Genomic DNA, 222,006 nt, shown 5'->3' on the forward strand with positions numbered 1-222,006 from the left:
AATCTGTAACTTACATCTCCAAAAGTTCCCAAGCAGTTTTATAGATTCTTTTCCATAAACACATGAGACTTAGTGTTAACCAGAACTTTTCCCTTGTTTTTAAATGATCCTAGTACCTGCTATTTCCTTATTCTGTCTGAGGTCAGTCAGGAGCTGGTAGGCCTGTAATTACAAGTGTCAGATTACTTATGGTTTTCACTATTTAATCTCAGCCTATAGGGAATCTGCCAGATTTTCCAAGTGGAAGATGGTTAAATCTAGACAAGGGCTGGAGAGAAACTTCTCTTCTTCCCCTGCCACTTAAAACATTAAAACAGATGCATGCTCTAAAGGTGAGTATGGGTTTTGTAGAGATTTGGAGAGTAGCTCACCTCTCAAGTTAATCTAAACAGGCCCAGGGGATGGGAACCAGCAGAGACTCCTGAATCTGTCCCAAATATAATAGACTTTCTGATTAAGGAGGAAATGGAAAGCTGAGACTGGAAAGAGTTTATTTGTATGATGGGTGCTCATATATAATTTATATGCAATAAATGTTTCTAGCCATTTCATTAGCTGCAAATAAAGTGATATAAATGTGCACCACTTGGACCTGATGCATGGTGTGTGCCTGGGGCTGCTTCCAGCTGAATGGTAGTGGTTCATGTGGGAATGATTTAACACCCCAGCAGCCCCACTACCCAAATTATGCTGCAGGTGAATCCCTGAAGTAGATGCACTTCACTTTTTAAACCACTCATTGCTTGGCTTAAAACAAAGATTTCCATTTAAATTATCATATTGGCCTCAGACTGTGGTGGGTAAAGAGCCAGCATCTCTGTCTCTCCCACCTTCTGCACAGCTGGAGAGCTCTGGAAAAATTGAGTTTAGCTGAGTTGGTTACAGCATTATGCCAATAAACAAGGAACACAACAGATCTGAAACAAGGGGGAGAAACCAATCTAAGCCATCACAGCATTTGTTTTGCACTTAATATGTAAGCAACTTTTTAATCAGAAATTCACATAAATGAAATTCAACAAGAAATTAGGGAAAACCAAAGAAAAAGTACACCATAGAAGGTACCTGGATGAGTCTGTTGCTGTTGAGCAGAGCCCAGAGATCATGGAATGATATCCTACCCCAACTCTTCCTACCTGGGCAGCTCATTTAAACTCTTGAGACTTCCTGGGACCATCTCCAAGGCAAGCAGGATTTGTAGCTGGAGTTCAAACTAAAGCCTGTGAGCCAGCATGTTGGAGCTGCTTGCATGATAACGTGCTTGCCTGTGATCACTTTTCTTTTCCTGTCCACTACAGATTGCAGCATATACTCCCAACATGGGGCTTTATATAGAGGTGTGTCCTCTATATATCCTCTGAAAGAAATCAGTTAAGCTAGCAATAGCATGCATTTTTTTATTTGTATAACGACACAAGAGAAATTGGGGTATAGGACTATGACTAATAAATCAACATAAATAGATCAATATGTCAGTACTTCAGTGCTCAAATCCAACCAGCTATGGGGAATTTGTCCCCTGGTAGCAATCAATCTGCTGTACTTAAAGTTTCCTCACCAGATCTGCAGCTAGCACAAACTGATCAATGCTGTTCCAAGTCAGTGGAGCATAACAGCTTTGCATGCCCCAGTGTTCACCCTTGCAGGTACCCTGCTCCTTTGCAAGGACACAGAGGTTAAATTACCCTTTGCTAAGCACATGGAATATCTCACACTAACTCACAGTTCTTTACTCAAAACCAGCCTTTCTTACCACCAATCCACTTAGCCCAGCCAACACCTTTCCAGGTGGAATCCAGTTTGGTCCTCCACAAGCAGCAATTCCACTGCAGTGGCCTGTGGCACTTACTAGAAGTAGATGCAGCAAAATGAATTCTGTGAGCCATCCAAGTTCTGCTGTGCATCCTGCATAGGGCCCTCCCCCTGGGGGGGTTTCCAGGCTGTGCTGGGGGAGATGCACAGTCTTGCAAGATGTCAGGCTGCTTTTATAGAGGGGTGAGTAGCATCACTAGAGAAGGTATGAGTGACCTGGAGGACAGCTCAACAATATGGCTTTGGCTGATAGGGTGACAGTCCTGCCACTGAGGAGAGGGCACAGAGCACATCCCAGTGAACTCTTCTCCACTAGGAACTCCATCTGAAATCACCTGCTCCTGATAATTTCTGTGAGGAATGCTTCCTTTCCCATCAGGTGGTGGCTGATGGAGCCTCCTACCAGAAGTGATTTAGGATGAAGGTCACAGGAGTCCAGTGTCACTAGAGAATGCATTATTCCCTCCTGAGTCCCAGAATAATCTCTGTGACCCAAAGCAATGAGAGCCCAGATCCTACTGGCTGCTGGAATGGGGGAGAGAGCCCAGTGTGGTGGTCCAAGACCTGTGGGTGGTGATGGATATACCGTCAGGGGACGCATTTACAGCGGGATCCCAGGATTCTGCCAAACAAGGCTTGTGCCCAAAACCTGGTATTAGGTAGAGGTCAGGTAGAGCTCCAGCATGTAGCTCTCAGGGGATGTTCCTTGTGGGTACAAGTTCTTGGAGGTGAAGTTCCCCATGCCCCAAGCACAGGTGGTAGCCCAGGCCTGGGGACAATCTGTGCTATGCTTGCATGGCTGGCTGGACAATGCCACCACCTTCAGTGGGCTCATTTCACTGCTCCCCAGAAGTGAGTCTGGCTCATGAGTGGCAATGGATTTTCCTGGCCATGACCCATTGTCCCACCAACCACTGGAGTGTGTGCCAACAGTCCACATAACTTCTCATGGCACAGATCCTCTTCCTCATCAGTCATGCCATAGACTGCAGAACCACAAGCCTAGCAGCAGGCATTGCCTAACAATTACACTGCCGTCTGGTGGCTTCTTTAGGAGGAGTTCCAGGAATTCACAGGAGGGCCCTGCCCTCCATTAGCTGCAGCCGCTATTGGATCATTGTTCATTATTATTGAGTGCATTTTACAAATCTGTTCTGCAGCTGTCTCTTGCTTTTCACCTTTTGTAATCAGCCACCCACCTCTGAAAGTTGTAGGAGAGAAGCTGTAGAAGTTACTGTGGCCTCTCTCCTTCTGCAAGGCTCCCCAGCCCTTGTTGTCTGCTTTCCTTGCTCCTTCAGTATGGAGGCTTAAGGAAAAGCAAGGCACTGGACACTTTGCAAACCTGTAAAAATTCATGTTCTGATTTCCTTTCTAATGGCTCACATGGAGAGCAGGCTGTGAGCTACACAGTGCTCTTGTTTCTTCTCAGTGATGGATCCCCAAGGTTATGTTTCAACTGCTGTGGTGCAGAGCCCATTTTGCCAGGATGAGTTAGAGCTAGGCACGAGAAATAGGGCTCTAAGCTTCTACACTGGTTTCTTTCAAGCTTTTTAGGCTATTCTGAAAATATATTGTGTAATTTAGGAGACTGATGTGCTGAACTGAGTATAGGGCTTCCAGTTACCAATATAAAAATTATTCCCTAAGAACATACATTAATTCTGCTTCCCTCAACTGTTCCAGCAAGGGGTCCCACTGCTCACAGTGCAATTTGACTTTGCTTCCTTTGACTGCAGAGTCCTTGACTGAAGAGGAATGGTTGTGGTCTGCATTAGGCTTAGCAGATTGCCTGCTGGATGGAATGAGAGGCACCAGAAAGTAGTCACACTTGGGTATTGGCTTCCTTGAAACTTGCTCTGTGCAGACATCACCTTTTTGGGCAATTAATGAGGAAAACCATATAGAAACCTCTCCATCTGAGAGGGGTCTGGTTTTTTCTGTTTTTGCAGAAGAGGAGTGGAGTGGCTGAGGCAGTGCTGTCTGCTGTGCATCTGTGGCAGCTTGGCCCTGTAGTAGAGTCAGTTCACTGCGATAGGTCACAGTATGGGAGGGTGACTCTTGTCCCTGAAGCACCACGATTCCAGCAAGCGTTAGGAGTTCAGAAGAGTCTCTCTATCAGACAGTGACAGAAGTTCAGTGTCAATGTCAAGCGCTGGGCCCGTTTGATGTCAATATGAAGCTCCTGGGTCACAGTTAAAACATCTCACACTGTGTCACCACAGTACAGGCAGTTTCCATCGTCAGTAATGTGTCCTGGAGTAGTCAAGGATGCAGCCATCCTTCCTTGATTTCGACTCCTCGGAGATTCCCATCACGCCCAGGAGGTTGTCCGCAGCTCCAGACGCCACAGCCATCGTTAAGTTCCCGTTCCCCTTACCGAGCCCGACGCAGTCGGAGGCGGGGGCCGGGGCGCCCCAGGGAGGCGGGCAGCGGGGCGGTGCAGGCGGCCTGCCCTGCCCGGCCCGGCCCTGCCGCCGCCTCTGCTCAGCCGGCCCGGCCGCACGGAGCGGTAGGAGGGGGCCGGGATGTCGCGGGAGGGCGGCGAGGGGAGAGGGGGCCGGGTCGGCCGTGGCATTCCGGGGGCTGCTCTCGGCGCCGGCCGGAGGTCGGTCCCCGGGCAGCCCTTCCCCGGGGCCGGGAGCAGGACCGGGAGCCGGCGCTCCAGGGCGCCCCGAGGCGAAGGCCCGGGTGTAGCGGCGCCTCCTGCCCGCCCAGGGAGGCCTCAGCCCGGGGCCGGGGGGATCCCAGGGCCGGAGCCCCGCTGGGCCCAGGCAGGACTGCCTGGGACGGCCATCAGGCTCTGCCAGGAGCCCGGGCCCTCAGGACAGGGCAGGTCCATGGTCACACTATGGGAAGTCAGCCCACGGTTGTTTGTCAGGATCTGGGCCGGCTAGGGCAGCTGGGATCAGACACAGCCCCGAGGTCAGCAGGCTGGGCCACGGTTCCTGCGGCGAGGGCGTTGCTGATGGACACCGGCACTGCTGCGGCTGGTCCTGGGCCGAGCTTAAACACACTCATGGGGAACCCCAGGCTTGGCTCATTGGGACCATCAGGGCCCTGACAGCAGCCGACCCCCTCTGTCCTCACTCCTTAGAGAGGCATGGGCTCCGGAGGGAATTGCTGTAGAGTGATTTAATTGCTGTGCAGTCTCAGAGGGGTAATTAAGGGAGCAGATACGCAAGACAAGTCACTTGGAAGGGGATATGACATGAAAGACTTGGAGGTAGTCAGGTTGCCTGTGGCTTGTGGGTGAAAGGGAAATGTTTAAACCACCATTGGAAGGTCACCAGAGGCTGGGTTCACTCAGGAGCTGGTGCTTGAGCAAGGGTCAGTAATTGCCAGGTAAATGAGATGGTTTGAGATTGAGCAAGTGCCTGGCAGATTGTGGACCCATATCCCGTGCAAAAGTCCCTGGCCCTGAGGGGTGCACAGGCAGGTGGCAGCAGTGACCTGCTGTGCAGCATGGAGCCAGCTGCTCTAGCAAATGTGCCAAGCTGTGGTACTAAAGAGAAGCACCAAGGTAAAAGAGGGCAAGGTGGTAACAATCTAATGCTGGAGGCAGCATCCTTATTCCCCAAACTGTCTTCTTGGCCCAGGACAGGTGCCTGGCTGAGTGCAGCTAGCTGGGGGAATTCTGCATGGTTCCCTCTTGCCGGATCTCCTGTGCCTTCTGGTCAGGTTGCAGCTGCTGCAGAGACACAGAGAAGGCTTTCTCTTCCTGCATAGGGAAAGCTTATTTCTTCCTAGGAGCATAGCTAGTACGTGCTGGGAGGAGGATTCCCCAAACAGGCAGTCAGGAACGGCAGCTTGGGATGTTGAATGGGGAGCTGTAAATCATCAAGCTGCTAATTAAGACCACAGGAGACTGGTGAGTTACTAAAGACCTGTATTACTCTTTTCAGAGCTCTAGACCATTAACAAGACCCCTGGGACCTTCTCAGAGTACTGACTCTCCAAGGACATCACCCTGTTTTGGGCATGTTCTCAGAGTTGAAGTTCCCTGTGCCCTGGGGACATGTGGCAGCCAAGGCCTGGGGACCCTCAGAGGGACACCCTGTGCTGTGTTTGCATGGCTGGTTGGACAATGCCAACACCTTTGACAAGCTCATTCCACTGCTCCCCAGAGGTAGGTGTGGCTCATCAGGATGGATTGTGTTGTGTGGCTGGGCTGCATATCTGATCCTCTTTCCCTTTCAGGTTGTTATTATGTGGCAATGGATTTTTCTGGCCATGGTTTGTCCTCCCACCGACCTGCAGGCTGCCCCTACCATTTCCTAGATTATGTGACCGATGTGCGCCGGGTGGCAGCAGGTGGGTACTGGAAGGAACCCTCGAGGGGGTGCTTGTGGAGGGGGTGCTGTACTGGTCCTGCTCTTTCCAATAAGCAAGCAGCACTTTCAGTTCCCCCTCCTTCTTCCCCTGCTGCTAGTGTTTCTGTGCTAAAAAAGCTGTAGTGGTGAAGTGGTGGATGCAACTAAATGGTTTTTCCAGACTGGCTTTTTTTAAGCAGTCAGTGACCCCTAACCAGTGTTAGGTGTAAATTGGAAACTTCTGGTTCTCCCTGATGGCAGTTTACTACTTGCTTTAGTATCATGCAAGGAAATCTGAAAGTCAAAGTGTCTTGTACTCCTAATAACTCCTGATGTAACTGTCCATCTGTACATTTGGCATGTGTGATTTTAGATTTCCCATTCAGTACACAAAAGAGCCTCTAGAAGCTCTCAGAGGATAAATCCCATCTTTCAGTGAGGTATATTTCAGATGGGCAGCACTGATAAAGCTGTATTTTCCTATAAGCCTCCCAGAGTGCCCTAAAAATGGTCTGAAGAGCCTGATGTGCTAAATGGTGCAGAAAGCTTTCACTTGGAATCATACTTCCCTCAATGCAGCAGACCTGGCTCTGTGTCCTCCCATGTCTTGCAGAATGCCCTGCAGCAGGATGCTCTGTAAAGGTTTCTCTCTTCCACCAGATGCTACCCAGTCAGGCTCCTCTGCTTCTTGCCAGTCTCATATCTGGCAGTGAATGGGACCTTGCTGGAGTTTGTTTGACATATAGAGAGAACTTGAGAGCTGTATGACTTAACTACCATGAAAATGAGGTGGTAAATGCTCTTTTTCTTCAAAATCGGCCCACTTAGCTGCTTGGTTTCTGGATTAAGAAGCAAATGTGGTAGTGCAAAAGCCCTCCTGGGAGAAAGGCCCATGTCAGTAGAGAAGCAGCAAGATGTTGCTGCTCTGGTTTCTAATGCAGCACTGTCTGTTTTTCTCTTTTGCCATTTAGCCTTGCAGTGGAGACGGTTCACCCTGATGGGTCACAGTATGGGTAAGTGGCTCTAGTCCTTGTAAACTGTGAGATTAATAGAAAGCAGTAGATAATTAACTTCCAAGACATGTTGCTAGGAGCTGGGTTGGAATATTTATTATATTATGCCAAGTACAAGGTTCCTGCTTGAGTGATTCAAAAATCTCTGCCTGTGTTTGAAATGCCTGTTTTTAAGACCCTGCAGTACAGACAGTGGTAACTCTTGCTGTGAGCATTTCCCCCACCCACAGGACAGAACAGTGATTGGCAAAGAGGGGTGGTCTGTGCAGGAGAATTCACAGCAGGCCTTCCTGCCTGGTCCCCACAAAGCCTGGGAACAGACAGCCCATTTGGTGGGCTGTAAAGCTGCCTGAGGGGAACTGGGCTCCAGGATCCATTCCTTTGAGCTTGGAATATGATTTATTTTGCCACAATTTGGAGTTTGCTTCCCAGGGCTGCTCTGGTCACAGCTAACAGGACCTGCACACCCAGACATTTTAAACAGTAACTCCTCCTTGGACTTTGCTGTCTGAGGGAGGTGGAAATGGCACAAGATGGGGAACACAGCAGGTCAACAGCCCTGGTCTCTGCCTGCATGTTGTGGGCTGGGAGAGCTCCCCTCTGTACTGGGGTTTTGTCCCATGGTACAATGCACATTTTTATTTCTGAGGTGGCTCCTGTTGTGAGGAAGGTGAATTTCTGTTACCAGGGGCTGTTCTGTGCATTACTGAGCACCCTTTTCTTCTTTGCAGGTGGGGCTGTGGCAGGAATGGTGAGTAAAGCATCATTTCTTCACGGGGTTGATTTCTGCAGCTGCAACAACAAACAGGACAGAAATGAAGGGGCAGAGCTGGATCTCGGGAGGAGAGGCCCTTCCCTGACCCCTCTCCCATGCAGCAGGATAGACATCACTCAGTGCTCAGCTTCTCATTTTCTTATTGTTTCATCTCTCCTCAGTTCTGTTTCCTTTATCCTGAGATGGTGGACAAGCTGATCCTGCTGGAAAGTCTTGGCTTTCTTCTAGCTCCAGAGGTTAGAGCTCATGTGTCCTTCCCTTCACTTTTTTAAAATACAAAAATATATTTTTTTTTCTTTTCCTCACTTGTTCAGAGAAAGCACTGATGTGACCACCTCCTGGCAGGTCACACAAGTCCTAGGGCTCTCCCTTTTGGCAGGCACTGATCTGCTCCTTGTTGCACAGACTGAAGTCTGTCCTTAGGGTGGCCCTTGGGGAACACTTGGTAGAGGTCCACATCCTGCAGTCCCTTAGCACAGAAATTTTCTTGTCTGTGCCAAGCCCTTGAACAAAGGAAACTGGAACCTCTGTCCAGGCAACTGCCAGCTGAGGTTATCTTTTTGCCAACAGCATGTTGGGTGACCTGGGTACAAGACTGGTAGATTTTTTTCTGTTCCTGGCAGTTCATAAAGCTACATTCCCAACTTGCCATCATTGCTACCAGATGCTGGAGCTTTCGCTGGCAGTAGTGTTCAGAGAGACAAAACTAGTTCAGAGACAAAAAATACCAAACTTTGGAGAGTTGTCCTCAACTCAGAAGTGGGATAGGAAGGGTTAGAAAAGATGGCAAGGATAAAAGGTTAATAAGTTAATTACAGCAGTATTGCTGTATTTATTTAAAACGGCCTTTCTCCCAGAAATTATGGGAGTTTTTTTTTATAAGATACCCATAACTGATGCCAGTTCTGAGGGATGTTGAAGAGTGAAATTCTCTCTTCCCCTCTCCAATAAAGGGTAAAATCACTCAGAAGAAAGGGGTTACTCCTCTTCCCTACCTCTCTGTGTTTCAGGACACTGAGGCATGGCTGAAATCAAAGAGGAGGGTGATTGACAGACTGCTGAGTCTGGAGGCAAAGCAGCAAACTCCCAAAGCACGGAGCCCTGAAGCAGCATTGCAGAGGTGGGTTCCCATCCATCCTCTTCATTTACTGCCTGCCCTCACCTTGACAGAGTTACAGCTGCACATATAAGAAAGGAAAACCTTCCCTGCATTTCACCTTTCAAGTCCTTTTCTGGAATCCCAGCATGACCTTTTGCTTCTGCTGCCAGAAGCTGCTGCTTCTTCCTGCTCCTTTCTGAAGCAGCCTGAGAGCTCACTGTCACCTTGTCATGGCATTTTTGCTTCACTTCCTCCCTTTTTCCAGCATCACAATCTCTCTGCCATGTCTCCCTCAGGCTTTTAGAAGCAAACAGCCATCTGACAGCAGAGGGTGGGGCAATCCTGCTGCAGCGAGGAGCAACTGAGACACCCGCTGGTAAGGGGCTGTGTGGTGCTGGGCCACTGCTGGGTGTGGGAAGGGACTGGTGCCAACAGCCATTGTCTTCTGCAGGGTACAGGGTGCCCTAGCTACAGATTTACACAGCCTGGATGGGATCAATTAAGTCTGGAGGCAGAGTTCTCCATTCCCAGCAGCTGGGTTTGGTGCTCAAATCCTAAAACAGCTAAAGAAAATAAATTTTAAAAAAAGGAGAAATTTGAATTAATCATGTTCTTCCTATCTCAAAAAGTCTTGGGCAGATCCCAAAAGTGAGTTAAAACCGAACAACTCCTGCTCCTAAGAAAACCTTCTGTTTTTTTCTTTCCAGGGCTGGTGTATAACAGAGACATGAGAGCCCGTACGGTGAGCACTGCTCTTCTGCCATGCCCCCTGCTACTTGGGAGCCCTGAGCTCACAGAACACTCAGAGGATGCCTGCTAACTGAGCTAGGCCCTGCCTCCACCCAGCTGCTCATTTGCTGCTCCCCAAATTCCCACATGTCCTTTAAATGCTGCTTTTAAAAGAGCCTGCACTTGATCATTGATTCAGCTTACAGAGTCACTGGAAAATGTTACTGTTTGTTTTTTTAGAAGTTCCTCTGCCCCAAGGCCTCCTGGCCACATTTTCCTACTGTTATAACTCTTCAGGCAGCAGATGGATGGATGCTTTCTGTCAGCATGTCAGGTGACCTGAATAAGAAGGGGAGTGGAACAAAGTCCTTAGGTTTGCTATTTTGATAGTTTTGTGCCACTTTTAAGCAATTAGGGCCTCCTCTATCTGTGCTACTGCCAGGATATGGAAGCCAGGGTAATGTACTCTCTCTCCTTTTTAGTAAAATGATTTTTAAAGCATTTCTCTATGAGAACATTCCCATATGTGCTGCAGCCCAGCATGCCATGTTGTTGGCAGCCCTGAAACACAGCTGGACAGAAGGAGCCTTTGCAGAGCCATCTACTCCTGTGTGCAGCCTGGATACTTGTCATGTCCCAGCATGGAAGCTTCAGGGCCACAGTTACTTCTACCTTCAGAGCTACTTGTGCAGGAGAGCTTGGGGACACCCTCTGTCCCCAGCTGCTGTCCCTGAGCTTTGACACTTTCCCTCTCTTTGCACCTGCAGCAGAGTCGAGAGTTCTTCACGGTGGAGCAGTGTGTGAAGCTCCTGCAGAAGATCCAGGACCGTGTTCTCATCATTATGTGAGTGAGCACAAACCATACCAACCCTTGCTGTCTCCCTCAGTGGAAGGAATGAAGGCTAGGAAGGAGTCCTCCACTACCCCTTCCTCTGCACTAGTCACCCAGGCTTTTGGCCAGCTGGTGTAACAGTACAGCTTCACATGTGAGAAGTATTTCCCAGTTCCCCACCACTGCCCTGGGTTGGCTAGGCTCCTGGAGAAGGCAGACAGCAACTGGAACATCCTCCCAGCCTGGCACTCTGCTTTCAGGCTGGGACTCCCTGGTGCAAGGCTGAGGAAATGTTAGTCCTGCCCCATCTTCCCCATGCTCTTGGCTTCACAATCCCACCTCACAACCTTCCATTCCTTGGCACTGCAGCAAGGGGCCAGCCTGGCAAATAGGTGACCCTCCACAGCACCATACCTACTTGCTGTCCTCCTGACCTGACTCTACCCCAGTCAGGAACCCAGCCTGCCCCCTTCTCCAGGCCCAAAAACCTCTTGCCTGAGCAAACAGGTGGAACTCTAGAGCAGTCTCCATCTCTTCCAGCTACTCCTGAAGCCCCTGGTCTGACTGAGCTCCTGCAAGCTCTCTCCTGTGGCACCTGGGGCAAGCAGCTCTGGGGACAGGGCCAGTGGCTTGGCAAGTTGTTAAGCTGTCTGGGTGCACAGCTTGTTCTGCAAGTCGTCCTCTGCCTTTTCCCATCTCCTTCAAGGGCAAGGTGTGCAGGGCTCTGGCTACCTTGGCTGGTGGGGTGCTGTTAGAAGATTGTCTAGAAAACAAGAAGTGCTAGCAGTTGAGAAAAGAGGTGCAGTTTTGACTTCCCTGATCTGTTTTAATATCCTAACTGCTTCAGGTTATTCCTGCTTGCCCAGAAATGTAATATTGTGCTGAGGCCAAGTCCTCTGTGCCACAGAAATGCCACTGAGCCTGAGATGTCTGCTTGTCCCATGACCAGCAGAGTAGGAGACAGCATGATCTTAGCTCTGCAGGAGATGTAATGCTGACTTCTCCAGGGCAACTGCCATGGTACCTCCCTCTCTGAGCAGGGCATAACTTGGTTAAATAAGCAGCAAAGAGAGGCAGCATGGACTGAGGGGAGATGTGAAAACTCTAAGGAAGGAAGAAGTTAAGAGCAGAAGGCAGAGCCTGGGATTGATGTTTGTTTTCAGACCAGTTACAGAGCCAGCCCTGGGAGGACAATATTTAGCCAGTCCCCACTCTGATACCACTAGGAGTCACCCAATGTTTTACACCTTCTAGTTTGATATAAAATGGCTGCTTAGCCAAGCTGTGTGGTGCACTCTGACTACCATGTATGGGCCTGTCACCTGCTGCTTCCGAGCAGCCTGGGAAGAACAGCTGAGTTTGTCACCCTACTGTCTTGGGAACACTGATTCTGCCCAGGACAGCCACAAAGACAAATGGAGGCACACTGGGTGCTGAACTGAGCCTCACTGTTGTTTTCAGATCACAAGATGGACTCTTGGTACCACACAACCTACCGAGCAGAAATCACTTTGTGAAAGCCCTGCAGGAGGCATTCGAGTCTAACCTCAAAGAGGTGAGAGCAAATGTCACCTCCTTGCACCTCGACTGGCCACCAACCTGGGAGCAGCAGCTGGGAAGCAGCTGACCTTGGTGGGCACCCTCCAGGAGGTGATTTGTCCTGAACAGCACAGATCTCACATGGGGAAGGGGGTGGGGGACTGTGTGCAGTCAGGGGAGGAAGTCACTTTGTTACTGCTGCCAAAGTCCCAGGTTAGTACTGCCCTCTGGACCCAGCTCTTCCCTGGTCCTCCCATCTCTGTCCTGCCTCACTTGCCCTGTCCCTTCCTACGACTGTCACACAGCAGTGTGGCCTTCAGGGAACACTTTCCTGGTCCACATCTTAACATCTTCTCGTGTTCTTTCCCTCCAGCACATCCAGCTAGCAGAAGTGCCTGGGAGTCATTTTGTGCACCTGAATGAGCCCGAGGTGGTATCTGGGATCATCAGCAACTTCCTGACAGCACAGAACACCAGGGCCAGACTCTAGGAAGCCCTCACAGCTGCAGCTGTCCAGGAGAACTGGGAGCTAACAAGCAAGCCCCAGAATTGTTACCATTCCTACCTCAATCCAGCATTAGATTGTGATAATCTTTCCTATGCTTAGCTCACTGCAGGGTGGAAGCAGGTCTGCCAGGGGTACTCTGAAGGGAGAGCTGAGCAAAGTATCTCATTTGCCAAAGGGAGAAGGAATCCTTGCTCTACTTTCAGCTCTGTGAGTACAGGGATAGAGGCCCAGAGTGGCCTTCCCCATGGCTTACTCCAAACTTGCACCCTGAAACAGAGCAGAACACAAGGCAGAGGCATCACCTGTGACAGCAGCAGCTCCCCAGCTTAGGCACTGCAATAGAAGTGGCTCATCTTCTTCTACCTGAGGATGGTGCAGACAGGCTGCTCCCAGGATTTAAACTGCTGAAAAACAAGGAAAGTGTTCTGCTTCTCTGCTTACTTCCATAGATGCCTGAGCTTAGAGGACCTCAGTGTCTCTGTTCCATTGTGAGAACTACTGTTTAAGAATCAGCCTAAATGAGAGCTCACCTGTGCAGAGAAGGCCATTTTAATGAATGCTAGAGAATCCTTAATCCTCTAGCTGAAGCAGCTGGGAGAACTACAAATTATGGAAAAGTTGGCAGAGACAATTTCTGTCCTAAATAAAGATTAATATTCCGATCTTAAGTCCATCTTCTTGACTCTAGAGGAGAACAAACCTCCTTTTCTCTTTCAGGCTGCTCACCCAGGCAGCTGAAATGCATCTTGGGAGGCAGCATTTTTACACACTGTCTGCCTCAGGTAGGCCTTATTAAGGATCTGCCTCCCAGTTAAACTGATGCAAAATCCCACTGAAGCAGGTAGGCCTGTCATCTCTGCAAGCAAGGCAAACTTTGCATTGGTATTTGCAGTCGGTTTTTTAGGAGAGGGTAAACACATTTTATCTCAGCTCTCTGGAATTTACCACCATTTCCACCTTACATTCGTGGTCACATCTCTAGTGAGGCTGCAGATAGTAAAATAAATGTGTAAAAGCCTGGGACTGGGTGGGTTACTTTCATCACAGACCTCTCACTATTCCAGAGCTGCACAAATGCTATAGGAGCAGCACAAAACCACTGCCCCACACCTAAACATGCCTGGTGCTGTCCTTACCTGCCTTCTGTGGGCTGGGGACAGGTTAAGTGGAAACAGGCCATGGAGAATCTCGTTTTTCCTTCCAAACCTGCTGATCAAAGTGGCATTTGTTCTTGCAACAGTGCTGGGTATTAGGAAATTCCCGTGGCCTAGACATGGCTGCAGAGCTCCATGCACAGCTGGATGACTGGGCACTGCCACACTTGGCCAGGGAGGCAATCACCGAGAGAAGGGGTAGGGCTCTCTACCAAACCACTGATCTTTCCTTGTGACAAGTCAGTTAGGCTTTTCCTAAAGTCACTTCCCTCCTCATTCCTTCAATAAAAAGTGCAAAGGAGCACCAGGTTACAAGCCAGGATTTTTACCACCACCCCAGCACACAGGAAGCTGTTTCCCACAGGAGACCAGAGGGGAGAGAGAAGCATTCCCATGTTCTGAAAACAGTAGCAACAGTTTATTTACAGTTCTTCAGCCATTCCCTGCCCCTGCAGAGGCTGTGCTAGATCAATCCCAGTTTTCACCAAGTTTTAGGAGGTGTAGTTTTGGGTGGCAGGGAGATGCAGGTTGTCACAGGATGTGCCTCAGCCCCTTGACCTGAGCACCCTGAGAAGTGGTGCCATGGGGCTGAATGACAGAAGAGCAGGTGGATACTGGTGCAAGTTAAGGGAACTCTCCTCCAGCAGCAGTTGCTGGGACCTCCCGTTTCAGATCCAAAGGTAGAGGCAACCCAAAGCTGCCTTAATTCCTCAAAATCCTTTGACAATGGAGTCAGTAGGCATCTCTCCTACTCTCTCCAGCACAGGCACCTGAAGAACAGCTCAGCACAACCTAGTACGGCCGAAACTTGCGCTGGGCTCGCATCAGTGCAATCCTCTGCTTGTCCTCCTCAAATTTCTTCCTCAACTGGGCAATGTCTAAAACATAGAAAGAGAAAGAACAGGTCACACGAGAGCAGCAGATCTCCCTTTCCTGGGAGCTTCACTTCCACACGCTGGAGGGGCGGCTCAGTCCCAGCCACTTCCCAGAGCAGATCCTTTTACACCTCAGCTGAGTGCCAAGCTGGGGCTCAGCTGTTCATCTCCAGTGGTGCTGCAGCTCCCTCTTGGGGAGGAATTGGCTAGTTTCCCCCTTCAATTGCTGCCTTTGTGCAGACTGAATAAGCACCTCTTGGAAAACCACACCCTCCCACAAAATATTCCAGCAGCCCTTGCTAGGACAGGTGGTGGCAAGGGGCCATTCAGATCCAGCCAGCCAGTTGCTTAGTGGCAGCTGGACGTCACCTGCCCTGAAGGCAGAAGGATGCTCTTCAGGCCAGGGTGTGAGACAAGGCCCAGGCAGGGGCAGGAGGAGACTTGCACACTCACGCTCTCTCTTGGTCTCGCGATGCTGCCAGGCGTAGAAGTTGAGCAGTTCTTTGCGGGCCCTCTTCTGCTTCTCCCTCTCCAGCACGCGCAGGTTGGCAGCCTCTGTCCGGGGCAGGCCGGGCTTCCGGCCCTTCCGCGTCACCTTCACCCAGCCCTCCTCATCCGGGACACCCTCCTCCAGGGCTGCTTTGGCTTCTTCCTGCAACGACAGGAGGGTGAGGCAGACCAGTGCAGGTGCACAGCCTAATGCACAACTCCCCACAGCCCTCCCTTAAACACAGGCAAAGGTACAGCTCCTGCTTCCACACAAGATTTAAAGGAAGGCATGGGATCAGGGCTGCAGGCATTCAGCTCTCAGCTCATCAGCCACAAACCAATTTATTTGTGGGTATCTGTTGTAAACCCTAGGGGAAGGGTCAGGTGTTGCAGACCAAGTCTGGGTCTGACTGCCCACCAGCAGTTAAAAAACCTCTGCCAAACAGAGAGATCCTCAGCCCTTCCCACTATGGCTGGAGCACTAAGAAATCTCTCTTCTTTCCCTCTGCCCCAAGAAATCTGCTTAGCTGGGTTCCCTCCCTAGCCTGGCCTCACCTCTGCCACCTTTTTATCATAGTCTTGCATGTAGGCATCCACCTCAGCCTTCAGCTCCTTCGGATCCACGATGGCGGCCTCGTAGCTGGCGATCCACTCTGAGACGGAGAGGGCACAAGACAGCAGCAGTTGCTGTTAGAAGCAGGTAGTGTGGTGCTTTTGGGCAGCTCTAGAGGGAACTCTAGCATGGGGGAAGGACATACTGTTCCCATTTGTGTTCAGCTTCCCCCTGCCACAGCTCAAACAGACTTGGCTGTGAGCACAATCAATACGCCACGGGAAGAGTTTGCAACTTGCCCAGGCAGAAGTGGGCCAGCCTTAACCCTAAGGGGCACAAAATTCAGGGCTGTGCTGCTATCAAGCCATTACACGTGAAGTGCTGCCAACTTGACAGACATCTGGGGCCTGCTGTAGGAGGCTGGTCGCCATTTTGAGGACAAGATGCAGACAGTATCTCTGAATCTATGCAATAGGGACATGAAAAAATGTCAGGGAAAAAGGACCCTTCCAAGTGTCCCCACTCTCCCACAGGGTCACTGGACCAGACTTCAGAAAGATTACTACCCAGTGAATAATGAAAGAACACAAAACACTGAACATCCCCCAGCTTAGAACAAAATGGGACATGCAGGATAGAATTCAGCAAGCAATGAGTATAGTTCTTGCCCAGCATTAGCCCACAGAAAGATAGCCAGAGCTGACATACTGCTAATGCCGGTTTTCACAGGGTGGCTCTCTGTTGATATTAGCAAGGGACCTTCCTGTGATAGAGCCTTGGCTGCCTGGACAGCTGCTGGTTTCCTGAACACCACATATGCTACTTGAAATCCCTAAAAGAAAAAAAACCACCCAGGTGAGTCAGATTATGTAAGAGAAATTGGGAATGGAGCAAGGAACTGCAGTACAAATAACTTAAAATAAAAATCAAACCACAAGGGGCAGTAGGATAGCAAAAAAATGACAGTGTAAACTTAAGTAAGTAATCATGCACCCAATGCCCCCCCATATGATTTCCTGTGCCTCGTGTTCTGAAGAGAACCATTCAGTACTTGCCATCTTTTCCCACTGAACCATCAGTATTCCTCTACCCCGCCCAAGCTTTACCTTTAGAGTTTTGTGGTCAAAGAATTTCGATGCCAGTTTATCTTTTTTCTCTCCTGGCCCTGGCTTGTCACAGATGTCCACAGACTGCACATGCCCGCAGCGGGAGAACAGCCTAGACAAAGAGTCCTTAAAAGGGAGAGTAAGAGAAAACACGCGGTCCAGTAAAGCAGGAGCGTGCAGGAGGCTCCTCGAACAGCGGGCACAGCTCTCCGGGCAGCTCTCCGGCCCCAGCCCGGCCCTCCGCCCGCAGCAGCCCCGAGGCACAGGCCGGCTCCCGGGCCCCCAAGCCCTGCCCTCGGCCCCCAGCCGCCCCCACTCACCGGGCCGCAGTACGGGGGCACGTTGAGAACGAAGAGGGTGCGGCGAGGCGGGTGCGCGGTGTCGGCCCCTTCCCGCACCTGGTGCTCCTTCACCAACAGGCAGTGGTGCGAGCGCTGCCGCTCCGCGAACTTCACCGCCAGAGCTGCGAGGGACGCACCACTCTGAAACGCCCCGGCCCCGTTCCCGCGCTGCCCCTCACCCGCGTATCCCCCCGGCCCCGCTCCCGGTGCCCCGCGCTGCCCCTCACTCGAGTACCCCGCCGGCCCGCTCCCGGTGCCCCGCTCTGCCCCTCATCCGCGTATCCCGCCGGCCCGCTCCCGGTGCCCCGCGCTGCCCCTCACCCGTGTATCCCGCCGGCCCCGCTCCCGGTGCCCCGCGCTGCCCCTCACCCGTGTATCCCGCCGGCACCGCTCCCGCCGCACGCCCCGTGGCGGCCGCCATCTTGTCTGCGCGCGGCGGCGCGGGGGCCGCCGGGAGCTGTAGTTCCCGGGCGCGGCGCGGCCCTGCTAATGGCGGCGGCTGGAGTCGCCGCAGCAGCGGGGTTACGTTTTTGTAAAAAGAGTGTAAAACTCACGCACTGTCTGTAATCTGAGAGAGGCAAGTAAATCTTAAAGAGATGTAGAAACTTTCAAAGGGAATTGTTTTTAAAGACTCTTGTTAATTAAAAAAACTCAAAAAACCTTTGCAGACGAACTTGTAATGGAAGACAGAACCATTTTAAAAATACTGAAGCAAGGCTAATGTAGGAGGTGACAAAATATGACACGACATGGAGAACTGATCCAACCAAATATCAAGTTAATGATCATTATTGGAAGGTACATGCAAAAGCTATGAAAATATAGCAAACTTGCACATTGTGGCATCACTTCAGAAGTCCTCACATTTTTTAAATAAAAGAAACTCAAAATAAACAAAAGAAACACCATTACAAATTACCTACCACCTGTCCTGGCCAACCATTTAATTTAATGTCTAAATTAACGCACATTAATTCAGAGTGCAGGCAATTATTATTTCAAATACAAGTTCATAATTTCTACCAGCCCAGAAGGGAAAAAACCCCCAAAACAACACAAAAATATAACCATGTTGCATGATGATAAATGTAGACAGAAGGTGGTAGGTTCAAAATCATGATTAGCAAGACAATTGCAGGATGTCCAGGAGAAACTGGAGAGCCAAGGTGAATTACCTGAAAAGGACTGGGAATAACCAGATAAGAACTGGGAATAAACAGTTACTCTTGTTTCAGTGCCCAGCAGAAGCAGCCATGCAATGGTGCACTAAAGAGCTGACCAAGACCAGAACACCAATGTACACCAAGACATTGTGTTTGGACACCCACTTAATTCACTGATTTGTAAAAAATAAGAATATGGTGCCATAGATCACAGAAGTTTGGAACAGAGCAGACAGTACTTCTTTCAAGGAAGCATGTAAAGGCCATCATAAACCCTCAGATAACCTAAACACAAGGCAGAGTTTAACAGTAAGTTAAAATGCATCTTGCTACTTGGCTTTTCAGACACGCCCATCTATTAATCTAAAAAATCCTTGAGTCTCCCCATTCTTTCAGAAGAGGCAAGAGATGCACTCCCAATACATGTTTCCCATTTACACAGCTGTCTAGCTGGTAATGAAAGCATCCCACTTCACCTAGAACGGGTACCTTGATCTCAGAGCTGTTTTTGCTATAAAATTACTTTTTAAATTACTAGGCTGTCAGTAACAAAGGCTACTTTTTTTTCTGTAAAAAGAGAATTGGAATTACATGGACACAAGTGGCTTCAATTTACTAGCAGGAGTCAGCTGCTAATTTGTATGATCCAGACTAAAAGGTGGACGAGTAACAGCTCTCTTACCCATAAGCTCCTCTTGCTGTTCATCACGTTATCAGTTTTGAAATTTCCACATTCACTTAGTAAGAGCAATTGACTCAATACTGGAACACCACCACTTAGCTTTAGTTGCTTCACAGCATCTAAAAAGGCTTAGAATCCACTCTCTGTATAACAAACGTTTATTCAGAAACAGGTAATACATTATCTTCTCCAATCCCTAATGTTTCCTTCCCCTCCCTCCCCCTTTTTTTTTATTTTTTTATTAAAACACATGTATTTGGTGGGCAATCTAAAAAAGGAGAACAATAGCTGTCTTAGGTCCCCTCCCCTACAAACATCTGCTGTTCACATGAAGCACCCCACCAATCATGGTGTTGCTGGCCTTCAAACCAAGGAGAGTACTCCAAAAAAACAAGTCCTGCCAAGTCCTTATTATTTCCATGGCTAAAAGGGACACAGTGAGATTAAGGAATGGTCTGCACAAGCTAGATAGAAGAAATAGTTCATACAGAACAAGAAAGCAAAAGAAACATGGGGTTGTCCAAGAAACAGAATCTGGACTCACAGGAGCTAATCAGCAGAGCCGAACAGAATGGATTAGGTTAGTCTCTCAGCTAGTAGGATCAAGTTCAAACCCCAACCCAGTTCTGGAAGTTGCTCTCAGCTTTCCTCTCTTCCAATACAGTCGGAACAAACACAAACGAGTGGAGCTACTGGGACGTTCAACACCCAAGGCGCCAATGCAGTACAAACAATGGGAAGAACTGGAAGTGCCACCTAGTGGCCTGTCACACACACTCGCGGGCCCACGCCACGTCCTCGCTGCCCTGCACGGGACTTGCCACTGCTCTCCGGTGTTCCTGACACAGCGCTGACTGCCCGCTGCTCCTAAACCTCTCCCTGAGGCCACACACTGCAGCCATCGTCCTCCAAATCCAGGCATGCCGGCAGCATAACCGCACGGCAGCCAAACAAGGCCCAAATAGCATCTCTCAAAGTTCTCAGACACACGACTTTGTGTGTGTTAGGGTCTGAAAAGGGTCTCAGGTCCTTCCTTTCTATAGGAGACTGCCTGAGTTAGAAGGCAAGGAAGAAACTCATGTCTGTGCATCAGCAGGAGGAGGCAATATAATCTGATGGGAGTCAAACAACTGGGTTTCTTCTAGCTCTGAACACAACTGGTTCTTAATTTTTCAGTCCAGAAAGAGGAGAGCAACTGAGCCTGACCCTCCAGAGCAAATATATTCCTTGTACAAATGCCAGAACAACCCTCCAGCACTACCAGCGTTGAAACAGCCCTGCCCATAGCACAGTGGCCGGTGCACCCGCGCACACGTCCCTCCTGCCTGATGTCTCTGCTGGCACACTGAGGGCAGCTCAGCTTCTCCTGCTCCTTCTCAACGTCCCAGCTGCTGAGCAGGAAAGCGCCCAACAGTCAGGAGGAATGGCTATGCCACCAAATGCACACAAGTCCTTTCTGGAGGGAGCCCAACCTGCCTTTGTACCCAGCGCAGCAACTTCAGAAACAACGTGGTGCTCTTGCCTGTGGACAATCAAGGGGATGCACCCTTTAGTTAAAGGTCAGTCAGAAGAAAACAGAAGGAGATCACCACTCCTTCCCTCAAAGTCTATGTGCACTTTTAATGGCCACTGGGGGCTTTGGAGTAAAGGATGGAGTTACATGGTATATGCTTGGTAATACATTACTGGCAGAAGGGGAAGGTTATTCTCTTGGGAAAAAAATCATGGAAGAAAACTCCAACTATGAAAACAGAAAGTACACACACAAGAGGAAACACTATTGTACAGTAAGGTAGCGATCATAGAAAACAAAAAATTTCAGGACAGGCAAATGCAAACAACATCTGCACTCCTGCACTTTCCTCATCCCCCAGCTTATATGAGTTTTCCAGTCCACTGCTTGCTCCCCCCCTCTCAGAGTTTAATTTTGAATTCTGTGGGCTGCACAGAGGCAGAGACCCCTGAGGATTTGAAGAGTGCCTTCAAGATAGTTTCAGGGTCCACTTCAGCTGGGGGATTTGAGGAGGCGCTTGCACTTGACCGGCGTGGTTCCCCTTCCTTCTTCACTGAAGGGGTATCACTCAGTCGGCTGGAGGATTAAAAAAAAAGAATTTAAAAGGCAGTATTTAACCACTCTTTATGAGAAATAAATTAACACTGTGTCTGCATTTACTGTTATCAGTGTTTCCCCCTTACCAATATCAGAGATAAAGGTTTTAAATATGCTTTTCTCACAAGAAAATATCCTCATCTCAGATTATTTTTGAGCCTCAAGGCTGAGAACACTATGTAGTCAAGCTACATTGCACTCCACTCAACATATTGTGCCACAGAAGGAGAGAGAAAGAAAATCCAAGGGACAGCAATTCTCAAAATAGAACCTGCAAAAGCATTTGGACCTTTTCCCCACTGAAGGACACTTACAGCAATATAGGCTGGTCTGAGGTGATGACATTCCCATTCATATGAAGATTGCATTTCATTGGTTGACCTATATAAAAACAAAACACAAAATTCATTCTGTCAGAAGTGGGGTAAGGCAAGATCCTTGAAACATCACACAACAGTGCAAGCAACAGAGTTCAACATGCTGGGGAAACATGAGAAACAAACAGCTGATAATCTTTTGTTGCAGAATTAGAGCAACAGAAGAGAGAGCCACTGTAACACTCATTACCATATGAAGGATCATACTAATTAACGAGTTACACAGTAGTATGAAGCCCTTAGCAGGGACACAAGTGGATCTCCCATTCTTAGCTGTCTGCTCCTCATCTGACATCTGTAACATGTCATTCATCTAAAGAAAGAAAAAGCACCTATTTCCAGCTAAAAATTAACAGTTCAACAATAATTTCAGTTTAACATGGTTAAAATATAAAACTGCATTATTCACAGTTTATGGAGAATCTGATACTATTTTGCAAGTCCAATTCAACATGTTTCTGAGTATACCCTGAAACTATTGCAAATACCAGTTTTACTTGTACTTGGCAAGCAGCTCTGTAAGCAGGTAAAGCCTTCCTAAGGACTTTCTGTCTAAGAGGTTTTACAGTGACTTCTGTGAGCCAGAGAGATGTTTGATAAGAGGATCCATGTTTACCCCTGAAAGAATTTTCTACCAGGGTCGTTGACATAGAAACCAAGAAAGAAAGATGGATAAATAAGAGAAACCTGCAACTGCCTATTCCAATAAGCACTTTGTCTCTTGTGCCCAATGAGTAAAGTGTAAACTTATGAGTTTTGTAAGAATGTGTAAAAAGCACAGATGCTATAATAAAAAACAGGTTGAAGCCTTCTGAAAATGGAGTGTTGCTTTGAATTTGAATTGTCTCTGTCTCAACTGCAACAACCTTCCAGCTCTTAGTACCAAATTAGAAACACAGGAATTACATCTGAAAGTTAGAGCAGGAGACTCATCAGGACCCTGCCTCCAGCTCTCAACCTTCTTTTTCTAGGAAAATGTGGGTGGGGTTTTTAATTTCATTTAAATAAACTGTGCATATATTCAGCTAGTTACACAGCAGTAATTGTCTTATCTAGCTCTTGAACTGATTTTCTGGCATTTCTCTCTTGCTAGCATATTCACATCTAAGATACTTTTAAACCTTCCACTCCGGTGGAAAAGCCATTCTTGATTTATTTATCCTACATGCAACTCTGGCATCAAACTTACCATCTAAACACCTGTTGTTGTATTTCTTATATGCTGTGATAGCATCTTCTTTCTTCACAAATACTACCTCAGCCACACCAGGGTGCACCAGCCGGGCTCGCTTCAGGGCGCCACACACACAGAATAACTCCTGAGGGCAGAGAGTCAGTCACAACCATGGTCACGTCAAAGGCACTGCATGAGAAGGGTTTACTTGCTTCATCATACCACCCATCCTGCTTATTAAATACCTGACAGGATCTGGACACTTGTCTTACTGTATTTGTTATGGTATAAGTACTTGGCACTAGGAATAGAGAGCACACAAGCAGGGAAGTTCAAGGCCAGTACCTGGTAATGTTTTTCATGCACAAAGACCAGATTCATTCTCAGCCCGGTGAGAATGGAAGCCTCCAGATAATTTGGATAGGGACATAAGTTTGAGTAGAAGAATCATTTGGTGTGAACTCTTCTTCTAAGTGATGTCAGGTACCTCAAAATACTCTGTGGGATTTTGTCCCATGTTCTTAAGCACACACTTTTTAAAAAAAGTGTAAACAAACTTTTTGTAAACAAAAAGTGTCCCCAAACAATCAATAACCCTCAAAGTTTTTGCACGGACAGCAAACCCACATCACACCCCTCTTCACTGCATTCACCATAGATCAAGTGATTTATCAAGAGAGGCAGGACACAGAAAGGAAGTGTCACTCATGCACAGTCTGGCAGCAAGCAACACTCACAACAATATCTTCTTCTGTGACTCGAGGATGCAGATTATTTACGGTCATCTTTGTGCCTTCCAAAGGACTGAACGCCAGCTGCCAACACAAACAAATGCATCACAGAAATATGGCACAAAATACAGCACAGCAGAGAAAGCAATAAAAAGTCTCTAAGGATATGTCTGGGAATGCCTGTACACACACACAAAGGAGAAAGCTAAAGCTAGTAATGGGAAATATCAATGTTTACTAAAGCCCAGCTCATCTGACAGCAAAAAGGAACTTCTTTTCCATGCTAGTTTTTCTCTGAAGTAATTTTTCACTCTTATTCTCAAGAATAACATTAACTTAATCCACAGTATACACAGTACTCTGGTCATGCCCACTTTTAATAGCCTGTCTCTGTTGTACTCTACACCAGCCAGCAAACCCCAATATATAGCTCCAGCCTCTCATGAGCATGCTGAACTCAGCACACCTAGGAACACCTGGTGGGTTACTTGTACCCAACATCAGGCAGTTTGGCAAAGCAATTCCAGGCAGGCTGTCTACAAACTGCCTGGGAGGTCTCATGTCTAGATGAAAACGTGTACATTTGCAATAACTCTTTTTTCTCCTTGCTAGCTGGAGTGGACATGTAACATACAATGTATCAAACAGTGTTAAAACACTACTCCTAAGGACATGAAAGCCACCAAGGAGTGCCCAAACAACAACTGCCACCGCCCTATAATATGGATTCTTCCAGGATCATGTGCAGGGAAAGGATGTTTACACAGGTTTCAAATTCTTGGGACACGAACTGCAGTTATCAGAACAACCTCGATGACATCCCAGAACTAATGATGAAAGGCAGGCACAAATGAGCTGCTCACATGTCCAATGAACAAGATTCAGATGTTTCAGAGACTTCCATAAAGAGCATTTTGCCCTTCCCTGAGCTCACCTCAACAGGTGCTGGCTCTTTTGGAGGCACTTCCTTTGTCACTAAGGTCCGGGACATGTTTGCCAAGGCCTTTGTCCGCATAGGAGGGGCAGTTGCAGGTGGAGCTGTGTATGTGTCGTTCTGGACCACTTTAGTCAGGGGAACAGTCTTGGACAGAGAGAATTTATTGCTGCTCAGACCAGTCTACAGGAAGAAAAAATAAAGTATCTCAGAGCTACAGCCTACAAAAGCCATCACTTTTCTTCAAGCACCACCACCAGAGTATTACTAGCATGCACTGCATGTCCTTCCCAGTGTCAAAACCACTACACAGTGCTGGAGACCTTCAAAAGGCTCAGAGAAAAAAAAAATCAGTGCAGGTTTCTGGGCATAAACATTAAAAGGTATGCTTATCCAGAAAGAGCACTTCCCTCATAAGCACTTTTTGGTTTCATACTTTTCATAAACAAACTTTAACAATATGATCTGAATTTGAAAAGCTCCTTTCATCTGCAGACTTTCAAGTACTTTTACAAAGAGTTCACAAAGATTGCTCATTAACAGTAAGACTGAGAATCCACAGAACAAAAGGCAGTAATTCCTCAGAATCACCAAGGTAGGGCACACAAACACATGGAGCTTAGGCTGAAAGTTTAAAGCCAGACTAAAACTTGTGCTTGGAAGCTGCTGTGAACACTGGAAAGAACAAATTAATTTACTCCTGCAAAAAAAAAAAAAAAAAAAAAAACTCAAAAAACCTTAATAAGATTATTTGAGAATCACAAATGGCCAGAGGTTCTATTCTGAATACCCACACAAGGAAATAAATTCCTGGGGTAATCACTGTACTACAGTGCCTGCATGATGGTAAAACCACATGAATTTGCTTTTCCAAGACCAGAGAATAACTTAGCCCAAACCTGTGCCCATGTCTGAAGCAGGGTTAACTTCAAGCACACATTAAGGCTGGCAAGGGCCTTATCCAGCTAAGCACTGAATATTCAAGAATGATGACTGCACAACCTCTCTTGGTCCCTGTGCCAGATGCTGATCAACACTGTGAGAATTTCACCAACCAGAATTTCTTTTGCTGCAGCACATTTATTGGTTTGTCTTCTCCGTGGTCACTCCTGAAAAGAACCTGGGTTTTGACTTTTCCAGGCAGTGAGAGTGGACTCACTCTCACTGTAGATCTCACTACAGCCTTCTCAGCCTTGAGACACTGCTCTCTCACACTCTCCTCATGCATAATATGGTGCAGCTCTCTGACCACCCTGTTAACTGGTTCCAGCCAAGTCTTTCTTGTACTGCAGAGCCCCAAGATAAGCACAGAATTCTGGAAGCAGTCTTAAAATGTCAAACAGGAATAATTATCTTCCTTGATTAATTATCTAAAGTTGGCCTTTGTTTCTGGAAGGATGCACTACTCACTCACCCTTAGCAGATCACACAGTAGGACCCCTAGGCTCCGTCCTACAGAGCTGCTGCTGCTTTCTAGCCAGTCAGTTCTCAGTTTAAGCAGCAGAGGGCCATTCCATGCCAAAAGCAGAACCTTGATTTGTCTGTACTGAAATTCCATCTTCTCCAGAGAAACAGTCCCCCCCACAAGATGCCTACTATGGTTTTTGCACGGCAAGAGATTTCCTGCTTTGATGCCCAGTCTCCAGCAGCAGAAACTTCCCTTGCTGGTTTACTCAAACAGTAACAAAACAAGTTAGATGCACTTCCTCAGCAAGAAAGAGCCAGGATACAACAACCTGCCAGCAGGGCAGAAAGCATACATTCTAGTTGCTGAGAACCCATAAAACCAGTTACCCTAAGAGAACTCTGTTCCAAAAATAACAGTAGAAGCATTGGCACAAAGGAAGGGTAGGCTGAAGAGCAAATATTTGAGGAGAAAACTTCATTTACAGACTTTATAAGAACTGTCTGATAGGTAAGTCCTGTAAAGACACAGCCTCTGTGTCCATGCAATGTGAGCATGGCATGGTGGAGGCTGCTCAGATGACCCCTTACCGAGTTGTGCAGGAAACTGTTTGTGGTGGTGATTTTCATCTGTTTGCTAGGAAGGGGAGAGACACTTTCCTCATCATCTTCTGTGTCATACAGACCCTGAAGTGAAGAAGGCAATAGTTTACATGCAGGCAGACTTCACTGAGACATTTCAAATATAGGGAGTTCTCTCCTGCCTTCAACCATCTTCAGCTAATGAACATTTACACTGCACTTTAGTTTCAGGTATACAAGTCCATGTCAAAACATCAGCATAAAAACTATAGGACTTTCTTTCCAAAAACATCACAGTAAAACTGTTTCCCTAGATATACTGAAATCACATCCAGATCCCTCTTCTCCTGGACCTCATTAGGACTGTTGAAGCTACATTATTGGAACAGAGCCTCAGTGTCTTACATTTTAGCATCCTCCTACCTTTACAGTTGACACCTGTGCATGTGATTTTTAAATTAGTTCGGGGGTGTGAGGTGGGGTTTCTTTTTGTTTGTTTCGGGTTCTTCATTGTTGTTTTTTTTTTAACTAAACAAGTGCCTGCCGAATACATCTAAACAGAACATTCCTTTTGAATAGCCTGCTTTCCTTAGCACAGGACACATCCATCTGGCCCTAGAAAACACTGCACTAAGAGCTTTACTGAATGAATAATTCATTTTCCAGTTCAGTTTAACACTCATAGCCTTGCCTTAAAATACTGAGGTGAGCTCCTACACAAGCATTTTTTTTCGTTGACTCTAAATAACTTTAAGAAAAGGTCTAGACACAAATAGCAGTGCCCAAAACATAAGAAATCACAACTGCAAACAGCTTCCCATTAATTCACTAAAAAGCTAAAGAAAACTGGAGGGATTAGCAATGAGAGCTTGCAAAATCAGTGGGTTGTCCATAGTCAGCAAGATTTTGGTTTACAAACAAGGAAGTTGTTCTAGTGACAGAAATGCTATGAAGGAAAAAAAACTGAAAATGGCCAGAGAACAGAGGAGAATTGTGCAGAAAATAAAAGAGCTGGGAAAAACACTAGGGAGCAGGACAATGGACTTGAGCTTGAGACAAAATGAAATGGATTCCACGTTTCCAGTGATAAGGTCACAATAATGAAGACACTTCCTCAAACAACAGCATCTGGGATAGGTGATGGTAGCAGGCCAGCATAAAGGTAGCATACACAAACAGCTAAAATTATGATAATCATGGCAAAAAAGTCACCTGACAGGATATTGTGAATGTCAGTTTTCCAGTATTTCATGCAATACTTTGTGTATACACACACAATAATATAAGTAATAAAAATATCCAATTCCTCTCTATAAGCACCCAAGGTAGTAAGGTGGCTGAATGGCTGGGGGCTGTGACAAAATCCATTAAAACTGATCCCAGAAAGACAATACTCTAAGGACTTTCTCACAATCTCACAATTGATAAGGGCTATGGGAACTCTGGAAGTACATCAGAATACTAGGTAACATCACTCCCTATCAGGACTGCAGCTTTCACAGGAAGGTTATACCCTCTCCCACCTCACTGCAGCACATCTGACCATGTGCAGTCACATCCTCTCTCTGAAGAAGCTGGCAGCACGGTGAATCAAAACAGCCAACAACTTGATCTGATGTGATGTCATAAGAAATTTATACAAAAATATCAGAGCTAGAGGTCAGCCTCTAGGGAAAAAGTACACCATTGGCATAGAGGTAAAACTGGGAATATCTACTCATTCCTGTATCTCATTCAAATACACTAGGAATCAAGATAAATTATACTAAATGAAAACCTCAATTACCATGAAACTATTTTAACCACACAAGACACGAAAGCTAAGCTGATGGAGAACTTTCCAATGTTCCTCTCTCCTACTTAAGAGTTTTCTTTGCACCTGCCAATGTTTATGGACACATTTTCTTCCCTGTTAAAGTTAACAAAGAGTACAGAGCAGGTACACACCTGTTTATGAGTATGGTTGTTCACCACATTGATCCTCATTCCTGCTGGATGAGAGTGTCCAGGAACTGGAGCCTTCTGCTACAGTTAGAGATAAAGAACCAAAGCATTAAGCACTACAGTCCACCAGGTTCAGAAGATCAAAGCTTTAGTTGAGTAACCTGAGATCACTTATATAAAACTTACCTTCCCTGCTCTGAAATATATTACCACAATATGCTCCTGGGTAACACCTGTATTTCCTGTGATATGTTCAATATGAGATAGCTTCACTTAAAATCTAAGACCACATTAAGAAATGGATTCAAATTAGTTAGGGTTTAGTCCAAGATTACTGGGAAGGGAAGTTAACTTCAGTCCTGTCAGGACTACTAGATCTACATTTCTGCCAATACAAAACCATGAATGGGCTAAGTCAAAAAGTAGCTGTGTCTTCTTTCATGTTACAGGTAACTAAACATGCATGTCTCCATCAAGCAAAAGGACAAGTATTCACTGTCCCTTAGCACTAAAGCTGGAAAAAGCTGTAGTGGAATAAAATGCTGCAGAGGGTAGTGTGCAGCCCATTAGACCATGAAACAGGGAAATCACAACAGAAGGAGGTAGGGAATGTAGCTGTACTAATCAATAACTGAAATCATGCCACAAAACCCATACAAATACTCTTCTGTTTTTCTGAAAAAGCTGGAATCTGTCCATTAAAGAATATATATTCTCACCAAAATAGTCCACACAGGTAATAAAATCTTCAGATTTGCACTTTCTCTAGACTGCAATTTATACCATAGCACCTCATGTTTCAATCTGCTAATCAAAGAAACAAGGATACCCATCCTACAGAAACACCAGCAGACCTACTGTAATTTTTCGGCTTCAAAGATTTTTCCTTGCTTCATGATAAACAAGACCTCAGGACAGGACATTTAGAGCTGTATGCTGTACCTGGAATCAAGACAGACTAGTTTGATTCCACTCCCACGTTTGGGAAGATAGGAGGGCCAGGGGCAACTTTTAGAGAATTGCTTATGTGCAAGGTTCTGTCTACAGTCTGAATCACCATGATACCCTATGTATAAATATATATGTTCCCTTGCACTCTGTTGTCTAGCAAACAGAAAATACTATTGGTCAAAACAAGTCAAACAAAAACACCAGGTCAGTACTGCACCAAGTCTCTGGAAACTACTTTAACTCCTAGAAACTTTGTAGAAGATGTTCAATTCCTCATGGCTGATGCTGGTGATTTGGCTCAGAAGGACAGCAAGAGTACTGACCACCCTCCTAATTAACAACTGCTGAACAGACTGCTCCACTGCTCTGCCATCAGCCCTTTTTACTGCTTCAAGAGCCCTTTCTCCCCCTTACATCAGCCTGGCAGGAAACCTGCAGACTAGTGGGAAAATTCCTAGGCCCATCTGCAGAAGAAACATGTTTGACATTTCTCTTCAGCAAAACCCAGAGCTGAACAGAAAGCAGACTCATCTAGGCTTTCAAAGTGGTGACAACAGATTCCTGGGTATGAGTGAGCACACTGCTGATTTTTGGGAGATTGAAAATGAAAGAGGTAGACTAGGAACTTCAGTTCCATGCTTGTAGAGGTAAGGAGCAAAACCACTCAAACAACAATCCCAACAGTCTGGAAATTTCTCTTCTGACTCTACACATTGTATCTAACAGACACAGCTCAAGAGCAGGAGTTTCTCAGAGAAGCTGGCTAAGAATCAAGTTGCTACGCACACAGCAAAGTCAAATCAGAAAACTGGCCCAGGAAATCAGCAGGTCAGGGTGATCAACTGATTATAATACAATTGAAATAAATCTTGAGCCTCAGCAGGAATGCTTCATGTGATCAGGCAAACCCCTGGAAACCAGACAAGTATAAAAAGAGAAAATTGTAGAATGGCTCATTGAATTTTAAATTTCCTTAGATACAAACACAGCTGCATATTCTAAACTGCTATTCCACCCCTAGGATAAACCAGTTATCTATACAGGACAATCCACCACATCAGACTTGCAAAGAGGGGCAGTATAAGAATGACAAAAAATCTGCATCATTTTGTTTGCATTCAGGCAGGAAAGAGACTACTTAACCATTCAAGACATCTCTTTTAATGCTGACAGGAGCTCTGCCTTAGTCTTTTTGGGCCCAAAATGAAAATGAAAATTTAAATGAGAGGTGCGATTCTACAAAAAGTCCCAAGCAGCTGCAAGGACACACAAAAGGATCAGAATCCCACCCCACGGGCTGGAATGAACTGTACTTGCTTCTATTGTAACCATATGAACGTACTGAAGTATTATCAGGTCTACTGCACTGCTGTAGAGTAACTGAGGGGCTCAGAGGTGACTCATTCACCTACTTGAATAGTTTTGGTGATTTTCACAGCTGGATTTACTGTCCCCATAGCTGGGCTGATAGCAGCTGGAGTGCTCCTTTTTAAGCTGATCTTCTCTCTGGCATCCACCACTTTGGTCACCTTTTCAGCAGCCACACTTTGCTGCTTGCGGGAATTCAACATCTCGCGAGCATCCTGCACCTTCCCTTTGATTTTGAAGCGAGCGTCCTTTTGAAGCAGTTTTTCTCGGGCATCCTTCACCCCCAGTTTGTGCCTGGCATCAGTGAGTCCTATCTTCTGTCGGGCATCAAAAGTCTGCTGGAAGCTCACAGCTGGTGATGATCTATTCAGAAGATTTTGCTGGATCCCAATGCGAGATCTTACACCTCCAAACACTGGCCTTGTGTTAAGTCTGAGGGGGGAAAAAAGAGGAAAAAAAAAAAAAAAAGTAAGTTTCAGGCATTATGTGTCAATACAGTGTCAATAAAAGTATTTATGTTGCTGCAAACAAAAGTTCATTATTACTGCACAAAAATCCACTCCAGTTGGACATCCAAATACAACAGTAGAACTCCTAAGCTCTTTTATGCTGGATTTTTTTTTCTACATAATCAGCTAAGGAATTTCTTTCCAAAATCCACCCTTCAGCTCACATTTACAAACTAAAGGGTCTGACTTCAGCTGTGCTAAGTACATACTACATTTACACAAAATTCAACAACTCAGGTACTTTGGGGCAACCTTTGAAGACAAAGAGGAACAGGATCAGACTTTTCAGCTTTAGGAGTGAAGAGGTCTGCTAAAGCATCTTCTCTAATTCACTAATACATCCTGATATGAAGGAAACATGCAACCACACATGAATTCAAGAATTCTGGGCAGCAAGTTGAGATCTGTGGGAGGACAGCAACTCAAATTTTAGTATGTACAAGCACCAGTAACAATCTTAGTTCAAAGCCACCAGTTTCAAGGTTGATTAGCTTCCAGCAAGAATAGTCGTTAGTCAATTACTTTTTAACATGACTGCCTCTTCTTTAATCTAACAAAAGAACTACTGCACTTGATGGCCTGTACTTTTTAAGCATATCATTATTACAATACTGAGCACAGAAAGACAACAGCCCACAAAAACGACAGCATTTGTACCTGTATTTGTACAAGTATTCCTAAAAAGCAGCACAATACAGGGTGAAAGCTAGAACTACCTTCTTGTTACAGGTCTGATACACTTTTTCAAAACCTGCCCAAAGAACAAAAAAAATTTATCTAATTTCTTAATGGAGTTCCTCTGATGACTATTTTTAATGTTTTTTCTTTTTCACTGGGTTTCTTCATATTAAAAAAAAAGAGAGAGAAAAAATATTCTTGCTGTTGACTTTTTAAAAGTCAAAATATAGGGCTACAAAGTTCGCTTTCAGAAATGTGTTGTCCAGTATTACAAAGTCTAAAAGCAGATACCTGGAATTTGTTGTAATAATCAAAAGGTTAGTATCACAAAACCAAATTATGATGCTATTTCAATTCTTCATGCACCCTTATATCAGTATTTCCCGATCTAACTCCACAATCTTCACATTATTTACAGCCATGTACTTTCAATGGAGAGATCTTTACAAAAAACCCCAACCAGCTGACAGATTAAAGACTTAACCTCTGCTTCTGCCTCTTTCATTCTTGTATCTAAATGTCTGGAAAGCTGGGACTGGAGTCCCATTTTACTACCTAAGAGTCCTATGGCTGCTCTCTTCTACAGGCAAAGCAAACTAGCTAGAAGAAACAGGAGGATTATTAAGACCATCTATGAAAATAAACTCAGAACACAGGAGCCTAACAATACCATAAAGCAACAGAGCCAGAGCAAGACCTTCCTTGCAATTGTAAGAAACGTTTATTTAGCCATGTTGGAAGCACTCAGCTGGAGCGCTGCAAAGGGCTGGATGAATGGTTCATGAGAGAGGCCAAAGTAAAACCAGAAATGTATGTGACAACATTTAAACTAGAATTAGTTAAGACTGTTGATAACAAAACTCAACAAAATAGGTTAAGAAACTGAAGATTACACCATTTCTGGTGTCTTTACCCTAATAAGCAACTCTCTCTCACAGATAATTGCTTACTCTACAAGAGCATTAACTGCTTAGCTATTTGTGCCACAGCACCTGAAATAAAAGCAGATCTCAAACATCGAACTCACTTTCCAGAAGTCCAAGCTCTGGCTTGAATATGTTATGGACCAGCATATTTTATTAGTGAATTTTTTTCTTTTATTTCATCTAGACTACTGAATAGCATGGATATAATGACTTAACTTTATTCAGTTTATCCAGACTTCACAAAGCCAAGTTTGCTACTTGAGGAATTTATAAAGTGAGCTAAACACAACATACAAGAAGAGTGTGGGGCACAATTCTTACAGTGCTGCAGAGGGATTATTGCTCAGCAAAAAAAAAAAAAAAAAAGTAGGAAGAATTCCTGGAAGAAATGAGAGTTAAGGAGGGATTTGAAAAGGGATAAAGGAGGTACTTGGGGCATAGTAAGCAGACTAAGACTCTTCCAAATATGCAGGATAACATGAATGAAAGTGCAAAGCCAAGGCTTTGTCTAGACTAGGATTTAAATATGTTTGAATGTTTTGGTAGTATATGTTAGCAGATAACTTTAAAATATTACTCTAGACACATAAGTGTATACACATTCAGAGTCAAAAACGAAGACTAATGAATTAAAAAAAAAAAAAAAAACGAAGGGAAAAAATCCAACAAAACAAGAGCACACTGAGCTAACAGAGATGAGGGACAAGTTCTTCAGAAGCATTAAGAGACTATGGCAAAAGGGAAAATGAAAAGCTACCGAAGGAGAACCCAGGTAAGAACTGCCAACTGTGGAAGCAAATGGCCCAGCCTAGACTGGAGACATCTGCCATGCAAAGAAATACTCTGACCTTGCAGCTCCGATCTGCAACATGCTCCACGTCCTCTCAGCCACTGCAGGCGATCGCTCGGAGCCCCACTGACTACGCTGGAGGGACGGCACCTTCCGAGAGCCGGGCAGCGCTGCGCCCCATGCCCGGCAGCCTCCCCCGCGCGGGCGCCCGGCGGCCCCGGTCGGTTACGGCTCCCCGAGCACCAGCAGCGCTGCCACGGCTCGCCCACAATGCCCCGAGCCGCGCCCGGGAGCGCGGGGGCACCGGGCACCGCCTGGGTAACACCTGCGGCCCGCTACCGGCGGGGTTCGGGGCGCCCACCCCGCTACAGGGAGCAGCGCTGGGTTAATCGGCGGGGACAAGCAGGAGGCAAGTCGGAAGGTTCAGCGAAACAAGGGACGGCGCCAGGAGACCCAAAAGGACCGAGAGGGGATGGGCCGCTGAGCGCTCCTGCCCCACCGGGGCAGCGCCAGGCACAGGGGCCGAGATGGGGGCCCGACCCCCGCCCCGGCCCTGAGTGACGGCCGCCGCCGCCAACCGCATGGCAGCGCGGTCCCGCAGGCCCGCGGGCAGCCAATGGGAACGCGAGGGCGGGAGCAGGGCCGGGCCGCGCCGAGACAGCTGCGGCCCGCAGCCCCCGGAGCGGAGCCACCCGAAAGGACCCTCGAAGAGCGGCCGGGGACCGCCGGCCCGAGGCGCTGCGTCGCAGTCCCAACCGCTCACCTCCCCTTCACCGTCACACCGCGTTTCCGTATGAGCTCGTCCAGAGACAGGTCCGCCATCTTGTCGCGGCCCCAACGATGAGACGCAGCGAGCGAGTCCCGGAGGTGACACCTCACGACTTCCGCCCCTCGCCCCGCCCCCAGAAGTACGGCGGGCCCCGCCCAGGCTCCGCCCACTGCGCCGGGGCGCCCCACAACTCCCCGCGGCCGCCGAGTCTCTCATTTGCATACGGCGCGGCACGTCGCGGCTCGGTTCGGCTCGTAGCAGCGGTTCCGCGGCGCGAAAGGGGACAAGGACCGAACGCAGTGTTGAGGCCACTGTATGCCAGCCAGATGCCGCTTCGGGAGGCGCTCGCCCTGACCTGTGGAGTTAGTGCGGAGCCGTGTCCCAGCGGCGCGGCGAGGTTGAGGTCATGCCTTAAACTTATGAGTAAGGAAAATAACGACCCGGGGTGACGCCCGGGTCCTCACTACCAATGTGAGAGGAATTTTTGTGCGGGTACAGGTCGCCCCTGGGTGCCCCGCTTACTTCGCGGGATGCCCGGGTGCCGTGATCTGCCCGACCTCCGTGGCGCTTGTGCCAAGGACAGAACTGCCGTTCCCGGGGCGCTCCCGGGTGGCTCCGCGCTGCTCTGGGAGGCGGCACAGCGCCAGCGCCTCACGAGGGCGCGCCGCGAACGGAAATGCCAACCGGCCTAAAGGGCAGAAGTGCCTGAACCTGTGCTTTTCTCTTGTCGCTCTGTTCACTGAGGTGCCTTAAGGGTCTCCACGAGGCTTAATACAATAAACCACCAACCCAGCGTAATAAATACTTCATGTCTCTGCAGGAAGCAATTCCTTTTCTGATCTTCTGAAGGAGCAATTACACCGTTTAAAATCAAGCTAGCAGTGGAAGTGAAATGGTGCCTCGGGCAGCGGTGAGCTCCCGGGGTCCTGCCCTGTCATGACCTGCACGACGGCGGCTCGGGGTCTCGCTGCGGGCCCTGGTGCTGCCGCGCCTCCCTCAAGGCGCCCCTTTGCAGCGCGTCACAGCCGCAGCTGCTCCAAAACGCGGCTTTGCTCCCGCCCGCAGCTCTGGCACGAGGTTCGTTTGCGACCCCTTCTCCTGCCCGCTGTTCCCGTTCTGCCCTTTCCCCAGCACGGAATCCTGAGCTGCAGTAGCCCTGGGGCTTTGCCGTGCGTGCTGCAGCACCCGTCGTGTTGCTGTGAAACTGGCGGCCCGAACACATTCCATGAGATCCAGGGGGAAGCTCCTGGACTTCAACAGTGCGGGAGCTGCCAGGGAAGGCTGGGGACCATCACAGAGGAGACATAGCAGCTGATTCAGCTGCTCACAGCCACACAGGCTCAGGCTGCCACAGCCCTGATTTCCTCTCAGGAGGCCTTTGTGACTCTGAAGCCATACCAGCGGTGATGCCAGGTCCCTGCTTGGTTGTGCACTGGTGCTTGATCCAGCTCCAGGGTGGCACACGACTGCAGTGCTACAAATACAGCCCTTTTTGTGCTGCCTTTCTGCAGCTGTTGAGGTACTTGATCAAACTGAGGCGATGGGGTGGGAAATGTGTGATATTTGCTTTGCTGTTGCAAAACCAACAGGGAATGTTGTTTAAGCAAATTCATTTGACTTTAAGAGCAGCCCCAGTGGTTCCAGACTGGAGGGCCACCTAGCCAGTGTCCTGTTTCCAGCCTGCAAGGACCCCTGTGGAGGTGGCTTCCAGACACCCCACCAACCTTAGTGCTCTTCGTGCAGCCACGATCCCTTCAGGCAGTACCTCCACCCTCTGCTTCTTCTGCATCCTCCTGTTTGTTTTGCTTCCATCAGCCTAGTTCTTGCAACTGAAGCTGAAGAGTGTATGTGTAGCTGCCACCCACCCTCTCTTCCACCGGTGATCCCTGAAGTCCTCTTTTGTCCAGGTGAAGAATTACAGGCCTGCTCAGACATTACTGCAGGTGAAGGTGAAGCTCCCTCCCCTCTGCAGGCTTCCACCTTCCCATGTTCAGTCTCTGTGGGAGGCTGATTGGGGGGCATGAGTTAGGGTGTTGCGAGAAAGGAAGGGTTTGAACATCAAGATTGTCCTCTCTCTTCCTTTTTCTCACTGTTTTGCTCTTCCTGTAAGACAGAAGCTGTAGCTCAGTTTTCTTCATGGTTTCTCCTCTGAGCTGTGTAAGAGAAGTCGAATATTTGTTCCAGGAAGGGCCTGGGCCCCTGCTTCCCTCCTTGTGGCTGGGAGAGGGGTAAATGTGGGGTAAGCAGCAGCAAAGAGATCTCCCTGAGTGTAGGGGTCTCTACAAAGGACTCCTTGTCCCAGTGTGCTGGAAAACTTTCAGGCCTGCCCTTGTTTTCCAGAGGCAGATTCCCTATGTGTGTCTCCTGAATCTGCTGGGATCCCCACAGCATGGAAGTCAGACCAGAGGAGACCATCTTGCACCAATTTCCTGTAAAATATTACTGGAAAAGCAGGGCACCCGCAACGAAGGAAGGATGACGAGGAGGACTCCATGGATATCAGAAAGCTAAATAATTACTTTGTTATACTGTATTATTCTATACTATATTACATTCCATCTAAACTGAATCTGCCAAGCACTCAACTGCACAGCATCTCATGACTGACACACACACACGCTTGGCCCTGATAGGCCAAGGAAACAAAACCCCATCACTCTGGGTGAACAATCCCCATATTGCATTCTACTGTGGCACAAACACAGGCACAGCAAGTGAGATAAGAATTGTCTTCCCTTTCTCTGAGGTTCAGGGAATGTGAATCCCAGAATATCCCTGGGAAGAATTGTGCCTTGCTTTTCTCTGTGAAGAGAAATGTGTCAACAGTGGCAGAAGCACCTGGTTTGTAGTGAGAGGTTAAAAATCCTCTGATTTTAGCAGTTTGTTCTCTTTTTCAGGACTATTGAACCCTAGGCCTTTTAGCCTTCTGAAGACTTTTAAATCAGTCTTTGAAATATAAGGCCTTGCAAGATGAGTATTTTAGCCTACCAAAAATGATATTAAGGAGAGAAAAATCAAAGGAGAGGACACACCAGAGGAGATGCAGAAGTGATGAGCTTCAGAGATAAAACTGAGGCACAGCATAGGATCCAGACAGATTCAGGGAGCTACCGAAAAAATAGGCTAAAAATTTTCTAAGCAGGTAACAAAGAGAGCATGGCAGCTTGCCATATGTGTAGTGTTATACCTGTATAATCACATGGCATTTGGCTCAGGGTCATGCTGAAACTTCTACTTGGCTGTACAACTTACCTCTCATTCACCTTCTATGGCCTGGAAAAATGAAATATTATTGCACTGCTCATCTGAGTCTGCAACATTTTAAAAAGCATGAAAAACCAACAATGGTAGTTCTTTCTTTTTGTGAAAATTGTGGGAAATATGGTACATATGTAATTTTACTTCACCTGTTCTATTCCATAACAGATATTTCCAATAAAGGAAATATTGGAAATACACCTGTAAAAATTGGAAACACACCTGTATCCCAGCTCATGTTGTCAGTGACCTGCAATATGCTTGGGAAATACTAAATTCCTGAGAGAAGCAGAGCAATTTGCTTGGAGAGAGCTGCACAAAAATTTGCCTTTCTTTCTGGTGGCCCATTGAGAAAACCCCAGGGAGTTTGTGCAGCCAAGGAAACTGATGGATTAGAAAGAAAAACTGGAGAAAAGGACTTGGCAGGTGTTCAGTCTTGAGTGGGTATTGGGTCTTCAAAGAAATAGGAGTTTGTTGTTGTAAAGTTGTTTATTGTATGAATACATCAGTTCTGAAGGTGAAGAGTTTACAGTATTAAAGTTTGTGCTAAAAGCTTTCTGGTATGGAGTCTTGATGTTTTGAGTAGAAGCAGTAGAAGAAGTAGTAGTTAGCAGAAGCAATTAGCACCTTTTTTTATCCCAATATAGGGGAAATTTATTCATGAATAATCTAATCAGCTAAAAACACGATTCTAAAACATTCTTTCTACACCTATCCAAGCTTAATTCTAATGTGTGAAAGTAGTTTTAGTTTTCACACAGAATCTACACATACAGTTCTATCTGTTCACACAAACAGTTTTATCTGTTCTATTTAATAATGTAAGCAATGTTCTGCTATGGTTTTGTTATGTCTGGTGCTAAGTTAGTTTTGTGAAAGGTAACACTACTGAACTTTAAACTAGGCTTTATGGTTTTTTACTAGCTAATACAGTTTCTTAAGGCACTTAAGATATATTTCTCCTTACTTAAAATTAAAACTTACTTAAAATTAAAACTCCTACTTCATGTCTGTGTGGTTTAATATATTTTAGTTTCTCTAAAGGTTCCAATTCAATTCCTATATTCCTTTCTCTCTCTGAGGGACTCAGGCTTCTATTCCATGCATTCTAACAGCAGGCACACAGCAGAATCTAAAGTCTTTTTTATTTGGTAATTCTCAAGTTGCTCACAGAATACTGTGTCACACCAAATCACATAAACCTGCATTTGCCTCGTTGCATTTCCATTATGCCACGGAATACAACTTCTGGATTTCTCCCATCCAGAGCTGTGGCACATGTGTAGCTGAAGGACTTTGGGAGAGGTAAATTGTTTGAGAGGTAAATTGTAAAGATGTGAGGAAGCAGGGGAATGCTAACAGACAGGTGGCCTTTGTGAGGAGACAATTGGAATAGCTTCAATTTTTAATACAGATTTGTTAATGATGATTTATCCTAGGTGTCCCAAGTGGGGGATGTCTAACTTACTAGCTCTGAAAAGTAGGCAATTCATGGAGGAAAGAAAAGCAGCGTACTACATAGCAGCTGTTTCATCTTCTTATGGCTAAGTAAGTAATTAGCCCGACTCTGAAGTCATTTTCCTTTGGTCCCAGACTACACCTTTCACAATAATTTCTTCCCCACGTTTCATTATGGGCCACAGAAGTGATTCATTTTCCCAGTGCACTGCATCTTTCTTGTCCACATGCTCTAGATGTTTGCTCTTTATCCTCCACTCAGCTTTAACTGGTGGATCCTGAAGAAGCAGCAAACAATAAATTTGGCAGCACTGCAGCAGGAACTGTGTTTGATTTTCAGTTCTTATGTGAACGGCAGCTTCCTGAAAATCAAATAAGAACAATTTTCAAAGCTTTGTAATATTATGCTGATGTATTGTTACATTGCCTCCCCGCCCTCATTCTGTGCAGCTGCTCCACAGGAACTAAGCACTCAAGAGCTTCACTGGTCAAAGCTGCTGGTGCTGTTTGAGTGGGACATGCAGGAGACCCCGGGTCACTTTAAAAGTTCTTTTATTTACCAAGTCCTGACTTCTGGATTGTGCCAGTGTCCAGCCCCTGTCTCTATTTCCTCATAGAGAGATCTGCAAGGAGTTTGGTAAGACCAAGCTCTTGGAAAACCCCAGCAAGCTTCAAAAGGAGGAAGCTCCTCTTTGGAAGTTTCATATATCTGTGATATATATGTCACTTCTTCCACCAAAAAAAGCCCACTAGAGACTTGTCCATGTGGATAGCAGGTGTCAGGGCTCTGTGCACATCCACAACCTCTGCACACTTTCCTCGGCCTTCCCAGGGGTTTGGCTGCTTGTGTTCAAGGTCAGCTCAGATTTAGCACGACCATATGACCTTGTATTCAACTGCTGCAATAACAGCCAAGCTGGCAGAAAGGGTGGTGTGAGAAGGAGTTATGAGAAGCCTCATCTTCACCCACAGACTGGCCAGCAATTGACCCAGGAGCTGAGTGGTGGCTGAGTGCTTGACTGAGCTGTGGTTTGGGATGCCTCTGCCCAGTCTGGCTGGTCCTGACCCAGAGACCAACTTCACAGCTTGGTCTTGACCTGACTGAGCTTGCCCAGTGGTCACTGGTTTGTGGCTGACCCTGATCACCACCACTGGCCCTTTGCTCCTTGCTTGGGTCCAGTAGGGCTGTGCCTTTGTTGGTAGGGGCATGACCCTGCCTGTCCTGCTGTACTTCTCTTAGTTACATGTACTTGAGAATATTTTGGGAGTATATGTGCTGGAAGGACCTGGCCTCAAGTGGAAAACAACCTCATGCAGAAGGGACACCTCTCATGTTTTAAATAACAAGCTGCACAGACAATTGAACCATTGCCCAGCTCCTGGGCTGTATCTTTACTCACTTGAATAATCTGGTCATAAACCATCGAGTTTTGGTGATAGTTTTGCCTGAGCAGCTTCATTACGTCTTGCATCATCACCTACAGAACAATCATAGCACAAAGCAGGCTGTTACCATGTGGTAAGGCAAACACTGGAAATTTTTGTTTCTCATATTGGATCAATCAGTAATGGAGAAGTCACTCATTTCAGGCTTTGGAGGAAGGTCTCATTTCAGGCTTTGGAGGAAGGTCTCATAAAAGCAGCACAGGGCTGGAAAATGCTTTCTGCACCCATATATGTGTTTAATTCAGCTGGCCAATTCAGATATGCAGTGTATGGCTGTGTGTCATGGGACACAGAATAATTTAATTTTGGAAGGCTCCCACAAGGATCCTCAAGTCCAGCTCCCTGCTTCCCCATGGAATAGCTAAACTCTTAGAGAGAAAGACCTGTTTTTTATCCAGTGCTGCTCTCATACCTCTCATTGCTAGAGCTTGGCCCCAGACCTCTCAGCTCAGAAGTTATCCCCAGTGTCACTGCTGACATATTTTGAGCAGTGTCCTTAGCAGAAACAAAGTTCCAAATGAAATGGTGGGTGCCAATGGCCCTTTTACAGGCCATAAAAGGTGCTTTTATAGGCCTTTTACAGAAACATAAAATACCTTGGGCAAAAGTATTTTTACCTTATTCCAAGGTGGAATGTAAAGAACTTTACGTATGTCCTCTCTTCTCTGTTGTATATCTTTTTCACAGGCATCAAACACCTTCTGCAGTGCAGAAACAACAACTGATTGCAGCATCAATCACATTGAAACCACAGGTGTAGTGTGCAAAGCTGAGAAAACATCTGCATTAAATTGTAGGGCTGCTAATTGATTGAAATGTCTTCAATAACAACAACAAACTGTTTCATCGAGCTGCTTGCATGTTGGAGCCCATTCTTCAGCATCTGTGGGGCCTTATCATCACAGTCAATGCTAAAAATGGCCTCCTCTCAGTCTTGTCCTTTAAGGTAATACCACTTTGGTGTTTTCCTTTAGATCTCTCCAGCATCACAGCAGTGAGTCAGACATCAAAATGAGGTCTCCCAGCTATCAGTTCAAGCACTAACATAAGGAAAGTGGATTGTTTTCCCACTTGTGCTTAACGCCTGTGAGAGATGGGACTAGTATTTGAGTGTGCCCTTCTGAAAGGCAGGAGGAAGAAGGTCACTGTCACTTTGATCTCTACAGCATTCCATAGGCCCTGCTGGGCTGGAAAATCAGAGACCCAAACTTAGGCCCCAACCCTGTCTGGTACAGAAATACAAATACTCAAGGGCTGCTATATGGCTGCACCATAATTGATGTGATAAGGATCAGATGGAGAAAATGGACTTGAACAAACCCTGATGGCCTCACTGCCTTCTTCATAGGTCCAGCGGTGGGGCATGGAGCACCTGACTTTCTCCCATTCCTGCAGCCGGAGCATCTCGTATCTCTCCAGCACAGCAGACAAACGCAAGGGGTCATTGATGTCCTCAGAGTGCTGGTGCATTGCCATCACTTTAGCCAACAGCTTTTGGTTTCTAGGTCAAGGAGGATATTAAAAAACATATCTAAGTCACGATGAAATAATGAGCAAATGTAAATATTGTACTTATGAAAAAAATATTGTACTTATGAAACTGTTTAATGTTTTCTACAATGCGCGTCTCATTTATATTATATAGCGGGCAAGTAGCTTTTTTGTGGAATATAGTGCTTTCTCAGCTCAGTTTTTCATGATCATTGTAGGACCTGATCAGAATGCCATCTTGACTATGTCGTTGTAGACTGGTTTCTTTTACTCTTTATTTAACTGGTTACCCCAACTGTCTTCTTCCCTTTGCAGAATGTCTTTTTCCCTTTGCAGAATGTCTTCCCTTTGCAGAACAACCCAAGCCATCTCCCAGAGTCAGTTACAAAGAGATGCTGGCAGGTTGAAAGTCTGGAGAGAAGGTGTCTGGGATGTCTGGTCAGAAATAGAGTCCCCAAGGACTAGAGGAAGCAAGAAGCATGTGGCTTTTCAGTGTAGAGACACACACTATGTCTGAAATATGAATAAATGCCTTACCTTCCCTCTAGCTTTTCATTCTTCTTTTTCAGCATCTCATTTTCTTCATTCTTCTCATACAGCATTTGAATTTCCTTTTCAGTAAGTTTCAGTAAATCTCTGAAACAGATTTGGGAAATCTTTTTATATGTACTTGGACACTGGCACAACAGTGGACAGGCCCCTGTTGAATAATCTGAGTTCAAGGAAAAAAGCTCTGAGGTGGGAAAGTGCAAGAGCATCCAGGAAAACTCCAGGGGAGCTGAACACCTCCCCTAAAAGCTCCCACCCAGAATTTATGCTCAAATCAAGTGGGAAGCTGTTTACATCGGAAGAAATAGAGGTGTGGTTGTGAGGATCATACTGATTTTCCCCTCTTACACTGATTATTAATGTAAAGAATCACAATATTTATTGTGACTATTCAGAAGGTGATGTAGAGTACCAACAGTGCCAGACAAATTTCTGTTCTCATTGTCCATCCATCCATAAGGGAATGAAAGAAACAATAAACCACATTGCAATCAGTGGGAAAGTATGCAATAAAGTCTTAAAAAATGCACAACTAAACTTCTCCCCTCCACTTTCTGATCAGCCCATAGGGAAAAGAAATTTAGAGGCCAAAACTTGTCAAGGCTGTTCTTTGCCAGGTGCATGGTATGTGGCTCTGTGAGTCAATACCAACAGTTCAAATGAAATACCCAAAGTCTAAGATTTGCACATTACATGGTGCAAATCCAACAGCTTCTGTAAATTGGCTTTGGGTTCCCAGTATAGCCTGGACAAAATTTGTTTTGCAGAGCCCTCCCTGTGTCTGGCTCATTTTCTGTCCCACCCGCCCTAGTGTGCACCAGCTACAGTTCATTGTCAGAGGCCACACTCAACAGTGTCATTTTTGGTCACTGGACTCTCACATTATGTTATTCTTCAACTTTTTCATGATTTCAAATATTTACTTTATGTTCTTGTCCATCTCTTTGATCATTTCAAACATTTCCTTCATGTTAAAAGCCTGGTCTCCATAGGCTGATGGCTGCTGTGAGGTGTCAGGTATATGTCTGAGGAAAAAAAGAAAAGGAAATTCTTATAATGAAGTGGGGTAAGAACATATCCTCAAAAGAAATACTTTATAATTGCCAGTCCTGTGAGCAGAGGCTTCATGGCTACATCCATGCCAGCAAAAGGATCAGAGACAGGACAAAGGGCACACGGGTGCAGATGTGGCACAAGTGAGTCAGCACTCTCCCAGATAATGCCTGATACAGCTCAGAGGACTCCACAGGCTGTCTGTCTTAGCCAAGCCTGAACTACTGTAACTTTTTCTACTTTCAGAATTTGCAGCTGCAGCTAGCTCTAAGTTTTCTGTTCTTCCTCTTTCTAAGGCCTGCTTTTAAGGCTTTCTAGAAATCTTACTTTAACTGTTTCCCACACCAAGGTATGCCAAAACCAAGAGGGTTTGACTAATCATTAGGTCTGGATAAAGTGGGCAAGATACAAGGACAGCTCCTGAAAAACAAACTCAACCCAGACCTGCAGAGAGTGGAGGAACAGCAAATGCAGGTGATTGTTCTGCTAAAAACAACTTTGAAATGTATGTTGTTTTTTTTTAACAGAGGAGTACAAAGCTCTGTGTTCTCAAGGTATTTTTTTTAAATTTATACAACTGCTGTGTCCTGTTTCCTCAGGAGGATCCCAAATATCAACTATTATTAGAGAAACAGTCCCAGATTAAGGTGGTCCTGCAGCCTGGATCCAGGTAGAACAGAGAGCAAGCTCATCCCCACAACCAGATGCCAGAGCAAGCCTTAGCATGAGGCTTTACCTTTGGTTTATGCCAAAAAACCTGCTGCCCCTCTCAGCATTACTCCTTCCCACTGAAGCACATTTTGGTTTTGTTTACTTGGATTTATTCCTTTCCACTTAAATCACTTCGCTTTCAGTCTTTCACTGAAGACACAAGCTTTTTCTTTAAGCTAAACAATCCAATAAAAAAATTTACATTTTAGTCCACCTTTCCCTGCAAAATTGATGAGCTCAGAGTCAGAGCCATGAAATCCCAGATCTTGTCACACTCTTTATACTGATATTTCTAGTTTCTGTTCCTCTTGCACCAATTTAAGATCTGCCTCCCACTTTCGAGTTAAACTTGAGCAGAATTTGGGGACAGTAACGATCTCTGTGATGGCTAGAAAAGCTAGAAAGTAGAAAACAGAGCTCTTACTGAATATTTCACAGTCAGAAAATGTTTGCAATTCAGCAACCCTCATGCAACCCTCTGTTATGTTTGCCCAATTATCCCATCATAAAAAGGCCAAACAATATTGAAAGTAGTAACAATTTTAATTAAATAGTTTAGAAAATATATAAACAAGGGATAATTTGGTTCAAATAATAGCGCATAAGCAAAAACAACCACGAGGTACGGAGGGCAGGGTTCAATGACCCTTGCCACTTCACGTACAAGCTTGCCAAGTGAAAGTCATCCCTTATATGCCATGTGTCAATGTCATCTCCTCCTATTTTCGGTTCATCACTTTTCTGTCTCTGCCTTCATTACCACCTTTACCACGCATGCGCCACCACTCGGTTTGGTGGTCGCACAAATCTTTGGGGGTCGTCGCTGATGAAGGCCCTGTAGTCTTCTTCGTTGTCCTTTAATTCACCTTTGGGTCACACATGCGCACCAAGCCAGTACAATGTAAGCCAAGACTAACGTATCACTGCATCTACATATCAAAGCAATAAGTCCCTTATAATTAGCATTTTCTTGGACCCAACCAGGTTCTTGGTCATTTTTAGCAACTGTATCTTCAGTTTCTTTCCTGTGGTCCTTGAAAACATCTGCTGAGAAGGGGGGGTGGATGGAGCCCCTCTTTTCCCTCTCTTCTTTGGCATTACAACTTTTAACTATTAACTGTTTTATTATTCTCAAATATTAATTACTGTATCAATATTGATTACTGTTTCAATTTTTATCAGCATGAATCATACCTATTTATCACACCTCCAAGAAACTTTGTAGAAATACTCAGACCTAGGAAGATTAAATAAGATTATCCAGAGATATCTCCTCGTGTAACCTACCTGCTGCCTTCTGCAGTTGTCTTTCTGGGATCAGTATCCTCACACTGTCTTTCCAATACCTCTTTTCCTCTGTTGCCAGAAACTTTGTGTGAATGCCATGATTCTGTTCCTCTGGAGCCAGAAATGTTGGGTGTACACCACACTTCTCTGCTGGAGCCAGAATCACTGGGTGTACACCACACCTCTTCTTTGCTGGAGCCAGAAATATCAGGTGTATCCGCCACTTCTGCTGTTCTGTAACAAAACCAATTGCCTTTAGACATTTTTCTTTTGCTGGAGCCAGAAACCTTTCATCTGTTCATGCAGAAGCAAAAAGTGTTTGTTGAAATGTGTGGGCAGCACTGAGGACTGTTGATGCTGCTGGGAGTGCAGAAAGCTCCTGATAAGACAGTTCCCTAAAAAAGGCACTTTGCCGCTATAAAAAGCCCTGCCTTTTTTTTTTTTTTTTTCTTCCTGGTTTACAGGAAAACGTACAATTTACAGGATGTCTAGAGTCACATCTGTCCAGCCAATAAAATCAGGGGAGATTGCCCTTCTCTCTGCAATATCACACCTTTCAGTTTCATTTCAGTCCAGTCCCTGTTCATGCCTCTGTGCTCCCAGAGCTGCACAGCTCTGCGCTGCAGCAGCCATGGCCAGCCAGTCACTGTTTGTTGTTGCTATAGATTTTGGCACATCCTACAGCGGGTACTGCTTTTCTCTTGCTTCGGGTACAGACCAAATCCGCCAGGTTTACTGGGGAGCAGAGCATGGGTTAAAGACCCCAAAGACACCTACCAGCATCTTGTTCAACCAGAAGCAGGAGTTCAAATATTTTGGTTATGATGCTGTGATGAAGTACAAGAGCCTGCCCTCCAGCCAAGCTGACAGCTGGTACTTCTTCCAGAACTTCAAGATGCAGCTGTACAACACGGTAGGTGGAAGAGCTACTACTAATGGGGGTTGGGGCTATTCATTTGTTTGAGGAGTGGGGGTTAGAGAATCCATGAAGTAGACTGAGAAAGTCTGGTTGATGAGAATGAATGCAAGTCAGAGAGTATTTTGATGAACAAAAGAAGTTTGTTTGTTTTTTTTTTAATTGTCAGAAGCTTCCCAGGCCCTTCCTTTATGATGTTTTTTGTCTAAAGACAATAAAACGTGACTGCATACATGGGTGAAGGCAAATACCTGTTCCTAATAAAAAGCTGCCCTGTTTCCAAGCTTGACAGAGAAACTGGTCTCCCTCTGGGGACTCCCTACCTTAGTCCTCAACAAGAAACATGGATCAAGTGAAATTTCCGGTAATTCAAAGGAGATGGGCAGTTTTGGGATTGCCTAAAATCTCATCCCATGTTATACAGCTCCCCCTAGCTTGTCTCTCCCTCCCTTGAAATGTTATGCTGAAGCTAATGTAAGGATGTCCAGCTGTCCTTGAAGCCTGCAGTGGCTTTATCAAATTTCTCTCTGAAGGCTCTGTGTTGATTTAGAATAGTTCACAGCTTTATCTGTGTGTGCTTGTTCAGCCAAACACCAGACTACCCTAGGGCTCCTGGGTCCCAAAGGGCCTCTCAAGCACAGAATAAGCCAGAGCACAAGGCCAGTCCCAGCAAAAGCCTCAGGTCCTCTCTTTGGTGGATGGGAGGCCTCTTTGAAGATTTTCCTCCCCAGGACAGCTGGGAATGATGTGGTCTGTCACAAGGTTGGTTCTCATTCCCTTTCAGCAGGGGCTGGAGGGAGGTTTTAGTTCAGAACTATTTCTCTGCATCTGAGGAGCAAATGGTGAAGAAAAATTTCATTACAAAATTACTCCCTGCTGGCTGTTCAGGATATCCTATAGATATAGGATCCACAGCGTCTTTACAAAATTTGGCCTAGGAGAAACAGCTGAATTATCAACCACATTGACATTTTGCCTTCTGAATCACAGGAGTGGTGGGTAAGCAGTTTGGTAGCTGACCTGTGCCACTTGGACTCAGCCACAGTAGTGAAGCCAGTGCTGGGAGTTTGGTTTGGAGACAGAGGTGTCTGGGTGCCTTTGGTAGTGCAGTGTTGGTGTGAAGGGGACAGGTCCCATACCGACACTGCACCATATGACCCTGGGCCTTTTTTTTGGTAGAATATCACAGCTGGCATGAAGCTGAAAGCCACCAATGGAAAGTTCCTTCCTGCCTTGACAGTCTTTTCCGAAAGCCTGCGCTTCATGAAGGAACATGCTTTGAACACCATCAAGGAGGCCTCTTCCCAAACTGTCTACGACCAGGAGGAGTTCACCTGGGTCATTACTGTCCCGGCCATATGGAGCGCTGCTGCCAAGCAGTTCATGAGACTGGCAGCAAAAGAGGTAAAAGCAGGGGTTACCCCATTTCCTCAAATTACCTTTGGAGCTTCCTTTGCCCAATTGAACCATAGGAGCTCCTCAATATGTAAGCAACCTGTATTTCAAATTCCAGCCCATTGGGCCGAGAAATCTTTCACATTGAGGGTGGTGAGGGAGAGGATGTCCCCAAATGGCAGTACAACAGCTTTGCCCTCTCTCCCCACCACCGAGTAGAAGTGAGCCCCACAGAGATCAGCAGTGCAAGAGCCACCACCCTTGCATGAACTGCTAGGGTTCAACTGCTGAGAACAGACTCCCTTGCAGGTGGTGTTCATGCAGCAGTAATCTCACCCCCTTTCCTTGACCTGACTCCTCTCTTTTGTGATTTTAGGCAGGAATTATCTCTGATATGCTCTCTAGGAACCTGATCATTGCCTTGGAGCCGGAAGCTGCATCGCTGTGGTGCAAGCAGCTTCCACGTGAAGGGTTTATGGCAGACAGCAGTGACAAGAAGAAGTTTGAAGACTCCCCTGGGATCCAGTATATTGTTGTCGACTGTGGAGGTAAAATTTTCCCTGTTCAACAGGTACCATCTTTGCTGGGTGTGATGCATGGCTATTTCACAATAGGTGAAGGTCCCAGAGCTTGGACTCCACTGCTGTGCTTGTCATAAGTTTTAAATGTTATTTCTCACCTAATGAGACCGTGTGAGCAAGCAGAAGAATAGGAGGGAAGAACAGGGTTGTGTCTCACACTGAAGAGCACTGGCAGTGCTCTTCAGGCCAGACAGTCAAACACGAGGCCCTGCCCTCGCAGCAGATCAGCCAGCACGGTGTCCCAGCATCAGCCACCGGCTCTTGTGTAGCCTAAGCTCACAGCCTCCTCTCCAGAAGCAACTGTAGTTAGTGCCCAGTCAAGTGACCAAAGAGAAGAGCTAGCAGGCACTGGAGAGTAAATCATTAAGAATATTTGATGAAGCACTTTGCAGTAATTTCTCTAGATTCCTGAGGTTTTTTGGTGTGATGAGAATTTTCTGCCAAGAGCAGTCCGGTGCTTGTGAACAAATACCGAAAAGGCATCAAGAGGACCACAAGTTCCTGAGAGTCTTCTCACCACTGCTCAAGAGTCAACCACCTATGTGAGGAGGCCAGGCTCGCTTTCTGATCAGACAGGAGATTGGCTTGTTCAGTGAGCAAGCTGGAGCATTCAGCTCTTATCAGAAATAACTGTAGGAGCCTCGTGAGACCAGGCTTTTAAACAAAAGTGCAGAAATTTAAGAAATCTAGATAAGCACAGGCAATAGCAGAAGGGCGAGGATAGGAAAGAAAGCAGGAGAAAAGCACATCTGTGAATCGGGAATTCAGAAGATAAGACTGAATTCTGTGGAAACTCGTGCACTTTAAAGCAAACAGCACAATTAATTTGAGTCTCTGTCTCTGTGTGTGTGTTTGCACGTGTAGGTGGCACCATAGACATCACAGTACACGAGATCCAAGAAAACCATTCCCTAAAGGAGCTACATAAGGCAAGTGGAGGTGGATGGGGAGGCAACAGAGTGGATGAAAACTTCACCAATTTCCTCAAGGAAATATTCAATGATGGTGTATGGGATGAATTTGTGAAGAAGTACCCTACTGAATTACAAAATATGATGTACAACTTCAGCTTACAGAAATGCTCTGCTAGTAGGGAGGCAGTCTACATACGCTGCTACTACAACCTGACCAGAGTGGCAGAGTCCAAGAAGGACATTTCCCAATTCTTTAAAAATGCAGCAGGAGCTGTGTGGTGTGATGGGACAATCATGATTACATATGAGAAAATGAGGAGCTTGTTTGACTACAGTATCAACAATATAATTTTTGCTTTGAGGGAAATTCTTTGCAGACCTGAGATGGACAAAGTCCAGTACATTTTACTTGTGGGAGGCTTTGCGTGCAGCATTATCCTGCGAGATGCAGTGAGGCAGGCCTTTAGCAGCAAGTACCATATCCTTTGTCCCATGGAGGCCCAGGCAGCCATTGCAAAAGGGGCTGTTTTATTTGGAGTTAATCCACACATCATTACCTCAAGAATCAGCTGTAGGACATATGGCTTAAGAGTAGGTGAGAAATTTGATGAGGCTATCCATGATGCCCGTAAACGGAAGGTCTCGAAAGCTGGTGACTTTATTTATTGCACAGATCTCTTCTATAAACTGGTGGAAATTGGGGAGTCAGTGAACATAGATGAAGCTGCGCACTATGATTTCTTTCCAATTGAACCAGATCAAACACAGGTAACCTTTGCTTTCTATTGTACAAAAAAACAGAATGCTCAGTATGTGGATGAGGAAGGGATGGAACTGCTTGGCTCCTGTGTAGTGCCATCACCAGCCACATGGCTGGGGTTAAAGCGCAGGCTGAAAATTGAGATTCAGTTTGGGCTCACTGAATTTAAAGCCACATGTACTGATGTTACTTCCCAAAAAAGTCAGACAGTTATAATAGATTTTTTAGCTTATAATTACTCATCATATTGAACAGATCTTAGATGCCTTTTCCAACCATTATGATTCTGACAATTCTATGACTTTTACTATAGAGGAGACAATTGGACCAGTAAGTTCATCATTCAACTTTCTTTTTACGCAGTAAAACTACTAGTCTGATTCTCTGGTTCCTTCCATTCCATTCCTTCCATTCCTCACATTCCTCCTTCCATTCCTTACCCTTTCAGTCCAACACTTTATTTTCTCTTGTATCTGACAGCAGGTTTTCCTGCTGGTTTATCTCATGCCCTTTTAGCTTGTGTCTCTGAACACAATAGTCCATACCATCAATACAGTCATCTGTGACCTACCTGTGTTTGATGGAAAGCCTCTGGACTGGTGTCTAACTTCCACATAAAGCAGCCCATAGCTGTTTATTTTAGCCTGATGTCTTCTTGCAGCTACATTTTCTCTTTCTCTGACATCAGAGTCCAGGTTTAATTCTGCTGGGGGTGATATTTATTGGATTTCTGTTTTCTTCAGAATATGATTTATATAAACTCTATGTAATTAAAGCTCCAGTGTCCCAGACAAAGGAGTTGAGTGAACCAGTCTAGGGGCTTGTGTCCAAAACCTGTGGGAGTCCTGTTTCCATTAAATGATTGGGTGGTTCAATCTCATCAATTGAGCAGATATAAATGTCAGTTGTAACATTACAGATATGAATAGTGCACATGCTGCTGCCTGATGCTTCTGTGCAGCCCTGGTACTCTGAATCTCTGATTTGAGCATGATATTTTCTATATCTGTTCAAGCTGATCTCTTTCCTCCTGCCTGCAGCACCTGTGCACAAGTTGAGCACTGCGAAGGCTTCATGAGCCTAAATTTGTCCACAAAAAGGATGCAGTCCTGGAGCGTGCTGTGTCTGGCTGAGGTGCAGTGAACTTTCTTCATAGCAGCTCTGATGTTGGTGTGTGGTTTGGGTCCAGAATGATGCTGATAGCACACTGGTGGTTTGGGGTGGGCTGGTGTTGCAGTGTGATGCCATTTCCTGTTTTAGCTATCCCAGCCGTTTCCCAGGTGTGGCAATACCTTCTCCCTTCCCCTCCCACTTCCCCCCTTGCTAAGTGCTGTCAGTCAATCTTAACATTCCAGCAAGGGCGTGGTCTGGTTGGTGCAGTTCAAAAGATGCCCCTCAGCCCTGGGGTCATTGGCCTGTCTAGGTGTCATTGTCCCCTGAGTCTTCCCCCACTCCCACCTGGTTGGTGGCTCACCTACCCCTTCCCCTCCCCCTTTCCCCAGGCTTAAAAGGACACTGAGACCATGCGGTCGGGATTCTGCTGCAGCTGTTACAAGATTCAGATGTCTGTTACCCTGGAATAAAACTCTGGATTAAACCCTGCGGCAGAATCCGTCTCCTTTTCCTCTTCACCTCGCCTAAAGCCCTTCCACCAGTGGTAACATTGAGTCCTTGCAAGCCTGGACTTGTTCCAAGTGCCCAGCTGCAACATCCAGCCAGCCAAAGGTGTCTCTGAGGTGAAATACCACAGCTGCTGCCTCTGGTCCAGCAGCAAGGGTCAGACGAGCCCAGGGATGTTCCATCTGGTAATGTTGGGATCTTATTCCAGTAGGCTGGGGTTTGTGGAGTTGGCTTTCTTCCCCTTTACCGAGGATGTAAAGTTTCTCTGCTGAACACCAGCCTCCACCAATGCCAATTCTTGGTTTGCTGGATACAGTGCAAGAAAACTCAGCCCTGTCATTCTTATTAGTTGAATGATCACGTTAGAGTCACTGCTGGCCATGTACTGAGTGGTGTTAATCGTGAGAGCAGCACTCAGAGGACTAACCTACATATATGCTGCGCCGTATGATATTTAAAAGTGAAATGATTTTGAAATTTTAAATGTTAAATTTAAAGTGTTTATGTGTGCAATAAAAATATTCACAACAGACACCTGTGTGCATTTCTACCAGGTCAGGTGGTACCACTCAGAACACTTTATAAGGGCTGTTCTGGGGGCTAGGTCCCAAGAAGCTGAGGAATCCTGCTTTTTGTTACTCTTTGCATTTGGTATTTTCACCAGTGGAAAGCCCAACACGGCTCCACCCGAGATCACCAAGACCCTGGAATGGGAAGAGAAGTATGGTCTGGGACAGTGGCAGTGGGGAAAGCTTTACCCACCCATGTGCTAGGTGGGCTTTGGGATTCAGACATTGACACCAACAGTTATGACTGCAGCTTCTAGTTTTGTTTGTTTTGATGAGCTGATTATGTTGATAACCTCAGACACTGAGCATGAGCAGATGCAGGTGTTAGTCCTTTCTGTGAAAGCAGCACTGTGTCAGGGTCTTGGGCTAAGCATCCCTGAAACCTGGCAATGTGGGGGGCTCCACCCTCAGCCTGACACCACCATGGGAGTTGGGAAAAGAAGAGTTACAGCTGCTGAGCCCCTGGCAGCCATCCTCTGAAACAGGTGTGTCTGCTGAGCTGGGGATCAACCCCGCTGAACAACAAATAGGGTGTTTCTGCTAAAAATCACAGAATCACAGATGCCCAAGTTTCAAGGATAAGAAAAGACTCTGAGGTTTGCAGTGCCTGTAACCAGGACATCAATGAGCTCCAGAGGTGTGATGGCTGCTGGATCCTAAATAGCTGGGTGAGTAGACGGTGCCACCCATTTCCGTGGCTGGGTCTTGCCAGCTGCTTTCTGCCTAAAGCACGTGATTTCTTGGAAACTGAGAGAAAGCACCCCCCCCCCTGCAGTACTGACACTACTTACTGGCAGCGAAGTGGGAGGCACATCCTCTTTTCCCCCTGCTGGGGACAGAGAGAGGAACAGCTTTGTCACAGCCCAAACACCATGGCTGTGATTTCTGCTCCAGATTTCCCAGCGCCATCTGGCTCACCCTGCTTGCTTGATGTCAGAGGAAATGAAAGATTCACAAAAAGTTCTCAGTAACTATAAGTTAGCCTTGAAACCATGACAGTGGGGTGCTGGAGCAATGGAACCATGAAGAGACCCTAGGAACAGAATGCTATAAATTCTTATGTCCTTGACAAGTAATGGTTCAAATAGATTCAAGCAGAAACTGCAACAGAGGTTTAACAAAATAAAATTAAATGATAACTTAGCAACAGGTGATAGAATGTAAAGACAACTCAAGTTACCTATAATGCTAAAGAACACATTCCCAGGGGAATTTGTGTGTGGAAATGGTGGGATAATGAACTGGACTGAGATCAGCACATGCACTTCAACAATTTTGTTACACAAGCATGAGTGACCAATCTCCTGTTTCTATATGAATTGTTTTTAGTTACCTTTTTGTAAAAAGGACTGCTTGTTTCCAAAAAGGTTGGAAAAGGCCTGGGCTGGCACCCTGTTCTTCAGATTTGTAATAAAATCATGTCTCGACTCAATGTGTTGATTTGCTCTTGCACACAAGGATTCCTTTCTCTAGGGATAACATCCAGAGGAGCTTCTCCCCTATTAGAAAATATGTCTCTTCATGCAATAGAAATTATACTTGAGAGGATTCACTACCTTTGGCATAATAAACAAAACAAACCACGGGAGAGGAAAAAGAAATAAACCAAGCACTCATCCTTTTACTCACATGTGGGGAGGTATCAGCAATGACTTCATGATTAAACAGCACATTTTCCATAGCTTTTCCATTTCCAGGCCAAAATAAATGGGTTTCTGAAGCTTTTTTGTTTCAATTGCTAGAGATTGCTGAGATGTTGCATAAATGTATATAGCCCAGTTAGAGGTGTCAAAACTTTGTGAGGGATTATTGTGTTCATATTACAAGGACTTGGCAAATCATGCAAGGGGAAAATAGAAGATAATTTTACAAACCAGTGAAAGTAACACCAGAGGATGGAAGAATAGAAAAGCATGTCACAGAGACAGCATGGTGATGTGCTTGAGGGAAGATGTCATTGCTTTGTCTGGTCAGGGATTGCCCTGTGCTGCTGACATCTGGTTTGGTCACAGACAAAATTGTCACACTGGCCCCAGAACTGGGCCCACCAAGTAAAATAAGTGTGCCTTCATGGAAATGTGTTTAAGAAAGGGCAGGGAACACTGAAGAGGGAGAGACAAGTTCAGGGCAAGTACAGTATCCAACAGGATGATGACCAGTGGAAGAGCCCATGCTGGAGCAGGTGAGTAGGACACAAGGAGCAGCAAGAGCAAGGGACTCCCACACACCAAGCCCAGCTCTTGCACCACCCATGGCCTCACCAAAAGGTCTGGTTGTAACCTGCAGCATGGGGTGGGGAAACAGGACAGGGGGAAGTGAGGCATCTAAGTGTTGGTTGGCTGTTTTTATTACTTGGCAATAAAGCAATTGGATTGAAATTTCTCAACTCAAAATAGGTATTTTTGGTACAGGATGTCTGATATCAAGGGATGGAGCATGTTCATACTGCAGTGTCCCAGAGGAGAATGGGGGAAAGCAGAGGAGAAGTCTACTAGGGCAGAATATTTTGGATTGGAAGGGACTTTAAAGATCATCCAGTTCCAACCCCCCTGCCATGGGCAGGGACACCTTCCACTAGACCAAGTAGCTCAAAGTCCCCTCTAGCCTAGTCTGGAACTCTTCCAGGTATGGGGCACCCACAGATGCTTTGCAGCTTTCTACCAGACTGCTCTTTGTTTGCTGTGTGGTAAAAAGGGAGAGACAGGCAAGAGGGGACAGATTTCAGTGAGGTCATTTGAGGCTTCCCGCAGCAGCCGTGGGACACAACCTCACCAAGACCAGTCCGTCTCTATGAGTTTGCATCCAGCACTTTCCTTCTGCCCTGGGGTATCAGGCTGGTTTTTCTTGACATGCTGCATATTTTCCCCTCACACCTGTTCCTTCCCTCCTCTAAACCATCCCAAACAATATGAGGTTTTGTCTCCCCTCAGCATCCAGCAGCAGTTTCTCAAGCCCCTTAGCCCTTATTTTGTGTGCGTGCCCTGGAGTTAACCAGAACATTCCTGCCAGAGGTTAAGCCCAGGCATTGCATGGATAATCCGTGAAAACTTTTTGCCTCCAGTTCCAAGTGACTGTGACTGTAACAAATCCAGAGATGCTGTCTGCAGCTCCACTCTGGCCCTTCTTCCACCCCTTCTCTCTCTCCCAGGCAGTCAGAGCTCAGAGACAGGACAGAGATCCCAGCTGCCAGCCAAGAGGGTTAGGAAAGTGAAATGCCTCTGCTCCTGGCCTGGCTGTGCTGCACCCTTTACCTGCAGTGCTAAAGGGAAGTGGCTTTGCAGGGCACTATGGCCAATGGATGCTGTGCCACGCTGCCATCACCATCCCTGCAATGCTGACATTTTGGGCTGGTGAAGCCTCCCACCCTCATGGGACCAAGGCTGGAAGCAGCTGTGGGGTGAGCCCCTGTAAAACCAGAGAGCTGTGGGGAAAGCAGAGACCGTGGCATGAAGGCAGGACTGGAGAGAGTTGCTGGACTAGAAACAGGATCTTTGACTGAAAGACCAAAGAGTGCCAGGGAGAGGGGATGGCAGGGCACCACAGTGCCCTCAGCACAGCAGAACTCCTGGGAGAAAACCAGGAAAATTAGTGCTCAGGCAAGGATCACCTTCAGGAAAAGGAGCCAAGCACTGGCTTTGGCAGGGGAGAGAGGGGAAGAGAATTTATCTTTTTTTCCTCCACTGAAAACTGCCTTTTTTCCCTTCCCTCCTCAGACAGTGAGACCTTTGCTTTGGCACCTGACCTATGACTACAGGGCTAGTCCTCTTCCTCATGTGGTTGGTTTCTTTCCTGATTAAAAGTGATTAGGTAGCTCTAAAACCTGCAGAAATGTTACTGAGGGTAACAGAGACAAAGAGACCCTTCAAGATCTCTTAAATCCCCAGGGCAGTATTTAGAGAGCCCTGAGGGGAGAACTGGAGCAGAAGGACCCAGCAGGACCTCCCTGTCCTTCTCCCTCCTGCTGCACCCTCTGTTGCCAGCATCTCCTCCACCATGTCACTTTCTGAAGCAGAGGTGCAAAGTGCTCGTGGTGCCTGGGAGAAGATATATGTGGATGCTGAGGACAACGGGACAGCTGTGCTGGTCAGGTAAGGAAAGAGCCCATCCAACTGCTGCCCTGGAGGGGTGAAGGAGGAACAGGAAGGATGGAGTTACTGCCTAGGAGCATGTCATGATGTTTTTCATGCAGCCCTTGCTGGGAAGAGGAGCAATCCACAGGAAAAATAAAAAGAAAGGGGTAAGGGGATGGGAAAAGAAGAAGAGACAAAGGGGTAAGGGGATGGGAAAAGAAGAAGAGACAAGAGCAATATCTTCACCCATGAAAATGTGGTATGAAAGAGAATGGGAACAAAACATGGGCGTTATTCCCCTCTTCCTCTTTACCTCTAAACTCTTTCAATGCTTTTTAAAAACTCTATATTTCACTTCTGATTCTCCTTCAGCCTCAGTCCATCTGCTGCACTGTATGGAAAGTCCTTTCTGTGGACTTTCCTCTCTTAATTTCCGTCCTGTTTCCCTCCCTTCTGTTGACCTTTCACATAGTCCACTCTCATCTGGGACCTACATCACTTCCATAAGCATGGATCAGTTCAAATATTATTTCTAGTTATCAGACATTTACCCCTCCCTCCAGCTTCCTTGTATATCACACCTTGTGCCTGGATTCCCCTCACAAAGCCTTACATGCTGCTCTTTCCTTCCGCAGGTGGCACAATCTGGGCAAGTTAGGGTCAGAAATACAGCATAAAATGTTAGTAGCATCCAGTAGCTTGCCTCCCTGGGCTAATTTACCCTAGAAGGTTTTGCTTTAGTGTCCTACAGCCCCAGGCCTGCCTATAGAGAAGGTCAGGGCTTCCCAGGACAAGAGAGACGTGGCCATAATGGAAAGAGTCCAACAAAGGGCAAGGAAGATGATAAGGGGACTGTAGTATCTCTCCAATAAAGAAAGGCAGAGAAAGCTATGACTGCTCAGCCTGGAGAAGAGAGAACTCAGCGGAATCTTGTCAATGTGTACATAAAACCCTGAAGGGAGAGTGCAATGAAGGCAGAGCCAGGCTCGTCTCAGTGGAGCCATGAGAAAGGACCAGAGTCAATGGGCCCAAATTGAAACACAGGATGTTCCCTTCAACTTCAGGAAACTTTTTTTTTTTACTTCTGAGTGCAACTGAGCACTGGCACAAATTGCCCAAAGAAGTTGTTGTGTCTCCATACATGGAGATACTCAAAGCCATCTGACCATGGTCCTGGGCAACTGGTTTGACCAGTGGTATTGACCCAGATGACCTCCAGAGGTTCCTTCAAGCCCAACCATTTTGTGACTCTTTTTTGTCAAGTGCAATGTGGAATTTGCTATGGATATTTCAGGTGGATAACCAGTTCACCCAAAGGAGTAAACTGCTTTTTAAAAAGAGTTTGACCAAGATGTCTGTAATTGATCAAAGGTAATTTCAAACACACTGAATTGTGTTACTTTTGAATAAATGGAATGAGCAGTACCCCATACTCAAACAACAATCTATCACAGGCAGTAAGAATGTTTTGCAGTGGACTCTAGGAAGGGATTAAGTAACAAAACCAATAGTAGGGTTTCTCTATGAAAACATCCACCAGTATCACAGTAGTCATATCTGTTGTCCAGAACATCTTTGGGAATATTAAACTGTCACAGTCACTCCATGTGAACGTGCTGCCACTTCTTTGTGAAAGTAACACAGAGAAGATATTATCTTTAGAAGGAGTGGAATAAGTTCATTATAGGTTTTAAGGTGGAACGAGCAAAGGAAATGCCCTGGAGAGGCAAGGGAGAGAGGACTGGCTGCTGTATGCCTGGGGGTTATGCACAGGTGCAAAAGGCAAAGGAGAAACAAGGAATGCAGAAGTCTGTTCTAATAAAGAGAAGGGGAAAAGAGACATAAATGTGGAAGGCAAGGCCTGGAATGTGTGGCTATATCTGCATTAATACCTTGGTTCACAAGTCAGGATATCTCTCATTCCTCAACAGGATGTTTACTGAGCATCCAGACACCAAGTCCTACTTTACACATTTCAAAGGCATGGACTCTGCTGAAGAGATGCAACAGTCAGATCAAGTCAGGGGCCATGGCAAGAAGGTTTTCAGTGCCATCAACGACATGGTGCAACACCTGGACAACTCTGAGGCTTTTCTTGGGATAGTGACCCCACTTGGCAAGAAACATGCCACCCAGCTGAAGATTGACCCCAAAAACTTTAGGGTGAGTGAGCAGCCCTCTTCCCAAAGGGTGTAATTGTGAGAAGGGCATGTTTTCCCCTTTGAGGGGTAGAACTGAGGAACACAGGCTTTGTATGTAGGAATACATATATATGCCTCAGAGAATGGAGGTGGTGGAAGGTGAGGAGGTTGGTGGTGGAAGATGGCAGGAGTGAGAGATCTGGCATTGGTGGGGGAGATGGCTGGACAGCAGATGTGGTGCAGGCAGGTGATGTGGTGGGAGCTGCACAGCTGCCCATGAGTTGTAGATGGTTTTCTCAGAGCAATATGATTCCCACACCTGCCATTTAATAACAAGATACAGAAAAGCACTTCTAACACTGTGCTTCAGTCCCCGATGTATTTTTTATCTTGTAACAGGAGCTGAGCTTTTCCAGGATAACTAAACCAACTGTTATTGAGCAACAATGACAACAGCATTGTCATAATTAAACAAACTCAAATAATAATTACAGAATCAAATTACTTGCCCAGATCCACCTAAGGTCACTAGCAGAGTGCATTTATAACTATTTTGTCTGCCTTACACAGCAAAAAGAGGCACCTTCTGGCAAAGATTATTTCCAAATGAAGGTGATTTCAAAAGCAGTGGGCCCAATTTTCAATGAGTGGGAAAATAACTGATGATTTCTGGCTGAAAATACTTTTTCAGGGTAAAAATGCACACAAAACAATAAATGTTGTAGAGGAAAGGAGTTGGCATTTCAAAGTACACCACCTACCTCACTGCAAGAACTCTGCTACAGTGGACTGGATAGCTAATGAGCAGGAAAGGTCAGGGAAAAACTTAGCCCCCAAGCCATGTATATATTCCATAGGTGTCCAACAAAGGGCTCATCATGGCCTCTAAATATTTGGTACAGTCCCCTGCCTGGAGAAGGATTGCAGTGGATGGATGAAGCACAGCTCAGTCCTATACAGCCATCCTTAAGTGATAGGTGCAGTCAACATTAACTAGGGTAGTTAAAAACACCAGCAGCAGTTTTTTTGTGAATTCTATAATGCAGCTTATTTTCCATGCCCTATTACAAGCTCTGCAGGTCATGTGCTCTGAATTGTTCTTGTACCCCTTTCTGCCCTCCAAGAATCCCAGCTAAAGATATGTAAGTTCTTAGGGAGAAAAGTTCACCCTGGTTGTTTCTTCCCTTCTCCTTGTTTAGATTATCTGTGACATTATCTTACAACTGATGGAGGAGAAATTTGGCGGAGACTGCAAAGCTTCCTTTGAGAAGGTGACCAATGAAATCTGTACCCACCTGAACAATATCTACAAAGAGGAGGGTTGGTAGGGCTGTGCACCCTCCAGGCTCTTCAAACAACTTGCCAGCACTGATTTGCTGCTTTTGGGCCCCCAGCCACAGCTGGAAAAATTAAAATTTAAAAATTAAAAAAGCAAGAAAAAAGGCTTATACAATATAGAATATCAATGCCAATAATTTCCTTAGGAAACTGAGTTTCTACAGCTAAACAAAACCTGCAGATACATCAAAGTCAACCAACAAATCCTGATTTGCCTTGCAGTTTGTTTCAGGTGGGTTCCTCTGGCCACTGTCCTTGAAGACTGCATTTTAAGATGGTGACTTTAAGCTTTCTATTCCTAAAAGAAAGACTTGCTCCTGCCAGCAGCACCAGCAGCTCTTTGGCTCACCTACCGCCTCTCTATCCTCATGAGTGACAGGACATTTTACAGCATCTCCAGAATCTTTGTAGAGGTCATTATTTAAGAGTTTTGTTTTGTGTTTGAACTTGAACAAGGGGGAAGTGGTGTATGGGAATGACCAGCATCTGGGAGAGACATGAAGAAAGGCCCATCTTGCATGAGCCAGGAGATTCACCCAACCTTGGTTTCTCAGAGCAGCTTTCAGCACAAGGGATGACAACACTGAGTGTGGTCACCACTGGAACCCTCTGGGCAGGGATGAACATCTCCGGGGTGTGGATTTCACTGTGTTACTCCCGGGAAATTGGGTTGAGTTCCCCCATGAAGCAAGAGTAGAGCTCACTGGCTCTTTTGCACTCAAAATGCACCCAGCTGAGGGAGACTGCTGCCTTGCTGTGTGGGCAGTTCAGCCTGGCACGGGACTCATTCTGTCTGCTCACACAGCCTGAGCCTTCCTTCAGTGTTAATTGGGTCCTGAACCGTTTAATTGCTTTTCCTGGTATTCCTTAGACTTGGAAATAATCAGCTAATAACTGCAAATCACCACATGCTGGTTTGCTTCAGTGTAATGCAATAAACACAGAGAAAGCAGATGTGCCCTCTCATTTGCTTCACAGAAAAGTTGTGCAGCAGTGGCAGCTGGTTTCAGTGCACATTTACTGGTGGTACTGGGGGATTTCCAAAACCACCTCAAGCTCCCACCCAGGCACTCATCACACTTGTGGCAGTCAGGCTTCTCACGAGTTCCACTTAACCATGATGCAACAGTTTTGTAACCAAGCAAAAATGCAGAGGTTTCCTTCATTTAACATGTAGCTTTCATCACCCACTGCATTTGGCAAAGGATGCTACATCCCAAAGTCCAGAAGAGGAACTCTAGCCAGAGGGGAAGATGGGACAGGCTGCTTTATTTGCTTCAGCTTTCTGTTCAGCTCGGGGAGAAAGGGAAGCATATCTCACAGAACTGGCAAAAACTGTAAAACAAGAACAATATGTGTAAAAAAATATTTATAGTCTCAAATCCCTCTGAAGGAGTACAAGTAGTTAAAGCTCAGAAAAGAGGTGGTGGCAGTTCTTTACTCCCATTGCTCTGCTGCAAACCAGTTTGAGCTTTGGAAGATTTGAAGGCAGCTGTTAGAAAAGTTACAGTGGTTCCAATGCAAAGTCCCCACCCACTTACCACCTTCCAGAGATGGAGACAAGAGGCTCCAGCCGGGCTGAAGGTGCCTGAGGGCCAGTGCTGTAAAAGTGTCTTCTTTGCAGCCCCTCTGAGCCAGCACCTGGAACGATTTTCTAACCCTTGTGCACTTAAATGAGCATCAATACTTTACCACAATACTTTACCATCAATACTTTACCACAGTCAGCACTTGTCAGATGGTTTCAACCTGGGAAAGGGCTGTACAGCCACGGCAGCTCCTGCTGCTCTCAGGCCCTTTGTGACCTTGCTGGTGTCCAGCCCTACTTTGCTGCTAGTTAATCCTGCTTTTCTGATGAAGCATCTCATATAACTCTGATTGCCTGCAGCGCTCTGGCAGCACCACTGAGCCTAGGGAAAGGGATTTGGGACTGCAGTTTGCCCAGCAGTAGGAACTGAAAAGCCAGAGCCAGGAGAGTTAAGGTCGTGAGAGAACTTTCTGATTGCCTGCCGACTCCATTACATGCCCACAGAGGGGAAAGCAGGGAAAGCCAGGGCTAGAAGCAACCATTTCTTCCTCTCTCCTTGTATTTCCAGCTGCTGATACAACATTTGTTTGCCAGGGAAAAGGGACTGGCGTTAGTGTTCAGGGGCTTGTGGTCCGGCCTGGCTGGTTGCTGAAATTCGGCATTGTGCAGGCTGTCTCCCAGACCCAAGCTGGCACCAGCGCCAGCTGGGGCTGGTTTGACAGTGCCAAGTGGCTCCTGCAATCTGCCATCAGGAACCTGGCATGGTGAGTTTTGTTTGCCAACAAAAAAGGGCCAGCATAAGTGTTCAGGGGCCTGTGGCCCGGCGTGGCCGGCTGGGTCCCAAAATTTGGCATTGTGCAGGATGCCTCCTCGAGCCAAGCTGGCACTGGTGCCAACTGGGGCTGGTTTGACAGTGCCAAGTGGCTCCTGCAACCTGCCATCAGGAACCTGGCTGGCCTGGTGAGTTTTGTTTGCCAATAAAAAAGGGCCAGCGTTGGTGTTCGGGGGCCTGTGGCCTGGAGTGGCCGGTCGGATCCCAAAATTCCATGTTGCACAGGATGCTGCTTCGCAGTTTGGCAAACTGCAGGGAAAGACAGATTTCAGGTCTTACTGAAAAGAATTAATAATCACATGAGCAGTAACAGGGCATGAATTTATTAATCAAGTGGAAAAAAGTGATCATAGCATAAAACTAAAGAGAAAGCCCTTTCACGCAGGACTGGATGGAGAGTGCATTAACGTTTTTTATAAGCCCCTACATCAGAAGAAACTAATCTCTACTGCCTTGGAATAAAGGAAAATGATACTGAGGAAGATGGCATGTGAAATGTGGGACAGAGAACAGTAAACAGGAGGGTTATCAGGTGGTGCACGCCCCTACAGAACACTCTGTATGCTGCCAATGCCTCTGAACCGTGGCTCATTCTGCAGTTATACTTGGTTTAATGCTGACTATAACATCCAACTTCTGTGTCCGTACAGCTTAACCTATCTGCTTGGATGTAGCCACCTATGCCCTTGGCTGCCTTGCACTGGCCCCAGGGGTCAAGTCTTGATTCCATTCTCTCTTCAGCTACATAGATAATCCCTGCTTGAAGGCTATTTAACATTTGCTCAGTCATCACTTTGCACTGGCTTAGAGAGCCTGTTTCCCTATTTTCTCCCATTCCCCCTGGGGATGGGTGGTGCAAGACACGCTAGACAGGGAGAGGGGCTCCAGGGCAGGGCCAGCATTGAAGTAATGGGATGGTAACTCCCAGATTCAAGAGCTGATGGAAGGCATGGGGACAGAGGAACAGCCTCCTGTGGCAGCTCCATGGGCAAGTCTTATGTTGGGTAATGGGATACAGTGGCATTAGGCCAAGCTTTTGCTTGGAAATGTCACCATTTTACTGCATGGTTCCTCCTGCTGCAGTGGGAAAAGCAACACACAGGCTGTGGTGGCACTGAGCCAGACTGCCCAGGGAGGTGGCTGAGCTGCCATCCATGGGGGTACTCAGAAGGCAGGAAGATGTGGCACTTGGGGACATGGTTTAGTGGTGGGCTGGGCAGTGCTGGGTTAATGGGTGGATCTGATGTTCTTGATGGGCTTTTTCAAAGTAACCAATTCTACCATTCCATGCTCAGGCTTATTTCTGGCAATGTGCCATTCTCCAGTTCCTTGGCATCTTAACCTTTGTTTTGTACTCCCCTGACTAATCCAGACTGATTATGAGATATGGGAATGATGCTTGCAGGTTCATTGCAGTTCAAACACTTTAAATCAGCTATTTACTTTTTCTGCTCATTTTGTACATCTTCAGTTTGAGAAAAATTGCTATAGAGCTACAACTGCATTAGCAAAATTTCCAAGATCTCAAAAGCTGATGCTCATCTACAGCACCCCTAGGTTCCCTCAAGAGCTCCATTTCACAATCTATTTAACCATGAAGACTAAGGTCAGTCCATACCACACTTCAGCTGTCCAGCAGGAAATTTACAGGTGATGAATACCTCAGTTTTTCAGTCCTGGAAATTAAGGTAATTGGGTTCTGATGAGTGGAAGATCTGTATTTAAGCACAACTCTCCTCTTCTGATAGATGCTCCAAATCTGTTGCATCCTAAGTGTGTTTCATCAGTCATCTTAATTTTTTCTTCACAATTGCATTTCAGTCCTGTATTTTCACAAGTAATTCAGATTATTTTATGAGGGAATCAGAGATACTTTCTTGCTTAACATTAAGTATGGTACTTCCTCTACATAAGGGAAGGCCCAAACCCAATCTCCCTTCTGCAATTTAAATTTAAAAGCCATTTATAAAATGGATGGCATATTATCCAGAATTTGCTAGCATGGACTCTAGGCACTGTTTTGTCACAGTACGCAAGTTTCACCCACTCTCCCTTCCTCCCCCTTTTTACAATACAAAATTTCTAGTTGCTGGCTGCAGGCAGAGACAGGTCCCAAGTATTTCTGGAATATAATCCAGAAAGGAATTCCAAAAGCATCACTGGCATTTGTGCTATGTAAGATATATTTGAAATGACTGGTCACCTTTTGTCACACCACTAGAATTCCATCAACAACTGTGTGATGATAGATGTTTTCAAGCACTTAGACTTTGGCTGTAGCAGATAGACAAACCAGTAACTTCCCTTCATCAACCACCTGGGCCATCCAGGAAATCAAGAAACAGTCCCAGGAAGGAAACTCATGCTCAGAATTCAAATGGATAAATAAATGGTTAAGTAGTTAGTCATCATCACTTTGGCAGCTTAAAATGATGTGAATTCAAAGTGGAATGTGCAGTGCTGGATCCAAGTCCTTGCAGAGGTGTAAACGTCCTGTTCTAGCTTTCACTGCCAGTCAATACACTGCTAAATTATCTTCAGTGTTAGAATTATCACCCATGTGCTCTGACCATACCAAAGATGCTACGGAAATGACCCTGAGGAGGGATGCACAGAGTGAATGTTGTTACACAAGGATATTAGCAGGTCATAGGCACTTGCACTAGGGAGAGACAGGCTGCAGAACCTGCTGGAAATGCCAACAGATCATTACAAACACTGCTCTTAAGCATCACTATTAGGTAACTCAGTGGTGTGATCACAAGGAGGAAAACTTACCAACATCTAAATTCTACTGTGTGGGAGTAGGGCATATCTTAGTAGCTTAAATACCCCAAAGCACTTTAAATCCAACAGAACAGACAGCAACCCCTTTGGATCAAGGGCACCCTCAGCAAGCTGGTGCAGTCAACCCACTGGAGGAAAGGGATACCATCCACAGGGATCTCAATAGGCTTGAGGCGTGGGTGCCTGCAAAGCTCAAGAAGTTCAACAAGGCCAAGTGCAAGGTGATGCACCTGGGCCAGGGCAATCCCAAGCACAAATCCAAACTGAAGGATGAACAGATGGAGAGCAGCCTTGCTGAGGACTTGGGGTGAATGTGGGGCTGGGCACAACCCAGCAACGTGCACTCACAGCCCAGAAAGCCAAACATGTCCTGGACTGCACCCAAAGCAGTGTGAGCAACAGGGTGAGAGCAGGGATTCTGCCCCTCTGCTTTGCCCTGGTGGGACCCCCACCAATCCCACCTGCAATGCTGCATCCAGCTCTGGGATCCTCAGCACGAGAAGGACATGGACCATGGAGTGGGCCCACAGCAGGCCACAAAGATGATCAGAGGGATTAAGCACCACTCCTGACAGTTCAGGTTGTTCAGCCTGAAGAAAAGGCTCTGGAGAGATCTTACAGAATGTTCTAGTACCTAAAGGGAGCCTACAAATGGAGAGGGGCTTTTTACAAGGGCATGTAGTGTCTGGACAAGGGGGAATGGCTTTAAATTGAAAGAGGGTAGATTTACACTGGATATTAGGAATCAATTCTTTGCAGTGAGGGGTTGCCCACAGAACTTGTGTATGCCTTATCCTTGGAACTGTTCAAAGCCAGGCTGGATGGGGCTCTGAGCAACCTGGACTAGAGAAAGGTGTACCTGACCACAGCTAGGGGGGTTGGAACTGGATGATTTTTAAGGTCTCTTCCAACCCCAAATGCTCTATGATTCTGTCTTCACGTGTTTCTGCTTTTGAAGATTTTAGAATAATCAGGATTGTAAGAGGAATGACTGCTTCTCCTAGAGCACATCTGTACGTTAAAAACTCTAATAATCAGATATTTTAAAATCACTGAACTGCCAGTTAACCACCTTAACAGACCAGTATATTCTTGTTAAGTTATTGGACAATATGGTTTCTTTTCAATTTTTTTTATTTCTTTTGTTCTTAATTTTTGTTTGTTGTTGCTGGTTCTTTTGTTTGTTTTAATACAATTAAAGATGTACTCCACAAGAAAAAGCAGAAAGAGTCCTTCTGGAAAAAAAACAAATATATTGAACACATACCAATCAAATGGTACAGATATGGGACTGGCTTTGATTTCAAAATTTAAGTAGAAATAAAAAAGATGTAATGCAACAGCTGTTCAATTTCCAAGTCTAAGTAGGCACTGTAAAAAGACATTTCCGCTTTCTCCAGCACACATTCCTGTCTAAATGCTCCCACTGTAATCAACTCCTAGGATCCCAAACAAAAATAAAACCCAACACTGGGAACATAATCTTAGAGTAAAAGTTAATATCCATCCACCCACCCTCTTACAAAAAAGCAAACAAAAAAAAATCCCCCCAAATACAACCTTTCAATGCTGCTGTTCTGACTGGAGCAGAATTGGAGAATTTATAAAGGTTCAAAAGCACCCAAGGCAAGTAGTACAATACAATTTGTTCACTAACTTGTATTGGAAAGGAGATTAAAAACATTGAGATCTGCATCTTGGTACATAAAACTGTTGTCCTGAATAGAGAGAAATCTTTCAGAAAAGTTTTACAACTTGGTGGAAGTCCAGGACCCAGCTTTAGGCACCATTAATTCACGGGGTTTAATTCTGACTTTGTTATAACCACTTTTATATACTGTACATCTACCCTAGTTGTATCAGTGTTGGAACTGCTCACTGGTGTCCCTTTGAACAACTGTAAACTAAACCAAAGTATGCAACTCCATAGGAAGCTAGAGATCAGGTGAATATACAGCCAGTTATATCTCCCCTGCTTCACGCTCCTCTGAGCTCCTCGGCTCTTCCGAGCGGCCGTTAGCGCTTTCGTACGAACGTTTCTTGTCTTTGAAATCCCGCGGCGACCTCTCCCTCGAGCTTCTGTCTTTGTCACGGGATGTTCGATCGCGATCTCTCGAACGCTCTTTGTCTCTGGAAGATCTTTCTTTAGAGGATCTGAAACATGCAGTGCATTTGAGAATTCAAGTTAGACATGAACTGGTAGCTATCAATCAGCACTTAGGTTTTACATCTTTCTTCTTTTTCCAGACCAGCTTTAGATTTATATGAACAGAAGTGTATGAGAAGACACCAAATCATTCTACCCTTCTCCCTTTCCTACTTTAAATCCTACCTCAAAGTACTTGTCTTTTATCTACATTTATTACAGAGCCTAGATTAAGTTCAATGTGCTTCACTGCATCTCTTACTTTCAGTGTCCACCTCCAAGTTTACATTAACTGGAGTGGAGTGGAAATTTTTCATTTGCAGTCTTCTAGTTTAAGAACAGTGTCTAGCCTTTCTCAGACTATAAATCACAAACTTAAAAAAACATATTTAAAAACAGGAGTTTGATTAAAAGTAGCAGGAAATTAACTTGCATAATTCTGGAAGGGAGGCTCTATATGACAAACACAAAACAAATCTGGAATCTGTTCTATGACCATATTTTGTTATAAGAAATAACCCTTGTGCGACTTTGAAAGGTTGGGGTAGTGTTCTTTTTAGATATAGATAAACAGGCACTTTCAAAACCTTTATGATGGAGACAGAAAAGACCTGTTTTGTTAAATAAGCTAGGTAGTTTTAAACTAAATTAGTTACCTGTATGGGAGAAAAATGGATTAGACATCCCCCTTACAGATGCACTTAGGTCTGTTTTTGAAAAACATTCCATCTGTATTTTACCATATACTGCAATCACAAAATGTTCTAATACAGATTTTTACAGAAAAATCTTAACAGCTAGCCAATCAATTCCTAGTCAAAAAATTTGGTACTCTGGACCATGAGACTGTACTCTCTGCACTTACAGAAAGTAACTGTCACTTAACCTCCAAGCTTCAAAACTAATGTCTTCAAAATCTTTTACTAATTTCCTTTTGTAAGCTTATAAAGAAGTGAACTTTCACGTTAATTGCTCATCTGAAAAGATTACTTTCCCTACAATGTAGTGTTTTGCAAGACTTAGTACTTGCAAAAAACACTGAGATCCACAGGCATTACCCTATTTCACAAACTACATGTTACAGAAGAAGAGAAACTACATGCCAAATAAGAACTTCATCCCGGATCTAGTTCAACTGTTCATCAAGTACCTTGTGCCCAAGTCCCCTGCAGAAGTAACTATGATTTAACTCCTGAAATAATTTGAACTATAAGCCCTGCATGTGTGGCCACTTCAAAACCTGACCTTTTATGTTCTTGTACGTGAACAGTCTCAGGGTTTTAAGACTGAGCGAAGTATGCCACATTGTGCAATCCCAAGTCTTTTAAGTTATGCTCTCCTCATTAGTGTAAACAAGTCAGCCAATCCTCAGGAGCAGACAACAACTGAATCATTCAAAAGCAACAGCCCTAGCCTGCCCCCTGCAGTAATCTTTCCACGAGAGATCCTTGCAAAGCACAATCTTCAAATGCAGTGTAAAAAGTTGCCTTTCAGACATACCTAAACCTACTTTCATCTGGTGCAGTTCACAACAGATGGGTGTTGGGGACAAGAGCCCAAGGGAAAACCTGAATGCACTGCTGATACGCCTGGGTTCAAATGAAAATCAGCTGTTTCACTTCCTATGCTGCATGAAACTGGTATCAACTTGACACCAATACTCTGTAGCACTCATCCAAAACAGAAATAATATATTAACTCTGTTACTGATATATTAAAAAATAAAAGAGAATAAAGCACTCTGGGGTGTCAAATCATAGATATGCTGAAATTGTAACTGAAATCTGAGACAGACTCAAAATGTGTGGAAATTACTAAGTGGTAAGCATAAACTGAATTTAGTGTGAAAATTCTCACTGTGTGTTGGGAAAAGCCATTTATTTCTAGGGCAACATTCACCTCTTTTTGGAGCTGCGCTCTCGGCTCCTCTCCCTGGAGCTGTGCCTGCTTCTATGGTGGCTGCGGCTCCGGCTGCGGCTGGCGGAGCGGGACCTGTGGCGGTGCCGTTTCTCACGGGATTTGGATCGAGTCCGTCGCTTGCGTTCCCGCGAGGCCGAGCGAGAGCGGTGTCTGCGGCGGTCCCGGGACCTCGACCTAGGAACAGAGAGGGCTTTCAGCACACACTGCTCTCACCCAGCCACTCTCACCAGAGTGCTGTGAACGTTACACACGCTATGTGTGAGCACATCTGTACAGAGAATGAATGGCCTGCAGTGTTCACAGCCATTGCAGTGTCTGATTCACAGGCAAACAGACAGGGGAAAGCAACATCAGAAAGCCTACAAACTCCTTTTTGACTAATGCAGACAATTTTATAGTTAATTCATGACTGTATGGCTACAGGATAGCAAATTCAGGCTCCTGAAAGCAAATAAAAATATGTAAAAAATCTACTTTTTACATTTTAAACTAGTATCTGTATCAGGGAAAGAAGAACTTAATGATGCAGTGACAGGGATCATCTGCCAGAATCTGTGTGTTATGATGTTCATTAAAAACCGGACCATATTGTTCCCCATAGCTACAACAACAAAACTAATCTGGAAGGTTCTAAACACTACACAAATCTGGCATTTTCTTATTTTTTCGCCCCTCCAAGTCACTTTGCAATCATACCTCACTGGTGACCTTCAACTGTGTAGATTTGAAACTACACTCATACTATTCATGGGTGATCTGATGAGTTAACCTGGTGCTTAGGGATTTTGAAAACACGGGCTTTCACCAAAAGGTATTAGCCAGAAGCTTTTGTAAAGAAAAAACAATTCTCTGTGTATTAAGTGTTACTTGGGACATGAAGCTGCATTGTAATAGCCACAAAATAGATGTAGATGTATAAACTGAGTAGCATGGTGATAAATAGTGTACAAACACACAGAGAGATGACTATGTAACAGAAAGCTTTGTTTGTAAAGATGGACATCTTAAACTAACAGCGCTAGACAGTCTTAAAATGTTCCAGCTTGTGAAAGGCTAACTTCACCGCTGGTATTCCTTGTCTGCAGATTTATATACCTTTTGGCATGCTTGCTGTGGGATCTGGACCTGAAATAAATGGAAAATAGTAATTTTTCTTAAGAGAATCTCACTATCAAATAAAGTGCAATTTAGTAATAATAAACCAGACTAGCTGACCTGTTATTGTACTTCTTGCTTTAGCAGCAAGTATTTAAAGGCCTTTTATTTGATGTCAACATCTTTGTAACATGTTTATCAGGAAACACATCCCTGTTTTATGTCGGTTGGGTCTTTTAAAATTTATTTTTGAGACAACTCTACTAGAAGCCCAGAAGATTATCTGACCAGCTCTTTAACTTACATCCCTCCCACAGAAAAAGGTTCCAGGGGAAGTCAGTATTCCCAGATTTCCTGATAGGCAAATAATACCAAACTGCAACAGATTTCTGAAATTCACTGTTAACCTCTGAAACTTTAACATGTCATGAGAACTGCAACTCAGGTTCCATTCCACTCCAGCCCCACCAGGCCTGGAAGCTACTATTCCGTAGAAGAACAGGGAACTGCCTTCCTTAATCATACACTGAACTGCTTCCATTAAGAAAAATTTCTAACATCTCTGAAGGTAATTGTTAAGAGATGTAAGGCACTCATATGCATGCAAGCTCACGTCTGTCAGGTCTCAAAACAAGGTACACACCTGAAAATTATCTCAAAGGCCCTTTGTTCAAATTTCTAGAGACAATACTATCAGCAGTTTTTAAAAATGCTTTTTATGAGAACAATTCCATGTTTTAAGATTTAGAATGAAATTCCGTCTCAATCCTTCTAAGTTTCCAAGAAATGCAAACTATTGTAATTCTGCATATTTAGAAATGTGTATGAACTGTATCAGTTTTCTTATTAAACATACAGGTCATAATGTACATGCAATTAAAACAGATCCCTACCTCCTTAGTTTCTCCCTTTCTTCTCTTTCCCTCTCCTCTCTACGTTTCAGACGTTCCTGATTTCGTTTCTCCTGTTTATCAGCCACAATCCTCTGAAAGTAAAAGAATATATTAAGTTATATTAAAAAGTTTTCACATGAAGGTGCTATAAAAATAATCTAGACAGTTAACATTCAGTTCTTTCCCTCAGGCATATCCCCTTTCCCTTGTGTATATTATTCCCACTCTCTTCCTCAGGATATATACATATATTTTATTTTTTTTCTTGAAGAAACAGAAGTTATTGCAGAAGAGCTGCACATGGGTGTTACACGAAGACCTGAAATATGCAGTTATATATTAAGTTTTTAATAAAGGGGAATTCAGAACAGTAAGTCATGCCTTTAATGTGAGAGTTTTCATGCCAATCCTATCATATTTTGGACACTGGGGAAAGGCAGAAAGCAATCAGAACTGGGAGAGTTAATTGTTTCTTACAGGACTTGGTTGGGCCAACACCTAAGTTTTGAGGCTACTTGTTTCTGTATTATGACTGTGGGATAAAGTTAGAGCAGATGCTTCAGCTGATAGCCCCCAGGGTGAACTCACTACTACTGGGGACAAGGCACGCTCAGTAGAGGGCCCTCAGGTGTGCAACTCACAACTGGAGATCTGGCCAAACCCAAGTCTTGCCACCTTCTGGACATGATGCAAGAAATTCAACTCTTTGTAAAGACCTTCTTCTGAGAGGTGGAATTGCCCCAGCAGCATCTTGATTAGATCTCTGAGGAGAGCTCTGAGGAAGGAGGGGATAGTTATTGTTTTCTTTCTTTATCAGCAAAGCACTTTGAAAGATTAATTTATTGATGCTTTGGGAATGTGAAATAGTTATCCATGCATATTTTGTTCCAAATGATGTAAATAATTAGTTATTTCAAGCCTTTTTGTCAAATTATATCTATATTTCGTTCTACAACATCAGCAATTTAGCTACAAGCAAGGTTTCTTGTTCAAGTGACTCTTTGCATAATTTCATGGAGGGGTGAGAGGAAGTACACATGACCTGTTCTCGCATCTAAGATTTAAGTTACACCAGCTATAGTTAGGAGCCTGAATTGGCAACATCAACAGAAGAGCTGGCTCTCCAAAGGGCAAGTCCCAGTATCCATGCAAGACAGCTGGAATATTACAGAACATAAACCAGTTCATTTATTCAAATCCAGTAGCAGCAATTCCTGCTCTGAGGAATTAAACCAATTTAGCTACTGTCTTTGGTGATTTCTACAGTTACATTGCTTAACTGAACTGTGAACTCCATAATTTGTCATAAATTAAGGTCATAAATGGCATCAGTGTTCAAATCCATCCTCTTGAAAACCAGAGGTCCAGAATATCATTCCAGTAAGTCTTTCTCCCAGCATATGATTTCTGGTCAAGATAGGTTATAATATTCCAACTGGATTTCAAATGTTCAAGCTACAGAGAACATTCAACCTCCCCATAGCAATTATTTCTGACTTCAAGATATACATAATTTGGTATTCCCATTTTGGATAGCTACAGCCTTGAGTTGTTGGATTCTATTCAAAATAATTTCCTAATCTTTGTCCAGGTAAAATAAACAATTTGAGTTTTAGTCATTCATTATACAGCAGGTTGAGTTCCAAGCATTTCTTTACATTTTTTGAAAACTTTTCCAAGTGTTATTATCCTCCTTACTACATGCTCTTGTCAAGAGTCTCCTTATTACTTTTAGTCAATCATCTGGCTCAAACCAAAGTTCATTTGGCTATCTCCTATAACTGCTAAATATGTTTCAACATTGCTGTTGTTCACTCAAAATACAGTTCTCTATTTTAAAAAGAGATTTAAGTTCTTAGCTCCCAAGATGCATTACTTTGAATGTGTGTTTTAATCTACCTCAGTGCAAAAGAGGTCACTATCCAAGTAATTGATGCTAAATTAGAATGTTTAGTGGTTTTAGGCTAATGAACTCCCAAAGTTTAAAGGGATATGAAAAAAAAAATCACACACAGAGAAAGAAATACTCCATTAAGGCTGCCTGGCAAATAATTAAGTAGGAGCACACACAAAAAATGTAAGAATGATTTACCCTGAGTTCCTCAAGCTTCTCTCTTATTTCAATAAATCCCAAATGTAGTTTTCCTCCAAAGTGATCAGCAAGTCGTCGGTCATTATCATGAAGACCAAGGTAAGCCGAGCACACTTCACAAACCCGTAGCTTCTGCTGCTGAAAGCTGGAGGCAGGCATAGAATTCCTGTATACTTCCTAGAAAAGAATAACATTTGCTGTTACTTCAAAACGCACATAAACACAAGGATGACACTTGACTGAAGATACACTACAAATAACCAAATTCAATGTACACCAGAACACCCTTTAGTTAATTCACACTATTCATACTTAAGTGTATCACTAAGATACAGGACATGTTTCCTTATTTTGAAAGCTGAACACAGTTAAAAGGACATAAAATGTTTTTGCAAATTAAAAAAAAAAAAAAGTCAGGTAATTACTACCTTAAGATTATATTACATAGAAGGATGATGTACTTTTTCACGTACAACAATGAACAAAAAGTTTACTATGTTGATGTATTATGAAAATATGACACCAGTTTTAATTCTGAATCCCATGTAAAACAGCACTAGTCTCCTGAGAATTTTACCTGCTTTTTAGACACTAATTGAACACATTATCTAAGCAGAATTTACCTAAAGACATTCAGATGATAGATCAGCAAGACTGCCAGCAATCCTTCTGGTACTATTGAAACAGCTGCAGATACTGGTTTCTAGAAATTTCAGTATCTTTGTGTAATACGATATGGAAAAGCTCTTGGTGAATTCTGTCACGTGAACATTACCAGGATCATTTTGACTTTCCTGATACACAAGACATGAACTCTCTTTTAGTGAAGACAATGGACCACTCCACTGAAGCTTTCCAGCATGAGGTTACAACAGGATTGCCATAGCAAGAGCCATGGGACCAAACCAGATGCAACCATCACAGCTACAAAGGTAGTGTTCACAAATACAACTGACCAACACAGCCCAACTAAGATAAACGCATCATTTGTGGAAGGAAGTACAATTTTAATGGTATAGGAGTATATTGAAGGGTAGAAACTTTAACTGGATGCCACAAAGCAATTTCTTTAGTTTTATATGTAGCAATTAGCTAAGGAATTGACAGAGATAAGATGTCTTGCACTACACAGAGGCCAAGCAATTTAATTTTTGACCCTGCCCTCTCCATTCCCCAATCCTTACACAATCAACTTACTTCTGCTTCTCTCTTCTTTACCCGAGCCTTCTCCACTTCATCCATTACTTTTTGAGATTCTTCCACATTCCCATCAGCTCCAAGCTGTTCTACTTTGGCCAACAGTTTCCCAATTTCTTCATTCAATTCATGAACTCTTTCAGCCTTGAAAGACAAGAAAAGGCTTAACACAGGAAATACTTTTAATTATGGAAAACCATCTGAACTACTACTGAGTTATGGTATGCAAAATTAGAAGGACAGAATTAAAAGAAACACACAGAGAGAACTTCTCCAGTTAGAACTAAAACAGAAAATGCCTCTCTGCAAAGAACACAGACAAAGGCTAAGTTACCAAGTCTATGTAAAATTCCAGAAAAAGGATTTTGTTCAGCAAACTGCAAATAATTCACACTTATCCAAGACAGTCTTGAAAAATTAATATTTGTACAACCATGTCTCCTAGCATTTGCATATATGTGCAGAAACATCATAGGTTTTTCATTCAAAAAAGGTATACAGAAAAGGATATTGATTTTGTTTACTTTATAGATGAAGGTTGGATCAAAAAGTGTAAGAATTACTAACATGAATTCAAAACCAAGTTTCCTGAGGTCAAAAATATTAGAGAGGTCTCTTCCTTCTGTTCTCTTCTGTGCCTTAAAAGGCAATTTTAGGAAGGACAGGAAAAATGTATTACTTTTCCCCCTTCTTCGGTAGGAATTCTCAGATTTGATGTATTTTCAAAACTTGAAACTGTCTCCTTAGAAAAACTGGCCTCCAAAAAAAAGCAATAACTTGTCTGCCATGCTTACTTTAGCTGCAACTTCAGCACTGATCTCTTCCTGGGTTTCTGCTAGTCTTTTCTTGGCCACTTCTGTCCGCCGGTCGCAGTCTGCAATAAATGACTGCAGGTGGTCCATTGCCTAAAACATCAGAATGAACAAGGATCAATGCCGTCAAGAATATAAATAAATTAGCTGTAAGGCTTCTTCAGTTTATTAAGGCTTCACTTTCAGAAGTTTTTATTAGTGATTAGTGAAACAATCTACCGGTTTATGCTGACTAATCACACATATCTATAGAGATGGTTAAAAAATTATAATCTACACACTGCCATAGTTTCTAAGTATTTGAAGATTTTTGGAAGTGAATCTCTCTTAAGGCAGAAGAAGAAGAAGCAGTAGTGAGTATTTCTAGTGGCATTAAAATTCCTGGAAGGCTATTCTTGGAAGGATCACTTCATCCAGCCGTGGCATACAATACTGAAACTTTTTTCACTAGGGTTTAAGCAGGTATATTAACCATCCCTCCAAATAAGAATTAAAAAACCCAAACCCTTTTGTCCTAGCAAAGACTAACTTCCTAGCTGGGAGTTCAAAACAAACTACAGTGTATGGAGACACAGTATATGATTTGTTATCTGCAATATCAAATTACTTTCTTTGTTAAGTGTAGAATTGAAAACTCTCTTGAAAGCATGCATACACAGTTTTAACATATGCTTGCTATTTGGCAACACTAAGACAGCACTCAGGTTTATCATACTCTGAGAGGCTGTTAACAGTTCTCCTAGAGATGACTACCAAATTAGCATATTATCATGAAGAGGCAAGGATCCTTCATGTAACTGTGACAAGAGTTTCTCTGCCTCTTTATAAAATTGCTTTTCAAAAGTCTTCCTTCAGTCTGTAACACAAAATCTGTTGCTCAATTTATCCACCCAAGTACACAAACTAATGCTTTCTCTCCACCATTAAGACAAAATACATACATCAAGCTCAAAGAAGAAATCTTGATCTTTGGATGCTATTTCATAGTCTGCCCTTAATGCCAGATCATGCACTTTCAGGCATTCTCCAAGGTCCATTCTCTGAAAAGACAAAGGCAATGTGATTTAACTTTTCAGATGTGTTACAAGGAATAAGGGTAGCATGATTTTCTTTAACTGTCAAATATTCTGGAGCAAGTCATCTGTCCTATGGTAATGAGAGTTTAACAAAGCTATAAGATTATACCAGATCTTTGACAGACATGCATGAATCAAGAAATAATAACAGCAGAGCAAATGAACAGTTTATCTTATCATGATGTCTGTTTGCATTACAAAGTATCATTGATGTCTTGCAAAAATGCTGTTTTACTAGAAGCTCAAAAAACTAACTGAAGTGAAACATCATGTATTGAACTTAAACAGTTTAGTAGAGCCAAGTTCCATGAAAATAACTGGCAATTAAATGGTCAAATTCTTGACCTGAACCTGTCTGCACACTCCATGATAATGTGTTTCCATTATATTCATCACCTCAAAGAGCTACAACCACAGCACCATTGTAAATGCTGCTTAAAAAACATTCTTGAAGCATTTCAAGTAGCACAACCAAAAACCAAATCCCTGCAAAACATTTTGCAAGTGAGGAAAGATGAGCAAAATGTCAGACTATGTTCAAGAACCCGGGAAGAAAAAACTTCACTTGTAATCTAAAACCATTCTAGAAGGGGCAGGAAGGAAGCAGGGATGTAAAAAGTAAGCAGGCTGCATCACTTATCATGCATACAATGCCACTGAGGAGAGTGCCCAGAATCTTACTGGGTAACGACTACTGTTTTCAAATTGCATTTTGCATAGGAGACAGCATAAGAAATTCTAATTCAGTCTGGTCACGACAGGTCTGGTGACACAGCAACGCACACTTGACAAAAACCAAACGGAAAAACTCCACCCACAAACAACCACGAAAAAACCCCAAACCACCACCCCCAAACAATCTGTAATGGAAATAAAACTGAATGAACCCAAAGCAGCCTCTCTGCAACAGCACAGGCTGATATAGAATCATTGGAAGTGATTGCTGAAGTCTGCTCTTAAGGCAGCGCTCACTTAATAGTTAGAAGAATTAATCCTTTCTTAACATTGAAAGCACATGATGAAAATTGAACTCTGTTGGAAAAAGCTGTTACTGTTGCAGTTATAGCAATTTAAAATCTAAACCTAAAATAATTAAAAACTTGCATTGTGAGTTTTGTAAATAGAAGATAAATGTTAACTCAGAACATGCTGCAAGTCAAATGAGTGAGGGTTTTGTTGAGTTTTTGTTTGCTTGTTTTTAATAAAATACTTGGATTTAAGTAAAGTAAAATAAACAAACCCCAATTATTTTAGTCTTTCAAATTTTTACTTGGATTTCCAATGAAACCATTAAAGTAATTGTTATGGAAGCTGTTGGTTTATTTCATACAGAAGTTTCAGATGGAGAAAAAAGCCTACATTAGTAAAATAAAGAATTCTGAAGTTGAGAAGGTTTTTTATAAACTGTAGTTATTTAAATCCCCTTCAGCTACCATAAATCTGTTTTCCAGAAAACATTTGATTGCAATAGGGAACATCTGACTGCAATGATAAAGGAAAAGATTAGCTTTTCCTTTTGCAACTATACAGGCCCTCAGCAATTTTGTTAACTGATGCAAATCCACAAAGACCTTGAAGCTGAGCAATGTATTATAGAGGTCTCTTTCCAAGCCATGCTGACATTATTTAAACCGAAGCATTTTTTCAGGAAAGTACTTCAATACTAGGAGAGCAATGTAAAAGAACCTTAAAAATTATCTGAAAATTAGACACTTGAAAATTATCCTAAAATTGTGAGAAGAGTGACTTTATGCCAATTCATCTCTTGTACTGAATAAGGTCTTAAAGGCTAAAACTGTAAAATTCAAGGACAATTCTGAAGCTATAAATGCACAGATAAGGTTAGTGACACACTTCAATAGGTCTGAATATAGTGACAAAAAGCCTGAAACACATCCACCACACACAACCCTCCCCGCTACTCTAACATCCAACCTGCATACACTTTGAATAAATGCATAAAATAAAATTCCATCACACACTAAAAACCCTCATAATTCACATAACACTACCATGACTTGCTGTTCACTTTACATGTGTTTTATGCCTCTTTCTCTTTATTTAGGTTGCATTCCACCTCCACAAAACAGTACATTTTCTGATTTCTTTGCCTCTTACTAGGAATTATAAATTCAAAGCCTGAAAGGATGCTAATTAATCTGAGCCAGCACTAGTACAGAGAAACATTCTGTCCTCCCCTTCTCTCTGCGCTGTGCCACTTCCATGCTGGCACATCTGCCTGTGCTGTTGAACACAATCTGGGTAGTGACAGGGTAAAAAACATCTTAGCAAACCAAACAGAAAGGCAAATTTTTCATCAGCATACCTTTGTCCAACTTGTTGGGCAGCCATACAAACAATGTGCTGAGGGTGTGTAGGGGACAACACAGTACTGAATGAACTTAAGAAGCTGGGGTCTCTTATAGTATTAAGATGGCAAATTCAAAAACTGTTGAAAACCCTCAGTAATGTTAATGGAAATTTTGGGAGACAGAGAATATGTTATGATTCCTTTTTGTTAGATGCCTCAATCACAACAGAAGAAATTTTGGCTCCCCTTCCTCCTTTTGACTCAACAGGGTGGCCTAACAGGAAGCAAGAAGAAGCAGGTACAAGAGAAAAGGATTCTTTATCACTAGTTTTGCTGCTGAAGAAATTACATCATTGTTGGAACTGCTCCTCAACACAGCCTATACTAGCCCTGGGTAATCCTTTGTAAGTCTTCACAGAAATATTACTGCAAAATGTCTTTCATACAAGTTCCTTTAGCAAATCCCAACTCTTTAATAAGCTTGCACATTAAATGCAAAAACAAGCTAAAAAGCACTTCTGCTGGTGCAAGTTATGCAACATCAGGCAAAGACAACTTATCCTGGGGATGATTCATTACTGTCAGAAGTCTATGCTGGGTCATGACTGCCAAGAACCTTAACAAGCACAGAGCAGCCTGCAGTATAATCTGGCTCATATGGGTAGCTGCAAAGTAGATGGACAGCAGATGAAAATGGACAGAAGATACAGTAAGACACATTATTTTCCTTTTCCACAAGTCCACCTTGCAATTTGGTGCCAAGACATGCTCTTCCCACAGAGGCAAAGAATAAGCATTGGTAGTCTGCCATTTAAAGATCAATCACATTTGAAACAGAAGATGGCTAAGAGAGAGACTCATGCTCAGAGACTGAGTTAATGGAAGGCTTAAAAATAACACACTCTGTTTTTCACTGTCAATACACTGACTTTCAGACAGAATTACACTTCCTAAAAGTGATTTACAGAGCAGTTCAGATGAACAACACAAATAAAGAAAGGTGAAATCATCCAAGTCCCCAGGCTAGACATAAGTGAAACTCACTGAGTGAGCTAAGCCATGCTTCGGGTCTTTCTGCACTGAGATTAAAATCTGAAGAAAAGCCTACATATTTGGAGACTATTTCACATCAAAGTTATTGATAAAGATTAGTCTAGGTAACCACATATAAAGCAGGGTATCAGGAATCCTTTTGTTATTGCTGAGTTCTACTTAAGAAACTAGTGCATTCTAGTACTTGCTGACCACTTTCTACAATATCTTTTTTTATTTCTTAGTGTTAGATAGGCAATTAAAGATGATTGACTTCCCAGAGCTGAGGTTTAAAAAACTGGTCTTTCATAAAAACCAACTTTGTATTGAAATGATTTAGTAATAATTTTTGTCATCCCATCCACAAAATAGAATCTCTTTGGTATAATAAAGAAATATGGATTACATTTTGTTTGCATAGTGCTGCTTCAATCAAATCAGGTGAAAAACAATTACCACATGAATTAATTACAAGTTAACAAGGAAGAGCTGGCCAAGAATCTGGCAGTAGAGTTAATTTGCAAAATAAATGTGCACTTTGAGTAGCTGACAAATAACTAAATAGGAAACTAAACTCTCATGTGATGCTGTTTCTGGAATATGAAATTAAGGTGGGATTTTTCTGCCCCTTTTTAGCTCTTGAGCTACCTATCTATAGCAAAATTCTCATTTTAGCACTTCTACAACTACTACAAGTTCCTTTGACAGCAGAAATTTGATTACTGAATATACTCTATACAGACTGCAGAAAGAGCACAGAAAAGCTGAAGGTACTTAAAACACAAAGGGCTGATGTTGAGTCAAGTGACACAGGAGCACAAACTATCAAATACTTTTAAAACCAGCAGGTATCTTTGACAGGTTTTTGAAAGAAAATACTCTGGGCAGTGTTTGTGTAGATATTTCTTTTTAGATATAAAGATACCAAAGCAGTTCACATTCAGCAAGAGAAGAATTTTTTGTTTGTTTGCTTAGAAAGATCTGACATTGCTGAAAAATTGATACTGGAGGAACCAGATCTCTTCCTTTATCAAACTGTCAAGGCACTACCAGGGTCTGTATGAGAACACTTACTACTGATAAAAAGAAGCTGAAGGCAGACTGTTCGCTGAAATCTTCCTTATTATGGAACACATTCTTCAGCTGCACTACCAATTTTATTTTGAACCGATTTCTAGACTTGTGATAAAACCCATCCTTTCTTGTAGGTAACACATATTTAGAAGGGGATTTAAGTTCTCTGACTCCACTAACAGTTTTAACTTTTGTAGGACTTCACTAGTAGGAAAGAAATGCTGAGTAAAAAAGATGCAGAAATTATTAAGTTGAAGTCCATCCTTAGCAATCACTGAATTTCAGGTATCTTCTGAAGTACAATACTTTTTAAAAGACATTGCTCCATGTAACAATATTCTCATTTCTAAAGACTTGAAATTAGACTGCTGCTAGTTTTGGTAGTGATGATTTATTCTTTCTTCTTATCAAATGAGATACTTCACTGTTTACATAGTATTTGCTCTTCTAGCCTGACTATAAAATATATTAACACATTAATGATAACCATCCAGAAACTAACAACCCCCCTCCTTCTCAATAAATTAAACCCATTAAAATGGAATGTGGCACAATCAGTTCACCTTCCTGGTGCTGACCAAAGAAACTAAGAATACATTTCAGGAGACTGACATGATCACTTGAGAGGACAGCAGTGCACTTCACAATTCATCACCACTGGGCTGAAGGCTTCAAACTGAGGTAGCTTATGCAAGCCTAATTTAATTTGATTTGCTAAGCTGAAACAGTTCACATGATCAAATCAGTCCTGAACTAAAAAACTGATACCTCCAGACACAATGCCTTTTAACAGCTTCTAATGTTTTTTCTAGATGTACAGCATAAAATCACAGTCACACCCCAAATCACAAGTTTTAAGCGTACAAATAGCTGCAGAGCCAGTGGGACTACTGGCAAATAAATCAACTGCAGATTAAAACTCCTTACTAACATCTATCTGCACATGTGTGAACTATCCAAACTTCTCTTATACAGTAAAAGGAGATGCAGACAGTACATTCAGTGAGCCTAAATGGATTCAGCCCACCATGAGAGGGATACCCATGGGCAGGTGAACTCCATATTTCTCTAGGCTCCACTGCCTTGTTGAAGTGCAAGCTTCAACACTCAGCTCCTCAGATGAAATCCAAATTTAGATGTCTTAATCTGGAGCTGAATTCCACTCCTAATAAGATTAATGTTAGCAAGGTATTCAGGTATATTGCTAAACCAGGGTCTTGATTAATGTGGTGTTTAGTCAGTAAGAGCCCCAAAAGCTCCACACAATAAATTTAGGAGCATCTAAAGATATGCTTAACTGTGGGATGAGCCAACAGAGCCTCTTTTCAGGTCTGTAATAAATAAAATGCAAGAAATACATTTTTTTCTCAATAAATACACATAAATACAAAGTTAATTCATTGAGCAGATAAGAGTTGCTGTACCATCGTTTGCAAGACCACGTATAGTATTTGTGAAACTTTTTTCATCAGGGAAGCACCATCAAGTTGGTAAGAAAGCCAGATTAATGCAGAAGTGTTGGGATTTTTCAAAGACTGCTGCTGGGTAACAACTATTCAGGACATTGGTACTTACTAATAGCCTTATTAAAGGTGTTAGTTTTAAATCTTCCTACCTTGTAATTTTCATTACTACTCTGCTATTCATTCAGGAACATACAAAGATAGAGAAACACAGACATCTTATTCTTTACATCCAGAGAACACTGCTTAACAGGTTTGTACCATTATGGGGGAGTCAGCTGACTCCTACACATGCAGCTTAAGTCCTCAATATCAGAATATGGATTAATAAACTTTTTGGTAAAGAAAAAACCCAAACACCAAAAACCCACCCCAAACCAAAACAAAAAAAAGGCTGCAATCATTAAGGGTAAAAGCAACAATGTTAATCCTGTAAGGCAAAAAACAAACAAACAAATAAAAATCCTAACAACAAAAACCAACCAACCAACCATAAAACCAAACAAAAAAATCCACAAAAAAAAAAAAATTGCTAGCTACAAGTAGGAAAATTATTCACTGTCTCATCAGCCAGGGTGTTTACAAAGTCTTACTAATTTCTTATTGTAAAATTTTCAGCTCAAAATGAATGAGCAAGCTCTTAAACCACTGACTTTTATATAGAACTGGTGTCCAAGTGATCATTAACGCAAAAACACCTTCACCAAGCAGAGATACTTCTGACTGCTTGACTTGAAATTTCCCAGTCTAAAACCTAGCAACTTAGTAGCACAAAAACATATCTATAAAATAATCCCTAAAAAAATGTATAAACACACTACACCTTTACCAAAACATACTGCAACCTGAGGAACACGGGTTTTTACTGTCAAGGGAAATCAAAGCCTTTGCAGAGTTTTGGGAATTTGGCCATTAAGGGAAAGAACACACCAAAATAACAGGGCCTACTCATATGAGTCACTTTGTTTGTCTTGTGTTATCTGTGAATGTCCTCCTTGAGTGGTTTGAAAGAGTGGGTGGCCTAGAGATGTATAGAAGTCTGCATTTTGCTGCGATGAACAGGAATAAACAGTATCTAGGAATTGTAGATCATCTTGTGACACACAAAAAAAAGGCAATTCATATCCAGTATTTTACTGATAATCTACTCAATATAGAGACTTAACCTCATAAAATGTCCCCAGAGAACTTACTCTTTCAGGAGCATTCAGAGACTTGAATCAAAAAAAAAGAAGTCACTCAAGTTTTGCTACTATAGGTCTTGAATGCAAAGATGCATCAAGATCTTCCTTAACAAAACTCTGGAGAAAACTTCACAGTCATTTTCTACATCAGTGACAAACTGTTCAGTAAGACTCCACGCTTCCTGCCCTTTTAAAAACTGCTGTTAAGAGAGAAGGTCCATTCCTGTAGATCTATGATCAGGTAAACAACAGAACATCACACAGCCCAGGTAAAGCCTGTCTCTTTTGAGTCCCCTTTCTACTACACCCACTAAAAGGATTAAACTAGTCACTGCTTTTCTGCATCCAGATTTACATTGTGGAACACATTTTCTGGTGTGATGACTAATTGCAAAAGGAAGGAAAAGACTTGATATTCTCTAAAGAAGCAGTTTCACTTAGTATTCCAAGAGCTGCTGCAGCAAAATCTGGTATGAGGCTGAAAAAAATCTTCCATTGAGGACTGAAACTGTGTCAGCTGCCCCAGCTGACATGACTAACCTGCAGTTAGTTAACCTGCAGTTAAGAGGTGCTACTGCATGATACCTATGACTTCTATAGTTCTGAAAATGAACACTTCTTCACTTACAGCTGTTACAGAGATGTTTGTTTATAGAAACTGGATCACAATGAAAAGCTGTCAAACAAATCTCTGACAAGTTTCTTCCTGTGGATTATGACCAATGCCTTTGTATGCTTTGATAGCATACCAGTATGTCCCAAGCAGGAGTTATTTTGCTCACCACAAAACCAAAGCACCATCCAACCTAACAGATGGGCTGATGGTGAAAAGAAACACATTGTTCTCCCCTTCCCCTCCATTTTGTTTGGACAGTGATGCCCAAAACAGTTCAAAATAAAACTATATATACATTGATACACAATACTACTTCAAATAATCCCTCAGACAGATTTTTCAGTACTTATTTTCCCTGATGCCAAAGGATAACAAAATGTACCAACACGAGTGAAAAAAGCTACCCTAACAGCATTAAGAACAGTAGGCATGTGGGACTCCATATCATCATACGAATTATTCTAATCATCAAATATTAGATCAAATAATCAATGAAATATTACTCACTGCCTTTCACAAAATAATAAGCTACCTTAAATATGGATCACAAGGTGAAGCACAAGCACACCGACAAAGCAAAGCTACTGGCCTGTGTCAGAGCCCCTTGTTCCCTATCCTCACGCAGTGGAACTTCTACTACAGAGTGCACAAATGTCCAAGTCAAACAAGTTATTAATATGCCCTAAATTGAGATTTAAAAATTGCTTTAGAATTTATGACAACGGCACAGTAACTGTATATTGTACAGTAAGTGTCATTATCATATCAAACATATCTAAACTTTTAGAAATTTAATGATTTGAACTTTCAATTATTTTCATTAAAATATTTCTGAAGAGAGAAAAATCTCTTTACTTCTCTATACAAATACATCTGTGGAACACTCTCCCCCTATAACATACATTTTTAAGAAAGTAACTTCACAATTTATACATACAATATATTTTATTTCTTTCTATTACTTGCAACTGTACCACTGTGAGGCCACTCTGCTACAGCACAACTCACGCCGTAATCTTATGTGGCTTTTCATGTAAACGATGACATTTGGGTAATAATTAGCATATAGAACAGAAGAATTCTAAAAATTAACTTCAAAACCCATACATTAATTGTTTCTGAAAGTTCCTCTGAACTACCAGAGAGTGCTAGATCGTCACTGAAACCCATGAAATGTAAGGAAATACTACAAAGAACAAATATAATTGAATTTCTGCACTTATTTAGATAAAACACAAAATTCAGCTACATACAGTTCCAGAGAGCACATCATGAGGGCAGCAGTTGAGAAGGTGGCTCTTGCACACTCGGTCATCACTGAATTTGATCCGCTGACGGGTGGTGTCGCCTGCAATAGAGAAAGCAGCACGTTCCAGGTCAGAAAGCTGCGGCAGGCACACGTGTCCTGCAGGTTACATGCAAAGCGTTAACAGTGCCCTGTCACATACTGAAGGTCTATGGAAACTAGAACTCAAAACACTCTATGCTTCTTTGGCAAACAACACCAAAACCACAAATGTGTGTTTTAATGCTTTATAATGCTATTTAAAAATCCTCTCACACTTCCCCTTCAAAAATGCAGCAGGAAAAGTGCTTGAAACCAGAAAGTCAGTATTAGCTTAAAAACACTATGATACAATAGCATTTGTTAAATGAGCTATATAATTCTCTGTTCAGACTTTGCATGAAATAGTGATGTATTTCTATGCAAGAATTAGCATATCAAAGCAGCCTCATAAACACAAAATGAAACACATAGAGTCTTCACCAAATCCCACCTGATACTCGTTTTATGATTTTGCTCTTGGATGCAATGCACCCTTTAAAATCTGATGGGAGTAGCATAAAGAGTTGGCAGAAGAATGATTTTAAATGCTTACAAACCTGAAAAAAAAAAAATCAAACATACGGGCATAGCCTATATGCAAAATATTTTAGAGGTGTTTGCATATCTCCATATGATAAACCTTTTTTCTTTTTTCTTCTATGTGCTGTTTGTTGGGCTGGAACATCTTAATTACATCTTCATTGTGGCAGGTTGCAGCTCCTGCATCAGCAGAAGCATCAACGTGCCCAGACACTGAAGTTCAATTGCAAGGTTAAATAATCCCTTCCCGGAGCAAGACCTGAAGTCTTCAGAACAAAGTAACCAGCTGGTATTCTGGGGATGAGGGCTGAACATGTCTCCCTTTGAGTAAAATAATTGTCACTGTTTGAAATTCAGAAGAGAGATCACTGCAATGGCTCTCTTCTTGTTAACACACAGGCATGATAAAACACCTCAATCTCTCTAAGGATGCAGCCTTTTATTTTAAACATAATTTGAGATGATCTCTCTTAATTGAAAACCTACTGGTGAATTACTGAAGCAGAAAGAGCTGCTGTGAGAAAAAGTGACATACAGTGAGCTCAGATAGCAGCCTCTTCCATTTCATCAAATATTTTAGAGAGTATATTAGAGAGTATACTTAGAGAGTATATTTTAGATATATTTTGCAGTTATTCAAGTTTTCTTTAACGGCTTCATGATTTGAAAGTCTAAACTTCTAGATTTAAATCTCTTAAACAGTTCAAGAAGCCATATTCACTACTGAGGTTAACTACAAGAGAGAGGAATAAAAAACCTGTATTATTTTAGTCAAACCTTTCTTATTATTATGTAATCAGATTTTAAAATATTCATTCTATGTGTAGGATGCTAATATATAGCATTTTCAGATGGGCCATGTTTCAGATTATTAAGTAAACAAAAGCTTTCATAAACAACACAAGCTTAATTTGCCTGCAGGATACAACAGGTAAAACCTGTAACCCACACACCAAAGAGCTTCAAAGCAGTTCAACAATAGGTTTTCTAGAGGGCAACCTTACTGCTTGGTTCTACTTACAGTACTAAAAATTCAGAGTAATCCCTTTATAATCATGCCTACTACTGCAGTAAAGAGTTTTTTGCTCTTCTTATTTTTTTTTCTTTTTAGGAGGTGGATCTTTATTTTTTTTAAACACATAACTGCGTTTGTTCCACATTCATTAACACATCTGAAAAGTTATTGATAACTCACGGCTCGGCGAATGCGGGGCCTTTCTGACACTCCCTTGCAGATTGATGTAGGCAGGCAAAGATACATTGAACCTTTATAAATAAAACAAGGGGCCAGATTGTTCAGTTTGTATAGAAAAATAGACTCTGCCAGCAATTTTAACACAGCATCTAGAAATACATGTTGACTGTAAAGATTCTTCTATATAAAGACACATCAACAAAATAAAGTATTTAAAAAAAACCCCAAAGCTGATGGCCTAATAGCCATAGGAGTCAAGGAGTTACCAAGACCAGAAAACTGCTGAAAGACTCATGTTCCTTAAGTAATGTTGGCAAATAGTATTTTCACAGACATTACCTCCAATTACCTTTTTTCACACCTCTACCACAACTAGGCACTGATACTGCAGCTGAAATACAGTCCTTTTTCATCAAAGTGACTAGAATGATAATCACAATTACCAACCAGAGGAAGAGAGCATAGGGGGAAAAAAAAAAAAGTGGCAGAAACTGATCAACAACAACCTAAAGAACACTTTACACATTTGTATTTTAAACTTTTATTCTTTCTGCACTGTGCCTTTATTTAAGCACTGAAAAACTTTTAGAAAGGTTCCCTTACAATTATGATTGGGGTATTTACATTTTCTTTTCTACAAAAAGCAATTTTATACATTTGCATTTCTTTTTAATATATGCTGCTTCAGAAGGAAAAGTTTATTGAAAAAAAAGGTGTTGTGTATCACATTCTAACAGTGACTGACTGTTGCGTCCCTCTGGCAGCTCATTTGCAAGTCTGATAGCCTCAGAAGAAAATGCTTTTATTCCTTCATTAATTTTCTGAGCTTCAATATTCCTAAATAGTGCACAAGTCTTGGCAAAGACAGAAGATTTATTCTGCTGCTGACCTACACATGAATCACCCTGAGCGTGTGATGGCCTGGGATCTACATAGGCTGCTGAGGGGGGGAGGGAAGAATAAAATCTGTGGATCCACTATGCACCTGATATTCTGCCTACAACAGCAAATGAGATGCATGCAGATGCCTTCCAAGAACTAAAACAACACAAATAGATGTGTTATTAGGACAAGGACTTCTGCAGTACAGCAGGTAACCAAGATGCTACTTCTGCTTGTCAAACTGCAGGGAAGTTGATGCCTTCTCTGTACGGTCGAACAAACAAGTAAATACTAAATCTAAATAATGAGTATAAAAAATATTTTTTAAAAAATATTTTATTTATTCTGTAATAAGAAAGTAATACACCCAGGCACCAAGTGGCTGCAGTCACCTAAGTTTCAGAAGTACTCTTGAACATCTATAAAGAGGACACCATCACTGATATTTCAGACCTTATTACAAATTCTATTTCAATAGGTAAATAATTAAATTAGCTCAGAATAGCAGTTTATTTAACCCTGCCTCTGAAGAATAGCACAATATTCAACTACTTGATCTTTAAGATTATGCTCATTACAGAAATGAAAGTAATTTACCAGGGCATTACAGGAGTCAACATCTATTACTGTAAGCCATCCCTGTGTTTCCAATTAGATTTTTTCCACTAAAAGAAAAATTGTATGGTTGATAAAATTTATGTGGAGAAAAGATAAATTAAATTTTCCCCAAGAAGCATCAGCTTTAATTTTACTGAAAGTACCTGTCCCAAACCACATTTCTCTAAGAGACTACTTTCCCAGTACACAGAGAACTTTGAAACAGAACTGAAAAGAAAAAAAGCAAAACACCAAGGAAACTTCTATACTTGCACATTCCATATCCTTTACAAGCATAAGGAAATTGCACACAAGATACACAAGTATTCAAGAGATTATGGCAGTAATGTAAACTTTCTAAAGGAAGTTTTCTATTTGATATAAAACATACTGACTACAAAATTGACATCAATATTTAAGACCAGTGCACACTGCTGATTAAAGAACATCCAGAGGTTAAGCTTACAATGTGCACTTGTACTACACAATTCACTTTGAACTCCCAAGTCTAATCTATTAGCAGGCCACCACAATGTCATGCCTGTTCAGTATATTCTAATCACAAAGCAGCACAACGAGCACTAATGCATCAACAATGCTTAGCATAGTGACACACTCATGACAATGACTTCTTTCATCCAGCATCTCTTACTGTTCTGATGTACCCTAATACACCACTGTCAACAATCCCAAAGCACTGGTGAGATTAACCCTTTAGAATCCAACTCTAACCTCTAATTGTAAACCAGTGGTGCAATCCATGCAAAGGAAACAAAGTGAATTTTCATTTCCATGTGGTTGACTTCCTGAACTAAGATATAGCAACAAAAAATGGTTAACTTTCCACTCAAATTTTTCAAGCATGAGTCCCAACATGTTGGCAAAGGACTCTGAAAGCTTTATTCAAGAGCTACTAACAGGGTGGAGTATGTGTTTAAAAACTGTGTATCAAATTCCACCCGCAAAGCAAGCCCTGTCTAACCAGTATCCAACACCAGGATGTAACTGAGGCTTATGCAGGCACAGGAGATCCTGCTCCTGCTGCACAGTGAATGGGCAGGCAGCTACTTCTGATCCTCTCCTCACTAAACACTGCTCATGTCCTGATCCTAACACTTTTATTCTTCACTGTTCCCATAATTTTTAAGGTTTGAACTATCAGAACTTTATAACATAAGCCAGAAAATACAGACAATTCACTAAACACAGTCATTGCTCTTCAAACCTGATCACTCCTGATTGACAAATTGTCCTGGACACAAATAAAGCACCTCTTCATGAAGTTTATGTGTTCTGACTACTTTCAGATTCCTGAGCTGATTTCAGTTCAACATTTTGGAGAGGTTTTGCAGAAATTCCTGTATATGAGATATTTTTCTCTACTTTTGCTGCTGCTCTGTATTTGAAAGCAGAGCTCTTGGAAGAGACTCTTGGCTCCCTAGTCTGGCTCTCAGCCTGGAGCTACCCAAAATGGCTACAAAATCCTCAACAATGATCTATCTAAGTTTAAACACACATACCACCTTCTACCTCCAAGCATGAAGCAAAATGGAAACCAAAATTTACCTAACCCTGCAAATACCAACATAAACTCTCCACCCATCGTTAAGTACACAAAATTTCTTCAATAATCCCATACTAAAACAAAGAAATTTAAAAATAGGTTACAAGTTCTAGATTACACCTCTGTTACCATATAAAGTGTGCCACCAAACACAGGATGAATAAAACAAGCACAGGAGTGTCACTTCAGTTCCTTCCAAACAATGAGGACAGAAAAGTCACACATTACTAACCACTACTAAGGATAACTGAAGCATAACCCAGAAAAACCAGTTAGGATGTGAACAGATGCAAAAAGGGTATTACAAGCTTCAAAGGAAGAAGAAGATGATCTACAGCAAGAAAAGTGTGTTTGCTAGTAACAGCTGAAGAACTGAGTTGAAGACTTCAAACACGGCTCAGCTCAAAAAGCTGGCAGGTGAAGCCAAAGGAGGTGCTGGCTGGCACTTTATACATACAGCTTCTGTCTAAAGGCTGGGAGATTTCTCTGCTAGTCACATGGCACAGTATTTGTTAAGATGCTTAGGAGAACCTTTTCATGACCACAGGCTCAGAAGCATGCACAAATTCACTGTTTTTAAAGAGAACTGTCCCAGATTGCAAGGCAAGATGTATTCTATTTGCCATCTGTATGGCAGCTGTCCTCTGTTCAGTGGGCAGTTTTCCTCATCTCTTCCACAACCACTCCTCCCTCGGGGGACATCTGCTGATAACAGGCCACTGAATGTCACTGCATGACTGATAAGAACTACAGCATCCCATTGTGAGATGTGAGCCCAGAGGGAGGAGCCAAGCATTGCTACCCAGATATAATCTGGAGATTCTGGAACACCAGCACGGCTTCTCCACTGCATTTCCCAGAGGAACAGCAGCTGCATCTTCTTCCACTGGATCTTCAGAGGGAGACTGCACCTTTCTACAGGATCCCTGCTCCAACAGAACCACACCTGACACTTCAGGAGGGCTGCAGCCACAATTCCAATGGGACTGCTACTAACACCCTGACCACAGGCTATCAGGTTGTGTTCTGACTGTCAGCGTTGTTTTAGTTTGCAGCACAGTTTATTTTATCCTTTTATTTTCTTCCCTAGTTAAGAAATGTTATTTCCTGTGCCCTTTTTTTTTTTTTTTTTTTTTTTTGCCTGAGAGCCCCTTAATTTAAAATGTATAGCAATTCAGAGCATATGGGGGCTGTTTTACATTTCCCATTTCAGGGGAGGCTCCTGCCTTCCTTAGCAAGCACCTGTCTTTCCAAACCAAGACAGGAATCTAATTAACTTTGCTAGATTTTCATATTTCTAGACTGTGGTCTAATTCTGAAGAGGTGGCAGTTATTTTAAAAATGCAAACCACCATCACATTTCTTTGCAACAGTCAAGTCTTGGCAGCTCCAAGGCCATTGGGATCTGCTGTGTCTGTCACTACTGTCACAAGTAACAATCCTGCTCCACCCTCTGCTTCCAGCCAGTTCCTCAGGCTGACTCCAGCACTCACTCCTGCAGCAAGGCAGAGCACATGACTGACCTGGTGAAAATGAAACACTTGGGCAAGATAAACTGATCCAAGACCAAACGGGATCCTCCCCATAAGGCCTTTTACAGCAAAGTTTTTTCAATCTTTGCCCATTTAAACTATATTATGGAAGAAGACCCAATCCTGGGGATACTAATATCAATTGTTAACATTTCACTCAATTTGCAAATGACTCAATTTACAGTTACGATCCTATCTGTAAGGCTCACTCCTGTTTTCTGGAGAACTGGGACGGCAAAAGCAGGGTTTACCTAAGCGTACTATTAAAAAAAGCTTACTCAACTTTTAGTTCAAAACCAGTATTTTAAAAATTAAAAGTAATACCTTTCTATGTGCTATGTACTCCTAAATGACAAGTTTCTGCAGCTGCAGTCAACAACAAAAAAAATCAGCTTGAACTAACTTTTTAACTATTGATATACAGAATAAAAACTCTTTTAGTTCAAGTGGTAACAGTAAAAAAAAAACCAAACAAAAATATTAATATATAAGCACGTAAAATTAGCACCTGGTTTTCAGCACTACTTATCTCTTAATATTTGGAAAACCCAGATTATATATTCAGTAATTTATATTTAAAGCCTCTCTAAGTATGGCAGGTTATCAGTACTTGGAATGCCATTTCAGAGATTTTTTTTCAGTCTGCAGCCATGACTATATTAAAAAAAGCCCAGCTTTTTACTAGCATCGAAATCAAACATACTTCTAATTTTTTTTTTTTAATTTTGGCACAGTCCACATCCAATTCAGCTTTCCACTTGTCAGAGAAGTGTACAAGAGAAGATTAACCTAGGTAATATGCAATGTATTTTAAAAAACTCACGTGTTTTTAAATAATAATTAATATGTGTTTTTCTCAGGTGTGTAAAAGAACCACTCCTGCCATTCAGACATTTCTTTGCATTGACATCACCAATCCAACTGCTTTTCAGTTAACCCAGCTGCATTCTAAGAACAGCAACTCACAGGCAAGTCCTGAGAAGCAGCAGCCAAGTCCCCTCAGTCCCACTCTCTGTCAGGTTCTGTCACACGAGCGAAGGCAGGCACGGAGCAGGGAGCAGCTGCCAAGGGGCTGCCGAGCCCACATCCTGGCAGGTACCTCCAGCCGTGCCCTGTGGCTGCAAGCGCGTCCAGCCTGCTGCCCAAACAGCCAAGGGAGGCAGCGGGCTGCCAGGGAAGGGGGGAAGCTCTCAGCTGTCCCTGCCCACAGGGCTCTCTGGGAAAGGGCACGGCCAGGGGCAGGGGCAGCACAGCCCTGGGAAAGGGCACGGGCAGGAGCAGGAGCAGCACACCCCTGGGAAAGGGCACGGCCAGGGGCAGGGGCAGCACACCCCTGGGAAAGGGCAGGAGCAGGGGCAGGAGCAGCACACCCCTGGGAAAGGGCACGGGCAGGAGCAGGAGCAGCACACCCCTGGGAAAGGGCACAGGCAGGAGCAGCACACCCCTGGGAAAGGGCACGGGCAGGGGCAGCACACCCCTGGGAAAGGGCAGGGGCAGGGGCAGCAAACCCCTGGGAAAGGGCAGGGGCAGGGGCAGCACACCCCTGGGAAAGGGCACAGGCAGGGGCAGGGGCAGCACAGCCCTGGGAAAGGGCACAGGCAGGGGCAGCACACCCCTGGGAAAGGGCACAGGCAGGGGCAGCACACCCGCTTCTGGGCAGCCCGGTCTGACAGAGAAGTCTCCTGTCTAGCACAGATGATTTTTCATTAACATTCTTACAGCCTTGTGGCTGTTTCGGAATCGCTGCGATCAATAGGAGCTGTGCTTTCTAGGTGTTCTCAGAGCTTCACAGCAAATCTATAACAACACTTAATCACTGCACCTTTCAGGCTTTTCCTTTGTGGCCCTAGGGACACCAGGCATAATGAGTGTGCACACTGTCCCACAGATCACAGCCTACAGCTCACCTCCTAAAACCATGCTTGAGCATCTGATTGTGGAATTTTCAAAAGCATTTTCAGAGCATGTTCATATTTTCTACAAATGATACTAAAACCTAAAAGGGAAAAAACCCCTACACATATTCAGGCATGGCTGCTGGTTTTAAATTTACCTCTGAGTTTTTTCTGTTCCCACTGACGAGATCAAATGTTTGATCTACCTTTTCTAAAACAGGTAAGATTTTTAAGCCTTCATATTCTGGGCTTCTCAAAAAAACCTCGAACAAGACAAAAAGACCTGCCAGACTTTGTAAAGTATAAAACTAAAAAATGTGTTTGTAATATTGAATAATATAAAACAAAAACATTGCCCAAGAAAGATTATTTTTTCAGAAACTCTATTGCATTTTAAACTCTAACGGGTTGCCAGGGAGACCAAAATCAAAGGCAATGGGGACAAATTATGAAATTAAAGTTCTGACCTACCAAGAAATTAAAAAATTGACACATTCTAATGAAAAGCTGCAATTTGCATGTTAACAGAAATAGACTATTTGTCAAAGGTAACAGGAATATAAAAAAACCTAACGACCCCAAACCCCACTATTCTCAAGGTTAGCAATATTTCAATGACCTTGAGCCTGGCCTTGGATTTCTTACATACCAGCTCTGCAAAAAACAGGTTCATTTTCAATCCCTGTGTGCAATTCAGTATAAATGATGCTGATGCTCCAGCTCCACTGGACTATTTTTTTTTGTAAACTGGAATGGTGTTACACAGAGATCCTCAATCCAATCATGGAAACCAGCTTCACAAATCATCTTGTCTCCCTATCCTTCCCCATCCTGCCCATTTTGTTTAAATGCTTCTTTTCTAGCCAGTTAGTTCGTGAACAGTTCAGCACATGTGGTTTAGGAATTACAGGGTGAGCAGGAGGGGGGGGAATACAATTATCAATACAATAACTGCCTTCTTACAAAGCCAGAGAAAATACAGCCTGAAATGGCTATTCTTAGTTTAGATTTTAGTCACTTAACATTTCTGGGCAGCTGTCTCAGTAAATGACACTCCTCTCCCACCATCCAACAGAAAACACTTTCAGAAACTGAAACGGCTCCTCCACCCCCCTTAAAGCTTCTGTGTAATGTTAGGGTAGCACTGAGACAGCGATCTAGGTGCCAACACTGGGAAGACTTGAGTTCCATAAGCACGATATTGCTTTGCCAAGCACTCAGACGTATGCAGCCACAACAGGAAGTATTGGAAAATCTTCTGAAGCAAGACAAAACCACCCCAAATTAGATCCTGTATGATGACAACTCACTAAACAGCCTTACTCTGGAAGACAATTTTCGCAGGACAGTAATTTAGAACTCTGCAGAAAGCATTCATGATACAAGGAGTATGCATAAACCAGTTACATTTTTCGAAATTCTAGATTATACTAAAGGAAGCTGTCATTTCACATGAGCCCAGTACCCAGAGATGATCAGGACATACAAGGTACGTCCCACTTCCACATCCTACTCAGATCACGGGGGAACAGGGAACCATTAATTTAACAAGTTAATTCCACAAACATAACACGTCTGCGAGAGTGAGTACAGACTGAGTATAAGTACCACATGCAGAACATCTAAATTACCTCTAATTGCTGCCTACCCTCCGGGGCAGAATTCTCTTGTTTGCAAGTTAAGAACTGCACAGCCTAAGCGGAACTGCTCTTCTCTAGCAGCCCCCACAACTACCTGGATTTATGGGCGACTGCCGGTTCAGACTTTCAAGCTGATCGCCGTGCACTCCGACAAAAACTGCAGAAAGCTTTACGCAGCAATACTCTCCACTGTGTGATCGCAGAGCGATCTGAAACCTGACCGTACATCTCCCATCTCTCTCTGAGAATGACTGCCTCCAGACGTTAAGCTTTTACTTGGCTATTTAGGGCGCTTTTTTTTTTTAGAGTTTGTCCACTTAGGTCAATCTCACATTGCCTTTCAGAAAGCAACAGCCATACCCGCCTGCAGGCTAACGTGATGGTTCGAGCCAGAATTTAGACAACTCTGTAAGGACACAAAACCCCACCCTGCTCCGCTGAAGGGGCTGTTGGGCTGGGGGGATTTTTTTGGTCCTCCCCTCGGTGATCAGCGTCTCAAGCGTGTGTGCCCCTGTACGGTGGCCGGGCGGAAAGGCTGCGCGCCGCGGACACCGCCAGGAGCGGATCTGCAACAGCAGCAGCACCGCCAGCGCGGCCCTCGGACAGCGGCCGGCGCCGGCAGCTCCGCGGGGGGAGGCGGCGCCTGGCTCCCCCCACCCCGCCGCCGACGGCCCCGGCAGCCCCGCCCCGCGGGGGTGCGGGCAACGGGCCTGGGGCCTGCCAATCGCGGCGCACACCGCCCGGCCCGGCCGGTACCACCGTGACCTCCGGGGCGGCGGCGGCAGCTCCGCCCCCTCCTCCCCGCCCCACCGCGGCCGGGGAAGCACTTACCGTCCCGGGACGTGCCCATGAGCTGGTCCAGCATGGCGCGCATCTGGGCCTGCGCCGACATCTTGAGCGCGGGGGGGGCCGGCGCGGCCCGGCCGAATCACGCCGACAGCGGCCTACAAGGCCCGAGGCGCGGCGGGCGCTCGGCCCTGCCCCTCGCGTCACAGGCGGGGCCGCTCCCCCGCCGCCGCGGGGGGAGGGAGCGGGCGCTGCTCCCGCCCGGCTTTCCCGGTGGGAAGCGGAGCGGGAAACTCGCTTCGTGCCGGTGCCGGTGCCGCCGCCTCGCGCCCCCACACGCTCCCTCACTCCCGCTCCCTCCCGCGCCCGCCACGCGCGCGCGCCGGCGGGAACGGAAACCCACGCGCACGCGCCTTGCGCTCCTTCGTCCGCTCCGCGACGTCAGCACGGACGGGCCTCGGCGCCCGCCCATTGGCCACGGCCTGCGCCGCTCGGCCAGTGACGCACAGAGCGGCGAAGCTCCTGATTGGGCCGCCGGTCTGGGCCCTTGGGGCGCGCTGATTGGTCAGAAAGGCCCGCGTGGCCGGTGTGACGTCACGGTCTCCGGGTCAGCGGCGGCGCCGGGCGGGGCTGGGGTCCCGGGCGGCTCCGGAGGCAGCGGGGCTACGGTGCCCGCTTGGGGACAATTCCCGTCTGGGGACAATTCCCTCTCGGACTGGCGTGCAGCACCACTGCCACGGCCCCTGCTTCCCCCAAGGGCGAGTACAGTCGTGGTGAGACAAGTTACTCTAATACCCCGCTAACTGGAGAACCTCCCTTAAAACTGAGGCTGTCGGCACATTTGGCTGATAATTCCACTTACAGGGCACCAAGGTCCATTAAAAAAACCGCCATTTTTACCCATTTTAACGCATTTTGTGACTCTTCCTTTGTCAACCATCGTGTTGCCATCTAGTGCCCAAACTCGTCACGAAGATCAGCTGTAATCGTCCCCAAGCGTTGTCGTGTTCAAGGTTAGCTCCATACGAGTGAAAAATGGCCACATGCAACCTCCCCTAACAATAACCCCCCTCACCCCAATTACCTGTATTCCAGAAGGACTCGTAGAGAAGATGCTCTTCTGTAACACATTCAGGGAAAGATTCTCTACCCAGTACTCTTCAGCTAATTAGGATATGTCCTGGCTTTGCTTTTTCTTTAAAATCTAAATTTACTTTTGTTAGTCATCACGTTGGATTGAAGGGGAAGTAAATGGAAGAGACACCAATGCTTGTTAGAAGTGTCTGTTTAGGTACCTTGGTATGCTTAGGGGAAATTTAGAATTTTTACTGATTATTTACACCAACACCATACACACTTTAGCTCCTTCTACTCTTTAAAGAGCATCTGTGTCTGGCCAAATGATCGCTTTTTTCTTTATTTTATTTTTTAATTTCCCTTCTCAAGCAATATACTACAGAACGCAGCGGTTTTCATTAAATAATGCTGAACAAGCAGTGTGTAACACCCATTCTCAGTGTGTGGTGACATCCCACAACTTCTGAGCTGAAAACAGGTTGATACTTTTCCACCCATCATATCAAGGCTTTTGGGAAAAAAAAAAAAAACACCATTTAACTTGTGAGACTTGCAAACTGGAATTCTGGTCAACAGAACCCTAAAACTTGTAGTTCACATCTCCTTGCCTTACCTAAAAAGCCCAAATTTTCCCTGTTTTAGGATCTGTTGTGCCTATCCACTATACTGTGGGGATTAAACCATTCCCAAGTTTTAAATACAGGGGAAGGAAGAAGCAGACTCAGATGAACTGATTCTCTTTGCAATACTTTTCTGACAAAACACTTTGTTTTCCCTGGCAATAAAAAAACCCCAACAAACACACTCTAATTTTCTTAGAGTTGCTTCAAGCTTCCCCCCAGATAAACCTCACATTTTTAGCCATTTAAAGTCCTTCTTGTTATAGGTTTCTTACATATCTTGCACACAATACAACACTCTCTTGTGAACAGCAACAACTCAGGGCCTTTTATAAAAAGAAACTCACTGTTCCAGATTTGTGAGGTGAGTCCCGTTTGTGCACCTCCTGTGACTGCCTCCAGTCAGTTCCCTTCAGGTTTTCTGAGATTCAGAGGGAGAGGGAAGCACAGGAACCTGGCAGTCACTTCTCAGGGACAGGGAGAAACATGTAACTCATAAGAATTCATCTCTCTGAATCGCTACTGCTCACTCACCGCCATGGCAAAAACCAAAAAAATCTTTAAGGTGGAAGAGGTTTGTGCTACTGCAGTGCTCACCAGAACCCACAGACGCTCCACAGAAGAGACCTTTGTTCCTGGGAGAGTAGGGAATTCCACATACACAGAATATGGCTGGGAAATGCCTCAGTAAACACTGGACAAATTCTCTCACCTCCCGCATTTGAATCACGCGGGGGAATCACGAACGCCTGCAACCCCTCAGACAAGCAGTTCATCAGTGAAGGCTGACAGGTTTTCCCACTACAAACAACCTCTCTTGGGTCAGGACACACATTCACAAGATCGGGGTGGGCGTCTGGGAGGCCTGATAGAGGCAGAAGGGGTTGGTTGTCTCCAGTTACACCTTTCACACCATAACCTACACCTGACAAAAGGCACCTGCGACAGACCCCAGCCCACTCCGGCAGCTCCAGGATATATATTTATTCATTGAGGAATAAACACTGAGCACAGCAGTCCCGCCTCAGCCCTTCCCTCCCGGCTGCTGCGGCAGTCTGAAGCCCACGAGCCCGGCGACCTCCTGCGGCGAGCGCTCTCCCCTGCCGTGGTACTCGCGGTGCAGGGCCTCGTGCTCCCGGACGCTGCGCAGCAGGCACAGGTAGGTGGCGGCCTGGAAGTGCAGCTCCTGCTGGGCCCGGCACAGCTTCTCGCTGGTCACCTGCGGGGAGCGGCGGTCAGGGCGGCCCCGAGGCCTGGCCGAGCCCCGGGAGCTGCCGGGGGGGGGCAGGGGCGGGGAGGGGAAGGCGGCGCGTACCCGGTGCGCGCGGAAGCCCGCGAGCACGTGCCGATAGGCGGGGCTGTCGCGATAGGAGCGGCCGGCGGCGTGGCGCAGCTCGCGCAGGAGCGCGCGCAGGGTGCGCAGCGGGGCTCCCAGCGCCGCCATCTTCCGAGCCGCGCGCGGCGCGCCGGCCAATCGAGCGCCGCCGCCGGGCCTCGCCCTCGCGCCCCGGCAGTGCGGGCAGTCGAGCGCCGAGCGAGCGATGGCCTCCTCCTACTCTCTGCCGCCCTCTCGCGCCGTCGCAATCGGCGCTGGTGAAGTGCTGGGGCTCGAGCGCCGAGGCCGGGGCGTGCCCGCTCCACGCCTCGTAACCGGCCTGTGGTAACGGAGCGGGAGCACCGGGAGTCTTTCAAGAGGCGCAGCATACGGCGGGAAACCGGATTTGGCCGCGGGCGCGTCCCCGCCAGTTTCTGGGGTCTCCGTTTAAAAGACGCTTCGGGTCCCGCTGGAGCCAGAAGGAAGAAGCTGAGGAGCCGCAGACTCGAGACAGCGAGCGGCTCACGGACGTGAGGAGAGGCTGCGCGGCTCGAGTGCGAAAAAAATTACCCACCCCAGATGGGACTCGAACCCACAATCCCTGGCTTAGGAGGCCAATGCCTTATCCATTAGGCCACTGGGGCTGCCGCGGGAGGGTGGTGTCTGTGCACTTAGTTATCCACTATCCCCGCCTCTTCTCCTTTTATGGCACGTATCGGAGGCCGGTGATTGGGCAGCGCCGCCCGCCGCGGCTGCGCGCGTGCCCCTGGGAGCCAGGGCCAGGCGGGGCCGAGGCGGGGGCGCGGGGCCGCGGCGGGGGCACGGTCGCTCACTGGCGTTTGGCTGCGGCTCGGCAAAACACGGTGCTGCCGCAGGGAAGGGCTTCTTGGCCCAAGGACCCTTTTGCGGTTTCTAAGCGCTGGTCCTGGCACACAGTGTTACCCTTGCTCGGGTGGTTGCCCTGACCGAAGGAGGCCCTCACTCCCAAACAGAAAAACCCGCCAAAAAGCCCCAAGAGGGCCGACCCTTCAAGTGAAACCTTTCCCCATTTTAATTTTTGTGAGAAATCACAGACACAGGGCTAATATGTACATTCCTCTTTATTTCATACAGCACAGACACGTGACACATAGAAAAACAGAAAAGTACACTCATGAAAAAGCCTGTCGCAGTCAGGGACAGGGAACAGCTACGCCAAATTGAGTAAGGCTCCTACTGCAGAACAGGGGTCTGCCGGCAAGGGTGGATCCCAGAGCAAAGTCTGCTGCCTAAAAAAGCTTGTGCTCCTTTCAGGAAAGCAGAAAAGGGCAAGTCCCTTCCGGAACAGGTGAAGGCAGCGTTCCCTGCAAGGTTTGCAGGATACGAACCCCATGACTGTGTTTGGATCAGAGCACTGATAAAATGAAATGCTCTCCCAGTTATTCTCACAGAGGGCCAATAGTCCTGACCTCTGAAAGCATTGGACTGCTCAGGGATAGGAAACCTGAGTACCTGGAAGGAGTGAAAACGTCAAGTAGTCACACAGAAGAGAGTTAAAATTAGCCTCCCTGACAGGGCTCTGCTAGCCACAACTGGGAATGTGGAACTAACCAGCTTCCCAACTAACAAAAGACTAACAGCCATTAAACTGACCAGAACAATATAACGCATTGGAACTGACGCGGGCTTTTGAGGCAGCAGCTTCTTCCTTTTCCTGCTTCAGTTCAGGATGGAGATAAAGCAGGCACCAGTTCCTCTGGCAAAGAGCCTTACACACTTTTAAAAAATTAAAATACAAAAAAGGGAGACAGGTGTATTTACAAAATCCATGGCTGGTACAGTACATCATTTTTAAGACACACTAAATGCTACAATCTTTCAGGTCCTGAGATTATTACAAAAAAAACCAAACCCAAAACAAAAACAAACCCCAACAACTCAAAACTTGTGTTCAGGTCCAGTTTTATAAGGAGAGAGGAAAGAAACCACACATTTAAAACACAGTATCCCTTGAAGTTATTGGAACACACCTCCCTAAAAAATCCAAATGAAAGTGGTGCTTGCCACTCCAAATGTAGCTGCATTTGGAGTTCAGGCTTGTTGTCACAAGAGGGGAGCATTTAATGGGGCAGTTTCCCTGGAGAGCTCATCAGGTAAGCACAAGGCTGTTGGGATCCTCTCTCCATTGCTAAGCCCTATGATCTGGAACTTGAGTGTTAAAAGGAGGAAGGTGGCCTTGTAAAAATTCATGTTGGACTGAGGAAAGCATCACAGGAATCACCAACTCAAACAGGTTTGCCATCTCCCAGTAACTATGCACTCCTTTGTTAGAAACCGAGGAATGCAAAGAATTCTAGCTGTGATTTAACACTTGTTAATATTAAAAAAAAAATAAAATTCCTCCAGCTTTTTATTCTGAGCTCCCCATGAAAGGCAGCAAAATAGTTTCTCAGCCCTTCATTGTCTAGGGGATCACAGCAAGTCAGGTAAAATTAAACTATATCCAGACTTCTAAAATATATATATATATATATATTTTAGAAGTTACACCAAACAAAGGATATGGAGGCCAAACTGCTGTTGAGGGGATGTTCCCCACTGCCATTAGCTGTGCAGGGCACTCTTCTTCACTGACCCTCTTAACAGGCAGGCTACAGGGACTTGTACCCTCACCTGGTTTTTTTCCCCCAATGAACATAGAGATTTTGTATCATCAGAAGTTATCATAGATGCCCTTTTATTATAAGCAACTGATCTTAAGCTAGAGAATGGCAACTTTTTAAGGATTACTCATTAAATGCTTCTAACGCTCAGTAAAAGACTACAAGAGACAAGTCACATTAACAAGGATACTAGTTTAACTGCTAAAATATAGTACTCCTCAGTAGACTTTTGGGGGGTAAAAAGGAGTAGTTAACTTTGCTGTTTTTTTTTTTTTTTTTTTACAGTAGTCCAAAAATAAAATTTCTCCATCTATTTCCAGTACAGATCTTGATAACTATGCAAGAACATGGTACTAATTGCTACATGATGGAATCACCGGCAATAAAACACATACTACAATTCTCACCTCTGAGCTAAATTGTTATTTGTAGTTACATACAACAAGACTAAAAGACCAGTGAGAACCTGGGGACTGGGATTTAGTTTTTATTTAGCTGGTAACTCCCCTTGTTTAGAAGCAACTTCATTTCAATGAGAATTTACTTTAATTCACTTCTGATGCTGGAAAGAAACCTGGGATGTCTCATGAGTTTCCTCCCAAATCCAATCTGTACATTAAAAAACATTTCTGCAGCTTCTTAATCCATTGTGAGAGCTGACTATTCTACAAAACTCTCAGACGAAAACCTGTCACAAGAAGTGATTTCAGCTTCCCTCTCAAGCAACTTCATGACACTTGACACTACGTGCTGCACCAGTGAAAGGGTTTCTTTTTTAAAATACAATTTTTTTTTTTCATGTTAGCAAAAAGTTCTGCATTACAGACATTCAAAAATACTCCATTTTCTTTGGGTAAAATTTCAATATGTGTTAAGAGGGGTAGCTGGGGAAAGGAATGCATGTAACACTGAAACACGTAAATACTTATCTGCATAGTTGATATTAGTGACTACTAATCAAACTAAGGCCTTAGCTGGAAAAAGCTGAGAACACAAAAAAGTTTCTTCCCCCACTCTGGTGAAATCTGCTAAGTCTCAATGAAGCTCTGTCTACCTCAGCAACTGCTCAGTTTGGCCTATGATAGTGGCATCTTCTGACTGGTTTTGGTTTATTCTCTCCCACTCTTTTTCTCTTGGTAGTAGACAATAGCAAATACGACTATTTATTGATAAAACACATCTGCACACATTGCTAGGAAGAAACAAAAAACCCTTTTAGTGTTGTGCATGATAGGAGCCAAACATAGTGTACACTGCTTGGTTGGGATTACTTCACCATAAAGAAAATCTTAGTAGCTAATGGTTATTGTTTAAGCAGGAGATGACAGCAATGGAAGAGACTGACACACACTTCTAGATACAAAACATGGTGGTGGTTGGGGTAGAACTACAGCTGTCAAAAATGGCTACAAAAGACAGGACTATATGCTTGATTACTGACAAGATTAGCAGTTTTACTTATGAGTGTGCAAAAACAGTAGCAGGGAATTTTTGTACTTCCCCAGTTTTGGGCCAGTTCCAGGCCATGTTGATCTCTCAGCATAACTCACAGCAGCACCAGGGCTTTCTAGAGCCCCAAAAGGCTATTACAGCAGCAAGGGATCACTGCATCAAAGAAAAAGGATGATGAAGCCTCACCAGAAGTTTCCACAAAGCATTCCCCTGCGCAACAGTTATTTTTCCAGTGGCCCAGTAAGCATACTTCTGGCTGCTTATTTTGGCAGTGATTTCTTAAGCAGTAGACAGATACAGATTTTTACAACAGCGCCACTTGTTAAAGACTGCAGCAGTCAGCCATCATCACCAGCTGTAGATTCCTCATCCCACAGGTTAGCCCAGGATGAAGAGCATGTGTGTTCAAAAGGAATTAAACAACGTAATTAGTGAATGTGGTAAACCTCACTGAAGTAACTTCACTGATGCACCTAAAACAGATTAAGAAGCACCTTCAACTACCACTCCAACTGGCTGAGCTACCAGCAATGGTCCTATTTTTGAACGGCACCATTAGATTGGTAGGAGAAATCCACTTATGGCATAGTTTGCCTAACGGGTTAACTTGAACATGTGAAGACAAGCCAAGAAGTGAATTAAGCTTTTCTCTGCCACAGGAACATATTTGGTACCATATTTTCTGCTTTCCACACTGGTTCTCCACCCATGGAGGACTCATCATTCCATTCCAACTCTGTAAAATAAATGCTTCCTTTTCATATTGCAACTCGAACTTATAACTTCCCTAGGGGAAACACATCACAGAACTAGAATAGTCTAGTGATGCACATGCATGTTACCTTAAGTTTAGCACTTGGTCCACAAATGAAGTGCTAATTTCAGGTATTCATGTTTATAATAATCATAAGTTAGATAGATCCTCAGCACAAAGCTGTTAAAATCACTAGATCATCTATTGGAGATAGCTAACTTTGTCTGATAAAGAAACAAGCACAGATACTATTATGAGGATTTATCTGCAGCTAAGAACACATGAACTTACTGTTCATTATAGTAAGAGAAGAAACCACTAATGAAATCTCAACAAACTGAAAAGTACAACTTGAAAAGTACAAGAAGACAAGTGACTTAGGCAGCATGTGAAGCATAGCTAGCTTTAAACTCAATTAGCAGCTGCACTCTTGCAGGTTTTACCAAATTCTTTCTTACATAGGATGCATGGTGGAAAGTGACAACTTTGGTAAATATAAGAATCCTTGCAGTAACTGGTATCAAGCAGATATGATCAGCTGCACACAAGATTCTTGCAGTTAATCTCAATTCAAATATGTTGCAAGCTGCTATTTTAACTCGATTTACCCCCCAGCTCCTTGGGGCTGTCAGCCACACATCTCTGCCTCAGACTCAGTGATTGTGTGAAGCAATCCAGTCATTAATAAGGGCCTATAACACTTTACTCATGACCTAATTAAGAAACAAATTCAAAACCTTCAGAGAAAGATGCAACAAGTTTCATTCCCGTTAGCCACTTCCTTTCTCTCCTGCACATTTACACACACTCATGCACACACTCTTTTATTGTACTGTCATCTTTGCACAAATGTTCATTCTTGAAGTAGCATTTAACAGAGCCAGGAGAATGGAGAAAGATGAACAGGTTTCAGGAATATTGCTTGTGTGTGTGTGTGTGTGTGCATGTGTGAGAGAGAATGCACAAGCACATAGAACCAATGCCACAGTACAGCAGCTGTGCAGTTACACACATTACACACTTGGTTTTGTTTTTTGTTTTTTTTCTTTACAAAAGGGAAAAAAACCCCAGTTTAACAGCATAAAGCCATCTTGGCAAGCTTAAGATTTTCCTCTAAAATGCTTTCCAGCACTTCAGGATCGCTGAGAAAAGTTTAAAGAAGATAGGGAAATAAAATTAAAACAAAAAACCAAAAAAGGCACTTAAACAAAGGACAAAGGCCTGAATCAAGTAAGTTATGAAGGGTAACAGCCATTTCACCAGAGCTTGGACCAATCAAAGTCTACCAACCTTTTTTAAAACTTCTATAAAATTAAAATTGCATAAAGTGTTAATGAATCAGTTGTTTGCCTAATGCTTTAACCTTCTGGTTCACTTTATGAAAAAAAACCAAAACAAACAAAACCAAAACAACTAACAAGTCCAAACAAAAAACCAAGCGTCCCTTTAATGATTTTTCCCCCCAGTTCAGCAAAAGATGGAAGTTAGCTGTGGGAAAAAGCCTTCCACAGTTTGGCTTGGCTGTAGGTTTTCCCTGCAATGCCATTTTCAAAAACAATCCAGAACAAAAGTAGAAGAGGGACCACTGTGCTTTCACCAATTCACTCAAAAACAAACAACAACAACAAAAAAATCGAAACAAAAAACCCATCAACCCAAACACCCGAATGCTTCTAATCCAACTGTGGGCAAAAACTAATCAAAAGAAAACAAAAAACCCCTGTAAACTAGATTAAAATTTGCTAATAAATACAGCCAAAAGTTCATTTTATGAATGTAGCAGCAAATGTGACAAAGTTAGTTGGGAGTCCAAGGTGACTCCCGGAGGGTTACTGGTTCGCACAACTGATGGCAGCTTGGGAGAGTTGCAGATTTCTCTGTTTTCATGTCCTCAAGGGTCTTGCACCAAGTGGAGAAGGAGTGTGGAGGAAGGGTCAGGTGATGGGACTGCAGGAAGGAACAGGCTTTAGGCACCTGTTCCACCCCTAAATCTGTGCATCAGACAACTTTGATCAGATTCAAACACAAAGCAGAACCCAGGTAATTAAAAGTTTCTTCTGATTAGCAGAAAACAGATGTGAAACCCACAGCATCCGCACTTGTGACTCAGTTATCTGTATTTAGACATGTTTCTCAAATCAACAGAGAAGGCTGGACAAAGTGACTTAGGCTCTTTGTGTCTTGGAATGGGAGAACACTGCAGTTATAGTCCAAGGTATCAGGAAACTGCAGCCTGTTTTTCATCTAGCCTGCCTTCTTTCTTTGCAGGAGTCTCTAATGATTTCACATAGCTACCATGGTTTTTGGGACTTTGGATCATGTAGCAGGGAATACTACCCACACAGTTTCAACATCAAAAACCTATGTTTGAAGTTATTGCTTGCATTTGTTTGGGGCTTTCAGAGAGCTTGACACGTTAGCTCATACACAATCCCCAAACCAAGTTCAGCCCTACTGCCTGAAAAGACAGCTCTACTTGGCTTTCTTATTGCTTGTGAATACTGAGGGTTTATTTAGTATGTACACAACTACAGTTTATTTATTAACAAAGGCCCTTAAAAAGTAGTAAAAACCTGGGGGGGGGGGGGGGGGGGAATGTCTTCAGAAGAGCTGCTGCACAGAAGATAGTAAAACATTAACCTAATTTTGCATTCAAACGTTGCAGTAATCTTTCCCATTCTGTCTATGCCACCTGCAAAGGTCTCTGGGAACCACCCTATTATTTCCTTTGATTTGGCCTTGCTAGGTTTAACCAAGCAGAATAGAAAACAGCAAGTAAAGGGTCCCCATCTCCAGTGTTGTTCATTCAAAAGACACTCAGGAGCATAATGAATAACAGGAGTGTAATGACTGAAGAGTTACCTGCTGGAGGTTGTTTGAACTGATGTCAGAAACAATGTATGGTCATCTTTATTTTCATCACCCTAGTATTTATTTCCACAATAAGTTTTAGTTTACTTGTTTCCCAAGACTGAGAAGCTCAATAGGACCCAGAGGTAGGACTACTCCTGCCCTCAAGATTTAGAGAGGATACTCTTCAACTGAAGATGAAGCGCATTTTCAGGAAGAAAGGAATGTTGAAAGGGAATTTGTGCTGTAGTTATAAAGGGCTCCAAGTCTCCCAGCCTAAATTTCAGTAAGTATGAAGACAAAAGATGACAATTTGAATGGGATGCCTTGATGAGGAAAACACAGAAGAGGTAGAACTCTCTTAGGACAGGGTCCTTTAAATATATTGCTGCCCAATGGCTCACTGCCACAACTCCCTTAGCTACATGCATTGTTAAAGTTCTCACGTTTGACACAGTTCAGAGAATTAACATCCTGTCAGAACTGTTGGGCCTCAAAAAACAAAGTTGGCTTCCTTCAACCCTTCCTGGAGAAAAGAAAAAAAAGTATCAGATGAAGCTTGCACTCTAAATAGTTTATGGTATTTTGACTAAATTTGTACAGTATTAATGCCAGGGTCTACAAAGTGTTTGTGTTTCAACTCTAAACCTTGATGGAGATGCAAGCTTATCTGATCAACACACCACATACAAAACATTAGTGCCAGCTCAAAAGCATTTAATTGGCAGATGCTGTGGAGTGAAACTAATGAACTAATGCATCTTAATTCAATCTGTCTTTCACAGAAGTGTTGTGCAAAAACATTTATTGCTGAGCTCAACCCAACATTTTTATACTAAATACACAATATATATTATTTTAAATTTATGTATATATATTTATATAAAATTAAAATGAGCTCTAAATAGAAGAGAAATTGTTGTCTGATCTAAGAAAAATAAATCACATGTAAAAGAAACCTGCAAGCTCTAAGTAATCTAGCAAAATATATTGAAGAGTCATTATTCAGGGGTCAAAGTCTCTCTAAAGGTGTGAGATAACCAGCAGTGTCTGGTTCAGTCTCTGAGTCAAACTACCAGAAGATCTATCTACTAAGAATTTCAGCATCTCTGGTCAAAGGAATGTTTCAGGGTTGAAGGAGAAGGGCATCATACTGATTTATTTGCTCCTTTTCCCTATGACTTATTTTAATTTCTGCCATTCTCACCTTTTATCTGACAGCTCAAGAGACTCAACAGCAAAGTTCTGTCCTAGTGTCGAAAGTGCAACATGTGTTGGATGCTTCCTAATCTTACATGTGAACTGGTTGATGTATTGCTATCAAAGAAAAAAAAAACAAAACAAAACCAAACAACAAAGCCAGCTCTGCAGTCTTGTGCAGCCATGTAAGAAAGAGTTCAGGTAAAACTCCCCAGGCCAGCAGGGGCTGGAAATGCTGGAGACAACCCATTCAGCCCCCAGAAGAGAAGGCACCTCTGGTCGCTTTTGAACGACTCCTCTTTGGCTAATGCCTGAAGCAGTATTTATCTGACTCTGGAACAGGTCACAATCAGCTTTCTTTAACGAGCAAATCAATATAATGCATGGCTTCTGGGAGGAGTTACATAAAGGATGAAGCCTGAGAATGAGAAAAGAACTTGTTCTGGTTCATGAAAGACATGAATAGAGTATCTTTCCAGTAGCAAATAAGCACAAGGTAAAAGAAAGTTTAACAAATGAAAATACTGAAATATTAGTGCGGTTTAAAAAAAAATGTGGGAAAGAAATGCTAGTCTGACCAATAAAATGTGGGTTTCTTTTTATGTAAATGAATTTCCATCCCCTTCCTCCCTTAAATAAGAACTTTTGTACTAAAAAAAACCCTGAAAATAAATCAAATAGTCTGTGTCTCACATACTGATGTACCAGATCTGTTTTTGAAGACAATTCTCTACTGAGACTGCATACATCTGTAGGCTCCCTAAAGTCAAACAGCCTTCTAAAGCTGGATCAATGCCCATTATCAGAAACTGCTTTTGTCTAAAGGTTTAATTATAATGCAAAGTATCCCAGCACCATCTCTATTCTACATAACCTTTGGTCCACAACCATATAGTACACTCAGGACCTACATGTCATCTTATACTGGGCACTTTGGGCACTAAGGAAGTGGATGATTCCACCTTGAATGGAGAAACCTATTCTAGCACCTTTCACCATTTCCACTTCTCATTGGACTTCACCCAGAAACAAAATGTTGGTGCTGCTGTGGGTTTGACGATCAATTTCTTTTAAGAGCCAATCAGAGCAGATAACAAAAGGTTGTTTCTTTAGGCAATATCAAACTACTACCAGTTTGCATGACCAGGAGGACCAGTCCTCCTTTTCCTTCTCTCTTTGATCAAGTATTGTTTTATTTTTCTTCTTCCTCTCACCACAGTGCTTAGGATCAGAATATGTAAACATTGACAGAAACAGCAGCCCTGTGACAATAAGCACTTTCCCAACTGGGCAGATTCTGTCAGCCAACCAGAACTGCTTCAGCTCCCTTGCTTGTCCAGAAGTCACTGGTTTTTCCGCTGTAACTTAGTGTCCCCTTTACTTTGGCCTCCATCTGTAGTTGAGAGACAGAAACAAAAAGGAAGAATATAAGCATGAGTGAACTTTTGTTTTTGTAACTTGCAGTAGGAGAGACAGGAATTTGGCAGGTGCAGCTTTAGCATCACCAAAAAGTACATGGTCTTTACTAGTAGAGTGGAAGACTTTGCATCTTTTTCTGTAGGTCATTTATTAGAAATAGCATTGTTGAAACCTGATATATCAAGCTTCATACCAAAACACTGCCCAATTTTTTTTTGGTACTGAGAACCTCTCAAATAAAGAATGAAGAATGCCCACCAAGCTGCCCCCCTTCCCATTCCTTCTCCTGGCCCCCAGAAAACACATACAGGTGACAAAGAAAGGTGTACACTCTAAACTGCACCTTCTAAAGCTTTCTGAAAATTTTCCTGCTCTAAGCTTTACAAACAGAAAAATAAAATGTTCTGCTTCAAATTTCTCTTCTCAATAAAACTATCTCCTATTAAGCATAAAATTCCTAAGGGAAGCAGAGATTCCATTAAGAAACCATCCCACCATTCACATGTGAATATAGTCTTATAAAAAACATGAAAAAAGGTTTTAGCTGGAAGGTCAGTTTCTCCTTCAAAGGAGAAATGAAAATTTTTAGTGGAAAAAAACTTTATGCAGCATATAAACAATCATGTTACTGTCCAGTAAGTACTATTCCTTTTTTCCCACTAGCTGAATTTGTACACTTCAGTTTCTAGAATTGTTGCAGTAAAGTACTGGAATTTTTGATTTTTCTTTTGTTCCTGATATTGAAGAGAAGTAGGGAAAAAAATTCAGGTTCCAAAAAATACTGCTACAATAGAGTACGTTCTGCCAGCTGCTCCCAATGTTTGTCCCTGTGTTGTGCCTTCTCTAAACTAAGCACTGATGTAGATTATATTTCAGTCTAAAGCAGAAATCTGACTTTTAAGTTAAAAATAAGAAATATATCATGTCTTTACCTGTGTAAGCTTGCTGCAAGTGAGCAGGCAGAGGTGAGTGAGACAGCGTTGCTGCATGCTGAGCACCTGGCTGTAAACCCTTCAGTAAGTCTGGAGGGAAAAAAGGGAGAACAAAGATAAAAAATAAATCTTGAGGAGAGAGGCAGTCTCTGTGAAATAAAGTTTTTGTTTTTATAGTCTAGCAGTAGCAGCTTATCTCCACAACAAAGAATAAATACCTGATAGCATTCTGATGGTTGGAATAAGTCAACAAAGACAAACCTATTCAAATACTGTTAGTCAAATGTCAGAGCAAGGACCATGCCTTGCTATTGTTGGGATGCAACTCTTCATATACTTTGGTTTGGCAGAAAGACCAACATTTCATATAGCTTAAGGACATAAACAGCTTCCATATAAGCGTGGAAAAGTAAATGCCGTTGTGGTTGACAGTTCTTCATAAGAGAGCTGTTTGATATCTGAGGTTGTCAAGTTAAGGCTACTTTGAGGAATCACCTTAAGCCTCTTATTTGAACTGTGACATTTGAAGATTTTTAAACTCCTTTCTAAAAATAAAGTATTATAAGTTACCCCAAAAATGTATGTTCAAAACTGAACATATACCAATGAAGTTAAGCTTATCAAAGGTGATTTATAACATATAGGTATTATGTAAAGAAAGTTTTTACCAGTGAAGGAATCCCATTTACCCTCCTGTAGAGATTTTTATGAACCAAATCCAAGCGTCTCAGGACTTTATTGCTTCCCTACTCAATTTCCACTTTAAGGATGCATCTTTCCTTTTAGCACAGCGTCATAATTCCACTCACTCTGAGTTAGGCTGTGGTGGAAAGCCGCTGAGGTAGATCCCGAGGTGGTTGTCACTCCAGCTGTGTCCGTCCCAAAGCCAAGCAGCTCCAAGGGAAACTGGAAGGGCACAGTCACAGGAACAAGGCCACCCAGCATCCCAAAAGGAGTTAATGGTGCAGACGTCACGTTCTGACTGGTCACAGACAGGGGTGATGCCATGAGAGTCAGAGGTGAGGCATTAGCCAGTAGTGATGCTCCTGCTGTTGACTATGCAAAAAGAAAAAAAAAAAAAAAAGAAGAAGCAGTACTTCAAGATTTTTAAAGATCTGAATTGTATTCTTTAGGGTATAAAAATCAACTATTCCCTGTTAAGTGTTGCTCTGTTGAGAAGTATATTAAACTATTAATGAATATTCATTTATCCACCCAGGAAGTTTTCCCAGTGCTCATTTGCTAAGCAAGCACAATTATATTGCAGATTCAGACATAAAAGCATGGTTCATCTATCATGTTTTTCTCATCAGCCTTAGAGCTAATTTCCTTGATCTCCTTTCTTATTATGCACTAGGCCTACAGTCACAATGTAATGCAATATCTTCTATTAGGTTAATAATATGAAATTATCCAATGCAGATCTGAAGTTCTTCAGAAGTACAGTGTTACACCTCTCCCCTTTGCAAATCTGGGTCTTAACAGAACATTATTTCTAAAGAGGTTGCCGAGAAACAATGAATTCTGAAAATTAAGATTCATATGTAAGAATCCCCAAACTTAAGAAGTCAGGTTAGCAAAATGCATACATACATATATAGAGGTGTGTATGCACATGTCAGAGGAAAAGACAAAGGAAAATAATGTCTCCACTCTAAATGTCAAAATGAAGTTAAATTCACTGCAGCTTTAAAATAAAAATGCAAGATTAGCCAGAATATTTTAGCTACAACAGCTCCCAAATCACATTAATTCCTGTAATATTAGATCAGCTTGTTCTTGTTTAACAATCTTGCCTTCACTGCATATAGAGTAATTTCATATGCTGATGTTCAGTTCTCTAATTATCTACTACAAAACAGTTAGTATAGAAAGCACTTTGAATCAGACTCCAACTCAGATATTGTAGTTATTTGAATTAAAAAGACTCAGATGGAATAGGATTACAAATCTGTGCATTTTTACAAGTAAGCCTCAACTAAACCCAAAATTTAGAATCATTTTAATGAACACATGAGCTTAAAATGAAAATGACATTTCACTGAGTTCTGTAATAGCAACTTACAGAAAAAGCAAAGTGATGAAATCTCCTAGCATGGATAAATTTTTATTACCAGTTTTGGTCTTAAGATGTTACGATGAAAGCAGCTAAAGAAAGGACAGTTTCTTCTTATGAGAAAACACAGTATTTTAGAACAGTGGCCCTGTAAAGGGCATTTACCTACAGCTGATGTTCCTAGCAAGTGTTTATGTTGGTCATTTTAAAGGTACCAACTTCTACAAAATACTCTATCCCACACATAGAAAAAAAGAATGTCAAGCATCAACACACTATCATTCTCTTTCGCCTTTAAAAGTACTAATTTCACAATAAGCTTATGTACAAAAAATTGACAATTGTTCATTGTCTATGTAATCTAGTAAAGGGCAACAAAATAAAAGCAATACAGTAATGTTTTGCAACTGTGAATTTGTTGAAAAAATGCCTCAAAACAAGATTTTGTAAAGTACTCTGCCAAGATCTTGCTTACTCAAAAAGAAGAGAGAAATACAGTGAAGAAAAGAGTTACAGAGCACACCCTAAAGGAACCGCAGTTCAGATGTTTCTATTTGACTCATGGACAATAGCTCTTAAAAGGGTTCATCCTGGTCATGAATCTGAGTAATTAAGATCCTTAGAAGTCTAAGCTAGATTCTGCTCAAGAGTACTAATGGTAGATAGAACTTTTTAAGGAAATCACATATGTACTCTTTGGCTTTGTGTCCTTAAGATATAACTTTCTGTGAGGCTTCAGCAAGTATAAACTTGTATTCTGGTAAACAGTGGTGTAAACCAGAAGTGGAAAGGAGGCAAACACTTCTTGGAAGCTTCCTAGTTAAGTACACCTTTATTATCACATTGAAATAATCTAGTTTCGTCTTTCATGTAAGCAGACCAGAACATTATAATGAACAATGCAGGTACCATTCTCATCTTCTAACAGCATCTCAAATAGGAAGTAAATCCCTAAGGCCTTAAAAGAAAGGAGATTCACTTTCAGTCTTATGTGAAGTTGTAAGAAGAGTAACTTAGTCCTTAGTACATGGTTCCTAAAAACTAGTCTGGAAGTGATGTTGGCTCAGCAGCCAGCCATTAGGCCTTTATAGCTAAATAAAACCTCTTATCACAAATCTCTTCCCCTTTAGTGTACTTGAACTGGGAGATAATTTAATTCCCATCTTTCCTTGAATGTACTCCACTGACTAAGCTTCACAGTGCACAGCAGCAACAGCCTTATTCCATGGTTTATCTTCTTTGATTGAACCATTTTTATGAACGTAATTTCTGAAGTGTCAGAAAGCCCAAATGAAAGGTCTCAATAATTATTTTAGTGATACCATATGCTGCTCAGTACCTTAAGCTGATTTACCCCTTTCTGTATACCAACACATCTTATTTTGCTGTATTATAGTACGGACTCATGTTACTTATTATATACCACACCCCCCCACAATTCAGTGCCACAACTCTTCAGTAGGACTGTGGCCAAAATGCATTTCATTACTTGGGTGACCATTGTTTCTAACAAAAAAATTACTTGCCTTTAGCTACAGGAGGGTTTGCCAGAATTCATCTCATCCAGCACAACACTGCTTACTTTCCTTCTCAGTCATGTTAAAGCACTACCACACCCATTTCACATTTTGTTCTACATCACAGTCATTGCATCCACTGAATTCTGCTGACTGCACCAGGAAGAAACAACCCTCTTCCCAGTCCATTCATTGTAGCTCTTTTTGTCTCCTCCAGGCACCTTCAGGAGTACTCAAACTGCACTGTACTTGGCTCAGCTCTTTTGCAGACCCTCTGTGGTACCTCAGGGGCCTGTACACAGCATACAGGCTGTGGATCTCTTTGCCATTCAAAGCACCCAGAGTAAGTGAATGCTGTGTCAGAGCCTGTCAGACTTTTACTGTTGACTCTTTCAGTACAGAAGGATGAAAGACCATAGAAGTGTCTTGTAAAAATCATCTTCCTCCTGTTATTCAGCTGCATTAAGAAAAATTTGATGGCAAACTAAAAGATTATAAAATATTGCCAGAAGTCAAGTATACATCACTCCCATGCAACAGAAATGTTTCAAAATGTTTCACTATTTAGAATAATACTAAGTTTTTGAGTTGCTGTATACCAAGAATATAATTTAAAGCAATACTACTTTTTTGCAAGTATTGATGACTTCAGCATAGAGAGCACTAGAAAGAGGAAAACATCAAATCATCTCAGTTCCCACTAAGAAGAACACAACCTAGGAAAGCAGGTTGTCTTCTGAGTAAATAATAGGTTTATATGTTTCAGAACAACAGTATTTTCAAAATATTTGTTTTGTTTGATTTGTCTTGTCTCTAGCAATAGTATAAGCTTTCAATTTCTAGGGTATTTATATAATAATGGGATGTCTCATTCAGTTTGACTAGATCCTACAAAATAAAATACGGTCACAATACAAAAGAAAAGCCGTCACAAGTGTTAATTACAAGTCTTAACCACAGGCAACTGAACTCCAGTTTTGTAGTAATCATGAAGCCTGACAACAAATGTAAGAAGACGCCTCTTACATGACCACCATCATTATAAATATGTAAATATGAGAGAATGCACAAATCAAATAATGCAAGTAACATACCACATCCCTGAAAATATGGTCACACAAAGCTTACCTTTTCTAGCGCTGTTAAAAGAAAAAAAGTGAATTCTTTTCCACAGTATAGACTGACAGTTTACAGTGAGGATTTGTTCCACACTGATGCTTGCATTTCACATCAGCTGGAAATACATATTCTTTAGTGTGAAACAGTTTCATCGGTATCAGCATTATGCTTAGAAAGGTAAAAAATTAAATTAATGACATTTACAAATCAGGGTAAAACATCCTAAGAATGCTTACAAAATAAATGTGATAAACATTAATGTACGGCTCAAATGTAAACTTGTTTGATGCATACCTGCACGCTGGCTGCTACAACTGGAGACCCTGAGGCAGAAGATGGTCTGTGTGGAGTTGACAATTGTTTAGTAGCACCCTGCGTTCCACTTCCTGCTCCCCCAGACAGACTAGTCCTACTAGCTCCACTTGAGTTAAGGTTACTGCCTCTGCTGGCAGGTACATTCATTCCAACTCCACCCAGATTATTTTTACCAACAGTCCCAGAAGGAGAAGAGTTGGGCAATTTTGAAGAAGCCTGAGGGTTTTTTGCAGGCTGAAGGCCTGAGGTGCGATTAGAGGACAGCAAATTCACTGTGGGAGACTGCCTGCTGATATTTACACCACTGGTCTGCTTATGAAGGGGGTTGTTGCTGGAGTGACTACTCTGGGAAACTAGTGCACTTGAACTGGAAGAACTGGGTGTTGTTGCAGGCCTGGGGGATGAGGTGGACTTGGATGAAAATTTAGGTGATGCATTGGGCTTGGGTGTCACAGAGGGCTTAGATGAAGTGGGCTTGGGAGAGGCAGCAGGTTTGGGAGAGGCAGCCATGGAGAAGGGAGGCTTGAAACCCTGGGAAGAAACTTGTGACACCATAGCCTTGGCTAAATAGTTACTAGAGGTAGAGGTGCTGCATGTTGTCCGAGAAACCAGTGGGTGAGACACTTGAGAGCCACTTCCAGAGGAAGGATTAGACAAAGGCAGGCGATACACTACAGACTTATCTTGAGCCTTGAGCACTGGTGATGAGCAAGAGAGTTTGGGATTACTACTCAATTTCACCACAGGATTGCTCTGTGATTTACTAATAGTTGCTTGTAAGGGAGATACGTATTTCTGTTGTACAGCTGAATGCTGGTGCACCTTTGTCACTTGTGATGTTGAGGAAGTACCACCTTGAGCCTCAGCAGATGATACCAAGATATCCTTGGTTCTTTGAGAGGAGGTGGAAATAGCTGCTTGAGTCTTAGAGGAAGAAACATGAGTCTGAGAAGAGGAGGAAGCAGCTTGGATCTGACTTGACCTCTGTAGTCCTTGTTGAAGTAGTTTGGCTGGCAAAGGCTCTAAGGAAACCTTGGGATTTTGAATTGAAGATCCAGCAATAAGGCCTGAAGAGATACCAGTGTGAACTAAGTCCTGGGGTTTCTTTGGTACTGGCCCTGTGTGACCAGCAATAAGACTTGATGAATGGGATGTTTGAGTGGGCTCTACTTTCTTTGAAGTTGCCAGAGGCAACTTACTCATAATGCTTGCTAGTTTCTCTTCCCTCAGCCCAGGGCGAGGTCTGGGTGTTGTTGTGTCTATGGTGGACCCAAGAGGTGATCCCTTGGCACCATTATTGATAACTGCCAGAGCATCAGAAACAGAGTCCAGTGAGGGTGGGTGGAAAGAGAGGTCTTCATCCAGTGAGTCATCCAAGCAGATGGTCTCTGGAGCTGCTGTGCAGCTAGAGCTGGCTGGGGTGCATGCAGCTGCACTGGAACTCAGTACAGGAGCACAACTTGAATTGACTGAAGATATACAGGTTTTCTGTTCTTTTTTTGGACTGGAGTCCTGAAAATGAAGGGATAAGAAACATCAGGTTCAACAGTCTTCCTGAAATTGATTTAAGGTAATCTTTAGTGTAATACTTTTATGCAGACTTTTAATACTTTAAAAAAGACTGTAATACTTTTATTTCAGTAAATTCAGACACACCAAAGATCTACTACTGAAATTTTCATATTAAGATACTTATGATATCTAGGTGCTGGAGCCCTGTGTGCTAATTCAATATTGGATTTAAAAAATCTAGTGTTGTTGCTCCACATAAATAAAAGTGTCCATACAGTGAAGAACAACCAATATTGTGAAGAATAGGGTAACTATTCTGATCACTTACTAAAACTGCTACTGAATTAAGACAACACCTGATCATGTCAAATGAGGACCTCTATACTATGGTATCCTTCCAACCACACTGTTTTCCAGTGATGCTAAGTTTAACATAAACTGAAAACACACAAAGCACACATTCAAAAATGTGAAACATCACTGCAACTAGTACCTCTTCGTAGTCAATTTTCAAAAAAACTACATAGCCTAAAGGGGCAAAGTTATACAGAGGTATTTTGTACTGCATTCTTTGAAGTAATGCATCACCAAGCCAATAAGGACTGCCTGAAAGACTTCCTGCAAGAATTTTTCAGGATCAGAGGCAGAAACAGGTTGTATTAAATGGTCACACTGGACCATTAAGTGGTATTCAGATATTTTAATAGGCTTTTACCTTCACTTTGGGTTTAGGGGCCAGAATCACTTTCTTCTTTGCCCTAAAACAGAAGGGATAAATGTACATCAGAAGACCAAAACAAAAGGCAAGTAATTTTCATTTTAAGTGTTACCTTGATTATACCCCAATGAACTAGAATGATGGCTACAGGAGTCCAGCTTAAATAATAAAACATCCTTGAAATGAAAAATGGTTTAAAATATAGGGGGAAAGAAAAATAGCACACTATCAATTCATTTTCCTGGTCATGTATCTCTATGTAAATTAGTTGCAAAATCAACTGAATTGATGATATAACCTGACATATAGATCAGGGTATATACAGAGAGCTGGTTTTATTTTTCTGGTTTAGAGGAACATCAAAATATCAGTTAATTTCAGCCTCTTAATATTATCAGTTTGCTTTGTCTACACTGAAGTCTTCTAGAATAGCAATAGAATTTCACTTTTTACGTTGACATTTTTGTTCCTGAGGAAGATGCTTCCTATTCTCATTTATTTCAATCTGGATAAAAACAGCTTTCTTCCCCCCACAAAAGTGGTTTGTTGCTTATCAACTATTAAAACAGTTGTATGTAATTTGTTTGTTGCAAGAAGTAATTTAGCAAACTGTCAGATTTTCTTCTGCAACGTACACAAACTGCAGTTATGCAAGCAAGGACAGCATTAAGGATTATTAGTTATCGGCTTCAACTTAGAGGTTCAGCGTTTCACACTTTATTTCTTCAAGGGCAATCAACAGATTTACATCCTGTAGGCAATAGTTGATCCTTTCCTAAGCAACTAGAAATACCTGGTTAAAAAAAGACTTTAATGTAGGTGGACCATGACTCAGTTTTCATGTTATGTAGAAAAATATTTTATGTTAATCATATTTATCACAAAAATTGCAATTGGGGTGTTATTTCAAGTCATAACAATTTATTTGAATTCTGACAATGTGGACAGCTCCAGAGAGGCACACAGTGTTGTCTGAAAATGAAGATGATAAAATCCCACTAAGATACACAGACTTCTGTGATTAGAGGTATTTTTGAGGAAAAGAACAAAGTAGGAAGTACTGCAGTCTGAGTTCAGTTTAATAGGCTGGATGCCAAAATTTAGGCAGTGCGCAATGCTTTGAGTAAAAGGTATTAATTCAAGAATTAATACCCCTGGAGTTATCTAGCGACTTCACAAGTGAGTTAAAATATAATGCCACAAGAATGTTACAGTTATATGCCTAAATTAAAGCATCAAAGAAGATTATAAGCATCACTGTAAGTATCTTCAAACAAATTCCAAAGTACCGCCCTTTCCTTCCCTCTGTCTAAAACAGGTAGCAGGAAGATGAGAAAAGATGCCCTGCACAACCTAAAGATCTTGTAAAGCAAGTTGTCCCTATTATACTCACGGAGCAGAAGTGAGGTGATTGTGAACACTTCGGCTTTCCTTAAAAAGCATCCTAAAAGAGTGGTGAGAAAAGAAACATGAAATGATTCTACAGACAGACAAACAGCCTCTGACCACCAAATACCCAAATAACCTTTGGTTTTCAGAACTAGCCTTTGATTATCTGTCCCCAAGGGAACTAATGATTACTTTGCAGTGCTGTCATGGTATAGGTCTTGGCATCCATAAACAGAAGATCTAAAGAAATTATAATACTTTGCTGTTGCAGTGTGTTTATTATTTTCCGGGTTATTGTTTGATTTGTTGTGTGGTAGTTTTTTGGGCTTTTTTCCCCTTGCTTTTGGAGTGACACAGACCTGTCTTTGTTATTCAATTGAGCCAGGTGTCCGTTTATCTCTTTGCTACTTAGCTACTTTTCTGCCAAGTTTCAAACCCTTTCCTCCCACATCCAGTTGTTAACCCCTCCTGTCCCAAGCAGTTTTCCTCCCTTGTATCCTTTGCCCTTGTGTTCCACTCCCAGTTCTCCTGATTAGCTGAACATTGTATCCTGCCTTGAGACTCGCCCCCCTGCATAAGCTGTTGCTTGCCCCCAGCTCATTGTCTGGGACCCTGAGACTCGGGGAGTGTAACATCAAATAAAGTAATCTGGTGCCACCTCAGGCCCGTGCTGCTGCTGCTGTCCTTTTGTTCTGTGCTGCACCTCCGCTGGTAGCCGGGATTCTGCGGGGCCCCAAAAGTGGGACCGTCGCCCCCCCCTGTCACCATCTAGCCGGGACATGCGACACTGTGCCTTTATGCTCAAAATACCTCAGTAAACGGCCAAGCAAAAATCAACATAAGAGAATACTACTTTCTTCAACTGGACAGAAGAAATACACTTTGAATACTGTCTCCTCAAAGACTAATGAAATAGTTCAAATATAAAATAAAATATTATTGTAAATGCTTCACACTACAGTCCAACACACTGACCCATAGTCTTGCGTTTGTGGTTATTAATCTCTTGTGGTGTTTTTTTAAAGCACAGAAGATAGAAGTCAGAACATAGTAAGCAAGCTTGTTTCTAGTTTTCTTCAGTACTTTTAGTACTGAATGAACTTTAGTAAAAGTTTTGGAAAGTTTAGTAAAAGAAAAACTTGAGGCTATTGTGTATAATTTCTCTGACTTCAGTTACACTGGACTGACACACTCATATTACTACAGAGCCAAGGAACAGCAGGAGCCAGTTTGACACATCTCAATACTTGCTGTGCTTTTATTCAATGTTTTCAGCTCCTTAGTTGCCAAGTGGAAAGTGAAAATGATTGCTGACCTGTACCTATCCAACAGCTTACTATTAAAATGCAGCTATGAATAGACAATGAACACTTGGTCCCCTTCCTTGTTTCCAGATAGGCAAACTAGGAAAGGCAACATTTTCTTACAGCACTGCCATCACATGGATACTGACCATACCATGAACAGCTGTCTAAACAAGAGCTTTTCACCACTGATAATATAACCTGCAGAGCTGCAATAATTACAAAAAACCTGAGTACCCAAAAATCTCATGTCATCTAGTAAGAAAACACTGATCTTCTCACTACAGTTCAGTGCCTTACTTCTCAGATTCTATTTCCAGCTTCATTTTCACATTTTCTTCACCACACTAACCTCCAAATCTGTATTGCATTGTTCCATCAGAGACTACTGAACGCCTACGAAGAACATCATGGAGCAAAACCAACATTCCTTGTTACATGTTTAACGTGCTACCTCCTGACCTATACAGCTTCTTTAGAATATTTCCCTTCCCATCTCCTTCTTGGTTCTTTATCCATTCCTTAATATTTTCAATTTGGAAATGAAAATTCAGAACTAATCACAGGCCCCAGTAATTTGTAGCATCATCCTTCAAGGTGAAAGACAAAACTTTAAGTACTATAAAAGGACAGAAATCAGACATGGTACAAGGAAAGGACAGAGCAGTATATGAAGTCCCTTCCACCCTTAATAATCCTTTGATTCTGTCATTTCCAGTTATGATCAATACCTTCCCTCTTCCTTCCCTATATAGCTATAAGAAACATTAAACACAGTTAACTTTCAAGTGCAAGAAATTTTTCTCCTAAACTAAAACCACAAAGTCCTGATACCATAGACCTATCCTGATCAGTAGGAATTCCTTAAAAAATACATGGTCAATAGATCAGTTTTAGCATTAAATACCTAATTTTTTTTTCAAGTTTATATAGTTCCTTCTCACTTGAGGCCATATATAAAAATGAAAAAAATTATAAGCCTTCAGCATAATCCCTAACATAACATCCCAACAAAATGAACATTCAGAATACAAATTATGTAGTGTTTTAGGAATTACCACTGCCAGACTCCAGGAAATACTTTCTTTTCCTCTTTCCATGCAAACCTGTTTGCCTACAAATTATATATTATAACTTCCTTAACAGAAAACAAAAAAGTACCACTCAGTAGACACAGGACAATTTGTAAATCATTATGGTACTAAAACGACCCAGTTAGTAAATAAAGTGTTGGTGGTCAACAGGAAGTTATGATCTGTCACCTGTTGGGGTTTGTTTGGTCTGTTGGTGGTTTTGGTTTGTTTTGGGGGGCATTCTGGTTTTTTGTTTAGTTTTTGTCTTTTGTTGTTGAAGCCAATTGTATGGATAGTTTAAAAGCTCATGGAAATTTTCAGCAGACTGATCCAATGGAAAGGAGAGAACTGTATGTTTTAGGCTTTTCAATTCAAAGTTTAAACATGCTTCACTTCTATGTATTCTTGAATCACCTCACTATCTCTTGACTATTTCTCCACTATCATCAACGATCTTTCTGTCCTATCTTCCATTCTTAAACTAAACTGGGATTCTCTGTCTCATCTAATTCAATAAAATCTTCATAACAGATAACATCAAAGTCGTTAGTCTACTTACACAAAAAACTAATAAATTGAACCAAAATTAGTCAGCTGTATGCCAGGAAGTATAAAACTTCATTTGTTCTTTTTGTTACTATTTAACCAGCTATTTCTACACTGACCAATCATAGAAATATCTCAGTACAGTTATTTTTACAGCTTGAAACAGATTTGACTAAACTAAAACCAAGGTATTAATGAGCAAGTTAAGCAGTTGTATCATTTTGCTTTTACAACCAGATTGAGGTTTGATGAAATTACCTTTTGCAGTGGGTGCTACAGAAAGAAAGAACTGAGGCCAAACCATACTTGGCTCCTCTTTCACCCCAAACCATTAGAAATCTCTGCCAAGCCTGTGTTTCAAAACAATTGACTATTGCTCCCATTTTATTTCTCCCTCTCTTTTGTGTGGTTGTTTCTTCTTACATCTGTAAGAAGCAAGTCTAGAAACTGGTGTGTTTTTAACTGCTGCAAAACAGAGCACCCCAACTGCAAACAAGAAATAGAGAGCAAGAACCTTAAGTCTGTTGTGAACACTGCTATCAAAATTGTAGCTTATAATTTTAAAGCCTGTGTGAGCAGTCTGATAATGCAGTGTTCCAACATACAGGCAAAACTGATCTCCAGATCATTATCACTTCCTATATCACAAAGAACTTTCCAAGCTGTTACTCTCCCACCTAATACTTCTCCTCAACTGAAGCTTCATGCTCTGTTAGAAGCAGTGGCAAATTCAGTGTCTAGGAGATGATAAAAGCAAATAGCTGTCCAAGGAAAACAGTGGGTTTTTTTCACTCTCTGTCTTACAATCAACACAGAAAATTAATTTTAGAAAAATATTTGTTCTTCTAAACTATTCCAGCTTCACAAACATACTGCTAAGTTCCAACCAATATCAATAGTACACGGTTGAGTCAATGTAAGACAATAAGAACTGAAGAAATCATTAACACCAAAATGTTAGATACCTAAAGCAGTTATCTTACCTTGCCTGCATCCAGCCTTTAGGCCAAAGTGGTTTCACTTCCGTTTCCATAAAGGTTTTGAGGTAATCTTCAGCAGACTGACTTCTATTTGGCTCTAGCTCATAACATCCCAGCTTGATCTTGACAAGATTACACAACAGAGACCTGCAAAAAGAAACAAAATAAATATATTGAAAGACACAGTCTTTTCAAAAGCTCAGCAGAAAGAGGCTAAGAAATTGAAGCTGCTGTCTACTGATAGTTGTAGGAAGTGCTCAGTTCCAACTGTGTTTTTTGGAAGTTTATACTGGACAAAGTATTGCTACTACAAACTCATATGCTCTACCATTGAAATCCATTCTACACTGAGTACTTCAGAGAATTCTTACTGATAGGGATTTTGTCTTTTGATCTTAAAAATCTGTAAGTGCACACAGTTAAGTAACATCATCCTTTTAGAGACTCTTGAACGAAAAAAGCAACAGATTTAAGTACCTCTCCCCTCCAGGTCAATCCAAGCTATATTGCTCGTACATATTTTATGAAGCTTTCTTCCCTGCTGTCTTCACATACTAAAAAGACTCGTCGAGAGAAGTCCATCAGCCCCTTTTAGTAATACATACATATATATACACACACACACTTGTACTAAAATTATATTAGATCTTGCATGAGAAATTACTAATTTAGAAAGATGTGCTTGCTTAAAAGTCTAGATTATTTAAATAATAGTCATCTCAGTTTTTCAGAAAAATCTGTTCTAGGAAACCAAACTCTAGTATCTGATCATTTCAGATAAGAATCTGTGCTACACTTGAGAGATAAAGAATTTCAGTTCAGAGGGAACAGAAGGGGTTAAGATTAATACATTTTTCTAGTTGTTGTTGGATTGGGAGGCTTGCCAAATCAATATCACCAATCTTGATGGCCTGTCCTCCTGTGGCAGACATCTCTAATGCTCATTGGTGTTTTGTAATGTATTCTAGAAAGGTGAGAAGCAGCCATAACACTGCTTACACACCTGTTCTTTGCCTAAAGAAGCTCAAAGTCCTGGAGTCAGAAAATTCTCATGTATTTGGATAAAGCAAAAAAAAAACAAGCAGTGAAACTTGAAAGGGTTGGACATAGGATTATTTTCCTTTTGAGTTAAAGATGAAGATGTTTCACCGTAACAGAATTCCAGTTTGCCTATTTAACACCAACACTCTTCAAAACTCCTTCAAGGTGTAATTCTGGGGAAAATTATTTATGCAACAGTATCATGTAATAAAATCCTCTTGGAGATCCCTTTATAAAGTCAGTGAAAATTCTTGGTCTTACCTCACTGTGTCATCCCAGTGAAACTTCTTTCTGGGTCCAACAACCCTCTTTCCAGGTTTCTCATCATCATCTTCCTCTGATCCATTTTTCTCTCGTTCATCTTCTGCTTGCAACCTACAGTTGGAACAATTATTTTATTTAGAACTATACGACACAAACAAAATATTTCATTAAAAAGGAGTGTCATTCTAGGTGTTGGGGGTAAAAACAACCCACAGAGGATCTATTTTCAGATTTTTGCTACACTTCTTTGTAGGATAAACAGTTTAATCTCCCTCTCCCCCACTGCTTTCTCATTCTCAGAGAAATGAAAAGGACACACTCTACAGATGCTTTCAATGATGTTCCTATAAGCTTTAAGCAATGCCTCTACTGGGAACTGGCAGGGTACTTACCAAACTATGAATACCTTTCCAAGTCTAAATTTACTTAACTATGATTGAAACAATTACCATGAACAAGGACAAAATATATCAATAACCTCCACACACCATCCTCCTCCATTAATCCACCATTTTAGGAATCAACCAGTAATCCTTCAGATTATTTTTTCTATCAAGACCTATCTCGCTCAGTTAATGGAATTTCTCACTGACATCAGACAATAATACACAAAATTAAGTAATTTGCACAATTAAAGAAAAACACCCTTAAACTGGAGCTGAGTGATTTTCTGAACTAAGGAAGTAAACAACATGGATACAAACTTCCAGCTGGGTTCTAAATAGGCTTGCACAGCCTCCAGAATAACCTACTTGGCATTCTTGGCTTGATTGCGGGCCTGACAGTCCTCCTGATACTTGCATAACTGTTCAGGCATGACGTTACTGACAGCCAGCTTCAGCTTCTGCAATGGCTCTCTCAAGCGGTCATCCTGTGAAAAGAGGAGTACCAAAATAATCCTATTAGATGTAAAATAAAGAGCATTTCAGACAGTCTCATGAAAATTTCTGGATCACTCCCAAGGTAACATTCCCAGCACTATTTATGGACTGCGACAGACATACTTCTACATGGCACTTGAATCCTGTTAGGTGCAACAGCATTATATAAATGCATGTAAGTCTTGAGATGAGACACAACAAAAGATAGTCACAAATATATGTGCCATGAACATCCCAAAACATTATGGCATTATCTCTTTAAATAATGCTTTTAAATTAAAATAGGGAAGGGAAAAAAACTTAAGGACGAAAAAGTGAAACAAACTGACCAATCAATATCTCAGCATTTGCAAATATATAGCCTATTAATCAGGTCTCCAAAAACTGTGGTATAAAAACATCCTAGGTAATGAATAAAATATGAATATGTATTATATTATCCAAGTGGTAGATTGTTACGACATGCAATTTATGTGCCTGAAAGGTAAGGGCTATGTATTTAGAATGGTCTCCAAATATTAAGAATTTCAAACATTAAGGTAATACACTATATACTTCCCTACATGTTTTTAATTCACTTTCTACATCTTCTGACTTTACATTATTAATTTTAATTGCTTATTGAAAAGAACTAGAATATTCTTTTATGTTTATCTGCTTATAAATAACAGCATTTGAATCTGTTTGCCTTGTTAGCAAGCACTGAGATCTCTGCATTCATTTTCAGATCCTCTGGAAGATTTAGTCCTGGATTTTATCTAAAGAATCCGGTCAGGGTACTTCAGACCACAGATAACTTTTCTGTTCCACAGGAAAATAATCTTCAAAAGAAAAGTAACTGAAAATGGCATGCAAAGTATTTGTAAGACCTAGCCACAAAAGGAAATTGGAACAAATAATACAGGCAGGGTCATCTATTATCCACGTGGCCTTCCTTTTTTTCTTGACACAAAAGTGAAAACAAAAGTACGTATTTTTAGCCTATCACAACCATTATTACTGTGGCTTTCTAATTCTGCTGCTTTGATATGTACCCTAAGACTACAGTAATACTTAGTGATGACAGCAGAAACACTCCTTAATAGCCTGTATCCAGCTTTCACGATGAAAGCACTTCCTTCTCAACTAAAGACTCCGAAATACTTAAAATATTTGTTCCCAACTAGTAACAATATCATGTATATGGAAAGAAGCTTTTCAACTTATCTAGCAACTGACCCAAAACATTTTTCTTGATTTGAGGCTGTGTGGCTACTGCTCTACTCTGCTGCAGCAAGGGGAACTGACTATCATACAACTGCCTCCTGCTGGAGCTGCTCTCCCCATCCTTACCTGGACATTGAGGTGTAACTTCTTCAGGCGCTTTATAAGCGTGTCCTTATTGCACGGCACGAAAGCCTCCAGGTGTGAGTAGACTCCATTGCGGATGGCAGGATTCACCTCCTGCAGCTGCAGCTCAATGCTGACAAACAGGAGACAGTCAGACACACTCCAAGGTAAAGACGACTTCTGAACAAAAACCTTAGGAAGCTTTGGAAGCATAGCATATTCTAGCTATGCATATTAAAAATAGCGGCTTGAGATATTTTCAGATAAGCTTTGTTGTAAAAGGAAGAAGTCCTAATCAATGGCAAGAAACCATTCACATATGTAGTTGTCCAGCAATGTTGAACATTCAAAAACATTAAAAAAATCAAATAATTCAAATTTAGTTTACACCCACCACTGTGAATCAAAATTGAGAGACTTTGTGATAGTCTTCTAGAGATTACTTTTGTTTCATAGATTATGAACACAGAACTTTCTGTATTAAACCCTTAATTGAAGATTACAGAGAAAAAAAATCTGGTGTTTGCCCTCACGAAAGTTGAAGGTCCTTTGAGTAACAAAAGTGGGAGACAGGAGTAAATAAAGGCAATTTTGTTGAATTTTACACATGAAGTCAAGGACCAGGGCACTACAAAACATTTTACACTGGATAAAGACACACAGGCATGACAGGAATTGTACACATACATAAGTCTCTTTAGCTAGTAACTAGCTTGGACTGATCTACCTTCATTGACTTTTAAGGGATTTGTTGGAACAACCTCAATAATACTTCCTTTCCTCTTCTGTACTTTTCCTTTCACCCCCTTTCCAAAAAGGAAAGGTTCTACAGATAAGCACTTACTCCAGAAGAATATTATTCATGTCTTGTGTGAAAAACTTCTTCCTGCCTTCTTCATCAAACATCTTGGCAGCCTAAAAATACAAAAAAAAAAAAAAAAAAAAAAAAAAGCATTCAGGTTCACAGAGTATTTTCAACCAACAATCTTTGTATCTTTACTTTTAAAGCCACATCATATTATTGTTTCCCAGAAAATGTTACTTGGAAAAAAATACCGAAAACCAAGCTATTCTCAGCTGTTTAGAAAAAACTGAGGATTGTTACTGTTATATACAAATATACACACCTTGCTCTAGGGCAGACAATCATTCTGTTTAGGATCTGCCTGGACCACTGATGTTAACACATTCATCTTTTGAATAACCATTAAGAAAATTGTAGATGCTTTATCACCATCAACACCACCAACATTCTACTATCTCTGTTTTAAAAAGAGAAGCATTGTTTGACAGGTCAAGAAGGCAAGAGCATTAACACATTTCTACTCCATCTTTTTCTACCTGTTATGTACCTCATCCAGTTGCATCTTTCCAGCTTAGAGCTCTCTCAAACCTTCACTGCAATTTCTACAACAGGATTATATATGCTAGAGGAATACCTCATCCCTCTTTTCTGCTGCTGTCCAGCATTCTCGCCATCCTTAGACTGTATCTTCAGTATTTTGTCTGGTATTTTTGTCCTTTTTATCAGAAGTTTTTACTGATCTCCCAGCAATTCCCACGCAGAATCCCTTTATCTTTGTTCTTATCACCTAGATACATTTTTTTTTCCACAAGGAATGACAGCTTATAGGACAAAGCCAATTCCCTGTACCATTTTACAAAAATCAATAAGAACCTTTCTCTAGAGTACATCTACTCTGCAGAAATTCAGAAGTTGAGAAAAAAGAGACCTTAAAAACATCCATAGAGTACTTACTTGCAACAATGTAGCTAAAAACTACAAGTAAGTTCAAGTGTTAACATGATTAAATTAATTTATCACTAATACTTACTGTTCTTGCTCTTTTTAACTGACCATTTAAATTTGAAAGAAAAATGTTTTCTAAAAATTGTGAACTCTACCTCTCTTCCTGTCTGAACTGCACAGGAAAAGAGTGTGACACTCAAAGGTGTAAGGTAGCCCCTTGTCTGAATGCTTTATCACTTCAGTCATGAACAGTGACACTGGAGCTTAAGTTCCTGCAAGGACTGCATTTCACTCATTGCTTTCTACCATAAATACAGCTGCTGAGGGGATGGTACTATCTGTTTAAGAACACTGAAGCATTTGTCCTGCTAAAAAAATTAGAAAGGTTACGGATGCCTTCAAGTGATAGGGTACCAAAAAGACAATTCAGAAAGTCTTAAATCCAGGATCTTTATGCTTAATTAACACAAGGATTAGAGTCATAATCTGGTTTATATAACGCAGAAGGAAAAAGCTTTGACATTTTAGTCCCAGGTAGACCTTGAAAGGCAATTCCAGCATTATACTATTATGCTGGACAACACTGCTGGCTTTTGAAGACAGCAACACCGGCAGATTCAAAAACTTCATCGCTATTACTAACTATGGTTGGGTTTTATTTCCAGAGTGCTTATCTTGACAGTGACCTTAAAAATAGAGGAAAAACCTCTTTTATTTACTTTTCTGCCTGTATACAATATTGCCTTTTGTCAGGGTAGTACAGAATAACCCACTCAGGGAACTATAACACATGAATCTACCAAAGGAAGTCAGGAAGTTTTTATTGCCTTTAGACAGTGGCTTTCCAATCTTATTATTTTTTAAATTTTGATATATTGTACCGCATCCTTGGAGCGTAGGCTTCTTCCTACAGCTTTGTAAACTTTTCTTTGTGCTACAGAGATCTAAAGCTGCAAGAGTCTGGTAAATATTTGACAAGACTTTCATTTTTAGTGCTTTTTAGATGTCTGATTGCAATTTACAGGAGGCATGGAAGTTGCAATCTTTAAGTCAACATACAGTCTGGCTGCTCCCAAGTATAAACTTAAACTTCCTCTGCTTAGCCAGGAATCTTTCAGAAGACACTGTCAAAAATGGAAGAGTTCCCAGCTGGTCTAGAGGAAGGTGTCCCTGCTCACAGCAGGGGGATTGGAGTGGATGATCTTAAAGGGCCCTTCCAACCCAAACCATTTTATGGTTCTATCAGGAGTTATGTTTTCTAAGAGCCACTGAATTAAAGATGCCTCCCAACTGGTTTGAGATTGTAATACAGAGAAGCAACATGAATTAACTTGGGGTAGGTCACTAACACTTCCTGAATTTTGGCCTAATCCATTTCTGCACTTTTGCTAGAAGCTTTTTGTTGATTCATAGCAAAATTAACCTGCATACTGAGAGGTAGACAGAAGCTCCTTCACTTCAGTAAATATTAATTCCTTGGCTGTATTTAGCTTGGTATGTTTAAAAATAAATAAGAAAACTAGAAGACATTTCTATAGAGGTAAGAGCAAAGCAAACTCTGGAATTGTTTAAATTATTTTTTGTCCAAAAAAGGAAGTATGTTTTGAAAAAGCAGTTAACTATGAGTAAAGAAAAGCTGCACTTTATTCTAAGTAAGGAAAAGCTGCACTTTATTCTAAGTAAGGAAAAGCTTTAATATAATAATCTGAACAAGCAACAAATTTATTCTCAACTTAGGATAACATCCATAACTGAAACAAGGAGTACGTAATACCTTAATATTTCTGATCCCTTTCAATAACTTACTGGAATATTTGTAACTTGTTAATTTAACATCTTTCATCCCATTTTTGAGAACTTCAGATTTCATTCTAACCTCCCAGAAGAAAAAGTTCAGTTTTGTGGTTGGTTTGTTTGTTTTTTGTAGTTGGGTGGTGGTTTCTGGTTTTGGTGGCTTTTTTTACTTGGGTTGGGTTTTTTTTTTTGTTTTTTTGTTTTTTTTTTTTTTTTGTTTTGTTTTCAGGTTGTTTTTTGGTTTTTTTTTTTAACTGGCAAGTTAAAGCCAAAAAACCTGGATCCAAAATACATGCATTTGTAAGCTGCAGTCATATTTCAGGTAACCTCCTCCAATGTAAGAAAACACCCATTCATTCCATTTTATCAAATAATAATTCAAGTTAAAATAACACTGGTATTTCCATTATGGAGAAAACCCCATAAATAAATGAAAATTACAAGTTATTGTACATAAAAGATTAAGAAAACCCAGTTTCCAATCTGAAACAAACACTGCTAAAACAATTGACCTGCATCATCTCTGCCTGTTTTCATCTGAGTATAAACACAGCCTTCAAGATTGCCATTAACATCAGTTCTTCATTTCTAAAGTTTCAGCCAGCAATTCAAGGATGACACTCAAGGTCCTAATTGTTCTTCCTTGTTCTCTCAGATTCTTGAATGCAATCCACTACCAGCGAATTCATACTTACTGTTCGAAGGTCTCCAATGCGCTTTTCAAGTAGCACAGGCAGACCTTCAGGGAGGGCAGGCACCTGCTTGGGTGTCATGACCTGAGAGGTGTAGGTTGCCTGAGTGACATTTCCATTCTCTCCTGACAGCTCAGAGACCGGGCTGCCATCAGAAGTGCCATCAAGCAACTTGTCAAAGTCAATGTCCCCCAACATCTCCAGGGCACTTTCAGTTTCTTGCAGGAGCTCAGGTTCATTTGTGCTACCAAAAATGGAGAGGACAGGATCATTGATCCTAAGATTCAAGTCAGAGATTTCATTTCCTGCACTGAGAGAGGAGGAAGGAATTTTACTAGGGGTAGAGGTTGCAACAGTCGCTGGAGGTTTTGGACTAGGTTCCTTCTTCCTCATGGCTTCCTTCTCCTTTTGAAATTTACGGATCATGGCAGCCAGAGAGAGAGAGTCTTTATACAATTTCTTTTTCTTCTTCTCAGACTTGTGTGAATTTAAGGCCATTACTCTGTAGAGGAAAGAAATCTTTCATTAGCATGTGACTTCTGAGGCCTTAGTAGCCTTTAACAAGATAACTCAAAGTTTAGTACAATTAAAATTTATGGGGGGAAGTAGTACTTCAGAACATTTTATCAATTACCATAAACCTTAGGTCATGTGATTACATGTTCTCTAACTGATCTGTTACATTTTATATACATTAAGGCAAAGGTTACTTCATTTTGACTTCTCAATTTAATTAAGGAGAAGTTGGCACAAGTGTTAAAACTCACAGCAGATTTACAGTACTAAAATACTTAAATTTGCCTCTCAATACTGCCGAATGGTGGCAGGTTGCCTGTACAAAATGTATGTTAGAAAAATTCCTTTCATTGCTAAAAATTTTTAAATGCAGGCTCAAAATCTCTATTTTTTTAAACTGAGAACATTCCACCAATTTTTCACCTTGATGAAAAATTAAGTCAATAAATTTTCAATATTCAATGAGAATATTCACAGTAAGACAGCCTCCATCCACTCAGCAATAGCTTTCTAGCAGTCACCTAATCTAGCCCCACCACCTTAATCTTTCTATGCTGGCCTCAGAACTGAGGAAAGCACAAAGTCAGTAAGAAATACATAGAAGAATAATTAAACTGTATTTACAGCTTTACAGATGAGAAACAAAGAGATAAGAAAAACATTATTTTTCAATAGAAGATGCAGTTCCTAGAGCTAGCTTAGATGTTGGGTAGGACAATGATACTTTATGCTATTCATAATACTCAAAATTTATTTTCTATGATTTGTCTTTCCTTATTCCTGGTGCAAAGTTTCAGGGGACAAAAATTTAGCCTGTAGGACTGAGTAATATAAAAACCCCACACAAATTCTGAAACAAAATCTATAAGCTATTAATTACAGTTTAAAAGTACAATATTCAAAAGAGCTGTAATGATCTTGCTATGGCACACAGTCTCAAAGCCAAACCTCAAATATAATTGAAGGGTTCTAATGAAGAAAAAGAAACCCACCCCAACTGCTTAGGAACTTTCATTTTCCGAGGCTTCTTCTCCTTCTCTGTCCCTTCATCTTTTCGCTTGCGTTTCTTCATTCCACGATCTTCACTTTCTTTCAACTTTGCTATCTAGAAAAGAGATCAAATAAAGGACAATGGTTCTCCCACCCTAAGGGACTTCTACAGCAAGAAACATTAAGTTTTCTTTACACTTTCCAATTCAGAGCCAGGAAAAACACCTAAATGTGTGTAAAGGCAAATGGTACCACAGATTCCCAGCAGCAGTTTCAGTTACTGAGAAGTGTTAGTCATGAATCATTTTTAAACAGTTATGAAATTCAGAGTTTTCAGTAATATAAATACTCTAAGGTACATGCAGAGTGCTGTCCAGCCAGTATGGCCAATGGCTACCTTGGAAGATGGAATTCCTGCACCTTCTTCTGCTACCAAAGTTCCACTGCTGACCATGAAGTTGACCACTATGAAATATCTTGGCTGGTCAATACAGACCATCTGTCTCCCCTCCCTTGCCCATCCTTAGATTATCTGAGGGTGCAGGGCAGGGAAACAGAAAGCCTTCAGACTGTGCATCAGCCAGCAACAGGCAAACTTCTGGTGTAGTCATCAACACTTTTAGTCACAAATCAAAACCATATCATTGTACAGGCTGCTAGAAAGAACACTATCTGCATCACAGTGAGAGTCAGTACAAGAACCTTAAAATTAAGTGTTGTAGAGCAGAAAAGACCACCAGGAAGCACTAAGTTCTCAGAAATAGCATGCAACTGGTAAATGTCAGATTGCAATTATGCTTGCATTGACTGTAACTTGTCAAAGTTGATAGAACAGCAGCATGCTGTTTGGAAAGATTGTGTATATAATTTTAATATAGCTATTCTTATTAACTGAATTTATTTTAACAGGTATTTTGGTTTAAAATATGGTTTATTGGTAAATATGTTTAAATTTGGTTTACAATTCTCAACATTAGGAACAAGTTCATATCATGCAAACTTTGTGCAAAAATTAAGAAGAGTAGTGATGAATTTAAAGTCTCATCTTGTATAATAAAATGCTTACAAAATTACAGAATAATCTGTCAGTTCAAGATGGGTGGACACAACTTGTCAGGCTGCCTAAACAGATGCTTAGTCTTACAAGACTGAATAGCCTGTGGACATCCTGAGTTAGTTACTGAATGCTAATACATGAGCCACAAAACAAAATGCAATAAAAAGCAGTACCACGCATCATTCTTCTTTTGGACTCTTCATCTGAGCCATTCTAAGTGTATCAAGTATTTCCAATGTTCACCTAGCTTTTATTTCTGTAAAAAAGCCTTAATTAAAATCACTCACTTTAGGTGGCCTATGCTTTTTGTCTTCTGCAAAGTCTTCATCCTCTGATTCAGATGCCTGGCGAAACTGCAGTGTACCAGTGTTGATATAAAACCCTCCATATTTGGTTGTCAGGGATGCAGGAACCAATTCATCATACTGGGCAGGAAAAGCAAGATGAATTTATCAGCATTTCTTAATAAACTAAACATGTATTTCATTCACCAGTCCCTATACATAAAAATATATATACCAATTCACAGCACAGCTTGCTAGAATAGAAACAGGAGAGCAATTTTATAGAAAATTAACTGGCTGAAGCAGAGAACATTAATAACACAGAGTATCCTTTCAACACAATGCTCTTTTCTTAACAAAAGGGCAGCATTACAGCATTAAAACTGCTGCTTTCTCAAGGCAACTCACCACAGTGCCCTGCTCAAAACCCTAATTTTTTTTAAAAGTTCTCCGAAATCTTATTTCGTTAAAAATGCTATCCCAGACATAACAAACTTCACCACAGTAATTGTTACCTTATTTCCAATTTTAGATGTTTAATACAACATCACCTCTTAAACAAATATCACAATTCCAGGACTTTTTTAATTTGAAGGCAAACATTCTCACTTTGTTCAGACAATTTTAAAACCACAACATGTTTCAAACTATCAATAGTTTATTTTGAAAAGTATTTAGTATTTATGAAGAAATTTCCAAGTTAGAATCATAAAGCTGAATCTAAAAAATAATAAAATCCAAAGACATAGAAAAAGTGGTCAATAATCAGTATAGTGGATGACAATATTAATTCTATTATTACATGCAACCAGCAACCTCCGTGCCATGTAAAATATACTGAAGACAAAATGGTTTAAGAACTGAAGCCTAGGCTACCAAAGACTTTTAGACAGAAAGGAGAGTTATCCAGGAAAGTATAACAGTAAATATGTACTTGAACAAGGAAGCTGGAAAAAAGAGCCTGAACTGGAGTCCTACCCAGGGATTTAATCTGATTAAGTAGTTGGAAACTTCCCTGACTCATCACCTTTTATCTTCCCGGAACACAGAACTTAACAAGCAGTACAGAAAGACAAAATAGGAAAAGTGGTGACAGCACTTATCAAGTACCCTAAGATGATCTGAAAAGCTAGCACAAGAAAGTGAGAGAATCTATTAATGGAACAAAATGAAAGTGAAGTGGCTTAATAGTGGACTTGTCATTCATCTTAAAAGACCAGGAGGACCATGCAGAGAAAACTTGAGAGTGGCGGTTGTGTAGGAATTTCAGAGAAAATTCATGCTTTTTCCACAGCTCTCAGAATCAGCTTCATTAAGTGCAAGGCAAATAAAAGCAGAGAAAAGCAATTATTATCCACAGTGCTTAACAGACGCAGCAGACGTTTCCCATTTGAGCTGAGAGGGTGTGAAGTGAATTAGCAAGGGTGGGGCAGAAAAAGATCAAAACTGAAGAACACAGTGGTTGCCAAGTTAGAAGGAAAAAGCACACAGTCAAAGCTGGGACCATTATCATAGGAAGCAAAAGCCAACACAGTAAAGACTGAGATGCAGAGCAGTACAGAAAAGCCTGGGTAACACACAAGTAAGGATTAAAGAGAGTTCACAAATGAGGAATCATGAATTACAGCAAATTATCTGGATGATCAACATGCTGTGTGGCACAGATCCACTGGAACAAGGCAAAAAGAAAGGCAGAATTCATTTAATATACAGAGTGAATGTATTCCATAATAGTCAACAGGCAAATAAGATCAAGATGTGGATGTATAAATAAGCAGCTGAGGTTTCAACAGCTTCTGTTGAGGACTATGAATTTAATCAGACCTTCAAAGACCCTTCTGATATTCAGGTCCTCTTCACCCTCAAGTAAGACTATTGTTCTTTAACCAAAATCTGTTTTTACCCTGAACCTACTGAACAAGGTATGACTTTTAACTCAATGTTGTATTTTAGACATAGGGGCCTGCAGACCAAGTGTTGCTAGTGTACACCTCCCTCTGAGCTAAGCTTACTATTTTCTAGTGCCCTAACTAAACAGAAAATGAGTATGTTTGCATAAGGTATTAGTAACAGAGATTAGGCTTCATTTTCAAGTGCTTCCAGAACTCTCAGTTAAAGGGAACATGGCTCTTGAAAATTCTAAATCTTACCGTTTTCAAGACCTTTGCTTTAAACTAGTTTTTCTGTGTATGAAATCACACAATTTATCTTATGAACAAAAATAAGTTTAAAGCCCTTTAAAGTGTTCTGCTCTTCCTTACACATTTCAAGGGTGAGAATCAAAAAATCTCAGACCTACAGAGACAGGACTTGACTGACTCCTGTGAACACAGGTTTGTCCTACAACTGATTATGGAATCATCCTGCAGATAAAATTAAGACTGATAACTGTCTGACCACCTAAAAAGCAGGTTCATATGTAAGTTACTTTAAACTACTGTCCTTGAGCTACATTCCTATGCTTTTAGTGCTATTAATCTAGTTAAATGTTTTGGTATGAAAAATTATTTAGTTTATTTTTTTAAAAATAAGTTAACTGGTTTCAACTTCATCACTATACCAAGAACAGTGAATTTTTATGGATTATACCAATTTAGTTCTGAAATCCAGACTCACAGCAGTATCTTATATTAATATTGTCTACTCTTGAGTCCAGATATTTTGACCACAATCCTCAGATATTCTACTGTGATCCTTCTCCTCATTCACCTCCCTTCCAGACAATAACTTCCAAAAGTACACACGTAAAAAAGTTTTTAAACACTTCTGTACTAAGTCTTGGAAATGAGATTCAGTGCAAACATGTCCAAATGGTTTAACAAATGTAGCTTGTTATTATTTGTTGTACAACAGATAATACTTAGCTAAAAGATAAGCAGGGATAATTTCTGGACCTTGCTTAGTTTATTTTTGAGGTAGGTCTAACTAGCTTGGGGTGGAAGGAACTGTTTCTGTTTTGATACTGATCATCAGTAGCCCACTGAATAAAGGCCAAGCTATGGATGTCCAATACAGCTCCTTCAGTGAAATGGACTGAACATCTACACACTTCAGATACTTCAAAAATACAAAGTTGATTGATCTCTATGCTTCTTCAAGATGCAAAGAACTGAAATGCACTCTTTGGCTTTAGCATCCTTTAAGGCTGAGTTTTCAAAAAACTACATAACTATCTTTCTAAAAACTACAGTATAATAGAACCTACAAGGAAATCTTGAACAAGGGTAAGGGGAAGCAATGCATTGCTTTGCTAATCCAAGGAAACATCAAAAAGCAAGCACAAAGAGCTTTCCTGTGATAAAGAAGGTTTCTCTTCCAAAATGCACAGGTAAGTTGGCAGGTTAGTTTGTTTTTCTTTTAACTCTGGGGAAAAGGACAGCTGGCAGAGCACAAAAGAAAAAAGCATAAGAGATTATGGAAGATGTAATATCTAGCCCAGGGTAGTCTCATAGGAGTATCCTAATTTAGTAGTCAAGATATCATAATCCATCAGCCTACCTGAGCACCTTGAGAGAAGTACCAATACACATCTACTCTGTTTTGTTCCCATCTCAATCAACACCTTTATACCTTTCCACCAGCCATCAGAGCTATGCTATTAGCTTAAGTGACCTTCACTTCACAGAGATTACATTCTTCTCACCTTGAAAACTTTTCAGCCAAAGTTAAAAAATGTATGACCAGCCATGTGACCACTTTGATCTGTGCAACTCAATTCTTTCAGAGCTTGATCTCTGACCTGACCCACAATGAAAATCTAGTTCAGTGCTAAATAATTATGTAACATATTACTTAATCTCTCCAGGTTTAATGTTACAGAACTACCAGAAAGTTCTACAGAAAAGAAGTTATACTTTCCTTTTCCCGTCATTTAACACAAAGAGCAGATTTTCCATATATGACACTTAAGACAAATGCTCTTATCAAAGATCTGTTATTCTGGCAAGTTATAAACCTCCCTTTGTATAACATTAGTAATCATATTGTTTGTGTATTTTTTGGGAAACACTTAGGTTCATTGTACTGCTTAAACAAATTCATCTACGTACATAGCTGATCCTAGGCTATGTTCTATCCCTCTAGCATCTCAGATTACTTTGAAAAGTGATTTTGTGCTCTTCAAAAAATTAAGTCTAGCAAAATACAGGATGCTGCTACAACCATTATAATTTCCTTCTCCTACAAATTTAAAGAGTGGTACTACACAGGCCAGATACAAGTCTCAGGTGTTTTCAGGAACCTATGCAGGTGCTGAATTTTCAATTCATTCAGTTTATTCTTATTCCTCTCTAAAGAAGGGTATGCCTTTTTGCAGAAGGAGCACAAAAACATTATTACTGCTTCAACAAACACCAGATGTGTTCTGCAAATTCAACTACCTTTGTTCCTCTAGCCATTTTGGTTCTTGTACCTGCTTAGTTCTTGCATCTGTATCTATTGGTTTGATACTCCCCTTTACACCTAGATGTATTTTGGAGTGAGGAGGATAAAAAGCAAAGAATCTCCATGTTGAAGCTTGTCCTTGTACTCACTGGAAGGCACAGGATATGTCAGGGGCTGGCTGGCAGGTGTCCCCTGAAGACCCGCGGGAAGCGCGCACAGCGCGTTATTAAAGGTGACACTGCACACTGGGCTAAGGGAGCACCATTCCCCAAACACACAACTTCCAAGCCTGGGCAAAGTGACAATGAACAAGGAAGACAGTACTAATACAAACACACCAATCCAGAGCCAGTAAGACACTTGGAAAGTGAACCTCTTAAAAACAGAAGCTTTAATGCACCCTCCTCCACAGCGCAGATGAGGTCTGCGACTGAGGTCTACAAAGGAAGCCTTTTCCAGATGAAAAATGCCACAGTGTCCAACTTCTCTCAATACACCATGAAAGTATTTTTAATAATGGAACCTATGGAGTGTTTTTCTGTAGATGCCTCTACATTTGCAGGTTGATATCTTGGTTGTTTTGTTAGAATTTTTTAAGAGGCAGTAATCTTTTTAAAACAACAATCCTTTCCATTGTTAGCATAAAACAAGTTGCTTAGAGTAGGAAGAATGAGAGAACAGTACCAAGCTGGCCTGAAACTACATCTGGCCCAGAACCTCACAAAAATGGTAAAAATTTCCATTAACACACTGAGCTGCTATTCCCTGAATAGATACCGTTCTTGCTGGGAAAAAGTTTCTAAGATATTCAAAAGTTTTGTCCAAGATAACTTACTGATAACACATCGGCTTCAAGTTTTAGGGGCAAGCCAGGGTAGGAGAGAAGAGGATATTAAATCTATCATACCTTTTTAAGTTTGGAGAATACAAGATGAGGACAAATTTATCGTAGAAACACGTGAAAACTGTGTTTCATGACATGGAATTTTTCCAGAGACCAAGCCCTTAAATTATGGAAAGTATTCTAGGGAACCCAGATAGAAACAAAGCAATGCTTTTAACTGTGTCCAGAATTACTAAAACCAACACAAAACCTTTGAAAGGTTTTCTTTAAAGATGATCTGAGCTCTTGAGGCAAGATGTAGCTAAAGAAAAAGTAAGATCTTCCTTTTAGCTGAAGTACTGTTTTGGAGACTGAAAATCCAGGTATGAGAAACCATTGATACACTGGTTTTCTCTAGCAGCCAGCACAGGACTTTTTACAGCAGTGTTTAGAGGGCTACTATGGAACTATGAATATAACAGACTAGGTCAAATATTTACACAGGGGCCTGGGTGTCTCAAGAACTGAACTGCCTGCTTCCCACTGCTCTTGGCATTCACATTTAGCTTCAATTCCTGCCAGTGTAGCTATCTAGTACCACTGCTTCAAAAGACACTGCTTATAGATTTGTAGGTCAATAGTTCTTTTTCTACATTCATCTACTTGAAATGAGGGAAGTCTTTGGTTTGGATATCCAAGCCTTGTTACCTTCAAGTAAGAGAAAACAGCATACACTTTCATTAACACTATGCATTATTTTAAATTCTCTCTTCTGCATTGCATAACAAAGCTCAGAAAGCACTGTGTTCCCTTGCAAGTCTCTACCTATATAAAGCTTACATTGCCAGGAAAATATTCAACCAGCCAAATAATCAGAGGTCATCACAAGAGCCTGATCTGGCTAGACATGCATGTGTGTGCAGGAAAAACAGAGTGGGTGAAAAATTCTACAGGAATTCCACTTCATAAAGAATGTAGTTCTGGGCAGCTTACACTACAGCAAAACCTATTTTCAACATCAAAGCAGTGGAAACACTGAGGAGGGGCAGCTTTCTTCACAGGTTGTGGACATTTTGTATAGGTCCATTAAGATAAGCAAATATTAGGACTTGCCATCAGGCTAACCCCTATAGAGGGGTTAGAAACAATAGTAGGTCACTTGTGATTTTCTTTTTTTACTGGAATTATCACAATCCACTGACTACAGTGAAAATGCTCAACTCAAGAATAGCTGCTTGCATAGATTTCCTGCTTGCCTGCAAATGCATTTACCTCAAAATCTGTTTTTAAAAGGAAAGTATCTCTAAAGCTATGGAATAAATCTGTTTCAGTGCCAAAGAGCTCAGTATTTCTTTCACAACTATGATAAAAAAAAAGGACTAAAATTCTGAGGAAGCTTTCAGACTTTTTTTCTGGGATACAGACAAGCTAATCCTGGAGCAATTAAAGAGGCACTCATATTCACTTTTCAAGTGTTTGTGCCCAGGATATTATAGCTTCTTATGTCTAAGAAAGTGTATCTTCTAAGAAGTAGTCCAGGCCTGGCTCTAACACATCTCAGGGTACACAGCAATTTCATAGCTGGCCATACAAAAGATGAGCATGCCAGACATGTGGAATTTCTTTCTGAACACTTCTCTTGTATCCAAGGCAGAATGATGGAATTAGAGGTTTTGTTGAACTTCAACTCCTACATTACAGAACCCTTAAGCTCTGCAACAACAACATGGACTGCAGCTGGCCCACTATATATTTTTTTTCTTTTCTTTATAAAAATGGGGATAAAAGCAAAACAAAGATGGTTTCTCACTAGTTTGTAAGGCAGACATGAGGCGTAATGATTTTTTGAGGAGAGTAATCTTTAGAGTATATACCATTTCTCCCCAATAGCTTCTACAGCTAGCACATGATGCAACCATCTGGTCCTCCAACAACTGCCTTTTGTACATTTTGCAAGGACTCTGGCAAGAGACAGAAGTAAATGCTCCTGCAAATCTACCAGATCTGCTGCTGATATCACCACCAGTGCTGGAAGGAGGCACAGTATGCTAAGTATTAATACACCAGACTCATACTTTGACAGAGACCTGTGTTGTGAGTGCTGCCAGTGTTACCTCCTATCAGATCTGTGATAGGTCACAGTGAATCCAGGAAAACCTAGCTAGAACTTGCGTTGGGTACCATTACATTTTAAAAGCGAAGATGATGAACTTAAGCAACAGTGAGAAACCAGATTAACCTATAGGCTCAAGTGGTTTCTCAGCAGTAATGAAGCACATCTATTCCTTCCAAGCTGGAGAGCTGAATCTGACCTTTGGAAAAGACATATGAAGGCTTAGACCCCAATACTGCTCCAGCAGTACAACCAGAAGTTGTGGGATAATGATAAAACAGTTTAATATTGGCAGGTTCAAGTTTCTAGACAATGAAAAATGACTAACAAATTACAATAAGCACTTTACAGCAAGGTCTCTCTCTCCACACAACTTCAGACCTGCTTCAAAAACTACCAATGCACACAGATATGCTCAGCCTGCTATGCACTGTGGTTTACTGCTCAATTTCTGCTGAAAAAATTATCAGCTCTGCAGACACTTTCTGTGTACCTCACACAGGTCATAGGATCACTCATTGCAACATTTAAGTGCTAGAAACTTCACAGCTCAGTTTACAGTTCTTTTCTGTAAAGTTTTAGATTTTAAATGAAGGCTTGACATAATGTATGCTAAGCAATGCACTTATGTGCTTTTCTTACTCTTTTCTCTCAACTCCTTTTCATAATCTTTCCTCTCCCACTCAATTTTAGCCCACTTCTCACAGCAGATCACTGCTGTTTTGTCCAGTGTCACTCAGCACTGGAGGAAACTGAAGGCTGGCAAGTGACAGCTCTTACTTTTGGTTTTTTTTACTTGACTAAACTAACTGTACACATACTTCTTTCTGACATTTAATAAGGAAGAATTACAGGAGGTTTCTGAGCTTTTAGATAATCCACTTTTTTCCCCAGGCTTTTTTCTCATTTGTGTAATTTCATACATCACCTCCAAGATATCTTCAAATGCCCTCTTCTAAACCTTCTAATATCCCTGATACTGCCTGCACCAAACTAATACCTTTTTCTTTTACTTGAAGATGTGTTTTCATGTCTAAAAATTATTCAGACAAAGCAAGCAGTAATATCCTGCTGTTTAACCTGTTTTGTCTCAATTTTTTTCAGACACATTCAATGTTTAAATAACCATTCTATTTTTACTGATTTTTAAGAGGAGAATAGCTTCATTATCTAAAGCAGGAAATCTAATGCCAGTAACCCACTAATAATCCAGAGAGCTAGTACAAGAAACTAAACAGAGCAAGTGTCATTTCAGTCAACAGTAAATGAAGCACACAAAAATATTTTGATTTCCAAAGCTAGAAAATTATTTTATCTAGGAATAGCTTTCTTAATTCTTTGGTGCATAATATCTTGAGTAAGACTACAAATACAGTAATTCAGCGGTCTCCCAAAGTAGTATGGCCTTTGCATTCACAACAGGTACAAAGTATTTTCCCTTACCTTTGTTCTGTAGTGAAAAGGTAAAGCACTGTCTCATGACTTCCTGCTGCTGTGGTGAGGGTTACTTACCGCTTCAGAGTTATCAATGAAAGGGTCTGTCTCGTCGTAGCCGTAGCCGATGTCGATCAGATCCTGCAGGCGATCTTTCCGATGCTTGTGGGGCTTGCCACCCTGAAGACAAAGCAAGTGTTACACCACTTAGGAAACATGAAAGCAGTGCTCTAAAGCCTACAAAGCATAAGGCATTGGAGGAATAGTCATTCAAGGAATTAGCAGTTTTGCTTTCTTGAATGCTTCCTTGAAGATGGTCTAGATGGCTGATGAAAACTTCCACACAGATGCATTCTGGCAAATGTGCCTCACCAGAATCACCCCTGAAAGGCAGCCACTAGCAACCTTTTTCTGCAAGACCAAGATCTTCCTAACATTTCTTATTTAGAGAGGTTTTCCTGTCCTATATATATTGTATATAGTGACTGGACTGCTAATGATAGAAGGGTTGGGATAATTTAGAAAGTGTTAAGTTTTTCAGTGTCATATTACAGTTTCATTACAAGGGAAAATAATGATACCTTAGAATTCATTAAAGTGTTTCCCTACACAAGATGGATTAATTCTCTATTGCACATAAAAAGTTGAGTTTTAAAAAACATAAAATGTTACTTGAGTATTAAAACCAGAAGCTGCATTACAAACTATGGATGGATTAACTTAGCTCCAGGAGCTAGTAAAATTAATTTTAATCTGCAAGTATTCTTTTCATGTGGAAATTTAATTGTTAAGTCAAATAAAGACTCACAGCTAGCTCAAATATTCAGGAAATCTAAACTTAAAAACTTAAGGTTAGACAAAAATCTTCTTAGGATATAAGGCCTAGTTTTCTTGCTCACATATATTGTCAAAATAATCAATAAAAGTCTTAAAAGATCAAAATCACAAAAAATCACTGCCTTCATTTAAATGGTAACTCCCATAAATTTAAGACTTGCTCCTGAAACTTCTCTGCCCGCACCCTACAGCTCTGAGCATTCTTAGAGCAGGTCAGTCTTTCTAGGTGTGACATCCAAATATCGCAGTCCATTGGTTACTATGAGAATGCAGCCACTGCCCCAAGGCGGTTTCACCCCTGCACGTTTATCAGTAGCGGAAGCATCTCAACACCTCCATTTTAACAAGATTTTGAGAACATGCAAGTTTGTTACAAAGTAAAGCATGTGCTCTTGCAAGCAAACAGTGTATCTCTCACATATACTTAAACAAATGCAATAGTCCTAGGAGAAAAACCTCAAAAGTAAGTTCAGCTTTTAATTCACATTTCCAAACTACATTCCAAGCTAAGTATTCCTATCATCTCCTACAATCACTCATCTGGAAAAACATCGGAATGACTGCAAAGTTCCAAAACACACAGTACTTTTTTTTAAAAAAAAAAAGAAAGTTTACATTAGATAGATGAGAGAAGAAAAAGTAAGTTGGAAAAAGGCAGCACTTAAGAACTCTGATTAAACTCCAGTGCAAAAGCTTATATAATTCATGATTCTGACTCAGGTGCCAGCAGGCTAAGAATGCTTCATAAACCATATCTCACCTGTACTGAACTCACTAATGTGTAATGCAATCTATCTCTGTACTACATATATCTTGCTAGTAACCATCAACATCCTTGTCTGCAAGTCTAAAATCTTTTTGCAGCAATGGTTATCCCATAATTCTACTATTCCAGTATAATAAAAGGGCAATAAAAAAAATTAAATTTCCAATACATTCTGACTGTCAGAACACCAGATAAAGAACAAAGTAGCAACAAAAAAAAAGTCTTAAAATAGCTGAATGAACAAAAGCAGTCTTAAAATAAAACCTGCATTCAGACATATGAAAATATCTGAACCACTGTGTGTAATTAAGAGATTTTCCTTCAGGCCTGGCTCTACCCAGTTCTGTTTAAGGATCTGTGTTGAGATTTCACATGATCAAGATGTTAAGGACGCAAGAGTGCAGCAGAAGAATGAAAGGATTATCTGTGTCAGTGTCCACCATGCAGCACTTCAGGGAACTTTTATGACTGCAGCTTTCCTCCAACCTTTTTGTCCTAGAACATAAGTCATCACAATACTAGAGCAAATTAAGGTGCCTGGCTCCTGAAGCTGCAAATACTACTCATGCAAGTATTCAGAAAAGCCAAAGATGACTTTAAGATATTAACTGTGTCATTAAACCTTGCATTTAAATAACCTTTGCCCAACAGGACTAGAAGGTAGGTGGTAAAATAAAATGCCAATACCTGAACAATCTTGAAGAGAAGAATTTATAAACCAGTAAACCTGGTCTTTAAGGTGGATATGTTAATAAAAGCTATCAACAACAGAACCCAGGCACAAGAATATATAGAGCAGGAAGAAATGCTGGTAGAAGAAAGTATTTCAAATGCTTTAGAAGTGTTTCAAACATCTTTAAAAACAAGAAACTCTCACTAGGTAAGGAAGGTCCACTTAAACTGATGTCTGATCTACAGCTAGGAAAGAAAAGGTAAGAATAGGTATCTCATTTTGGCAAAGAGTGATCAGCAAAATTATTATGGAATATGCATTCATTCCTTTAGAAGCAACAGAGCAGGTGAAAAGCTGAGAAGGACAGGGGTCTAAGATGACAATTTACTGAGGAAAGTAAAGCAAAATGAAAACAACTGAAGAATCACTTAAGACCTTACAGTTGCTCTGAATTTAGTATGATAAATAGGCAGTTAAATTCAGCATCAATAGAGCAAGGTAAGCCACACAATGTAAGTACAACCTAAGCAAAAAACCTAAAAAAACAAACAGCATGCTGCAAATTTGTTATGCTGCTCAGGAACCACTGGAGTTGCAAGGCACAGTCCAGACATTTGCTTAATCAAAAATGATCAAAAAAATGAGTTGGGACTTAAAATGGAACCAAAAAGAGAACCAAACCAGCAGTCATCATTATAACACTGAAATATCAGGCATCATACCATTAATATCCTTTCATTTAAAAACAAAAAACACAATTAGAACAAAAAAGAGAACAGTAAGCCAACAAGGACGTTTAAAGACAAAAAACACCAATGTGTCTCCACCACAGCTGGAGAACTAAAGGGCTGGATTTAGATGATAACATCAAAATCACATGCAATGTGCAGAAGAATTGGAAGTGTTTCTCTGTTTCTTACAGTACAGAAACTACGGAGCACTACAAGATCTCATCAGGTATAAACTTAAGCATGTTTTTATAGGACAGTCACCATGATACTCCAGTGTTGTGGAACACAGAAATACGGTCACAATCTGGTAGATTTCTGGCAGAAAGCTTTAAAGAGTAAACATGTGACCTTTGGCTTTGAGAGAAATTAAGATACAACACAGGCTGCCAGACAGGCACAGTGCAGTAATATCAATGAACACTTGCTCTATTATACTTTCAAGTATGAGATTCCACTAGTGTCAGAGACTAGGCTACCATCCATTAGATGGATCTTCATTTTGATCCAAGAAAAGCTCTTACACCTGTACAATACTGTCCAAGGTTCAGTATGTGTTCACAACAGTGTTTGATTTTATCTAGAGAGTAACAGCAATCAAAACAATGAAAATGGGAACCCTTCAGAGCAGATTTTTCATGCTGATGTTTAGTATGTGCAGCAATTACAGGAGAGCTCTGAATAATCGGGTAAAAAAATGGTACTTCATGCATTTTGTTTTACAAGGACTTTTTCATGGGCCTCTCTTAGTATCTGCAAAATATATCAAACAATGTACTGATTTGGTTATGAGTACAGCAATTTATCTAAAAAAGTAAAAAGTCTTCAAGGCAGACTGCTTTTGATGCATCAAATTTTCCAGAAGTACTGTCACATGTTATGATTAAAACCAATGTTTGACTCCATTTTAAACAGATATCTTAGATAAGTAATACCTAATTAAAGGAGGATACAGCACTTCTGCAAACCTGAAAAAAACCTTTATTTTTTTCTCATACAACCACTGATTTAATTTACAGTAAAGCACTGTTAAGGAGTGTTACAGTGTAACTCCAGCTCAGAAGAGTATCCTGCAGCTGGTCATTCACTTGAGGAGAATGGGAATCTACTACACGGGATCCCTGCTCCAACTGAAGCCATGCAGTGAATGTCTCACCACAAGAGGCAGAAGATGGCTGGATGCTGTCAGAACATGAACAATTGAACTGGGTCAGCGTTCAGAGATACAATTCCACTGAGCATGGATGGCAAGAAGAGACTGATGGCTCTTACATTGGAAGAGAAAGGACAGGGAGTTTCTAACACAAGTAATCTTAATCCCTCATCACCCTTCATGCTTAGTGGTTCTAACCTAGTAAGTGCTTCTTTATAGAGAGGACATTCCCTTTCATGGGGTTGGAAGGGACAAAAGGCAAGTCAGAGAATGAAAGCGCAAGTAGTAAAGAAGATGCAAGTGCACCACAAATTTAAATTGCTGAAAATTGTAATTTTTTGTTACCTACTGCTTTCTAATGGTTAAAAGTACCTATTTGCCCCTTTCTGTGACTACTGAACACTGAACTGTGGTTTCTTAAGTCTGATAAAATGTTTTGCCCATATATGTACAGGTTCAGCTTTGATGGATGCATAAACATATATGTAAAATTAGATTACTTCCACTACCACTCCCTCCTACATATATTGCTTTACATACTTCCATTGACTTTCATCAACTGTAGTTAAGCAACTTGTTTCAGACGTTATAAAATCCTTACCACTTTAATAGCAGAAATGAGTTTTCTAAAAAAGTGTGACTGAAACATTTTTCTCTCACATTCAAAAAATTATTTATAATTCAAATTAAAACAGCATTTTGGAACAGCCTTCTCAATTCATATTGGGTTCTCTCAATCTCTCCAAAAGATGAGAATAATTCTTTTCAGTTTAAGAGCTGATTTTGTTATGTATCACAGCTAGCATGCCTTGAAGTAGTAATTACTTCTACAGACTATGTAGACTGAGCACTTAGAAAAATCTGCCTTTGCCAGAAAAAAAAAATCCAAGTAAGTCAGACAAAAAAGATTTTAATATGTATATTAATAGCAAAAGATACAAATGACTGCTCTTGTTTCCCTTCTTTATTACTGAGGTGTTCATTCGTAATCCAGAATATCAACATGCCTCAGCATGATGATGAGCTCTGATTGCCACCTCAGACTTAATCACCCAACCCTACCCATATGAATTCTTAAAGACCTGTTTGGGTGTGGTTTTTGTCAACATTTTCTGATTTCTACCTTCATTTACTAGTGAAAGGCTCTTCATGTTGCTAGCTAGTGTTGTTCAAGTCACTCACACTACACTTTGCAGAGCCAGTAGAGTATCTTCAGGCAGTTGGCAGCTACCAGACATTCATCGAGCAATGATTTACTATTTAACAAATAACTTCCTATGGAAACATTCCAAACTAGTCAGGACATCAAGAGTCATCAGTATTTAGCCCAAAGAGAAGACCTCTTCAATAATATACAACAGCATTAGATAAAAATTTTTTCCTCCAGCACAGTGCAGAGCATGAACACTGACCACATCTATTACCAAGATTATTCTTTTCCAAGAATAGCTTCACAAGCTATAACATCTATAGACAAATCTATTTAGCAGACTTGTCTGATAAGCTTGTGGCAGCTTCAAGGTACTTAAATGAAATACTGTGAGACAGTCATCGCTGAAACGTACAGAAGTCATCTGACACTACATTAGCAACCTCATTCAGGAAAAAAACCACCAACATAATCTGTTATCACTATTAAATATCTGTATTTTTTAACAAAGTGCAGTAACTCACGTATTTTGCCTCAAACTTCTTGGCAAGCATTTCTACTTCATGTCGCTCACGTTGTTCATCGTTATATGGATCCTCTAAATGAACCGATTTCTTCTGAAAAATGCAAAAGTTACACATTCATTCCATAAGAAACAGAGTGCATCTCAAAACCTATTAAATGTCAGAAAACAATGCTCTGATGACTAAGTTGTCAGAATTTATACTTAATCTCTAAAAATCACTCAGGTCTTTGAATTGCCATCTAGCTACTTTTCTTCTGATGACAACAAAAGCGGAAGAATTAAGATACTCAAACTTGTATTTTACCAAGCATTCCACAACAACCTCAACTATAAGTCTAAGCATAAGAGAGAATTATTTTTTTTTTTAGAAAAAGTTCTCTCTAATCACAACTCCTTTTCACCTCTTCTTCCACTCACTGGCCCCTCTAACAGACAGGATGTACATGATGCGTTAACCAGGAAGGAAGCAGCCAGAAGACTAAAAAGCTCAGTAAATTATAACCATAATTAATGTAAGTCTTTTATCTAAAGAAAAAAATTACAGTGCAAGAGTTAATTTCAGTGATCATAACTATGTTAGCCACAAAAGCGATTTCATATTGCAGCTATACATACAAGGAGAGAGTAGCCCCTTACTTTTTGGTGTTTTTTAGAAAAGAGGTTTTCACTGAGACAAAGTCAATGAACAGAGTATACACAGTGCTCTTGGTTTTTTTTTAATAAGTCATGGCAGAAAAACAGGGCTGCCCTCCTTCAAACTGGAGTTCACATAAATACAGGAATTGCCAGGAGGAAGGTACTAGGATGCTAAAATATGGTGGAATGGAATTCCATTTTGCAGAACTTTATGGATGGCAACTGATTTTACTGCACATGGACTACTCACCAATGAATAAATGAAGATGTATGAAGAATAAAAAAAACAAGTTCAGAAAAGAAGACCTTTCCTCCACAGTTTAAGAAGCCAGAATATTGACTAAATGGTGACCAAACCAGCTCATTAGCATCAAGACCAATGTAATGAGGAAGGTAAGCTAAGCAAAACTGCAAACACCACATAATTACAACACATTTTCCAGACTGAGTATTTGGAGAAAAAAATTAATAGAGGCTATAGTTACTCCTAAAACATAAATTAAAGCCACTTACTGATTTCCTGCAGGCATAATTAAATATAAAATACTGCTCAATTCATGAAACATCATTGGAAAAGGTATTCCTCATCTTCTGCTAGGCATATGTGGCTTTTTTCTAACTGTGAAAGGAGACAAGATTGAGCCTAAAGTTCAATGAAACTTAGTACTTAAGTGTTAACTTGCCTCTCTTCATCAAACACTCAAAGCTGAGTAGCAATTTACTTAGTTAAGCAGTACTGAAAACTGAAATTCAAGCAAATTTTAGTTGTTTGACTGTTTCTAAGGGATGGATGGCTCTTGAACTAAGACATTACTACTTCAGCACCTTTGGAGCCTGTTCAACAGAAGCCAACTTGAGCTTCTGGCTCATCCACTTTGACTTGGGTTTTATGCACCAAGCCTCAGCCACCCCAAAAGAAATGGGAGCACACTTTCACTTCTGCCAGCATTTAAGAGGCAAATAAATCCTTCAACCACACAAACTTATTACTCACATTCAAAACTTTACATAATTCCTCCCAGGTGAACTCTACAAACAACTCTATCAAAGGATGTTCTCTTCATCAAGGCAAAAAAGGACAAGGACAGCACAAGTGTTTAAAATAAACATTTCCACTAGCTTCTGATTCAGCATAGGAACCTAAATTTGGAATTAAAAAAAGACAGAAGTTGCACTGCCAGATCAGTTTTGGGATTCTCTATCACTTCATTATTATATAACTACTATTATCATGGCCTATTAAAGCCATGTTTGAAGTTATGCCTATGCACCAGTGCTTGCCTTCCTTTGGAGAGCTTTTCTTGGTTGCTACAGTTCCTACAAGAACACTACAAGACAGACAGAGAAGCTCCTGACTTTGTAATGTTAAATTTTAATGGGAAATGTTATAAAAAAGTTGAGCAACTTTTTATAAGGGAGGAGTCAACAATAGCTTCCAGAAAACCAAATCCATCTTCACCTCTACAAAAAATTGCATAGTAAAGTATCTGAACTGTTAATTTTAAATTGAAACATTATTAAAACAACAAATTTTGAAATCTAAAACTCCATTTTAAACCACAAAATTAACTACCAACTAGTAACTACCTACTTTGAAAAAGCAAATTTCAAGATTTTAAATCTTCCCTAGAGTAGCTTTTCCAAGTTATATCATATAACAAGCAAGAAATTAAACTGACAGGCCAAGTATACATCAGGTTTTAAACATGAGTAAAAGTTCAGAATCACTTTAAAAGGATCCTAGTTTATGACACTGTTTTCATAGTAAATCAGCTGATTGTTCCACAACCCAGTAATAGAAGTGCCATTACAATCCATTCATTTTAATTTGGACTCTAAGGAGCTGAAACATATATGAAGTTTCTTATAAAGCATTATTATCACTGTCTCTACCATAAAAGCAGTTTCTGATCCCAGATGTACCAAAATCCCCTAAATCAATGCTCTCCCACCCCCAGAAGACATGGAATTTGCATCAGAACTACATCAGAAAGAGCCCGTTTTTCCCTGAGTATGTGATTAGGATACCGCCAACCTTCAGAATAAAAGGCAGCTATGGAACTGGGAACTGCCAAAGGGAAAAGCCAGCCTTCAAGTACTGAACCACTTCTAAACACTAACACAATTTTCACCTTCACAGAACTGCTCAGAAAGATTGCACTTCAGAGAGCAGCATGATTATGCTACACTAATTCTGAGGAGTCATAACTGGCACTGTTTGCCCACAACAGCTGTAGGACAGGATGAACAGAAGGAACCTTTTAACTTGCATGACAAGATCTGAGGGATTAAAATCAGTCACTGATTTTTCTGCCTTCCACACTTGAACACAATCCAGTGTGTATATTCCTCCTACAGCAGAAAAAGTGAGCAGCTTGCTAAGTATAGCCACAGCACCGTCATCTCCTAGAAACACTTTGGTGCAGAAGAAAAGTTTTAACCATATTCAAATTTGTCCTGGATGTAAAAATCCCACGGCCGTATCTGTACTGCTATTTGATACTTGCTTTTATCACTGATCTACCACAACCTTCTAAGTAATAGTTACTTGCCCTCTGCTTTTTCCAGTAAGAGACAAGCTTTCTCTAAAACTGTGCACTGGATTAAAGAGAAGCCACAACTATTTAAATCAAGTACAACTTCACTCAACTAAGTACAACTAAGAATGAGCAGCTCAAGTGTAACCAGCTTAAGGACATGCGTCTCTCCTTCCTACTTGGAACAGTGGGCCCTGTTGATTGGCCAACACTGCTTGCTTCCTGAAGTCTGCAGAAGCTTTATCCTTAAAAAAAACAAAGTAGTTCAAGTATCAAACACTTTCTGCTTGGAAGGAACAAGAAAGGAAGAACGCTTTGGTTATTTCCTTGAATTAAGTTCTCAACACTTACAGGTGTGGTTACCTGTTCAATATTAACTCTCATTTATCCCTGTCTCCGCCAAGACCACAAAAACTCCTCTCCAAGTCTGCTAATGATCACTTCCCTGCTTCTCGAGGCTTATAGCAGAGCCGGACTTTCTTTATTTACCTGCACAGAGCCTAGGGACAAGCCGGAATACAGACCGGCGTGGTCAGAGTTTCGTTCAGCTGCCGGTAAAGGGCTCCCAGGAAGGGAGGATGCAACACCTCTCGGGGCAGGGAAGGGGAGCGGCAGGGAGGTGAGCCGGGGTAAGCGGGACACAAGACAGTGGCGCTTCTCCGCCTCAGCCCGCAGGAGAAGCCGGGAGCCCTTGGCCAGCACAGGGACAAGTGGGAAGCCTCCCCTTCCCCCCACGGGCACAGGCGCAGCCTCAGCACCAGGAGGAGCCCGCAGCGACGGCACGGCAGCCGGACATCCCTCCAGGACGCCGCCCCTCCCGCCGTACCGGGACCACCCCCGAGCAGCAAGGGGTAACCGGTAACACCGTCGGCAAGGCCGGGGCCGCCGGCAGCCGAGAGGAGCAGGAGGAAGCCCGGCGGGGTCCGTGCCGGCGGGAGGGGAGGGAAGAAAGGGAAGTCCCGTACCCGCGAGTCCCCGCACAGCAGCAGCTCCGGGTAGCTGAACTCCACGCAGCCCTCCTCGGTGGGGTCCTTCAGCACCACCTCCAGGCGGACCGTCTGGCGGAGCGGGAGCGCCTCCCGCGGCGGCGGCGGCTCCTGCCGCCCGCTCTGGCGCGGCGGTGGCGGCAGCGGCGGTGGCTCGGGCCGTGGGGGCTCCCGCTGCGGCGGCTGCTCGGGCCGGCCGGGGTCTCGGGGCGGCTCCGGGCGGGCAGCGCTGTCGCCGGGCGGCTCGTGCGGCGGCGGCTCCGGCGGTGGCGCCTCACGGCCCGCCGGAGGTGGCTCCGGGTCGCGGCCCGCCGCCTCTCGATCCAGCGCCGGGCTCTCGCCCTCGCGGCGCCGCACGGGTGACAGGCTAATGAACGGCACCCGGCGCGGCTCCGCCATCCTCCGCCGCCGCCGCCCCCCCCCCGCCCGCCGGCCCCCGCCTCACACGTTCGGTGACACCGCTCTCCGCGCTCCCTCCCACCGGCCCCGGCTCCTCCCTCTCCCTCCTCCCCGCTCCGCCGCCCGGTCGGAGCTACCCCTACGTTCTCCTCGCCGCCCCCGCCATCTTGGCGCCCCCCCACATAAATAGAGCAGCCCCGCAGCCCGCGCAGGCGCAGCCGGGCCCGCGTCGCTGCTGTTATTGCTCAGCTTCCCCCGGACGTCAGCGCGGCCGCCGCCGCCCACACGCCGCGGGCGCCGGGCCCGCCCCCGGTTGCCGGGGCGATGCGCACGCCGGGCCCGCCGCCGCCTGCAGCCGCGGGGGCTGCGCAGCGCTCGTCCTCCTGGGGCACCGGGCCTGCTGACGGGAAGATCCGCTGAGGTCCCCAAAGTCGGCGGCTGCGGGTCAGTCACCAGAGAAAAGCCACCCGTGCGGGGAGAGCGGCGTTCCCAGCCAGAACGGCGCGGACGCGCCGTGTCTCTGTAGCATCAGCCCACGCTGAGTGGAACAGCAGAGGACATCGGGGTTTTACAAAACCGTGCCGTATGGCGGGGTTGATCGCAGCTTGTTCCTGCAGAAGAGCAGCCGCTGCCCGGGGTGCCGGTCTGCCCTCCACGGCACGGAGCTTGTTCAGCGGCCATGCCTGGTCTGGAGGGCACCCGCTCTGACTGCAGGGAGCAGCTGGGGCTTGTGGGGAAAGAGCTGCGAGAGAGAGAGGGGACGACGCGAGGAAGGCAGGGTTTGAGCAGCAGCGAGACTTCCCTCATGAGCAGGAGCTGCCTGCAAATACTGCAAGTGTTTCAGTCTGTCACCACCTACTTTGACAGACTGATGGCTGGTATTTCCAGATGGAGGTATGCCACCAAGCAATGTGAAGTTTCAGGAAGCTTATGAACATCATGAGTATTGTATCCTCTAACTTCATTGGAACAGAGAAAAAGATACTACCATTTTGGGGGCGGGCATTTTTTAGTCTCAGAAATACTAAGTAGGAGTCTATTCTCTTTTTAAAAAAATGTACTCATGCAAAGTAGGCAATTTACATCTATTATTTTGCATAATGATAACAGACTATTCTGTGCATCACATTACTCCACTTTTCAAACTACATCCATCACTGTGCTTGATGTTCTCCTGTCATTGCATAGGAAGCCTTTTGACCTGACTTTTTAATTTCATCTAGACTCCAGAGAAGATCCGTGACACTAGAACAATATTACTAAAAGTTATAACATCAGTAACAGGGAATGGAGGGCATTCCAGAATACTGCTTGCAGCAGCAAGTCACTGGAATGACTGACCCGATCTGAGAAATGTAAACTTTCCTTTTGAGCCTTGAAACTTTGTTGAGCTTCATAGTCTAAGGGACTTGTTTTATCTTAAAGCCTTGCATGTTGTGGTGTGACTAGCAAGTTTAGTAGAGGTGGATGTATTCCTCAAATATGTTTCGGCTTTCAGCATCATAATAACATGATTTGGTAGTTGCACTTGTTCTCTGTTGAGAATTTCATACAGCTATCAGCTGATGCACAAAATAGGAAATGTATTTCTGGATTCAAACTGTGTGAGCAGCCCTAAGCTCCAGGCCTCTGGAGATTCTGGTTCTCATCAAAGTTTCTGTGTAATCTATGCCATTAAATCCTGTGATGGTAAAAAGGGGCCTTTCCTCAGAAAAAGAGCAGTTTATTGCATATCAAACAGAAATCTTATGTGGAAGTCACAGGCTCTTCTGCAACTCTGCTGAACTCTTTTTTCAATTACCAGATGGGAGACTAAGTGATAAACTATGTATTTTAAGTATCTAATGTAAAACTCCATTCAGTCTTTCAGTCTCCTAACTAAGATATAGGGGACTATATTCAGAAGTAATCAATGTAGGGCATGCCAGAATAAAATCAGTTTTATGAGTACCTGAATCCAGTGCTTCATATTGTCTTGTAGTGTAGATACAAGGAAGACCAGTGTAGAGTAGACCTGGAACCACATCTTGGTCAGATTTTTAACATGCTTTTAAGGTAGGGGGGAAAAAAGCTGGAAAGGAACAATCAACATTCAACCCATGGTAGGGTTACAGAGAAAACCAGAAGTACTTCTTGGAAACAGTTTCAGGTGGCCATTTGTTCTGAGATTGTAGACCTTGATATTAGAAGCAGCCTTTCACATCTAAGGTTACTATGAAATAGTAATTCATATGCCCCCTTTTCTCCTAAGATTTTAATTAGACAAGTAAACCTCTATTTCTGCATTATCTAATCTCTAAGCATCTTAGAGTGCACATACCATTTTTATAAGGCTTAGTATTTGTTTGTGCAACTGGACAAACAGTAGTTCTGGTTCTTTGCATTTAGAGCGAAGTCACTAAAGACAGTTTGCTCTGTGTATCTGAACTAAATCAAAAAGAACCTTGGCAGCAGAGCCAAGCATAGTAGTTACTGGAATACGTTACATTTGGTCTGACACACTAGAACCATTTGGAAAAGAAAACAACCGAATTCGCTAGATCATAACCTCTCAAGGAATTTGGTTTTAAATACACCATAACAGTTCCCAGCTTGTACCATTTCAAACACATTCAGGAGTTACAGATTCCTTCCCTTTGTATGTTATATGAAGGACACAGAGAGGCACACTAAGAGTTTAAAAAAATTTAACAACTACACAAAGAGAAGTGATACTGAAACAGCTTTTTATTTCACTGGTGAAAACCAGTATGAGTAGATCAGACAAAGTGGACGCTTGGAACTACAGACGCTACAGCCACATCAGTGAGCAGCAGTTTGTTGACCTGACTTAGTTTCAAATACAGAAAACAACAGAGACAGACCAGCAAAATGCAGAGGCCTCTACTTTGGTGCAGGTTGGATCCTCCTGCTCTGCTTTGGACTGGCTTCCCTGTCTGCAGCACTTTCATGTTTTTGGGCTGTGTTGGTTGTGGATAGCTGTACAGAGCTGTACCTTGTTTCATTACAGACCAGTGGTCACTGCCCTCCTGGACCTCATGGAAGCCATTGTCTGGCTTCCTCGGGGCGGGACACCCCACAGCAGCAGGCCCAGGGTCCCACCAGAAAGCAGAGCTGTCCTTATCATCAATTATATCTGTCTCCAAGGAGCTTGTTTTCAGTTTCAAAGGCTATTACTACATAATAAGCTTAGGTGGCATGGGATGGCAGTTTGTTCTCTCCTTTCCTTAAGGACAGCACTGGGATCTGCATTAGAGGTAACAGCTGTAGTGGCAGCCAGCTCATAGCAGTGGTAGTCACATCTCCACTGCTCCAAAGTCTCCAAGACAGAGAGAATATCCTCATTTACTATCAGCTGCTTCCTCACTATATCCTTGATTTCTTATGGTCCAATCACACAGCTTGTTGATCCTTGTGGTCCTTTCACTGGAACTGCTGCCACAGCAGCTGCAGCTTCTATTTCTGTGTCAGGAGATGATATAGCCTGCAGGTAGGTTGGTGTTTCTGTAGCTTTTACTAGAACTGCTACTGCATCACAAGAATCCACTGCACCAACAATATGGTTGCTGGTTTTCTGTTTAATGAGGATTTCTAAACGCAAGTGTGTTTTTTTTTTTTATTTCTCTTTTCTCTTACAGCTTTACTAAGTTGCTCTCTGCTAGACCCAGAATCAAGAAATAAACCACTTGCTTTTTTTCCAGAATGAAACACCAATGCCTTTCATACCATTCAGAAAACTGATTTATCTGCAGGATGCCCCCCCTCATATTTTTATTATTGTTTTTCTTTTAAGTAAAAATACTGTTTCCAGAAGAATATACCTCTAGCTTTCTTTCCTCAGGAATGTGTATTTAAGAGCTGTTATCAGCAGCTCTGCCACATCCTTGAGAAGTCTGAAGTACACTTTTCAGTGAAGTAAACTGTTTGGAACGACTGTAGGCAGGAAGAGAAATGCCAAATTCACTCTAGGAAGGCTGTGTGCATTAGCTTCAGGTAATTAGGATCTCCTTTGATGGGGCAGTAATATTAATTTGTCACAATTTCAAGGCAGAGGAACTGTGATAAGGAACTTTATCCCATACGTTTTTGTTTGCTCCCTGTGAATGCTCAAGCCCCACTTACTGGAGAATTTGAGCCCAAGAGACACTGAACTCCTCTCCAGAGCTTTAAGAAATGCTTTGAACAAATCTGACCAAAAGTGCAAGGTTTCAATGGCAGTAGGAAGTTTTAAAAATAGTAACAATTTTTATCAACAAGTAGTTACTGCTCCTCTAACTGGAAGCACTTTTACCCCAAAACTGGATTTAGGTGCATCTTTTGCTCACTTGCTGAGATGAGGAGTGGTCTTCCAACACCATGTTTTGTGCCAGAACAACATAAATGGCATGACTGTATCTCAGAGGTAGCTGATGGAAAAAGAATGCTGGCTTTTATCTCACTTAAGCTAGAAATCAGGGCAAGTCATCATGTGAAAGAAGTCAAGGGATTTACAGGAAGGGATGTGTCATGGTAGTGTGAGTTCCTCAACCAAAGGTGAGGGTGTTATCATCCCTGCTGTTCAGAAGAATTTTCTCAATGAGAAATTTAAAGCTGACACAAGTTCTGAATGACTGGTGATTTTTATGGCCTACAGAACATTGTAACATTTTTTAAGCTAATACATAGGATAAGACTGTTGACTTAGAGAAACTTCAGAGAAAATTCAAAGCCTCAAGAGCTCTATTTAGATGGAGTTGCAAGTTAGGAAGAAAAAGCAGAGAGAGAAAAAGGAAAGAAGAATTGCATCCTTGCCAAGGAAGAGCAAGCTGCTTGGAGAAGTTTTTGTGGGAACATCTTTTGAGCCTGGAGAGAAGATGAAATATTAAGACATTAAACATCAGCTCTTAAGTAGGTGCATTTACCAAGCAGAATATGGGTCAGTTGTTCCTTTGGGTAACAGTAGCAAAATCAATTGTAACTAACAAGATAAGAACCCTTTTCTAGTTACATCTTATTTTTTACTTAATTGTTAATAATTGTTTCTGCTTCTGGTGTCAAGATTTCTTGCTGGAGCAAGCATGCAACTTTTGTCCTAGTGCTAAGGGTGAGCTTAGTAGAGTTTGACAAATAAGCTGTAAACTTCTATAGTAATGATTCCAGGTGGTGTGTGAACTCTGTCTTAAATGACATTAATATGGGGATGTCAGCCCTAGAGATATTTTCTCTGCCAAGCAGTGGATCCCTAGGAAATTCCTCTTTGCAGGTTTTTCTTTACTTTTCTAATAAGGAAGAAAAAACAGGGGAAAAAAATTAGTTACCTTCTAAGTGATCACAAGAAAATTAAAGCCACTGCATTACCAAAATAACAAGCAATAGGACAAGAAAAAGTTGACCTCAAATTGCACCAAAGAGGGTTTCAATTGGATATTAGGAAAAATTTCTTAATCAAAAGGGTTGTCAAGCAATGGAACAGGCCACCCAGGGAAGTGGCTGGCTTACACTCCCTGGGGGTATTTAAGGGCTATGCAGATGTGGCATTTAGGGACATGGCTTAGTGGTGGCTAGGGAACTGCTGAGCAAATGGTTGGATTCAATGAACTTAAACTTGTACTTTTCAACCTGAACAATTCAATAGGTTTTTAAAATAACCTTTCAAATTGAAATCCTAGATTTTTTTTTTTTTTTTTTGTAGATAGAAAGAAGAGCAAGAAAATTAATCAGAAATAAACATAGAAGGGATTTTGTAGAGGAGTACCCAGTAATATGCGTGGGCACATACACACTTTTTTCCTTAAAAATACAAGCATATAGAAAGGTAGCAGACTTCAATGAACTGACAAAGAAACTTAAACTGAGGAGCATCAGCCTGTTACATGTTGATTATGGCAATCACTTAAACTGTACCTAAGCAGAATTTAAAACTGAAAAGGAGCTGTCTTTGAAAAGCATAGACTTCTTTAATGGTAGCTCTTTTATGATTCACACCTGCTCATTTGAAAGTGTAAAAACACCTAGATGTTTACAGAAGTTGAGAGGGATTATGTGCTCTGGGGAGTTGTCCCTCACTTGTTCCTCATTTGCACTATTTCTTTAAAGATATTTGTAGCATGGGATGATTATCTCCGATGAAAAGCCCGTTCCATCAGGCCAGCACCCCTGGAGGCAGCCGAAGATTACCAGGCTGTCTGAAACTTTGGAGTCAGTTTATTGTCTTATCTCTGCATTGTTGTCTGCCGGTTTTATTCTCCCAATAGCAATGAAAGCCACACAAGAATATGAGTCATGATTTCCTGTAGCTGTGCCACCCACCTGTAAAACGAGAAAGAAAGACTAGCCAGGTAGGGAGTTCTCAGTGTGAATTGCAATTCTACACTTAAAGTGGTAGTAATGCTGTTTAATGAGATAAAAGGGTCTGGAAGTAATTCTCAGAAGTACAAAAGGTAATGTGCCACAGATTTGCCCTCTCAAAGGGTCTCTTTTGTGGATGCTGACCTTGGAGAAGACACTCTTGGTGTCCTTGAGAGTGGACTCAGGCAGAGTGCTGGCTAGAGGAGCCTTGGTCACTCGCCATGGTGATATTTCCTAGTTTTTAGTGAAATATAAATATTGTGATAATTATAGGAAACCTATTTTTATTAAATACTGTAATATATTTTAAATTTTTATAGTTACTGTTCAGGCAACACCTGTCATGCAATGATCATCCTCCCCAAAAGGAGAATTTCATGCAATACATATATGTAGATGGCAAAGCAACCTTCTAAAAGTTATTAAAACATACAACATAATATTTGCTGTGACCTTGAAGAAATATTTTTCTTTTTTGTTCCTCCTTTCACTTTCAAGCTGGTTTTGCCAAAACTTCAATTTCCTATCCAAGTGTTTCAATGCCTCTCAGCACTTTGGAAACTGCTTTTACTGATGTAAGTTCCACACCTAGGTAAGTACACATTATCACAGACAGCTGAGAGTGATTGCATAAACAAATTACTACATTTTTAACATTCATACAAGCTTATGATCAGAATAGTCAGAAGCATTCTTTGCATGTGCAGTTCAGCATTTTCATATTTCCACGATTTTATTTCCAAGCCAAACTGCCTTCAAAAACGCAAAGCTCATATTTATCACTGAGAATTAACTACATACTGAACTTGCAGATTCAACACAAAGCTGCTTTCGATTTGCCACAGTATTAAAAATAGCATCTCAAAAAATACATATGAAAAACGACTTTTCATACATGAATAATTTAAACAGACAAATTAAATTCTTTAAAACTATTTTTTTTCCACCTCAAGTTGGAATTTCAGAAGACATGACGTGAAGTTTTTGGAGCATATTAAAACAAGTGTAGAATAGCAGCAATAGAAGTGATGACTTTAAGAATAGACTGGATGCTACATACCCAAAATGCCTGTGAAAACAAACTACATTTTCTGTATAACTTTTCTATTTCAGATCTCATTTTTCTGACCTTAAAAGAATTACCCCTGACATTGGTAAATAATAGTACAGTCTACTCTTATCTGAACACTTCCTCACTGTTTCAAGAGACTGAGTTATTCTTAGTGTCATGTTGACTTTTTAGTCTTCCACAGTGTTAAAATAGGTTAGAAACTGCTGTAAAATAGTTGATAGATTGTTAAGCATGTGCTGTTAGTTAGGTTACGGTAAACGGAGTTTAAAAGTGTAGTTATAAGAAACACCATACTCAATGTACCATAATACACCTAAGTAAAGTGCCCCACCCAAAGCGAAACGAGCCAGCCTGGACAGAATTGTCATGGGCCAATCAAGCCCCTTAAGCCTTCATGCAAATGAAGGATACAAAAAGAAACCAATCCAAAGGGACAAAAAACAGGATAAAAAGGGGCTTCTGACCCACTGAATGCCTGCCGCTCCATCGGGGACATCGCTGCTCAATAAGATCCAGTGCCGGCGTTGCAGCATCTTCGACGGGAATGCTCCTGCTCGGCCCGCGGGCCCCCTTGCTTCAGGCCTTTCTTTTTCTTATAATAAATGCTGAAATCACTTTAGTACCGGGAGCCTGCTCTCGTTTTTAACAACAGGACTTAGCGTTTTACAAATCTGAAAATATCTTGCCTCGAATGCCTGTGAAATGGGAGTGAGGCAAATCATGCTCAGAGGTGGTGCAAGGGGAGGAAGGGAGGAGTGGAAAGCAGCAGTACTTTACAGTAGTCCAGTAGTCCTGTAAGGCCATCACATTCATGGGGAGACAGGAAGGGAAAACACTCAGTAGGGAATGAGGATGTGCAGAATGAAAAGTGGACAGAGTGATAAAACCTGCTTGAGAACAACTGGCTAAACTGAGTCAGGAGTCTTGTAAAGATTGCCTCAGAAATTACTTTGCTGTGACCAGAAAATAGTTCTTCTGCCTTTAAATAGTGGGGAAAACCACCACAATTTCATATAGACAGCTTCTCAGTTTGTTCAGTAATGACTAAGTTCAGCACATGCGGCATCATGAATAAGTCAGGCAAAAGTAATACTGAACTGGGAGAATGAAAACGTTAGGATAATGATCCGTATGGGAATATACCAGGCAGTTTATGACTTGGTTTATCAGGTTTTGTAATTTAATTTTTGTAACAGTTTCTTAGAGACAGCTTTCACACACGGATTCATGAGACACAATGACATCATGTGATCTGAGTTAATTCAACAGCTCTGCAAAATAAGACACTGAGTTTTGTCACATAATGGCTCCCCATATAATGGCCTCACCCATTAATGTAAGGCAAGAAAAGGAGCACAAATAGCTTTAGAGTAGACATGCATAATGATCCCATCATGCTTAAGAAGGATAAAATCATCCAAGAAAATTGTAGCTGTTACAATAAGCAATGCAGCTGTTGGAATTGGAGCATGGTTCTTTACTACATGATGTAAACATGTCAACATTATTACATGTGTTCTTAAAATGTTACCTTTTATAATTCTCCACTGTTGTGTGTGTTTTTTTCCACAGAGCTGACTGCATGCAAGTTGCTTACAGTGATCAAGGTGGAGTCCAAGGCTTATTACGCATCTCCAGTTAAGGACCAGCTTAAGGTGTGGTTTAAGGACTGCAAAAAACTCAATGCAATTCCTATGTTCATGGAACAGCATACATAGTATCCCACTTTTTAGTTTGATTCAGCTGTATCTGAGAATCACTACAAACTATGAGACAGCATATTTCCTGTTCAAATAACTGGAGACCCATAGTCTTGAAGGTCTATTGTAAAAGCATATTAAAGACCATTACTTATTTTACTGCATTATTTTAAATTCTTCTAAAGAATTACTAAGAATAATACCATGTGAAACAACTAAGTACAATTCAAGCATGTAAACATGAATTGAAACAGAAGTTCTCTTTTTATTTGAAGAATACACTGTGTCACTATGTCTTTTCAAAAGTCACTTTATTATTTAGCTCTTGCTAAATATAGACATTACTTTTATTTTTAAATCTATAAATAGATGCTAATGTAATTCATCAATTAAGCAAGACCTATCAGGAATTTGGGAGCTGTCCCTTGCCCAGAGATGTGAAATGCCTGCTTTATTTATTCCAAATGAAAGCTTAAACTCTACAAAGTCAAAGGTAACCTTTTAGTGTGTGCCTAAATGTGATTGCAGGGCCAAAAAAAAGAGTTGTTTCAAATTATGCAAAAGGACTTGTGCAACTGGACTCTATCAGTCTCTCTGGGATGCTGAAAGGCTCATTTAATAAAGAATGAATGGGAAATATCTCCTATGAGATGGATCTTTTACAAGCTTAGCTGACTATAACAGTGCTGCAGTTCCTGCAAGTGCAATGCATACATTTCTGATGTCCTATACCTAATTTTAAAGAATAGCATAATACCATATCCGAAAGGTAAACGTTAAATAAGTCGAGAATAATAAATGAAAAGCAGCCATCAGTCATCAATAACAATATCTTGGGGATCCTGGAAGTATGGAGCATCCAACAAACCCCTTCATGACTCAGATATAGCTGTAAAACTCTGCTAATAAATAGCTCCAGAGAAACAAACTAGAAATTAGTGGGGATAAGCAGTCATGTAGAGTGATCTGCGTAAGGTGGAAAACTAAGCCAATTTGAACAAAATGTATTTTTGTAGAACAAAAGGTAGGCTGTCTCTTCCAAAGGATAGACTGTATTCTGGAAAATACCAATTCTGGAAAAATCCTAGCTATCGTGTCCCAGCTAAGAACCAGTTTAGTGCAAGGCTCCCCTGTGATAATATGGCCAAAAGGGTGAATGCAGTCTTTGAGTACCTGTGCAGAAGAATAGCAAGCAGCACTATGGAGAAGCATATTCCAATGTTACATACAGAGATAAATTTTGTCCAGTGCTAAGCAGCCATGTTTTCAAAAAAAAATCAACTGCCAATGTTCCAGCCAGCAAGACACCTTTACAGGGGAATTTGTCTTTCATACAAACAAGAATTGACTTGCTGCACTTTAAAAGACAAAAAAAACCCTCCAAAAAAACCCACAAAAAAACCAAACCAAAGAATGCTGGGCTTTAATGGTTAACAGCAATGATGAACACTGCAAGAACTGAATATTAGAAAACAAGGCTAAACAAGTTGAATTTAGAATTAAGGTGCAATTTCTAAATAGGCAAATATGATTTAACCATTTGAATAAATTTCAAAATAAAACTATGGATTTTTCATTATGCATCTTCAAATTAACACTTAAGTTTTTCTGGCAAATATTTTATGGTAAATCGAGTTAATTATTGGATTCAACACTGGTAAAATCTACCATCTTGCACTACCATAGTCATAGGCCAGCTTATCTATCACTTGATTAATGACTTGATTTTAATGTTACTGGTAACACTTTCATGCAATTGTCTGCTTATTCAATCACCATGTCATAGACTGAAAGGGAAGAGGGAAATTTGGAAATGAAACTTCAAAAAGAGTGAGTGGAAGTTACTTCTGGAGATAATACAGAGGAAAAATGGTCAAAGAGTAAAGCAGTGGGCAAAATCTAGATGTTTTCTTCAATGCATGTACAGCTCCCATATAGTGAAGCTACAAGTAGCAGCAGCCATTTAGGTAATTGTTTACTTTGTGTCTGACTGCCTACTAGCCAAGCTCCATTCACACTCAGACAGCTTTCTTATGAAGATCAATGAGCCAGCTTGCAGCTGAGGGAACCACATAAACCTAAATGCCTGCTATAGTCCAGAGCTGTAATGTGACATGACTTTTCTTTCACAGTGAACTTGTCACCTCCAGTTTAATTCACTTAGGTGTTACTGTCATAGCTGTTGTTCAGGGATTAACAAGTTTAATTCAAGGTTGACTTTCTTATCCATCAGGAATGGATCAGCACTCAACTAAAAGCAGTTACATGCTGTTTGGGGTTTGGCTTTCTCTACTAGTGACTATTAATGCTATGATTGCTAGCAGAGCAGCTTCTGTGCATTCTCTGTAGCTTACTTTTCCAGAATCAGATGCTTATTCAGAGTATAACTCTAATTTCCATATTCTTCCTTGAAATTATAATGATGCAGCAATTTCTTTCTGCTTTAGTCTTCCTTTCATTACATTATCTGAAGTGCCACTGTTTCAATTTTATATTCACTTACCCAATAAATTTACTCATTTCACTGACTCTGCACATGTATTCTTCACTGCCTGCTTGCTCAATAGGTCATCTGCCTTCACTCCTAGCCATCCTATTTAGAGTACCTTGACTCCTTAAATTTCCACAGTTTAGGGAAATATGGAAATGGACAGGGATAAAATTTTATTTATTCTTTACTACCTTTCATTTCTGTATCAGCTAAGGCAACTTCTCATTTCTGTTCTTTGAATATGACCTCAGATTAAACAATGGAAGACACATTCTAGATGTATTTCTAAGGTAAAATAAACACCAGTATTTCAATACTTTTCTTGTTCTGCATTTTACTAATACCTACATATCTATTCTATTACCAAGACCTAAAAATGCTAAGACAGGATGTAAAATACCTTATTTCATCACTGCTCAAGGCAAAGCCCTGCAGTCCCCTTTTTATCTTAAATGATAAAAGCTTTATTGCCAGTCAATAAAATGCACTGTGCTAAACCCCAAGTTATTTAGCATATTAAATATGACATTATGGCTACAGTAAATAAAGGTGAGTTTAAAAACCAAACTTCTTCCCTTCTGCACTAAAACTTCTTGTCACAGACAAGAGAAGTTAAAATTGGCCCCCAAGCCCTTATGCTGCAAAGCCATCACACTTATTTCAGAAGATTCAACCAACATGTAAAATGGTCTGTAATGGATTTGGATGCTCTTCAGCTCTCCTGCAGGTTAAGCTTCAATAAAGAGAGTAATTAGATGCATTTAACATCTGCTACAAAGTCACCAACATGATTTTTTGAAGCTTTGTACCAAGATTCATAATTGTATTCCCAATCTGTTTCCAAGTTAATTAAACTGAGATGGAAAAGAAAAATGCTGCTCATGAGTGAAGAGTTTTGTAACTACTTTCAGTGAAAATACTGCTCCTTTCACACTTCTTTTGAATGAGTGTAACGTTGGCCCTGCTGAAAGGCTCATTGTTGCTAGTGTGATGGATCAGTTTCTAGATTTAAGTGAAAGTAACCACAACTATCAATGCACTTCTAGACACCTGAACAATGATACCCACATTTTGGCTTAAAGCAGTAAAATCAGACACATTATATGCCAGAAGGGTGTGCATGCATGTTCCACATACACCCAGCTGCCTTAGTTTCAGCAAACTGCTATAAGATCAGGACCAAGGCCATTGGCTTGCCTCTGACTGATTAATGAACATGCACTTAACAATCAGCCACAAACCTGCTCTCTTCCACAGCAAAATGAATATGCTATTCCAACTTCTGCAATGTGAAGCAACACAGACCAATCAGACATTCAACTGTAGATTCAATTAAGAGCTTTAATCAATGCACAGACAGTAGAGAATATGGTATTCTCAATTCCCCTCAAAAGATAAAAAAATACGTAAGTATTTTACAAATTTATAAAATGTAAAGTTTTCTTTTACAAATAATATACAAATGTTTTTTACTATCAAATGTATAAGACATTTTTATGTTACAACTATTACCTTCTCTTAGAATTATGTATTCCCTGAACTGTTCTCCTTAAAAAAACAGGACAGTATAATAAATCCATAAGTGTAATGAATATATTGCTCATGACAGTGGTAAATGCTGAACAAAATAATTCAAAAGATCTTTTTATCCATCAGATTGCTAAAGTTCTCATGTGAACTATATTAACATGAAGAAATGTTCTGAGTGTTAAATTTCAAAGTGAGATTGAACAATACCATCAGTCAAATAAGTCTCCATGCTCTGAAAAAGATGATAAGAGAGAAAACAATCCTTACAGACAAAAAAAAACCAAACCAAATTTAGGTATTGGTAATTGAAATTCATCCAGAAAAGGATACTCCTCAGAATACTCAGATAGGTAATCTATAAAAGTCCTAAAGAAGAAAGACCTTTCACAAGGGCATGTAGTGACAGGATAAGAGGGAATGGTTTCAAACAGAGATTATGTTTAGCTTAGGTATCAGGAAGAAATTCTTTACTATGAGGGTGGTGAGGCACTGGAACAAGCTACCCAGAGCAGTTGTAGATGGCTCACCCCTTGAACTGTTCAAGGCCAGGTTGGATAAAGCATTGAGGAACCTCAGCAGCTCTGAGTAAAAAAAAACTGTCTGAAAGCTGTACCTGCCCATGGCAGGTTGGAACTAGGTGATCTTTAATGTTCCTTCCAACCCAAGCCATTTTATGATCATATGATTCTATGTTAAGCCTTTTGTATTTTCTGATACCCTAGCAGTGCCTAACGGTATCACTGTCGCCATCTCTATTTGCCTCACTCCATCACTTGCTGAAGTAGGTTTGTCTGAGTCATGTAACAAATTGTTCTTCTCCAGAGGCCAAAAGGCTTGCTGGGGAAAAACCCCACCATGCAGTTAAGTAACTTTTGTGGAGGAATATTTGAGGAGCACCTTGATTTTGTAGACAGTTGGAACTAGTATTAAAAAGATCTCTGAGGAATAGAGTGGTACAACAGGAAAAACGCCAATAAAGTTGCTGTATGTTTTGAATCTCACTGCAGGACATTCTTCCTCAGGTGGGTCAACCTGCTTGAATGCCTAAAGTCCTGCAAGGAAGGAGATAGATACCCAGAATGCACAGGAGAAACCAAGACCCTTGTCTTCCAGCCAGACATACAGTAGCAACTGACCTGGTTCATTTTGTGACACTGACTCAAACAGGGACTCGGTTCTCCTTGGCCCACTTTTTCATGACGCGAACAATGTACTCTACTTGAGAATTACCAGTGCTCTTCAGAAGATGCAGAACTTCCCGCAAAGTCTCTCTACAAGGGTGAAAAGCAAAGATTTAAGTGAGGGTTAGACCCAACTGATACAATAAACTGCCCACATCAAACTATTTCACAAAACGTAGGTTCTCTGAGACAGAGAAGTCCATTCATCTGCAGTGCTGGAATAGGTTAAAATGCACAATAGATGCGATCCCAGAGACAAAAAAAGCGATCAACAAAAAAGTCTTGTATACAATTGCAAAGAAATGATAAGTTAAAAAATAAAATCATCAAAATGTAATTAGTTTAGTGTCTGCATATGTGTGTATTTGTATACATGCCCTCACTCTTGCAAAATTGTTCCCCAGAACAAACCAAACTTAAAAAAAAATCTTTAATGTTATTTGCTAGTCTTTAGTATGGCAACATCTAGCTTAATGCTGCCAAAGCACTTTACACATAACACAATACACATAAACACAAATAACATGGATATCAACATTCCTAATCGAATAAACCTATTACTATTATACCTACATAAATCCTGCTGCAGCTTGCCAGTTAGTTTACAATAAGAACTTAATTGCATACTTTGAAAAACAGGCAAGTTATGTGTATTTTACTGCATCTGCTGCAGTGATTGTTAAAAGGACACTTGAAAGGTATAGTAGTTAATGAGATTATTCCAGCAGAGAAGTGAAAAGAAGGAAGGTGTAGAAGCCAAGATACACACCTACCAGTCATGCAGGAAACAGCAACTTTGGCCAAAGACTATGGACATCTGGCATCACAGCAGAATATTCACAAGGGAGCAGTTCTTAAATACAGCTTCACTACTCTCTCTCATTCCCCCATCCAGTGAAATGGGCCGAAAACAAAATTATCAGTAACACAGATGATTTCCTTTAACCTTTCATCAAGTAAATATATTTGTGTGACACAGTCAGTGTCTTCAGAAGGTAAATTTTAATGAAAGCACAGTCTCATCTACTCTTTGTTTAGAGAAATCATGTCCCTCCTATAGTGCTGAGTAAATGTTTCCTTAGTTCTGTTCTATGCATTTTAAAATGTCATGTGATAGTTTTCCATTCTTATACCATCAAGATGAAATGATGTTGTTTTCCCCCAGTTCATGAACATACTACTACACTTATAACCTACCTGTTCCGAGTGATGATGACTAAAGTGTTTTGGTATTTTATAGTACACAGCACTTGCTCATAAATTATTCTCTACCATATATTCTCTAACTGTTGGTGTGGAAGATAGACTTCCAGCTGAAGACTGCATACGGAGCCTCTGGATGGAATGTCTATTCTCTGAAAGCTCAATAAAAGACTGGAAGGTGATATGTAGTCCTAATTCTGGTTTACAGCTAGCTGAAAACAGGAAAAGAGCAATATAAATTCAGATACAACACAGAATACTCACTTTGCTTCTCGTCCAGCTAAGATCATTTGAAATATACCCACACAAGCACCTCTCTTGCCTTCCCAGTATTCAGGATTATTATCCAGTCTCTCCAGAATATCAAAGGCTTTGGCTGAATAGTAAAACTGACGCATCTGCACAGAAAGTGAAACATTATTCCTGACCACCTTTCAGAAGGGGATTAAAAACACAGAAGCCAGTTTTCTGAAATCAGCAGTAAGCTGTAGAAGCAAAGTACATTTTCCAGTTTTTCTGCAGGCAGCAAGTGACACAGAACAGGGACACTGCAGTTAAAGAAATGGGAAAGAGGTGGTATTACAACATCTTTTTTTGAGGTGCCCTTATCTAGTGTTGTACCAACTATACCAAAACCCTTGACAGAATATCTACCTCCAACTAACTAGTCCAGACATTTGAAAATGAAACCACATTTCCTCATGTAGACATGGCCACATATTTGTTTATCTTCTGCATTTAAATTAATCTTTTTTCTTCACTGTTATAATACAGTACAAAAGAAGATTCCGTGACTCTATAATCCCTAATTTTCCTTAGCATAGGAAAATCCCTATGTGTACCCTATCTTTTTTCTGCCTTAGGTTCTCTACTTGTAATTGGGAACCAGGAGCAAGTTGCTTGGCAACAGTCAATGTAAAAGGAGTGACCAGATTAACTGTGGCTTTTGAAGTCAGCATAGCATATCTCATGTGGGCTGTATGAGTGCTCTCCACTTGAGCAAGCCTGAAGGGCAATGTTGTTTGTGACTAGCATTTTCCCATGAGAGATCACAGAAGACAGACTGAGCACAACCTCCTGTCCTTTGGTAGCTGGAAGCCTGCAGAGAAAAAAGCGCAGGCTGTGGGAGCTACATTTGGAAACCTTAGTCAGAGAAACACTGGTACTACAGGATGAGTAATAATTCTCCTTTCTTCACATAAATGTTGATTTTAACCACTGGTGACTGGCAAACACTTCAATGTATGGGAACTTAAGATAGTGAGTATGAACACTATCAGATGCGTCAAAAGAAAAAGAAAAATTAGAGTACTGATCTATCCAAATTAGTATCTGATCTAGTTCCACTAAGCAGGTACAGGTTTAATGTTCTCCTTCTATCTAACATAAATCTAGGAAATGCTTCACCCTAAGTCATGTGCTGTTCCCCATATGGACAAGATGGACATAAAAAGCATCAAGAAATTAGCATGAAATACTGTGTGCCAACTTCCTCACTGACCAATTTCTATCAGCGCAGCAATGAGGCATCCAGCTACACCACCTCTCAGGACACTGCTGACCTTGTTCCATTCATGTTCATTCTGTTTTCCATTGAGCAAAGCCTAATGCAACTGCCTTCTTAAGTCACATCTCTGGTGCTGTCTGTGGATCTCCAATATAATGTAATGTTTCAGAAACAACTGAAAAATGCCACATAAAATCAAACAACATGGACCTTGCTATTTAGTTCAAGAGGTACAATGGCTGCTAGTGTAGAAAGACAAATTATATTACTAAAGTAACAATTTTGGAGCAATCATTTACAGACATATAATTAGGCTGAAAAATTTAGCTCTATATATGCAGCTTTTAAGAGCTCTAGAGAAATCCAAAATATGGAGATACTTCTCTTCAGGACAAGAAGGTTTTGAAAAGAATTTAGACAAAGCAATCAACTGATTTAAGTGAGACTTTAAATGATCTAGAGAGAGATTTTACATGAGGTCTGATTTTCAACCTGCTTTTGAATTGCAGTTATGGGAAACACCAGAAACATAGTCACTTGCTTGAGCAACTAGACTTTTAGGGTGAGATGGTAACTGAGTAGTTGAAAGAAATACAAGGGATAATTCTTTCAGTTTTAGAATATTGCTTTTGAGATCCCAAAGAGTATCTCCCATTACAAACTGTAAGGAAAACACAATATTGTCCTGAAAAAAAAAAAAGCAGCATGAAGCATGAGGCATCTTGCTGAATCCATGCCAGATTTTTTTCCTTCAAAGTTTTTTGTCTTTTCTCCCCATAATGAATCCCTAGTAGGAGAAGCAAGTGTTATCATTACTGATAGCTCAAACATGCAGTAATTTACCAACAGTTTAATCAATGGGTTCTCTACCAAGAAGGCCTGTAGGTTAAAATACTGACTAATCCTTGCCAACTCATTCACATTATTAGACATCCTGCCATTACAACAGAAAATTCACTAGTGATGACAATGATAAAAACTATCAAAAAATGACTGTTGGTACAATCACTGAATTAACATGTTATACACCAAGCTCTAAAGAGAAAACTCACTTTGTAACAATCATTTGCAATGAGCTGCAATAGATTAAAGGAGTCCCCTGATGTTTCCATCTTCAGATAGAGTTTCCAGGCTAGCTGTGGTTTCTTATTCATAATATCTGCAATAACAAGAAAAAGCTGGAATTGTGAAAAGAATATGCTATGCACAATATTCAGTGGCAGGTGGAACAGATATTCCTGTATTTCTTTGTTTAATGTAAATGTCTCAGCCATGAGCATGAGGCTGGGAAGGGGAACTCGTCCTTATCTTCTGATTTACTAGTGATAACAGCCAATTCAGCAGAGCATAGCAGCGTCAAAAGGAATAATTATAGTGTTTACATCTTAATTTATATTTCACAGATACGCAACAAGAAAACTCTCATGATTTCAGATGTGATTAAGGAGTAGAATGGAAAGCATCAGAGAAGTTTTTTATGCAGGACAAATGGCAATCCATTTATATGGTAAGATTTAGAATTATGTGTCCTTACACACAAAAAAAAGTTAATTGGCACCAAAGTGAGGTCTTTAACACTTGGTGCTCATGTCAGTCTAAACCTTCAATTCCCATGATTCATAACAAATCAAAAGGAGAAGGCAGAGGTTGAAGCCCCTCCAAGCATAACAAAACTTGTCATTACTAAAAAAAATGTTTCTAAATTCCTGAGATCCCACGCTGGTTTTAAATTTGTGTATATGACTAGAATTTTTCATTGGCCTTTAACTTTAAACATCACAGTTAGAAATAAAGGAATCTGAATCTTCTATCTCGATGAGTAGAAATTCTACTAGAGTGTTTAAACACAAAGGTTCTATTTCTTGGTGATAAGAAGCCATTCTCTTGAATCTATGGTTGGTATTCATAATTCCAGGTTCATTCAAACACTGGGAGAAAAGAAAATAAAAGTAAGTTTTCCTTTATTTTTCAAGCCTTAACAGCTGCTCTGAGAGTACCTGGCTATTCACATAAGGATCACTGTTGTGTTTTTTCAAAAGAGGGACTGTTCAGCTTGTTCTATGTGTCCACTGTGTCTATACTTATATTGCAGGTAGAATGGGTGGTAATCAACAATAAACATATAACACCAAATCACAGAATTTATAGATTCTTCTCATTTAGGAGGCAGCAAGACATCAAATTGGATTTATCTCTCATCAGCTTCAAATACCATATACAGTGGTAATAGCCAGTTCTCAATTTCCAACACCAATCTACCTAAAGCAATGCAGTTCTGTGCTAATCCAATGGTTTTTGACCTTCCCTTCAAGAAGAATTTGGTATAAATAGTACTATCATACTAAACAAATATTACATTCTGTCATGTAAAAGGATGCACCTCTTGTACTTTGCCCCTTGGAAATATTTCAGCATTCAATTGTTTACTACTCAATCCCTAATTATACTCTGACATTAATGTATTATAATGTGATCTGTTAGTAATTTACATACTTGACACAAAAAGATAACTATATTCATCATTCCCATGAAAAATTCAAATAAAACATTCATATATAAAGCACTCAAACACAATCTGGTACTGCAGCTAAATTAAAAAGGAAATAAACTGGCACATCCTAAAACAGAGTCATAGATAGGCATCCCTATGTGTGATGTGCCTGTCTGGAAAGATCATTTTAGGAGATGTTTACTACATCAGCAATATGGCATAACATCCCAAAACATACATATTTACATTCCACGTATAACTGCTGAAAATGGTTTGATAAGAAAACATTTTTCTATTGAGGCACTGGAAGGAAAAATTAGGTCAGGGAGTCTCAGACTTGAGTCCTCAGAAAAGCCCACTTCTATATTATTTTGTATGTGGCACAACAGTTGTCTCTGTACTGAGGTGTACTCTGCAGTGTTTTAAAAACTGGTAAATAAGATTTGTTATAGAATATTAAACACAGCAAACATTTCCTAGATTCACTGAAATTCAAGGAAAGAACTCTTCTAAGATTTTTTGGAAGAAAAACACATGCTGGAGATTATAAGGATATCCCTCAGGCACAGGAGTTTGGACAACATGTAGAGTAACATGGTAGGAAGAAAAATACCGTGTATGCTTGCCTGATTCTTCTCTTCCCTAGACATCTGACAGTGGCTAACCTTGGAGGCAGACAGACTCTTGAGCCTGACCCAGTATGAATGCTTCTATTTTGTGTTTTACTCTGAACATTTCAGAGTTGCAACTCAGTCTTTTAAGACAGAAAGTCTTCACTCATGCAATTGAGTAGACAATTGAGAAGAAAAAGGGTCACTGGTCAGGACAAAGCTGCATTGACAGTACTATAACAGCATTGCACTGAAGCAGTAATTGCTTATAAAAGCCAGAGGTATGAAAGGTGCAATAACCACCCACACTGTAACTAGTGCAATCAGCTTTTCACTTTCCTAGTCCTGAGTCCTCCTACAACATTAAATTCAATTAGGAGAGTGGATTGCCAGGACTGACGCAATAAAGGAGGATCTGTATTCTGCAATGCTGAAAGTAAAGTGACTCACAGCAGCGAGCCAGCCAGCTAAGGTAAACAAAATCACTTTTTATCTTCTCACTCTGGATCAAAAGGAACACCTGCAGGAAGAAGGAAAAGGAAAGATTATACATGCATGTACTTTTAAACAAACAGAAGGCAAACCTTCCTTATTTCAACACACAGATAAGATTTAAGTCACACAAACAACTGGTCATGAGAAGAGTTTGGGTATGCAATTGCAGTGCAGGGGGCATCCCTCTGTGTGGAGTAGGTGGAGGATTCACACAGTGCCCTGTTTGTCAGGGGACTTGTGCAGCTTCAGAACACCAAGCTGTGCAGAGTGTGCGGCCTGCCCTGAACAAGCGCCAGTGGGCGGCCATGCAACACAAACAGCACAGAAGAACACTGGGCCTGTGGGAAAAGCTATTTGGAATGTGTTTGTTTAGAAGGCAATGCAAGCAATTGTATTAGCATCTTCTTGAAATACTACAAGTTTCACATGTAGATGAGACTTTCCTTCCATACATGTCAGATCACTCCAGGTGTGCAATAAGCCATTTCTAACCATTTCAGTTTCAGTAAGATTCTCAGGCAAAGCATTCATCTTTTGTAACTTACTGAACAAATACAGGTTTGTTACATTCTGCATAAAAAGGGATGTGTGGGAGAAGTTATACATTTTAAAATGTACTCTGGCTTTGTTAAAAGGAAAAAAAAAACTATTTATGCCTCTCTCAAGTATATTTGTATCTATACTGGATGCTACTGACAAAAATCAAAATACCTTTATAGGAATAGATGCACGTACTGGAACGGTGGGTTATACAAATTACTGACATTTGTATTGCTTAAACATTCCCGATCCCCTAATTTAGAGGGGGAGGAGAAGGAGTAATAGGGAAGAAATGAAAAGAAAGCAGCATTATCACTGTAAGTAGCACTTTATCACATGTTTTATTTTATTATGTCCAGGGAGGTATGTTTTTAAATAACTTAGTAAGTGCTATATGTAGATGATTTACAAGTTTATGAGACACTGAGGAAGGCTGAGCTTTATATGGAACTGTCATCACAACCCAAGATCAGACATGAGACCAGATGAATCAATGTAATTATATAATTCTGGTATTTAAATGCATCACCTATATAACACAAGTTTCTATAGAACAGGTTCTAAAAAACATAAGAGGAAAAATGTAGATGAACAGGAGTTTACAACTTTGTGTTTCTTTGTTGCCTTGTTGCTGCTAAAACTTACTTAGAACATTATCATTTTTATGGAGTTAGAGAAATGAGCATAGCCTGCTAGCATAGTTTTGAAAGATTTTCATGATGCTAAGTGAATTGAAAGCTTGTTGAATTCAAATAGATATTCATCTTCCTTACAGTCTTGAATGCTTTTCTTAAAGAGAGATGCAATTTTGAGTCACAGAAATGAAGGGGTGAGGGTGTTGGATGGGAAGGTAGGTATGGGGGGGAGAGACAAGTTGTAAAGCCAGGGGGGCTCTATTATTGACAAACCTGGATAGTCAAAAAGTTAGAAAGACTGGAAAAACAAAACAAAACATAAACCCCAAACCAACCAAACCTATAGGATTCACTTTAGACTACGTGCTAAGGGATTTTTTTTGTGGCTTGTCTTCTTTTCTGGTCTTGTGGAAAATGTTGCTTCCACCTTCATAATAGTATTTACTTTTGCATATTTTAGTTGTAATTAAGTTTCTGCTGCACACAGACATAAAAAAGTACTGGGTGTAGAAGTTAATCTCTTCCAGCTGCATATGAATGCTGCTGAATAAGATACTGAGCACTTCCTCTTTTCCTCCCACATATCCCAGAGGAAGATTAAAAAAAAAAAAACCACAAATTTCTAGGGACACCTAGAAGCTCTTAACTATTCAGTGTCTTTTACTTAGCATGCCCTACTCAGTCTGAACAGAAAGAGTGCCTGGGATCCCAGACAAAGCGTAGAAAATCTGATTAAGAGGCCATTCTTTGATCAATTAGAGGTAGCTGCAAGCACTCTTGTGATGCACCACAAGCAGCATGACTCCCTGTATACCTCACATTACAAGATTAGCAAGATAATCTTTTCTGAATAGTGCTCACTGAGTTTCAGTTCCCCTGAGAAGGGGAAGAAGATGTTCCACAGAACCTGCTTATTTTCAACCAGCATGAAGATCTGGGTGAAGAAAAGGAAGGAAAGAGGGGAATATGGGGGAAATGTTTCCATTGCTTTTTTTTCAAAGAAAATAAATACATACCTCTTCAGCTTCACTAAAATTGCCCATTGCAGCTTTGGCTTGGGCATAGTTGAAGTTAAAAGTGTCATTGTTGTAGAAGTAACTCTGAAAAACATGGACAAACCCCAAATAAATACAACAAAAAACACCTCCTCTCATGATAAGACATTAAAAATACACCCCCCCACCTCAGTCAGACCATATAAGGAAGACAACGGGAAGGAAAAGAAAATCCCACATTAGGAACATACAGTATTTTTAAACAGTGGGCAGAGAAATTATGGACTAGCTTTTCCATCCTACAGTCATGACTACAAACACTGCTGACACATTCCACAATATTAACTATGAGAGATCTGGAAAATGTTCCAAGCTTAAAATTGCAGTGGCAGCTTTTGTGGGTATAATTTTCACCTGGGGCATGTGAAGACATGCTGCGCTGCCATGGCCTCTTTCACTTCCCAAGCACTTATTCACCACTAGGGTAGGTAAATAGGAAGGCAATTTAAGACAAACAAAACAGTTTGTTCTTCCAAGACTTGTCAAGGTTTATCAAGAGATCCTGTGCATCTGGTTATGTGATGGATGCTAATCTGACAGAATGGATCTCATGTTGGAGGTGAAGCCACAGTACTGGGCTGTACCAGGCAGCACACCAGGTAACAGCACTTCTTTAAGCAAGCCTTACTTAAAGATACCCTTCTCTCTAGTTCAACACTGAGTTTTTCCCTCCCATAACACTAGATATGAAACATTTGGTTTAGTGCACATAATATTCAACTAGCTGTATCTTCTCTGAAAAGCTTCATGGGTCAAAGCAAGAAATGTAACTCAAGGTACAGGTTAGGCTGGTATTTGGGGTTGGCCTGGTCGCAGTCAGTCTGAAGTATAACTCAGATGACCAAAAGTCAGCCGTGTTCTACATTCAGCACTGTCCCACACTGCTGGACCAGTAGAGCTGGTAGAGGTAAGATAGAACACAATACCAGATGCAAGCATGAATGGGATTGAGAATCCCTGCCCAGCAGCAGTGCAGTGCTTATGAGAGAGCATGGAGAAATAGGTGGTTTATCCAATATGGTTACTGCATGGAAGCATCTCTGTATGCATAACAGCAAGGTGTAGAGAAGAGAAATGTTTTTCCTTCTACAATATTTATAAAGGAAATGGAACTTCTGTAGGAAGATCTAAATTTTGGTTTTTTCCCCTCTTCAGAGTGAGAAGGAAGTAAAAAGCATAGTTGGAACTGTAGAAAAGGTAAATGAAGCAAGGCACAAATCCCTTTCCGAGTAGTATCTTGTTTCGTGATGTAGGGATACAGAGGAATATCTTCCTTTCACTGTCACAGGCAGTCTACAAAGGGTACTGATTTAGTTCACCCACACAAATCAAGCTAGTGCCTTGAAAGGAAAGGTGAGGGATTGCCACTATTTGCCAGATGTCCAGGTTTCACCCAAACAGTCTACAGTAGTATGCACAAGCCAGCAAACACAGCAAGCTGTGTGACAGCATGACGATGAACCAATTGGGGTGAACCTTAAGCTCAGTCTGTGAAAATATTTCAGTGCCATTATGGTGAACTAACTATGGGTTTCACCATATGAGGATTACAACACTTTACTGCATTCTTTCCCAACAGTAGTTTCATGTGAATCAGCACAAGTCCCAGGTTAAGCAAAGCTGGTGAGCCAGATGCTACTTTTACTGCATGAATGCTTTCCTCTGTTCAAGTAGACCCCACTGTATTTTTTAATTAAAATGGAGAAGAACCTTTGTCAACAACCAAACTCAAAAAACGTGTCATTCTGTCCTGGCCATATAAGTGTTAGAGACCAGACCTACTGCAAAACCAGAAGAAATTAACAAGTGCTGCTGGTAATACATTCACAGCAGCTAATTTTTAAAATTTTTTTTTTAATTTTTTAACCATATTGTATGTACTGGACTTTACTCTTTTACGGTCTTTTTAGAGATCTTCAATGTTTTCATAAAACCCACTGTCCTCTGAGTGACATCCACTTCAATAACATACTCAGATACCCAGCTTAAAAATGAAGAATTCCCATTGTGGCCACAACTCAGCAGAGCCTGAATCAGGTTGTTTTTTACTCAGTTAATCCCTGACAGTGTTATAATGTCATCCTTGGGGCAGCTGACAATACATTTATGTCCACTGAGGCTTTCTTATGCCTAAAGCAGTGTTAATTGATCATGGATGAAAGTGGTATTTCTTGAGAGAATACCAAGCAAATAATCTTCAGAGAGGGCAGCTCTATTTTAAGAGCTGCAGAGATTCAACTGAAGTTCATTCCTGTGAATGAAACACAAAAGTAAATCCATGTACACCTTGCCTATAACATGGTACAGAAATAATAATTTTTGTATTTCTGTGACCTATAAATTACTTAAGTAAATGTAAGCATGTCTAGTCTCAGCTGCAAAATTATGAAAATGATCAATTACTTCAAAAGGAACAAGAAGGAAAAGTTGTAGTAGGCAGTAAATTTTTGTCCCATATACCTTGGAGGTGGTTTGTAATCACAATTAACTTTGACCTTTTCCGTTTAGAACTAGTTGTTTAAGAACCTTTTCAAGGAAATGGAAAGAGCTGAACTTATCTGTGGAGTAGTTAATTGCATTATAAATGTAGGAAATACACAGAATTAATTCTCTGGAAATTACCATCTATACCCACTGGCAATAAACTGAGACCAGATGACTGGTTCTAACTAGAAATCGAACTTTTAGATGGCTCAAGTAAGGCAAAGCAATTCTTACTGTTAATTTCCTTTTCTTCAATTACACACATACTCCAGTTTGGAGTGGTGGTGGTGGTGTATCTCTTCATTCCACTACAATGGAGCTATTCCAGTAGCTAAAGCCACTGGGATTTCTTCAAAAGTCTCCTTTGGAAGTTTAAAAACACTACACCATTTTCCCCTCACCAGCTGCTTTTGGGCTCCATTACAACCACATGATTTTCTTTAGATCTCATACTCCTTATAACATTGAATTTATGCTCATCTTGTGTATCTCCCAATTATTTTAATAATTTCTTTTAAGATTCTCATTCCTCTTCCTACTGTAGTATATGGTAGAGATAATTCATGCTATTAATGTATAATATATTGTACAATCCAAACTACATCTTTTGACCATCCTGGCCGGGAGCAGTTGTCTTATTACGTCTAGTTCCTGGACGCGTGTTAAGATAAACATCAACGCTTTAACGTAGGAATAGAAGCTTCCAGGGTGATAATCGTCAGCTTCCCGGGGTTGCCGGGCCCATCTGAGAATGATTATCACCCTGTCAATTGCATCTGATAACCAACGGCACCACCCTGATATATGTGAATACATGGCTTCTCTGGGGTTGACTGACAACATCGAGACACCTGGACAGGACCTTTGTCTACCTCTGCACATGTAAATCAAGGATGATGCATGTGAAGAGACACAAAGAACATTCGGTCATCTCTGCCTCGGGCAGAATAAACTGTATAAAATCTCACTGCACGAAGCAGCATTGGTGAACTGGGGAGACTCTGACACTCAGAGGTCAGATCCGTGTTCACCCGGCGCAGATCCCGGACTCGACGCTGACTCTTTGGCTGCGGTGGTTTCAAAGACCGAACTTTGGTCTTGCAGACAAATTAATAAATCTTTGCTAAATTTTCTTGTAAGTTTGGCTCGTGATTTGATCATTTATAACACTACCAAACAGAGAGTTGTTTCAACTCTACTTCCAAACCACTGGAACAAGACTGCAATCATTTAATCCATAATTACACTCCAGCCTCCCTCTTTCCTCACGTCTGACTTTAAGTGTGTATCTGTACGTTATACCCATTCTATGGGTATGCTGCATGTTGACTTCAAGCTTCTCTTATTTTGAAAAATGCAACATTGCCTGCAAGGTACTCAGATAATGTTCACAAAAATAACATTCCTAACTTACTGCTTTGTTAATACTGCCCTATTTTAGCCCTTCAGTGACTGCTTTCTCTGTAAAATGTAAGTGTTATTACTTTCAGAGCCCTTCATGTCTTATCTTACACACTCTTGTTCACTAAAATGTTGTCACCAATTATTAACCAGTGACAATAATCTCCATCACTTACTTGATAAGTCTTAAGAAAACATTTGGGGTTTTTTCCTCCATGCTGCCCATCCCATAAATATACACTTTTTTTTTCATTGTTTACCTTTAATTATATTTCTTACCTTCTGTGATGCCCCCAGAAAGCCTGATAATGATTAGATTACAAGTGTGATGAGTCCATCATGCTCACCATGCTGCATGGTACATTCTAAATTGCTTCTTTACATTTTAATCCATTTACTGTACTGACCACTTATGTCCTGCTATCACTCCTGTGTTTTATTTTTACTGATTTGTTTCTGTATCTTTTTATGTTTCCATTGTGTCTCACAAAGTACAGTTTAAAAGTAGTGACTTCATACATTACAACACTACCAATACAAAATAATGATACTAACCTTGATTGAGTTGAGGTAAATTAGGACATTAGGAAATTGTCTAAGAAGAAAGAAGCAGGAGGACATACACTGTCTCCCTGGAATGGTATCTAAAATTCAAAACAGAAATGCAAATTTGTAGAATTTAAAAACACATGGTAATGGAAATCACTGCCAAGATTGCTGGCACCTCTGAAAGCAGCTAGTTTCTAAAAATAGTGTAGCTTGCCTTTTCAGGCAAAGGACCATACTGGAGGTTAGGAAAAACCATTTGTTCATCTTGTCAGCTCTCTCTACAGTATCCAATAACTTTTGCAAGACTTTGTTCAACAGCAAACTATACAGAGACAAATAACAATTTTACCACAGGCCTTTCCTGTGACACAATTTATATAGTATAATTTTACCATGAATTATTCTTATTTGTAGAAAATGACTCTTTATACAAAGCCTGGGTTTGCTGTTCTGACACCATTAGCCTTCTTTCTTTAAAATTATGCTTTTCAGTTATCCTGGACAAAGAAAATCTAAATATTTTAATTTTAGTTTGAGTTAGAGAGTTAACTTGCTATACTGAAAATATTGTAATAAAAAATAATTAATACAGGAACAAGTAAAATACTAAGTGATATCAGACAGTATGGAAATAAATGTCCATGCATGTGGATTACTCCATTGCTCACAAGATGTAAAGCCATAAATAAGTGAGACATATCAGTTGGAATGAACATCACTCAACTTTGAAGCTGTCTATGTCATCATAAACTCTGCTGCAACCATTTTATGCTGTCACCTACTCTGACATTGCAAACTGTGTCACTGAAAACTATCTCAAACCTTTTTTAGAGATTCTGAAGTGAGCTTACTAGGACCAATTTTTGTAAGACCCAGCTAGCAGACATGGATGAACCCAGGTAGCAGCTGGGAAGGCTTAAATGGAAGTGATATCAAATCAGTACTATTCCACTACGTCAAGCGATTGTTGGAGAGGATGCTGCTCTGTGCAGTTTGGAAAGGTGACAAAAGATAAGATCTAAGGCTACCAATATCCCTGAGGTAATCTGCTTCTGACTGTTGGTTATCATTGATCCATTCACATAAAAAAATTAAAATAACTTCTCCGTATAAAGAAATTTCATGTAACAAAAGACCAATATTTTGACTCCATACCGCCATACAAAATTGAGCATTCAACTGGAAAACAGATTATTCTCCCTTAAATATGGTAGGTAATAATTATTCCTGGAAAGCCCTATATAAGATGTCAAAATACATTTCAAAGAAAAGCAAATATTCTCATTTTTTATCTTTTAGCACTAGGATATACTGAGCTTGGATGTTCTGTCATTTCCATATGGAACAATCAATCCTTATCTGTGTCTGAACCATACCATTCAGTTCTCCAACCTTGGAAGATTATTTGGTTATTTATGAAGCGTTCACTTGGGAGCAGAAACTGGCCTGTTTATTTATTTGTCCTTTTTTACATGCAGGTATAGTTTTCATGACAAATATGTGCCTTTACCGGACAATAACAGAAACAGTTTTATAAAAAAGAGCTAAGAAGCATTGATTAACAAGACTAGAGAGAAGTCAAAAATGCCTCTTTTTTCTGAAATTTGATTTCTGAAGTTCATAAAATCATAATTTATTTTGAACAAAATTTAAGAAATGCAAAACATGCAAAGAAGACTTAAAACTGAGGATGCGTTTTTAGTAAAAATCAATCACAGTAACAAAATATTAGAAACACAATATTTCCATAAATGATTCAAATGATTCAGTGTTTCTAAATTTTAGTATTTATTCTTATGTCCACATTTTGGCAGAAAGTTTTATTATCCCAGCACACCATCCTCTATATACTTTACTGAAAGATTCTGTTTAAAAAACCAAACAAGTAAAACATCTGTATATCTCATACAACTCAGCAATGAACACTACCTAGTAACAGAAAAACTACAATTTTCTAATTCACCCCATGTGGCTCATGCAGAAAGAGGAAAAATTTGCCACTTGAAAAAATTACTTAGGGTGACCTAAGAGAACCTTAAAGAAAAAAACTGCATGAAGTTAAGAAGAAATATTTCATTCCTCTCACCCAACATCAAATATGCCTGAATTGGTCTTAAAAGAAGACCACTGAAAACAAATGGGGCGCTCTTTTTCATTATACTTGCACTGGTTTTGGGTAGTTTGTAAGACTTATGCTAAGCACCAGAAACACTGCATTTATTGGGAATATTAATTTGTTTTCACTGATGTTCCTCTTGCCCCATTTCCTCCTTAAAATAAATCTAATCTGTTTAATGCCCCACCCAGTCAATACCCTAGTAGAAAAGAATGAGAATTACCTATAAAAATCTACTTATATCCTCCTTCATAATGTCATTTCATGTCATTAGAATTAAGAATTTTTATCAAGCTGAAAAAACCCCAAGCTGCTGTTCGGGTGTTATATCTGCTGCTGGAGAATAAATATTGACTCCTACACTCTAAGTGCTGCTTGGATGTTTTTTACTTTTTGTTTGTCTGTCCCCTGTTGAAGTTCACAACATCCAACATGGGATAAAACTTGTACATTTAATGGAAATGACTTGCACATTAACTCAGTTTACTCCATGTTCCTTGAACTTCCAAGGCAGAGATCTAATTAAAAAAAGCAAAGGGCTTAATTGATGACTACAAATGACTTTACAAATAAATGACACTGTGTTTTTCCTAAACTCCTGTTGTTGCTTTTATTAATGCAGTCAATGGGATTTCTACAGTTAACAAATGCAAGCCACAAAAAATATTCCACATCTTAATTTTAATCCATTATTTCTTGCTAACACACATTAAAAGAATAAGCCTTGTAGACTGTCGCTGTTTAACCCCAGCTGGCAACACTAAGTACCACTCAGCTGCTTGTTCACTGCATTCTCCCCTCCACTCAAAAAACAGTAAAGCTTGTAGGTTAAGACAAAAATGGTTTGATAATTGAAATAAAATATTATTATTGATAATAATAGTAATAATAGTAATGAAAATGGGACAGAGAGAGAGAGAGAGAGGAATAAAACTCGGGAGAAATAAATGACCCAGAATACAATTGCTCACCACCAACCCAGGCCCTCCCCAGAACACAGTAAGCCCACCCCTCCCAGCCAACTCCCCCTGGTTCCTGTACTGGGCATGGTATTCCACCATATGAAATAACCCTTCAGCTCATTCAGATCAGATGTCCTGGCCATGCTCTGTTCCACGTTCTCATGCAGCTCCTCACTGGCAGAGCATGGGAAACTGGAAAATCCTTGACTTTGCAACAACTAAAACATCACTGTGTTATTAACATTATTCTCATACTACATTCAAAATGCAGTACTGTACCATTCACTAAGAAGAAATTTAACTCTATCCCAGGCTAAACTGGAACATAGGCCCAGTTGCAAGCAGAGACACAGCAATGGATTTCCTCACTCTAGCAAAAAACTACCTGCTTCTGTATTACAAATCTGCAAAGCAGCTAAGCAACTTGATAAAGCCCTTAAAGGCCCTTGGAAGGACTAGCTGGATGGGAAGTGCTGAAGCATGATATACATGTTTTAACAGCATGGCTGGCTACTTAGGAAAAGCCCAAGTATAAAACAAGCAAGAATTCTGTTCCCTGTTCTAAAACCAGCAAATCAAATAACAAGTATTCAACACAGTGGCTAATATGCTAAGCTACGTAAAAACATAAAACCTATTATATTGTATCAAGGTGTGTCTAGTTCAGTTTGCTGGCTGAAAATATGCAGCTATAGAAAGAAGATATTCTAATTTCACATATAATACATACTGTGGTATGTAATGGCACTTCTGCTAAAGTTTATCCCAGCTTTCAACAATCTACTGAGGATTTCTTAATCACCGCTGAAAATTTTGTGTCAAACAGCCAATGGCCTTTTCATTCACAACTTTTTTTATACATTCTGGTTCTCACAAGTTTCTCTATCAAATAATTTGTGTTATATGAAAAAGTAATTAATGCTGTTTATTTTAATTGTGACAATATATATCAATGGTCTTTGATTTTTGTATTGTACAGTAAATAATTCTTCCCTATTCCTCTTTTCCTTGTAATTTATGATGTACATAATGAAACTCAGTCATCATTTTCAGCCCATGTATTCTGCTTTATTAATCTCTCCTTTTCTTCTACTTCAAGAATCCATCCCCTTTCTTTGATCATCCTTGCTGTATTTATTGTATCCTTTCTTGATCTACCATTTTTTAAAGAAATGTAAGAACCAGAACTGTAGACAGTATTCAAGGAAAGGAATCACATTGTATACAATGACAGTAATTATTTTTGTTTTCTCTTTCCTCATCAATTCTTAAGATCCTCTTCAACTTTTCTGATAATTTTGCTAAATTTAATTTGCATATTATTACCCAGTCTTGTATAGTCTTTCACATCTTTCATCATTGTAGAAGCTTTTATTTGTACTACTACGGGTAATTTTGTACCACTGGCAAACCTAGTCATGTCATTATTTGTCTCCTATAGCTCATTAATTATGAATACAAGCCCTTTCTTTAGAGAAACAAAAGGTTCTTTCAAGTGTTCAAATCAGGTGCATTTTATCCTTTTCTTCCCTATAAATTTTCTAATTTTCTGCTAGAAATGAGGAAGGTTATTATGTAGCTTCTCTTCTTAGGATTAGTATTGTGGACATTTTTTGAGGTATTTGCTAACACACAGATTTTGAATTTGATTATGCTCAAATGACTGTAGTACAATTGTAATTTCATAATAAAATTTCAACTCAAGTGCTATGTAATTCAATATTGGTCCAGAGTTACCTGTTCACTTGTTCCTTCTCTAAGAAAGATAGAAACAAAAAGTTCATGCTGTTTATTATGCCATGTAATTGCATTTATTAGGTCGATATGGGCAAAACAAAAGTCTCCAACTATTATTTATCTTTCTATATAAAATCTGTAATCTGTTTAATGTGCCACTCACTGTTCCTATCCAGGCTGGCTGGTGAATAATTTGGCTTCAATATGGTGAGTTGCCTATCTAAACATATAATTGAAAACAATATTATGTTACTCATTGATAAAGAAAAGATATTTATTTTGAGAGAAGTTTTCTATAATATTTAGAACCATTTTTCCACTGGCATAATCTACTTATCTATATTTATGTATGTTGATGTACAACCTATGTTTATTTAATGTACAATCCCTATTGTACATTAAATCCCATCCCATTGACATTAAATACATTAATATCCTACACGTTACTTTCCTCCTATCATATAAAAAAATTATTTTAGTTTTTAGCTTCCTCTTCTAAAATCAGGCATTCCACTTTATCCAATTTCTTTAAAAGCATCTAATATTTGCATAAAAACACTTACATACTTGGGCTTCATGTGCTTGGTTTTTTGTTATATCCTGCCTAAACAGAACTGTTTGCCTCTTCTATTTCCTATGTACAGTTTGATGATCTCCATCTGTTATTCATTTGAGGTTAAACAAAACCCCTCACACTATTTTACCTTTAAAGGAATTGCCCTGAACTGTGTGGTCTTCTTTATGGCATTTCCTCCCACAAACTTTTAAGAAGATGCAAAAGCAGTTCTTATGTGGAAGTACCACAAGGGTCAGATACTCACAGTACTGATCCTTCCTTTTACCTCTGATTGGAACCAATCCTTCCCATAGGTTTGTTTTTTTCAAGTAATCCACCTTCCTAAGTGTACTACATTTCTACTGCCATTCCCCCTACCATTGCGAGGTTGAAGTCTCAGCCTCTCTATCTTTATTTTGCATATGAGTTTAAAAGTATTTCACAGTAAAATTCAGACTTTTGGCTTCCTAACAATTTCAATTTTGGGCTATATTTTCGCTAGAAATCCTTCCCTAATCTATCTATCTTTTAGACTATCTATCTATCTTTTAGACTATCTTTTTTTAGACTATATTTTCCCTGACTATCTCTGTATTATTTTTGTCCATTTGTGCTCTGGTCACTCATCACACCTGCATGACTGTTACAGGCATTAAGATGTTCCCCCTAACCGAATCCTCCACTGCTATAGCTCATATTGTTTCTTCTGTTTTCTGGGATCCCAACTCTAAAGAGATAGCTTCTATACAAAAGGAAGGAATTAGGGAAATCTCCTCTATGCAAACACTTCCAGCCTTCCAACATGACATCTCTGATGCATGACCTCAGTAGTACCAGGGCTGCAAGGGGAGCAGAATAGAATGGCTCAACAGTATTTCTGAGTATTTCTTTCATCAGTGATGCCACTCTGTCTCTGGAGCTCCTTCTCTTTAGTCACCATGGACACAGGAGACAGCATTCACTCTCGGAGGACCATGAGCTGTCTGCACCATAAGCATGCACAAGTTATCCACCTAAGGAAACAATACTAAGTGACAATGCCTACAAAGGAAACTGGGAAGCCCCATTAAGTCTGTATTTCTATGTTACAACTACTGACTTCTTTCCATCTGGGAATTTTGGTTCTGGCAAAGAGAAGGGAAAAGAAGAACTTGGTTTGGTCTATTATCGAATAAGTAAAAATAAATATTGAAACTAAACTGATTTTGGGGCATGGTGGTGGGTGGTTTATAATGCCTTTTTTTCTCTCATATTCAAGCAAGAAGTTAGTCCCAGAGCTTCCATTTATCCCTGTAGCCAAAGTCCTCTTTACATTTTTATGACCCTCAGTTTCAGAGCACACTCCATGCTAGGACTCTATGTACTCAACAGGCTTTCATTAGTGGTCCTAGATTTGTACCTGCGTATCTCTGCCTGTGAGGTTTCAGCTGCTCACTTCATCTAATTAATTAGGCTGGTTCCTTCTGTTTCTCTAATGGGATTATTAGGCAAAGGCAAGCTGCCACAGAGCCTCTCACAAAGACTTGCAGTTTGCAGTAAAGCCTCTTCTCCAGAGGAACTCATACAGTAAGGTTTGGAATTGAGACTTCTAATTTAAACTTTCAAATTTGTTTTAGACCTTTTGAAAATCATCCTATAGAAACAAAAGCCTAGCAATATTCCTGCTAACAGCCAGCAGTTAGACACAGATATGATGGTATATACTTGGATATTTTAAGATTGCTTACTTCATGGAAAAAGAACATTTCAAACATACCACATTCACTGGCTGATTCCCCCACCAACTGGAAGAACTGTTGAGCAATTTTCAGATGATCTCTCTGGAAGAAGAATAAAAAAGAAATCCAAGATGAGTTACAGGGTTGATGCTACAATACACAGTGAAAATACAGTCTGAGGAACACTTAGGGAGCAACTAACAAATAAACCAGGGCTGAAGCAAAAAGAGAAAAGGTAAATGTGCCATTCTATGTGGCTAGATAAAGAACAACACCATACAAAGCAAATGGGGGGTTTGGAAATAGAATACAGAAACCAAATTCATCTTGATCTACTATCAAGACCAACAACAGAAATTTGCATTTCACTCATTCTGGACTGATTACTGTACAGGATGTCAAGACACTCAGAGATCCTGCAATCTAAGAAATTACTGCCTCTTTCACTCCATTCCAGTTTCTACAGATCTGTTCACAATGTACTGTTGGAGAACCTGGAGAACCTCATGGGCTTTACTCACCGAACCCATTTCTTGTCCAAGTGCTGCATTTACCACCCCTTTGAGGATGTACTCCTGGAAAAAAAAAAGTTAAAGAGATCAAAGAAGACATGGTGAAGATTTCAGAAGACACATAAAAGCCTACGTGTGCATTATTCTTCATTAATTCAACTCTATCACAACTGCGTTTGGTAGGCAGCTGGTTAGTGTGGTATTGCTTAAGCACTGTTCTAATTTAGTCCCCCAAAATACATTCTATTTGCTAGGTAGTCCCTTCTACTAAATATGTTAGATGCAAAGGGGTACTGTGTTTTCTGCTAAGTCTTATGGTCAAAGACAATGCACCAGGAGGAATATAGTAACATCCTTTCATGCCCTCCTCATCATCATATCACCAAGAAGTGCGTAATTGTTATACTAAAGCACAGATCCCCTTTCAGATATGTACATTGGTTAACCATAACCACTGACATCCTTGCTGCAAAATTCATAGTGTTTCTCATCAGGGCAAATATGTTAAGAGGTTTGTGCTCTGCGGCCATGTTACTCCAGTGAAATTAGAAACAGAAGTTGAGTACCTTCTAACCTCTAGTAGGAGAAACAACTATAGTTTAATTCTTCTCTGAACAAATTTTTCTCAGTGTGTAACAGACTCTTTTGTCCTACCTAAATCTTATAATTAAGAGTTATATCTATAAATCTGTTTTAGTAGGTACTCCTGATAAACCAGGAAGACCCTGTTACAGAGGTAAACACAGAAGAAGAGAGACATCTTTCAAGAGACAAGAGACCAACGAGAGAATGTAAAGAAATATTCTGAGAGTACTACCCAGGATAGTAAGAAATCATTTTAGCACACCAACTGTCTTAGAGATGCCAAATTATTATCCTACATGCATTGTGACAAAGAAGAAATTTGAGAAGTACTCAAGTAGGTTTTATAAGTAGTTTTGCAAGTGTTAGCAGGGAATTCTTTAAAAGTGTGAGTGAGAAATGGGAAAAAAAAAGCACAAAGATTCTCATTTCAAAATGTGATCAAGAATTAAAACCAAGTATATTGGGACAATATCCTACAATAGGAACAATAGCTGCAGAAAGCCATTCAAGTAAGTTTTGCTATACTGAAAAATGCAAGAAGTGTAAAGCAACATCAAAAGACACTGCTCACTCCTCAGCACAGAATCACCGGATCTGTGTTTTTGAGGTTTTCCTTTTCCCTCCTCCCCTCCTTCCCTCCCCCTCTCCATCTAATTCCTTACATAGACTCATGAAAGGTCCCTTTTATGCCCAGCTATGTGACCTTTGGAAAATAAACAGCAAAGAGGAATAAATCACTAAAGATGCTGGAACAGCCACAGAAGAAAATTACAGTAGCAGCCAACGAACAACTGTAGTTTTCACTCATGGCAGCCAAAGTGATGGGATTAGAAAATACCATTTATTAAAACTATTTAATCTCATCTAGCTCATTTTAATTGAAATGGCTTCAGGACAACCTACATGAGCATCTGAGCTAGCAAATCTGAGGGATGAAAGCCACACCAGGCAGACAACCAGCTATAGTTGTAAGGGAGCTTTTACCTATGCAGTAATGGTCCGTTTCCCAAAATCAAGGCTGCACACAACAGAGTTGTATTCTTAGCTAAACCCAGGTGGTACAGTAATAAACAGGCTAAAGTACTCATATAGGCACATATATAATACTTCATGCATGCACATTGAATTTATTGTCGATGAAGGGCTGAAAACACAAGAGTTTTAAGAGTGGAAATGGGGCAAGCTGTCCTCAGGATACCAGTTTTGTAAGTGGCAGATTTCATATTGGTTTATAATCTCTGCCTTTATGTGTCATGAAATAATTTTCCAATTACCTGTGGAGCTGTAGGTTCCAGGTCCTTAATCAGGTTATAAGCCTCCTGCACATCATCTGAAATGCCACACATTAGAATGCATGACAACTCATAGCACACTGTATTAGAACAAGTCACTCATCTTCTACAACAGTCCCCAATAGTCATAGACTAAGAAATAAACCACTTAGACAAGAGGAGAAAGGTGATGATAAATCATTGTGCATTTCTATGACAATGGTGATAGTTTTCTAGAACTCAAATAACAAACACAGAGTAATATCTTCTTTACCACTACAGTTTTCCTAGCAGAGATGGTTTGGTCCCTTTGTTCATAATGCAGTGGCTGCCTTCTCAACAGCACAAGGTCAAAATAATAAATCCATCATCTTCCTCTATTTTGTTTTCTCATATTTATTTAGCTCACAAAGAGAATAGGCTAACATGATGCTGTAGGAAAACTTAATCTTTTCCTTAGTAATATTTCAGCAACTGTCCAGCAGATCCTAATTAAAAAGGAAAAAGCACTACTAGTATTGAAGTTAAAATGTGAAGTTTAAAATCTAAAAATTACTTCATTTCCACACAAGAATTACATTAGCTGAATTGATCATAAACTTTCCCTGAATTAAAAAATATGTTGGCACTATGGTTGGCTTTGTAAATCAACCTAGTGAAGATCCTCTGCTAATGGCAAAAATTTTGTTAATACAGCATTACACCAACTGCCCATACAAATAAGCCTTATCAAACAAAATTTTTTTTCACTAGAACATACAATCCATGCAGCCATTTAAGGCAATATGCACTGGAGCTGCGAGGCTCTCATCCATAACCTCTGCTTTCTTACCTACTCCCTTGACTCCCTTGAACAGTTCACACAGTAAGGCAGCATTACCTTTGCTTTTCTTTTTTCCCTTTCTTTTTTAAATATATTTTTGGCTAGCTCAGACCACCACCACAAAAAAACCAAAAAACAAAAAAAAACCAAAAAACCCCAAAAAACCACCACCAAAAAAAAAAAAAAAAAAGAAAGACAGTAACTCCTATTTTTATTAATCCAGTGTAGACTCTCAACACAGAACTACGCTCTTCAGGCTCCAACAGAAGCGACTAGCAAATCTCACAGCAGCAGATTACAGCAGGATACCAGCTGACCTCAAACCCTGCTAGAAGTCACTATGCTGAAGAGTTAAAAAACAGGATGCATTTTTGTGCTTCAGTCATTCCAGTTCAGAGCATATATCATCAGCACAACCCTACGTTTATCAGAAATCTTTTCAGTTTTGGAGACACAGCTGTAGCCATCCGAAGTAAGAATTTCTCACTTTCCTAAGAAAGTTGCTATCCTAGCAAGACTTAAAAATGGAAACTTAGCCAAACCAGAAAAGAGGTTTTAGTCCAAATTCCCCTTGATCTTTGTCAGTATACGTGTTATTTGTATATCACAGTAAAGAGAAGAAGAACCTAACTAATGAAAATTACTGCAAGGTTAACAGCATATGAGTGAACATGACTGATTTTTAACTGATGCATGAGATGTACTTTGTTTCCATGTAAGTAGAACTAAATTTGACACATAAGTTATTATCAACAATATTGCTGTGCAAGATAATTGGCAATAGTACCAATATTGCCTATAAGTGACACTGGTAACAATAATACTGGACAGAAAGGTGGCTGGGTACAGCAGACATGGATTTACCAATGCCAAAATGTACTCAAGGTGTGACTGATTGAGTGAATAAGGAGATAAAGGCTGATGCTGTATACCTTGACTTTAGCAATGTCTTTGAAATGATCCCTCATACAAACTTGAAAGATGGGACTGGCTAAGTAAAACTGTAAGGGGATGGAAAACTGGCTGGACTACCTAAGAACAGTGACCAGTTGTACAAAATCCAACAGGTGGCTCATCACTAACCAAAGCCCCCGCGACTGATACTGTTGAATAACTGATTTTTATTAGTGATCCAGATGATAGCATGGAGTACTCTAAACAAGTCTGCAAATGATGAAAGATTGTGAAGAACGCTCTCAGATATGGAGAAGCAGCTCAGTAGGCTGAAAAAATGGGCTGAAAGAAATCTGATGAAGTTCAGTTGAGGCAAAATTGCATCTTGCTTGGTTTGAAACATGCCTGAGCAGGTGAACTGACTAAAAAGCAGTCTGGCAGACAGTGCAGCCTTGCAGCAAAGGAGGCACACTGGATCATATTAGCATGAATGGAGCCATCACAGCAAGGGAAGGAATTCTTTATTTGGCACTTGTGAGGTTACACATGAGTACTGTGTCCAGGTTTGGGATCTGACAATCCACACAGACTTTGAAACACTGGAGTGAGCCCACCTGAGGGCTCCCATGGCAGGAAGAGGGCTGAGGAGAAACTGAGAGAACTGAGTTTGTTTAGCCTTCAGAAGAAATGACCTCAGGGGAGAACTTCCCACTGTCTACAATTAACTGATAAGAGGATATAGAATAGAGGGAAACAGGTTCCAAAGAGTGAGAGAAAGGCAGTGGACTCAAGGTAGAACAGAGGAAGTTCTAACTGGATGCTTGTCTGGACAAAGCTTTATCTAATTGAACCTGCCTTGAATCACACAGCTGGTCAACCCACTGTTGAATAAAACAACACAATGGGAGAATAGGAATAGCTCTGAAAAACTCAGATATAATTCAAAGAAGCCAGCAAATACAGGAAAGATACAAGCAGAAAATCCTTACCAACTGATTCTGGCTACCTACATGCATTCTTTAGGAATTGTAAAGTAGATTTTAATGAAATATCTTGTTCACAGTCACTTTGGTTCATATTTTGTTTGTGCTGTATTTACAGAAATGGTGGTCCTTGCCTTTACAGGACATATGCCTACCATTCTCACATATTCAGGCAGAGGAGAGGTCCCCTCACTAGAAACAAATAAACACTACCATCCCCAAAGCCATCTCCTGCAACCCAAAAACTCCAATACTCTGCTGAAGTAGGCTTTTTTGGAGTGCACAGTATTAAAGCCTTCTCTGCAAACCATAGGAACTTTTACTTTGCTATTTTACAGAGTGAAAATAAATTGGAAGGGAAGTGAAATAAATTACATTTTACTGCAAAGAAAAAAAATCAACATTGAATAAGTTGAGATAAGATGAATTAATGTTGTGCCTGAAGCTATGAAAGAGCCAGAGGAAGGTGTATTTACCTTGCTGGAGATAGTAAATCACAAGATTCAGTCTTGCCTCAGGAATAACATCAACCAGAGGAGGCAGGACTTGCAAAGCCCCTTCTCCTCCTCGGAAAACCACCTGAAGAGAAAAGCAGCATATTGATAATCGTGTATCAGAATATCTTCTACGATAAGTTAATTCAAGGAAATGAATCTTTAAATTCCTGCATAAACAGCACTAAAAGGTCAGTGGCTCTGGCATTAGTTTAGTTCCTGCTTTTGTATAGCTGTAGATTATACAGTGTGACAGTCTTTATTCTGAATAATAGAAGTATTTAATCCATACGTAAAGATTAACTTATTTCAGCTTTTAGCAGCTCAAAAGAGTGATACATTATATATCAAAGATTTAAAAGAATAACAGTCTGAGTGAAGGGAACACATACAAAACTATAAACTGCTTATGATGCTTTCATATGAAAAAATTAGGCTAACAACTCCACATTTATTGACACAGGACTGAGTGACACAGGATCCTAAAATGATCAGGAGCGGTTGGTTATACTCTGGTTTCACATGATAGTTCCTCCAACAAGATCTAATGTACTTATTCAATAAAGCACTGACAAAAATACCAACATACAAAATAACACTAACTTTAAAAAGTCCAGTTTGAAAGCAGTTTTAACTCTTGGAGAAAGTAATGTTAGCTTGTGATAACTGCTCTTGAAAAATGACAAGGCAAGTAACTACCTGTCATTAAAGATGAGCAATCTACTGTTACCAGTTGTTCAGCAAAATAATAATACCACTGAAAGGAAAATTAACCATTAGTTCCTCTTAGTGACTCTTTTACTGCAGAACACAAAAGTATTTTGCTTTTACGAGAATCTTTTTTCCTAGAACTCCCTGCTTAGTACTTTTGGGATGGAGGCCATTTTCATGAGCTATCTTTATTCCAGTCAAATTGTTCTGGTACTAAATAGAGTTCAGGGTCATTCTGACTTGTTTCTACAGTGTCTTTACTGAGTGGGCTACACAAAGTATCTTGCATAAGTACTCTTACACAACATATATTATTTTAATATGCCTTCAAGACTAAAAGCAACAGTATTATTATTTTCTTGACACTGTCAGGGAAAAATTCCAGGAAAAAAGTAAATAAATACACTTGATAGCACATTCATTATACTGGTAGGATTCCTGGAATGGGACTTATATGGCAGCAGAGACTCAATCAAGTCTGCAATTTTTCAAAATATTCCATTTTATTAATCATCATGAAAAGCTCTACAAGTGAGTGCAGTTCATATTAAATCCCAGAAATGCTTTGCTTACCAGATTGTGCTTAATGAGCTCCTTGCCAAACTCAAAAGATGATGAGGCACTGTCTGTCAAGTTTTTGAGCTCTGCCTGGAATTACATACATTCCAAAATATTAATATAAAACCAAAAAAGCTCAGAAGCCTAACTGGAGCTACAAATGAGCTTCAAAGTTGATACCAAAACATCTCCACTGGTGTTGGATGACTAGAAGATTTTGCCTTTCCACTTCTATCTAATTATTTTAGCAATTGGGTAATACATATAAACACAAAACCAAAAGGGCACTGGGAAAATGGTAAGACCATTGGGCACATATGTGGACAGATGGGTTAATGTCAGGGAAACTGAAATAGGTGACATTCCTATAAGAACAGAGTGGCAAGGTAAAGGCCATTATCAACATTACTGATTAAGACAAAGGAAAAGAAACATGTATGGAATCTTAAACTAAAATAAAGATGAGGTGAAGGACTGTCCAATAGATACCTCTGCAGCCTTTCCATTGTAAAGTCGGAAATGGTTACAAGCCTTAAGGTTAAGAGCAATGGTGCTGTCAGGAACTTGCTGAAGATAAACAGCTAGCACTTCCTGTGAGACATCATAGTAATCCAGTTTGTAATAGCACAGGGCCACATATACATTCAGAGCCAGATATTCCCTGCAGGAAAGAGGATTAAAGAGAACCTTTAAATCCCACCAGATAGTTTAACATTTCCCCACTACAGTGCCTTAAAATCAGTAAATAAAAAGAAAGCTTTCACAACTATACATATTTTACAAACACATCAAAACTGGGGCTTCTGAGAAATGCTTAGGGCTTCTCTAGTTTGTCAGCTAGGACACATTCACAGTATTTTTTTCCACAGCAGCTAATGCAGCTTTTAAAAATTACCCACCAAACTTTTGGTTTGCAAGTCTGGGAAAGAGAGGCAACTTCACACCACGGAAACGTGCAGAACATGAGCATCATAATTGGCCTGGCAGAACATGATTTTCTAAGCAACATACTCAAAGACATTTAATGTGCACATAAAAGTTTGTACCAAGTACAGTTATTTCAAAAAATCCTTGTCATTACAAGCAGTCAAGCCAGAAGAACTGGACAGAAAAAAGACAAGCATTTGTGAAAACTCTAAGTAAAAGGGTAATTGTTATGAAGGTTAGCCATTTAGCTTTGAGCGATTATTTCTGCAGGACTTGGAGGTTAAAATCTCTTTCCCAAGCATGACATGTACATGCATTATGATGGACTTCTCTGAAACATTCAAGAGGAGATAGATCAAAAGATAGCAGTATTCTGGGACAGCAGTTTCTATTTTCTTAAAAATACTTCCAGCCACTTAGGAATTCAATTTGTTCTTTGTTAAATTCTGAACTAAAAATTTGCAGAACGTGACAGAAAAACCCATCAGCAAGTATCACAGAAGATAAACAGAGAAGGAAAGAATTTCAGACTTAAAGGAATGCAAGGAACTCTACATAAAACCCAAGAACTGAACCCTTCTAAAAAAGGCTAAGATGTGAAGGAGAAGTCAATAATTCAAGTCCCGAGATCTGCCATCAGAGGGGAAAAAATAAAAAGACAAAGCAGGTACATAACCATATATCATTTCAGAAGAAAAAAGTAACAAAAAAAAATCGAAAACAAGAGAGAGCAGACTTCTTTTTAAATGTGGGGTTTTCAATAATACTTTAAATGAACAAAATTAAGGAGCTGCAACTGGTGCACATTCTGTGATGAGAAAGGGACACAGCAGTTGTTGAAAATGTCTACTTTCAGGAATCAAGCAACAATTTGGAATTTAAATACCACCAATAACACAGATGCTCCAAAAGGGATTAGAGATGCGCACCGATTGTCCAGCAGAATGCGCTTGTAGATATCAATGGCTTCTTGGTAGTGGGACCGCATGTAGTGGATGGATGCCAGGCTCAGCTGATCTTCTGTAACATCCTGCAGGTTCTGGTGAGAGCTCATCAGTTTCTTTTCATCACTGAACTAAAAAGAGTGGGACACGTTGTCAGGAGAGTTCAACAAAAAAAGCTTTTTAATTAAACAGGTTAGTTTTGTCCTTGCTGGTAAACACCATTAAATATCTGGAAAACTGCTGTTACTTTAAAGTTAATTTGACCAGTAGAGAAAGACAAACATAAAGAAGCAGATGAGTTCAAATTGAATAAATATTAGGCTAAAACTAAGCACACATTTTCCTTTAAGGTATGATTTAGATATAATTACATGTCATGTGCTTTGATGGATAAGAGGGAAAGGGCTGAATTAATTATTTCACAAATGTAATTTCGCAACACAAAATTTCATTGTAATTATTCAAGCCAGCAAAAATTTTGCTGTTTGTAGATCCAAATCTAATGTCTCACGCATAGCAGAAAAACACAAGACTTGCAAACACATAAGCCCTAATTTTACTAGTCTTCTTAAACAGCACCAGCAAGTTCACTTCCACCAGCCTCCAATTTCTAGTTTCTTTAAGTAAATAATTATTTTTAAAAGCATTGCTGAATAGCACATATAACACACACACAGAAGGCTAAAAACAAGGAACAGAGTTAAACATGCCCATTATATTTGTACTACAATAGTGAGGTTGAGACTATTTACCAATCGGTCTGCTCAAATCACTTATTCCACTGCTTCCCTTTGCTGGTTTTGCTTATTCAACAGTAATTATGACTTTCTCTTAGACACAATTTGTAATATATATTTCTTTTTCCACCTAACTCCTAGTTTTCTTCAAATTCTTCTCCTCTCTCTTTGAGCCAATCACAAAGTTAAAGGCAAGATAAGATGCTTAACAGAACTAAAGGCATTGGGCTTTGTAGCTTTGGTAAAACCATTTATTTCCAGCGACTAACTAGATAAAGAGAAGTTGCATATTTCCTAGTTCATCACAGATGTCTGTAAGTGCCAATGCCACTGAAAAAAAGGCTTTAAGATTTCTCTCTTAAAGCTAACAGATATCTAAGTAAAGAGAATCTGACATCAAAGCCAACATTCAAGATTTATACTTCCTTTTAAGTCAGTATCATTAGTAGCAGAATGTTTCTTATGTATTCTGGTATAGGATGGTATAAAAGCTAATTTAAGGGAAGATACCTATGTGTAGCAAGTGAAATAAGCACTTAATTATTGTTGAAATTAAATTTCATGCTATTAACAATATGATTTCCTGGATACTGAACCCAGGACCAGTAACAGCATATACACCATTTTGGTCAAATTGCTACATATAAGAGAGCTGCAAGTTAGGAAAACTTGGTACATTTAGAAAAAAAAAAGTAAAATAGTGGCTTCTGCATTTCTGATTCTATTAAGGTTTCAGGCTCCTCATGTCAAAGATATCACTACATTTCTATTGTACAACTTATGTGAAGTGTACTGGTAATACCTTCCTTAGAAACATGCTGAGAGCATCTATTCTGAGATCATGTTTTCATACTTGCTTTCTCCTCCACATTTTAATACAGTAGGGTGGTTATGAAAGATGTTTGTTCTTCTGCCACCACAGGCATTTTAATTATTCTGCCAGGCTGCCAGCATAAATTGCACATTAGTAAATTGAAAGGAAAACAAACAAAGCAGGAGTGAAGGAAAGACATCATACCTTATGTGCCAGGTGAAAGAGTAAACGGTTCTGGAGACCACTCTTAGGTGCTGAAAGGGAAATTCAGTAAGTATTATTATAATGAACTACTCACAGGGTATCTCTTTATATTTTTAACTTTCTTTCTCAATAGATATGAATGCACCTCTACTCTTTCATTAGCTAGCCCAAGTACAGATCTTCACTGAGAGCCTTGGCAGATCATACTTTGGGGGAGGTTCTACCAATTTTAGAGTGGTTTAGACGTCTTCCTCATTCCTGTCTTCATTCCCTGACTATTTCTTTTTAAATCCCTGTTGAAAAAAAATTTTCATTGGCCTCTACCTTCAATAAGACTTAAAACTTCTATGAATTGCATTATTGTTTCCCTACAGCGATTTCTCAATCACTCTCTCAGGGCTTTTGGGACACTTTTTCATAATAAAAAGCAGCAACAGGTAAACTCAAGGCGCCTTCTATATGTGTCACATTTGAAATAAGTTTTGATTTATAATTCCAGGAATCTCGATAACTTCTAGTGTATTGAAAAACCCAGTGCTGCTACCATTTTGTTAGGTATGCACATTACATGATACCTCTAATATTTTTTCTGTCCCTAGGAATGAAAGGCACACAAAAGAATTCTAGGGACAGAGCAGATAAGATTCAAACTAAGATATGGCGAGAGATTGAAGAGGGATATTTTCTTACTAGAGCCAGTAAAGTGAATGAAATTTCTTGCTCCAGCAGGATTAGGAATTCCATTGATTTCACTCCATATGACACAAATTGTAAACTGCAGAGTTTTAAGTCACTACAGCTTTTTGCTTCACCAAGAGCTACACATGTCCTGGTCAAACAGAGCTATTCATTTCTTTTGCAAGCAATCTTCCAAAAAGCCTTCCCTTGTTTCCTGTGCTTTTCCTAGCCTAATGAGCACTCTCATTCTTGCTCAGACCAACCAGCTGGCAAAGCATGTTCCACAGAAGGGATGTACATGGAATCTTTACAAAAAGCAGAATTACTTACTGTGTTTATAAGGCCACAAAAGTGCAGAGTTAGCACAGCAATAGCCTGTAACACAAGGCTGTAATTCTTCTGACATCCTAAACCACAAAAGAGGGCTCAAACCACCAATCCCTCTTCCCCGCCACCCCCTGAAGATGGAATTTATTTTTAAAGCAATTTAGGGAGAGATTTCCAGGTTTCTTATTCTTTTTCCACATAGTAGGTAAACTTTGTAACACAGTGGACAGTGCCAAAACCCAGGCCATTCTGATAAGATTGCCAGCACAAGGCTGCCCACCTACTTCTGTAAGCACAGCAACTATTTCTTCTCTTTTTTCCTTAGCAATCTGTGTTATTCAACTGTGTTTCTAGAAAAATTAGGACAGTTAATTGTATTTTTAACAAATTACTAGAATAGAAGACCAAAATACAAAGGTGGTATGAGAGCATTCTCACAAGACCACAACATCTTGTAAGATAGTTCTAACAGAGCATCAAGTTGTTGAGGAGCTAATTGTCTTCAGCCTAGGATATACGTGGGAATTAGGCTATTTATTAAATAACAGAAAGTTTCTGATTTACAATAAATACTGCATAGGCAGCTGTAGTAGTATAACTGACATGACAGTATGTATATTTCATCCAGCGAGTTAGAAAGTGAAGAGTACCTTAATTTAAATGCATGCTCTTTACTCTACATTTTCCCCAGCATTAATTGATAGGTTTCTATATCAAGGTTTAGAAGGGTTGCACATGGACCCTACATGTGCTTTTGTGAGAAGCTTCAACCACAACCATCCTTCACAATTCAAAACATTTGGTCATCAAAGACTCCAAAAATACAAGCAGGACATATTGTGGGATTTTTACTGAAAATAACATATTGTATAATCACAGCACCATGGGTAAAGACACCAATGTTCCTTTTTTGAGTAGGTTTTCCTTTTTTTTTTTCCCCTTTTGAGTGTGTTTTAGCATTAATTTCTCTGTGAAAATTGTGACTTGCAAGCAATACTGTCAAGAATCTAAACCAAGGAATTTTTGTTTCATTGGTCAACCACTGAGTGCAGGCTACCCTTGCAAACCTGGCATCTGATCTGACATCAAAATTGTTATTTACTCCTTGGCAAAAGCTGGAACGTTAGCCCACATTATTTAACACTTAAAACCAGGCGAAAGATGAAATCTGAGTTTTGATGGTGTGCATGGATATATGTAGGGTGGAAAAGTGTCCTGCTTCATAAGATATTATATGATACTAGCTATCTGATATTCTTTAAAATAAATTGCTTAAAATCTCACGCAAATATAGCCCTGTCAATATAGTAAGCAGAAATATGGAAACATTCAACATCAGCAGTTTCTTTTCTCTCAGTGTCAAATGCATTCTTTAAGGAAGACAAGGCAACATATGAACAAGGTCAGATTAGTTTTCAGAAAGAATGGGGTCATGAATATTGGATAAAGACGCTGTCAATCACTGGAGCAGGAAGTGATACAACTGCCTCATCAGAGACAATGATTTTTAAGGGACATTTAAAGGACATTAGTTTGCTTTTTATTATACTGAATTTCATTGTCACTGATCTATTAATACTACAAGGAAGCACAATCTCCTTTACTTGTTCTACTTTTTCAAGACAATGACTTTTTTTTTTTTAAATTAGTACTAAGAAATCTTGGGATCATAACGTACACGATGGTAATGCTGCATGGCAACAAACTGGACCCTGCTTCAGGTCTAGTATTGGCCTTGTACTCAAGCACTGAAGTAGCTGGATGAGATTTATCTCTTTACACCTAGGAAAAGCATTGACATTCCTTTGCCAGAATTTTTGTCATGATCAGTGCTGCTTTTCCAGGCACTTGCATCATAGCTGTCATAGATCTTAAAAGTGTTCTGTATATTTTTATGTGCTGACACTGACATGCACCTACTGAAGTATTTGTTAAAATAAAATAAGCAATTACAGCAAGAATGAAGACATTGTTGAAGACGTCTTCACTAGTTATTAAACAAAACATCAAACTTACTAGAAATGGCAGCTCAGATCTTTGTGGGTTCCATATTGCTGTCCCAGGCAGTAAAAAGATGATGAAATAGAGTCAGGGACAATCTGGAATTTGTCCTCTCTCATAAGAGGGCAAGGCACTGCTGGTCATGCATCCAGCATTAACAAATCCCATCTAGCCCATAATGCATATTCTGTAGCAGCCCTTCACCCACTGACAGGCATAGAACACACGCTAAACACACCTAGCAGGAGCTGGTAGCAACAGAGCAGCGCTTAGAAGGCTCCGTCCTGACAGTAGAAAATACAACCAGAGGAAACCTTACTCTCCTTGTCCTGAGAAACAACACTCTGCTCATCTGAACACAGTAGCTGAATGAAGCCCTCTGTGTCTGAAACCAAAGCTTCACTGGTGGAAGGGGAAAATGAAAGGGAATGGGAAAAATGTTAAAAAAAACCCGTGGGCCAGCAGTGAGGTTTACATTTACACCCATTTGAACAACTCAACTGTTCAGAATTTTCTTGAATGAAATTTATGGGGGATATTCACTGACATTTTCCCATTCCTACAAAACTTAAATGGCAGTTGAGCTATGTTCAGTTACTTCCAATACACACACATTTAATTTCAGTCATCCTAAGCACAAAGTAAATTAAAGATAATCAAATTAATTACTCCTGGGCTGTAGCTTCCACTATACTTAAAAAAACAAAACAAGAAAATAAGGTTAGTAGCTTTTAAACATGTGATATTTTTACTTGTGCACTTTGGAAGTTCCATTTATGAAATGGCTGCTTCAAAACCTCAGCTAAAATGCACCAAAAATAATTACTGTTCTCAAGACAGAGAGTACAAGCAACAAAGCAGATAAAAATCATGCAGCTGAACATGCAATCATAAGAAAAGAAAAACCCAGGAACTGTTCTGTGCCTGCTTGTAACCGAACATTTTCTCTGGTGATAACTATTTCACACCTGAAAAACACTATTTCACAAATAAGAAAAACTGGTTTGGAAAAGATCATTGCTCTTACTAACCCATCTCGGCTTTTGTAGAATATTGCTCGTTTCAATATAGGCTATAAAATGAGTTCTCTGTTTAGTTAAACCACATTCAGATCTGACACATGCAGAGATGTGAAGAAGCAAAGTAATTACAAAGCTTTTCCCATCAAAAACTGGAAGGGATAAAAAAAACCCCAACTTTAATGAATGGTTCAGCAATACAACCCTGTCTGTGCACGAATCTTAAATTTAATTCTAAGATTCCATTTATCCTGAAAAGACTGTTTTACATAACAGAATTAACTGTAGCCCCACTTATGTGCACATTTTGTGGTTTAAAAGAACAATTTTAGTTCTTATGCTTTAGTTTTTAGTTTCTTTCTTAGTGCAAGCCAACAGCTTGTGAAAGCACTATTCTGGCTTCAAAACACTTGGATCACTTGCCAGGATCACAGTCCAAGTGTGCCAGGCTGAGTTTCTGTTCTTGGGCCTTTGCAAAGCAAAGAACTGGAAATGCAACACAAGAGTATTAGTTTGTATAATGAAAAAATAATAATTTGTTGTTATTAATATATTCTTAATCAAGATCAATAGTTTAAGCCTCATTCTCTCAAGACAAGATTGACTACTCAGAGCACAGAAAACATATGTTCAGCCAATGCATGAGAACACAGATGCAAAAGGAGTCAGCAAAGCATCACTTGACAGCTTTACTATGGGATGACTACAAAACAACAGTAGCTGACTTGGAAGTAACTCTACCTTCACCTCAGAACTAGGAACATTAGTGAGTGCAACGTGAGCGGACAACAGGGGAAAAGGAGAAGCCAGAAATATCTGAAAGGATTTTGGAAGAAAGCCTAGAGGAGGTAAAATACAATTGTAATGAAAAACCTTCAAGGAGGGATTTTTCTTTATTGCCTTTTTGTTCTACTTCTAAGGTTATATTTGCAGTAATTCTTTTTTATATGACTTTTTATATTCAGTCTTATTCTTTCCTGAGAGGATCATAGAATGGCTTAGATTGGAAGGGACCTTAAAGATTTCTAATTCAAATCCCCCTGCTGTAGCCATGGACATCTTCCACTAGACCTTAAAGATTTCTAATTCCAACCCCTGCTGTAGCCATAAACACCTTGCTCAAGGCTTTGTTCAGCTTGGCTTTGAACATTTCCAGGGACAGAACTTCTCTGGGCAACCCCTCACCACCTTCACAGTAAAGAATTTCTTCCTTGTATCTAATCTAAACCTACTCTCTTTCATTCATTTCATAAAAGCCATTCCTCCTTTCTTCTATCACTAGATGCTTGTGTTAATGGTCCTTGTTCAGCTCTCTTTTAAGTCCTGTCTAGGTACTGGAAAGCCTCAATGAGGTCTCCCTGAACACTTTTGTTCTCCAAGCTGAAAAATCCAATTCTCTAGGAAAGGTGCTCCATTCCTCTCATCATTTTGGTGGTCTACTCTGGACTCGCTCCAGCAGGTCCATGTCCTTCCTGTGCTGGGGACCCCAGAGCTGGATGCAGCACTGCAGGTGGGGTCTCACCAGTGCAGAGCAAAGGGGCAGAATCCCCTCCTTCATCCTGCTGCCCACGCTCCTTTGGATGCAGCCCAGGATACAACTGGCTTTCTGTGCTGTGAGTGCCATTGCTGGGTTGTGCCCAGCCTCTTGTCCACCTGCACTCCCAAATCCTTCTTGGCAAGGCTGCCCTTGATTCCTTCATCCCCCAGCTGGTGTTGATACCAGGGGTTGCCCCAACCCAGGTGCAGCACCTTGCACTTGGTTGTGCTGAACTTCTTGAGGTTCTCACAGATCGACCTCTCAAGCCTGTCCAGATCCCTATGGCTGGCATCCCATCCTTCAGGTGAGTGAAGAGCACCACTCAGCTTGGTCCCTTCATCTGTGTCATTAATGAAGACATTAAATAACTCTGGTGCCAACGCAGACCCTTGAGGGACACCACTGGTCACTGATGCCCACTGGGACTCTGAGCTGTTGATCACTACCCTCTGGATCTGACTGTCTGACCAATTCCTAACCCACCTAACAGCCTACCCACCAAATCCATATCTATACAATTGTGAGAGAAGAATGTTGTGAAGAATTGTGTCAAAAGCTTTACAGAAGTCCAGATAAATGACATCAATAGCCCTTCCCTTGCCCACTGATGGAGTCACTCCATCATAGAAAGCCACTAAGTTGGTCAGGCAGAACTTGCCCTTGGTGAAGCTGTGCTGGCTGTCCTTAATGACCTCCCCATCCCCTCTATTCCACGAAGTTTGAATTAAACAACAACAAGCTAAGAGATCAATTCATGTCTATTATAAAATAAAGATAAAACCTTGCTCCACAAGAGATTGTGGACTATGCATCTGTATGAATACATTAATTGCCTCATGGCTTTTAATGATCGTTTCCTAAATTTTAAGTATCTTGCTAATTTTTCCTCATTAATGGAATGATGGTTAACAACAATTTCCTTAAGCAACAATAGTATATAGCAAGAAAGAACTTGATTTGATTTCAAGATATTTACATGTTTGTGTGGAAAATCTATTCCAGAAAGCTAGCTGATATTTATACTCCCTTTCACACAGATATTCTGTCACTGTAGAAATATAGAACTATAGCTAAAACTAAATTAGTTCTCCTGAATTTGTTTTAGCAGTATGCTACTTTCATGGGTTTAGCATAACTGCAGCAATAAACAGCATGCACTACACAAGAATTCAGGCAAAATAATCCCAAAATAGCAATGGTAAAGAGTCTAATATTAACACTACCTATCATTTTTTCAGTGATATTCAAGGCAATATTAGATAAATGATGTTTTTCTAAAGACTTTTCCTCTTCAAAGAATTTTTTTTTTTTATTTTTCTTCAAGGTTTTTGCAAAACTGTGGAAGAAAGCACAAGACAATACAGCCTCAGCTGTCAACACTATATTGCAAACAGCCACCAGTGATGCAATCCCAAATTGTTAGAAAAACCTAAAAGAGGATGTGACTTAAAACTAAAAAGGTTTAAACTCAATATAATAAAGATTGAAAGGGGAATATACCACACTTACAAGCTTACAAGTGGAGAAAGGACAAGTATTACAAATCCTCAGCTGTGACTGCTTCCCCACCAAGCTTAAGTAGCCAGAAATCACCAGGACTGCAGTACTCACAACAAAGGTCTGGTACCTCATTGTAAGAATTGGCATGCTGTCCTTCTTAAACAATTATGTAAAATCAAGAATTGATCAGGAACTGAACTAATGTGACCACTCCATTATTTTCTGTTCCCTCCCTCAGTTCTTGCTTTCTTAATGGTCCCACCCTTGCCTCCAGCACCCAAGTACCACTAACTGCACCCCTTGCTCTGCCACTCACCATATTACTACTAATTAATCTGAAGGGGCATGACAAACACCAACCTTCCCTCTCCTCCAGCTCACAGTTAATAAATGTGCATGCCAGCTGTGTATATGTCATCTCTAGAATGGATTGCTGTAACTCACAAGATGTGAAGCTGATGACAATGGCTCCAACTGGTACAGGATGCAGCTGCTTGCTTCCCCCATGCTTTAGGTCACAGTGACACCTCAAAGCTCTATTGCCCGTTTACTTTTAGATTCACTTCAAGTTCTAGTTTGCAATCTCCAAAGCTCAAATTTTGGTACATTAAAGATTAAATTATTTGTGAATATTAGAAATTTACACACCTCTGGAACAATGCAAATCACAAAGCTCTGCATGAGGTTTTTTTACAATTGAAAATAAAAAACCCATTTCTAGTTGTGGGATTCAAGCTCAGCATGATCTTTTTGAGGATTTTAAAGGGATATGAGAACCTAATTATTTTTAAAAAATGCTCCAAAGCTATCCTTTTGGAAGACATTCTTTCACAGCAGAAGAAAGTACACTACTATTTTCTTCCTACTCTATTTTGCAGTCCAAGACAAGAAGACTAATGAAAGAACAAAGAAAACCTATCCTTCAATAAGAGTTTTATCCTAAGAAGGCAGGTCAGAAGTTGAGTGAGATATCACTACTACTAATTTTACTTAAAAAGCACTGAGACAGTATGGTTATAGAAAACAATCTAAATCACTAAGATACATAAAAAGTGATGGGCAACAAAATTAAACTACAGAAACATTTTTAGGCAGTAAAAATTGCCCTGGAATCTAATTTTCATTCCTCCTCTTTAAATGAACCCATGCATGTTCAGATTTAAGTAGAATTATAATAATGTGACTATTGAACTCTATACCTGGAAGAACCAGATACCTAACATCAGACTTACAAGGCAACAAGATCACCTGCTAAGTCACTCAAAATACATAAACAGAGCTCTTGTCTTCACCAGGGAGAATGCTTAGTTCTCTCAGATGCTTATTTTTTTATGATTTCATTATTTAATTTGCTTCATCTGCACTGGTTCAGGGACACAGAATCAGTCAAAAGAAAAGTAATATTTTGTTGCTGGTTGACATATGCTGGGTTTTGCATTTAGAAATTAATAAGAGAAATTATTTTCCAGATGCTTCTTTTAGTTCCAGCTGCTCCACACACCCAAGGTATTTTTCGGAAGGAAACTCCATCATAATTCTCCCGTTAAAAGAAAGTTAAAATTAAGTAACCCCCAAACAAAACCCCAAACCCAAAAAACTTTGCTCTCAAGTATCCTTTATTGCATCCTTTTCTAGAAATTACTTTAAGTGCTCAAACCAATAAGCAGTCTTTTCCAACAGAGCACCACATCTCACCTTTCAAGGCTGCTTGTTCTGCTTGCGTGTACATCCCCAGAAAGAAGTAGGTACAGGCAAGGTTCACCCAAACCTCTGGTTTGCAAGTCGCTTGCTTGGTTAAAGCCTCATATTCCTGTAACAGAAGAGAGGGCTGATTTTTAAAAAATGTGTAATAGCGCATACTTGAATTAAATATGATTCTTTCTTCCACATTTTTACAATGTATCATTAAATTATCGACATCAAACAATTTATTCTGAAGTTCACTGCAGTCCTTACAACAAAACTGTTATTTTAAGCTATGTCCCTACTTTTTTGTTTACAACAATATAACGGACCACAGGGAAAAGCAGTGCCATAAATCATCACATATAAGGAGGGTTTCTGTCAATATTGAAGTTACAGAGATATAAAACATATTTATATTGTAAATATATTATAATAAAATATTATTTACATATATAAGCCCCAGTATAAGTAAGCTATAAAAGCATCAATATAATCAACTTCTGTTGCTTTCCTAAGTTCTCCTCCAGTCAAAGCCTGGGAGCTATAACCACCAGGGAAATCTCTTTGAGAATACTTACTGAAGCAAGTGTTAAGTGTGTTTTTGTAAACCTGGAGGTAGTGTCTTAGTGTATATTAAACCTGTGGAAGTGTGTGTTAAGTCTGAGATTATGTAATATAAGAACATCAAGTGCAGGAAGAAAAATTTTTTTGTACAACTAATAACTAAAATAAGTATTTTAAATTATATTTAATTTTATTACATCCTTTTTTAGTTCCTATTTTTGTCTATGTTTTATAATTACATATTAGTACAGTGGTACATGTATATAATTTATAAATGTATAGATGTGTGTATATACATTGGGGATGTGTACTCAAAAATTTTTTACTAATTGGGGTACAGCAAAATTGCTTGGAGACCACTGCATTAAAATGCAAGCCTAAAAATTGGTATTAGGCAAATTCAAGATCTCCTTATAGATGAAGATTAGTAATTTGTAGTAAATATTAATAACCTGTTCCTAACTTTACCATTTCCCATTTTAAGATCTATAGTCAACAGCTATAGAAAGGCTCTTGATAGCATATTCTGATATTTCTTACACATCCACATTGACTACACATCCTTTAATTCTGCCACACAAACTTCTTCATTTCTTGTTATTTGTGAAACAGCAAAACTTAACAGATCAATCTTTCAATCTACCTCTTTTATAAAAAAACAACTTTGCAGCCACTAAACAATTATACTCCGGAAGATAAGCATCTTTTCTCAGAGTAACAACAGGTACTAAAAACAGAGGCATGGAGCTCTCTAAATGCCATTTTTTCCTGTGTCACAGTTCTGATAGATTCCTAGGAAGGACCATCCCAATGGAAGTGCCTGCTGCTGGTGCTCCTACTCTTCATCCAGCCATGGAGGCATGAAGCATAAGGCAAAGCAGGCAGGGTCATGCAAGGTCCTCATCAGACCTGCTGAAGGAACGTCATCCATGCACTCCAGATCACTGCAAGCCACTCATCCCTCCCAGCAAAACAGCCTCTTCACTCTGTACTTGTTCCCCAAACATGAATAGAAGCACCCTCTACCTAGGGAAAGTTTAGCAGATTGAGCCTCTGTGGGTGGGAGACTTCTTACCCCTGGGGAAAAGGACAGAGATATATATACATAATGAGATAAAATAAGCCATGCCCAAAGGACAGAAAATCCCAAGAAGACAAACATGCTGATAACAGTAAAGTTTAGAGCTTGTAAGCATAAAGAATTAATTTTTCTTTGTTGCCAAATAAAAGTAAACTGCACTCTGAAACAGAGAAGAAACTCGTAAGGAGCACCTTAAAAGCCAGCTCAGTCTTGCTAGTATTTCAGGGACTAGCTGTCCAACAATATTTACATTAAATAAATATAAATATCATAAACATCATCATAATAATGATTAATGTTTTTTTAAAATAAAACATTTGCATAGAGGCCAACCTTTCCTACTGAGGCCAGTTTAATCTTGATGTAGGCCTGTCAAGGAGCTCTGAGATATAGGCCACTGCTGTTTATTGGGACCATCTGGAATCTTTCAAAATTCATTCAGATTAAATGCACCCAAAGGTCTCTCCTGACTAGGGCTTCAGGCAGGTTAATTAGAAAAGACAAAGTGCACAAACACAAGTCATGTTATGGCCTGGCCCTTCAAAGTAAGCAAAATACATAGAGTGTTCTAGCAGTACCAATGTGAATCAATGGAAACATTAACTAAAAATTAGGACTATCAGTGCTCCTTACCCTGTAGTTCTGGGCCATGTGTCTGGACTATGTGCTGTTGCCCTTTCCTCACTGAAAGCCATCCAACATCAGTCTCTCAAAGACTACTTCACAAGAACTTTCCCCCCTCCTTTCTCAATAAACTAACAAACCCAAACAAACTAAATACTCTCAAACCTGTCCTAAGAGTCAACCAGGGGCATGCTTTTGCCATCCGGCAGCATTAACAACTCCTAGCTATTTCACTGTCCTCCTCCTCATACCTCGATCACTAGACACATGCAGTTTTCCTCAAAAGCAGGCTGCCAGGTCAATTGTCCACAACTGTGGACATGTACTGACCATGTGGAGGGCCAGCTTAATGCCCTTATTACATGTCTGATTCTTCAAGCCCATAAACACAGATGCTGAAGAGCCAATAAACAAGCCAACATATATGGCTGCTGGACATGTGCTCAAAGAGATACTTATTGTAACCTGGCTACAGACATCATAGAGACGCCTAGAGAACTCCCAGAGCTAAAAAATCCAGTTCTTACCTTGTCTTCAGCTATCAGGAACTGGAGTGTACCTGTATTCTCACACTTCTCACAGAATTACTCAAGCATGAGCAGATACTGCCCATGGATGAACAATTACCCTAGTACAGCCCTGGTCCTTCCATGACTTACAATTCGACTAAAATTATCCTGAGCCAAGCTGGCAGGAGGTCCTGATCAGTGAAGTGGTAGAATTGCTCCTATTTCTCTGCCAGGTGGCAGAAGATTGGAGAGACTGTTGCTGGCTGGTTGTAGGATTTTGACAGAAACAATGCATTGAAGGCTCTGGCCCAGGGATCATTCTTTGCTCTCATGTGTGCAGTTGATGAACCAAAATGGCATTAGCATGTCCAGCAGCTGCACCATGTGTGCCCAGAAGCAGAGGGTACAGGCTACAAGTGTGAAACTTGTTCTTGAATCCAACCAAGAAAAGCACCTGTCTATGCCAATTTGTCTCATAAATTTTTTAAAATATACATATAGATATAGATCTATATATCTATAGATATAGATCTAGATCTATAAATTTTTAAATATCTGTATGTAGATACAGATATTTAAAAATGTAATAAACCATCACTTTCTTAAGGCCACAGCTGATTCAATTTATAAGACCAGGCAGCTCAGAAACAGAATAATTGGCCTGATGCTCTAGTTCTGGTACTTGGATGACACTGGGAAATTTTTCAGAAGATTTAAGATTAGAGCCATGAACAAGTGGCAGCTGCTGCAGAAAGACAGATGAGTTTTTTCTGCATTTTTTCCCATTATGGACACTAGATGTGGAAGATTCCAGAAAACCAATTAGATGACACCACATACTAGGAAAGCTCTGGTTGCCATATGATGCCAGGAAGACACAAGCTACTGAGTAAAAAATAAGTTTGTCCATGAAGGAAGCTAGTCAGTCCCTCAGGAAGAACTGCACCATCACTGCTGAAGAGTCATCCCATTGCAATAGCATTTGTAAACTGCGGTACAGCAGGAGGGATGATGATCCCACCAGAGCAGTGGCAGTGGCATAACCTTTGAGAAAGGCATCTGCTGTTAGGAAGGGGAAAGTATGAGCCCAGCGAGGCTGAGGTTAGTGCCCTACCTAGAGGACATTTGACTGTTGTTGGTGTGCCTGTGATAAGAGAATGTGAATTCTCTCACATGAATGTGACAGAGATTTCGCTGTCATTCTCTCTGAAGATATTCCTGGAGCTGGAATGGACATCTGTGTGTTTTTCACTTATTCCCTGTTTCTCCTGGTGGTGCATGATGGCCACCTCATCACAACTCCCAGGCTTCTCCAAAAGTTGCTATGCAACCAACACGCCTGGCTCACTATGAACGCATCATCATTAATAAAAGCATGGAAAAGTGTGATTTCTGAAGACCCTCATCAGGTACATGGACCATGAACTGTTATATAGTGACACACGCTATATGTTGTCATTTGCAGGAACACATAGCAGTGTGAATCATTTAGGTTATATGCAATGTCATTCTGGATAATTCAGCAGAATCTTTGACCCAGAGTATTTTATCTACAGTGCTTTTGGCACTCCCCAAAGAGTGCTCCAAGATCTCAAGGATATAGATTATCAAGGAATTTGTCCTTGAGAATACAGCAACAACACCTCTGGAACATAGCAGATGAGATAGCAGGATTTTGCAATTCAACATGGATTTTGATAACTAAAAGGCAGTTCAGCCTCCACGGTGGAATGAGACCTACAGTCTTAGAAATTAAAACTAGAGTGTTCTATCCCCAGAGAAACTATGTTGAGATGCACAGGCTCATTTCCCACATGTCACCACAAAATTACAAAGCTATCAGGACTTATCACTGTGCAAAAAAACCAGCATTAAATCCAGGAAGACAAGCCCTGTGATCTCTCACTTAAAACATACACAATCAATCGAACTACAAATCGCTCATACAAACCTTTTATTGTCCCTTCTTGGGCAGATAACCAGGAAAAAGAAGGCTATGTTGCAGTGTTTAAAAGCCTGAATCAAGAGCATCACCTAGTGGTGAATCAAACACCACATGCAAAAACTAATTAGGAAAATTCAAAAGAAAGCAGTCGCTTTTTCGTTGAAGGAAACATGTAAAATCTACTCTGGCTATAAAAGCATCGACTGGGAATTTATCAACCAGAATTTATTTCAAATTTATTTTCAAACTGTTTCTTATTTCAAAGAAATTGCAAGTTATTTTTCATCTGTATATGAACATTTTTCTTTTTTTAAACTTGCACTGCCTATTAACACCCAATACCTGGATGTAAATAAACTACAGCTACTGACTGTTGTATTCATAATATCTAAATCCCACAAGTCTAAACATGAATATTAATTTACTGTGATGTCCTGCACTACTTCTATACTGTGTTTACTATCCATTTGATTCACTGAGCATTTCTGATAACTCTAACAGATGTTTCAATTTTTAAAGGGCAGAGTGCCTTGTGCCTTTCTTTCTTAGAAGCTTTAGAGTTTTCACCTCATGTATGCATCTTGTGCATGTGACCATTTATCTAAGAAAATATCATCATCGTTCTATATCTATTTATTTTCTTTTTATTATCTTCTGTTAATACTTTAAATTAACATCTGTTTTTAATATTGATTCTAGGGAAAGCAAGTTCAAAGACTGCAAAACCAGCTATACTTGAGTTACACTTCACAGTGAGGGGACACAACAGAACTGTAAGAGGCAAACATATTTGAACAATTACCATATATTTTAGCGACTTAAAGCTTTTAGAAAAAAAGACTACCTCATTTAATTAAATTACCTAATACAAGAAAATGCAAAGGAGACCAATAAAGTACATTAAATAGTCAGGAGCATCAACCTCTAAAGAAAGAATTTTTTCATACCTGTCACAGATAAGCTACACAATGAAGACAGAAATATTATTAAACCTGAAAAATGAAACTGTGGAAACCTAGCTGCAAAAAGGGAATGATGCATTTAGGACATGAACAATGACATTCAACAGAACAAATTAAGCTACCGACCCTAGTATGAAATAAGTCAGTACATAATGTTTAACAAGTTCTATTTTCATAGGCAAAATACCATTTTTCCCCCAATCCAAACTGCTTCCCAGAGCATCTGCCTTATTACTGTACATTTGTACCTTAACTGTCCAGCAGGGCTGTTCCCTACTACAGACCATCTTCCTCCTGCTGCCATTATTTTATCACAACATCCCAGTTTCTAACCTTGGGAAGCAGGATTTCCCCACCTTACCTCCAGAGCTCTCTTGTAGTCACCCAAATGAAACGCACAGTATCCAATCCAAAGGCTGCCATCCTCCTCCTCCTCCTCCACCACGTGCTGCTTAAACTTTGCAGAGAATAAAGAATATAAGAATTTTGTCAGCTGCCAGAGTTTCTAAAGCCCCACAGATAACCAAAGCAATATTAGGCTATCATATATCACGGACGGTTTGACAGCTGTGGATGCTGCTGGGATGGAGCTGCTTTCACACTTCCAAGGGCAGCAGCAGGCAGCCTTCACAGGCCAAACCCGGCTCTGTGAAGCGGGGAGCAACAGATGCCGCTGCAGGGCCCCAAGGGGGAGAGAGGGTCCCAAAGCAGGGGAAGGGATGCTCTCGCCCCGCAGCCCTAAGGGCACAGCGTCGATACCGCTCTCCCGAGGAGAGCCCGTCACCTCCAGCAAGGCGATCGCGCCGGTGAAGTCCCTCTGAGCCAAGAGTTCTTCCAACTGCGGCACCTCCTTCCCTTTCTTCCTCCGCCTGTCTCCCGGCGGCGGGGTACCCCCCACGGCCGGCTTGGCCCGAGAGAGCATCTGGGCAGAGAGCAAGGAGGAGCCGGCTCAGAGCGGGCTCTCCCTCGGCGGTGCCTTCTCCGCCGCGTCCCCTGTCCCGCCGCCCCTCACCATCCTGCGATCCCTCACCGCCCCGCCGCCCCTCACCATCTACCGTCCCTCACCGCCCCGCAGCCCCTCACCATCTACCATCCCTCACCGCCCCGACGCCCCTCACCATCCTGCGATCCCGCACCATCCTACCATCCCTCACCGCCCTGAGATCCCTCACTATTCTACCATCCCTCACCGCCCCGCCGCTCCTCACCATCCTGCGATCCCTCACCATCTACCCTCCCTCACCGCCCCGCCGCCCCTCACCATCGTGCGATCCCTCACCGCCCCGCCGCCCCTCACCATCCTGCGATCCCTCACCATCTACCCTCCCTCACCGCCCCGCCGCCCCTCACCATCTTGCGGCCGGGCCCGGGCTCCGCGTTGCGCCGGCGGCGCCGTTGCCAGGGTAACGGCGGGATGGCGGAAGGCCGCGGCGAAAGGGCGCCGGCTGGCGACCGGCGCCGTCTCCAGAGTTCCGCCTCCCCTGCGGCGAGCGGCGATCTCCGCGGCGGCCGCCTCAGTGAGACGCGCGCTGGTTCCTCCCCCAAAGCCCGTGGCGCTTCCTCTCCTCGCCTTTGGGCCCTGGCCTGAACATCCGGGGCCTGCACTTGGGTCGCAACAACGCCATGGATTTGGGACAGAGTGGCTGGAAAGCAGCCAGGTGGAAAAGGACCTAGGGGTGCTGGCTGACAGCGAGTCCAGGTGGCCAAGAAGGCCAATGGCATCGTGTCAGATAAAATGTGGCCAGCCCCTGTACACTCGTGAGGCCACACCTCGAACCCTGTGTCCAGCCCCTCACGACAAGAGCGACATTGAGGGGCTGGAGCTTGTCCAAAGGAGGGCAGCAAAGCTGCTGAGAGATTTGGAACAAAAGTCTAATTGTCCCAAAATAGGGATTTTTTTCACCCGGTGTTCGAAGCCAATCCACACACAGAGTCAAGGTCTTTGATGTATTTACACTTCTGTGCAGAAGAGGGTGCTGAGTGGCCAGCACACAAAGCCAGCATGACAACTACCAAAACTTCTCATTGTTTATCCATTTTAGCAAACAAAGGCATTAAGGTCCATTATCTGCAAATTACATAGTTCCCTTAATAATCAGTATTCTTCTATTGATTAATGAGTCTCTCACTTTTAATGCTGATTAGCCCACACAATCTATTGGGTCAGTGGCCATCAGTCAGTGGTCACAATTTACCCACTGCTAATTACCTTGTACCCAACTGGGGCTGATTCAGCACAGTCGCTGAGCTGTCTTTATTAGCTTCTTCCTTTGCTTGGGGGTTCTGCCAAATGTCCTTATGGCCTATAAATTCTACATTCCTTGTGTCCACTATCAGTGGTACATCCTTATTCCCAAGCTTTGTTAACCTCCATGTAGGTCTGAGATAATTGAAACATGTCAAGCCCTAAACCTTGACAAGGCAGTTCTACCAATAACTAATTTTTCTTTCTAACACCTGGACATCACTTAGAGCTTGCTTGTTAGCTGCTCCCTGTTTCACAGATTAAATCTCTTTTTGATTAGTCTTGAAAGTATACAAAGATAAATATCAAAGAACATATTTTCTTAAGATTAATAATGTAAGCATGAGTGGCTGAAGAAGCTGGAACTGTTTAACCTGGAGAAAAGGAGACTCGGATGAGATCTTACTGCTTTCTACAGTTACCTGAAGGGGGGGTTTAGCAAGGTGAGGGTTGGTCTCTTCTCCCAAGTGACAAGTGGAAACAGCTTCAAGTTAGGTTGTTGGAGGTTTAGACTGAGGTTTAGACAATTAGGAAAAAATTCTTCACTGAAAGGATGGTCAAGCAGTGGAACAGGTTCTCCAGGGAAGTGATGGAATCACCATCCCTGGAGTGTTCAAAGGACAAGTAGATGTGGCACTCAGGGACATGGGAACTGACAGACCATAGAGATCTTTTCCAGCCTTCTATGATTAGAAATGTCAGTGCAGGGGACTAAAACATTACACTACTGCTGACAACTCAACTAATTAAAAAACACATATCCATGGACAGAACTAATGAAGTATCTGCATTTCTACCTTTATCAGGAAAAAAAACAAACAGCTTTTGTTTTTGGTATGAATAAACATATCCTGTCAGATTGCAATCATCTGTAATATAGACCAGCAGTAAAGAACTGTGTGCTGCTTCTTCAGAGTATGGGTTCCATATTTACTGTGTCCCAATCACTTCAAGATGGCTTGACCCAGGAATGATACACCCAGCTTGGAGCTCTGAGAGATTGCTCTCCAACCAGAAACCACTGGAGCACAGCAGCACTGTGACAGTGTCCCTTGATAATGAATGTGCTTTCACACCTCAGGCCACAAAGAAGGAAGGCAGATAATCCACTCTCCCACAAAGGATTTCTCTACAAGAAATTAATTTTTAATTACTTAGTCAAAGTGATAAAGAATGTTTGCTAGTGATTTAGTCTGCTTTTATAGCTCTTCTCTATTATGTAAGGTATTATTTCTGTCAGGAGAAAATTAATTTCCATAAATAATTCTGAAATTATTTGCTCTTTCAGAGATTTGATTTCATGTGGTCAAGCAGATAGTACAATTAGGTAAAATCCTTTTATTTTTTTTTAAGAAAAAGTAACTGAAAATTCAATTTTACTACATTGCTTTCTTCTGGTTTTTAACAGATTCTTTCAGAAGACCCCATTGTTCTAAGGATCAACATAAATACAGCTAAAATATTAACTCAAATGAAAGAAAGCTCTCAGCTGCTCCACTGGTTTCTCCCATTTCCAAATGGCTCCTGAATTTGTATGTGGTGGATCCAAATCTGGAGAATGCCCAAGAGCTAACAGAGTGTCAGTGTGTTAGATGTGGGCACAAAAATGACAATGTCAGCTGTGATAAAAAGTGATAGCAGCATCAAATTGACCAAAATATTTTTAGCATGCCTGGTGTAGAAATTTTTACTAAGGTGCAGTACAAAGTAGGTGGAAATGTTATAGTTTTTCCTCATTTGAAACACTAAGATGACAATTCATAAATTAAAGACAAGTCAAGAAGTTTGTCTACTCTAGAATAATACTGGAAAACTGCTACAGTTCTTACCTCCACTATTCTTTTAGCCAGTGCCATTATCCTGAGCCTATGAGCTGTAAAATTATTAATGATCATGTTTATTTCCACACAGAATTGCTGGGAGAATGGGAATTTACTCACACTAATGGCAGCAAAAGGGAAATCATGCACTCATGACTAAACACCAAGGTAATCATCAGAGGGTGCAATGAGTGTTTAAATAAAAAACCAGAGACTGGAAAGTGAGATTTAAGAAAAGGAGATGAAGGAAATTTTAAAAAATGAAAGAAAGCAAGAAGTGGAAAAAACCTTATCATAATATAAACTAAAGCAAGAGGTTAGGACATGACCTTTGCATCAGCAACAATCATGTACTTCAATTTCCACAATATCTGGGTAAGATCATGTTCTTTCAGTAATGATGCTTCACTGTGTTCTGTGTCTTGTACCTTTGAAAATGCACCTGACAACATCTGGCATCTCAAGATAAATGATATACAAAAGTGAGAGCAATGAAATGCTCCCCTGCTACAGCTACAAAGGCAGTCCCTTGAGATGAGAAAATGGGAAATGATCCCTTTTAAGCAAGGAACTTGAACAATACTTGCTTCTTTTTTTTTATGGCGCCAGCAACTTCTGAGTCTTGATCTACCCTGGCTGGACCACCCATGATGAGAGAAGCTGAAACACGTAAGTTGATGGATCATGTGTGCCTTTAATGCTTTTGTTCTGTCTCTATTACCCAGCTCAAGAAGGCAAACAAAATTCGTGTCAGTTAAAGACCTCCAAATGGTGACATGAAAATTCATCATTTTTATCTTTATTTGGAAAGGGGAAACTTTAGTTTTCATTCATGTTTATGTCTGTAATTTTTATGGGTCTGTGGAAAATGCACCTTCAGAAATTTTCTGATATTTCCAGCATGTAGCTGTCATCAAGAGTCAGTGAAGTTAATAAAAAAGCTGTTCTTGTATTTGATTTTAGCATTACATTTAGGTAAGTTTTTAGAAGTTTATGTATGTAGAACTGAAGGAGTGGAGGCAAGACAATCCACTGGTCCAGTATGAATCAGTGATAGAACTGAAGATGGAATGCATGGAGAGCTGTGTCTGCACAAACTTATCCAAGCCAGAAAGCCACATCACTGCAGGTGCTGTGCCCCAAAGAATGCAGTGGTACTGGCCCAGGACATGTGCTTATATACCTGCACAATGTTCCACTGCCATCTGGATTTACAGGATCAAGTGTGCACTAGCTTGAATATCTCGTAACTCCATCCCGGCACATAGTATAAACAAGTGTAATGTTTAATAGAAAGAGGTTAAGGAAACTGAAATATATGTCCAGGACATAAATTATTACACATTCAAGCCATTTACCTTTGTAAAGATAAGCAGAACAGATATTTGCCCATTAAGGATAGCTTACATTTGTCTCTTGACAGAGATGTATCCTGCTGATACATGTGTAAAAGAGGCAAATCAGTATGCTGAAAAGGTGAATGTGTCCTGTCACTCTGGAAGCAAAGTCCTTTTAAGAAAGAAGCAGTAGTTAATAGGAAAGACTTCCTACTATTTATTTTTGTAGTACACAAGTTAGGTGGATAAATAATATTCACATCAAAATATATATATGTGTTGGGAAAGAGTTAACAGGAAGAAGACTTTCTTAATTGAGCTAGATGTTTATGACACATCACATATTTAGCTTCATCTTCTGGTAGTGGCAACATAATAGATCAACAGGAAGATGGGGCCACCACCCAAGCTGTTGGTAATATGATGCAATTCCACTTTCCTTATCCTTGTCTGCAGTGTTCCTCTTACTAGATTGGTAACTTCTGATGAGAACAGTCAGTGCTTTGCAGTGTAATTTCATTCTAATCTGTGCCAGCAACTAAATTATGGCAGGAACCTGAACTCTCAATAACCCATGGCAATGGCTATATTATCGTGCTCTACTATCAGGATCATGCATCACATGACCCACTTGTTTTTATGTTGATTTACAAGCTTGTTGCTTATCAGTTGCTGGTTCCAAAGGATAGTGTTTGCAAAATCTTTCTTTATGTTCTTTTGTAGTAAATGAGAAAGAAAAAAAGATCAGTTCTGAAAAGTCAATATAGCTGCTATGCAGCTTCTATACACGTATGCTATATCTATGTATACAGCTGCTATATATGTATACTATACAACTATATTAATAATAATTTACATTATTGTCCTCTAAGCCTAGATAGTAGAAGTGTTGTAAAAATAATTTAAAATATGGGAAAACATTATTTCATATCCCTCATCTCCTCTCTCCTATTGAAAGTTAAAGACATCTTTATATTCTCCAGTTGACACCATTAAGTTACTGATATTAAATAAACACAGATGTTACAGTCCTGTTTTTTTTTCTTTTCTGTCTGTAACCATATTTGTGATTCTAACTTCTAACAAAACTGAGAAAAGGGAAACTGAAACATTTCTATTTTATTTTTCTTCAATCTGATTTTTGGAATCTTTTTAAAGACTGGGTAGAAGCTGTTAAAGTTCCAGACAATCAATATAATTTGGAATCAGACTTAGTAATAGTGGTTAGAATTTGAAAACAACGTCAATGTTTTTCAGTATTTATCCTGTTGGCTAAATATGATGAACTATACAACATATAATGTCTCATCCATATTTCTTATTAAAAATTCTGTATTTTATGCAAACAATGTTGACAGCCTTGCTTATTCAAAAACATAGACATGATAGATTTTGTGCCACTGAAATAAAGGAAATTTGTTTTCAGAGTTAGTGAGAATTAAGAACATCAGTACATCTACTGTTATTTTTATTTAGAATCTTTTCAGATTTTTTTTTGTCTCTCCCTTTTTCACATTTCTCAATTCTGCAATGCTGGAGACTTACAGCAACTCTTTTATTTTAATAGAACCTCATATTCTTGTGTACTGTCAAAGTTCCTGGCTCTGGAGAAAATAATGAGCAATTGTGAAAAACATAAGCTGATCACAACAATTGTCATTAAGAGAAATAATTGTAGCAAAATATTCAGGGAAAAATTCCATTTTGAAGGACACTGTCAAAATATGTTATTCTGCAAAATAAGATGATTGTATCACAATGCATGCTTCTTTACAAAGTAGTGGCTTGAAAAATGTTACCTTGGTTGTCTTTGGTATCAAAGAAGTTGAAGACAAGCTGACAATATGTTTGTGTTATTTTCAGATTTATTAGGACTATTGTTACTAAGTACCACAAGTAGCAGTTTGACTGACTGTAGGTACTCGATACTGTCACGTAAGTCTTTGGCTCTTCTGAGATTTCTGGAATTTTCATTCTCTGACTATCCTTGAATTTTCCTGAAGACAGAGAGAACTTCTCAGAGTAGTTTTAGATCAGGAAGTCAGTGCTGATTATCAGTTGCAAATACACCCTATAATATCTAGTAATTTATTATTCAGTAAATCCTAGGGCAGAAGCAATACAGTGCTTTAAAGTACTGCAGAACCAGGCACTGAAAGCCACTTTTCACTAAAACCAATGATCTGGTGAGTTAATTTGAGGTGGTATTTCTAATCTAACACTGACTATCAGATTGCCTAAAGAGAGCTGTATTGATGTTTTGTGTCTATACAATATATGGACAGGCAATGTTGGGGAGGAACTGAATTTTTTTCTTCAGACAAATAAACACAAGACCTGCCTATCTGAATCTGAATCATCCCTGTGCTGCTGAAGCCAAAATAAGTGATAAACTACAGTGATTGAAGGGGAGACCTCCACAAGCTGTTACGCATGCTAGGATTACAATGATGAGGGTCTCAAGCTGATGTTCACCTAAGGACTGACTTCTTGGATGGACACTTGCACATAGTGAAGATATGTAACACTGAGGATCTTTTTTGCCTTTCTGCCAAGATTATAGCAGTAGTTGATACCTAGAAGCAGCAGCTAAAAAGAATTGCACTGGGGATGTCAGATGCTGGTTTTTAGCACCTTATTCCTTAGACAGTGATTAAATCTCAGAACTTTTATGGGGGAATAAATAGTTCTAGAAGATGTGCTTTAAAAATGTTTTGTGGGTTGTCAGGAGAGGTTACCTTAGGCAGGATATTGCTGGTGTTTGAATTTCTTGCTCTGTTTCTCCATGCATGAGAGACACTCTTTCAGAGGAAGGCAGAGTTACTTGCATGTGCTTTCAGGATGCTCCCATTACCTGTAGTTACGTTGAAGCCAGTATTTCTAGTTAAAGCTGCAGTAACCTTCAGGAGTCATAAAGCTTTCTTTTTGCCTCCAACACATTATTTGTCTTCTGAGCTTCTGAACTTGTCCTTCATTGACTAATCTTGGAAGTGTGAGGGCTGGCTCATGGTTGGGGAAAAGTTACTGAGATAGTGGAGAGAGTGCTCTAGAGAGATATACAAGGTTTTTTTGAGTAGCTGTCTAGTTTGTGTCACTGTTAACCTCTTGGATTTATAAACTGCTAGGTCAGACCATAGGAAGGAATTAGATGAGTTTGGCTCCTTGGGAGCTTAACTGTGTTCTGCAGCCAGGACACTATGAATTGACTGGCATTTGTATCTCTTCTATTCCTTAGGGCCAACAATGCCTTAAGCAGAGACAGCAACAAGGACAAACTTACAGATGTTTTTTTTTTCCTTGTGCCAAGCCTATCAAATATTATCCTTTAAATCCTAATCTGACTCATTTATTTACTTTTTTTTCTCTCCACCCTTATGAACATCTATAGCAACAGTAACTGTCATATTTACAGTGCAATGACACAGCTTTTCTTTGTCTCTCTTATGCCATGAGGCAGATGTTACTGATCAGTCTGCCAGGCAACTGTGTTTGATGTCCAAAGCCCCAAGGTACAAGGGAAAGTGTGCTGTTTGGCAGGTTTCATGGAGAGTTTCATCCTGGCTGCTGCCTCCTGCCACATTCCCTGCTGCTTCACGTCACCAGATTCTTCTGTCATGGGAATTCATTGAGAGATTACGTACGCACGAGGCAATTAAAAAGTTTATAAGTCAACAATTAAATTTATATCCTATTTTGGCTGGGGCTGTGGCATTGTGATGGTGTAGGACAAGGGAGAGAGTAAAAAGAAATGCTGTGATAAGGCTATCATTGATTTTACTTTCGTTTTGAAGGACAGTTTCAACCTGCTAAGAAAACCAAATAAATACATTAATAGATACGAAGTCAGGGAGACTTCAGTGCTGTTAGATACTCCCTGTGTGACCAGCTGTGTAAAATACTCAGTTCTAGTTGCATTATTCATGCTGACTGTTTCTCCTAGATAGGCTAAGAAGAGTATAAAAATGCAAATCCTGCTCTGCTGAAGTTAATGATAAATCTCTTATTGACTTATATGGGATAAGTTTCAAGGACATTGGAAATACCTATAAAATGAGCCAGTGATGAGCAGATGATCTCCACAGGAAAAGCCATGTTCCATTCCCAATCTGTGGCTCTAGCCAACCATACTAGTCCACATGTTTACATGACAGACTGTTAATTTAGAATTACTGTATTATTAGTTACAAATGCTAGATTAAATATGCAGAGATGTTTATATACTACTTTTAAATGCTGGGTCATGGTCTTCTCTGGGTATTAGATTCAAGCAATAGTAATTTGGTATTAAAACAGAACCACTTAAAAAGGTCTGTGCAAATATATCTGAAGTATTCAATACTTTCTAAATATAGGCTTCAAAAGAAGCCATGAAATTGCAGTATTGTTTTATACCACAAGCCCTGTTACTTACATTGTTTCTGATTATTTTCATTATTTGTCTTAAATTATTTCAGGAAGATAATAAAAGTTAACTGATTTATTATCTGACAGCCTCAGTGTAGGTTTCAGTAGAAAAAAAGAACCTCTTGTATGAGTGCATAAACACCCCATATTCAGCAAAAGCACACTTTATGCTTTATTTAAATTTGTCTCCTTTGTGCCTAGAATGCCTAGAATTTTCCATAAGGCTTGTGGGTTGCTGGGGTTTGTTTATTGTTTGTTATTGTTTTGTGGTTTTTTTTTAGTGATGGCATTTAAAATTTAGCTTTGGTCCTGCAGGTCTGAGAGTCCTTCAGCTTTGCTAATCCTTACCTGATGTGAGAGGCTCATCACATAAAGTATGAATATCTGGGGCCCCCATTTGAGGGGGTGGGAAAGGGCGATGAGAGCAGGGGCAGACCCAGGGCACTTTGGTGCACAGTGCTGGGCGAGCATGACTGGACAAGCCTTGTACTGAGTCTGTAAGAAGAAAGAAAGGCTTTGGTCTGAAGGTCTGCAAGTGAGACATTTTTGCCAACACAAAAAGTACTTCACTGTTATAAGCTAAAGGAATGAAATCGGTAACTTATCTCAGAAGAAAA

At 41.1% G+C, this 222,006-nt stretch overlaps 9 protein-coding genes and 2 non-coding genes across 17 annotated transcripts; 4 read left to right on the plus strand and 7 right to left on the minus strand.

The window, feature by feature from the left end:
- Positions 1 to 4,242: 4,242 nt before the first annotated feature.
- Positions 4,243 to 14,072, plus strand: SERHL2 (serine hydrolase like 2). Its single transcript, XM_058022456.1, has 12 exons — positions 4,243 to 4,321; positions 5,715 to 5,938; positions 6,010 to 6,123; positions 7,094 to 7,135; positions 7,867 to 7,886; positions 8,072 to 8,146; positions 8,921 to 9,030; positions 9,306 to 9,385; positions 9,717 to 9,751; positions 10,506 to 10,582; positions 12,032 to 12,125; positions 12,483 to 14,072. The coding sequence occupies exons 2-12, from the start codon at positions 5,791 to 5,793 to the stop codon at positions 12,597 to 12,599; spliced, it is 912 nt and encodes a 303-aa protein (XP_057878439.1). The 5' UTR covers positions 4,243 to 4,321; positions 5,715 to 5,790; the 3' UTR covers positions 12,600 to 14,072.
- Positions 14,073 to 14,167: 95 nt separating this feature from the next.
- On the minus strand, positions 14,168 to 17,593 carry RRP7A (ribosomal RNA processing 7 homolog A). The gene is made up of 7 exons (XM_058022457.1): positions 17,505 to 17,593; positions 17,115 to 17,257; positions 16,795 to 16,920; positions 16,397 to 16,520; positions 15,691 to 15,788; positions 15,100 to 15,298; positions 14,168 to 14,649 (listed from the first exon to the last, which is right to left on the minus strand). Exons 1-7 carry the CDS (start codon positions 17,554 to 17,556, stop codon positions 14,564 to 14,566), a joined length of 828 nt encoding a protein of 275 aa, XP_057878440.1. The 5' UTR covers positions 17,557 to 17,593; the 3' UTR covers positions 14,168 to 14,563.
- Positions 17,594 to 18,838: 1,245 nt separating this feature from the next.
- Positions 18,839 to 34,348, minus strand: POLDIP3 (DNA polymerase delta interacting protein 3). Of its 2 annotated transcripts, none has more exons than XM_058022454.1 (9): positions 34,222 to 34,348; positions 30,600 to 30,987; positions 28,240 to 28,314; positions 26,302 to 26,397; positions 24,307 to 24,489; positions 23,379 to 23,456; positions 22,657 to 22,786; positions 21,405 to 21,471; positions 18,839 to 21,069 (listed from the first exon to the last, which is right to left on the minus strand). In XM_058022454.1, exons 1-9 carry the CDS (start codon positions 34,278 to 34,280, stop codon positions 20,895 to 20,897), a joined length of 1,251 nt encoding a protein of 416 aa, XP_057878437.1. In that variant the 5' UTR covers positions 34,281 to 34,348; the 3' UTR covers positions 18,839 to 20,894. The 2 variants fall into 2 exon arrangements, with proteins under 2 accessions (XP_057878437.1, XP_057878436.1); XM_058022453.1 differs by having other exon boundaries at positions 28,240 to 28,317.
- A 285-nt stretch (positions 34,349 to 34,633) lies between these two features.
- On the plus strand, positions 34,634 to 34,782 carry LOC131083260 (U12 minor spliceosomal RNA). Its single transcript, XR_009114411.1, has one exon. It is a non-coding gene; the product is annotated as a U12 minor spliceosomal RNA (small nuclear RNA).
- Positions 34,783 to 46,064: 11,282 nt separating this feature from the next.
- On the plus strand, positions 46,065 to 52,163 carry LOC131082704 (heat shock 70 kDa protein 12A-like). Its single transcript, XM_058022795.1, has 4 exons — positions 46,065 to 46,393; positions 47,576 to 47,800; positions 48,168 to 48,339; positions 49,237 to 52,163. The coding sequence occupies exons 1-4, from the start codon at positions 46,112 to 46,114 to the stop codon at positions 50,295 to 50,297; spliced, it is 1,740 nt and encodes a 579-aa protein (XP_057878778.1). The 5' UTR covers positions 46,065 to 46,111; the 3' UTR covers positions 50,298 to 52,163.
- Positions 52,164 to 56,228: 4,065 nt separating this feature from the next.
- LOC131083215 (cytoglobin-1-like) lies at positions 56,229 to 59,774 on the plus strand. Its single transcript, XM_058023649.1, has 3 exons — positions 56,229 to 56,323; positions 58,237 to 58,468; positions 59,646 to 59,774. The coding sequence occupies exons 1-3, from the start codon at positions 56,229 to 56,231 to the stop codon at positions 59,772 to 59,774; spliced, it is 456 nt and encodes a 151-aa protein (XP_057879632.1).
- A 6,390-nt stretch (positions 59,775 to 66,164) lies between these two features.
- On the minus strand, positions 66,165 to 95,984 carry LUC7L2 (LUC7 like 2, pre-mRNA splicing factor). 4 transcript variants are annotated; one of them, XM_058022497.1, is made up of 10 exons: positions 95,846 to 95,984; positions 85,096 to 85,190; positions 76,028 to 76,126; positions 75,069 to 75,179; positions 74,275 to 74,418; positions 73,078 to 73,254; positions 70,986 to 71,077; positions 70,093 to 70,122; positions 68,977 to 69,171; positions 66,165 to 67,085 (listed from the first exon to the last, which is right to left on the minus strand). In XM_058022497.1, exons 1-10 carry the CDS (start codon positions 95,904 to 95,906, stop codon positions 66,893 to 66,895), a joined length of 1,197 nt encoding a protein of 398 aa, XP_057878480.1. In that variant the 5' UTR covers positions 95,907 to 95,984; the 3' UTR covers positions 66,165 to 66,892. The 4 variants fall into 4 exon arrangements, with proteins under 4 accessions (XP_057878480.1, XP_057878484.1, XP_057878481.1 ...); XM_058022501.1 differs by lacking the exon at positions 95,846 to 95,984 and adding an exon at positions 86,905 to 86,923; XM_058022498.1 differs by lacking the exon at positions 70,093 to 70,122.
- Positions 95,985 to 98,469: 2,485 nt separating this feature from the next.
- Positions 98,470 to 98,944, minus strand: FMC1 (formation of mitochondrial complex V assembly factor 1 homolog). Its single transcript, XM_058022502.1, has 2 exons — positions 98,813 to 98,944; positions 98,470 to 98,716 (listed from the first exon to the last, which is right to left on the minus strand). Exons 1-2 carry the CDS (start codon positions 98,939 to 98,941, stop codon positions 98,522 to 98,524), a joined length of 324 nt encoding a protein of 107 aa, XP_057878485.1. The 5' UTR covers positions 98,942 to 98,944; the 3' UTR covers positions 98,470 to 98,521.
- A 439-nt stretch (positions 98,945 to 99,383) lies between these two features.
- Positions 99,384 to 99,456, minus strand: TRNAR-CCU (transfer RNA arginine (anticodon CCU)). The gene has a single exon. It is a non-coding gene; the product is annotated as a tRNA-Arg (tRNA).
- A 438-nt stretch (positions 99,457 to 99,894) lies between these two features.
- On the minus strand, positions 99,895 to 152,332 carry UBN2 (ubinuclein 2). Its single transcript, XM_058022141.1, has 17 exons — positions 151,913 to 152,332; positions 147,773 to 147,865; positions 142,020 to 142,121; positions 133,192 to 133,329; positions 131,850 to 131,962; positions 130,345 to 130,843; positions 126,950 to 127,020; positions 126,109 to 126,238; positions 124,648 to 124,766; positions 123,893 to 124,006; positions 122,594 to 122,737; positions 118,692 to 118,742; positions 117,296 to 117,338; positions 115,048 to 116,580; positions 110,871 to 111,117; positions 110,062 to 110,151; positions 99,895 to 109,103 (listed from the first exon to the last, which is right to left on the minus strand). The coding sequence occupies exons 1-17, from the start codon at positions 152,330 to 152,332 to the stop codon at positions 109,054 to 109,056; spliced, it is 3,957 nt and encodes a 1,318-aa protein (XP_057878124.1). The 3' UTR covers positions 99,895 to 109,053.
- Positions 152,333 to 157,998: 5,666 nt separating this feature from the next.
- On the minus strand, positions 157,999 to 212,989 carry IFT56 (intraflagellar transport 56). Of its 3 annotated transcripts, none has more exons than XM_058022241.1 (19): positions 212,934 to 212,989; positions 212,368 to 212,505; positions 211,945 to 212,040; positions 205,908 to 206,022; positions 197,151 to 197,200; positions 195,381 to 195,526; positions 194,014 to 194,185; positions 193,540 to 193,614; positions 192,238 to 192,340; positions 189,065 to 189,120; positions 187,215 to 187,268; positions 186,732 to 186,795; positions 179,611 to 179,699; positions 175,132 to 175,215; positions 172,896 to 172,965; positions 170,396 to 170,502; positions 168,101 to 168,234; positions 166,589 to 166,723; positions 157,999 to 158,620 (listed from the first exon to the last, which is right to left on the minus strand). In XM_058022241.1, exons 1-18 carry the CDS (start codon positions 212,934 to 212,936, stop codon positions 166,612 to 166,614), a joined length of 1,668 nt encoding a protein of 555 aa, XP_057878224.1. In that variant the 5' UTR covers positions 212,937 to 212,989; the 3' UTR covers positions 157,999 to 158,620; positions 166,589 to 166,611. The 3 variants fall into 3 exon arrangements, with proteins under 3 accessions (XP_057878224.1, XP_057878223.1, XP_057878222.1); XM_058022240.1 differs by lacking the exon at positions 157,999 to 158,620 and adding an exon at positions 165,246 to 166,504; XM_058022239.1 differs by lacking the exon at positions 157,999 to 158,620 and having other exon boundaries at positions 165,246 to 166,723.
- Between the last annotated feature and the right edge of the window lie 9,017 nt (positions 212,990 to 222,006).

This window comes from Melospiza georgiana, chromosome 4, assembly GCF_028018845.1.
Source record: "Melospiza georgiana isolate bMelGeo1 chromosome 4, bMelGeo1.pri, whole genome shotgun sequence".
Lineage (NCBI taxonomy): Eukaryota > Metazoa > Chordata > Aves > Passeriformes > Passerellidae > Melospiza > Melospiza georgiana.

What these genes read in the sequence shown, in the direction of transcription:
- SERHL2 (XM_058022456.1), top strand. Translation starts at nt 5,791, where the DNA reads ATGTTCTCAGAGTTGAAGTTCCCTGTGCCCTGGGGACATGTGGCAGCC. An exon ending in GTGGGGCTGTGGCAGGAATG is followed by an intron (nt 7,887 to 8,071) that starts GTGAGTAAAGCA and finishes ATCTCTCCTCAG; the next exon opens with TTCTGTTTCCTTTATCCTGA. An exon ending in CCTGAAGCAGCATTGCAGAG is followed by an intron (nt 9,031 to 9,305) that starts GTGGGTTCCCAT and finishes TGTCTCCCTCAG; the next exon opens with GCTTTTAGAAGCAAACAGCC.
- RRP7A (XM_058022457.1), bottom strand. Translation starts at nt 17,556, where the DNA reads ATGGCGGCCGCCACGGGGCGTGCGGCGGGAGCGGTGCCGGCGGGATAC. An exon ending in ATGATAAAAAGGTGGCAGAG is followed by an intron (nt 15,299 to 15,690) that starts GTGAGGCCAGGC and finishes CTGTCGTTGCAG; the next exon opens with GAAGAAGCCAAAGCAGCCCT. An exon ending in TCGCGAGACCAAGAGAGAGC is followed by an intron (nt 14,650 to 15,099) that starts GTGAGTGTGCAA and finishes TCTATGTTTTAG; the next exon opens with ACATTGCCCAGTTGAGGAAG.
- POLDIP3 (XM_058022453.1), bottom strand. Translation starts at nt 34,280, where the DNA reads ATGGCGGACCTGTCTCTGGACGAGCTCATACGGAAACGCGGTGTGACG. An exon ending in ACAACCATACTCATAAACAG is followed by an intron (nt 26,398 to 28,239) that starts GTGTGTACCTGC and finishes TCTTCACTTCAG; the next exon opens with GGTCTGTATGACACAGAAGA. An exon ending in CAACAACAGGTGTTTAGATG is followed by an intron (nt 21,472 to 22,656) that starts GTAAGTTTGATG and finishes GTTTTTATATAG; the next exon opens with GTCAACCAATGAAATGCAAT.
- LOC131082704 (XM_058022795.1), top strand. Translation starts at nt 46,112, where the DNA reads ATGGCCAGCCAGTCACTGTTTGTTGTTGCTATAGATTTTGGCACATCC. An exon ending in AGATGCAGCTGTACAACACG is followed by an intron (nt 46,394 to 47,575) that starts GTAGGTGGAAGA and finishes TTTTTTTGGTAG; the next exon opens with AATATCACAGCTGGCATGAA. An exon ending in TATTGTTGTCGACTGTGGAG is followed by an intron (nt 48,340 to 49,236) that starts GTAAAATTTTCC and finishes TTGCACGTGTAG; the next exon opens with GTGGCACCATAGACATCACA.
- LOC131083215 (XM_058023649.1), top strand. Translation starts at nt 56,229, where the DNA reads ATGTCACTTTCTGAAGCAGAGGTGCAAAGTGCTCGTGGTGCCTGGGAG. An exon ending in GGGACAGCTGTGCTGGTCAG is followed by an intron (nt 56,324 to 58,236) that starts GTAAGGAAAGAG and finishes ATTCCTCAACAG; the next exon opens with GATGTTTACTGAGCATCCAG. An exon ending in TTGACCCCAAAAACTTTAGG is followed by an intron (nt 58,469 to 59,645) that starts GTGAGTGAGCAG and finishes CTCCTTGTTTAG; the next exon opens with ATTATCTGTGACATTATCTT.
- LUC7L2 (XM_058022497.1), bottom strand. Translation starts at nt 95,906, where the DNA reads ATGTCGGCGCAGGCCCAGATGCGCGCCATGCTGGACCAGCTCATGGGC. An exon ending in TAAAGAAGAGAGAAGCAGAA is followed by an intron (nt 73,255 to 74,274) that starts GTAAGTTGATTG and finishes ATTCTTTTCTAG; the next exon opens with GAAGTATACAGGAATTCTAT. An exon ending in CACAGCAAGCATGCCAAAAG is followed by an intron (nt 69,172 to 70,092) that starts GTATATAAATCT and finishes CTCTGTTCCTAG; the next exon opens with GTCGAGGTCCCGGGACCGCC.
- FMC1 (XM_058022502.1), bottom strand. Translation starts at nt 98,941, where the DNA reads ATGGCGGCGCTGGGAGCCCCGCTGCGCACCCTGCGCGCGCTCCTGCGC. An exon ending in CGGGCTTCCGCGCGCACCGG is followed by an intron (nt 98,717 to 98,812) that starts GTACGCGCCGCC and finishes CGCTCCCCGCAG; the next exon opens with GTGACCAGCGAGAAGCTGTG.
- UBN2 (XM_058022141.1), bottom strand. Translation starts at nt 152,332, where the DNA reads ATGGCGGAGCCGCGCCGGGTGCCGTTCATTAGCCTGTCACCCGTGCGG. An exon ending in TCATTGATAACTCTGAAGCG is followed by an intron (nt 133,330 to 142,019) that starts GTAAGTAACCCT and finishes TTTCCTGCCCAG; the next exon opens with TATGATGAATTGGTTCCTGC. An exon ending in AATCACCTCACTTCTGCTCC is followed by an intron (nt 117,339 to 118,691) that starts GTGAGTATAATA and finishes CTTCTGTTTTAG; the next exon opens with GGCAAAGAAGAAAGTGATTC.
- IFT56 (XM_058022241.1), bottom strand. An exon ending in ACTACAAGAGAGCTCTGGAG is followed by an intron (nt 206,023 to 211,944) that starts GTAAGGTGGGGA and finishes CTTCTGTTACAG; the next exon opens with GAATATGAGGCTTTAACCAA. An exon ending in ACAATGGAAAGGCTGCAGAG is followed by an intron (nt 193,615 to 194,013) that starts GTATCTATTGGA and finishes ATGTAATTCCAG; the next exon opens with GCAGAGCTCAAAAACTTGAC.